This window comes from Carassius gibelio, chromosome A6 (assembly GCF_023724105.1).
Source record: "Carassius gibelio isolate Cgi1373 ecotype wild population from Czech Republic chromosome A6, carGib1.2-hapl.c, whole genome shotgun sequence".
Taxonomy (NCBI): domain Eukaryota; kingdom Metazoa; phylum Chordata; class Actinopteri; order Cypriniformes; family Cyprinidae; genus Carassius; species Carassius gibelio.
In genome coordinates, this window is record NC_068376.1 from 15,138,900 (window position 1) to 15,427,257 (window position 288,358).

General features: G+C 37.9%; 6 protein-coding genes, 1 long non-coding RNA gene and 2 pseudogenes across 9 annotated transcripts; 6 read left to right on the forward strand and 3 right to left on the reverse strand.

The window, feature by feature from the left end:
• The window catches only part of LOC128015105 (cilia- and flagella-associated protein 52-like), a 4,724-nt pseudogene extending 2,718 nt beyond the window's left edge, over positions 1-2,006 (reverse strand).
• A 2,549-nt stretch (positions 2,007-4,555) lies between these two features.
• On the reverse strand, positions 4,556-7,571 carry LOC128015143 (TBC1 domain family member 24-like). Its single transcript, XM_052598824.1, has 6 exons — positions 6,559-7,571; positions 6,267-6,419; positions 5,660-5,723; positions 5,458-5,553; positions 5,135-5,327; positions 4,556-4,867 (listed from the first exon to the last, which is right to left on the reverse strand). Exons 1-6 carry the CDS (start codon positions 7,554-7,556, stop codon positions 4,695-4,697), a joined length of 1,677 nt encoding a protein of 558 aa, XP_052454784.1. The 5' UTR covers positions 7,557-7,571; the 3' UTR covers positions 4,556-4,694.
• Positions 7,572-13,629: 6,058 nt separating this feature from the next.
• Positions 13,630-112,480, forward strand: LOC128015511 (syntaxin-8). The gene is made up of 8 exons (XM_052599390.1): positions 13,630-13,778; positions 14,144-14,243; positions 14,333-14,427; positions 15,185-15,295; positions 55,448-55,575; positions 56,175-56,267; positions 104,365-104,466; positions 111,835-112,480. The coding sequence occupies exons 1-8, from the start codon at positions 13,762-13,764 to the stop codon at positions 111,897-111,899; spliced, it is 711 nt and encodes a 236-aa protein (XP_052455350.1). The 5' UTR covers positions 13,630-13,761; the 3' UTR covers positions 111,900-112,480.
• On the forward strand, positions 30,510-43,584 carry LOC128015513 (uncharacterized). Its single transcript, XR_008183936.1, has 3 exons — positions 30,510-30,587; positions 36,296-36,816; positions 43,491-43,584. It is a non-coding gene; the product is annotated as an uncharacterized LOC128015513 (long non-coding RNA).
• Positions 112,346-167,362, reverse strand: LOC128015508 (netrin-1-like). Its single transcript, XM_052599384.1, has 6 exons — positions 165,908-167,362; positions 136,885-137,073; positions 128,723-128,872; positions 126,897-126,950; positions 120,587-120,661; positions 112,346-115,377 (listed from the first exon to the last, which is right to left on the reverse strand). The coding sequence occupies exons 1-6, from the start codon at positions 166,920-166,922 to the stop codon at positions 115,049-115,051; spliced, it is 1,812 nt and encodes a 603-aa protein (XP_052455344.1). The 5' UTR covers positions 166,923-167,362; the 3' UTR covers positions 112,346-115,048.
• A 5,644-nt stretch (positions 167,363-173,006) lies between these two features.
• LOC128015506 (phosphoinositide 3-kinase regulatory subunit 5) lies at positions 173,007-194,752 on the forward strand. Of its 3 annotated transcripts, none has more exons than XM_052599380.1 (18): positions 173,007-173,238; positions 181,833-181,943; positions 183,113-183,213; positions 183,492-183,560; positions 184,234-184,372; positions 184,720-184,789; positions 185,549-185,723; positions 186,167-186,335; positions 187,221-187,289; positions 187,507-188,366; positions 188,776-188,901; positions 189,195-189,326; positions 189,720-189,813; positions 190,765-190,841; positions 190,936-191,029; positions 191,345-191,427; positions 191,989-192,104; positions 193,127-194,752. In XM_052599380.1, the coding sequence occupies exons 2-18, from the start codon at positions 181,844-181,846 to the stop codon at positions 193,272-193,274; spliced, it is 2,622 nt and encodes an 873-aa protein (XP_052455340.1). In that variant the 5' UTR covers positions 173,007-173,238; positions 181,833-181,843; the 3' UTR covers positions 193,275-194,752. The 3 variants fall into 3 exon arrangements, with proteins under 3 accessions (XP_052455340.1, XP_052455339.1, XP_052455341.1); XM_052599379.1 differs by lacking the exon at positions 173,007-173,238 and adding an exon at positions 180,137-180,302; XM_052599381.1 differs by lacking the exon at positions 173,007-173,238 and adding an exon at positions 181,180-181,627.
• A 9,708-nt stretch (positions 194,753-204,460) lies between these two features.
• LOC128015507 (phosphoinositide 3-kinase regulatory subunit 6) lies at positions 204,461-217,867 on the forward strand. The gene is made up of 21 exons (XM_052599383.1): positions 204,461-204,616; positions 205,311-205,403; positions 205,548-205,649; positions 205,860-205,949; positions 206,291-206,382; positions 206,753-206,821; positions 207,270-207,402; positions 207,552-207,621; positions 208,431-208,614; positions 209,648-209,792; positions 210,016-210,102; positions 211,486-211,945; positions 212,600-212,699; positions 212,829-212,951; positions 214,865-214,972; positions 215,165-215,267; positions 215,369-215,436; positions 215,666-215,756; positions 215,874-215,926; positions 216,148-216,254; positions 216,742-217,867. Exons 3-21 carry the CDS (start codon positions 205,604-205,606, stop codon positions 216,896-216,898), a joined length of 2,286 nt encoding a protein of 761 aa, XP_052455343.1. The 5' UTR covers positions 204,461-204,616; positions 205,311-205,403; positions 205,548-205,603; the 3' UTR covers positions 216,899-217,867.
• Positions 217,868-218,089: 222 nt separating this feature from the next.
• Positions 218,090-235,846, forward strand: LOC128015512 (bMERB domain-containing protein 1-like; annotated as a pseudogene).
• A 17,000-nt stretch (positions 235,847-252,846) lies between these two features.
• On the forward strand, positions 252,847-255,250 carry LOC128015510 (glutamine synthetase-like). The gene is made up of 6 exons (XM_052599388.1): positions 252,847-253,012; positions 253,121-253,282; positions 253,394-253,540; positions 253,618-253,745; positions 253,893-254,092; positions 254,179-255,250. Exons 1-6 carry the CDS (start codon positions 252,847-252,849, stop codon positions 254,492-254,494), a joined length of 1,119 nt encoding a protein of 372 aa, XP_052455348.1. The 3' UTR covers positions 254,495-255,250.
• Positions 255,251-288,358: the final 33,108 nt, after the last annotated feature.

Consider the following 288,358-nt stretch of genomic DNA (forward strand, 5'->3'; position numbering starts at 1 on the left):
ATTTAATATTAAGTATAAAGTTATATACAGTATATATATATATATAAATATATATTTAGGATTCAGCATGCCACACTCATATATCATACTGTTAACAGGTGGCAAAGAGCTCTTATATTACTGTGTAGGAGTAAATAAGAGATGAAGGGAGAGGATTTGCACAAATAGATGAAGGGTTTTACTAAGGACTCCAATATAAAGCTTATGTCTCCCTCAAGTGGCAGAAGGAAGGTGCTCACAAAGCACTGAAGTTGTACCACTCACAAAGGGAAGACCACATCCTTTGCAACACTGGTATGGTCACTGATGTCACCCCACCCTCCAACTGAACACTCCTATTACAAATGACTTGTTAACCATTATTAGTCACTGAATGAGAGGAAGGAAGAGAGAAAGAATAAACAACAAAGGAGGAAAACAAAGAGCAAAAGATTAAAAAAAAATAGAAGAAGAGGAAATAAGGGTTGATTCACACTAAATGATTTTGAAATTCCCTCTGGAATTTTAAAAGCCGGATCTTTCTGATGGGCAAATCAAGCTCCCACACACGCAAAGTTCCACTTGAAAAAACACCATGAAAATGTACTGAATTAACATTTGCAGAAAGTGAAAAGCACTTTATTTCAAACACACTACATATATTTGTCGTATATATTTATCTACTTATTTCTGATTGCAAAATACAGTACATGTATTATTTTATATAAATATTTAATAGATTTCACTATTGTGCAAAAGGCATGTTCGATTCTTCACCGAAAATATAAGACAGGTATTTACAGGGCATTATTTGTGTGGAAAATATCAGATTTTCAAACATTGATTCTGCCATTAATTGTTATAATCAAGGGAGAGTTTTGTATGCACAAAAAGGCCTCCAACCGCTTTTCGCAGCTTTTATTGTATTTACTGTATTGTAATGCAAACTTGAGCATATAAGAGACTTCGTATTTATTATTGTGAGATTAAGTGTGAATCATTATACTATGAAACTTTGAGATCAAAAATGAAATGTTTCTTGCATAAGATATTACCATAAAATTGGACTTATTTCCCAGCAGAGACAAAGTTTTCATCATTCAGGTTGGTGTATTTGATGGCGAGGCAGTGGCAAGCACTCTGTTCTGAAGCAGGACTGCCACATATAGCTTCCTCACTCTCAGTGTTCACACTACGGTACTAAAACCACAAAGCGAACATATAGGTAAATAATTTATATTGAAGAGTTTGATTTAAAAATAAAATATAAATATAAAAATATATTATATAAATATAGATATTGTTAAATATAGTCATTGTTTAGACTAGAGGTAAGTCATATCACAATATGGGAAATATCGGAAATGTCATCTCAGTATCACAGCAGTAGAACTTTACCTGACATCAATCCTGTCCATTCAAAAATACCAGATACTTATCATTTGGGGAGAAGCTGAGATTTTCAACCCAAGTTTTATGTAGCACAAAATGTTCATAAATCTCCTTCTTCTTAGTCCCAGATAATAACATCAGCCTGTAGTGAGAAATGGTTGTCTCATAAGGGAGCACTGTATTCCAGTAATAATAAAGCACGTGGTGATATTAATCTATGAGTCAGTAGCGTTGTTTACTTTATTGCACCAGCTCACCTTGAATGTGACCTCTCCTGATGCAATATTGCCCACTTTTGGACACAGAAATGCCAGAGACATTGTTTGTGGGGCCATAGAGGAAAGTTTGTTTCCCACTTCTCACATTCTTGATAATAACAGTGCACCCAAGAGGATAAATCTGATTTTTCTTTTTTGTCTGGGTGCACTTTGAGTCCAGAAAACATTGTATAAACAATGTAACGTCATATGCTGTGGTACTATTGAATTACATCCATATTAGCAAATACCATGAGTACCGTATTGATTTTATAGAGCAAACAAACAAATTCGGTGAGGTTCACAGTTTACCTTACTATTAAAACCAATTAAAGCCTCTTATGCGAGTTGAGGGACTTCTTGTGGGTCTTCTGCCATTTTTTATACCACTTTCTACTCAGAGTTAAAATGAGAAGAAAAGGCTTGTGGCTTCTGGAGCCAAACACACTTTTTCAAGCAACAGAAGCTGTGTTTTTGGATTTGTTTCTTAGTAGCGTAGGAGAGTTCATTTCACTGAATCGATTCATTTGAACGGTTTAGCGATTTGGTCCTGTCCGATCTGATGAGTTGTTTAAATAAACTGTTATAAAAAGTCTTCCCAGGATATTTTTGTTGTGATACAGGCTAAAGCAATTCTTATCTAGTGCACTGTTTTTGAAGGCACTGCCTATTTTTACTCTGAAGTAAATGTACTTTTCAAGTATCTGTAGTTTTTCTTTAAAAAACTATAATTGCCAACATTCAAAAGCAGAGTATACTTTTTACGGCACTACGCTTAATATTAAATACAATTTAATACTTAATTACATTAGAAATCTCATACTTTTTTACTTTTACTCAAGTAAAAGTAATAAAAAAATGTGCTTGAGTACAAGAAAGGAGCCTACTACATTTTTAATGCTCTTAAAAAGATAGTTCACCCAAAAATCTAAATTATGTCATTAACTCACCCTCATGTCATTCCAAACCAGTTTATCTTCAGAACACAGTTTAAGATATTTTAGATTTATTCCAAGAGCTCTCAGTCCCTCCATTGAAAGTGTGTGCACGGTATACTGTCCATGTCCAGAAAGGTAAGAAAAACATAATCAAAGCTAGTAGTCCATGTGACATCAGAGGGTCAGTTAGAATTTTGGTCCAAAAATAGCAAAAACTACGACTTTATTCAGCATTGTCTTCTCTTCCGTGTATGTTTTGAGAGAAAGTTCAAAACAAAGCAGTTTGTGAAATCTTAATGACTTCATGAGTCAAGAACTGGTTGCATCGGTGTTCGGATCACCAGTAGTTCTTTCGGACAGTTCGATTCAATAAACCGGTTGAAGAAAAGTTCAGTCAGTGTACTGTTTGAGTAAATTAATTACTCCAGGATAATGGTTTGTTTGAACTCAGAGGGAGTGTCAGCCACATTAAAAAAGTTAACAGCTTAAGTCATTTGTGGATTAATTCGTATTGGAGACGCGAACCGTTTAAAACAATTCAGAACATCGAATGATTCGTTCATGAACCAGATATCACAAACAGCTTTGTTTTGAACTCTCTCTCACAACAGACACAGAAAAGAAGACAATGCTGAATAAAGTCGTAGTTTTTTGCTATTTTTGGACCAAAATGTATTTTCGATGCTTCAAAAAATTCTAACTGAGCCTCTGATGTCACATGGACTACTTTGATGATGTTTTTCTCACCTTTCTGGACATGGACAGTATAGACGGTAGAAATAGTGATATAAAAACAACCGTGCCTCGTTTTGATATTTAAACATATAAATATAAGGAATTATTGTTAGTAGTAGTAAACGTGCATGACTTAATGTTACTCATGTTTATTGAGCGAAGCCTTCTTGAAAAACGATCAGTTTTAAAATTAGGGCGAGTCTTCACAAATAAATAAATGTATGGGAAACACATCCCACAGTGCAACCACCTGAGCCCAACTTCAGTCTACTCATCACCTTAACTTTAAATGCATTTGTAGATGCACCAAGACCAATATGCACAACAATCTAGCTACAATTCCTTGCGCTCAAAGTTTGGCGTATCTTGCCTGGAACGCTACAAAGTCATTAGTTGAGGTATGAAATAGTGATTACGAGCTCAAAAACCAGCCTGGAACGCAGCATCAGAACTATGGCGACTGACTGGGATGAGGAAGAGGTGGCAAGAGCCAACATGTATGATGGCCCACAGCCATGTAATTTCAAACATGCCAGACGTGAGAGGGCAAATGAGGAATTGCCAAGAACTGATGTCCGCCCAAGCTAATTAAATGCATGGTCCGAGGAGAATGAGTGGAGAGTTGGTGAAGTGTCCTGGTGAGATGCTATCATTTAGCATCGCAGCAATGAGCACTGGAGCTAGTCTAAGAGCAGAAGTGCACAATAACGACACATATATTTTTTACTGTCTGTAATAGCACCATTTTCTTTATATCTAATGGCAGAGATCATGACGTTAGTTCAGATAAGTACCGGTAACCTTTGTCATAGTGTCGTAGAACTGGTAAACTTTGTCTTTGTCATCTAGAAATAGAAGGCATCATGCTATACAGTATATGAGCGTTTTGAGCGTTTATCTCTTCCTCTGGTGAAAAATGTTGTTGCAAACGTAGCCGTGTGTCTGTCTCTGTGTTTGGCAGGTGCTTTGTGTGGGTGCTGTCCCATGGAAACTGCGTTGAAATATTTACACATTGCTTTAGATGTACACTTAATTTACCACCGCCCTGATTTAATTTCTCCCGCATTTCTCTGGTGTAAAAGTTCTCTATTTTCATGTTGTTTAATAATATTCAATAAACTGCTGTTTGAATACTTCCTTTACAATCTTTATTTATTCCAGAAATACAGTCAACAATAGGAGTACAAACATTAAAATAATCTAATCACATAAGTCTACAGCTACACTAAATCTACAGGTTTTTCTTCTGTTCATAATGCAGTAGCACAACAATGTAGTCCTACAGCAGTCAAAAAACTGCTTTAATGTCCTTAGCTTTGGCTCGATGCTTAATGATATTTGGCAGTGTGACCCTCGATATATGTGGACAGTGAACACATTTCCTCCACAGTCTTCACTGTGAAAGAAGCGATGGAACAGATAAAGAGTGCTGGATTCCCCACACCTCTAGAGACTGGATCTTGAAGCATCCCCTGCAGAGAGGTGGACTCTCAAACGTATCACAGTGTTCAGAACAGCCAGCTGACAGGTCAGCCTGCAGATGCAGAGCGTGCCCACCATCACCACCTGCAGGACAGAGACCCCAAATGAAGAGCCGTAAGTAAAGGAGTGTAGCCTGTACACAACATTTAGTCTAAATTAAGGAAGAGGCTGTTTTTCCAAGTAATGTTGATACATACTGTAGGCAGCGTTCCAGCACATTTGCAGGTGAAATGTGTGTTCAGGGCATGCAAATATTAGCCTGAGAGGCAGCCATGTTGTTTATAATAACAATAGGGGATAACTGAGCCCTGAATTACATGCTGATTTTTTTCTAAATTAAATACGGCTCACCAATAAAAAGTGTCTCATCATCTCCTGCCATGAATTTGATGTTTGGATCTGTGCAGAATGATGCAAACTTGCACCTTTGATTCTGAGAGACTCCAGTGGGTCTGTCCACATGAGTGCTCATCAGAGAACATTTGTCAGACATCCCAGAGATCTGCAGCACTGTACGCTGATACCGTTCCACTCCTGGTCGAAGCTGAAAATTAGATTCGATTAAATTATTTGTATATTTGTTATGTACCTCAAATAATTTATCGTACAGTATAGCATGCAATTTAAAGCTCAACAAATCAATTGAATCATATGGGAAATGTAGACTTACTCACAGTGAAAACAAAACACTCTCCTGTGCCAAAGAACTTAAATCCCTTTTCATCACAATTCTTCTGAGCCCAGTCAGAGGACAAGAAAGCCCCACAAATCTGTGTTGCCATGAGGCCAAGCATAAGCAAATCAAAATGTAACAAAATCCTGCAATTTCAGTATATTCTGTAAGATTTTGTATAAAAATAATGCACGCATACATACCTCCTCATCTGCAGTTTTCAACAGTAAAACAGTTGGATCTTGCCCCTCAACTCTGGAATAAAACCTAGGAGGGATAAAAAAAGATACTACAGTATACAATTTATATAATACGTATACTTTTATTCACTTTTGATATTTCTGAATAGGAAGCACAATATTTTAAACATGTACACTGCTCAAACGTTTGGGGCAAATACTTTAAAAAAAAAATATACTTTTACTCAGCAAGGGTGACAGTAAAGACATTTCCATTGTTACAAAAATCTATTTCTAATAAATGTTGTCATTTTTATCAAAGAATTCTGAAAAAAGCGTATCATAGTTTACACAAAAATATTAACAGCACATCTGTTTTCAACTGTGATGATAATCAGAACTGTTTCTTGAGCCACAAATCAGCATATTAGAATGATTTCTGAAGGATTTTGTGACACTGAAGACTGGAGTAATGATGCTGAAAATTGTTTATAAGTATAATTGCTATTATCTATATGTATGTTTAACCAAAACAACAATTTTAGCTAATTAACTCATATTTTAAATGACGAGGTTACTGTATATTAGTATTATTCATGTAATTGTGCCTCTGTAGAATTATATAACTTACGAGGAGAGACTTCTGCCATGAACATTTGTAGCGAATAGCTGCACAGGACTGAATAAAGCAAATCGCTCTGGAATCCAGGCCCAGACCACCCTCATCTCTGTTTCAGTCACTACAGAGGAGCTGAAGGCCCGGAAACCCATATCTTGGAATGAGCTTAGGGGGACAAAAAGGATATTTGTTGCAGATTTGTCGATATCAAAAATACAGTTATAACAGGAATTCAGAACATTTTTGTAAAGAACTAATTATTTATTACAGTGAGCACAAAAAAATGACTTCACAAAACCTTCACCTCTTATTGTGGATGTCCTTATGAATTAGTGCGTCCTTGTTGGCATTGAAGAGATAAGTCAGCTCTTTGCGTGTGGGCAACTGTATACTAAAAGCCCTCTGAAATAGAGAGTCAATAGTACTGTGCCGTCCCACATTCTGCACAAAATTCTTCATGTCCTGTCTGAAGTCATCGACATGGGGAACTCGTGAAGACATGGAGACCTTGTAAAGACTGAGTAGAGCAAGAGCTACACGGTATAAAACTTTGTAGCCCTCCATTAGATAGACATCCAGCACTCTGATGGCGTATGCGAAAGGTAGATCTGCGAAGATCCACATGATCCAGTCAGAGTAGAACTCAAATAGGTTCTGGTGAGAGCTGGCTATTAGCTTCCAGATTCCCCTGCAGTATTTATTGGCAAGGTCGCCAAAGATCATGCATGAGGCATGTGAAGTGAGGAAAGTCCGGTCAATATAATGCTTTAAAGGGTCTGTGTAGGACAGCAGGGAACTAATACTGTGGAAACACTGTGCTTCATCCTCACTGAAGTGTAAGAGTAGCGACACCAGAGCGGACAGAATGGGACAGAAGCTGACATCAGGAAAATGGTGGTTTATACAAATGAGAATTCTTTTAACTGCATTCAGACCTGCTTTATTAAGGCAGTATCTGGGAATTTCCCCATTCTCCATAAACTTTGGGAAAGGGTGCGTGCTTGTTTGAAATTCCCCAAAAATCTTCCCAACTAAGCCATGGTAGGTGTCCACATCAGCGGAGGTGGATGTGCTCTCGATGCTGTGGATGATGTGCTGGTAAGCCTTGGATCTGAGAGTATGAGGCATGGACCAGAATCCTGTACGGCCCATTGCTTTGAGTTCATAATGATCACTTGAGAGGATCTTCCTATAACAGATGGCCGCTTCTGGGTCGATCTTTTCCCAGTCTACATACTGACTGTATTTCATCCCAGAAGAAGAGCTTATCTCCCAGTTGTCCACCTTAGAAATGGTCATCATAGATACACCCTTTAAACTTTCTTTATTTCCTGTAAATGTGGAAAACAATTAATAAAAATAATGACTGAAGCATGACTTGAATGAAAATAATGATATATAACTTATGTTCCAAACCATAGAGGATGTTAAACCCTGTATTATAAATACATTTGTCACTCTTACACTCTTAAAAGATAAAGGTTCTTTATTGGCATCTGTGGTTCCATGAAGAAACTTTCCTTTGCACTAAAGGTTCTTTATGGTGGAAAAAAGTTATTAAGATTATTAAAATTTTCTTCACACAAAGAAAAAAATATCATCTTTGTGGAATCAGCTTATCAACTCATATTAGAGATTTTGTTGGCCTGTATCAGCTGATATTGGATATTTCAATGTACATTTCTACTAATTCATGCTATTTTTATATTAAACTAAATACAACTTCTACAAGTAATAATAAAAGTGAAGTGAAGTGACGTGTGGCCAAGTGTGGGGACCCATACTCGTAATTTGTGCTCTGTATTTAACCCTTCCAAGTGCACACACACAGTAGAGAACACACACACCGTGAACACACACGCAGAGCAGCCTTTTTTTGCTGCGGTGCCTGTGGAGTAGTTGGGGGTTCAGTGCCTTGTTTAAGGGTCTCACCTCAGTCATGGTATTAAGGGTGGAAGAGAGCACTGGTCATTCACAACCTCCACCAATAATTCCTGCCAGAACTGTGACTAGAACCCACAACTTCTGCATTACTGTATATTACCTATATTACCAATAATAATGATAATACTTGAACTGTAAAGGCCTTTTAACAGTAAAAAAAAAATCATATATTAGGTAATTAAACCATATTTTCAAATGACGAAGTTATATGTAATTGAGGTGATAACACCTGTGTAGAAATTACATATAAGGATAGACTTCTGTCATGAATGTACAGAATCGCTTCACAGGATGGAAGAGAGCAAATCGCTCTGGAATATAGGTTACTCAACATAAATTTAAAAGATAGAAAGAAAGAAAGATAATTATAATAATACACTAATAATTTACTAACACTGTTGTAACGTGATCCTGTACACAGTAGTAGTACGTTTTGATGACTATATTCACTTTAAGTTTATACAAATACAAGTTTTATAAGATTAGTTTAATTGGTGGTTTGTCTGTTTAATTATTATTCACATATCCATTTAAAATGTGTGTACAACGATTTACAGTAAATGCAGTTAAATTTATCATTATAATTATCTTTCCTTTTAAAAGTCATTTTACAAGGTATGAGCTTATCATTTTCAGCCAGAAAATTATATGCATTAGAGTGCATTTTAAGATTAGGTTAATTAATTGCTGATTATTAAAATCACTATTATTAATTTTAATATTATGAATTATTAATTGTAGCTAAAATTGAGCCCTCAGAAGTGTTGTACAAGCATTTGTGTATTTTTATGATTTTACCAATGCTGTCCAAGTACCTTAAAGGTGACATTTTTAAAAGGTGAAAAGATCTCACTCACGCACCTGGAAGTTCCTCTCTGGCCCATTTGCTTGATTTGCCTTTAGGACTTTTGATCAGAAGCTTTCCAGTGACTTTAGTGTTTCTTTTCCCATCGTCGGCCGTTCCTGCATCATCAGTGTCACAAACATAGAATGATCTTGAACGTGGTCTGATGTGACTTCTGTCCTTGTCAGTGTTTCCTGTCGAGTATTTTGTCTCCTCAGAGCTGTAAAGAGATCGGGAACGGGTTCTGCCACAGTTTGCCTGATCTGCATACTGTGAATTATCGCCATCCTCCACGTTCCGGACATTCACATTAGCAGAGCCAAAATGGGCACATGCAATATTTGGAGTAACCTGGAGCATGGCCCCAACTGCTCATTTCAAAGAGACTTACAAAGTTAAGTTCACAGTAGGTTTGTTGTTCTCTTTGTGATGCCCTGAGACAGCTGGGTTTTGTTCAGATGATGTAACTGTCAGGTGCCCTGCCCAGGTAGATGTAGTGCAAGTATACACAGTAGGACATTTCAGACGCCCTCTGTTATTTTTTTGCAATCACCTGAGAATATAAGCACTTGAACACTTGTAATAAAAACCAATGATATAACAGGACAACAATTCTATTCAACATCAAACAGCAAATAAAGATATTGTAGTTTTTCTGTGCCATTTATTAAAATGTAAGAAGTTATTGGACAATGCTTAACTATGTAAAAATGTTTAAGGATATATAACTCACTTGCACACACACACACACACACACACACACACACACACATATATTTATATATGTTATAAAAGCATTCAACTTCATTTTTTTGTGTTACGTTTATTCTTATTATGGAGCCAAAAGCATAACATCGTCACAAGATCAAATGTATGACTAAATATGACTAAAGTATATGGTAATAAAAGCATTAGAAATTCTTTGTCAATCAAGAATCAAAGAGTTCTCAAAACTGTTATAACACCTCTTAATGAAATTCATTTAACATAAACCCCTCTGTGGTTAGAAACCGAGAAAATCTGTCTTCTTGAAGTGCCACAGAATGTTTATACCAGACACTTTTTAATGCCTGTTTTTCCAGGAAATTCTAAAAGTCAGTTCTGTTTTCAACACACTGTTATTTATTCAGACACATATATGTTTGGATGTGAAACAAAATGGTTAAATGAGGTGCTAAACCTGCTCGTTTTGTTAGAATGTTACATGTCAACACACTGGTTAAGGTTTATCTTATAAACATTGTGCTGCTTTATTTTAGGTGTGACTGCACAGTTAGCTAACTCCACAATAATCAAATGAAGGAAAAAAAAAAAAGATGTCAAGACAGTATGCCTGTCAATATGTTGTCTCCTAGTGGGGTCCTGGCAGGCACAGATTCATTCAGATTTATTTTTTGGGGGGACCCAGCAGGAATGGGTGCTGGCTCATTTGACCTGGCACGACCAATCATTATAAAGCGCACCTTCAATGAATGGCCTATTTTATAAACTGTTTTCGTTTGTTGAGAAAATTAAAGGCTTTTAAGTCCGCCTTATACTGCAAAAAATACGGTATTTTTTGTGTTACTCAGCTCCTAGGTCAAATGTAAAATCCCAATGTTTGGGTAGTTTTTTTTATTACTTAGATTCTACCCAGCGGTTGAGTTTCGCGTAGATTTACTTCTCTTAGAGCAGTTCTAAGCGCCATCGAATTGATGCATTCGTCGGTAAAATACAAGTTTGTATACATATTATATTACCTATAAAATCGTTATCGTGCTGTGTATCGTTCAATTTTATGCAGAGCAACATGGTGCGAGGTATCAATCAATTTTAGCGAGTGTCGCAGTCTTTTCGCCTGATGGAAAAGTCTGATGCTTTTGCATAAAATAAACTATTTTATTCATAAAGATACAGAATAGAAATTCTTTGGATGTTAAAATATTTCCTCAGAACTGTTGGCAGATGCAGTATATTTTGTCTTTGAGTGAAACGCAGTGGGGCGGTCCCAGCCGTGAGCCGTTCCCCGTCGCGGCCGAACACGACTCCAGCTCGGGCACGAAAACCAATCCATCATAAATTAAATCAACCCATTATGCTGGGTTAAATAGACAACCCGATTTGCAGGATAAAATTAACCTAAGATGGGCTCTTTCCTATATTTTACCCAGCCCTTGGGTTAATAACAACCGCATTGGGGCCCCTCAGGACAGGCTTATATGGGACAGTAGGCCTCCAGAGCAGTACCCGTTCCGGGACCCATGGCAGATCAGGCAGTTCAGGGCGCCATGGTGGAACAGGCATACTAGGAAGCACTGGCAGAAATGGCAGTTCAGGGGGGCATGATAGAGTAGGGAACTCCGGGGGCAATGGCGGAGCAGAAAGTTCAGAAGGCCATGGAGGAGCAGGCAGCAGTGGGGCATGGTGGAGTAGGGAACTAAGGGAGCCATAGCAGAACAGGCAACTCAGGGAGCCATGCCTGGAGACAGTTCAGGGGTCCAGGCCTCGCCACTCATCCCAACCTCTATGGACGGATCCATATAACCTTGGACTGGAGCTGGAGCCGACACTAGAGCAGACTCGCGGGCTGGAGCCCACCCTGAAGTGGACTCCGGAGCTGGAGTGGACTCAGGGGCTGGAGCCCTTTATTAAATCAAAATAAAGACACACATGGATTGGGCAGAAACAAACATTGGGGTTAGACGTATAATATCGGACATAGGAGATAGGAAAACACAGGGCTAGTATACTCTGAACTAAATGGGGAACACCTGGAATCCATGAACATAGGAGAAACTAGGTAATGGATGGCACATCGGGGAAGAAAATACAAGACATGGATCACAGGACTGACAGTTGCTTGGTGGGTTCATTCTGACAGAGTTTAATGTTAAAAACATAATTAATGCTTTAATAATAAAATGCAGCAATTCCAAAATTATAATTAAAATCTTTTGTCAATATTTTTTAATGTAGACAATGTAAAGACAACACACATTATCATTCATATTCTCATATAGGCATTCAGAAGACCATCCTTTAAACTAACGTCAACTAAGACCAATTTTACAGAGAGGTGTGGGAAAAGTTTGTCTGCATTGAGCTTTGTGAAACCTTCAGCACTGGTCTAACTATTAAGAGTGAACAAGTGAATTGGTATGCAGTCTTTAGACTGTATTTCCCAGTGTTTATTTTTGTAGAATTAGATTTTCATGCAGTAAACTTTGTAATATTCTTAATAATTTATGTACCTTGAAATTCTCTTGCTAACTTATAAACATTTTTATAATTAAATATTTTATGATTTTTGGGAAATGCCTCACCTCTTCACCAATTAATTTTATTTTTTTCAAATTAAAGAGGATAATCTTTACAAAAGTTATCAATTATTATTAATATAAATCGTTTGAAATGATTAGAAGTCTAACATAATCACTAGCCTTTTGGATAAATAAATCTTAAAGGAATTGGCACCTTTTAATAGCCTGTCTCATGAAAATAAAATTATCATTAAAAATTATCTAAGAATCATCCAACTACTGATCTACTGAATCAACAACTCTCTCTATAGGTTTCATTGTTAGATGGTGGCAAGGGACCATCTTTATGAATGAAATATTTCAGTCTCTCAGCCAAACTGATTTATATAGGAATGAACCTCAAACCCCAAACAAACTAAAAGTGACTGTATGTATGAAAGAGCGATTAGTTTTTTTTGTTAAGAATGGATTAATTTAGGAATAAAACACCAGTGTTTTTTGGTGCAGTTTTGTTTTGTTTGGAACTAGTGCCATTAATGCAGCCAAAATAAACAGTTCAGTGAACGTTAACAGTTCAGTAAAGTTGGCGACAACATATATTCACAGAATTTAATTTCCTGGATCAATAATTCATGAGCTAAATGTTACTACGCAAACAATACCTCTTTTTAACTGTAATGTAATGAGCTACAATTTATTACACTGAAATTATTGAATATTTTTCCTATATGCTACTGAATAGAATTATTTTCATTATTGAACACTGCATAAAAGTTAAGTTATTGTACCCCCCCCCCCAACAATTTTTCATAATAAAAAAAATTAAATGAAAAATCATACAAATTATACAATAAAATTTTTCCAAGTGTTGTAGTAGCCCATAGCCATCAGGAGAGCAGTGATGTGGGAACTGAATTTGGTGACTGTGCAGTGAAGTTATTAAATATTTTAAATAAAAATCATAAACATTATGCAAAAAGACAATTTAAAAGTGAAGTTACTGACTATTTTTTTTCTAACAACAAAGTAATTGAATATTCCAGTGTCCAGTGCAAGGCTTGTTTGAAAGAAAATAAGGTTGTAGCTCGTTTTCTACCTTACTATAATTAATAGATGATATCTGTGTAATAATAAACGTTTAGCTCACGAGTTATTGATCAGGTAAATTCGGGTAAAATTAATGAATGATTTCAGGAGGGTTTCGTCAGGTTGCCTACGAATTCAGGTTTTCTGACTATATTGTCTTTTTCTTCTAATAGAATAACAAAATTCAACTCAAACCGAACGTTTACGTCTGCTTATTAATTTATTTGAGAGGCAGCCTAGTCCTGAGTAATTTGTCCCTCAGTATGTCTATTCGAGGCCACCGTCTGACGTCACTACCAAACAGGAACTAGCACTGTCCCGTTTATGTTGCTGTTGATTTTTTTCCGAGTTTCTCCTGAAACGCTATTTAAAATCGAAACGAAAGTTCCGCAATATGTCTCAGGATTTGTGGTATGCATTTTAAATTGTCTATAGATATGTGATGTTTACTGTTCTGTGTTGCTGAGTTCAGCAAACCTTATTTGTTGTTTAGTTTAATGGATTTGTATTCAGCCAGATAAGTTCAGACTGAATTGATCGCTGTATTAATTTTCTTTTATTTGCTCGTCACACCCTATACTTAAGTACATGGTTTTGTGTACATATATGTTTTTAACTCGCTGAACAGCTGGTATAAATGTTGTCAGGCCGGTTTGCTGAGATCTGTCACATGATTTTTTTGATGACATCTTGTGATTTAAATCACTGGAAAACTGTTGGTATTATTAAAACCGCTTTACCAAACTTAAATTTTTATTTTGTTTTATATTATTTAGGTTACAAAATTATGATGCCACTTGTCGGCTGGCTCAAGAAATTGCAGAAAACATCCATGAAAGAAACAGACAGCAGAGGACTGGAGGAAATACAGCCAAGGTAAAGACAGGGTTTAATATGTTGTACAGTAAAGTTAAGCCATCTGTGTCAGTGATCATTATTCTCTTGTTGTTTGTCTGTGCTTGTAGCTCAACATGACCCTGAGAGCATCATTACAGAAGCTCAAACAGAATATAGCACAGCTCAGGGAGACACTGATTCGAGCTTCTACTCAACGGCATATGTATCCTTTCCAGAAAGAACAAAAAAACGCTTAATACTTATTTCATGGTTCACAAAAAAAAGAGTAGACTCCAAATATTTGCGGAGGTAAGCAAAAAAAAAAAAAAAAAAAAAAAATCAGCATTATTGTCACATTTTGTGTTTCATATTTTACATTAAATTAATGTCTTACATTTTTGCAGCAGTCCTGAGGCTAAAAATTCTCTAAATTATTAAAGACCCACATGCTGTTAGTTTCTTTGTGGAACACAGCATTTCAAACTTTTTTAACAGTTCAAAGCACGTTTCAACCTCTAGAAGAGACAAAAAAAAGTATTTCATTCTATTCGTATGATGAGGAACAGACCAAACTGAATTTCAGGAATCACATTGGTTTTTAAGTTAAACTTGACTAGCAGAAAATCTGCCGATTTTTTCCTTTCATATTCCACAATATAACTATAAGCATACAGGTTTAAATGACATTAAGGTGGTTAAACAAAATAATAATCTTAATTTTAGGGTGAACTTCCCTTAATAAAGAGAAAAAAAGGTGTGGCATCTAACGAGCACCTGTAGGGGGCAGTGTTTACAAACCAATAACCATATGGTCTGAAGTAGTGTGTTTGGTGTTGAATGTGGAAGTAATTGCCTTGCAACTGCAATACATAAAAATTAACATGAATGTTGGAATGGATGTTTATGATGATTCAGCATCTTGTTCTGTGATGTAATTATGTAGTCATAAATGTGTCATTTTAAAGCCTTAATAATGTTAGAATGCAAGCTGAAGCGGACAGAAGACAGAACCTTGTTGATGATCTCGCTACCAGAGAAACCAGACTGAACGCCTCTTTCAACAGAGACATCTCAGAAGCTGAGCCAGCAAGGTAAATCCAGTCTGTGACCAATGAACATTCTGACAGCTGAAGTTTAATGGATAAAAATAAGTCATAGACAGATATACTACAGGGTTCGTTAAAAAAAAAAAAAAAAAGTGAAGTGACATTCAGCCAAGTATGGTGACCCATACTCAGAATTTGTGCTCTGCATTTAACCCATCCGAAATGCACACACACAGAGCAGTGAACACACACACACACACTGTGAGCACACACCCGGAGCAGTGGGCAGCCATTTATGCTGCGGCGCCCGGGGAGCAGTTGGGGGTTCAGTGCCTTGCTCAAGGGCACCTAAGTCATGGTATTGAAGGTGGAGAGAGAACTGTACATGCTTATATATTATATTATATATATTATAACTGTACATGTTATATATTATATTTGCAACATTTATTTATTAAAATGCAACACAGAAATTGAGTACATATTGTATGAGTTTCTAATTAAATTTTTAGCAGCTTTGTTTAATATAACGTTATTAGCATCAACCTTTTGAAAATATAACTCATTTTTTAGAAGTGGAAAAATTTTTATTTTCAGTGATTTTAAAGGAATCACATTTTGTTGCTTTGCAGCCTGAAATGAAAACAGACAGTTTTTGTTTTGAGCTGAATTTACTAATGACATCCAAGTGAAAGATATAACAGCAACATGTAAAACAACAACAAAAAAACAGATTTAAATCTGGGCTATGACTGCAATTCAAGTTGCTGTAGGCCTCTTGGTCACCTCTCTGACCAGTTTACTTCTGACTTTTTCATGATGTTTGGTGCAACGTCCCGATCCAGGGAGGGTCTGTGTTGTACCAAATATCTTCCGCTTCTTAATAATAGACTTCACGGTGCTTCTAGGCATTCATAAAGCATTTGAAAAAAAAAAAATGTTTTGTATCCATCTCCTGGCTTGTGCCCTTCCACAACTTTATCCCAAAAATCTGTTGACAGAGCCTCACCACCCATAGTTTATTGTTTGCTTCAGTTGCACTACCAAGGACTGAAAAGCTCCAGGAAAGCTCTTGTCATGCTGAGCTTATCAAAATGAGCACAGCTGATCACAGTTGAAAGTCAATTATTAGGAGTGGGGTGATCCTTTTTCCAACTCAGTAATTCTGTATTTTATTTTATTTTTCTGACATATTGTTGTTCTTTCTCTAGGATTGTAAGTTGCACTGAGTAAATACAGGTGGATAAAACAAAACTGTCCATTTTCATTTCAGGCTGCAAAGCAACAAAATCTGATTATTTTAAAGGGGGTGATTCTTTTCTATACCCACTGTATTTATTTGTTTGAGGCTAGTGAGTGGCGGTTTCTAAATTACTATTTAAAATTTTAGGGTTGATATGATTTTTATTGTTGTTGTTTTTGAAAGTCCCTTTTAAAAGCACTCACCGTGGTTGTATTGATTAGATAAAAGTACAGCAAAAACATAATTATTGCAGTTTTGTTTTGTTTTAATACATTTTAATTATTCCCCTGGCAAAGATTAATTTCCGCCAGCCATTATTCAAGTCTCCAAAGTTCCATGATCCTTCAGAATGCATTCTAATTATTATCAATGTTGAAAACAGTACTGTAACTTTACTCTCACTTTTGAACAACTTAATGCAGCCTTGCTGAATAAAAGGTTTAATTTCTTACAATAATAATATTTTGGTGACAAATCAGCAGGATTTGCAACAACAGTGTAGAATGCATCTCTGAAACCCAAATGTTTATGATTGCAAGGCATAGTGGATGTACAAGATCAATTCATTTTCAGTGTCAACACAGCAGTTGTTTGAAAGAGGAAGTGACTGTTCCAAGTGACTGAGTCAACTGGCTCCAGTCCATCAGGCCATCCTTATTATTAAGGCCTGCATAGTTTGACATTCAATTTAATTTGACGTTTATGCAGAACAACAGTACAGAAACCTTGAACTCTGTGCCTAGTTAGTCTACCAGACCAGAGAGGCCCTTGCTTGCCATGTTTCCTTCTTTGCCCTGCAGTAATGTCCCAGTGTTGAGAAATGGCCAGAAATGGTGCGACCTGTGCTAAAACGGAAGTCTGTGCACACTCTCTGAGGGCTCCGGTTCAGCTTTACTGCTCTGCTGATCAGAGCTGAGTGTTGAACTTCCACCATCCAGACTGTTTACACTTCCCTACTCTCCACTGCGCTCACATCCTCTCTCCAAAATACACCAATCAGAGACTTCATGTGTCACCGCCAATCTTCTGTGTGCTTATGACTCTTAATCGAAACGACAGTTTAGGAGCCGAACTTCCTTCGAGAAATGAGATGGTCATTATTCTGAGTTGACCTTCATGATCAAGGTTATAGGATAGGAAGGCAAAACAACCTGCTAATATAAAAATCTTTATTTATTTATATTTTTGTCTGGATTACACTTCATTTCTCATCACTCAGTTTAATACAGGCCAATTTTGTTGTAAACATCAACTAAAACCTGTAAAATTTTGGATGAACTATGTCTTTAAAATAATTTGTTTTTATAAAACTGTAAATCTCAAAACGTATTCATGATTTTTATTCCTTGTTATTTAAAATATTAATTAATACTGTCATTTTTTATAAATAAATACTAAAAACAACACTGATACAGGCTAATACAGAGGCTTGTTTTACAGCATAGTTACATCGATAGATTGGGCCTTTATGATTCAGTAGCTGTTAAAGGTTTAGAATAATTATTTAGTTGCTATGTTTAATTGATAAAATTAGGAGACTTTGAGAAATCATTTATTTGCTTGATCCCTTCTTTTTCTATCCATCTTTGTGGGCTTAATCTTTTAATTCCTAGACATGGGAGGGCTGAACGTTTATCTTTATTGTCCCCGTTCACATCACACTGTCATGCTGTGGACACATTTAGCTAAAGAGCGCTAATAAATTAGTCATTTGATCGAGTTTTTTAAATACTAAAGAACTTTTTATGAGGGTGTTAGCCTGGCAGGATTTTTAGGGCCTGGATTCATCTCACTGTGTGGTCTTTGTCTGCCAGTGGGGTGTTAGCTTTGCTTCAATAAGCTGAAATAGCTTTTCACTTTTTTTTTCCCCCATAGGGATAAGACCAGGCTTATGGCATTCGTGAAACAATACCTTTGTGGAAGATTAACCTTTAATCATGCACAAAATGACATGCCGCTCATGTGAAGATTCAGAGTTCCCGACCTGTTGCCCTTACCCTCCTCCCCCAGTTTCCTCTCTTTTATATTTGATCGTAATGCTCAAAGTTGTAATTAGTTAAATAGGGCCTCTAAGAGACTATGTCTGTCTCCAGGTCTTGCTCCAGTGTGATTCCTCTTCTGATTAAGGCTGCAGGCTCTGCGGGAGGTTAATTGGATAAGTGTTAATCCTCACGCCGCTGAGATGGAGTGGAGGAAGTGGAGAGGGGCTGGAGCAAGCTACGAGTTGCCAAACATGTCAGAAAGATTAGGATCCGCCACTGACCACTTGTCTCATTTGCCAGAGGATTAATATCAGCTTGGATTTGGATAAAGACAACGCTTCAAAGGGACTTTGTGACTGCCTTAGTAGTTTTGCAGTTTAGTTAGATGGGTGAATGGAGAGATTGAGAAGAAAGCGGTCTAGCTCACCAAGCATGTGAGAAGTAAACTTCCTCGGTGTGAGGAAGGATAAGAATGAGAGGAACAGATTCAGCTGAAGGCTCTTCAGAGGTTAGCGACCTCTCTGAACCCAAGTGAAGCTCCGCTGATGCTGAACTAACTGGAAGAGAAGAGCCATTGTCAAAAACTAGCGCTTAAAGTGAGAGGAAGTCATTTGAGTTTGACTCAAATACCTTTTTTTTTTTAAATGCATGCATTTCATCTTAACCTGCATGAACAACTGCATATTCCTGAAAGCAAACATTCTCAGTATAAAAAGTGGTCATAAATCCTTGATATACTGTAGGTGACTATATGACCAATGACATTGACATGACCAATGACATATCTGAGTGCCCACTCATAAAACAAAAATCTCTTTAAAAATATAGTTTAATGCACATGTGTATTCTTTGTATAAATGTTGGACATATGGCATTTTAAGCAAAAGTTTCAATTTAATTACTCTAAAATTTAGGTTTACACATCTTCATCAGTCATTATTTGCTGTAAAGTGTTATGAGCTTTTAAATATATATATATATATATATATATATATATATATATATATATATATATATATATATATATATATTTATATATATATATATATATATATATATATATATATATATATATATATATATATATATATATAATATGTTTTATAGAATTATTAGTAGTTATTAATAAATATCTTTGTTGCATCATATGACAATTTATAGCCTTAACTAACCTTGAGTTATTAAAAAATATCAAATTATTTAAAAATTAGCAGTCCTTATATATATATGTATATATTAGGGGTGTAACGGTATGCAAAAATCACGGTTCTGTACGTACCTCGGTTTTAAAGTCACAGTTCGGTTTATTTTCGGTATAGTAAGGGAAAGAAATGCAAACATTAAACTGCAGGTTGTTTATTACTATAAACTTTTTTAAACAATTTGTTTAAACAAACTTTTTTTTTAATACTTTTTATAAAATATATATAAAATAAAAAAAGAATAGGAAATAAAATACTGCTGCAATGTTCTCCACTAAATAAAATACTATGTCTCAAACCAATATCATATAATAAAATATAATGAAAAATTTAAATAAGTAACTATGATTACAGTGCAGCATTACCAATCCCAGCTTGTAGGCCTGCTCATATATATACAAATATATATATAACTTTTCCAAAGTGTAAAGTGCAGCATCAACAGTTTCAGTTTTTAGACCTGTTCAGATTTCGTTATTGTGTTGGCCCGATCAGAATTAAGAGCGAAGGTCTGTTTAAATGCCAACGGGAACTGCATTTGGATTACAATCGGTTTTTTTTCGTAGTTGTAGTGATGTTCACACTCGCGTGATGCCTTTTGAAAACCTTAGGCCGGTGACACACTGTCATATTGCACCTGTCAAACAGTCTATTTTGCCGTCAATACTGTTGACTGTGTCCCCTATCAGTAGGCTTTATATTTATGCTCAACATGAAGTATAGATATTGTTGTAGTGAAGACAAGATCCTGGTCTGTCGGCGGCCTCCCTCTTTGTCACCTACAGTAGCAGCAGCGCGCCAGCGCCGCTTCAGGCACGGTTCTGGTGTGTAAAGACACAGAAAATGCGAAGCAGGTGTCACGCAACTGACACGCAGCAGAAACGCCACGCTCACGCCACGCAGCCAGTGTGTCGCCGCTCTTAGAATCAGCTGCTGGGCGGGATTTGCGCTGAACGCTGAGACTTCCGCCACTTAATATGTTCGTTTGGAAACAAGAAAATGTATATGTTCCGCAAACAATATTGCATTCGGTACACACGTGCACCGTACCGACAGCCCTGTACCGATACGGTCCGGTACGAATACATGTACCGTTACACCCCTATATATATATATATATATGTATATTTAATAATATTATTATTATTATTATTATTATTATTATTATTATTATTATGTTGGTCGCAATCACATGACTTGGAGTTTGATAATTGTAGTTTTTTCCTAATATTAATTAAGCAGTGAAGTGTCTTTTAAATGCTGAAATATTGTTCCAAACTAGTTAATATGTTTTTAGAATTTAATTCTTGTAATTAAGCTTTTGTCTTCATTATGATATCAGGACAGTTGTTCCATCCAGACGTGAAAGTGAATAAGATCATATGATTTGTAATCAGAGCCATGGTTGTATTTGTGATGGACATTCTCAGCTTTAGTTATTCATACTACTTGATACTACTTTCGATATAGGCTCTGAACCTACAGGAAGCAGGACACCCGTGCGAGCAAGTGACCGGCTCATAACTCTCTGCGCAATGCTGAGCACTGATAGCTTTTCCAGAGAGTCTTTAAACTTCACTTCTCTCTGCGCGCTGTCCAGGAGCCTCAGGGGGACCAGGTTTCATACATTAATCAAAGTAAAGTGCAAAAGCACAATGCAGTGTCTCCACTGGATAACAGGCCACTTTTCAGTTTGGCATGCCACTTTGAATGCTTGTATAAAAGCCAGAGGCGGTTCATATGCTTTGTGTCCTCGTAACGTAGGGCTTGAAAACTCACTCTCACTCAAGTGGAACCCATATGAACAAATAAACAGAGGTTTTCTGATCTTACAAGGGCCAACGTAGGGGATGTTGTTTGCTATTTTAGAAGTAAAAAATAGAAAAGTTATTTATTCTGAAGGCACATGAGCGCTACAGATGTGAGTTTGGTAGAGAGAGTCTGTGACTCTTGAACAACTCACGGACATGTTTCGAAGTTTATTTACGTTTGTAAAGTAGATGATGTGTGTCCATCTGATGTGTGCATGTAGCTGTTGATTGACAGTGCATATGGAATAACTATAATATTACACTGTGCATGTAATCTTGTTACTGTGTGTGTATGTAATGAGAAAGTTGACTTTGTGTATTACAGTGATGACTACTGAATGCATAAACGCATGTGCATATGTTTTTGAGTTGTATTAAAACAATAAGCTAAAAGAGGTCATGAGTTACAGTAATTTTACTACTTCAGCAAAATAAGTGCACTCGGTTTCCTTTGGTTTCTGTCATCTCTTTTATTTCCATAAAAAAAAAAAAAAAAAAACTTGAATAAATCTTTCAAAATAGACCTGCCATGAGCTCCAAGGTTATTAATCTGTAGTCTATGCTTCTTTTGAAGCCCTCAGACATAAGCATAATTTAATTTAGAGTAAAAAAATAAATGAAATTAAAGCTGCAAGCAGCGATGAACGGGCCCTCGCACCCGGGCTCACCGGCAGCGAGTGGCTTTAGTTAATAGGTGAACGGTGAGAAATATGCGTTTAAACTCATAAATATAAGTAGAATATATGAATGTTTATTCCATATATGTGCCAATCTTCCTGTTGCCAGCAGGTGGCGCTATCATTGTAATGGAATATTGGCCTTCAGATGTGTTCAGGGCAGGACTTTTATCGAACATGTGAGGTTTGGGGAGGATTGGACATTTTATGCCTGAGTTACAACAACTTCTCTTGCTGTGGCGAGACATCAAAATTTGTCATGGCTCCATGTACACGCCCTTTAACAAAAACTCAAGATCTCCACAAGTTAACATTGCACAGGCCTTTAGATTAGACTGAATAAAAAAAATACTTTAATCTCAAAAAAATTCTAGGAGTAGTTTGCTGCAGCGTAAAACATGTCACTTCCTGTTGCCAGCAGGTGGCGCTATGACTATAACTGAAAATGGGCATGTAGATCTGTTAAGGGAAGAAGTCTTATCTAACATGTGAAGTTTGGGGCAGATTGGACATTGTATGTCTGAGTTACAGCAACGTCCTTTTTCATGGCGAAACATCGAAATTTGGCAGGCCGCCATGGACACGCCCTTTAACGAAACCTCAAGATCTTCGCAATTTAACATCACAAAGGCCTTTAGATTACATTGAAGAAGTTTGGTGTTGATCTGAATAAATCTCTAGGAGGAGTTCGTTAAAGTACAACTCCTGAAAATGGCAAAAACAACACCAATTTTGAAGGGAAAATTCTAAATAACCGACTTCCTGTTGGGATCCGGATTTCGTACCAAGAGACTTTTTTGTAGGTATTGGAGTGTTACATGTGTGTACCAATTTTTGTACATGTACGTGAAACATAGCTCGAGGCGCACTCCGTTTAAAGTGTATAGGTGGCGCTATCGAGCCATTCTGCCACACCCAGTGGAATATTGGCCTGCAGATCTGTTCAGGCCAGGACTCTTATCACACATGTGAAGTTTGGGGAAGATCGGACATTTTATGCCTGAGTTATAACATCTTTTATTCCCATGGCGAGACATCGAACTTCGTTGCGGCGCCATGAACAAGCCTTTTAACGAAAATTCAAGATCTTCACAACTGAACATGGCACAGGCCTTTAGATTAGACTGACCACAAAAAAGACATTGATGTCATAAAATTTGTAGGAGTAGTTCGTCGCAGCGTAAAATATGTCACTTCCTGTTGCCAATAGGTGGCGCTATGACTATAACTGAATATGGGCATGTCAATCTGTTCAGGTTCGGAGTCTCATCAAACATGTGATGTTTGGGGCAGATTGGACATTGTATGTGTGAGTTATAGCAACTTCATTTTTCATGGCGAATCATCGAAATTCGCCAGGCCGCCACGGACACGCCCTTCAACGAAAACTCAAGATCTTCGCAATTTAACATCGCTAAGGCCTTTAGATTAGGCATACCAAATTTGGTGTTGATTTGAAGAAATCTCTAGGAGGAGTTCGTTAAAATACAACACATGGAAATGACCAAAATTACACAAAAAATGCTCATAATATTAAAAATAACCGACTTCCTGTTGGGTTTAGAATTTCGCTCCAAGAGTCTTTTTTGTAGGTATTGGTGTGTTACATATGTGTGCCAATTTTCGTGCATGTACGTGAAACATAGCTTGAAGGCTGTTGATTTTCTTGGTATAGGTGGCGCTGTCGAGCCATTTTGCCACACCCTCTTCTGAATCCTATATCACACGAAAATTTTCACCAGGTTTGACGCGTGTGCAAAGTTTCATGACTTTTTGAGCATGTTAAAGCCCTCAAAAATGCGATTCATTCGGGAGAAGAAGAAGAAGAAGAAGAATAAATATAGCTGCAAGCAGCGATGTCGGGCTCAAGCCATCAGTGCAACGCCACCCCGGTGGCATCGGGAAAACTGTGCCCAGCGGGCATAAGCATTTACAATAACCCCACTATCAAGTTTTAAGGAATGCGGCAGTTAAAGGGTTAATCCGACCAATCTAGACTTTGAAGTCACATACACAGAACAATTTATATAACTTTAGTAACACATTATTTTTATATTTAAAAAAAATGTATAAGGTGTGCATTATAGCTGACACCTATATGAACACATTACAATTGTTTTGTGACTGCAAGTCTTTCTTCTCAAATGCTATTGAGCTTCAAATTTGCATTTGAGCCCATGTGAAAAAGTAGCAAATTTACATATGACTTACAGTTTGTTGTAATAAATATCAAACATTCAAATTAATTGTGCATTATAGCTGTCACCTAGATGAACAATTACAGTTGTTTTTGTAAGTAATTCTCTTCAAATGCTACTGACGTTAGAAAAGTGTATAACAATATCACATGTAACTTTAGAGACCGTCCCTAAATTTGAGACTCTTGAATGTCCACTGTCAAGACAGCTTTATGCCTTTTTTTTTTATTTTTTTTTTAGTTTTCTTTTCTCTGTGTCGGATTGCTGATGTCCTATACCCAGGCATAGATGTCCATCCATCAATTACGAACATTCAGCTGCAAACATGAGGTGTGAGCGGTCGCGAGCGCGGATGGGAGAATGGCGCATGTTTTTTTTTTTTTTTTTTTTTTTTTAAAGCAACTGGGATGGTGCCCCCATCTGTGAGCTGAACAGTTTTACTGTTACATCCTTGAGATTATGTAAATTCAAATAAATGTCATGTCACAGGGTGTCAGAGGTCAGTATCAAATGAGTTTGAAATTATTATTTGCAGCACAAATAAGGTTTTTTAGGATTTTTTTTAATCCCTGAAACTGTCAGAAAAGGATAAGGCCTAAGATATTTCTTAAGCTGGTTTTTTTTTCTGGTGATTAAAGAGATGTTTAAGTCTCTCTCTCTCTCTCTCTCTCTCTCTCTCTCTCTGTCTGTCTGCCACTCAGCTCACACCCCTCCCCCACTCACACTCACACACACACACAGTCAGCACTCATACATTCCTCAAACAGAGTGACAGAGTGAGATCAGATGTCTGACAGTTTTTTAATTTTCTTTTAATCATACAGCGCTGTAAAGTCATGAAACTATGCATATTTCCTCAGAATCACTGGTTTTCTAAATGAAAAATGTTTTTTAAAGGTTTGGAAGCTGCAATTTAAAAATAGAAGACGATTAATGTTTCACTTTTTACTGTCATTTCAAAAAATCACCACGACAAAACCGTTCAAGCTAACCAAAATCTGTTCGCAATTTAAGTTCCTCGATGTTTTTTCTTCATGTAGACAAAGTTTTGTGTGTATAGTGTACTTCCCCTGTGAGGAGTATTCAATAATTTTACAACTGTTAAATCCCCAAAATTCACATTCAAATCAAAATAGCCGATTTCCTGTTGATCGTAGCTTATGACTGTGAATTAGAAAGTTGTCCGTCTTGATAAGAACAATTTATGTACCAAGTTTGGTGTCTGTAGCTAAAACTAACCCCCCCACTTTTGACAAAAGGTGGCGCTATAGAGTGCCTCTTCCACGCCCTTTTCAAAGCTTTTGCCATGGTTTAGCTATCTTTAATACTGATATCTGTTTCGAGTTTCATGTAAATCTGAGCTTGTTGTCTGCCTAAAAATCATCAGAACAGAACATTCAAGTTTGACACGTTGCCATGGCAACACTATATTAGATATCAATATCCCCACAACAGATTTTCTTCGGCCGTGTTTTGTCATTATTCTGATGAAGTTTGAAGCAAATCGAGTAAAAATAAGATGCTGAATTCAAAGAGTTTTGAAAATGATTCACTTCCTGCTGCCAGTTGGTGGCGCTATAACTTTGACTCCTAATAGTCACATATATACGATCGGTATCATACAACGAACAAACAAATTAAGTTTGATCAAATTCAGGAAATGTATGTGGATGTTATTAGACATTTCCTGTTTCTCATTTCTCGCCATAATTTCAACGCCTCGCCACGGGCAAACCGTTCGAGATATCAAAAATCTCTTCGCAATTTAGCATCCCCAATGTCTTGAGATCGTGTTCACCGAGTTTTGTGGTGAACGGGTGGAGTTCCTCAGAGGAGTATATCAAATTCCAGAGCATGTGTTTTTCATAAAACCCTAAATAGCCAACTTCCTGTTGGGCGGAGCTTATGACATGCAGTGTGAAAGTTGTTTGGTTTGATGAGTTATATATATGTACCAAGTTTCATATGTATACGTGCAAGTATGCATGATATATGGCCCTCGGTACTACAGGGGGCGCTGTAGAGCCCCTGTGCCACGCCCGTGTATCAGACTCTGCCCGGCCCTAATGGCCGCAGGTTCCAAGGTGTGTGCCAATTTTCAAGAGTTTTTGAGTATGTTAAGGACCCCAAAAGCCCCCGAAACCTTGGAAAAAAATTAGAAGAATAAAGAAAAAAAAAAAAATAAATAATCCTAAGGAAAACAATAGGGCTCTCGCCCTCCAGGCTTGAGCCCTAATAATAATAATAATAATAATAATAATAATAATTAAAGCTGCAAGCAGCGATGAACGGGCCCTCGCACCCGGGCTCACCGGCAGTGAGTGGCTTTAGTTAATAGGTGAACGGTGAGAAATATGCGTTTAAACTCATAAATATAAGTAGAATATATTAATGTTTATTCCATATATGTGCCAATCTTCCTGTTGCCAGCAGGTGGCGCTATCATTGTAATGGAATATTGGCCTTCAGATGTGTTCAGGGCAGGACTTTTATCGAACATGTGAGGTTTGGGGAGGATTGGACATTTTATGCCTGAGTTACAACAACTTCTCTTGCTGTGGCGAGACATCAAAATTTGTCATGGCTCCATGTACACGCCCTTTAACAAAAACTCAAGATCTCCACAAGTTAACATTGCACAGGCCTTTAGATTAGACTGAATAAAAAAAATACTTTAATCTCAAAAAAATTCTAGGAGTAGTTTGTTGCAGCGTAAAACATGTCACTTCCTGTTGCCAGCAGGTGGCGCTATGACTATAACTGAAAATGGGCATGTAGATCTGTTAAGGGCAGAAGTCTTATCTAACATGTGAAGTTTGGGGCAGATTGGACATTGTATGTCTGAGTTACAGCAACGTCCTTTTTCATGGCGAAACATCGAAATTTGGCAGGCCGCCATGGACACGCCCTTTAACGAAACCTCAAGATCTTCGCAATTTAACATCACAAAGGCCTTTAGATTACATTGAAGAAGTTTGGTGTTGATCTGAATAAATCTCTAGGAGGAGTTCGTTAAAGTACAACCCCTGAAAATGGCAAAAACAACACCAATTTTGAAGGGAAAATTCAAAATAACCGACTTCCTGTTGGGATCCGGATTTCGTACCAAGAGACTTTTTTGTAGGTATTGGAGTGTTACATGTGTGTACCAATTTTTGTACATGTATGTGAAACATAGCTCGAGGCGCACTCCGTTTAAAGTGTATAGGTGGCGCTATCGAGCCATTCTGCCACACCCAGTGGAATATTGGCCTGCAGATCTGTTCAGGCCAGGACTCTTATCACACATGTGAAGTTTGGGGAAGATCGGACATTTTATGCCTGAGTTATAACATCTTTTATTCCCATGGCGAGACATCGAACTTCGTTGCGGCGCCATGAACAAGCCTTTTAACGAAAATTCAAGATCTTCACAACTGAACATGGCACAGGCCTTTAGATTAGACTGACCACAAAAAAGACATTGATGTCATAAAATTTGTAGGAGTAGTTCGTCGCAGCGTAAAATATGTCACTTCCTGTTGCCAATAGGTGGCGCTATGACTATAACTGAATATGGGCATGTCAATCTGTTCAGGTTCGGAGTCTCATCAAACATGTGATGTTTGGGGCAGATTGGACATTGTATGTGTGAGTTATAGCAACTTCATTTTTCATGGCGAATCATCGAAATTCGCCAGGCCGCCACGGACACGCCCTTCAACGAAAACTCAAGATCTTCGCAATTTAACATCGCTAAGGCCTTTAGATTAGGCATACCAAATTTGGTGTTGATTTGAAGAAATCTCTAGGAGGAGTTCGTTAAAATACAACACATGGAAATGACCAAAATTACACAAAAAATGCTCATAATATTAAAAATAACCGACTTCCTGTTGGGTTTAGAATTTCGCTCCAAGAGTCTTTTTTGTAGGTATTGGTGTGTTACATATGTGTGCCAATTTTAGTGCATGTACGTGAAACATAGCTTGAAGGCTGTTGATTTTCTTGGTATAGGTGGCGCTGTCGAGCCATTTTGCCACACCCTCTTCTGAATCCTATATCACACGAAAATTTTCACCAGGTTTGACGCGTGTGCAAAGTTTCATGACTTTTTGAGCATGTTAAAGCCCTCAAAAATGCGATTCATTCGGGAGAAGAAGAAGAAGAAGAATAATAATAATAAATATAGCTGCAAGCAGCGATGGCGGGCTCAAGCCACCAATGCCATCGCCACCCCGGTGGCATCAGGTAAACTGTGCCCAGCGGGCACATGCATTCACAATATCCCTCTGGCAGTGAGGTTTTAAAGGAAATGGCGGTTAAAGGGTTAATCCGAATCATCTAGACTTTAAAGTCGCATTCACAGAACAATATATATATATATATATATATATATATATATATATATATATATATATATATATATATATATATATATATATATATATAGTAACACTTTACAATAAGATTTCATTTATAAACATTATGTTAACATGAACAATATTTATATAGCATTCATTCATGTCAGTTAATATTCCAAACTTAAACATTAAAACATTGTTTTATTGTGATTTTTTCCCAAGCACATTTTACCAATTCCAAACCATATCAATCTTAATAACTACCATTATTTTTTATTTAATCATTTATGAGTGCTATACAATAGTCCAGGAAAGCTGGAAGAGAAAAACTCCTTATATTCATGTGCAGAATTATTAGGCATGTTTTCTTTTACAGATGAAATGCGCTAAAAAAGAGTTTTAACTCAAACTGTTTTAACTCAAAGTCGAAAATTATGAAATACCCATGAGAAATATCAAACACAAATGCAATACAGAAATGGATAAGTTAAGACTTGACCATTGTACAAAAATGCTGACTGGGTCATGAGGTCAGAAAAGAAGAAGAAAAAAAAACAGGTCAAGAAGAACTGACAAAAATAATTGCAAAATAATTAGGAATTAATGTGAAGATTAATTTTAAGTAAATTCTGCAAGACAAACTTTCAGGAAAGGAGGTGGAATAAAAATGAGCTCCTAAATCTTAATCCCGGATTCTGGAAGATATATTCCTCAAACCATCGGACAAGAGTAGGTGGTGCTGGTCCTTCACGAGTCACTCTAATCTGTTCATAAAGCCTATATATAAAGTCTTAATATATAGTATTTCACAATACTTCATGGTATTCTAATTAAATCATTTTTTGGAATCTTAGATCTCTCAGAACCTGACACATTGTAATTCTGAGACTCCAGGAAAGTGGCAGTTCTGTAAAATGTTGGCGCTGGAGACTAAATGCTCACTGATAGTTTCACACCTAATTCACTTAACACACACACACACACACACATACACACACACACACACACACACACACACACACACACACACACACACACACACACACATTACCCACAGTGACAGAGGGACAGAGTGACATCAGATGTATGATAGTTTTTTAATTTTCTATCATCCATAAAGTGTTGTATAGTCATGAAACTATGCATATTTCCTCAGAATGACTTGTCTTCTATGTGTACATTTTTTTGAAGTGTTTAGAAGCTGCACTTAAAAAAATAAAAGACATTTACAGGTTACTTTTTTACTGTTATTTCAAAAAATCACCATGACAAAACCATTCAAGCCATTCAAAATTCATCCGCACCTGTACTGTAAGATACATTCTTTAAACAGTGGTAAAAGAGGATGTGGGGTTGAACCTTCAAGAGTCACTCAAAACGTATCTGTCCATAAAGCCTATAAAGAATTATTCTTAATATACAGTTCACAATACTTCAGCTTGTTATTCTAATAAAGTGAGGGTCATTTTATCAGTAAAATACATAAAATTCATATTATTTTTCTTTGAAAGATTTCTATAAATGATTTAAATCATACTTGTTTCTACAATAATTATTTAAAAGTGATCCTATAGCTCCATCTGGTGGCCATTATTGGTACTAAGAATTGCAAGCTTGATTTATATGTTATGATAGTTTTAATTTTATGCTGGCTCTTGAAAATGATAAAGCTATGAAACTTACTGTGCTTCCTTCAAATGATGACTTCTACGTATATAAAAAAATTATGAAGAGTTGGAATTAAAATTTTTAAAGATATAGTAAAATAACTATTGTATTTTTTTTATGTTACTTGAATAAATCTCTATGGCCACACCATTTAAGGTATCCTAAACCCATTCGCAATTTAACATCTTCAGTATATGGCTTCATGTTAAAAAAGTTTGGTGTGAACTACTTGTGTCTTCTTGGAGGAGAATGAATTCATTTACAGGCTGAGTTTATCATAAATCCACAATAACATTTCTGAGTTCTGTATCAATCTGTGTTGTTGTTTGTTTATTTTTATTTTTTTTTATTTTTCTTAGGAAGATAACTGACCCTTTACTCTCCTTTTTAATAAATTACCTATTTATAGCTGTATTTATAAACTGCTTACTACTGACTATTAATATTGGGACAAGGCTTTATGAAGCATGAACTGACTATTTACTAATGAGTGCAGTTATTATAAAGTGTTTTCAATGCATTTGCTAATGTTAACAAATTAGACATTATTTTACAGTGTTATCAAATCCCTTAAATGATTTGTAAGTGTTTTGTAATGATTTTATTGACCTAAAAGCATTTGTGAAAGTTCTGCTTGCATTAGAGCTTAGTCTTGATCTGTGAGCTGAACAGATTTACTGTTACATCCATGAGATTATGTAAATTCAAATAAATATCATGTCACAGGATGTCAGAGGTCAGTATCAAATTAGTTTGAAATTATTATTTGCAGCACAAATAAGGTTTTTTAGGATTTTTAAAAATCCCTAAAACTGTCAGAAAAGGATAAGGCCTAAGATTTCTATGTGAGTGGCTAAATTTGTTTGTTTTTATAACTATAATGCATAAACTATGAAACTATACAAAATGTATAAAAAAGTACAAGTTATTCTTTTCCAATGTTTTTTATTTATTTAAATTTAAAAAATTAGCCTACGGCGATCTTTCTAAACATTTTGAATAAAACCTGTCAATATTTATTATAGACCACTATAACTGTGTATAATCTAACAAACGAGTTTATTATGAAAATAAAAGCGTGTACACCAGATAAATTGGACGATAAAGAAATTGCTAACAATAGTATAATAGAGCATGTTTTAGGTTTTTAGGCGTTTAGATGCAGAAATGGACAAATCAAATGTAAAATCAAATGTAATTGATTTAATTAAATATAGATTAAGTCTTGTTAGAGCAAAATAATAAATAAATACGTACACACATTAAAAAAGCAGCCAAGATGAATGAGTTTAATTTTTTATATAGATTAAAATTGAAGACAGAAGCAGCTGGTATATGCGGTCACTTAATATTAAAATCCAGTAGATCCACTTCAGATTTATTTCTCAACATTTTATGTTCACGTGGCTGTTTTCGTTTATGTTAGCCAAGCTATTATGTATTTTGAAATAATCTTGTCCGTGATGTGTTCGTTCTTACGACGAAAGGCAGAATCCTGCAGCTCGAGAGAGAAATGTTATTCTGCCAGTCGCGCTTTCAAATAGTCTTGCACACTTAAACGGGTCACAAACACCTGCATTTAGCTCGTGTAGTGTTATAATGGATGTATTGTGTGCATTTATGGCAATAATTTATTTTGAAAAGCTCTTAAACAAGAATAAATTCGTTTGTTTTGAACTTGTGACACTGTGCGCGCTGATCGGAGGCAGTGATTTCATATAGGCAGCCGCGAATATTTCATTTTCACACAAACAGTTCAAAAACATCTTAATTTAGCTCTTGGTGTGCTCTAATTGGTGAATTGTGTGATATCGCTGCAATACTTTATTTTTAATAGCTATAAAACAAGAATAAACTCGTTTTTTTCTGAGCTCATCATTCCACACGCTCCTGCTCAGAGCGGTGATTCATCTCTCGTGTTTCTCACGTATCACTGACCACACATCAATTATTAATGAGCCCTGACCTTATAATAATCATATATGTTGGTTTAGCTTGTCAGTGTGAATTAAATCCAAGTATTTATTTGTATTTTAACCGATTTAAAATCGAAACCAAAAGACAGTCTCCTCCCTTTTTTATTCCGGTAACTACACCTGTAGGGGCGCTATTTCTCTCAGACAATGGAAGTCTAAGCACACACACTCAAACAGAGGGACAGAGTGCTATGAGATGTCTGACAGTTTTTTAATTTTCTGTTATCCATACAGTGTTGTAAAGTCATGAAACTATGCATATTTACTCAGAATAACTTTTTTTCTTTATGAAAAAAGGTTTTGAAGTGTTTGGAATTTAAAAATGCAGGAAAATTAATAATTCCATCTTTATTGTCATTTTAAAAAATCCCCACGACAAAACCATCCAAGCTATCCAAAACCCATTCACAATTTAAGTTCCTCAATGTTTTTTCAACATGTAGACCAAGTTTGGTGTGTATAGTGTTACTCTCCTCTGAGCAGTATGCATTAATTCACAGCTAAATGTAAAAAACAATCCACATTCAAATCAAAATAGCCGACTTCCTGTTGGTTGTAGCTGATGACTGTGAATTAGAAAGTTGTCCGTCTTGATAAGAACAATTTTTGTACTGAGTTTGGTGTCTGTAGCTAAAACTAACCCCCTCACTTTTGACAAAAGGTGGCGCTATAGAGTGCCTCTTCCACGCCCTCGTATGAACTTTTGCCAGTGTCTAGCTGTCACTAATACTGATATGTGTTCTGAGTTTGATGAAATTCTAAGCATGTTATATGCCTCAAAATCACCTGAGAAGTATTCCAGTTTGACATGTTGCCACGGCAACAATATTTTTAGATATCAATATCCCCCCAGCAGATTTATATCGGCTGTGTTTTAACATTATTCTGATGAAGTTTGAAGCAAATCGAGTAAAAATAAGATGCTGAATTCAAAGCATTTTGAAAATGACACACTTCCTGCTGCCAGTTGGTGGCGCTATAACTTTGACTCCTAATAGTCACATATATGCGATCGACATCATACAATGAATAATCTGATGAAGTTTGATTAAAATTAGGAAATGTATGTGGATGGTATTAGACACTTCCTGTTTCTCAATTCTCGCCATAAATTAAACGCCTCGCTACGAGCAAACCGTTCGAGATATCAAAAATCCCCTGGCAATTTTTCATCCCCAATGTCTTGAGATCATGTTGACCGAGTTTGGTGGCAATCGAGTAAAAAACCTATGACAAGTATATCAAATTCCAGAGCATGCGATTTTTACATAACTCTAAATAGCTGACTTCCTGTTGGGCGGAGCCTATGACATGCAATACGCAAGTTGTTCGGCACGATGAGATCTATATGTGTACTGAGTTTCATATTAATAAGTGTAAGTATGTGTGAGCTATACATCAATATTAATGACTGTGTTCCAGGGGGCGCCGTAGAGCCCCTGTGCCACGCCCGGGTCCCAACCTCTGCAGGCTCCTAAAGGCCACAGATCCAAAGGTGTGTGCAAATTTTCAAGAGTTTTTGAGTATGTTAAGGACTCCAAAAGCCCCCACAACTTTGACGACAAATATGAATAATAAACCCTAAATAGCCAACTTCCTGTTGGGCGGAGCCTATGATATGCAATACGAAAGTTGTTTGTATTGATGAGTTCTATATGTGTACCGAGTTTCGCGCGTCTACGTGCAAGTATGTATGATATATGGCCCTCCATATTCCAGGGGGCGCTGTAGAGCCTCTGTGCCACGCCCGTGTATCAGTCTCTGCCCAGCCCTAATGGCCGCAGGTTCCAATGTGTGTGCCAATTTTCAAGACTTTTTAAGCATGTTAAGGGCCCCAAAAGCCCCCGAAACCTTGAAGAAAAATAATAATAATAAATAATAAATATAGCTGCAAGCAGCGATGGCGGGCTCAAGCCACCAATGCCATCGCCACCCCGGTGGCATCAGGTAAACTGTGCCCAGCGGGCACATGCATTCACAATATCCCTCTGGCAGTGAGGTTTTAAAGGATACGGCAGTTAAAGGGTTAATCCGAATCATCTAGACTTTAAAATCACATTCACAGAACAATATATATATATATATATATATATATATATATATATATATATATATATATATATATATATATATATATATATATATAACTTTAGTAACACTTTACAATAAGATTTCATTTCTAAACATTATGTTAACATGAACAATATTTATATAGCATTCATTCATGTCAGTTAATATTCCAAACTTAAACATTAAAACATTGTTTTATTGTGATTTTTTTCCAAGCACATTTTACCAATTCCAAACCATATCAATCTTAATAACTACCATTATTTTTTATTTAATCATTTATGAGTGCTATACAATAGTCCAGGAAAGCTGGAAGAGAAAAACTCCTTATATTCATGTGTGCAGAATTATTGGGCATGTTTTCTTTTACAGATGAAATGTGCTAAAAAAGAGTTTTAACTCAAACTGTAAAGCCCATGAGAAATATCAAACACAAATGCAATACAGAAATGGATAAGTTAAGACAACTGTAAAGTCGAAAATTATGAAATACCCATGATAAATATCAAACACACATGCAATACAGAAATGGATAAGTTAAGACTTGACCATTGTACAAAAAATGCTGACTGGGTCATGAGGTCAGAAAAGAAGAAGAAAAAAACAGGTCAAGAAGAACTGACAAAAAGAATTGCAAAATAATTAGGAATTAATGTGAAGATTATTTTTTAGTCAATTCTGCAAGACAGACTTTCAGGAAAGGAGGTGGAATAAAAATGAGCTCATAAATCTTAATCCCGGATTCTGGAAGATATATTCCTCAAACCATCAGACAAGAGGAGGTGGTGCTGGTCCTTCACGAGTCACTCGAATCTGTTCATAAAGCCTATATATAAAGTCTTAATATATAGTATTTCACAAAACTTCATGGTATTCTAATTCAATCATTTTTTGGAATCTTAGATCTCTCAGAACCTGACACATTGTAATTCTGAGACTCCAAGAAAGTGTCAGTTCTGTAAAATGTTGGCGCTGGAGACTAAATGCTCCCTGATAGTTTCACACCTAATTCATTTAACACACACACACACACACACACATTACCCACAGTGACAGAGGGACAGATTGACATCAGATGTATGATAGTTTTTTAATTTTCTATCATCCATATAGTGTTGTATAGTCTTGAAACTATGCATATTTCCTCAGAATGACGTCTTCTATGTGTACATTTTTTTGAAGTGTTTATAAGCTGCGCTTTAAAAAAAATAAAATACATTTACTGGTTACTTTTTTACTGTTATTTAAAAAAACAATCACCACGACAAAACCATTCAAGCTATCCAAAATTCATCCGCACCTCTTCTGTAAGATAAATTCTTTAAACAGTGGTAAAAGAGGATGTGGTGCTGATCCTTCAAGAGTCTCTGAAAACGTATCTGTCCATAAAGCCTATAAAGAATTATTCTTAATATACGGTTCACAATACTTCAGCTTGTTTTTCTAATTAAGTGAGGGTCATTTTATCAGTAAAATACATAAAATTCATATTATTTTTCTTTGAAAGATTTCTATAAATGATTTAAATCATACTTGTTTCTACAATAATTATTTAAAAGTAATCCTATAGCTCCATCTGGTGGCCATTATTGGTACTAAGAATTGCCAGCTTGATTTATAAGTTATGATAGTTTTAATTTTATGCTGGCTCTTGAAAATGATAAAGCTATGAAACTTACTGTGCTTCCTTCAAATGATGACTTCTACGTATATAAAAAATTATGAATAGTTGGAATTAAACATTTTAAAGATATAGTAAAATAACTATTGTATTTTTTTATGTTACTTTAATAAATCGCTATGGCCACACCATTTAAGGTATCCTAAACCCATTCGCAATTTAACATCTTCAGTATATGGCTTCATGTTAAAAAGGTTTGGTGTGAACTACTTGTGTCTTCTTGGAGGAGAATGAATTCATTTACAGGCTGAGTTTATCATAAATCCACAATAACATTTCTGAGTTCTGTATTAATCTGTGTTGTTGTTTGTTTATTTTTATTTTTTTATTTTTCATAGGAAGATAACTGACCCTTTACTCTCCTTTTTAATAAATGAGCTATTTATAGCTGTATTTATAAACTGCCTACTACTGACTATTAATATTGGGACAAGGCTTTATGAAGCATGAACTGACTATTTACTAATGAGTGCAGTTATTATAAAGTGTTATCAATGTATTTGCTAATGTTAACAAATTAGACATTATTTTACAGTGTTATCAAATCCCTTAAATGATTTGTAAGTGTTTTGTAATGATTTTATTGACCTACAAGCATTTGTGAAAGTTCTGCTTGCATTAGAGCTTAGTCTTGATCTGTGAGCTGAACAGATTTACTGTTACATCCATGAGATTATGTAAATTCAAATAAATATCATGTCACAGGATGTCAGAGGTCAGTATCAAATTAATTTGAAATTATTATTTGCAGCACAAATAAGGTTTTTTAGGATTTTTTAAAATCCCTAAAACTGTCAAAAAAGGATAAGGCCTAAGATTTCTATGTGAGTGGCTAAATTTATTTGTTTTTATAACTATAATGCATAAACTATAAAATTATACAAAATCTATAAAAAAGTACAACAGTTATTCTTTTCCAATGTTTTTTATTTATTTAAACTTTTTTTTTTTTTTTTTGGATTTAAATTTAAAACAATTAGCCTACTGCATTCATTCTAAACAGCTTGAATAAAACCTGTTAATATTTATTATAGACCACTGTAACTGTGTATAATCTAACAAACAAGTTTATTATGAAAATAAAAGTGTACACCAGATAAATTGGACGATAAAGAAATTGCTAACAATAGTATAATAGATCATGTTTTAGGTCTTTAGGCGTTTAGATGCAGAAATGGACAAATCAAATGTAAAATAAAATGTAATTGATTTAATTAAATATAGATTAAGTCTTGTTAGAGCAAAATAATAAATAAATACGTACACATATTAAAAAAGCAGCCAAGATGAATGAGTTTAATTTTTTATATAGATTAAAATTGAAGACAGAAGCAGCTGGTATATGCGGTCACTTAATATTAAAATCCAGTAGATCCACTTCAGATTTATTTCTTAACAGTTTATGTTCACGTGGCTGTTTTCGTTTATATTCGCCAAGCTATTATGTATTTTGAAATAATCTTGTCCTTGATGTGTTCGTTCGTACGACGAAAGGCAGAATCCTGCAGCTCAAGAGATATGTTATTCTGCCAGTCCCGTTTTCAAGTAGTCTTGCACTCTTAAACGGGTCACAAACACCTGCATTGAGCTCTTGTGTTATAATGGGTGTATTGTGTGCATTTATGGCAATATTTTATTTGAAAAAGCTCTTAAACAAGAATAAATTCGTTTGTTTTGAACTTGTGACACTGTGCGCGCTGATCGGAGGCGTTGATTTCAGATAGGCAGCCGCGAATATTTCATTTTCACACAAACAGTTCAAAAACATCTGAATTTAGCTCTTGGTGTGTTCTAATTGGTGAATTGTGTGATATCGCTGCAATATTTTATTTGTTAAAGCTATAAAACAAAAATAAACTCGTTTTTCTGAGCTCGTCATTCCACACGCTCCTGCTCAGAGCGGTGATTCATCTCTCGTGTTTCTCACGTATCACTGACCACACATCAATTATTAATGAGCCCTGACCTGATAATAATCATATATGTTGGTTTAGCTTGTCAGTGTGAATTAAATCCAAGTATTATTTTGTATTTTAACCGATTTAAAAATGAAACTAAAAGAGAGTCTCCTCCCTTTCAGTCGAATTTCCCTTTAAGGAATTGAACCTGTAGGGGCGCATTTTCTCTCAGACAATGTAAGTCTCAGCACATAATACTCAAACAGAGGGACAGAGTGAGATGAGATGTCTGACAGTTTTTTTAATTTTCTGTTATCCATACAGTGTTGTAAAGTCGTGAAACTATCCATATTTACTCAGAATGACTTTTTTTTTTTTGTATGAAAAAAGGTTTTGAAGTGTTTGGAATTTAAAAATGCAGGACAATTAATAATTCCATTTTTACTGTCATTTAAAAAAATCACCACGACAAAACCGTTCAAGCTATCCAAAATCCTTTGGCAATTTAAGTTGTTTAAAATGTTTTGGCATCATGTAGACAAAGTTTGGTGTGTATAGTGTTACTCACCTCTGAGCAGTATGCATTAATTCACAGCTAAATGTAAAATAAAATCCACATTCAAATCAAAATAGCTGACTTCCTGTTGATCGTAGCTGATGACTGTGAATTAGAAAGTTGTCCGTCTTGATAAGAACAATTTTTGTACCGAGTTTGGTGTCTGTAGCTAAAACTAACCCCCCCACTTTTGACAAAAGGTGGCGCTATAGAGTGCCTCTTCCACGCCCTCTTATGTACTTTTGCCAGTGTCTAGTTATCATAAATACTGATATGTGTTCTGAATTTCATGAAATTCTAAGTATGTTATATGCCTTAAAATCACCTGAGAAGTATTCAAGTTTGACATGTTGCCACGGCAACAATATTTTTAGATATCAATATCCCCCTAGCAGATTAATATAGGCTGTGTTTTAACATTATTCTGATGAAGTTTGAAGCAAATCGAGTAAAAATAAGATGCTGAATACAAAGCATTTTGAAAATGACACACTTCCTTCTGCCAGTTGGTGGCGCTATAACTTTGACTCCTAATAGTCACATATATGTGATCGACATCATACAATGAATAATCTGATGAAGTTTGATTGAAATCAGGAAATGTATGTGGATGGTATTAGACACTTCCTGTTTCTCAATTCTCGCCATAATTTCAACGCCTCGCCACGAGCAAACCGTTCGAGATATCAAAAATCCCCTGGCAATTTTTCATCCCCAATGTCTTGAGATCATGTTGACCGAGTTTGGCGGCAATCGAGAAAAAAACCTATGACAAGTATATCAAATTCCAGAGCATGCGCTTTTTACATAACTCTAAATAGCTGACTTCCTGTTGGGCGGAGCCCAATGACATGCAATACGAAAATTGTTTGGCACAATGAGATCTATATGTGTACTGAGTTTCATATGAATATGTGCAAGTATGTGTGAGCTATACATCAACATTTATGACTGTGTTCCAGGGGGCGCCGTAGAGCCCCTGTGCCACGCCCGGGTCCCAGCCTCTGCAGGCTCCTAAAGGGCACAGATTCCAAAGTGTGTGCAAATTTTCAAGAGTTTTTGAGTATGTTAGGGACCCCAAAAGCCCCCACAACTTTGACCAAAAATATGAATAATAAACCCTAAATAGCCAACTTCCTGTTGGGCGGAGCCTATGACATGCAGTACGAAAGTTGTTTGGTTTAATGAGATCTACATGTGTACCGAGTTTCATGTGTCTACGTGCAAGTATGTGTGATATATGGCCCTCAGTATTCCAGGGGGCGCTGTAGAGCCCCTGTGCCACGCCCGTGTATCAGTCTCTGCCCGACCCTAATGGCCGCAGGTTCCAATCTGTGTGCCAATTTTCAAGAGTTTTCGAGCACGTTAAGGACCCCAAAAGCCCCCGTAACGTTAGAAAAAAAAAATAATAATAATAATAATAAAAAATAATCCTAAGGAAAACAATAGGGCTCTCGCCCTCCAGGCTTGAGCCCTAAATATAGCTGCAAGCAGCGATGGCGGGCTCAAGCCACCAATGCCATCGCCACCCCGGTGGCATCAGGTAAACGGTGCCCAGCGGGCACATGCATTCACAATATCCCTCTGGCAGTGAGGTTTTAAAGGATATGGCGGTTAAAGGGTTAAACCGAATCATCTAGACTTTAAAATCACATTCACAGAACAATATATATATATATATATATATATATATATATATATATATATATATATATATATATATATATATATATATATATATATATATATATATATATATATATTAGGGCCGGGACTTTAACGCGTTAATTGAGATTAATTAATTACACAAAAAATAACGCGTTAACTAAGATTAATTAATTACAGAAAAATAAATTCCCGCATTTTTAACAACTTGTTTTTGCACCGCAGAATGTTTCTCACTGGATTTGTTTCGGCGGACCGATTATACTGAAGCACCAACTGGCGTTCGCTTCGCATATCACTACTGTCTATGATATCACTGCAGCACATCGAGCCTCAAGTATAACCTCAACGCAAAACATATAGCAGCTAGCGTGGACTTTACACTTTATGTTGAACTATATATTATTTTGTTGGTGCAACAGTTTATGTTGAACTCGTTATTGTTTTGGCCAAGGTTATTGAGAGTTGGACTTAGTATGTTATGGCCTCTGAAGCAACAGAGAGATGTTTTCTAATAGTCAGTGTTTCCAATGTTCTGAATGTAATTGACAGTATTGTGTTTCACTTAAAAAACTCTTTACAGAAGGTTCCAGCACCTATAAGCTTCCTGAATTTCTGAAATGTACTATTTCGAAATTGTTTCTAAATATGCTATTGCTACACTTCATGGCAAAAATTGCTCTGGTCTGCTACACTTGGTTGAACAAAAATAAACAATATTTTGTTGCTTAAGCTTATGTATTCAGTCATTATTCAATGGTATATTATAAATCCATGTGAAAAATAATTACTTCTCACTGTTCTCAGGTCAAATATTTATATGCGATTAAAATGCGATTAATTTCAATTAATTAATTACAAAGCCTCTAATTAATTAGATTAATTTTTTTAATCGAGTCCCGGCCCTAACATATAAATATATATATATATATATATATATATATATATATATATATATATATATATATATATATATATATATATATATATATAGTAACACTTTACAATAAGATTTCATTTATAAACATTATGTTAACATGAACAATATTTATATAGCATTCATTCATGTCAGTTAATATTCCAAACTTAAACATTAAAACATTGTTTTATTGTGATTTTTTTCCAAGCACATTTTACCAATTCCAAACCATATCAATCTTAATAACTACCATTATTTTTTATTTAATCATTTATGAGTGCTATACAATAGTCCAGGAAAGCTGTAAGAGAAAAACTCCTTATATTCATGTGCAGAATTATTAGGCATGTTTTCTTTTACAGATGAAATGCGCTAAAAAAGAGTTTTAACTCAAACTGTTTTAACTCAAAGTCGAAAATTATGAAATACCCATGAGAAATATCAAACACAAATGCAATACAGAAATGGATAAGTTAAGACTTGACCATTGTACAAAAATGCTGACTGGGTCATGAGGTCAGAAAAGAAGAAGAAAAAAAAAAACAGGTCAAGAAGAACTGACAAAAATAATTGCAAAATAATTAGGAATTAATGTGAAGATTAATTTTTAGTCAATTCTGCAAGACAGACTTTCAGGAAAGGAGGTGGAATAAAAATGAGCTCCTAAATCTTAATCCCGGATTCTGGAAGATATATTCCTCAAACCATCGGACAAGAGGAGGTGGTGCTGGTCCTTCACGAGTCACTCTAATCTGTTCATAAAGCCTATATATAAAGTCTTAATATATAGTATTTCACAATACTTCATGGTATTCTAATTAAATAATTTTTTGGAATCTTAGATCTCTCAGAACCTGACACATTGTAATTCTGAGACTCCAGGAAAGTGGCAGTTCTGTAAAATGTTGGCGCTGGAGACTAAATGCTCCCTGATAGTTTCACACCTAATTCACTTAACACACACACACACACACACACATACACACACACACACACATTACCCACAGTGACAGAGGGACAGAGTGACATCAGATGTATGATAGTTTTTTAATTTTCTATCATCCATATAGTGTTGTATAGTCATGAAACTATGCATATTTCCTCAGAATGACTTGTCTTCTATGTGTACATTTTTTTGAAGTGTTTAGAAGCTGCACTTAAAAAAATAAAAGACATTTACTGGTTACTTTTTTACTGTTATTTCAAAAAATCACCACGACAAAACCATTCAAGCTATTCAAAATTCATCCGCACCTGTACTGTAAGATACATTCTTTAAACAGTGGTAAAAGAGGATGTGGTGCTGAACCTTCAAGAGTCACTCAAAACTTATCTGTCCATAAAGCCTATAAAGAATTATTCTTAATATACAGTTCACAATACTTCAGCATGTTGTTCTAATTAAGTGAGGGTCATTTTATCAGTAAAATACATAAAATTCATATTATTTTTCTTTGAAAGATTTCTATAAATTATTTAAATCATACTTGTTTCTACAATAATTATTTAAAAGTGATCCTATAGCTCCATCTGGTGGCCATTATTGGTACTAAGAATTGCCAGCTTGATTTATATGTTATGATAGTTTTAATTTTATGCTGGCTCTTGAAAATGATAAAGCTATGAAACTTACTGTGCTTCCTTCAAATGATGACTTCTAGGTATATAAAAAATTATGAAGAGTTGGAATTAAAAATTTTAAAGATATAGTAAAATAACTATGGTATTTTTTTATGTTACTTTAATAAATCTCTATGGCCACACCATTTAAGGTATCCTAAACCCATTCGCAATTTAACATCTTCAGTATATGGCTTCATGTTAAAAAAGTTTGGTGTGAACTACTTGTGTCTTCTTGGAGGAGAATTAATTCATTTACAGGCTGAGTTTATCATAAATCCACAATAACATTTCTGAGTTCTGTATCAATCTGTGTTGTTGTTTGTTTATTTTTATTTTATTTATTTTTCATAGGAAGATAACTGACCCTTTACTCTCCTTTTTAATAAATGAGCTATTTATAGCTGTATTTATAAACTGCTTACTACTGACTATTAATATTGGGACAAGGCTTTATGAAGCATGAACTGACTATTTACTAATGAGTGCAGTTATTATAAAGTGTTATCAATGCATTTGCTAATGTTAACAAATTAGACATTATTTTACAGTGTTATCAAATCCCTTAAATGATTTGTAAGTGTTTTGTAATGATTTTATTGACCTAAAAGCATTTGTGAAAGTTCTGCTTGCATTAGAGCTTAGTCTTGATCTGTGAGCTGAACAGATTTACTGTTACATCCATGAGATTATGTAAATTCAAATAAATATCATGTCACAGGATGTCAGAGGTCAGTATCAAATTAGTTTGAAATTATTATTTGCAGCACAAATAAGGTTTTTTAGGATTTTTAAAAATCCCTAAAACTGTCAGAAAAGGATAAGGCCTAAGATTTCTATGTGAGTGGCTAAATTTGTTTGTTTTTATAACTATAATGCATAAACTATGAAACTATACAAAATGTATAAAAAAGTACAAGTTATTCTTTTCCAATGTTTTTTATTTATTTACATTTTTTTTTTTTTTTGGGGGGATTTACATTTTTAAAAATTAGCCTATGGCAATCATTCTAAACAGCTTGAATAAAACCTGTCAATATTTATTATAGACCACTGTAACTGTGTATAATCTAACAAACGAGTTTATTATGAAAATAAAGTGTGTACACCAGATAAATTGGACGATAAAGAAATAGCTAACAATAGTATAATAGAGCATGTTTTAGGTTTTTAGGCGTTTAGATGCAGAAATGGACAAATCAAATGTAAAATCAAATGTAATTGATTTAATTAAATATAGATTAAGTCTTGTTAGAGCAAAATAATAAATAAATACGTACACACATTAAAGAAGCAGCCAAGATGAATGAGTTTAATTTTTTATATAGATTAAAATTGAAGACAGAAGCAGCTGGTATATGCGGTCACTTAATATTAAAATCCAGTAGATCCACTTCAGATTTATTTCTCAACAGTTTATGTTCACGTGGCTGTTTTCGTTTATATTAGCCAAGCTATTATGTATTTTGAAATAATCTTGTCCGTGATGTGTTCGTTCTTACGAAGAAAGGCAGAATCCTGCAGCTCGAGAGAGAAATGTTATTCTGCCAGTCGCGCTTTCAAATAGTCTTGCACACTTAAACGGGTCACAAACACCTGCATTTAGCTCGTGTAGTGTTATAATGGATGTATTGTGTGCATTTATGGCAATAATTTATTTTGAAAAGCTCTTAAACAAGAATAAATTCGTTTGTTTTGAACTTGTGACACTGTGTGCGCTGATCGGAGGCAGTGATTTCAGATAGGCAGCTGCAAATATTTCATTTTCACACAAACAGTTCAAAAACATCTTAATTTAGCTCTTGGTGTGCTCTAATTGGTGAATTGTGTGATATCGCTGCAATACTTTATTTTTAATAGCTATAAAACAAGAATAAACTCGTTTTTTTCTGAGCTCATCATTCCACAGGCTCCTGCTCAGAGCGGTGATTCATCTCTCGTGTTTCTCACGTATCACTGACCACACATCAATTATTAATGAGCCCTGACCTTATAATAATCATATATGTTGGTTTAGCTTGTCAGTGTGAATTAAATCCAAGTATTTATTTGTATTTTAACCGATTTAAAATCGAAACCAAAAGACAGTCTCCTCCCTTTTTTATTCCGGTAACTGCACCTGTAGGGGCGCTATTTCTCTCAGACAATGGAAGTCTAAGCACACACACTCAAACAGAGGGACAGAGTGAGATGAGATGTCTGACAGTTTTTTAATTTTCTGTTATCCATACAGTGTTGTAAAGTCATGAAACTATGCATATTTACTCAGAATAACTTTTTTTCTGTATGAAAAAAGGTTTTGAAGTGTTTGGAATTTAAAAATGCAGGAAAATTAATAATTCCATCTTTATTGTCATTTTAAAAAATCCCCACGACAAAACCATCCAAGCTATCCAAAACCCATTCACAATTTAAGTTCCTCAATGTTTTTTCAACATGTACACCAAGTTTGGTGTGTATAGTGTTACTCTCCTCTGAGCAGTATGCATTAATTCACAGCTAAATGTAAAAAACAATCCACATTCAAATCAAAATAGCCGACTTCCTGTTGGTCGTAGCTGATGACTGTGAATTAGAAAGTTGTCCGTCTTGATAAGAACAATTTTTGTACTGAGTTTGGTGTCTGTAGCTAAAACTAACCCCCCCACTTTTGACAAAAGGTGGCGCTATAGAGTGCCTCTTCCACGCCCTCTTATGAAATTTTGCCAGTGTCTAGCTGTCACTAATACTGATATGTGTTCTGAGTTTGATGAAATTCTAAGCATGTTATATGCCTCAAAATCACCTGAGAAGTATTCCAGTTTGACATGTTGCCACGGCAACAATATTTTTAGATATCAATATCCCCCCAGCAGATTTATATCGGCTGTGTTTTAACATTATTCTGATGAAGTTTGAAGCAAATCGAGTAAAAATAAGATGCTGAATTCAAAGCATTTTGAAAATGACACACTTCCTGCTGCCACTTGGTGGCGCTATAACTTTGACTCCTAATAGTCACATATATGCGATCGACATCATACAATGAATAATCTGATGAAGTTTGATTAAAATTAGGAAATGTATGTGGATGGTATTAGACACTTCCTGTTTCTCATTTCTCACCATAATTTCAAAGCCTCGCCACGAGCAAACCGTTTGAGATATCAAAAATCCCCTGGCAATTTTTCATCCCCAATGTCTTGAGATCATGTTGACCGAGTTTGGCGGCAATCGAGTAAAAAACCTATGACAAGTATTTCAAATTCCAGAGCATGCGCTTTTTACATAACTCTAAATAGCTGACTTCCTGTTGGGCGGAGCCTATGATATGCAATACGAAAGTTGTTCGGCACGATGAGATCTATATGTGTACTGAGTTTCATATTAATACGTGCAAGTATGTGTGAGCTATACATCAACATTTATAACTGTGATCCAGGGGGCGCCGTAGAGCCCCTGTGCCACGCCCAGGTCTCAGCCTCTGCAGGCTCCTTCAGGCCACAGATTCCAAAGTGTGCGCAAATTTTCAAGAGTTTTTGAGTATGTTAAGGACCCCAAAAGCCCCCACAACTTTGACGACAAATATGAATAATAAACCCCAAATAGCCAACTTCCTGTTGGGCGGAGCCTATGATATGCAATACGAAAGTTGTTTGTATTGATGAGTTCTATATGTGTACCGAGTTTCGTATGTCTATGTGCAAGTATGTATGATATATGGCCCTCCATATTCCAGGGGGCGCTGTAGAGCCCCTGTGCCACGCCCGTGTATCAGTCTCTGCCCGGCCCTAATGGCCGCAGGTTCCAATGTGTGTGCCAATTTTCAAGACTTTTTAAGCATGTTAAGGGCCCCAAAAACCCCCGAAACCTTGAAGAAAAATAATAATAATAAATAATAATAATAATAATAATAATAAATATAGCTGCAAGCAGCGATGGCGGGCTCAAGCCACCAATGCCATCGCCACCCCCGGTGGCATCAGGTAAACTGTGCCCAGCGGGCACATGCATTCACAATATCCCTCTGGCAGTGAGGTTTTAAATGATATGGCAGTTAAAGGGTTAATCCGAATCATCTAGACTTTAAAATCACATTCACAGAACAATATATATATATATATATATATATAACTTTAGTAACACTTTACAATAAGATTTCATTTATAAACATTATGTTAACATGAACAATATTTATATAGCATTCATTCATGTCAGTTAATATTCCAAATTAAACATTAAAACATTGTTTTATTGTGATTTTTTTCCAAGCACATTTTACCAATTCCAAACCATATCAATCTTAATAACTACCATTATTTTTTATTTAATCATTTATGAGTGCTATACAATAGTCCAGGAAAGCTGGAAGAGAAAAACAGGTCAAGAAGAACTGACAAAAAGAATTGCAAAATAATTAGGAATTAATGTGAAGATTACTTTTTAGTCAATTCTGCAAGACAGACTTTCAGGAAAGGAGGTGGAATAAAAATGAGCTCCTAAATCTTAATCCCGGATTCTGGAAGATATATTCCTCAAACCATCGGACAAGAGGAGGTGGTGCTGGTCCTTCACGAGTCACTCTAATCTGTTAATTAAGCCTATATATAAAGTCTTAATATATAGTATTTCACAATACTTCATAGTATTCTAATTAAATAATTTTTTGGAATCTTAGATCTCTCAGAACCTGGCACATTGTAATTCTGAGACTCCAGGAAAGTGGCAGTTCTGTAAAATGTTGGCGCTGGAGACTAAATGCTCCCTGATAGTTTCACACCTAATTCACTTAACACACACACACACACACACACACACATTAACCACAGTGACAGAGGGACAGAGTGACATCAGATGTATGATAGTGTTTTAATTTTCTATCATCCATATAATGTTGTATAGTCATGGAACTATGCATATTTCCTCAGAATGACTTGTCTGCTATGTGTACATTTTTTTGAAGTGTTTAGAAGCTGCACTTTAAAAAAATAAAAGACATTTACTGGTTACTTTTTTACTGTTATTTCAAAAAATCACCACGCAAAATCATTCAAGCTATCCAAAATTCATTCACACCTGTTCTGTAAGATAAATTCTTTAAACAGTGGTAAAAGAGGATGTGGTGCTGAACCTTCAAGAGTCACTCAAAACGTATCTGTCCATAAAGCTTATAAAGAATTATTCTTAATATACAGTTCACAATACTTCAGCTTGTTATTCTAATTAAGTGAGGGTCATTTTATCAGTAAAATACATAAAATACATATTATTTTTCTTTGAAAGATTTCTATAAATGATTTAAATCATACTTGTTTTACAATAATTATTTAAAAGTAATCCTATAGCTCCATCTGGTGGTCATTATTGGAACTAAGAATTGCAAGCTTGATTTATAAGTTATGATAGTTTTAATTTTATGCTGGCTCTTGAAAATGATAAAGCTATGAAACTTACTGTGCTTCCTTCAAATGATGACTTCTACGTATATAAAAAATTATGAAGAGTTGGAATGAAAAATTTTAAAGATATAGTAAAATAACGATTGTATTTTTTTATGTTACTTTAATAAATCGCTATGGCCACACCATTTAAGCTATCCTAAACCCATTCGCAATTTAACATCTTCAGTATATTAGCTTCATGTTAAAAAAGTTTGCTGTGAACTTGTGTCTTCTTGGAGGAGTATGAATTCATTTACAGGCTGATTTTATCATAAATCCACAATAAAATTTCTGAGTTCTGTATCAATCTGTGTTGTTGTTTGTTTTTTTTTATTTTTTTATTTTTCATAGGAAGATAACTGACCCTTTACTCTCCTTTTTAATAAATGTGCTTATAACCCAAGAACAAGCTTTTTATAGCTGTATTTATAAACTGCTTACTACTGACTATTAATATTGGGACAAGGCTTTATAAAGCATGAACTGAATATTTACTGTTTGAGTTTGAAATTATTATTTGCAGCACAAATAAGGTTTTTTAGGATTTTTAAAAATCCCTAAAACTGTCAGAAAAGGATAAGGCCTATAAGATTTTATGTGAGTGGCTAAATTTATTTGTTTTTATAACTATAATGCATAAACTATGAAATTATACAAAATGTATAAAAATGTACAACAGTTATTCTTTTCCAATGTTTTTTATTTATTTATTTAATTTTTTTTTATTTTATTTACATTTCAAAACATTTGCCTACTGCAATCATTCTAAACAGCTTGAATAAAACCTGTTAATATTTATTATAGACCACTGTAACTGTGTATAATCTAACAAACAAGTTTATTATGAAAATAAAAGTGTACACCAGATAAATTGGACGATAAAGAAATTGCTAACAATAGTATAATAGAGCATGTTTTAGGTTTTTAGGCGTTTAGATGCAGAAATGGACAAATCAAATGTAAAATAAAATGTAATTGATTTAATTAAATATAGATTAATTCTTGTTAGAGCAAAATAATAAATAAATAAATAAATAAATAAATAAATAAATAAATAAATAAATAAATACGTACACACATTAAAAAAAGCAGCCAAGATGAATGAGTTTCATTTTTTATATGGATCAAAATTGAAGACAGAAGCAGCTGGTATATGCGGTCACTTAATATTAAAATCCAGTAGATCCATTTCAGATTTATTTCTCAACAGTTTATGTTCACGTGGCTGTTTTCGTTTATAGTCGCCAAGCTATTATGTATTTTGAAATAATCTTGTCCGTGATGTGTTCGTTCGTACGACGAAAGGCAGAATCCTGCAGCTCGAGAGATATATGTTATTCTGCCAGTCGCGCTTTCAAATAGTCTTGCACACTTAAACGGGTCACAAACACCTGCATTTAGCTCTTGTAGTGTTACAATGGGTTTATTGTGTGCATTTGTGGTAATATTTTATTTAAAAAAGCTCTTAAACAAGAATAAATTCGTTTGTTTTGAGCTCCACACTGTACGCGCTGATCGGAGGCGGTGGTTTCAGATAGGCAGCCGCAAATAATTCATTTTCACACAAACAGTTCAAAAACATCTGAATTTAGCTCTTGGTGTGTTCTAATTGGTTGATTGTGTGATATCGCTGTAATAATTTATTTTTAAAAGCTTTAAAACAGGAATAAATTCGTTTTTTCTGAGCTCTTTACTCCAGACGCTCGTGATCACAGTGGTGATTCATCTCTCCTATTTCTCACGTATCTCTGGCCAGAAATAATTTATCCATGAGCCCTGAACCGGTAATAATCAGATATGTTGGTTTAGCTTGTCAGTGTGAATTAAATCTAAGTATTTATTTGTATTTTTAACCGATTTAAAAGTGAAAGTAAAAGTCCGGGAATTGAACCTGTAGGGGCGCTATTTCTCTCAGACAATGGAAGTCTGAAGCACATATACTCAAACAGAGGGACAGAGTGAGATGAGATGTCTGACAGTTTTTTAATTTTCTGTTATCCATACAGTGTTGTAAAGTCGTGAAACTATCCATATTTACTCAGAATGACTTTTTTTCTGTACGAAAAAAGGTTTTGAAGTGTTTGGAATTTAAAAATGCAGGAAAATTAATAATTCCATTTTTACTGTCATTTAAAAAAATCACCACGACAAAACCGTTTAAGCTATCCAAAATCCATTGGCAATTTAAGTTGTTTAAAATGTTTTGGCATCATGTAGACAAAGTTTGGTGTGTATAGTGTTACTCTCCTCTGAGCAGTATGCATTAATTCGCAGCTAAATGTAAAAAAAAATCCACATTCAAATCAAAATAGCTGACTTCCTGTTGATCGTAGCTGATGACTGTGAATTAGAAAGTTGTCCGTCTTGATAAGAAAAATTTTTGTACCGAGTTTGGTGTCTGTAGCTAAAACTAACCCCGCCACTTTTGACAAAAGGTGGCGCTATAGAGTGCCTCTTCCACGCCCTCTTATGAACTTTTGCCAGTGTCTAGTTATCATAAATACTGATATGTGTTCTGAGTTTGATGAAATTCTAAGCATGTTATATGCCTCAAAATCACCTGAGAAGTATTCCAGTTTAACATGTTGCCACGGCAACAATATTTTTAGATATCAATATCCCCCCAGCAGATTTATATCGGCTGTGTTTTAACATTATTCTGATGAAGTTTGAAGCAAATTGAGTAAAAATAAGATGCTGAATTCAAATCATTTTGAAAATGACACACTTCCTGCTGCCAGTTGGTGGCGCTATAACTTTGACTCCTAATAGTCACATATATGCGATCGACATCATACAACGAATAATCTGATGCAGTTTGATTAAAATCAGGAAATGTATGTGGATGGTATTAGACACTTCCTGTTTCTCATTTCTCGCCATAATTTCAACACCTCGCCACGAGCAAACCGTTCGAGATATCAAAAATCCCCTGGCAATTTTTCATCCCCAATGTCTTGAGATCATGTTGACCGAATTTGGTGGCAATCGGCAAAAAAACCTATGACAAGTATTTCAAATTCCAGAGCATGCGCTTTTTACATAACTCTAAATAGCTGACTTCCTGTTGGGCGGAGCCGAATGACATGCAGTACGAAAGTTGTTCAGCACGATGAGATCTATATGTGTACTGAGTTTCATATTAATACGAGCAAGTATGTGTGAGCTATACATCAACATTTATGACTGTGTTCCAGGGGGCGCCATAGAGCCCCTGTGCCACGCCCGGGTCCCAGCCTCTGCAGGCTCCTAAAGGCCACAGATTCCAAAGTGTGCGCAAATTTTCAAGAGTTTTTGAGTATGTTAAGGACCCCAAAAGCCCCCACAACTTTGACGAAAAATATGAATACTAAACCCTAAATATCCAACTTCCTGTTGGGCGGAGCCTATGACATGCAGTACAAAAGTTGTTTGGTTTGATGAGATCTACATGTGTACCGAGTTTTGTGTGTCTACGTGCAAGTATGTATGATATATGGCCCTCAGTATTCCAGGGGGCGCTGTAGAGCCCCTGTGCCACGCCCGTGTATCAGTCTCTGCCCGGCCCTAATGGCCGCAGGTTCCAATGTGTGTGCCAATTTTCAAGACTTTTTAAGCATGTTAAGGGCCCCAAAAGCCCCCGAAACCTTGAAGAAAAATAATAATAATAACAAATAATCCTAAGGAAAACAATAGGGCTCTCGCCCTCCAGGCTTGAGCCCTAATAATAATAACAAATAATCCTAAGGAAAACAATAGGGCTCTCGCCCTCCAGGCTTGAGCCCTAATTAAAGCTGCAAGCAGCGATGAACGGGCCCTCGCACCCGGGCTCACCGGCAGCGAGTGGCTTTAGTTAATAGGTGAACGGTGAGAAATATGCGCTTAAACTCATAAATATAAGTAGAATATGTCAGTGTTTATTCCATATATGTGCCAATCTTCCTGTTGCCAGCAGGTGGCGCTATCATTATAATGGAATATTGGCCTTCAGATGTGTTCAGGGCAGGACTTTTATCGAACATGTGAGGTTTGGGGAGGATTGGACATTTTATGCCTGAGTTACAACAACATCCTATTTCATGGCGAAACAATGAAATTTGTCAGGCCGCCATGTACACGCCGTTTAACGAAACCTCAAGATCTTCGCAATTTAAGATCGCAAAAGGCTTTAGATTACACTGACCAAGTTTGGTGTTGATCTGAATAAATATCTAGGAGAAGTTCTTTAAAGTACAACCCCTGAAAATGGCCAAAACAACACTAATTTTGCAGAGAAAATTCGAAATAACTGACTTCCTGTTGGGATTCGGACTTCGTACCAAGAGACTTTTTCGTAGATATCGGTGTGTTACATGTGTGTACCGATTTTTGTACATGTACGTGAAACATAGCTCAAGGCGCACTCCGTTTAAAGTGTATACGCACTCCGTTGAAAAGGGAATAGGTGGCGCTATTGAGCCATTTTGCCACACTCAATGGAATATTGGCCTTCAGATCTGTTCAGGCCAGGACCCTTATCACACAAGTGAAGTTTGGGCAAGATCGGACATTTTATGCCTGAGTTATAACATCTTTTATTCCCATGGCGAGACATCGAACTTCATCACGGCGCCATGGACACACCTTTGAACAAAAGCTCAAGATCTTCACAACTAAACATCACACAGGTCTTTAGATTAGACTGACCACAAAAAAGACATTGATGTCATAAAATTTCTAGGAGTAGTTTGTCGCAGTGTAAAATATGTAACTTCCTGTTGCCAATAGGTGGCGCTATGACTATAACTGAATATTGGCATGTAGATCTGTTCAGGTCAAGAGTCTTATCCAACATGTAAAGTTTGGGGCAGATTGGACATTGTATGTCTGAGTTACAGCAACTTCCTTTTTCATGGCGAAACATCGAAATTTGTCAGGCCGCCATGGACCCGCCCTTTAACGAAACATCAAGTCCTTCGCAATTCATTATCGCAAAGGGCTTTAGATTACACTGACCAAGTTTGGTGTTGATCTGAATAAATCTCTAGGAGGAGTTCGTTAAAGTACAACCCCTGAAAATGGCAAAAACAACAGCAATTTTGAAGGGAAAATTCAAAATAACCGACTTCCTGTTGGGATCCGGATTTCGTACCAACAGACTTTTTTGTAGGTATTGGAGTGTTACATGTGTGTACCAATTTTTGTACATGTATATGACATGTAGCTCGAGGCGCACTCCATTGAAAATGTATAGGTGGCGCTATCGAGCCATTTTGCCACACCCAATGGAATATTGGCCTCCAGATGTGTTCAGGTCAGTACTCTTATCAAACATTTGAAGTTTGGGCAAGATCTGATATTTTATGACTGAGTTACAACAACAACTACTCCCATGGCGAGACATCGAACTTTGACATGGCGCCATGGACACGCCCTTTAACGAAAACTCAAGATCTTCTCAATTTAACATCGTACAGGCCTTTAGATTAGACTGACGACAAAAAACACATTGATGTCAAAAATTTCTAGGAGTAGTTTGTCGCAGCGTAAAATATGTCACTTCCTGTTGCCAATAGGTGGCGCTATGACTATAACTGAATTTGGTCATGTCAATCTGTTCAGGACAGGAGACTCAGCAAACATGTGAAGTTTGGGGCAGATTGGTCATTGTATGTCTGAGTTATAGCAACTTCCTGTTTCATGGCGAATCATCGAAATTCGCCAGGCCGCCACACACAGGCCCTTCAACGAAAACTCAAAAGCTTCGCAATTTAACATCGCAATGGCCTTTAGATTAGGCATACCAAATTTGGTGTTGATCTGAATTAATCTCTAGGAGGAGTTCGTTAAAATACAGCGCATGGAAATGACAAAAATGACACAAAATTTGCTCATAATATTAGAAATAACCGACTTCCTGTTGGGTTTCGGATTTTGCTCCAAGAGACTTTTTTGTAGGTATTGGAGAGTTACATGTGTATACCGATTTTCATACATGTACATGAAACGTAGCTCGAGGCGCACACCGTTGAACGTGTATAGGTGGCGCTGTTGAGCAATTTTGCCACACCCACTTCTGAAACCCATATCAGACGTAAATTTTCGCCAGTTCTGAGGTGTGTGCAAAGTTTCATGACTTTTCGAGCATGTTTAGGCCCTCAAAAATGCGATTCATCTTAGAGAAGAAGAATAATAATAATAATAATAATAATAATAATAAACGGAGCAATTCCAAGAGGGTCCTCACACCATCGGTGCTCGGGCCCTAATAATAATAATAATAATAATAATAAACAAAGCAGATACAAGAGGGTCCTCACACCATCGGTGCTCGGGCCCTAATAAACAAAGCAGATACAAGAGGGTCCTCACACCATCGGTGCTCGGGCCCTAATTATTAGGCCAATTCCAGGTAAAAACGATTTAAGACAAGCAAGTAAAAATACAGAGTTATACACTGGTATAAAAGAGTTCAGACAAATGCTGCTCTTTTGGAATTTCTGATTCATCAAAAAATCCAGAAAAAAATATCAAAGTTTCCTCAAAAAAATTGGAAAGTTTGATAATATTTGTCCTGCTTACTAAGAAATGAAACACTTTAGTATAGGGGCAATTCTTATTATTAACTAGTTGCTTATCCGCATGCATATTACAAGCATATTGGCTGTTTATTAATACTTATAAAGCACATATTCTACATGACCATATTATACATCCTTAACTCTACCCAATACCTAAACTTAACAACTACCTTACTGACTATAAATAAGAAGTAATTAGGAGTTTATTGAGGCAAAAGTCGTAGCTAAGTGTTAGTTAATAAAAAGTTAGTTAATAGTGAGAACTGGACCTTGATCAATGTTTCTTATGCAAATCCGCATATTAAAATGATTTCTGAAGGATCATGTAATACTAAAGCCTAAAGTAATGGCTGCTGAGTGCTCCGCTTTGCCCTTACACGAATAAATTACGTTTTATATATTAAATATATTAAAATAGAAAACAATTATTTTTTAATTGTAATACAATTTAATAAAGTTGCTGTTTTAACTGTATTTTGGATTGAATAAAGTGTATATTTAACACTTAATTTTTATACTTCTAACCAAAGGCTATTAGTCAATAGTTTTATATTATACATTTATTTTCCGTAACAACCTTTGTTAGTGAATCGTGGAAATGCAGCGCATTATCTCATAAAAGTTATTAAGTGCACAATATGATACATTTTTAGGTACATTTATTTAATTTATCTGTGTAATAAATTGGCATGATACAATGTGCATTTTTGTGCCAATCCTCATCTCCAGGTCAAGTCTGATGACAAGTGGACATGGGTCGGGGCCTGCCGTGAACCCATGGCTGGTAAATGAGTCTGAGGAAACCAGAGGACTAGGCTTTGGAGAAATCAAACAACAACAGCAGCAGATTATCGAAGGTATATTGCATATGAGATTATTTTGCAATGCTTTCTGTTTTATAACTAATGTGACACTTGATTTGTTGCTAACTGGCCACCCCTTTCTGCTGTCAAGATGATCATTTAGCTCCTGATGGGGTGTGAGACATTTCTAGAAGCCCTTTTTTTAATGTAACCCCTATTATCTCCTCCTCATTTGAGAATAGTGCCTGGTAGGAGTTTTGGGAAAAAGCAGGAGCCGTTTTGTCTACCCTAGTTATACTTTTAGCTTCAAGGCTACAGCCAAAGTACCTTGTGGCTCACTGTGGCAGCTGCCTCTGTCAAATGTGACATCAGATCACACTATATGTCATTTAAATGTCACAGATGCCAACACCCTGCTGCCAATGGTTTTCTTTGTCTATGAGGCTCATTTAGATGGAATTTATGTACTTTTCTATAGTTTTTCTGACCCACATGAGGTGAGCACTTAGTTTGTCCTTCAAAGCCTCATGATTTGCAAGATCTAAACCACAGGAACATCAAATATGAGCATGTTAAACCATAATTTTTTGATAATTTTCTTTTGTACAGTTCTGTTTAAATATGTCTCTATTCTCATGCGTCTTTCTCTTTAGCTCAGGATGCTGGCCTGGATGCTCTGGCTGCAGTTATAAGTAGACAAAAACAGATGGGTCAGGAGATCGGCAATGAGCTAGATGAACATAACGGTAAGAAAAAAGCACAGTAGCCTGTATGTGACAGCTCTGGCTGAACATTCAGATGTTTTTCTGTGAATAACATTTAATTTGCGGTCAGCTTGGTTTTACTTTGTCACACTGCTCTCTCGCTACACTACATATGATGTCATTGGCTCTAAAATGAGCTGGGGTTAAAGTGGAAAATTTGGAACAGGCTGCTTGAAAACCCATTGTCACCTGGTCTTGTTTTTAACTCCTTCCTGCTGCAATTTGTCAGATAGATATGTTCTAAACATGAGACCTTTGTCCTTTGCACAAAGATATCAGTTGGAATGTGAGAACATGGAGGAGTTACATAGCGCATGTAGTCAAAGTCACATGGAGGAGACTGAGTCCAGATCAGTAGACTTTGACCTCATCTGAAGGCTGCAGCTGCTTTTGAATTTTCCCAAACTGTTCTTCAATCTGTCTAGCCAAGCTGGTAAAGTGAGACATGCTAGAGTGGGGAAACAGATAGAGGTTACAGCAAATTATAGAACCAGATAAACCTGAGCGGCAATTATTTTTTCTTACTGCATTCACTTATGTAGTGTTAATTGACTCTTCACAAAGACCCTCCCCCTTTCTTAGTATTGCTACATCAACAAGACATGGCACTGTCACACCACACATCATGTTCTCATGCAATGAAAAATATTTTTTTTCTCTGCGATACAAAGAGGAAACTTACTTTTGGCATAGAACAAAAAATTAAACTCAGCTTTTAAATTTTGTCTTTAAAAAAATAAAAATCAAACTATAAAGGCCGTTTTGGGGATGCAAAGATGTCAATACACACCATTTTTCAAGTTATAGTCCACCGACTTTAATCTACTCTCCTGTCTGGTTTGTTGTCAGGCAAAATGGCAGAATTTCTGTTATGATTGGTCAGATCACCCCGTCAGTTAAACTCCGGCAAAGGGTCAGCCATTTCCTCTCTGTCAAATAATAGTCATTCTGCAATTTGTGATGTTTAAAATATGTTAAAACATTATTTTGTGATCCTGAAAGCTGACAAATAGAGATAAAAGTTTAATTAATTGAAAAGATTTTAGAAAATGCTTTTGTTCACCCAGGCTGTATTTCTTTGATCAAAATGTAATAGAATTTTACTTAGTAACTTCCCCTGCTTTGGGGAAAACTCCTTTTTCTCCAAATACTGGAGCCTTTTTCAATCACGTTGTGTAACTGCACGGCCATTGGTTCGTGCAGTGTATTAAAGACGAACCAATGGCTTTGACAGCAAAGCTGCCTATCGTTACTTCAGCTGTACTGCGTCTGCTTAAGATGCTTTGGGGAACCAGTACAATCCCGCCATGCTATGCAAGAGGAACGACTTAAGGTCAAACTTGCCTTGAGCACCAGGGCCCAGAGGGACCATGTAATTGCAGGAAGGTCGGCCCGGCACTAAGTAATCATTCCAAGAAAAGATCATACAGCCTCGGAACCCACTGGGGGCCAAGAGTGTACAGAGAGGTAAACACCTGATTTAGTACTGGTTTTGCCTAAATAAATACATTTAAGCAGAAAGGACGTGAGCTTGTAAGGCTGGGACATCCAGGTTATAAAAATTGGTAAGTGTGGACTGCGAGGCCCATCCGCCTGCTGCACAAATTTCTGCAATGGAAACTCCACTAGACCAAGCCCAGGAAGGGGCAGTGCCTCTTGTTGAGTGGGCTCTTACTCCCAGGGGACTCTGAAATCCCAAAGAAGAGCATGCTTGCTTGTTGGCATTAATTATCCATTTTGAAAGTCTCTGCTCTGAGCATGAAAGGGAAACAACCCTTGTCTAGCAGCTCCTGCAGGAAGGACAATATCAGAGATATATCGCAAGAATTTGGATCTGAACCCCGGGCCATACAACAGGTGAAGAATAATGTGTTTAGCACGCTCTCATGGAGGTCCTCAGGCTCCCAACGAGAGGCCAGAGGTACAGAGCTCACAGCTCTTGCTGGGGGTGTCATATCGTTCTGTTTGCCTGAGAGTGGTCTCAGGGGAATGGGTCATGGGACTGCTAGTAGCAGCTGAGACCGCTCTACGAACCAGTGTTGGGTCCTCAAGAGCTGGACCACCAACAGAACCTTGTGTTTCTGCTCCTTGATTCGCCTGATTATCTGTTGGGTCGGGGCAATCGGGGGAAAAGCATAAAGGAGGAGGTTGGCCCAGTTGTGGGCCAATGCATCCTTGTCCTTTGAAAAGTACATTGGGCAGTGAGAGTTGCCTTCTGAGACGAAGAGGTCAACCTCTGCCTTGCTGAAGATCTCCCAGTTTTTCTCTGAACTGCATGTGGGTAGAGCATCCACTCCTCTGAGGGAACATTGCTCCAGGATAGCAAGTTGGTTCAACTTGTCCGGAACATGCCAGGTCACCATACAGTGACCACTTGGGAAATTGCTAGCTTCTAGTTAAGTGGGAGCAATGCCTGGGCTCAGGCTTAGAGTGCAGCTAATGAGGCGGGCTTTGTGGGCTGCAAAGTTGGTGCCGTTTTGGGGCAACTGGCTGCAGTCGCAGAGGTGGAGCATTTTGGCAAGAAGTGTTGCATTGCCTGGGATGACTTCTGTGCAGCAGTGAAGCATTCTGTAAACTTTTAAACCGCAGGTCAAATAAGGCCAGAGGGGGAGGCCGGAGAGTCGAGGAAAGAGACATTATCTGCATCCTTGATTTCTGTGAGGGTCAACCAAAGGTGGCATTCCAGCACCACAAGGCTGTCCATTGATCTACCGATCGCCTTAGCCATCATCTTAGAGGCACGTAAAGCCAGGTCGGTCACGTTGTGTAGCTCTTTGAAAGTCATTGGGTCCAGTCCAGACTCTGGAGAAGTTTAGTCTGGAGGACCTGGAGGACCGCCATAGAGTGAAGCACTGAGTCCGCTTGTCCAGCAGACAAGTAGGACCTTCCAGCGAGCACTGATCCTGCATGGACGGGTAAGCGGCCTTTGCCTTCCAGCCGAAGGCCGTGATCGGGCAGAGGTTCGTGGCCACTGACCCATCCAGGGGAGGCAGTTTATCATACTCATACATATCATACATATATCATACATATATATATTTTTTTCTCCAGTGCCGTCAACTGTAGTGAGGGCAGATGAAGAAGAGGCATGCAGGCTGGCCGAGTAGGGGGCACGCCATGATCTGAAGTTATTTTCATGCACTTCAGGGAATAATGGAGAGGCTTGTTGTCGAGGGGCTTGATGGCACCCCAGCAAGAAGCATTCATCCATGTGCCTGCAGGTGGGCTCTTCCGGCGGAGACCAATCCAAACCCAGTTCTTGGACAGCCTTAGACAGGACGCAGAAAAGTTTGGCGTTAATGTCTGCGACGGCAGCAATGGGCTCTGCAGACAGCAGGTGGGTGGGGATCAAAAGCTCCTCCATCTGAGGCAGTCAGAGACATATTCTCATCCATGGTGTCACACTCGCTCCCACTGAATGAAACCAGATCGCTCGCAGCCACAAAGGGATGCTGGGCAGAGTGAGAGAAGAGGATGGGCAAACCTCCATATGTGGAGAGAATGGGATCAGTCGTTACTGGGAGTTGAGAAGTTTTGCCCCGCTTCTTTCCCTAACATGCTCCAGGGAGGTGGAAAGTTGGAGCGCACAAGGGGCGGAGTCGCTTTTTGAAAAGAAAGCCATCCATAAGTGCAGAGAGGAGAGACTCATATCGTCACAATAAGGACATTCCATCTCTCTCAATGAATCTTCAGCGTGGGCAGTGCCCAAGCTTGAAACGCACTCACTGTGATGATCAGCGGTGAACAGGGGATCCCTGCATGAGGAACAGTAGCGGCTGTACAGTAGAAACTGTGATGTGTGTTAAAAAAAATGTTTTATTGATTAATTGATGAACAGAAATTACAAAAGAACACCTACTTTGAATTAGTCAATCTTATCATTTACATCAACTTAATGAACAAACATCTCAGTCGAAGTAAATGTTATGTCCATGTAACTTGTGTCTAAAAAGAAATCCTGATGCAAGATCACCTCCTCCCTGTTGCTTTTGTTGGCATAGAGAAGGTTACCCGCAATACTTTTTCAGGGGGCTGTGTAATTACTATGGACCACTTCCAGTGTTACTACCCTTTCTTTTCTGCTTGAGCAACTGAAAAAAAAAACACTCAAAGGGTTGTTTGATTCCAAATGTTTCAAAGGTCACATTTTGCACTTTTATTAAATAGAGATGATCAATTAATTTGACATGGAAAAAAAGGAAATATTTTGTATGTGCGTCCAGAGATTAGATATATACAGTTTTACATAGCCTAAACAAATCTCAGTTTCATCATCATGGTGACCTTCTGGTGGAGACTAATGCTGGGAATTGCAGGCATTTGGCTGCTTTTCCGTCTCTGCCCCGTCTCAGTCTATTCAGGGCTCAGTGTGATTGATTTAGTCTGCTTCTTGCTTACCCCAACTAAACATAGGAGTGAGAACAAATTATTTGAATGGAACCTATTTTCTTTCCTCTTCTAAAGAGTGCAGCAGCATCAGTAGTTTCTAGAACAGGAGTTTTGAGAGCAGTAATTGATATTGGGTAGTCTCTGTTTCGTAGGCTCACTTTTAAGAGCTGATAGTTATGGTTTTGTTTTGCTCTACAGTCCAACAAACCTTCCCTGGATTTAATCTGCAAGAGTATTTTACTTGCAGATAAAAAATCTCCCACATGTCCATTCAAATCCTGCTTTCTTTTAGAAAAAAGCCTAATGAAGACCTGTCACAGAAGGTCTTGAGTATAGAGTCTTCTGTCTCAAGGCACAAAGAGTGACTCAGCAAAAGGAGTTCCTTTCAAAGTGCTGTAACTTTGTGCTCCTGATGCACTTTAAATAGTTTATAAAGCACCTTAATGTCGTTACTTCTCCAAATTATTAATTCATATTCATAATATTCAAATATTTTTTCTGATTAAAGGCTGGAATATACTACATGAATTTTGACATTTTATAAGTATTGACATTAGTGATATTGTACTTCATTAAAAGATGCAATTTAAAGGGATACTCCACCACTTATTATTATTATTTTTTTTTTTGTCATTAATAACTTACCCCCATGTCGTTTGTAACCCATAAAAGCTTTGTTCATCTTCACATACAAAAATTATTCTCATCGCTTCATAACATTTTTGACCCGTCACGGAAACCAGTGACACAAGTCGGCAGCACAACTTTCGAGCAAAATGAGAAAGAAGCGGTTTTTTTTCAAAATTGGTGATTTTTGTTTTTTTGCAGAATCTGTTAGTTGATATCACAAAGAAGCCTCTCCGTGTTTGAGATAGCAGTATTGGTATATTTAAAAGCGTACATTTTGAGGGTGATGTCGGAGATTCTAGCACGCAGTAGGGCGTTTCATTGTATGTCTGTATTTCCATACTGGATAAGGTGGCTTGTATTTCTTTTGTTATTGCCCCCCGCCCTCCGAGGGAAGCGTGGCTACTTTGTATGCAGCGCTTTGGCCGGCTGTAGCTGATATCAAAATTCAGTGAAGATGTACGCCGCAAAGATGAACGCAGACGAACTGTGGCCGTTTACACCGAAAATGCTTTGAAGTACTTTTTCGACAAGCCGGATGCTTATAAACAAGCGCTCACTGATTCTGAAGACGATCTGAGCGATGATGAAAGCGCCTAAAAAAGTCCTAATGGTACACAATGAAATCAATTCACCAAGTTTTATGTAGAAAACCAGCAAATAACAAATAAAATTAGCATCAATATGTACTTTTTGTTTACATAAACAATCAAATAATAACATTAAAAATGATGTCCACATTTTAAAGATTAAAGATTTTTTATAAAAAGATAAAACTCAAATATTTCAGCCTCTAAATAATTTTTATAAAAGTCAAAAAAGATAAATTACTGACATTTACAATGCACATTCTCCTTTATTATTAATAGTATGTGGTCCGATTTTTCCCGTTGTGTCTGTCGTTGTTATGCAGGGGGTATGGCTTATCTAAATGAGATGTAAATGAGCCCCATTGTCACTCGCAGCAGTGAGAACTGCACAATCTTTAAAGGCTATTCTCTGCTTTTTGAGGTTTTTTGAGTGCCTACCTTCAAATGGCCACAACTTCTCCAAATATTATCAGATTGCCATGTGTTACACATCGTTGGAAAGCTTGGAGACTACACTTTCAGAATCTGTGAATAACTCAAAATGCCCCAGAACCGACTTGTGTCCCTACTTTCCGTGATTGGTCACATTTAATGTTGAACCACTGACAGCTGATGGACTATTCTGACGATGTCTCTCATACTTTTCTGGACCTTGACAGTGTAATTTAGTTGGCAGTCAATGGGACAGTTACAAGCCTCCTTGTTTTCATTCAAAATCACTTAAATTGTGTTCTGAAGACAAATTAAACTTTTACGGGTTTGGAACGACATGGGGGTAAGTGATTTAATGATAAAATTTTCATTTTAGGGTGGAGTAACCCTTTAAACAAATATTTCAATATTTATACATTTAAAATATACTTCTTTATGTTCAATGGTGTACTCACACTAGGCACGGTTGCCATGAACCGGGCCCGAGTACGATTGTCACCCCGCCCCACTCCCCCTCTGGCCTGCACTCACATATAGGGTTTCAGCATTCATGCCGGAGCACGCTTACGTCATTATGGTGCGACGGTTTCGGGATAAACAGGAAGAGCGGCGCTCTCTGAACACAATGGAGTCCATCGCTCTGTTTTCTTTATGGATAATTTTGTGTCGTTTGGTCCACAGTCCTCTCACAGCCTGTTGTTAAACAGATGTGACGCCTTAGTGGCGTGAAAATTTTCACATAATCGTGCTGCTCGTATGAGGATGTTTGCAAGGTACCTGCTGAAGTGCAGCAAGGATTTTGCAGTTTTTTTACTTTTTATGCCTTTTGCACCTCTGCCGTAGACCAAAGCGACCCTTTCCCTGCCATGTTGGTTTTGGAGCGTCACAAAACCGTGACGCAGCGCGTCCTTTTCCGTGCTCCGGCATGGTTAGCGCTCACACTGCATGCGAACCGCGCCCGAGTCCAACTGAACCGCGTCCGAGTCCAACTGAACTGAACTAATCGAGCCGCGCCCGGGCACGGTTCGGAGCACTCACACTAGTCAAACGAACCGCGCTTTGGTGGTCAAACGCACTCGGGCACAGTTCAAACTGGCTAGTGTGAGTACACCCCTAATCTACAGTTAGGTTTACATTTATTTTAAGTAGTTCAGTTTTAGAATTCACCGCTCTAGTGAAATGTTTCAGGGCTCCAAACAAAATAAATCGCGTAAGGAACCATTGGCTCCTATAAGAAATAAGAGGCGCCAAATGATTTGTTTAGGTGCCACAGAATAAATGTTTTATTTTATTATTATTTTATTTATTTATTTTACTTTATTTACATTTTAACATTTAAATCATACTGTCATGTGTTTATGTTTCATCTTTTCTTGACTTCGTCAGCATTTTAAACCATCTTGTAGATGACCTGGTTCACTTTAAGTGGAAACTATATGTATTTTCCAACTTGAAATATACAGTCACGCATTGTTTATTACACAGAATCCTTCATAACTCCAAAAAGTCTTTAGTTTTATTATATTCATAAGAGAAAGATAGTCTGTACCGATTCTTCCCGGAAAAACACGAGCGCCTGGAGGCATGACGTGTGGGCGGAGCTAAAGAAACACGAGCGCCAGTAGGCTTTTGCGTTGAGAGCGTTTAGAAGCTGTGACATTACCGTGAGGAAAAACACATCCGAAACAAACCATGGCTAACAGTCAGATTCAGCCGTATATTTATGATCCAGAATCAGATCCAGAGGCTGAAATTTAACAAGAGCAGCATCAGCAACGACGTTTCTATGTGGTATGTACTGAAACTGTATATATTTGCTTAGCGGTTTTGGAAAATGACTAAGTTACACTTTAAGTCGTCTTTTTTTTTTTAAAGGTGTACATGTGGAAAGTGCAGTTTGATGACAACATCGCATGTTGTTTACTTGATGTGCTTACGCGTCGATAGCTAAGTTAACAACACAGAGATATTTGAAGCAGTTTTACTCACCGCATGCGCTTCCAACACACGATCGTGACCCTTTTCCGTTGGGACTGCATTATCCTTAAGAAATAAACGATGTGCAAATCCGGCGTCAAACTGGGCCTTGTTTGTAAAACAAGCATCTTCGAAATGCAGGGAACAAACAAAAACACTTGCACAACTCCGTTGATGCTCTGTAAAAATAAACTCCATCCACTGGTCCCTTAATGCTGTTTTTTTTTTTTTTTTGGTAATCTGTGCAGGGTTGTCTTGCACTGGCAACCAAAAACACACTTCTTTTGTGACAATTCGGTCTCTCGCTCTGATCAGTGAATGTCTGTGCCCTGCTCTACGGGAGTGCGCGCTCTTCCGGCAGAAGTGCCCTTAGGACCCATATAAGGAAATTCCGCTCCATCTAACGTCACACAGAGCCATACTCGAAAAAAAAACTTTCCGAAACTTGTGACAAACCAAAAAGTATTTTTGGAACAGAAATACTCCTTCAAACGTACAACTTAATTTTAGAATTCAACTCTTTAACAGTGTAAAAAACTCAGTATGCATGAAATAGCATTTCACGCCCCCCCCCCCCCCCCCCCCCCTTTAAGAATGTGTGTCTTTCACTCTCTGTTTGATTATTAATTTTCTTAATTAGTAATGCAATTTTATAGGCGTTGAATAATGTAGACTAGGGGTGCACAGATATATATCGACCGATGGTTAACGCGTATCTAGACAGTAAAACCGGTTATCTAATTAGCGGTAGGGAAAAAATGACATTGCGATTATTTTATTTTTCTGTGATTATATATTGCGATATGAAATCTAATCAATTTTTTTCTTACAAAAATGGGGTGAGCACACTTACATTCTCATTATAAATGATTTAAACATCGAAATCAGTGTCAATTGATTAATATGCGCGAGGGAGAGAAATAAGACATCGCTCGTGTTGTTTGAAGGTGGTGAGCGTGCACCCGGGGCTTGATCGCGCTCTCTCTCCCTCTCTCCCTCTGTCTCTCTCCCTCTCTCCCTCTGTCTCTCTCCCTCTGTCTCTCTCTCTCTCGCGATCTCTCTCTCTCTCTCGCGCGATCTCTCTCTCTCTCTCTCGCGCGCTCTCTCTCTCTCTCGCGCACTCTCTCTCTCTGTGTGTGTGTGTTCACTGCTCTGTGTGTGTGCATTTCGGATGGGTTAAATGCAGAGCACAAATTCTGAGTATGGGTCACCATACTTGGCTGAATGTCACTTCACTTAAGTAAAAATGTTATTTTTACTTTTTTAAGTTATTTTTCTAGCTGACTGATTGATAACAAATTGTTATTGAAGTGAATGAATAATACGTTGCAATGTTTATAAGCTTTACACTCTCTTATAAAATAGCCCACCTTTTGATTTTTATTTATGTCATTATGTAAATTCGATCTGGTAGATGGCCTTATCTTAATATTGTTTGGATTCTGCCATGCATTTTCCATTTGGTCATATAATAGGTTCATGTGCTGCTTGAACTGAGGCACTGTCTCGCAATCGTGCCTGCCACATTAAAGAACACCAAAACTGATTTTTTTTTGTTTGACTTTAGTTATGAATTTGGAATAATTTTAAAGCTGATACTTTGTTAATTATAAAGTCACAAAGCTTTTTGTGATTTCTGGATGACAAGTGCACTTCAGATAATGAAGGCCATGCATTAAGATCTTGTTAAGAAGAAGCCATATTATTATTGGTTACGAATGAGAATGCTGTTCTTCTGCACTTTCTTTTCAAGCCTTCATCATTTCTCTCTCTCTTGTGATGCTTAACTGAGCTGCGTTTAGCAGGTGTTTGTCAGCGCTGCATGTCAGAGATGAGGACGGTTTGAAACTTTTTTCCACTAAATTTTTATAACAAATAATGTGATCGCAAAACAATCAGAAAAAAGGCATTACGTGCAATTTTTTAAGTGATAACATGTAAATACATTGCTATTTAATATTCATGGTCGCAAATTTGACCAATTTAGTCACAGTTTGGAGCTCTGGTTTAAAGTTTGTGCTTTTATTTAGTCTTGGGCACTTCATGGTTGTTCTATATTAAACAACAAACTAAGTTTCAGTAATTCTATAAGCTTTAAGTATTCAAATTTTTAACTCAATTTGCACAATATATTTTCCTGATTATTTTAGTTTGGTTTGAAGTCTGGGCTGCTCTTTTTGGTTTGAAGTCTGCAGAACTGCTATTTCTTATTTCCAAGCCATCCCTTTATAGTTTAGCTGTGTGCGCTTGATTATTGTTGCACTGGACAGTTAATCTTTACTCTAAATGCAGATCTCTGTCTGACTCAAACAGCTTTTCTCCAAGCATTTACCTGTACTTGGCTTTATCCATGTGGGTCTTGCGGCTAACAAGGTTTCCAGTTGCTCCTGCTGAAAAGCAACCCCAGACAGTGCCTCAGTTCAGAGCATGATGCTGCCATTACCATACTTGATGGAAGAGATGGTGATGCCTTGGTCTTGGGCCATATTTGGTTTGTGCCAAACAGTCTCCTTTGCTGTAGGTGAATCGACTCGACCATGGACTAATTAAACCACAACATTTTTCCAGAAGGTTTGGAGTGGCATAAAAGTTTCATCACATGGCTTTTAGCAAACTTTAGCTATGATGTAATGTCGGCATTTTTCAAAATTGGCATTCTTGTTGCCATTCTCATGAAGAGAGGCAGAAAAAGTGAAGTGTTGAAAGAATTGTTGATATCTACATAGTTTCCCCCGTTTCATCCAAAGAAATAAGTTCTGTCAGCATTGTAGCAGGCCTCTGATCATTTCTTTGGCAATTGACCTTCTGGCCTGAATTAGTCGATCTGGTAGATGGCCTTATCTTAATAATGTTTGGATTCTGCCATGCATTTTCCATTTGGTCACAATAGACATCACAGTGTTCCTTGGCAAAAATGTGACTCTTCTAGTATTTTTATATTCTTCTGTAGGACGTTTGTTCCTCAAGACAATTTCATTCAGCAGGTGGTTCTATGGTCTTCATAAAAACACAGGACTGATCGGTTTAAATTGTGAGATTTCAAAATAGAACTAACTCAATATAACTTAGGGGTCATACAAAGTTTTTTTTTTTTTTTTGACTACTTTTAAACTTGATAGAGTGCGTAACCAAAGTGCTCATGGTATGAAATGCAAAAAACATCTGTCAGACGCATTTGTATGTTGACAAGCAATTAAAAATTAGAACAGCTGGAACATTATCTGAACGCTGTGTGAAGTCTGACAGATTGACAAGCATAATTGAAAAAATGAATCATAAAATTATCCCAATTAAATTTGTTGTAATTTGACTCTGTAACAGAACAAAATGTGGGATTTTGAGTTCTAGATTTGAATCTGAGATGAGAGGTTTTCAAACTGGGATCTTGGGGACTCCCTAACCTAACTAAAAAAAAAAAAAAAAAAATTGCAAGATCTATATTTAAGCTCTGTCAAACCTACCAGGTTACATAAGGTTTTAATTATTTCAGCCTGATCTCACAGCAATTCATACTTATTTTACGAGGTGGCTAATTCATACAAATTCGTACCATTTATTCTAAATCTTATGTATTTTACGAGTTCCTCAATTTGTAAAAATTTGTACGAATTACCTACAACTAACCCCGCCCCTAAACCTACCCGTCACTGGGGTCTAGACAGATGGTACAACATCGTACGAGTGAGGTCATACAAATACATACAAATTAGCCTTCTTGTAAAATATGTACGAATTGGTCATAAGTTAACGTTGATTATTAACACTGATGGGCCATTATGTTATGACCACCCCTAGCCTAGAGTAAGAGAATGCCTGGCAACTGAATAGTTATTGCTCACAGCGACTGTAGGGCAACAATGTGACAAATCGCCAGCAGCTACAACAGTAGTGACCAGGGTAGTGTCACCGGACACTTTTCATCTCAGCTTTCTGAATATGTGCCTGCGTACATCAGTGTCCAAGATCATCAAGATTGGACCTTGGATAATTGGAAGATTGAAGTGGTCAGGTCTGACAAATCAAGATTCCTAGTGCGTCAGGGGTTAGGGCAACTGAATGCACATAGGCCAGTTATGCTATGATGTTTTCTTGGGACACTTAAGCCCATTTATACCAATAGCACAATCCCTGACAGCTGTCAGATATCTGAACTTCATTGCGAATGGTTAGAGAGTTGAACTTGTAACCTGAAGGGTTCAAATCTCAAGTCAGACAGGAATTGTTGGGTGAGTGGTGTGAATAACCAGTGCTCTTTTCCACGCTGAAAACCACGACTGAAGTGAGACCCTTAAGCAAGACACAGAACCCCCAACTGCTCCCCCGGCACCGCAGCAATATAGCTGCCCACTGCCAGCCTGTAAAATTCGCAATTTTTTTTTTAAATGCATTATTTGTATGAAAGCAGAGATAATCTTATAAATCATCAGATATAGTGAATAAATTTACCATATTAGCCATGTTATTGATATTTTAATAATAATACTGAGTTATTGACTGCTAGTATTACGACAAGTGACTCTTTATGCCTCTTCTTTTGTTCCTTTCCTTATAATACATATGCTACTGAGGACATGTTTTGGCTCTTACTGTCTCTCTCTCACACACACACTTAAATTGGAGTCAATTCCTCAGATACCGCAGTAAGGAATTCAGAAGGTCGGCTGATTATTAATGGTGCTGTCTAGCTGTAGAGGAACAACCCTAGGTCTTCATCGGAGAATTGAATTGCATTGGGTAGATTTGTGCTTACAGCTCAAGCTTCCTCTGATCTGGACTTGTGAAATGTATTCACTGTTTCTCTTTTAACTACATGAGGTAGCGCCTATAAAAATCCACAGCTCTGTTTTCTATAGAAAGATGATAGTTTTTTTTGGTGTGCATTATTTGAGAGTGATCATCTGAAAATGACTAAATATCCAGAATAAGGCATCACTGTTCCAACTGCATGTTTTAGCTGCTCCATTACAGTCTTGTATTATATGACATAATCGACAATGTAAAAAGTAATAAGATAGTTTAATGCCCTAAAAAGAGACAGCAGAAAATGGATCGCTTTTACAAAAAAGCACAAGAAAAAAAGCTTCTTCCTGTTGCCGTATAACCTTATTGTCCTCTTGCATGTTCTTTTTTCTTTGAATAAATGTTTTCCCTCCAAAAAACACTAGTTCTGTAACAGTGTTTTACTGTAAATAGATTAAACATTTGATGTAGGAAGTGAGAGGAAGCGCTGATCTCCTTTTACGGCCAGGGCTGTGAAAGGTGGTCAGTAGTTAACATGACTCTGAAGCTTCCTGCTGACTCTTGAGTACTGTCAACATACTGGCAAAACTGGCCTGCTTAAGACATCCTGATATATGGTGCTGAACATTTAACCAGAGCCGGAAAGTCAAAAGGGAGTTTACGTTCCCTGTTCATTTGACCGGTACTGAGCTATTTTATGGACAAAATTTATGTATTTAAAAGATAGTTATTGAATTTAAATGGTTAATTTATCTAAATATTCAGACAATTCTGTTATTATTTACTCATGATCATTTAATTCCAAGCAAATCAGACTTTTTTTCATCTTCTTATTTGCAGATTAGCCAATCACCCCTTACATTCACATAAAAAATGCTTTATGGAATGAACTCTATACATGTTTAACACTATACTGTCTAACTGCAACCCCCCCCCCCCCCCCCCCAAAAAAAAACCGGACTGAATTTAGCTTCCAAGTACAACCTGGCAGCAATTATTCCTGTGTGTTTTACAAAAAAAGTCCTATATCAACAAAGTGTAACTTTTTTGAGTTGAAAGTCAACATCGTTTGAGTTTATTGGTGTGGATGTTTCTCAGCTATTTGGCCTGGAACTATGACATCAGCGCGTGTCATCGCCGGGTGAATTAGTGCGGTTATTTGTGATGACTGTGCACTGCAAAAGAGCCTTTTTTCTTAGAGGGCAAATGAAGTTAAAGTTTGCTGGGTCAGTACAACGTGCCTCATGTTACTGGCAATACAAGGGTCATGATGGCATGCCAAAAGTTTCTGTTATTTGCTGTTTAAACATTCATTGGTCTTCGGGTGAGTATATTTACGCATTTTGCTCTCCCTTTTTTCTTAGGGTGGTCAACCTGGGCAGTGAAACAGCCAAGTTAATTTACATGATTAATTTTAAGAATCTAAGAATCTGAACTCTGTTACAATGACAATAAAGTAAAGAGGAATAAAGTATGTATAGTAATGTTCAGTTAATATTAAGTATATATGGAGATTCCATCTTTATAAGGATCTCTGTGTGTCCTTCTGTAAGGTCTAATTACTGCTGCTCGGTTTGTTACCCACCTTAACCTCTCCTTTTATTTTATAAATAAACCCATCTGAAGAAAATGCAGTCATGTGCTAAATATTTCTCTTATGGTCTTCACACTCACTGGCTTTTTCTAATTTAGCAAATAACCCCCATCTCAGTTTAACATCTGAACGGACTCTATTTTGCCAGTATTTTTACTAAAGTGAGTTGTATAGGAAAGAAACAGCCCTTCTGTGGAGTTGGGAAACTCAAAAACCATCAGGTTGTGGTGATCGACTGCAAAGACTTTTGATGAGTCCTTTAGGGTGGAACTATTATGAATCTTGTTTGTGGAGGAGCTGAATGCAGTGTGATTCATAAGCTGAGGCTATGAGGGCTTTTCCTGTGTATTTCACATATAACGACCAGTCTTTGCACTAATAGATATGTCATTTATACTCTAGAGCAAATAGTCTCTGTCTGTGGTGAGGTCGATAGAGGAAGCAGACGGGCTCTGTGCAGGGCAGATCTACTGCGGATAGAGCAGATCTAATGCCAGAAGTCATAAAACAGTCATACAGAGAAAAACTGAACTGGAGGTCCAAGATCAGAGTGAATTATTCTAGAGCATCCCATTGATTTGTTTAATATGTCATTGTTGTATACAGTACAGCACAAATACTATCAGTAGTTTTTAAAAGACTGTATTGTAAATATAAATCCAGGGTGCAGTAACTAACCTGTCCTTTGTAACTTTGTAACCGAAACAAAACAGACAGGAACTGCAGCTGTATTTTATTGGTTTCAGGCTTTTGAGTACTTGGTTTTCTATATTTAAGGGCTTCATATCATCTCCATGTTTTTTCCTTCTTTTTTTTTTTCTAACATTCCTATTAAAGTCATATTACTTTTTCCAGCTCTGACAGATCTGACATGTGCACAAAGGGCAGCGTATCAGACTGTGAGTTCCAAAGCTAAAGAACTGTAAGAAGTCGAAGGATGTTGTCGTTGCTGGCTCCTGTTGCCATTCTGACTTGATGGAGTGATAAAGAAACAGAGGCGAGATAGTGGGAAGGTTTCTCCATCTGCATCTCTGGGGCAAGCCTCTATCCGTCATGTCTCATCTCATTCTCTCTTCATCCTTACTTTCTCACTCCTCTGCTTGGCCACAGTGTCAGCCTGTACAGAGTGACTTACAATAAGATTAGGGGGCCCGAACCAGGCCTCCGAGCAGAGACCCATGAATAGAGCATGTTTGGGACGTCTGACGACTTGAGTAAAGGTAGCATCATCAATCACAGCTCTCTTTATTCTCCATGGTTTGATTCATTCACTAAGATCTTTTTCTATGGCTATCCCACATGAAACAATACAGCAAAGAAGTTTTTGTCGAAGAAGGGAAATTATGATCACACACAGTTATATTGAATTTGAGTTTGTCATTTTGTCATCCTGACAGAGATATGAGAAAGACTGACTAAGATAACGATGACAGTCATCTTGGAAACACAAACCGGCCACAACTTGAATTCACATGAAATGGAGCTCTGGATTTATTATAATAATGAGTGATAATTTGTTACATTTATATAGCACTTTTCTGAGTACTCAAAGCGCTTTACATGAAAGGGGGGAATCTCCTTAACCAAATTATGATCGTCAATGCTGATTATGCAAGTGTCTGAAAATGTTCGTCATTGTTATCTCTCTCAACACACAAGACATTTAGTTTCATGAGATGCTGAGGGTCAGGACTCACAGTTGCTGCCAGTTTTGGTTATATGGTAAAGCTGTACATTGAAATGACTGCTTAAGTGTTTCCTCCTGCAGATGAACCTAATGTAGTCTGTTCCAAAACCTAGTGAGCTTCTCCCTTAGGCATTGCTGTTCCAAATGATTCCAACTTAATTTTTAGTTCCAACTTGGGGGGTTAAAAAATGGTAATGTGAAAGCTGTCACGCAGACCCGGACCTGAGACTACCTAAAAAAAGGTGGTCCAAGTTCAGTTGGAATGGAACTGTGGCACCATTTGCATGAATGTGAAAGCAACTCAGACTGTGGTGCGCACATAATCAGGAATGAAAGTAACAGGTGTATGTGTTTTGGCTGATGACGATGTTATTAGTTCAACAAAACACGTGTATGGGATGTCAGTAGTGATGATTTACCTTGCATACGAGCAATAGTCAACATGTTGTATATTCGCATATAAAGCGTGTAGTCAGACCAGCAAATGAGTGGCTCACAATCAGCTGACTCCTCAAAACAGTCTGTATTGTTCATGCACTGCACAAACAGTAAACACAAGTGTCGTTCACTTTGCTGCGCATAACACCAAATTAATATTAATAATAATAATAAAAAACACAATATATTCACCCGTATTCTGTTTCTCTATCATGCACTTTGCATGTTTGTGATGACATATTGTAAATGAACAAAAAGGCACAGGGGTTCAAAAGAATCAAGTGAGTGTGATACCAGACCAACACTGTGGGGAACAACCTAATTCAGGATCTTGGATCGCAGGAAATGTGCCCAGTGTGAAAGTCCACTTAATTGTACTACCTCCCTTAGGCCAAGGTGTAAGCTAGCACTCATCCTTCATAGTGCTATTTCATAACTATTTGTGAATAATTAACCCAATATGGCAACTATAATTAATAAAATGTATTAAAAATATATTTTAAATATATTGTAAATAAGTAATAGTTAAAAAGCAATTACTTTATTACAAATTAGTCTATTTGTATTTATCCATATTACATTTTCCTTCTGTTTATATGTATTGTGCACTTTGCCTTTGTCTAGTGCACTGATTTCCTTGTATTGATTCCAAATGATATGGGTGTTCAAACTGGGGTCTGAAAACCCCCAGTTGGTCATAAGAGGGATCTAGGAAAGGGAAAAATATGTGTATTTTTTTTATTGCTGTCAAAGTTAGTGCCCTGGATTAATATTTATTGTTAAAGCTTTATGCAAAAAAAAAAAAAAAAAGAAGAAAATAAAAGTTTTTATACAGGTTTATAGTGGTCAGGTTTAGACAAACCTAATATAGACACCCAAATAACACACTTAAATTATAAAGTCAGCATTATTTATTATTTTTTTTTTTTGATTTACTACTGTAACAATTTCTTTCACACGCAGTGTAAAATGTTGGTTAATACATAAAAATACATTTTTCAAATTAGGGTTTCTTGTATGGAGATCATAAAATATTAGGGGCTCTTAAAAAAAAAAAAAAAAAAAAAAAAAAAAAAAATTAAAAACCCTTACTTATTTCAAGTGGGATACTGGTGGAGAAGAAGGGAAACTGCATAGCCAAGTCAGTCAGCGAAGTGAATCTTTCCCTTGCACAACTTTACAAATTCTTTGTTCCTTAACACTCAACACATTATACATGTGTTCCTCCATTGTAAAACCTTTCACAGGGACAGCATGCAGAGAGCTGATCTCACATTCATGGACCAAGCATAGCAAATATTTTCTTTAGAGTAGAGGAACCCTCACAGTTACCTTCAAAATTGAAGCCACAAGATCGTAGTGGAAGCTAAAAGACCTTTTTAAGAGGCTGAGAGTGCCGATTTCAGATTTCATTCTTTTGTTTTTTTTTATAGACGCCATAAAGCATCTAATCTGTATTTCCATCGCCCGGGACTCAGTATTGCTTAGTGGATCTTGGCTTTGATATGGCGCGATACATCTGGCATGAATGTGTGCTTGTGACAGTCGTTAGCTGCGTGGCCCCACATTAAACATCGGTGGCAGGAATTTCCAGACGACAGGAAGAAGTGATCTAGAGCTCTGCAAATTCTGTGACCAAGATGAGCGCTGAAGGTTTTACACCTCTCACAGCATTCTAGGTACTTTTGGCATGTCAAGACACAAGACAGATTTGTTTTGGGAAAAATATGCTTTGGGTCTGAACAAATGTCTTTGCTTTGAAAAGGAAGGAAGTTGCATTTACAGACGTGAATTGATGTCCGTGCGCTCATGTGTTATGAATGATGGCGAGACGCAGAACTCGATAATTTCCTACAGTGTATTGGAGGAGACGACAGATTGAGCACATGTTGTTTTCACAACACAGAGGAATTTAGCGTATTAAAATTGAGATACCGTGTAATGACACTTTAATGGTAGTCCAGAGCATTCTTAAAGCACATTATTAGTAAGGTCTCATTAACTTGAAAAGACTGTACACTCATCATACAAGAGAAGCTGTAATTGAGTTGTTTAGCAGTTTTTTAAAGATTTTTAGAGTTCATACTTTCTTGTGTTCTTTGTCCTTGTTTCATTTCAGCCAGTGTATATAGATCTTTCTGTATAAGTTTGATTAACACCACAGCCTGTCTTAATCCAGGATCAGATTGCTACCTCATGTATCTCTGTCAGTTGATTTTGTGACACTGACATGAGAGACAATGGTAATATGCACTAGTAAAACTCTACTACTAAGTAGAGTAGAATATGAATGGGACATGTTTGTTGACCACAAATGCTTACACGTCCTTAACCCTGGGTCATCATCTTTTTGTAACCCATTTTTACCTCTATATTTTGTAACTTTAAAATTGGGTTACCAACACTTTTAACCCATGGTTATGAACCTGGTAGCAATCCTAACACTAAAATACAGTGTAAGGAGAATGTTACAGCACATTGTTTAGCAGCTGACTAATTATCATAACTAACTAATCATAAAATAAACAATTATTGTCTCAGTAAATATTCATGTACTTTGTACAATCACAGAAACTTTCACATGAAATGTTTAGTTTTAACATTAGTGGTGAAATAAAAAATGTCAAGCAAATAAATAAGTGCAAACTTGAATAAAGAAGAGACTTGTTATCTTTTTATAGGGCTGCTTGATTATAATCATTATTAAACATGATTTAACATGATTATGAGGGGGCCATATGACCAAAACTATGTAATACATATCAATTATGTATTTCCTGTAAATAATGTTGGTATGAGATCTACATTGTAGACACCAGCGGAATTGAAAATCATTAAACTGTCAGTTATTAAAAAAGGAAAGAACAAATACAATAGAATAAAAAGATGCAAATGAAACAAACTGTGCTTTTTTATTTTTGTTTGTATGATTATTTAATTTATTCACTATACTATTTATTATTAATGTCTCATTTTAGTTTTAGTTTGGCTATAGTTTTGTATTTATTGCAGTTCATATAAAAAGGTTCATGTAGCGTGATACAGCCAATTACAGAATTTTATAATCAAATGTAAAATAAAACCTAGCCCGCTGTCACTTTAAGAGCCGCACAGATCCAAATTACTGTTAAACACGTATTTTCATTCTCAACTTTTTACAACCATTTATTAAATGACCGACGAAGGTATACATGAATATTCACCAAGTGCAGCACTTCGACACATTTTTGCTTGTAATTGACCATTTATGTGCGCACCTTGAGCTAAAAGATGACTTTATATATCCACGTTCTGTTCCGTCTCTGAGCACAAATCTCTTCCTGAAAAGCAGTGCAAGTTCTCTTTCATGCTTTTAAAAACATGAATAAATATACTTCGATAAATTAAACGCATCCCATTTTGCAAATGTCATGTTACACGATTTTACTGATTTGCACAGGAAATTGGGCTTTTATGGAGGATCGAAAGCGCAGCACTGCAAAAGGGTGCACAATAATCACTGTATCTCGATTATTGGATTTTAATAATCGTTGGAGGACAAAATTGAAATCGAAATGTTTTTTTCGATTTATTACACAACTCTAATTTGTTTTTGTTTTTTTGCTTGTATGTCGACATTTTCACAGATGGACAAGCTGTTATTGAAATGAATTGCGTGCATGTTGCGATCTGGATTCGTCCAATCACAAATGCTCACATCTTTAATACGCAAACAAGAAAATAAGAAGTGCAAGTGACTTTATGAACTATGCTTCATATATCGCTACAATATTAACAATGGAGAGTGGAACCTTTTTGGCCACAGAATTTCACTGAAGTAAACACAACTTATTCCTTGATAATGAATGAACATTATAGAACGAGCCAACCCAGGGTGGGAATGAAATTAAAGAAATGTAATCTTCTGCCTTGCTGCCTTACCGCCTTACCTTTCCTGTGGATTAGATGCTATCAGGTTATGGGAGTCCCCCCCTTGTAACTTCAGATCGTATCCAGATGTCCACAATGATTTCATTCTGATGGAAAGTCTATGCTCAAACAATGACATCCAGATTGTCTGGCATTGCCAGGTTTTGTTGCTTACACTCATTTATAGATTTGGCAAGGGCAAAATGCAAACTAATGAGATATTTCAGTAAAAAATAATAAAATATGTAAGATGAAAGAAATAGAAGATCCAAGGAGTCATCTACTTTCTTTTTTTTTTTCTTTTTCTTTCTTTTTTTTTTGTTATATTAGTGTACGAAACAAATCAAACTGAATGGAACGTGCAGATGTGGACCACTGTATGAGTATCATGCTTATCCATGAAACTGTGGAATGATTAAACTCCTTGCAGTCAATGGGGTCTATGGAGATATATGGGATATAATTTAGATTTTAACCATTTAGGTGATTTACTTAATGGTGGAGCTAACTCTTACTTGCAAGAGATGTGTTGAGCCACCTGCCATGTTTTTGTGACTTGGTAGATCTCTTAAAAGGGTAAAAATATCACTTCTTCACACACACACACACACGTTCTCAACTCTTCAGTATTACTTTTAAAGCGGTGTTGCCTAAGCCTGCAGGAATGTGAATGGTCTGCCTGTAAACTTCTCTTAACGTCTTCATGCAGGCAGTAATATTTCCCTATTTCCCTGGAGCTCTCTCCACATGAGTGAGGAAAGTGAGTTTGCCATGTGATGGGGAGGCTGCAGTTTCAGCTGGCAGTTCTCTTTGCAAACCCCCCTCCATACCAGACCTTTTAAGGGTGAAAGGATTCCCTCGTATCATATTTAATCTGTTCACGCACCATTCTGCCATGACTGTCATTGTGCGTGACAGCAAGCGCAAATCGGAGCTCTGTTAACCACATGGGTTTGGAGTATGTATCTGTGATGGTGGTCAAAGGGGAAAGAAGGTTAACTTATGCCACAGGGCAGTCCTTAGAGTGAGAAGGTAACAACTGTACGGTGCAGCAACATGTGGTTCCCATTCAGAGCTAGATGTAGCTTGAAGGTTTAGAAGATCCTTAGTCCATCCACACTTTAAACACACTCTGATTTCAAGCACTTGTTATGGTAGTTACAGCTACACTTAGCCTGTTTTATGAGATGTTGCACCTCAGGATAAAGCACAAAAGGGATTTCCTTCCATTCTTGTTTAAATGTATGTACTCTGGGGTCTGTATTTTGGGTCAGATAGCTTTTGCCATGTAATGATCAATATGGAGTGGAAATAGTATTACAGTAATACAAGAATTAACTTTTTTCTTTTTCTTTTTCTTTTTTTTAAGTAGCTTAAAATGCCATGTTCTAACACATGCAATATTTGAATTTGTATTGTTAATATGGTCTTGAAAAACTTTTAAACTGATTTCAACAAAAGGGGGACCTATTTTCTCACACATACACACACAAAAAAAAAATCAAAATTAGTTTTAATTTAGAAATTAAAAGCAACAAATATATTTTTTTATAATTTCAAACATGTTTATTTTCCCCTGAAATGCACTATTAAAATATAGCTGCAATTAGCGATGATGGGCCCAAGCCATCAGTGCAACCGCTACCCCAGTGGCATTAGGAAAACTGTGCATAGTGGGCACATGCATTTACAGTAACCCTATGACAGGGCTACGGCAATGAAATGGCTACATTATAACATCAAGAAAATCTAAACAGAAGTAGATTTACAATAAGTTTTAATATGTTAACATTAACTGTATTAGTTAACAGGAACAATAATAGCATTTATTAATGTTAAGTTAATATTAAGTTCAAAACTTACTAATACATTTTTTAAATGTAAAGTTATATCTGTTGACATTAGTTAATGTACTGTGAATTAACATGAACATGAGGGAGGTAGTACAATTAAAGGGACAATTAAGTTAGGTAGTACAATTAAGGGGACTTTCACACTGGGCACATTTGCTGTGATCCAAGCCTGCATTAGATTGTTCCCCACATTGTTGGTCTGGTATTACACTCAGTTGATACTTTTGAACCCCTGTGCGTTTTTGTTCATTTACAGTACAGTATGTCATCACAAACATGCGAACATTAACTTTTATTTTATTAACTAACATTAAAAAAGATTAAGAAATGCTATAGAATATATTGTTCATTGTTAGTTCATGTCGCTTAATGCGTGAACTAATGTTAACAAATGAGACCTTGTGATTGAGATTGTGATGTGTTACTAAAACTTTTTATGTATAAGGATTAATCTATAAGGATTTTAGCCTGGATTTTAGTGTTATATAAGCATTTGTGAAATAGTTATATAAAACTATAATACCTGTATGGTATAGTATGTTTTATGCATTTGCTCGTCATTTTAACTAATTGAACTGAGCAGGAAAGGATCAAGCTTAAGATTTATTATCCTCTGACTCCATTTGGTGACTGAAATGTCTTATAGTTTAGTTTTTGGCACCTCAGCATTATAAAACTATTTATGAAAGCAAGCATGTTTCCTAGGAATGACTTATTCTCCATGTATAAAAAGTTTTGAAGAGTCACCATGGCAACACTGTTCATGATATCCAAATTCTCTATGCAATTTAGCACCTTCAATATATTAGCATCGTGTTGAAAAAAAGATTGGTGTGAGTTGCATGATTATCCTAAGAGAAGTATGCATTAATTCACAGCTTGATTTTTCAAAAAATCCACATTCAAATCAAAATAGCCAACTTCCTGTTGGTAATAGCTAATGATTGTCGAATAGAAAGTAGTCCGGCTTTATGAGAACGATATATGTACAGAGTTTGGTGTCTTTACCTAAAATGAACCTCTCCACTTTTGACAAAATATGGTGCTATAGAGTCCTCCTCAACGCTCAATTATGATTTTTTGCTAGTGTCTAACTGTCAATAATGCTGATGTTTGTCGAATTTCATGAAATTCTTAGCATGTTAAGTACCTTAAAAACACCAGAAATATTTTTTAAGGTTTGACATGCCATGGCGACAGTATTTAGAGGGGTCGTATGATGCAATTTCAAGTTTTACTTTCTATTTGTAGTGTTAAAAGCTTTTTGTGCGTAGATAAGATCTCTAAAGTAGCAAAGACAAAAGTCTCAAACCCAAAAAGATATTCTTTATAAATTCCTCATTTAAACATGCCCTCACACTGTGGGAACACTGCCCAAATGTTCATGGAAAAAAAAGAAGGTGTTACTTTTATTCTAGCTGTAGTATTGCTGCTGCCACCGCCATGTCATGGAGATGCTGTGTTTTGTTGTGAAAGTGAAACTACTTTGTTTTGTCTACCAAAAGAGGACACAAATGAAATCAATGGTTAAGTTGTATTTACAACACTATTCCAGAAAAGTTAATCTCAAATATTCAGATTGTTTCCTCAACATGAGTGAGTAGCCTACAATGTCAGCTGTTCTGACTCGCAGCCTGTAAGTACGTTTTCATATTTAAAGAATTTGATGATTGAAACATGAGTTTTTAGCAGTGTAGAGTAGAGCTTTTTGTTTGTCATTTCTCTGATCACAAATGCAGACATAGTTTTATGTTTACATGGCACGATACACAACGTAACGCATAAAAATACAGTACAAGTTATTATAATGAGTAATTATGACCCCTCTGGATGCAACAAATGCCTCGTTTGTATTGTTTTTTTTGTTTTTTTTTTTGTTTTTTGGCACACTGGGACACGGAATTACAGTATGGTTAGGGGTGTAACATTTCCGTCACACGCTTCAGGTATTCAGCCAATCACAATGCTCTGGATAGCAAGCGAACACCTTGCTTTTCTTGCTTACTTGCTTACTCCTGAAGTGGCACACACTCCAACGCAGGTCAACTTTCGACTAGAGATGTTCCGATACCCTTTTTCTCTTCCCGATACCGATTCCGATACCTGGGCTCAGGGTATCGGCCGATACCGAGTACTGATCCGATACCTGGGTGTATATCTGTATATACAGCTGTATATACTACTAGCCCTGTGTAAATTGCTAGAATTTTTTTATGGTGTGCTTCAGACAGATCCCTCAATAAAACATGAACAAATACATGGTGAACTACTGTATTTATTACAGTATTTTTATTATCTAACATGAATTTGACAGTATTATTTATTTTCTTATGCAAAAAAGAACTTCAAATGCAGCCAAAAATCTAACACCGCAAACTAAAAAAGGTATTTAAGTTTTACAATATAACTGTATAAAAAAACTGCAACAAATAAGTCTAGGAATATAAAAAAAGATCTATTAATCAGATAATCTCTAACAAGTAAAAAACAAGTAAAAAACAAGCAACCATCTAGGCATAATTATTATTATTATAGAGATGTATTATTATTACTGTAGGCTACAAAAGTAGCTTTATATATTGTCAATTTACTCATGTAAACCAAACATTTATTTTAATGGGCTGCCATGAAGATCTTTGAGTGTCTGTGTTTATGATATGACAGTATTCTCAAATGAAACGGTAAATTCTCATGAAGTGACGGTTTATGCGTTCGTGTCCTCATGACACACAGCAGAGACTACAAAACAGCGAGCTCTCGCGCATCTGTGCCAGTCACCCACAGAGATGTAGATTTTGCGGGAGTAATATTTAAATAGTATTTTGCAGTTTAATATTCACAGACACTAGTATATATTCGGCTACTGTCTGGAACCCTGCGTTTTGACTTACACGGAAGCGACTGAACGCAGCTGCCGGTACTGAATATACTCGAGAGTCTGTAACTACCGGTACTACAGAGACATACTGCTAACCACTGATCTATAATATAGTAGCGGCTTCACTGTCTTTTGGCAGTTTAGAATGTGATGAGTGATCCAGTCATATATAGATAAGGGCTGCTAACGCGTTTTCATTTCTTCTTCGCTGCTCTAAACAGGGGTTGCTTGTGGCAACACAGCACAACTTCCTGTGTTTTCAATGCATTTTGAGCAGCGAAGAAGAACCGTGCAGCGGTTAGGCAAAGCTTGCGGTCATAACTAGGTCTTTTTTAAGAAAATGGTATCGGATCGGTATATGGGTTCATGTACTCGCCGATGCCGATGCCAGAATTTGTTGTGGTATCGGAGATATTTCCGATACTAGTATCGGAATCGGAACAACTCTACTTTCGACGGAACCTACGCTCACTCTCCCCATCTCGCCTATCCTCTGTGGTTTTATCCTCACTTCCTTCGCTCTCTCAGTTTTCAGCTCTGGACATGAACAGTGCTACTGACACTCTTTGCTCCACTCTTACCTCTTGCTTGGGCAACTTCTGCTCACTGTCTGCTCTCTGGCTGTCCAATGTTCTCCGTGAACATTGCTCTAAACTCAGGGCTGCAGAGAGAAAATGGCATAAATCAAGAAACTCTACCAACCTCAGTGTGTATCAGTCTTTCCTCTCTTCTTTCTCTGCAAATGTCCAAATGTCTTCACTGCTTAAATATCATACCACCACAACAAAATTAACAACTGTTGTGACGCTCGGACACTCTTCAAAACTTTCTCTTCTCTTTTTAATCCACCTCCACCTCCTCCTCCATCAAATCTTACAGCTGACGACTTTGCCGTTTTCTTCACAAATAAGACAAGAACCATCAGTGACCAATTATCTACACCGCAAACTGAGGATAACTTCAATGACCAATGCACACCCTCTCTCCTCCTCCTCTCCACTCTCAGAGACGGATGTTCCAAACTTATCCTGTCCAATCATCCTACTACTTGTCCACTTGATCTAATCCCCACTCACCTCCTTCAAGCGATTTCTTCTTCAGTCATACCTTCACTTACTCACATTATCAACTCCTCTCTTCACTCTGGAACATTTCCCTCACTATTTAAGCAGGCTCGGGTAAGCCCAATTGCTGAAGAAACCATCTCTAAATCCAGGACTTTCTAGAAAATTACAGACCGATGTTCCTTCTTCCATTCATTGCAAAGACACTTGGGCGAGCTGTGTTCAACCAGCTCTCTATGTTGCTTGTACAGAACAACCTCCTGGACAGCAAACAATCTGGCTTCAAAAGCGGCCACTCAACTGAAACTGCACTGTTCTCGGTTACTGAAGCCCTGCGACTGGCAAGAGCAGCTTCCCAGTCCTCAGTACATTTCTGATAGATCCTTCAGGGTGTCTTGGAGGGGTGAAGTTTCTAAGTCACAACAACTTGCTACTGGGATTCCTCAAGGCATGTCATTAGGATCTGTCATTCAGAAGCATGGCTTTTCTTATCACTGCTATGCTGATGACACTCAACTCTACTTCTCATTCCAACCAGATGACCTGACGGTTGTTGGTCGCATTTCAGCCTGTCTGAGTGACATTTCTAGCTGGATGAATGACCATCGCCTTCAGCTCAACCTTACGAAGACAGAACTGCTGGTGGTTCCAGCTATCGTTTATCACAACTTCTTTATACAGCTGGGTTCGTCAACCATAACTCCTTCCAGAACAGCCAGAAACCTAGGAGATGTGATGGATCATCAATTAGGCTTCACAGACCATATTGCTACCGATCCTGCAGATTTGCCTTGTACAACATTAGGAAGATTAGACCCTTCTTGTCAGAGCAAGCCACCCAACTTCTTGTCCAAGCTCTTGTTCTCTCAAGACTGGACTATTGTAATGCTCTCCTGGCAGGCCTTCCTATCAAGCCTCTGCAACTGAACCAGAATGCAGTAGCGAGGGTTGTCTTCAATGAGCCAAAAACAACTCACGTTACTCCTCTCCTCATCAGGTTAGGCTCGCATCAAATTCAAGGTACTGATGCTTGCCTACAAGACGACTACTTGCATGGCACCAACAAACCTAAACTCACTAGTTCAATCTTATGTCCCAAAGAGGTTCAAAATCACTCTCACTGAACTTTTCCTGGACTGTGCCCAGCTGGTGGAATGACCTCCCGATCTCAATTCGAACAGCTGAGTCTTTACTCATTTTCAGAAAACATCTGAAGACTCGTCTTTTTCACCGGCACTTAACCAACTAATATTAGCACTTACCTTTTCTTTTCTTGTCTGTCATATTCTTAAAAAACCCTATAAGCACTCCCCTCTTCCCATTAAGCTCACATCATATTTTATTTTAAAAAAATCTTGTTTATTTTAGACAACCTTTTTAAAGAATAATTGATAAACATTTTTTAATGTACAAACAGTAAATCACATAAAAACAGAACACAATAATCAAGCAGCAAGGCATTTGATTTGATCAGTTATACATTCAAAGTGAAGTGTCATTTAAGTGTATTGCAACATCTAGACTAGTCCACGTCCAGCTAAGTAACATAAGTTCAAAAATTAAATTAATGGGGAGGAACACAGAAACTAATATCATTATGAAGCCTCTTATGAAATGGATGTCAGCTTGTCTATCGTCTCTTAAGGCTGGAATACACTACACAATAAATATGCCCCGATTTTCCACCGAATTACAGTCTGGAGAAGTGCACAGTAGTTGCCAAAGGTCAGATTCAGTCTGTAGATTTGAGTTGACAGAATCCATAGAAAATCAATTAACTTAACTTAAAGTGACAACCATCAGTTAATATTTAAAGTCTGTTTATGAAGTATTTACATTGACGTTCAATGTGGAAGGGTTTAAAAAGAACACAATGAGCTAATGGGATCAGAAACAATTTCCAATAAATTTCATGTAATACTGTATGTATTAAAATGACAAGATTTTGCTAAATAAATCTAGGTCATGTATTAAGTTCATACATATTTTATTATGAACAACTGCTATTAACAATATGCATGAAATTGTACTTTCTTATTAATGAAACACTGAAGCTGTGTGATTTTCATAGTAGTGCACCATTTAAGCTCACCTTAAAATAATATGAAATCTTTAAAAAATACAAAATGAAACCACAGACCGGCAATAAAATGTCAATTTATAATATTATGGATTTAAAAATACAAGCCAGTATTGACTGTGAAGAAATATATTAGCGTAGGACACAATCTTATACAGCTATTGAGCTAACTGTGTTCTGTAGCATGGAGCGCTCACACTAGTCAAGTGAACCGCGCTTTGGGGGTCTAACACGCTTGGGCACGGATCACAACACCTAGTGTAAGTATTACTTTAGCAATGTTACGTGGTATGAAGTCGATCAGTCTGTGGCACTGCTCAGGTGTTTTGAGAGCCCAGGTTGATAGTGGATAGAAGATAGTCTTCAGCTCTTCTGCATTGTTGGGTCTGGCATATTGCATCTTGCTCTTCACAGTAGCCCATAGATTTTCTATGAGGTTAAAGTCAGGCAAGTTTGCTGGCCAATAAAAGAACAGAGATACCATGGTCCTTAAACCAGGTACTGTCTTTTGCACTGTGTGCAGGTGTCAGGTCCTGTTGGAAAATTAAATCTATATCTGACTGTTGTTCAAGAGTGGCTTGACACAAGGAATGCGACAGCTGAAACCCATGTCTTGCATACGTCTGTGCATAGTGGTTATTGAAGCACTGACTCCTGCTGTAGTCCACTCTCCCCCACATTTTTGAATGGTTTTTGTTTCACAATCCTCTTCAGGGTGTGGTTATCCCTATTGTTTGTACACTTTTTTTCTACCACATCTTTTCCTTCCCTTCGCCTCTCTATTAATGTGCTTGGACACAGAGCTCTGTGAACAGCCAGCCTCTTTTGCAATGACCTTTGTGTCTTGCACTCCTTGTGAAAGGTGTCAGTGGTCGTCTTTTGGACAACTGGCAAGTCAGCAGCCTTCCCCATGATTGTGTAGCCTGCAGAACTAGACTGAGAGACCATTTAAAGGCCTTTGCAGGTGTTTTGAGTTAATTAGCTGATTAGAGTGTAGCACCAGGTGTCTTCGATATTGAACCTTTTCACAATATTCAAATTTTCTGATACTGAATTTGGGATTTTCCTTAGTTGTCATTTATAATCATCAAAATTAAAAGAAATATACATTTTAAATATATCAGTCTGTCTGTAATGAAAGAATATAATTACAAGTTTCACTTTTTGAATGGAATTAGTGAAATACATTTTTTGATGATATTCTAATTATATGACCAGCACCTGTATGTATAATTCTGTATGTGTGTATCTGTGAGTGTGTGTCAGTAAGTGTGTGTGAATGGACGTATCCATTTTACACTCTTGATGTTTTAGAATGTATCCCCTTTTTAGAATGTAACTTTTTTACTGCATTGAAGTCTAATTATTGATTTTATTTTACATGGTTACAGTGTTACAGTCACACCAGTTCATGTGTGTATGTGTACAGGTGTGTATGTGTGTCCACGCATGTGTGAGTTGGTGTATTGATTTTGCACTCTAGAGTTTCCCCCCTTCATTGCTGTGCAATTTGATTCTGCACTGTGGGGGATTTGTAGATTGTACACACAAAAAATATCTTTTTTTTTTTCCTATGGTCAGTCATTTTTGACCAAAGACCATGAGTGTAAATATTGTTTTATGACCACTTTTTTGAATCATGCCCTCAATTTATTTTTATTTTTTTTGTTCACATACCAAGTGCCATAAAAGTCATCAAGTTCCATACCATTCTGGTTTAGCTACAATTAAAACAATATTTATAAATGTAAAATTCCCCAGTTAGAGATGACTGAAGACATTTCAGGTTTAAACGTGTTCAGTACAGGACTACTATCAAACATGTGAATTTTGGGGCAGATTGGACATTGTTTTCCTGAGTCACATCAACTTCCTGTTCCATTGCAAAACAACTTTGCCAGGCTGCCAGGGACTCACCCACTCACCAAATTTGAAGATGATCCAATTAAAACTGTAGCAGGAGTTTGTTTAATAACAAGGCTTGAAAATGGCAAAAACTGCACAAATCGAAGAGCAAATTCAAAATGGCTGACTTTCTGTTGCTTTAACCCTCTGGGGACGGATTGGGCGGTACCGCCCAAAATGGCATACTTTTACAAATGTGTAGTTACCTCAAAAACTATTAATGCTAGAGAGATGCGGGGTTTTTTTTGCCGTCTTCCTCAGATTCCGCTGAAAACAGCGGTGTTCAGTTTGTATATTAAACACTTCCCTTATTGCGCAATACCACTGCGTAAACAGGCCTATGAAAACGATTGTGTTAGGCAGATTCAACACGCAACAGCCAATGGAAAAATTGCCGCTGGGAGGAGTCTTTTTCTAACCCAATCAGAGGAAGGTTATGTCTTCTAGCCTTTCAGAGGACTGTGTAGCTCTGCTGTGGCCTTGTAAAAGCTGGCTGGACTATAGTAAAAGACATGTAATCAATAAGCGTTCGGAGAATCAGCATCAGGGTGGAGAAAGCAGAAAGCGATCGGAGTGTTACAGAGAGCGATCGGAGTATTAGCGAGCACAAAGAGCTAAATTCGAGCGATCGGAGAATCCGCATCACGTGGAGAAAGCAGAAAGCGATCGGAGTGTTAGCGAGCACAAAGAGATAAATTCGAGAGAGATACAGCATTATTACAGAATTGTTTTATCAAAATGGCAAGCAGTAAAAGATTTACGGCAGAACAAGCTCTGGAACAATTACTGGAAAGGCCTGGAGAGGCCTTTCTTTGCTCACTGGCATGCCTAGGACTGTTTATTAAAAAAGTTAATTATTTAATTGTTCTTTACACATTTGATTAAACAATAACACATTTCTGTCAAGCAAAGAGTTTGAAAAAATATATTTTCTTTGTTCAATAACTGGTCTATATTGTGTGTTTTTCAGTAATAAATGACAAAAATCTAATTTTCGTTTTTTGAAATTCTCTAGTTTATTGTAAGATTTTTCACTCATACTTCCTTTATATAAACATATTGCATGCATGCTTATGGTAGCTTAGGGTCTTCTGAATCCATAGATACCAAACACAGGGTGTTCCATCTCCTTTACATATGATTTATAAGCCGAAATGTAAAAATAGAGAAAACAGATCAAAAAGGGCTTAGTTCCAAAAATAAAAAAACACCTAGGACTGTTTGTAAATAAAGTTAATTATTTAATTGTTCTTTACACATTTGATTGAACATTAACCCATTGCTGTCAAGCAAAGAGTTTGAAAAATATATTTTTGGGTCAAAAACTTTTAACTATTGTTGTGTGAGGTAGGATTTTCAGTAATAAATGACAAAAATCTAATTTTCGTCTTTGAAATTCTCTAGTTTATTGTACAATTATTCACTCATACTTCCTTTATAGACATATTGCAAGCATGCTTATGGTAGCTTAGGGTCTTCTGAATCCATTGATACCAAATACATGGTGGTCCATCCTCATTACATATGGTTTATAAGCCGAAATGTAAAAATAGAGAAAATGGACCAAAAAGGGCTTAGTCCCCTAAGGGTTAAGGACTTTGTTCCACTAGAACCTTTTTTGTAGGTATTAGGACGTTACATGCATGTCCCAAATTTTTTACACAAACATGAAATGTAGCAGGTTAAATTTCATAGGTGGCTCTATCAAACCATTTTGCCACACCTAATTCTGAAACCCATTTCAGATGTAAACTTTCTCCAATTCTGACACGTGTGAAAATTTTGTGAGTTTTGGAACTTGTTTAGGCCCTCAAAAATGTGTTTGGAGTAGAAGAATACACAGAGCAATTCCAAGAGGGTCCTTGCACCTCTGGTGCCCCTAGTGGCTTTGGACCTAATAATATTTTTGTATACATCCAGAAAACAGAATTACGTTAAAGCAGCACTATGTAACTTCCGGCGCTCTAGCGGTTCATAAACAGAACAGCACGCATCTTGCTGAAGAACATTCTAACCGTAGCTACTTCTCTAAGATTATATATATGGCGATTCAGCCAGGTACGGTATGTGTTTTTTTCCGCAGCGGTGACAACCAAAGCAGGCTACAATAGTCCAAATATAAGCACTTATGATAAGTGTACCATAGTGATTTGTGATAAGACAAAACACAGTTTGGAAGATGAATTCATGATGTACTCGCTCATTATTAACATTTAGCATATTTTGAACACTGAACAAGTTACATAGTGCTGCTTTAAAGCAAAGACTATTTTCTCATTGCCTGCAATCTAACGTTTTCTTAAACAAAAATTGCTTTACTGGTAAATGATTAAGTAGGGGACTTGCTGGCAAATTGTTAGACACTGTCTGTGTGAGGTGTTGGTGGTCTAGGAGTTGGTCTAAAGATGATCTTTTTCTGCTGTTCCAAACAAACATTCCTAGAGCTCAAGGATTCTATCACATGATGGCGTATGCATTGTAGAAAAAGCATGCGTGAACTTACGCCATTGTTGTTTACAACAGAGGAAAGGACTTGTGTGCAAAAATTGGTATCATTGCATTGTAATGTCAAGTTATTTTAAACAGCATTTCTTGCTGGTGTCAACCTGCTGGTGATGGCATTTGGTTTGCACACACATCTTACAGAAGTCTTACAGTTTTGAGTGAGTACATATGAATGAATTTCAGTTCTGTTGTCTTTGACTCAGTTACTGCTACAGTGCAACTGGTGAGTGGTGTACAACCAGTGTGCTTATACCACAAATGTTTTTATATTGCATTGTTTATTCTCTTGACAAACATCAGACATTTGTCAACAGCCTTACTGTAGTGCCAAGGTGGAGATTGGAGAATATTGAAATATGGGTATTCTGATCTGTGCTGAAGGCCCGCGAGCGGTATAATTAACGACTCACTAGCTCGCTCTTGTGGATTTTAATTGAGGTTATACTAGAAATGAACTAATAGCTTTGAAGTGCGCAATCAATCCTGACCGAATGCCTAGCTCGTACTTTTTTTCCAAAACCAACCACAGTTTATAATCACTCTATTATGTGTCCACCATATTAAACGTAAGCTTCATGCCACATATTCATATTAAGCATAATTCATGCCACAGTTCTTCTAGCTTGTGGACAGTTTGCAACATATGCTACATTGGCTCTTTGTGGAACAGTCCCACCTCACTGATTATACAGGTGGAAGAACTGATTTTACATTTTATAATGTCAAAATAGCACAAAGGAGCCGATGTTGTCTTTCATCCTCCTTTTATAGTACCTCCATCTTTGGCTGACATTACGTTCTATTAGCACAGCTGTTCAAACTGGTCTCACTTGCCAACGGCAACACCGTAACCCACCTGACACTGTCTACACTGAGGGCAGCTGTAGAGGGCCCTCATAACCACAGCCATCGTTTGAGAGAGCGTGGTTTGCTCGCGATCATATCTTGTGTGGTTTCCACAGGACAGCTTTTGAAGTGATTCAAAAAGGAGAGCTTTTGTCTGCCAGAGCTGTTTGATGTTTTATCTATCGACCCATAGTTTCTGAAATCAGCAAGGTAAACAGATCAGGCAGATGAGATTCAATGGCACAGATAACAGGAGTAAGAGATTCATGTTTTACCATCGCAAATGAACCTCTGCATTATTAGTATGTGAATCACAGGAAAGCTGAGTCAGGAAGAGGTGCCTCGGATTTAAAAGCTCCACCTTTGATCAGCGTCCTAAACCACACCAAGGCTTACCATTATTGCTTTTGAACCTTGCATTGTGATTCTTTCCCTGTAAGCTTTTTGTGCCATATTGTTATCTTAAACTTTTTAAATCTCTTATAACACACTGATGTATTTTTTAACATGTAGACTGCTTTTTTGGACATACAGACAGAATCAAAGTTTATCTTTCAATTAATTAAATTCTTATTATTCATTCATTTGGGCTATTAATATTTGTTGAAAGTAAGACTCTCAATTGATAAAAAAAAAATACATGGAATTTAAATGTCATTATTCACAGATGATTATATATATGCTGAGAAATTTCAAAGCCCAAATTTAAAGCTCTCTGAATTTAAAGACATTATATAATTGAAGTAAATTAGTCAATCATTGAATAGACCTATCAGAAAGGGGCTCTTGAAGTCAGTGAATTGTTGTTTTTTCTTCCTTATTACTGAATATATAGCACTATAGCATACAGTCCAATCCATTTTTTTCAATAAAATATACATTTCGCAGACTCTCATCGTATCTAATGAAAAAAAACAACTGAAGAAACTCTTGGCTCGGATTCATCTGCTTTTTTGCATGCCTCACTGCATTTGGAAAACCTGGACATTAGTGACCCCATAGGTTCTCTGTAAACTTCACAGACAGTTGAACAGCTGGGTCTACATAAAGCAAGTGTGAAGAAGACCACAACCACCAGTGGGCAGTAGAGTAGACCACTAACGTAGTACCTCAGATGTTGGTGCTTGTGAGTGAAGCTGCTTTGATTTGTCAGTGTTGCTCAAGTGTCTAAAATGTCAATTGATAATCGTACAGCTTGTACCTCGGAAGATGTCGTTGTGGCAAATCGTGACCAATTCCTTGATTCTATTATACTGCAGATATTGATTACAGTCATAAAAGCACATATATGCTTGTATTTCTTTGGTCAAGAGTGCTGCAGCTGCAAAAAATGGATGTGCACCTGCAAAAGCAAAAAGGAAAGACGGATTTTTTTACAGATCTAAACGGTGCTTGCCTTATAGGAGCAGCACATAAACTAACTCTTCAATTTAGCTAGTCGTAAAGTCAGCGTTTCTGTTGGCGAGCCAGCCCTCAACTGTGGCTCACCTGGTCTCACAATCACGCTAATTAATATCCTGTGGTCATCTTTATAAATCGTTTCATTTAGAATGCAGGTGTGGGGGAAGCATTAAATAACATTGAGGTTCGCCGAGGTGTCAGTCATTTACCCTTCAAATTCCTAAAGTTGTCATGAAAATGTGTTAAAATATAAGATCCCTGTTTCGCATTAAGCCCGTGTGGATGTCATCACTCACCACTGGTTGCCAATTCCCGTCATGATGTGCTTATATTCATCCACGTTCTTGTTTTGTACAGCTGTTACTCTCATTATAATTATGCTCACATTGTTCGGTGGTACCTGCCATTGAGGCTTTGAGTTGAACCTGGCAACCACAACATCATGCTGTGGTACAAACGAGGGCAGCTTTGTATTATATGCGTGTCTTTATGTGTGTAGATGAAACTCTGGATTCTTCAGCCTTGGTACTGTACCTCGAGCTTTGGGTTCAGCAATCCCGCTCTAATTTTCCGGGAAACATTTTGAAGAGATATTTGAAAGAGAGATTGTTTTCTTCATATGTTTTATGAGTTTGTGAGTCATAGGTTTATTAGATCACAAAATACTGATCATGTCCAACTGCATTGCCAGTACTGTACCTCCCTTCACTTGGGTTGAGCAAAAATCTGGAACACATGCTTTTGAAGTCCAAACATCAAACTTCAGCACGTTTGAGGAATGCCTTTGTGCATTTTACAGCATTTTGCCCAGCTTCAATTAGCAGCAACAATCATAACGCACCAATATTTCTTTGTCTGACCACTGATTGGTTGCTCAAACCTGACTAGTGGAATTGTTTCCTAGACTTCTGACCTTTGTTTCAGTAAATCTACATGAACCTATTCAGTTTTCTCTTAATTTGACAGCTAAAATTCCCTGTGTTCACACGACAACACGCTTTTCAGTTGCGATCTGACTTTGAAGTCCCACCTTTAAAAGAGAGCTCTTCCTTTGATAATCACTAAATCACCCACCCACCGTCCACTTTTGTGCCCATGTAACAATGAATCATTAGGTGGAATGGTGAAGAGCACAAACTCTTCTGATTTAGAGGGCTCAAGTGAACCCCAGCCAGTGGCGAGACTAATTTGTACAATGTGTCTGTCTCAATCTTTCTTTTTCTTTTCTCCTTTTCACAACTTGGATTGTGTCAGTATACAGATGTATTCATGAACACACAGAAAGAACTGTCAAAGACCACTACCTCTTTGTCAAGCTCATTGACTAAAGGCTCTATCAATCTCCAAACAGTGCTTTGACCAGCTTTAAGGATGTTTATTCCACATATATTTTCCACACAGACATTTTTTTTCCCTCTGACAGAAAACCTACAACAATTCTCTTCAAACAGACCTCAGCAGGTTGATCCAGATGCAGTAGTGAAAGGCGGACACCTCCCAGGCTGCTTATCCAGCTCTGGACTCTTGGACTCTTCCTTTAAAACCTTCATTTCAGTTTTAATGTAAATGCTTCATTGTTTTCAGTTACTGGTCTCAAGGTAGCATTTCCCACACTCATCTCCTCTGAACAGAATTCTGGATTCATGAGTAGAGTTTTTGTTGTGATTCACACACACAACACACGTCCCTCTCACAATATATTGCTTTACACATCAATCACTTTTGCCACTCAGAAATATTCATGCAGTCATGCAGCATGTATCAGAGGATCTGCACAATGGCGCAGTTAGTGCTCACACTGACTGATCTAATATATAACTGAAAAGCGCTCTTGCCCACCTCTTCCAACCGAGCCAGGGACTGCTAAACGGAGCGATCAGACTAGTGAAATGAACCAGGCTTCAGGGTTTAAGATTGCCTAGTGTGAGCACTCCCTAATTATTCTCCCGCACACATGAGTCTCTACCCACCCATCAAGTGTTATCCCGCGCTGCACTGTGCTGCGTTGGGTCCCGCGATCATACAGGTCCCTAATAGAAAGGTGCCTGTTATAATGTTATGATCAAGGCTCTGGACTCCGAGTATTTTTTTTTCTATAACAAACTATAAAATATTTTCTATAAAAATGTCAATGTCCTGGCAGTGACAAATACCTTGTTTTGTATTTAATTTAATTACATTAATGCTAAGTTAAGATTTACAATAAATATTTTAACTGCTACTATGTAAAAGGAATACTCCTGAAAAAAGGAACCTTATTTGATTACAGCGTTTGCCATCCATATGTTATTACACTTTTGTTCATATAGCAGTACTTTTAAATGAAAAATGTGCACAATACACTACTTTTGAATGCATAATAAGTTTTATGCATAACAATGCGATTAATCGCAGACAATCATGTAATTACTCAAGATTAAAAATTTTAAGGTAAAAATATTATTTCCTGAATAATAATAAGGACGGGAAAGCATAATTACAAAGAAAATAAAACCATACTAAGTTTGGTATAATATATATATATATATAATATTATTATTATTATTATTATATATATATATATATATATATATATATATATATATATATATATATATATATATATATATATATATATATATTATTATTATTATTATTATTATTATTATTATTATTTTTTTTTTTTTTTTTGAAAACTAAATTGTACATTTAAAAAAAAAAAAACTTATTTTAACACACAGGGGAAAAAGTTGCATTGTAAAGAGGACCTCTTAAGGCCATCACAACTGTGTCAAGGTCAATAAGTTTCCTAAAATTTTAAAAAAAATGTTAACTTGTCAACTTGAAATATTGAGTTCAAGTTATAAAATATCTTGTGATGTGATTTCCAAAAACGTAATGCTATTTCTGAATTATTGATTCATGATATTGGTGAAGAATATCATCAATATAATGTTTTGAAAATAGTGATTAAGATATGTACACTCTTAATTTATGTATTGAAGGTACAAATACAATGTTTTTACCTTTAATTTCTTGTTTAGAACAAATGGCATTTTAACATTGCTGGAATTTAGGAATAAGGAATTTAACATTTTGTTAAAAACTTACATTTTCAATACAAGTCATATTAAACCGATACTGAATACAAGTGGAATTTGGCACATGCATTTTAAAGTAGATAAAAAAAAACTTTCATTATTTTGGAAACTATTATTTGTTACTTATCCACATACAAAGAGGTTAGATGATGATGTTTTGGATTATGGTTATAAATGATCATTTAGATTGTACATACATAGACATAAAGCTTATTTTGTTGTTTTATGACCCTTCGGAGGAGATCTAAATCTGTTTGTTATCATTTCATTGCATGTGTCAAAAGGACACAAACATCTTTTCGTAGTTCCTTCTAGCTAAACCCAAGTGTGTATTTTCTTACTGGCCGAAACTCAGCAAGCCTTTTTCGGCTTAGGATCCGTTTATAAACTCGTAAACTCTCAACGTGAAGTACAGTCCAACTAATCCTAACTCTGAGAGAGTGTTTATATCAAGGATAAAACAATGAGGAAACGGGATGTGATTGCCTGCATTATATTATCAAAGGAGAGTGTGGTCCATGTGGGAAGAGTGAGATGCCATTATTGTATGTTGTTGTTGGCTGAGACGGGCCCCTAAACTCTGTTCTGCTTTAGGGCCAAATGGTAACAGTTGTGAGGAATTGTGGTGGCAGCGAACACTCATTGTCGCACCCCAGGAGGAGAAATTAGCCCAGTTAGTTGCAGAGAATTAACACGCTGCCCCAGTAGTGACTGAACCAGCAAGGAAAAACAAGCAGAACTTTAAACAGAGCAGTGGGAAGCATTCCTTCACTAACACACTCATGCAGGAATACACATCCATGCAAGCATACATCCATCACACTACAGCCCCCTTGTATTTATAGTCCCCTTTCACAACTCATTCCTTAGAGAAAATGTGCCTATTCTACAACAATTCCTCTCATCACAGTGGTTGACACAGGTTACTCACCTTTTTAGTGGATGTCAGTGGTAGAAAAAAAACGCAGTGCTCCCGTCTGTATTACCTCTTAAGCTTTCTTTACATCACTTAGCACAAATTCATATTATTATATCAAAGCAGCACACATATTAACAAAATACAGTAGTCACAGTGTCAGCCTAAGCAGTGCTTTGTATTTTGGTGTTAAGGCTGTTTTTGGCAGATAGAGTGTGTTCAACTCTACGTTGGTTCAAACCTAAAAGACTTTTGTTAGTCTTTGAAACACACAAAAATATATATATATATATATATGTAACGATATGAACTTCCTAATCATCCGGAAGAAGGAGGCGGGAACCAGCGCACAATCAAATCATAATTTTAATATTCAAAATAAATACAAAACGGCGCACCAGCCCCTCACGGACGACTGGTGCGCATAAATAAAAACCAAAACATAAACTAATGTCCCAGGCGCAGGTGTAGCTCATCTCTAATCACTACACCTGGCCTCACTCCTCGTTCCCACGCCTCTCGGCCCCGCCCCACTCGCCACAATATATTTTAATGAAAATATATTTCTGAGAGAGTCTATTGCACCAAAACGTCTTTTCAACTTATGAAAGTGAACCAAAAGTTAATGAAGACGTCTAAAACTAATCCATATCAGTTGAGCAGTTTAATAAAAGTCTTTAATCTGATAGCAACAAATAAATAGAGCACATAAAAATGGTCAAGAGCAACTCGACTGCTCTTGTTTGATGGGCAAGAACAAACCTCATTAGTTCTTTCAGAATCCCCAACGTTCTTACGTGACACAAGAAGAAATCTAAGAGAATTTATCAGTGATTATTTGTGAATGAAAGAATAAATGAAATCTTTTATCAAAAAAGGTAATTGTGTTAAGGTTTAGAAGACTTGGATTAAACCGCTGGATCCAAATAGCTTACTTTTATGGTCTTCTTATTAACTTTTTGGAGGTTTTCAAAGATGATCAAAAGTCCTATTTGTCCCTTAACATTTGGATGGAAATATGGTCCATGTTTTCATGTAAATTCAATTTTATGAAAAGAAAAATAATTTCCAATTGTCAGTTCCTGATAATCATTTTACAATTTATGGCTGTTTTTCAAGGAAATACTCAGTGTTGTAAAGAAGTCACTTTATGGTTTTTACACAGCCACAGGTATGTTACTCAGCAGATACAATGTCAGTTTGAAAGCACAATGCCAGTCTGCTGTGCAATTATGCTCTGTTTACGAGAGATAAATCAATGCTTTTAGTTCCATTAATTTGTGTCTTCATTCAGTAGCTATGTTGGAGGTGTTCAGTGACTATTGGGATGAATAACTGAATGTTTTGCACTGTCATCCACATTGGTGTGGACAGCATGGCTGTCTGGATCTCTTTACTGCAGACAGGCATGTGCCATGCAGCCCAGCAGGCTCTTCTGCGGCAGCGACGGCTTTGCAGGAAAAGGGGGGTACGAATTTCTCAGGGTGACATATTTTTCATGACAGGCTCCCGGGTAGAGTCAGACTTCCTGTGGGGTATGCCGTGTGAGAGGGGCACATTTCTCCCATAGAGCTGTGATAGATCCCAGCCCCATAGAAATGTTTTCCTGTGACCCAGACACGTGAGCAGACAGATCTTGTACTGTGCACAGCAGTAGAGGGGATTCCTTTAAGTGATGTGATTCTTTTGAATCTGCTCACAAAAAGTATTGAAGTATTCATTCAATGGATGTTTCTGCAGGTTGCTTTAAGTCAGCAGGTGGCACCAAGAAATTGTTCCAACAGTTGATAAAGACTTCAATTGATGTGACTCCAGTCTGTCAATTGACATCTTGTAAAGCAAATATTATGGATAGGGAACTCGTATTTTAGCCAGAAGCAATGATTTAAAGTTAAAAACACCTTGATGGATTGGCCAGTGGCCTAGGTTGTTCCCTTTTGCCTAAATGTAAAGATCCATAATATACTTTTAATTTGGCACCAGGCCTCTGTTGATCCAACTATATGTGGGCGGGAATTAAAGAATATTGAAGTAGATTTAACAATAGCCCTGGAGCTGTCAAACGTCCACTGGATGATGCAAATGTCATGTAACACGGAAAAAGAATACACATTCTCCCTTTGCATATTCTTCCAACACTGTAAAAATCTTATTGACATTCTGCAAACTTCAAAAATTCTTCAGGTGCATATTAGTATTTTTATTTATTTATTTTTTTTTTACCAAAATTAAACTGTGTTGCGAAACCAGTCATAGTAAAGTTCTTTGACGACAAGCCAGCTCTCTAAATGTCCTTATTGACAAAATAAACACAGAAATAGTCCAAATGTGTTATGTGGGAAGCGATAATTACATCATTTTACCCCTTCCAAACAATTTAGGCTAAAACCGAAAATGTAGTTTTGAAACGGACTGCATTTGTGTATACTGATGTATATTGATTTTGAAGTAAGTAATAGTTGTATATTGTGTAATTATCCAATGGCACAATACATTTCACCTTCCTGTGATGTTTAAACGTCACCTGTAAGATGAGAGCAGCCACAATTCAGTATTTATTGTAGGAACCTCTTAACAGTAGGGAACAGCTCAAATACTTTCTGCTTGTACTGTGTAAGTGAGGCACGAGATCAGCCCATAGGGTGAGACATGTTCTGATAACAGAGACACATTTATAGAAAACAGATTTTAATGCAGAGGATTCTCTCCAGTGAGTCACTGCTGGAAGATTCTGGTTTGGGAATTGAGCAGGAACGCTGGAATTGTTTGCTGTAAGCTGAGAGAGACAGACAGAGTGGGAGAGAGCTGGCAGAGAGGACAGGACACGGATTGTCAACATCCACCCTTCCTTTGCAGACCGCCTCTCAGAAGGATTTGCAGTGACTTTTTCAAGCGATTGGCAGTTAGCGCCTGGAAAGGCGGCTCAGGTCCAAAAGCAAATCACTCCTCTCTATTATTCCCAGAATCGGAAGTGTCCCATTCCACATTACAAGCAGGTACGGAAATGGACCTGTTAACTGCTTTGGTTCGTCCTCGTGTAAAGCATCTGGCAGCAAATGAAAGCTAATCATGACCGGTTGTTTAGAGAAAGACGCTTGCTCTAATGGGTCTGGAGGTGGGGCGGCCAGAAGTGTTTGAGATGATGGCGGGATGGTGAGAAAGAAAAAGCATACATGAGGTCATATGCAAGAACATCTGTGTATGATTGGTGTCTCTCTCTGAGGGCTCACGTTTTTACAGCATCACGTGTAGTGTGGACATTAGGATATCCTCAAAAATTTGGTGGTGTTTGTGGGCCAAATTTTACACTTCTGTCCCTCATGAATGCATCCAACAGTCATGAACGAACATCTTCTAGTAAGTATTGTTTTAGGTCTAGCATAGAACGTAGTCACATCTTGATATGAGACAAGTGCAGTTTAAGTCAAGTCATGATGGGAGCTTTATCTAAATGTATATTTCTTATAAAGCCTTCTCTATTGCTTTGTGTTTTGTACTGGATGAGACAAAATATTGCTTTACCAGGAAGCCAAAATAAAGTTTTGTTATGAACATTGGATTCACAATTTTCTGTAAAGCTGCTTTGAAACAATGTGTATTGTGAATATATTTATATATATACTAAATATATTTGACTTAAAAAATGAGAATTAATTAATGGGTCAATGACATGACAATCTTTTTTCTTTTTTCTTTTTTTTTTAACAGATCTATTAATTTGTACAAAAGTACATGAAAAAAAATGCAGTTCATTCACAGATAAGTCATGTGGTATGGATCCCCAAAAATATCAGGAAATTCGACCTTTTTTGACAAATATTATTTGGATTTTATATTTCATTATAAAACATTTTTGTAAATGATTCAGATGTATATACGGGCATGTATTTACTGCATAAAAAAAAAAAAACGTTTTTCTTGAAAATAGTGCAGTATAAAAAAGTTTTCTTTGAAACTAACAAGCAAAGTACATTTCTAAGAACTATTTTAAACTAGATTTTTAAAATAGGGTTTCCTTTTTCTTTAATGCAAACACCTTTATTTGTCATTGACCCACACACATTGTCATTTCTTGCACACTCTGAGTTTGTGTGTGTGTGAATACACATTGTCCGTGCTCAATAATGTGGGTTTAGAGGTTTATTCAGTATAATAGCACTTTAAATAAACAGCCCTTGCTTGGAACAGACTCCGCTTTATTATATGGCTGATAGTTGCAGCCTTAGCCAGAAAAGGCAGCTGTCATATATCTGCACAAACACCGAGTTCGGAAATGGAGAATTATGTCACTGGAATGACAGGCTTGTGTGAGGGGAACCGGCAGGCCTGTTGTCCCATGAGTCCACTGCTGCCAGTAAAGAGTTACCGAACTGTTATGAGACTGAAGCTAACTCTTACCTTATGTTTGGGGCATTTGCTTCTGTTTTTCTTTGACACTCTTAAATACTTTGTCTGTCATTATGTGTCTCTTCTCCTGCATTAATCTGCTTTATGCCTCCTCCAGTTGATGCTTTTCATTATCTACATGATTTTCGTGGCTTTGTCCGCAGTTGTGGTCTCTGGACCCCCTGGTGGACATGCTAATTCTCTCTTACCACACGCATGGCTTCAAGTTAAGCCATATGTGACACAGTTCTTTACTTCTGAGGTCTTATGCTTGAATCAACATGGGTGTGCAGCTTTGACGGTCTGGGCTCAAGTAAATAGTGTCCTTTGAGGAATGTTATGGGTTCAATCCCAAAAAAAAAAAAATGTTTTACCATCACATTGTTCTAAACTGATTTATTTATTTGTTTATTTTTTGCGTGTGAAACAAAAAGTATTACAAACGTGGTAGTGCAGCCAGAGAAACATACTAAATCAATGTCAGTATTGACTGAAAATCTTGACATCCACTAAACAGCTCTCCTTTGGGTTTATTAGGGGTGCTCCGATCACAATCAGCCGATCGTTAATGCGCATCTCGTCAGTAAAGCCGTTTCTCTAATCAGCCGTTAATTCCATCAGGTGCGTGATTTCACATAGAGCAGCTGTTACTACACAGAGCCGTTGTTAACTGAGAAGATGCGCCAAAAAACGCTGAAAATGAAGTGGATTTGCGCATCTTCTCTATTAACAACAGCTCTGTGTAGTAACAGCTGCTCTATTTGAAATGATGCGCATGACGATCGGCCGATCGTGATCGGAGCAACCCTAGTGTTTATGAGAGTAGAACCTTCTCATTAGAGTAGAAGTAGAGATGTCCAGTTGTGTAGTTATAGAGGATGGCATTAGCAACAGCAATGGTCAAGGGTTCGGTCATGAGCTAATAAAATGATATACTACTGTTGTATAATAGACTAGTATTTGTATGTACTAGTAGCTATACAGCTGTTAACAGAGCTTAACATGCATTGAACTTGGAACATTCTTTTAATAAATTATTCTGAAAAAAGAAAAGTGAAAAACGTTCACTTTTTGACCTCCGACTGCATCTGTCATTTTTGACCGTGATCAAAGCTCCGCTGCCAAACTGCATTTCATCCTTCAGAAATGTGTTCAGATCTCTTTCTAGAGCTGCCAGATTAATAATCATGAACCTGTTCCTGGTCTGTAGCATAGCCAGGAAACCTGCGCCTCCATCCAACCACGGCTCTGGCCAGACCACTGCGCTCATCAGTGTGCGCTCCCCCATCCTTGTGGAAATGCTTCCAATCTAGGTATAATTAACTTTATATATATATATATATATATATATATATATATATATATATATATATATATATATATATATATAAAGGTATAATTAAGAAATATAATAAATGTAATGTAAAATAAATTTTAAATGAAATGATATAACTTTCACTTATTCTTTGCTTGGAGCCAATCTGTGCGACTGTCTGTTGGTCGAACATCTGTTCACTATACAATTGTACAGGTCAGAGTAAACAATCTTAAAAATTGTTACATTGTGAAGGATGTAACTTCTACACGTATGCTAGTGTTTCCGTCCTCCTTATTCACACTTGTTTAGATTAATGGAAATGAATGGAACACCAAAGTCTGCTTTGACCGCACATTCACCCATGTTAAAATGCATTTCCAAATACGCGTTGATCTGCGGGTCTTAATAGTATTTTGTTTCCGTTGGTGTTTTAAGTTCTTGATTTTTATCTTTTTGTATCTATCAGCTGACATGACACATTATATATAACCTTTGGTCTTTCCGTTCTTTCCACCAATAACAGTAATGCTGTGAGTGACGGCTGTTTTGGCTTCTGTATCAGAGTCTGAAATGTGTTGGGGATTCTTCTTCATCAGGCTTCATCAAAACAGCTTGTTGCACAGTGGAGCAAGGCTTATTTGAGTTGGCAGGCTGATGGCAGCAAGCAGAAGCAAAAACGAACAACTTCCCGTTTCTACTGAATTACATCCAGCTCACTGCTGCTAGGTATTGAAAATCTGTCAGTAAGCTCCTCGTTTTCACAGTCGTGGTTTCTGTTCAAGTGTGGGTTCTGCTCTACCTCAAAGTCCACATACAGGTCAACCTGTTCACTCTCTCTCCTTTTTATCTTTAACCATTTTCTCATTAATCTCTTTTTCATTCCGGTTCATTCTTTCCTTTTATTTCTCGCTGTCTGCTTTATTTCTTTCACTCATTCTCTCCACTCTGGAAAGAGCCTTTCAGCAAGGTTAGTGTTTTTAGAGGAGAGCGGAGGGAAGCCACACAGCTAGATATGCACCAAAGCCAAACGGGCAATTAACTTCCTATTAAATCATATCGTATTGGACGTATTCTGTAATGATCCATGGTATTTTGTGCTTAAGTTAACTTTTTTTCTTTTCATTTTGTCACATGCTGCATTTTTTCCCTTTGCAGTTTATGGTCTGCTCATTTCAGCTTCTGAAAGAAAATGAGAAGATTCCGTTCAGATGGTAGTCTTCTCAAGTGTGTGATACAAAGTTAATGTACCAATGCGCATAATAGATTGAGACTTAAAAATGGCTTTGGAAAGTCTCAAAGGATTCTCAGCAAACTCAGTCAAAGCTCTGAACTCAGCACACTGCATCATGAACACTAGAGGCAAAGTGGAACATACAAGTTGGTATCCCATGTTGCATGTAGGTGATAGATATTAAAACTAAACAATATTAAGGCGATTTTTATCCATAAAATGTTCTGTTTCTCAATAAAATAGTCTAAGCACATAGATTCAGAGGTAAGCTAATTTTTAGATTAAAAAAAAAGATTAACTATGCAAATGATGATTCAGATGGTTAGTTAGTCTAATACAGTAGCACAGGTCTAGTGATGTAATATAACAGTATAATGCTAACTTTGAGACCCACTTTATATTAAGTGGCCTTAACTACTATGTACTTACATTTTAATTAATAATTTAGTACAATGTACTTATTGTGTACATGTTTTTACATTGTACTTTATTTTTTTAAAAAATACATGTAATTACATCTGTATTCAATTTCTGTAATTACATTTATAATTACACTGTTGACCCATACTTTACACCTTAACCCACCCTTAAACTTACCCATACCTCCAACCCTCTCCCTAACCTTACCCCTATCCCACCTCAATAGCAGCAAAAGTGTTTTACAATACAATATGAACACAATAAGTGCATTGTACTTACTTTTTTATGTACGTACATAGTAGTTAAAGCCACCTAATATAAAGTGGGACCAAACTTTGAATTGTAGAATTTTTCTATACTTTTTTTTTACTGGTTGATTACAGGTATTCTTAATTGAATGTCCAGTTTTAGTTTCAGTAAAATCTAGTTTGTTAAATGTCATATTTGTGACATATTGTGACATATTGTGTACTCTCCTGTCTCTTTCTACTTTCACATGAATAGAATTCTTAATAGCACAGTGAGTGTGGAAGTGTAGCATTCATCAGAAAGAGTGACACTGTGTCTATATTTCTCCAGATTTGTTACATTTTCTCCCAGGTAGAAGAAGTGGGTTCTAAACTTCCCTACCTCACCCTACTACTTCCAGGAAATCTGAAACAGTTTTTGTTTGATTGCTTTAGTAGTTTAATTTAAGTACTAATTGGAGGTCCAAGCAACAAAGCTGTTGGAATCAGTTGTGTTTGTACTGATTTTCTTCTTTCTCTGTGTTTATTTCTATTTTATTTCTGCTGTAAAACAGTTTGTCAGAGACCATAAATCGCAGAGACCCCAAAATCAGTAGTACAGTGTATACTGTGTGCATATATATACTATGGACACTATAATAAGCAAATGTACACTTTTGCAATAACTCTAATACCACTTGGACTCAAATAAAAATATATTTATTTCCTCCGAACCCTTGCTTTGAATTAAATGGTTATATGGAACCTAATATCTTATATACATTTTAAAAGTATTTACCTAGAAAAGTTTTTTTTTTTTTTTTTTTCTTCAAACTCAGCCCTGATTTCTAAGACATTTCATATGTATTGTCTAGAGATGGTAAATGTTAACAGATTTATCAAATAATTTCACAAAAACAAGTCTTTATTTAAGTTTGTTTTGATGAGACTGCTAATGACTGAATAAGATCTTCGCAAAGTAAACATTTGTTAGACATAGTCAAAGGATGCAAGCGTTTGATCAAGAAAGTAAAAATTGTGGTTCATATTTTTCTTGGTTTAATGCCATGTTGAACTTTACAGCATTCTAAAGATGCCAAATTTCACCAATTTTTATGGAACTAGGGGGCGCTATAACTTAAGAAAAACCTCAGAACTGTGCAACTGTGATCAGAGGTCTTGATCCACAACAGTTGTATCCACACGGTCTGTTCTTTCAAATTTTCCAATTGTGGTCCAATCTGCTTGGACACAAGTTATTGCCACTTGTGGCTTTATTGTAGCAGTAGTTCCACAGATGTCAGCAAACATAGACATACTAATACAGTCAGGAAGGCCTCAGATGGTGTGCGGTTTAGCCACAGCTACTAGCTGACACCAACCACACATTTCTGGCCACTATAAATCGCCCCCACACACCACAAAATGATGGCAGGAGAATACTTTCACATGGCGCGTGCTGCACTCTTTCTCTCTCTAGGATCATGTACTAAACCATTTTTGATGTTTTATATTGCATTTGCAAGTCTTGGAAGTAATTACGAATGATGAGCTTGTGTACTGACTTGGTTTGTTGTGTGTTTCAGAGATCATTGATGACCTTGCTCAGCTTGTGGACAAGACGGACAGTCGCATCAAAAACGAGACGCACAGAGTCAAGCTGTTGGACACAAAGTCTGCTTCCTGTGGTGAGTGTTCTGCCTCAGTACAGTAACTGTAGCCCTGGGTTTATGTACTCCGCTTCAAGAGCTCGGCAACAATAAGCCTGTCCATCATTCAGATTTATGGCTATCTCTCTCTCTCTATCTCTCTCTCTCTCTGTCCCTTCTCTCCTCCCTATTGCTTCTAGTGCGATCTGCAGAACTGAAAGGATTTAAGCCTACTGCATGTATATGGCAAATTCAGATCTTCATCTTATGGTCTGTGTCAGATCTGTGTGTTTGTTATTGGAGTGGCAGTAAAGGTGGGATCAGGCTAGACATTTCGAAAGGTCATTTAAACATATTTCTGGAAAGTTCTGCAAGATATTACAGTATTTAACATCTCTATATGTCAGAGTACTTTCTTCTGTGGTGTCAATTTGTCAGTCTGTTGTTAAAGGGATAAACCACCCAAAAAAGTTTTTTTTTTTTTTTTTAAGGACATCATGAGTGCTCTTTTTAAGATAATGAAAGGGGACTGAGGCTGTCATGCTCCAAAATGAAAAAAAAAAAAAAAAAAAAAAACCATGATGAAAATGGTCGATTCAGCTTAAATACTATATGTTAACTTTTTTTTTTTTATCTGTTTCAGTCGGATGTATTTCACAGTACAGAAGAAAATATCTGTTGCCTCTTCCATTACATTGTGACTTTAAGGAGCTTTATTCACAATTTTGACATCCTTGACATTTTGACACCCTAGTTGTCCTTGGTGGATGACTCATGAGAGAAATCTTAATTTGAGATTGGAGACTTTCCCATGAATCTCATGAACTCAGAAGGGGGCTGGGCAATATGAACAACAACAACACAAAAAAATTAATGAACATGTAAGGATATGAACATATATGAACACGAGATTTTTAATGCTGAATGGCGAAATACAATATACATAAATAGGTTTTTTTAATTATGTTCTCTTTGCAAGAAAAAAAAAGTAAAGAGTAAAAAGTAACACCCTACCAGTCCTACAAACAATGTGCATATTGAAGTCTGTGTAAAGAAATATAGTGGCTGTAACCACATTGTCTCTGCTGTATAGTATTTGCAAAAAAAAGCAGGTTCAAATCACTTTACATTCTGTTATAACTTTAAGCATTAAAATATATAAATAGAAAATGAAAATAAATGACAAAAAAGAACAGACTAAATGTTACCGGTAAGAAGAAGAGACATTCAGTTATGTGAGAACAACTCTCCTACATTTGATTTATGTAATCCCCTTTACAGTTACAGTTATTATAAAAAAAACACTTGCAGGTTTAAAATTTTAAATATGGTACATTTATTATATAAATATTTTCTCCTATTCTGGTTCAGTTCAATTTGCAAAGTAAATCGTAACATTAAACTCTGTATCGATATAAGCTGTATTGCTTCATTTCTATATTGTTCATAAAAATATTGAAACTTGATATACCACCAAGCCCTACTCCGAAGGGCTTTTCACACTGCACTTAACCCTGGGTTATCATCATTCTAAACCCTGCTTTTAACCCCAGGTAAAGGTGTGTTTCACACTTTAGAATTTAGAAGCAGTGTTAGAATGTTATGGCTAGGTGCTTGGCAACAGACACCCAACCACGTACCTCACAGTCAGAGAAACACTGTGCTTTCTACACAGTCCGTGTTTGTGGGGAAAAATGCCAAAAGGTGACAGAACATGTGTCATTCTTCTATTTATAGGCAGAAAAATCCATTCAGGAAAAACTTGACTGTACAGTCAGCTGTATATGATAAGAGGATGTGCAATGCAATGCTAGAGCCTTTATGTGAGCAAGATGTGTGCAGCATTTGTCTCGAATATGCAAATAAGAACGTCAAGCCAGGGTTTATGAACATTCAGGATTATTTGTTAACTCCAGGTAAATGATATGCATTGTGAAACTTGAAGCAAGATAACCCAGGATTCTGTTTAATCCTGGGTTTAAAATGACCCGCTACTGACTAGTTCAAGTGTAAAAAAGCCCTTTTATAACTCTGATCTCAAGACTTCAGAAGACATATAAACATAATATAGTCTTCCACAGAGGAGGAGTTATTATATATCATAGCTCCAGTCTGCATTTATTGTAAATGGAGGAAAAAGAACGAACAGCACAGTATTTAGCTTGCCTTGTATATGTGTTTGGAACAACAATGAAATGATGACAGAAATTTCATTCATGGGTGAACGGTTCCTTTAATTGTGTTTTCTGTGATGAAATCAATGACTGCAGCCGCTCAGATTTCTCAAGTTTTGTGCACGCCAACCATGCCAGGAACGCTTAAACAATTTCACATGTGGTAAATGTTGAAGCGTGTCCGCATACTCGAGCAGCAGACACAAAATATCGGTCTTCATTAAGCCCTTCATTAAAGGAACACTCCCCCCAAAAATCCTTGGATTATTTACTCACCTTCATGTTAGTATTTCCGCAGAATGTCTTAAGTTGCTCTCTTCTTTCCTGCGAAAGCGAACAGTGATCAGGGGTTGTCAAACCTGATGCATCTGGACTGTATCACATAGGATTTTAGTTATAAAATATTTTTTGAATAACTTAAATTTTACACACACAGCTATCATATGGCTTCCAAGCCTTACTGTACATACTGTAGCTGTTTGCGTTTCCTTTTTTTCCTGGATCTTGACAGCTCCTGTTCACAGTATTCTATATATATTGTATAGTATTCAAAGAGCAGCTTAAACATTCTGCTAAAGATCTCAATTTTCCGCAGAAGTAATCAAGTCATGATTCATCTCCTGTTTTGTTCCATGGAGGAGAGTATGTCATAATTATTTGAAGCAACATGATGGTGAGTAAATGTTGGCATATGCTCAATTTTGGGTGAGCGAACCCTGTAATGCTGGTGTCTTTGGGGGACGCAAGATGTTCCACAAATCTCCTCTCTCTACAAACCTTTTTGGTGTCACGGTTTATACTCCTGAACATGGCATCATTTCATTTTGTCATTACAGTTGACAGTAGAACTTTGATTTACAGGAATTTTCTGTAGCACAGATTTTTAAGGCGTTATTTATTAAATTAGCTCTTTATAGAAGATGTGGAATTGATCATGAATTATTTTTTATTATGTTCATTTGCATGTGAAGGATGTGAATAATAAAACCATTAACTTCTCTACAGTGGGAGCAAGTTTGACTACATCACTCCTAATTGTCCTTTAAAGATCCATCTTGACTTTTTCTCTGAAATAAATGCATTGCTGCGATCGGTCCTGCTTCTCTAATGTCACACATAATTCCATTTGTTTGTCCAGAGGACTTTGTTTGCAGATCCCAGAGCTGGAGTTTTGCATTGCTTCACTTTCTCGCTCCTTTATTTCTCTACCCCTCTTCTTCTCGTCCCGCGTCTGCTTTTAACACTTAACCATATTCATGTATTCTGTGAGGGGGGTGAAGGAGGGGTTGATGAATGGAAAAATTCCTCACTGCCTTGTCGTCCGTACCCCACTTTTTTTTTCTTTTTCTTTTTCTTTTTGTCTTTCAGCTTTCGTTCCCTGACTCACTTCACTCCTCACGTTTCCCAACTTTGTTTGACACTTTTCTTTGTCTTGTGGAAAGAAAATGTTGAAAAAATAACATGCCACAACATTTTTTTTTAAATCTCTCCAGCCGTCTGATCATTGTCTCCTGTGGCCACACAAGGTTTATACAGTATGTCTCTGCTGTATTTGTCTTATTTTCGGACTGTATGGTTTGCTTTATGCTGTATGTTCTAGAAGAGGATATTTTACCTATAACATCAGTTGTTCTGTTGTATCTGTAAGTGTCTACTCATTTTCTTTCTATTGTCTATTTGAGATGAGTTTATTCCTGTTTATTCCAAGGTTTTGGTGTGTTATATCTGTACCCTAAACATTTGAATGTTAGTGTATAGATATAGACCATATGGCTTCCGCTTAGAATACACCCAAAACATTTTTACATCAGAAATGTTGACTTGGTACTGCAGTCAAATGCAAAAAAAAAATAGAAATTAAAAATAGTCCGAACGAGTCATCATATTGTAATGTATGAAGTCTGATGTTATTTCATTCGTGTAATTAGTTTTTAATTTGTTTATATTCCACAGCCAAATACTTTACAACCATCCTCTTTGGAAAGACGAAAAAGGAAAAAAGGGCTATTAGGAACAGCATTGACAGGCAGATGAAAATGATCTGTTCAGAGAATTATTGAGTAAAATAAAGTTCAGGAAAAACTTGTTTTGTTCAGTGTTTAGGCCCCTGGATCTGACAAGCTGAAGTTTGGGGGCTGTTTACACAACGTTTTCAGGCAAAACTGGGAATATTGTATGTGTTTTGCCTGTTCATTTACTCGACAACAGCGTTTTGGGGACTGAAAACTTTTATATTTATTGAAATTGGTTTCAAAGTGCAAGTTTTTGAAAATACCAACCGTTATCGTTTCCATGTAAACACCCAAAACGGTAATCTTTAAAAATGGTGACGTCATGCGAGAGCATATGTAGACGTGTGCAGTACGTGTCGATTTTAAAGGCAAGCGCGAACAAACATAAACAACAGTAGCAGAGTACATGGTACTGCTGTTGCTGGTCAATGGTTTAGCATAGTGTGGATTTACTTCACCAATATAACAATATCCTCACCTCCCAACTACAGGCCTGGCATAGGTAATGCAGCGTTTTTGGCCGTTTTCACAGATATTTGAAAACGCAAATCATTTTGAAAACATTGTGTATAAGTGAAACTTAAAAAAAAAAAATGCAAGGGAAATACTTTTCTGTTTTTGACTGCATCATCGTCGTGTAAATGTAGCCTTAGATCCTCACAGGTCTCTCTTCTTCCCTCGGCTTTGATTTTAAATAAATAAAGGACACTTGGGAAGAATGTGTGTCCTTTGTTCTGCTCCCTGGGTGGCCACACAGGTCTTCTGCCCTCTGTGCACAGTAAGCTATTTGTCTAGCAAATATTATTGTTGTCACTGGGGCAGCGTGATTGGGTTACAGAGCTTATTCGATTACTTATAGGACTTTGGCAGTTTTGCAGAGGTGAAAAAGAGGAGCAAACAGACAAGCCTGGGTGTGAAGCTCACTTTAAAGCACAGAAGTCTTGACAGTGAGAATGTTGGTTTAGGCTGCTTTAAATCTGGACGAGATTTCTCCATTTTACATTTTATACAGAAAATATCATGTTCACTTAGAGAGTAAAACTTTTTCCCCTATGTTATAAAATATCTTTCTATGGGTTTACCAGCCCAATGGAAATTAAAGGACCTTTTCTTTTTTTTCTTTTTTTTTTTTGATGTTTGATATTTCACTTCTCTTGCCAGTTTTCTGTTAAATAAATGTGGGATATGGGTCTGTTCACTGAAAATCTGACATTGTTCCTAGTCACAGTCAAAATGATTTTCTAACTCGCACTATACCCGCAGCAGGCTCTGGTAGGTTGCGGTTTCATAACACCAGTGTAAGGTAGTTCAGCACAGCTTCCTTTTGCCCTGTGCCTGAGTGCAGGCCAGCTGGCGCTCGGATCTCCAGTGGGAACACACATCCACTGAGCCAAACTATGAGAGAAATGTAAACTAAAGATCTGAATCCGGCTGCAAATACAGTACAAGCCAGTGTCCATGACGAACAGCGCAAAAATCCTTCCTGATTAGCCGAGATAAGCATGTTTTGAAATGACGTGACAGATGATGGCGCGTCTGCTGTAAGAGAGCTTGCATATACAGAATGAGCACTGAAGTTATACACTTGAGACAAGCATAGTAAAAAAAAAAGAAAAAAATACTGTTTATTGAAAAAATGTATATGGGTGATCTGAAAATAGAGGAACTGATTTTAAAGGTTATATATATATATATATATATATATATATATATATATATATATATATATATATATATATATATATATATATATATATATATATATATATATATATATATATAGTGTTCTAGTTTTAAAGGATACATTTTAATACATTACCTGTAAATGAATTAAGAATAAGAAAGGTATAATTTCCCCAAATTGATCATTTTATTAAATGTGTTATAACAAGTTTTAAGTTCATCAGTTATTATAAAATGTTACGTTAAATTCATAATTTTAAAAGCTTTTTTCACATCAGCATTTAATATTTTCAGTTCATTTGTTATTTTTATTTACAGTGTTTTGTTTTTGATTAATAACACAGTTGCTATTTCTAAAAGCTATTTTAGAAAAAGTAAAAAAAACAGAAATGTAATTTTAAGATTTTTACATCATAATCTGGGGTACAGATACTATGTAAGAAGTCATTCGCAAACCAGTCATTATTTGTACATTTTAATTTATAATAATAATAATAATAATAATTTTTACTGTTTAAACTGATAGGCCTACTTCATTTGTGTTATCCAATAGGCTTGGTTGAGGATTTGAAGTCAAGACGGGATAAATATTTTCATATTGATTTGAAAAATTGTTTTAACAATTTCAAAATATCAGATTATATTAAAGAATCACCCTTCCATAAAGTATAATGACAGTTAAAATGAAAGTCCTAACCAGTGTTGATACCTCCCAGGGAATGAAAGGCAGTTGACAGCACCCAAACAGAGTATAATTTTTTTAAAGAGCTAATAAAACATGCCCATATATTCAATAATTATAAAAGGCTTTTGTTAGAAGCCTAACTATATAACTGTATGCATGGCTTATAAATGGCATCAATGTAAAATGTTCAGTCACGGTTCATAGTTGTGGTTTTATTGGCATTTCACAACTTCAGACACGTCTCATTTTAGAGTCAGAACTATCAGCTTTGTAGAAGCCGATCTGTAACACATGTAAGAATGTTCTGGCTGATGTCAGTGAATCACAGGAGATGAGACATCCTCTCCGACACCTTCATGGAATTCCTCTAGTGACACGGAGTATATGAGAAATCAGACTATCGGAAGGATTAATGAAAGGCAGATGCATCGCTGAAAGTTTCACCACATTTCCTCTGTCATCCTCACCATCGGTTAGTGTTGATCTTGAGTTTGAATCAAACACCATCTCCGTCTAGGAGTCATTACTGTGTTTATTGTAATGAGTGATCATTGAAAAATGCAAATACTGAATGGGATCAAATGAGTAAACCATTTCAATTATAGCTAGGCATTTCTGAAACAAGACAAAAATTTAGATTACATTGTTTCTCTGAAAAACAGATTGTAGTCGCAGAGGATAAACAACAGATTTTGAAAAAGTTTTTGGGTTGCAGCTGGTAAGGGATGCACATGTGTTTCTGCAATGCAGATGATGAATTTAAATGTGCACACACACACAACTATTGGCATCTTCTAGTCACAGAGCGTGTAGTTGTTTGTTCATTCAAAAGTTTTGTGTGTTTTTGAATCAGGAATGCTGGTGGTGATTGTTCTTCTCCTCATCGCCATCGTCGTCGTGGCTTCTTGGCAGACTTGATGAGGAGGATGTTTCTGAAGAGAAGACGGCACATACAGAACACGGAGCGCTGAGACTGTTAGAAAAGCCGTCTGAGGTGAACGAGAGATACTCTGCTTTCAAGCAGGCTGTACATATGAAAACCCCTCTTCTGTCCTCTTTTACATTTATGAAAATAATGACTGGGTTACAGCCAAGAAATTGACCACTATGAAGAACTGAAATGTTTTGCTCCTCAGATAATGATCAAAGTAGGATTCAGAATAGAAAGAAAAATAGAAAAGTGCTTTGAGAATTTTGGAATACTATGAATATAACCATGAGCTCGAGATGCTCCAAGGAGGGAAAACCTATTTAAATTCTTTATTTGGCAGTGAAGAAAATGATCCATATCCATCTTGTAAACAAGGCCTGTGATTCACAAAGCAATACAAAATGATATGTACATACAGTATACTTCAAATGAATTTTCTTCTTTTTCATTTCCAATTTTTTGTTGTATTTTTTTTTTTTTTTTTTTTGGTTCATTAACACTTTTCTGTAAATGGTTTTAAGCCTGGAAATGTGACGGTTAGAAATTCTAATAAATGCAGTTAACACAGCATGGCTCGGCTGTTCTTTTTTTTATTTTTTATTTGGTGGTGGCGTTAAAATCTTGTAAAATCTTATATTTGTTGTCAAAAACGTTAGTGCTGATGAGACTTTATTAAATCTACAATTATATGCATGGGCAAAAATGAAAAGGCACACTGATAATGTTTTGAGATTTTATTCCAAATGAATGCTGAATGTAGTTCTACCAGGATGGTGTTCAGTAGTTATTTTCCCCTTTGGATTTTAATCTCAACCATCTAAACAACCACAAACTGTATAAAAACAAAGCAAAAAAAATTATAAAGACATAAAAAAAAAAAATCACAATTTGTCATTAAATATTTTCTTATAATAACCATAATATATTAGTATGCATTGTAAAACAATATTGCAGACGTCTTGTATTTGCCATAGCTAAATTTACAATTCATAATATGAACAAGAAGCAATGTATGTAAGGTCTGCTGCTAATGTCAAATACAGGAGCCATCTTTCCACTGCTCCGAAAAGTCAAAACTGAACATAAATTTACATCATTGGAATACCTTGAAATAAAAATGAGTGCGCACTAAGATACTGAGTGCCAAACAAAATACATTTACATGTGGTATTACGAATATTACCGGTAAATACAGCATATGTATAAATATCTGTTTGTCAAACATTGTGTACATTTACAAGAAGTAATCATTGAGTAAAGATGATAAGTACTGCACACGTAAACTGTTCATCAAATCGGTTTCTCTCTCTCTTTTTTATTAGATGCTGAAACAGTCAGTTTGCAGTTTATTTTTTGACTGATCTGTGAAGTACTGACCACACAAGAAAACGTCAAGTGACGCTCGAAGATCAGTGCAAAAGCTGAACTTTACAGAACGTCCAGCTCAATATTAGACTCATTATTAACAAGAAGTGTGTGTGTGTGTGTGTGTATGAGCAGCGTTTCTCACAGTGAAGAGAATTTTCTGTTGTAGTGAAACATTACTGTACATGCATTCCTACATTCACGGACCCTAATGGACATGGACATTTTAAAGAAGAGGTGCTGTTGCTTTACAAAACCAAATGCTAGTTCATGAATACTAGTTAAAGGTAATTTGTACACTTCTAAATACCGTTTACACACAAGGAAAAATATGAACTGTACACACCATTCTACCAACACTTTCAGGACTTACGGAAAGGCCTGTTTATACAGTGGACTCGTTTTAACAAAAGGATGCCATCATTATGTCTGGACCATAGACAATTGAATCAGAGCATCATATGGACCAAGAAATGATGATCTGGCTCGGTCATCATGTCTTATACAAAAATATACATGGTGGTTTTATTCCAAGTTCAAAAATAATTGTAAATGCGTGCTAATAATTTTAGGAATTATGCAAGCATGCTATTACTTATTTTATCGATAAGTTTTCAACATTTATGGGTGCAGATTTGTGTGAGGAAATGTGGCACGACTCCCGACTTAAACAGAAAATAATAATATACAATAATAATAATAATTCTACCAAATATTCGTCTTTGTTGAAGAGAATGGGCACTAAGCTTCTTTTTCAGCTATTGTTAGATGGTTCTTTAAGCTTTGAATTAGCGAACTTTGGGCCACCACCAACAAAAAGGCAGTCAGGAACATGTACATTGAACAGAAACCTTGATTTGCTCTTGTTGTACATTTGCTGGGACGGTTTCAGCGTCTGTCATGATCTGGCTGAAACCCAGCAGCACCAGTCTTCAAAGATTAGTAGTGTTATTCGGAATATACGTGTTACACTGTACAAGAGCTTTTCTATGTTGTCCTTTTCGTTCGCTCATCGAGAATTGCAACAATAGTTGAATGATTAATTAGAATAACAATATGCACAAATGTATGCATAAAATTGTGTTTTTTAATGGAGGATGTTACAAAGTGATACTTTTCAGACCTTGAAAAAAAATACGATTTTTAATTGGCTTAAGAAAAGCAAATTTGTTTTGATATCCGTCATATGAAAAATTCCTGAAATTCCGTTGAAATTTCTGAAATGTTGCATTATGCATTATGCATAAGTTAGAGCAGATACATTTTTAAACGCTAAAGCTCATTAAAAAAAAAGGTTTTATTTTTGTAATGAAGAGGCATGCTTAAGAACTATTACTTTTTATTTATTTTGCACTAAAAATGTTTTTTTAGATTTCTGATGTATCGATCCTCAATCCCCAGGTTGTTTTTAGAAATATTAAATATGGCTTAATCTGATGCTCAACCAGACTGAAACGGTCCAAAATTTATCCGAAAGCCATTTAACATAAAATACCTTTCTTTATGCTGGACGCAGGTGCAAAATTGGCAAACAGCAAACAAATGTTGAAGGAAACAAAGAAGAATTGAAAACTGCATCGTGAACTCCTTCACACGTTCCTATTTAAACAAAAAAAAAAAGTTCAAATTCTCTTCATGCCTTTATTCAAAGCAGCGATGTTCAGTCCCTCTTGTTTCTTCTCTTCCTTTCCCTTGTCATCTTTTCATCCGCCACTCGTCTGTTGTTTCTTTGTCCAGCTCTTGATGGCAACCTCTTTCCTTTCCCCCCTCACTATGCTTTCTTGCATTTGCCTTTCTTCTCCCGCTGCTGGAACTTCCGTAGTCTTCGAGCCCAAGTGTCCCTCCACTGAATGACCAGACTACCCTTGTCTGCCACCACACCGCTTTGTCCAGGGGAATCCTCATCGTTGCCCAGCAGCAGGTACTTTTTTCCAGGCTTGATCTTCGGGCACTTGCAGGCTACATCCTTTGCTCTGACCCACAAAAACTGATCTCCTCTGCGGATTCGGCTTTCACCCTGTTTGTAGACAGAGATGATGTTGACGGTGAACTTCCACCAGTCGCCCGCTTTTTCTGCCTTTAGGATGTGGACCTGAACAGCTGGTAGGATAACAGAAAATGCAAAACAGAATTAGCTACTTTTCCTGTATTAATACAATTGGGCGACATTTGTGTCCCGTGGTGTTTAAAATTACTTAATTTAATTCAAATTAAAATATTCCAAATTTTACAAACTTGATCTACTTTAGACAATATGAATTGAGAAAATACATGGAATTATTTTTGTGCTTTTTAAAACTCACTTGTAATATAGCAGGAACCCTGAAATAATTTCTGCGAATTGACCCCAAAAATAAATAATAATAATTAAATTAAATTTGCCACTTTGCACAACATATATAAATGTACATGTACTTTAATATACATAATAAGGCCTTAGACAAATAGTGTTTCTCTTTTCTTTTTTATGTTTATAATTTAATACAAATAATTATATTACAAATTATATTATCAGCAACTGAATAATGACAATTAATTTCAGAATTCTTTAGTATTTGGTATTAATTAGTGACCTCGATATATAAGTCCAAACTATTTCCTCTTTTTCCCTTTTAATCACTTTTTTGTTACTGCCTTTGTTTTAACATTTTAAAATACCTAACTTACATTTTACATTTCTGTTTTTCTTAGACTTTGGTCTCCACTGCATACTGTATGTACATTTTATCCTGAAATATTTACTGCAAAAATACACTGTGTCATAAAATGTGCCTTGTGCCTAAACGAGCAGCCAGGACTGAAATGATAGTTCTCCTGCCTGTTCAGAGTCTGGCTCTGATTCGTGAAGTCGTGTGTATCATCTCAGTTGCCTCAGCAATGCAGGTCAACCTTCAGTTTAAAGTGCTTTCAAATAAATCATGTAACTCAAACCTCGCCACAGTTTGAGATTCCTCGCAAGTGTGAATCCTTAAAATCTGCTTAAGCTGGCTGTAGACTCATGCTGTTCCCCTTTCATTATTAATAGCCTTCGAGGTACTTTGTAAGGAGACTATGACAAAAAAACAAACAAAAAAAAAACAGCAAAACAGGCAGATTTCATTTAGTCTGCGTAATTCTTTGAGCTAGACTAAGGCTGAGGCTGTATCATGCAAGTTAATTGCATGTGATGTATTTATCTATTTATCTGTCTCTGCACATACTTTCCTCAGTATTTTAAGGTTAGAATTAACGTTTTTCACAAGTTTCCTTCATTACCATTGCAGGGATCCCTTTTCACATTTACAGGAATCAGTTTAGAACTTGCCCCACACAGCTTCCCACTAGACTAAGTTTCAACTTCTCATTTGCATCAGGTGCCAGGATATCCAAAAAAAAAAAAGAGATGAGAACAAACTAAATGCTTCTGTAACTGTATGACTTTGTTTCTACTGTGGAACACAGATTTTTGAAGAATATTCTTGCAGTTCTCTTCCATATAATGAAAGTAAATGAGTTATTTAAAGTGGTTCATCTGAATTGTTAATAATATTCCAAATGGTCTTATGCCAAACAATAGCTTTGTGGAAGTAAATGAAATTTAAATAGTTCACAAAAAATTTTGATATCCAGTCTAGCTCTCCTTAGCTTGTTCCTAAAAGACACGGCAATGTGCAACTCAAGAGCTGCTCATTCTTTTGGCTCTGATCTTTTCAACAAAATGCTTAATGCAGTTCACGCGACCGCTCTGAATGAATTGTTCTAGAAAAGCACCTTCTGTCTCTCAAACTCACTTCCTCAGTGATTCACAGCAGTTCACACAGGGGCTGAACGATTATGAGAAAAATTGTTGATTATTCCCTTGAAATTGTAATTGCGATTATAAATTACGATTTACAATTAATTACAATTTACAATGAATGATGTTTATACCATTGATTGAACTGCATGCTGTATTTTTATATGAAAATAAACAAGCTGAAAACACTCTAACTGAAAAAAAAACTTTTGTGCTTTTCTACAGCATTAAGCCTCGGATTGGATTGGTTTCTTTTTTATAATTTAAAGCTGCGGTAGGGAACTTTTGACGCTCTAGCGGTTAATAAACAGAACTGCTTGCGTCTTGCTGAAGAACATTGTAGCCAGAGCTACTTCTCTCTGTTTATGTCTATAAAGAATCACAAAGGTGATTCAGGACAAGCCAAAAACACGGTTTGGAAAATGGATTCATGGTGTACTCGCTTATTATATACATTTTTCTAGATTTTGAACACAAACAAAGTTACGGACCGCAGCTCTGATTGGTTATTTTTTACCGGGAGCGATGGAGTTTCTGCAAATGGCAATAGGACCACTGGGAGGAGCCAGAGGAGCTTGATTTTTTTTTTTCACAGATTATCTGTCTCATATTCTACTGACAGGACATAATGACAGGTTTAATAAATATGTAAAAAATATTTTTTTACAAAAGTTCCCTACAGCACCTTTAAAGTTAAAATATGAATGGTATTATAATGTTATACTAAAACTAAAACAATGGAAAAACCCTTAAGATAACGTAGAAAGAAAAACATATCTTAAGCGTGCAAAATTACAAGTGGACTTTGAATGATTAATTGCTGCTTTGACCGATTACGTAATTGTGGCATCCATAATTGTAATTGCGATAAAAAATTTGATTAATTGTGGAACCCTAGTTCACAGCTTACTGGAGAGGAAGGTTACCAGGAAAGACCAAATGTTTATCAGTTTCCCACTCTAAATTGTTATGACTTCAGAAAGCTTAAAATATAGAACAGAGAAACACTTTGATAGATTTTTGTGTTTAAAGCCCCGTTCACACCAAGAACGATAACTATAAATATAACTATGAAGATAACGTTATTAGCGTCCAAACCAGCGAACGATATCGTCTGTTTATTCTGAGCACACCTGCATCTCCCGCTTTAAATCGTCGAGCTCGTTATAGCAGGATGGATTCTGATTGGATGTCAATGTTTGTATCGTTCATCAGCTGGAAAAAAATCGTTCTGAAAATGATTCCAACGATACCGTTTCTCTATGCCTTTATCGTTATAGTTGTAGTGTGGACTCTGCTATTCTTTAATATTGAGAACGATTTTTAGAACTATATCTTTATAGTTATCTTGCTTGGTGTGAACGGACCTTAAGTCTTATTAACTTGGTTTTCATCACAAATTCACCTTTTGTGTTCTACAAAAATTCATTGAAGGGTGAGTATTGAAAATGATGACAGATTTTCTTTTTTTTCTTTTAATTCCTTTACTTACACCAAAAAATCATCACAAATTAAATTGAATGCATAAACCTTTATGTCACTGTCACTATTTGGATAGGTGGAAGTCATTCCAGTGACTAGTACATGTCACAGCCTGTGGAGGCCAAGCTGTACTCAGGATTCCTGTGGTGTTTTATGGGTAATGTGCCAGTGAGGCACAAGGCTGTAAATATCATGCCACGAAGGGCCCGATTCACTATAAGTCTGTTAAATGACTCCCATCTTCAAGTTCAATACCATTTACAGCCATTTCCCCCCATGCTGCTGTAGCATAAAGCCCCCCTGATGCTCGAGTAGGCAGAAGGAAAGTGGATTAGGTTTAATGCTCAGAATGTGGGAGTTTATCCTAGGTTGTTCACTTTTGTGTAAAGACAGAGCCGGCCAGCTCTCCATAACTGAGGACAACTGTAAATTGAAGTCAGCAGGGGACCATATTATCTGGATAAATTCTTAAATGAGTCTTAAATGAGTAATGGCGGTGTAGAAAGGAGAACATTTAAAGCCGGTCTGCAGGAGGTGATGGCATTGAGTATTCATCACGTAAGATACGGCTTCCAATGTGTGCCAGACCTCTTCTCTACACTGTGGGGATCCCCTGTGTTTTTACCTCCAGTGTTACTGATTTTTTTGAGAGGTCTGTTTGAGCATAAAGCACACTATATAATATTTTTTATATATAAAAGTGTTGTTTAAGGCTACAGTTCCTTTTATGTATCAAATCACGTCTTTAGGTGAAATGCAGTTTTCAATTATTGTTGCATTTATCACGTCGCATTTTTACAAGTACACAGCCTGTCAGTGAAGCCTCTTCTATGATTTTTTTTTTTTTTTTTTTTTTTAATTGTAAATTAAAATAATTTAGATGTTTTGGAGAGCATAAAGTAAAAAAGCATCAGGGTGATACAACTTTCCTGATATCATAATGAATTTCTGTTATAAACATACTGTAACAGAATGTAACAGAACAAAGGTCTTATCAAAATGCATTTTCTTTTTTTCTTTCTTTCTTTTTTCTTTTTTTTTTTTGTTTGTTTTATTTTATTTTATTTATTTATTTATTTATTTTTTGGGGGGGGGGGGGGGGGGCTACAATCCTTAGTAATGCTTGAAAAACAAAATAATGTTGAACAAAATTATATTAAGTCTCTAAGAATATCAGATTTCTTTATTATTATTATTATTATTATTATTATTATTATTATTATTATTATTAGTTTAGTTCAGTTTGTAAAGTGTCATATGCTAACATTTCGCCAAAACATGATATTTATAAATTCATAAAATACAATATCTGCAAAAACTTCTCATATTGAAGATATATTTACGATTAATATGTGTACCCTCGGATCTATTCAGTGTGTGAGTAAAGTATTACTTATTTAATTTAAGTAATTAACATTAAAACTTTTCTTGAAAAAAAAAAAAAATGTAAACCTTGGGGAAAAACATTAATACAAAGATAACATAAATATTACAATTATACCTATGCTCATATCATCTATATCGTGTTTTATTCCCCATCAATAAATGACCTATGCTGCCTGAAATGAATCAAAAGAGCTGTTGAAATGCTCTGGCTGTCATTAAATCTGCTAAGCTCTTTAAGTTGCACAGGGTCTCGCTTGACTGATGAAACGGCCCACCTCTGTAGGAGAGGGGCTGCACATCTGCTCCTTTTCATGGACAAGAGAGGGCCTGCTGCCCCGAGGAATGCAGGACAGGGACATGCGCTTCCCTTAATGAGGATATCTGTGAGCACTCCAGTCCCTTCTGCCCGTCACACTGCCATAGCTTGATCCGCTTTGGGCTCAAATACCTGCTGGGCTGTCCGTCAACGCAGCCTCCACTAAACCCCTCACTGATAGCCTTTCCTCCTGTTTGATCCTTTGACTTTCTTCTTGAAAGCCCTAAGTAAGCCATCACTACAATATACCAACACTGAAGGGGCTCAAGGGAATTAAAGAATAAAAATCTTTCCGAGGGCAAGGATTTGAGCCACCTGCATAAATGTGGGAGCGCGCTTCTCTCACTCACCGTAATCTTTCTTGCAGTACTTCTTCATATTGATCTTCAGCTTGCCTTTGGAAGCCTTGCAGTAGGATTCACAGTCTGAAATTGAAAGTTGAAAGAAGAAAGGAAGGGCAAAACAGCACAATTAAAGAATGTAAAAGAGAGAACATTGTCAAACTACTTCTGCAAACTACACATCTATCCTAACGCCCCGGCCTGTTGTGACACCCATCTGCCCAGTTGCATTGTGAGGCTGTAATAGTGCTTGTGAGGCATTCAGCAAAGTGTCTTTTGCTCCTTAGAAAAGCAGGAGACAAAAGGTCCCTCTCGTTCTGCTCTCTGGATGTCTGGACCCTCCCCTGCTCTGATGGGAGCCTTCTGAGGCCAAGCGTATTGTGCCACCCAGCGAATTTTTTTTTTTTTTTCTTTTTCAGCTCCATGCTAATTTCTCACCCTTGTCTCCACTGTCAGTGCCATGATGGGCCTGATTAGGGCTTTTTGAATCACGACTCTTCCCTCCCGGTCCTGTCAACTCACCCCGTACGTCTGCCCTAATGCCGCCCTCCCCCACGCAACCCCTAAAGACCATTTCAACCTTTGGCATTTATTGGTTCGGCACTCAGGGAGGTGGTAGTGAAGGGGGAGCAAGGGTTGTCCGAGGACAAAGGGAGGTCAGGGGGGAAATTAGCAGCGCATAAAGCATTTAAAAAACTTGTTGTGTTTAAAAATAAAGAAGAAATGTAGCGTTTCGGTCAAGAAGCGCAAGAGATTTGGTTCAGATTGCAGGACTTTTTGGCAAAACTAGATAAAGAATTCAACTGTACACGGACATGATTAATTAAAAAACAAAACTCTTTCCAGCATGCAGATGTTTAAATAGAGAAGATTTCTCTTGCCGTTCCCCTTACGCCCCACACACTGTCATGGCCTTCTTTAGTGGATGGATGGAATGAGAAGACAGAGGAGGGGGAGGAAAAAAAAAACCTTTCAGCTCGCCTGCATATGAACAAACTTCATTGTTTCGGCCGACCCTCGCTCCATGCCTGCCTTTTACTTTCTTTTGGACTCGCTATTCTCTCCGTGTGAATGAGGTTGCCCGGGCAACGAAGGAATCAGCAAAGAATGCCCGTGAAAGTAGTCGCACCGAAGTGGTTGCACGAGGGACTCCGAGGTGGGGTTGGGGCGAGTCAAAGCGCGCACACTGTAGATTGGAAATGGCAGAGAAACTGTAACCGAAATGAAATTGAGAGTCCATAGTGTGGCAGCCTCATTTGCATTTAAATGAAGACTATAGAGCAACTGCTTTGTTTTCCTATAACCCCGTTTAATGCCATCACGATACTTCCCTTTGAAAGCCATCGTTTCTCATTAGCTCTCCTTTAAGGAGGTGATGAGCACCCTGAGATTCCTATTTAAACATCTCGTCCCCTGCAGCAAGGACAAATGTTCTCATTGTGCCCCCTCTTGAGTTAGGGGAAGTAGGGTTAGCTTGCCGTCCCGTCATGATGCTCCCACAGAGACCAGTGTCACCTTAATGGATGTTTTTCCTGCCGTCTTTTCAAGCGAAAGCGGTGTACGAGAGATTTTTGGCACCAGGTCCAGTGGCGCTCTTGGCGGTGCCAGTGACTAAAAGAAAGCTGCGTGTAAGTTTGAATGTGAGGCTTGTTTGACACTGAAGAATGAGTGGAGGGCACCGGTTACACGCTGACTGTGGGGACCCCTGTGGGGAAACATTTGGGGACGAATTCTCTCCGTCGCTAGATGTCGAGGGAAGTTGTCGGTCTGGAGATTCGGCGGAGAACAACTTTTCGCCTAATGAGTCTGTGCTATTCAGCGTCACTCAGCACTTCTGAAAAGCCTTGACATCTAACACTGACAATCTAACCTGCTGGGTCTTTTGGCGCTTGAGGACGGCCAGACACTGTACTCTGTTGTTAGCAAAAAGAGCCTAAAGCTGACCTGAGGTCTGTTTCCAGTCGGACCTATGATGGGATGGACAATGCTAATGGGCACATCTCAGGTCTGGGAACTGTAAAAATGTGGTGTGAATGAGCGCACAGGGGGAAGGCTTTCTCTGTGCGAATGAGACTGATTGAGAAACAAATTGCTGCAAATAAAGCATGTAATTAGATTATAGCCAGAGCCCCAAGCTCCCACTGGGGCAGGGACTCTATGGGCAAGCTGGGTCTGTTCCAAAGGGAACTGCTTTTTTTTCTCTCCTTCCCTCTCAACCTCTCAAAATATCCTTCTCGTTCTTTAAGTTCTATTCAGGACTTTGAGAGAAAAATAGCTGTCTTCGAACTCTGGCAATGGTTTAAAGAAACCGACCAGACAGTGCGTGCAGTTTTAAAGCAGGGTTTGTTTTGGTCACGGTAGCATCGCTTTGATAGGGAGAGACTGAGTGGAAATCAACTTCATTACTGTAAATGAAGCCCCAGCGACAACACTCGAAATCTGACAATGCGAAATCGGAGAGAGGAGAGGCCAGCTTGAAATTAGACGAGAGCTTTGCATTCCTGATGAGACACTGGTTCAACGCTATTCACTCTCTTTCTGTCTCTCTCCAATTCCAATCTTTCACTCCCCTTTTTTGTTCATTCCTTTCATGATCACTAGGAGCCTCGTTAAATTCTATGGAGACCATTCGGTCTTAAAAGGGTGACATTTTTAAAGGGATAGTTCACCTAAAAATGAAAATTCTGTCATTATTTACTCATCCCTGTGTCACTGTACGACTATCTTTCTTTCCTGTCAGAAAAAAAGCATGGTATCGGGTAAAACTACCGTCTCATAGTTAAGGTACGAATATACCATTCAGGGATATAAAGGCCAGTTTTCAGTGAATGCAGTTTGATTTCAGTGATAAATTTCTGTTTTGTTTTTCCATGCAAAACTAGTTACAAACAAATGTATTATAATGCACATACAGTAGTCATAATGCTTTTTTGCCATTTTTGGAGTTTGACGGTTCCAGTTCCTAATCACTTTCATTTTTATTATTCAAACTGTTTTTTAATACGATTATATGCATTTGAAACAACATGAGGGTGAGTAAATACAGACTTATCATTTTAACTGGTTATGTGATATATATATATATTTTTGAGCAGTCCCCACGGTAAAACATCTGAACATCTACACATCCATTCAAATAATGACTGTAAAAACAACACGCGCTGATCTCCTAATGCAGGTTTGTAGAGGCATCAGTCAGTCGTAGATGAGTGTGTGTCTGAGGGATTATGCAGGGGTCTTGGGAGTGGTGTCTCACACCATGCATGACCTTGCCACACAATATGTGTTTTGTCTGAGCCGAGCAATCGGAGGTATTCGCAATGCATTCCTCCCCTCCATGTGGCAGTGTTGAAGACATATTAATATCCTTCTTCTCCCTTGACTTTTCTTCTGTAGTCTTGCCATTCCCCTGTTTCATTCTCATAGACACCTGCTACACAGCTGCCTGGCCCACCCTTCTGTACAAGAACGTACAGGTTCTCTCTCTCATTCGCAGTCTTTCTCCGTCTGAGTGGGCAACTGCTAAAGAGAAGGGTGGAGGTGCCCTGATCTGTTTGCAATCATCTATTGGATGAGGTCATATTTTTCTGCTGTATTGCACTTTCCCGAGGTGTGCTTTGGGCCTGGAGTGGAGGTATAATATATGCGGTCCCATAGAAAGATGTGTGGGTGGTCTGCAGCATCCATTTTGATGGGGGCACTCAAATATGTCTGTCCTGTGCTCCACCTCTCCATCAGCTTGATTTGGAATGCTGCTTTTTTCATGGAAGGTTGCTCTGAAAACCAGATGGGTCGAGCGTTTAAGGGGTCAAAATCAGCAGCGCCCCCGCTGACTGAATTAAAGGTCATGCCATCTTTGCAAATAAATTACTTTTTTTTTTTTTTAATATGTTGATTTTGAAATATAACTTGCCAAACATATCCCATTAAGTGATTAGAAATGGTGTATTTTATAAATTGTCTGACAATATAATTAATTTCACCTTAATTGTTTGAACTAAACTTCAGAAATTATTTCTATCATTTCTATTTCTATCATGGATCAGACATCCATTTGCATCATATTAGTATTTCCATTAAAAAAATATAAAAAACAGCTAAAATGTGACAACTGGTGGTGATATGTTAATATTACATATAAAAAAAATATATAGTATATTGTTTTTTTAAGGGGTCATATGATGCAATTTCAAGTCTTTCTTTCTCTTTGGGTGTTACAAGCTGTTTGTGAACAGATAAGATCTCTAAAGTTGCAAAGACTAAACTCTCAAACCCAAAGAGATATTCTTTATAAAAGTTAAAAAACGCCTAAAACGCCTCTTTTAAATACGCCCCCACATGTCTACATCACTGTGTGAGAAGATTTACATAACACCACCCAAATGTTCATGCAAAGAAAGAAAGCGTAACTTTTATTCTCGCTGTAGTATTATTGCCATCGCCGCCATGTCGTGGAGACACTGTGTTTCGTTGTGAAAGCAAAAATACTTTGTTTGGTCTTCCAAAAGAGGACACAACTAGAAATCAGTGGTTACGTTGTATTTACAACACTGTTCGAGAACAGTTCAACCCAAATATTCAGATGTATGCAATGCATTTTAGAGCAGCCCACAATGCCAGTGTTCTGACAAATAATGCTGACTCGCAGCCTGTAAGTACGTTTTCATATTTTTAAAATATAGATATGATCATATACATTTGCTACTGATGATTCAAATGCGGGTTTTATTGGTTTTGTCTCATCGCACCGGGACAAGACATCACAGTATGGTAAGGGGCGTGGCATTTCCTTCACACACTTGAGGTATTCATCCAATCACAACGCACTGGATAACTGGCCAATCAGAGCACATTGTGCTTTTCAGAACGATGAGTTTTGTAAAAAAAACGATGCCTTTCAGAAAGACAACTTTCAGAGAAACAATAATGTGCAGTATATGTAAAATAATGTTTGTTTGTTTATTACAGCAAATACACTTGAACAAGCTAATCAAGAATTACAGGGGCTACAGGCAGGTGAGGCTTTTTTTAGGGTTGGAACTAAACTTTGCAGGACATCGGCACTGCAGGACCGACATTGTCTACCCCTGAGATGAAGAATGGTGAAAAAAAACCTACAAAATTAATGAAATACTAAATAATATTTGATACATAATAATTTTCATAATAATATAAAATCTAAAGAATAAATAGATTTTTATATTTATTTTTCAGCACTGCCTTAGCTATTTCTTTTTTTAGAAAGATACTAAGTCACGCATAATGAAAGTTTAGTTTTACACGTGCTGCCATATGCTTTAGGGTCAGGCCATGGCAAATGGAAACACATTGTGGTGAATGGGTTAAACTTTTCCCTCCACTTTGCCTATTTGTTTATTTTGCATGGGTCATAACACCCTCTATCTCAAATCATTGATAGTCCGTTAAAGAAAGTCCATTTTCACAGAGCAGTTCTGACATTTGGCAAGAGCCAAACTACCATGAAACACAGAATTGGTTTCAGATGGGCTAGTGAGAGTGAGTACTGTTGGTATTTTAGGACAAAGGAGGAAGAAATGTAGAGAGAATAAAAAGACGGTAGAAGAAAAATGTGGGGGTAGAGAAAATATCTCAGAGAAGAATTAAATGAGGTCTACGACAGAGAGAATACCAGCAGCTCTGCTGTCAATCTTATCTGTCAGTAAAGCATTAGAGGTCTACGGCGATCAACCAACAGCTGCAAAGATTTCTAGCACGCCAGAATTCCTGTCTGTGAGAATGACAAAATCAACAAAATCTTGTCCATACGGGCAAACTAAAGCATGTTCACTCTCGATGTAAAAAAAAAAAAAAAAAAAGGAAACTGATGTCTCAGGGAAGACAACGTAGGAAATTAAACATCTGTTTAGGAGACACTTAGTTCGTAATTGCAAGAAATTTTAGGAGAGCATTTGTATATTTGCAGACAGTGTTTTACTGTCTGATGCTAAGTTTGGCAGGCATGGAAGTTAAGTCTGACATTCTGTTTACTTTTAGACATTTATAAAACATCTGCGGCAAGAACGAACACGTCTAGGGATGTACTGTAACTGTAAAAATAGATGCCCCTAAAAAGATTTTCTGCAGTCCCTCTTCCATAATGAGTTCTCAGTCATCACTATAAGACACATAAAAGTGGCCTATCTAAACATGATTCAAAAGGAACCTTTATAAACCGCTAGCATTTTTTTTTTTTAATAGTGAGCAATTCGGTCTAAGATCTCCTGTAGTTTCTGACATCAGATATATTCTTGATTAAACAATATTTTTTTTTATATGAGACTAAGATCAGTTAACTAACCTGAAGGTCCCTCTGTGCTGCTTGCAGTGGTAGTTGGTGGAGCAATAGGAATTTCTGTAAAAAAAAAAAAAAAAGAGAGCACGGTTAACAAAATAAATAAATACATAAACATAAGTTAAATTAAAATTAAACAATACATACAATCTAGGATCAATATAAAAATAAATATTAGATTATTCAGACAATTTATTGCTACTAATTTGAATCATTTAAACTCTGAAGATACTGGTTTAACATTAGAAATCCATTTGTATCTCTCTTTTGCCATTATGAAATACAGTGAGATACAGTACATGTCCAAGACTTGATTCTTTCATTCTTCCTTCCATGATCTTTTCATGAATGGAGGGAAGTTTACACTCAGTAAAACCATGTGTAATGAAAGACCTTTTGAACAAAGTGATTGCATTCATAAAAGTGGTAAAAACAAATAAAATAAATAATAAGAAGAATGGTCCTTTGCTATATTGGAACATAAATATTCAGGAAGAAAAGGCAGTTAATGCCATGAGGACAGAACAAAAAGAGGACTGAAACAGCTTGAGCGTACTAAGAGAAATATGAAGAAGGTGATAAGAGTGCTCATGTGCCCTGTGAGCTGGTGGACGAGTATAGAAAAAATAAATAAAAGAGCCATTTGAAGGAAGAAAGAATCAAGTCTTCTGATTTAAAAAATAATTTAAAAATAAATTAATACAATAAATCATGAATGATCTTCATCGTGTGGTGGGGTTAAAAAATGTTTGTTTGCTCTTGTTGAACTGTGACCCTAAGAAATTGCACGGAGCCAAAACATGTTTTTTTGTTGTTGTTACTTTTATGGTGTTTCGGCCAGTAAACAAGGCTTAAATAATGATATCGCTCTTTAATGTTACTCATTTTGGATGACTTATCAAATCTTAAAACAATTCAAAACACAGCATTTAATCTTTTAGGCTTTGGACAAAAGCGCACGCACCATATCAAGTGCTTTAATGTAGAGTTCAATAAAGAATTACCATTAGATTAGACATGGGAACGAGTTATGAATATTTTCATCCTATTGATTTATGGTCTTCAGAATAAGATGACATAATAGTAGGCTATGTGTAGCCAAGACTTCCTCATGTTAAACTGAGCTTGGCATGGATTCAGATACTGATTAAATGATATGGGCTATTGAAAATGTTTTATTGCAATTATGAGAGAAACTAAATATTTTCAGTTTAATTACCACAGTGTCCACCTTTTCCAGTTTCACACATCAGTTCTTGTGACTTTCGCAGGAAAATCAAAGATATGGCCTATGACTCCAAAAAGTTATAGATTGAATTTACTCTGCTAAACTTCTTCAGCGCTATTTCTTTTCTTCCAAATGTTTTGATATCCAAGTGTTGCTTCGTCGATAAAAGCACCAATTAAACAGTTTGACTCCAAATCCAAATTATATGCTTGCTTCATTCATGACCATGCAGTGAATATACTTTTAAACTTTTGCAATCTTTAAAAGCAATCTTAAAGCAACACTATTTAACTTTTTCTGTTTTCAAAATGGATGCATGCAGTTCTGTTTATTAATCGCTAGAGCGCCAAAGTTGACTTAGTGTTGCTTTAAGACTCTTTAAAGAATGGCAGGTGAGAATGCAGAAGTCATTCCATTGTGACTTCATTGCAGATGTTCATGTTTGACCATAAAAACAATAAAAAATAGATCCTACAGTCCTTCAAAAGAGTTTCAGCTCAGTATTTCAAGCATTCCATGGACAGAAACCTTTGTAAGTGCATTATGGCTCATTGGGGATTGAAGTGGAAAAAATAGAGATCTTGACATTGAGTGATCCACATACTTATGCAGGGGGCAATGGGCGATCGGCTCTGCTGGTAGCCTTTAGCACAACGGTTGCATGTGATACCCGTCACACCGTCTTTACAGGGGCATTGGCCTGTGGTTTGGTTACAGGTTTTGCCCGCGGCCCCCACAGGATGGCAATCACAGGCTGTGAGGAACAGAAGAAAAGAGATAAAAGAAAAGCACATACAAACGGTACATACATACAAAGCACAGATAAACTATAAAAGTAGCTTTAAGTGCCTAAGTCTGGGGAAATAAGAGGGGGAAGATTGGTGAAGCAGTTGACATTGTGTGTTTTGTGAAAGTGGTGACCAGTCTCGTGACAAGAGCATGCACATACACATACAAATTCAAAACACAAAACCTTGGTATGATGGTCAGTGATTTTACACTGAATGGCTTGAGAATCTTTTCCTTGTTATGCATTTATCTCCGATCATAAGCACATAAAGACCGGGCGCATCAAGATAAAGTCTCTCTGAACAGCACCTAAATGTATCTGGACAGTTTTGGACACTGAAGTCTACCTTAAAAATGTCAGCATACTGGCTAAAAATATCAACCTGAAAAAAATATCAAACCTTTTTTCAGAATTGACTGCACATTTAAGTTTTTTTTATCTGTGATTTTTCTAGAGTTCACACAGGTGTCCCATCACCTAGTAATTTTTTTTTTTTTTTTTTTTTTTCCTATTATTTTCTAAGCAAAAACTTATTTTTTTCGTCTTTTATCAACACAATATATATTATTTCTCTTGTGAATTATGTTGAAAGAAATTATTCCTTTTACAATTCCTTTGGAACCACTGTATTATGATAAATATTCAAATTGGCAAAAATATCTAAATATCTATAATATCAAAATAAATATCTGTAAAAAAAAAAAAACACATTTCCTTAAAATATGTTTCCATCACATGTGCTTTCATCAGAATATTGTGCTTGTGCCAATAATGTCTGTCACATTTCCTTCCTCTTGGGAGGTCTTTCTCTGACATATGGCTCAGCGTCTCTCTCTGCTTCTTAAAGCTTGTGAACTGATTGTATTGCCTTTTTGTCAAAACTCCTTTCAAGTACGTTTTCTTAAATACCCACCATGGGTGGTTACATTAAAGCTACATTTGCAAAGAGTCCATTGCTACTTATTTACATTTCCCCCAACCAGCACTGTAGAAGTGATACACTGTCAAATGTTTAACACATTAAATGAGTAAATTGGCTCATATATATGTATGAGTAATGAAGCACAGAGTTGTGCTTAAACTTTATTTCTTTCAAGCCTGTGCTGAGAGCAGTGAAGTGAGGTTCCAGTCCCACGGTTGGAACGCTGCAGAGAGACATCCACTCCCTACATGTCTGTCTCGTGTCACTCTCTTGTCATTAAAGCCAAGTTTATGTCTTGTCTTTGGAGATGCCATTATGTAGAAAATTGCCACATTTTTTTCCTCATTATAAATGTGCATTAAAACGCCCTAAAGATTCAATAAACAGCTCAGCTGACTAATTCTTAATAAATGAAACAGCTTCACACCCTTAAATGTGGCGCAGGTCATTTCCAGAACTTCTTTATGGAAATGGATGATCAAGAGTCTTAAAAAGAACTAAATACTGAGGTTTCGGCTGCAATATATATATATATATATATATATATATATATATATATATATATATATATATATATATATATATATATATATATATATAAGACTTTATAACCGGATCATAAATTGAGGGTACTCATGACTCATTGATCTCGTTGCAGTGGTTGCCTGCTCGAGCAATTATCGAGGTTCAGTAAAAGTTAGGTTTAATGAACAGCATATCTGTCATAATATTGATTACCTTAAAACTTTATTGCAACTTAAGCCTTAAAAAAATTGTTACAGTACAATGGTACTTTACAGGAAATGCTGTTTCTTGGAGAGAATGGCATCCTACCAACAACTGCCCAAATCAGATAGACTGGGCCAACGAGTAAATAACGTAAAACACATGGAGCGCAGGTGTATGTCTCTCAAATGTTTGAGCTTCTGCTGTCTGATAAGAGCCTGTCTGGAGAGTGTTTAAGTGCTTGTCCACTTAGCAGTCAAGTGGTGGCACTACACCAGATTCCTGGAGTAGATATGGATCTACTGTTTCCTATCCTCCTCATCCACTACCTCTCAACACTGCCATGTCCCTGGTAAAAGAAGTACCAAGCTAAGAGTTTATTAATATACAAACCAGAAGATTTTTTGTTGTTGTTGTTGTTGTTGTTCTGATTTCATAGAAAACTTAAAAAGTACTGAATAGATTCCATTTCTTCTGTTATTTACTCACTCTAATGTCATTTCAAATCTGTATGACCTTCTTTTTTTTCCTGTGGAATTCAAAAGTTGACTTTTTAAAGTATATCCTGGTCACTCCACTTTTCGAAACAAAGTGAAAGTGACATTCAGCCAAGTATGGTGACCCATACTCAGAATTTGTGCTCTGCATTTAACCCATCCGAAATGCACACACACAGAGCAGTGAACACACACACACACCCGGAGCAGTGGGCAGCCATTTATGCTGCGGCGCCCGGGGAGCAGTTGGGGGTTCGATGCCTTGCTCAAGGGCACCTAAGTCGTGGTATTGAAGGTGGAGAGAGAGCTGTTCATGCACTCCCCCCACCCACAATTCCGTCCAGCCCGAGACTAGAACTCACAACCCTTCGATTGGGAGTCCGACACTCTAACCATTAGGCCACGACTTTTATACGACAATTATACAAGAATGGACTTTCATGATGTTTTTTTGTCATTTTTAGAGCATTATTGGGACATTATGTATATTTACAGTATATAATATATACCTGTATGTACATTTATCGAAAAATAGAAAGGAGTAAAGGCCAAAAATGAAGTGCTTGGTGAGAGCATGTATTCCATTTTGAAAGAGATCTGCACACGGCAGCTTTAATAGAGGAGCAGATGTGAGAAGTTTAGATCCCTGCCAATAGTTTACCATAAAGCTGCTGTCTGAAGTCTGAGCTCCTCTCCTCCATTAAAAACATCATGTTGAGAGTCGGTGGGGTAATTTGTGTGTTGTTGGAGGATGGCCAGCTCAGCCCAGGCTCAGTTTTCTAATGCTTAGTTTCTGCTCTGAAGCTAATAAAGGGAAGAGAAAATGAGAGCAACTTTACTATAAACACCACTGAGTGTTTTTCTGATATCTTTTGAGTGTCTGTTTTTGCTTAAATTCACGTTAGGGAGTTTTGAGACAAATATTCTTCTTCTTCTTCTTTCGCAATAGCAAGCATTAGCATTATCATTTGATGAAATTATGAATCTCACTCCAAGCAACATGTCGTCTTGTCAACAAACGTTTTGCCAATTTATCCTTTTTATGCACTACATTCTCTTCTAATTGAAGCCAGCCGCAAAAGTAGTAGTTTTTTTGGAAATTTAATGAGAAAAGTGAGGTAATGTAAAACAATATTTTCAAATCCCCAAAAGAAGAGGTTATTTGTGGTTAATAATAGTACAGTTTTGTGACAATGCAAGACACATGTTCAAGTGGAAGGCTTAATAGTGTGACCAGAGACACTACACAGCTCTCACTGCAAGCATAATCTCTACTAGCATACTCAGTAATAACTTTCTTAGCTTTTGACAGAACCCTAATGAGGATGGGGATAAAATTAGCCCTTTATTTTGTCTATTTGTATATAAACCCATGGCAACCACACATTGAAGGCATAATTAGATTGACTGGCTAAAGTTTTGCTGCCTGGGATCCCATCAGAGACTGATGTCATTCTCTTTCGCTTGCTAGTTCGTAGCAATCCATATAAACAGAAACATTCATATAATACTGAACCAAGATTCCAAGCTAACCAAAAATGTCTGATCTATTAACAGCCCACCCAATGGGGTGACGAGGGTCTGGTGTGGCTGACAGTTTGCAGAGCGCCACACACTTGCATGATCTAAGTGCGGTTTACTGTATTAAAACGAAATGGCTCATTTAACAAATCAAATCTTCAAAGGAGTCGCTCACTCCAGTGGGCAGGAGAAATGATGAAGCACATGTTTCCTAAAAATAAATGAATCTTATGGAGCAAACAACTCAAAGAGTAAAACAAGATGCACCTTGCAAAGCAAAGCTGCCTTCACTTTGTGTGTTTACAGTGTGGTTTATGAAGGGTGAAGCCACAAATCAGACGGCTGTGGTTTCATCAGAAGCAGAGTGCGGCAGACTCTTCACATCATTCTTTATGAATTTAAAAGGAAAATGTTCCAGTTGTCCAATTGAGCAAGTGTTTATATATATATATATATATATATATATATATATATATATATATATATATATATGACTTTACAGTAAATAAAAAATAAGTAGCATTTTAGTACAGGGATCAAAACTCACTATTGACTAGTTGCTTATTAACAAAATGGATGTTTATTAGTACTTATAAAGCACATATTCTGCATGACCATTTTCTACATCTCTAATCCTACCCAATACATAAAATTAACAACTATCTCACTAACTATTAAAAAGCAGAAAACTAGGAATTTATTAAGGCAAAATTTTTAGTTACTGGTTTGGTAATAGCGAGAATTGGACCTTAATATAAAGAGAGACCCAAATAAATGAGATGTTTGACATTTTTATTTAGTTTAGTTCACATTGGGTGGTTCCACCAGTCATTTGTGGGTATAAAACATATGGTTTGGTTAACGACATACTTAAAAAATATCTTCTTTTGTGTTCCACATCAGAAATAAAGTCATATAGACATGAGGGTGAGTAAATGTTAAGAACAAGTTTGGGTGAACATTGCCTTCTAGAAGACTCATATTATGTTGAACATGAAACAGGGAGCCTCTGATGTGAAGCTTTGTACAAGAGCAGAACAGTGTAATTGTTTCTCCTGAAGTAAATTGTTATAGTTATAGTTGCCACTATTTCATTGCTCTGATTAAGAGTGCGAGGACTTGTCAAAAAGGAAAAGAGAAAGCATGCGGTGAACACATCAAATTAATGAGCATGAGAGGAGTTGGCTGCTTTCTATTACAACATACTCGCACCTATTTCCATTAACTTGCGATACTTCGCATATTTAGCTTGCGAAAATGTTTTCTTTGGCGGGAATTAAATATCATGCTTCATATCATTTGTCACCTTTCTATAATTACCACACATCCTTGTTTGTACATCTGTTTTGATGTAACCTAATACAGCTGTGTAACTTGGACAGTGTCTGATTGTAATTACATTAGGGGCTCTAACTGTGTTTTCAGAACAATTTCAAATGAAGCAACTTTTGATTTGATGTAGTCAGCTGAGATTAACGCGAGGTCTCTCTCTCTCTCTCATTTGAAAAGTGCCAGTGTTTTTCTGTGTTTAAACATCAAGAGTAGGAGACCCAGAGTGAACCGACATAAATATCCAAGTAAAATATTAGAATTCTCAAATATATAGCCTATATATAAACACTAATACTGAGCTTGTGCCTATTGTGATGATGCTAGCAGTGCTGATAAATGTTCCTGGCATAAACTAACACCAAAGCCTGATTAGGCAGTTGAACCTGAAGATAAATGACTTGATCAAAAACAGAAGAAATATGGATGACTGTTGCGAAAGAATGAAGGCATTGAGAAATGTACAGAGACTGTTAAAAGCATGCGAACAGATGAAAGCAACAGCAAGCATTCAGCACTGGGAATTTTCAGTTTAATCAAAAAGTTTGGAAGAATTGCTGTAAATCTCCTTTACAATGAAGTATATGCATTCAAAAAAGTTCTCAAAGGTTGTGGGTCACAATGATGCATTTTAATCCAGAATTGATTTGTCCCCAATATTTCATCCATTCATAGTAGTACATGAATATTTTGAAAGGTTTATTACTAATTCTTTAACAATCTAAAGGGTATTATGGCTATTTTTAGTCTGTTATTCTTTTCAAAGTTTTCCTTGAACCATTAGTGAATTCCATTTGGTTTGTTGACCGTAATTCCAAGTGTCTGGGAAATCCTCCATGGCCTCTGTCTCAAATCTCAGGGAAACAGAAGAGTTCATTAGCTTTCCAAGCAAAGCAGATCATTTTAATAAAACTTTGGAAAAGAGGCCCAGGGTCATCAGAGACCTGCAGGATTATTCACCCTTGATTTTAACCACAGAAGCCTTTCGAAAGCAGAGAAAAATGAAACAGAAGAGAGATCTAATGCCAGCTGGACTGTCACATCCTGTGATTCTGATAAGAGTTTCTATCTCGAAATATTTCACTTTAAAACAACATATTCAAGCTCACAGCTGACCTTTGGCATTTTCAGACTTTTCCTTTTGCACACTGCATTATGAAAGTGTGTACAAAATTCTCAAATGCATCATTGGACCAGCCAACATATCCCAACAGAGCAAACCTCACCGTGGAGAGTAATGGGATGCTGAAAGAATCGAGTCTTGTCCACAGGAGAAAGGAAATGAAAACAAAAAGAAGTTCTCTTCCCTCACTAAGACACATAGCATGGGGGTTAGTGGAACACACAGTCGGATGATGAATGTCTGTTTGCATTCCACGTCGACAGGAGAATCAGACGAGAGCCCAGAGAGGGGTAAATGTCAGTTTGGAGTATGGTAAAATGCATATGTTGGTTAGGTTATGCATTCTTGTAATGCCTTTCCATGCAGAGAATATTATTATATACACATTAATCTTTTTCATATTCATCAGGTGGAATGTGAACAAAAAAAAACAACAACAACAAAAAAAACACATTTTTACATTAATTAAATATGTTTGATTTTGCAAATTGTGTGTCTAAATCAGTTGTAAACTGTATGTCTAAATCAACCAGGTAAGGTGTTATTTTATTAAACAATCTGCTGTTTATACTATAGCTTATACTGATATATAAAATACACCACAAAACAATTAAATTGGTTAACTTTACAAACGTTAAAACTAAATTTATATAAAATTTTATAAATATATTAAAAATATTTAAAAACTACGAAATATTCCACAAATATGGTTATATTCCATGTCTAAGAATTCAATAAAAAAGTGTAAATTCAAAACAAAGTATGCCACAAAATCAACTGTGTTAAATGTCATATCTAAAATTCACATTCAAATATTTAGCTGTTTTTCTAGTTTAGTCTAAAACTATATATACAGTAAATCATAATCTTTACAACCTGAACTGCTTCTATATAACAGCGGGAATAGGGTCAATTGCTTTGTAGTGTGGATGTTGTAAGTGAGAACGCATGCATGCCTTGAAGTGTAACATTCTCACATGATGCAAAAATATTCCCCGCCGTTTTCTTTGTCAGTTTGATGGATGCTTTTATTTATTTACCTATTTATCTGTTTGGGAAAACAGATCCTTTAACTTTTAAGCACAGACCTAATATTTTACCCAGAGCTAAAGCTGGAAGTAAATGATCCTAAGCCGTCACGGACAGCAGCAGAATGGACTTTGTTATGAGGATATGCTAAGGTGTGACAGGGGGCTTGTTTGCACAAAGCTTTTGCTCCTGTCCTCTTGCCCTGCAGCAAAGTTAGGTGAGAATAGCCTGTCCCTTTTCTCTCTTTTCTTCTGGACAGCTCCAGGTAAGTGTGCTGTCGCCAGCCAGTTGCACACCTGTGGAAAGCTGCTCGCTTATTCCTTCCTGCGTATCTTCTCTTCCTGTCCGTCCTCCCCCTAACCTCAATTCCTCTCACTCATCTGACCTGTAACAAGGATCAGTTCACACCTCAGCTCTGTTTGTTTGACTTCTATTGTCAAACCATCCCCCAAATGAATCCCAATAACTCAGAAAGATGTAACCTTCCTCCTCCACCCCTCCCCTACCCACATCCCTGTCCTTGGGCTGCATGCTGACAGAGACTCATGGGGTTGGAGGAGCACAGGAATGTGAGAATTCTTTCTTCGGACCTGCTGACTCCTTCATTTGAGGGGTAACGTATTAAGAATAGTCACCGGCTCATCTAATTGGTTCCTTTGTGCTACTATGTGAATTTCTTTGTGTAGAAAACAGCCGGCTAATCACTTAGCCTTAATGTTTTCTGCTTTACTAAGGATGCGTCAAGTGATAAGTTGCAGACTTTGGGCCCTTAAGACCAAACCCATCCACCCGTTTTGCCCATGGTGTTTAGATTCAGTACCCTTCATACCTTTGCAGGCTTTCCTGTGAGAGATGGGCTTAGACATGTCTCTGTAGTAGCCCTCCTTGCAGTAGTGGCAGTGGCGACCTGCCGTATTGTGGCGGCAGTTCAGACAGACTCCTCCGCTTTTCCTCCCGGAGAGTTTGTAAAGCTCCATGTTGAAACGACAGCGCCTCGCATGGAGGTTACAGTTGCAGGCTGCGGAAAAGAAGAAAAAAAAAACAGAAGATGCATTTTCTTTTTAAAACAGCACATCCTTTGTCAGAGCGTTTCTCAAACATTTCAAGCCAAGTACATAAGAACCAAGAAATTGCATGTCCTAGTTGGGCCTTTTTCCCTTTTTTCCATTTGGTTTGAGCTACTCAGGCATAATTCTACATGAATTAAAAAATATATTTTTTATTAATAACATATAATTAATATACTAATTAATGTCCATTTGTGATGGCAAAGCTGAATTTTCAGCAGCCATTACTCAAGTCTTCAAAGTCACATGATCCCTTAGAAATCATTCTAAGATGCTGATTTTTGTTAAGGAACATTTTGCATAATTTCAGTGTTCAGATATGTGTGTTGCTTTTGATTGTTTGAGAAAGTTAAAAAGAACAGCATTTATTTGAAATGTTAATCTTTTGTAACATTGAAAATGTCTTTATTGTAACTTTGGACCAATTTAATGCATCCTTGCTGAATAAAAGTATTAATTTCTTAAAAATAAATAAATAATAATAATAATAATCATTCAATCATTCTGGCCCCAACTTTTGAGTGGTAGTGTATATCCGATATCCAAACACATAACAATTATTTTAAAATTTAGATGAAATAATTTTATCAAACCACATGCACATTTTCAGAAACATTATTTTCTGGGTAAGCTATTATGATTTAGACACACAGAGCTCTAATAAACATAAAAAAGTAAATTATACAAATGTTTCTGTACTATTTATGTGTCATGAGACCATCTAAATCAAGAATTAAGAGAATTTCCTTAATCATTATGCAGTAGAGGTCCAGGCGTCAGTTTGACAGTTATGTCTTTACCAACTGCAGCAAATGAAGTGCCAGGAAATTAACTTCTGATAATGAGGTCAGCTTCTGAGCTTTGTCTCTGACCAGGCCTGCTCTTTCCCAGTGATGCCAAACAATATCAGACAAGGCCTCCAATTACCATTCCATTCCCATTCCCCACCATGCACAGGAAGCTCTGCTCCTGCTTGTTTACTAATGAACAAAGTTTCTGCCACCAAGTTTAATTACTGTCTGATGTTTATTCATGACTGATTTGTGTGCAGAAATGTTCTCTTTCATTAAGTCTGGGTGAGACATTGGTGTGGCTCCTCCTTATGTATTATTCAGCGATAAATCCCAACCCTCCTACCAAAATGCTTTGGGCTTTTCAAGTGCAGACAACTGTTGGCAAGACATAGCTGATGCACATTCTCTGAGCAACTTCAGCGGAGTGTTTATTTGGTCTTATGCTAGGAAACGTCATGAAAAAACAAGCATTTTGATGAGAGGGCATAACAACTAACAAAAGCAATTGCAGTCACTATAGCAAGACTAAAACTACAACAATGGCTTTCAAGGTTTTTATTTATTTAGTCCATCATTTTTTTTTACACTTTGTTTAATTAAAATATTCACATTTAGTATCACCCTAAATGCTCTTGGCTCATCTCCACAGATTTTCCACTTGCTGCCCGAAAAGGGCAAAATAAAAATAAAAATTCAACTTGGAATAGGTCTTTTGAGATGCCTGCAGGACATAAAGAATGATAATTTGGCCTGTCCTAGAAGTGTCTCCTCTTCAAACTTACTCCATGCACGGCTAGTTTGCTCTCAAACAGGCATACTGTTGGTATTAATTCTGCCTGCTTGTTTGAATCCCAGTGGAAACTGATCCTTCCTACCCTCTAGGTATGGATTATTCACTTTTGCTAATAAGGCAAGTGCAATCCAGTATTCAGCTCCCAGCTTCTTTAAATTTCAACAGACTTCCTGAACTTATTGATAAACAGAAAATCCAACTTGTTTTCTCTGAAAATTAAAAAATGTATAAATATTGTACCACATTTGAACATTTTATTACTTTTCAAGGCACAACAATTCCTTAAATTGCAATTGGACGGACATAAAACTGAGTAAACTAATCACAACAGTATGTTTTAGCGAAGTAATGAGAAAAATCTGTTACTACAATGACATCACCCGAAAACCTTTCAGCTGTATTCGTTCTTCCTTTATTTAAAACAATCTGTTCTAAAAGAAGTTATGTTTTATATGGATTGGGCAGCAGCAGTCTTAGACTGTAATTTGCTATCAAGAATCAATGCATCTTGTTAAAAGGTTAAGTTAACCAATATGTGGTTTCATTTATCATTTACTGGTTTTAGTTTTAGACTATCAATTTAATTTGATTATATATATATATATATATATATATATATATATATATATATATATATATATATATATATATATATATATATATATATATATATATATATATATATATATATATATATGCATTTCATGAGCATAACTGCTGGAGAACACTGTTGTAGAATCACTATAGTATGCACCTATAAAAGAACTCCACTAAAAGGAAATTGCGCTGTCAACATGGGAGTCTATTCGTAGTATTTGGCTCAGACTGCTTCCTCGACACACATAGGGCAGCTGGGAAAAGCTGTTTCAGTACCTCATCTGGTTTCCTCATGATAGAGATTGTGATTGTTGTGACACACAAACACACACACACAGCATACAGTGTCCTCACACCTGCTCTTTTACAGTCAAGCAGGATTCAGGGTGTTTGCGTCTCAATGGGAGCAAACACAAAGCGGCTGTACATTATGCCGCCCCCCACAATCAACTCACTGTTAAACACATTTTGTTTCACTTCTACAGCTTGAGATCTGCTCATTTTGACCTTTGACACCCACTCTCACACCTTGTTCGGCCTGCATGCTTCCCCGTATCTTTGAAGTGCTTTCAGACTCATTAATCTTTACATTTAATCTGCCTTAAAAGCATGATCATAATTTAAATGTTGCCTTATGTGACGGAACAAGATTACGGCAGCTTTTGGAGATGGGAGGAAAAGCTCATCCCTCTGGTGGGACTTCCTAACCACAGAATAGAACAGCATCAGTCTTAACAGAATGAAAGATTACCTAGATGTCCTACAAGGCTGGTGGATGCAGAATACTTGCAGAGGATGAAAACCCTCATCAGTGAAGCCAACAAACCAAGATACTCACACTTGCAGGTACACATTTACCTAGCCGATAAACCCCGGGCAGAGATAAGGAGGGTAGATGACTCTTCTGATTGGCTGGTTTGAGGAGAAAGCCAAACCAGATGCGTTTTGTCTCTGTTCCCTCTTTAGTTTGGCTCTGCTCACTGAGAGGTTGATAAACACATTCAGCCGTGAGGAAAGAGTGTAAAGTGATAGCTTTTGAGTGCAGCTAATTGGTTTTTTACTGACTTAAGAATTTTCTTAAAAGACGGTATTAGAATCTTGATTTTGTTGTGCTTGTTTTTTTGTTAGCACTTTTTCCCCCACTTTTTATTTGTGACCATGGAAATTTTGCTAACAAATATCAAGTTAGTTATATTATAGTTATATTAAATATCAAAATAAGAAAACACACACAAACTACAGTTCAAAGGTTTTAGATGAGTAAGATTTTTTAAATGTTTTTAAAAGAAGTCTCTTCTGCTAATCAAGGCTGCATTCATTTGATCCAAAATACAGCAAAAACTGTAATATTGTGAAATATTTTTAGAACAACTTTTTTTTTCTATCAGAATATATTTTAAAAAGAAAAGGCTATTAATCCTGTGTTGGCAGAGCTGAATTTTCAGCATCATTACTCCAGTCACATGATCCTTCAGAAATCACTCTAATATGCAGATTTGCTGGCGATGGAACATTTATTATTATTATTATTATTAGTGTTGAAATCTGTTGTGTACAATTCTGATGACCACTCATTTCCTTCCTCTGCAAATATGAGAATTTCCTCAAACACTCACTTAGTGCTTGATTATTTGGCATAGGTGTGAATAACTTAATTTATTAGGTGTGAGTGTATTTAGGATTATATTTTTGTTAACCTGACCTTATTTCAACAAACGTTAGTGAAGTCACAAATTATCCAGAGTTGTTTAGGCTATTTTAGGCCCCAATACATCACTGTGTACCCCAGGGCTCCATCCTGGGCCCTCTTTTGTTTGCATTATATGCTTCCACTTGGTCATAATATACGCAGACACAATATATCTTACCATTTTTATGCCGATGAGATTCAGCTCTACTTTCCTATTAAAAATAATAATGGTTCTTTGTATGGCCTGTTTGACTGCCTGTGTGACATACAATGTTGGATGGACATTAACTTCCTACAGTTAAATCATAGTATTTACATCATAGTTAATCATTTTGGGTCTTTATCCTCAAATCTTCATGACTGTGTCAAAAATCTTGGTGTCATTTTTTATTCTAATTTGAGTTTCGATAAGCAGATTAGTGCTATTGTCAAAAGCAGTTTCTTTCAGCTAAGATCTATTGCCAAAATCGAGATGATGCTATCTACGAAAGATCTTGAAACTGTTATTCATGCTTTTATTTCCTCAAAGTCGGATTATTGCAACTCTTTATACCTTGGTTTGCCTAATTCAACTGTAAATCAACTGCAGATGGTTCAAAACGCAGCAGCCAGGTTTTTGATTTGCACTAAAAGTGTCAGCACATAACTCCTGTGCTTGCCTCTCTCCACTGGTTAGGTCCCAGATTGATTTGAAAACGTATTTGTTTGTAAAGCTTTACATGGTCTTGCCCCTGAGTATATTAGTGATCTTCTTGTCCCGTACAATGCTTAAAGATCCTTATGTTCTTCCAATTAACTTCTTATCTCTGTTCCTCGCTCACGTTACAAAACTAAAGGTGACCGGGTCTTCTCAGTGGCTGCTCCCAGACTGTGGAACAGTCTCCTTCTCTATATTAGACCCTCCCCTTCTGTTTCTACTTTTAAATCTTCATTAAAAACGTATCTGTATTCTTGATGTTTTGAATGATGGTGTATAAATTCTTACATGTTTTCAAGGTTTTGATCCTGTGTGTTAATTCTGTTTTAGTATTGTTTTAATTTTTGTTTTACCTCCGTACTGCACTTTGTTTGCAGCTTCTGTTGTTTTGAAATGTGCTCTATAAATTAATAAACTTGACTAAACTAAACTATTTATTCTTCTTTTCCTGCACTGTCTGAACATTCCAATAAGTGAGGAAATTAATGCAAACTCTTACACTCTTTGTAAAAGCTTGCTGTATAAACAGTGTCAGACTAGAGGCCATTGGTAATTCTCCTCAGTTATCAGGGATATCAGTCCAGCACTCAACACTATTGGCCTTTTTTCACTGAACCTGTCAGACAGAGCGAAGATAAAAAGATGTCACCCCTTAATTCAGAGATTACAGCTGTTGTTTAACAATTTGAGTAAAGGGTGAAAAGAGAGTAGAACGTATCAGGCTTCGATGATTTTCAGCGTACTGTAATACATTTGATGTAAAAACTGATCCAAGCACAGACTTGAAAAAAGACAAAATAAAAAGTTTGAACCAAGCAGAATAAGGGGGTGATTACACTATTGTACACTTTTTCTTTTCAATTTTTATGAATGAAACAACATACTTGGTGAAGCATTACCAAAATAGTGGTGCACTAAATCAAATGGGGCTAAAAACAAACCCACATTCCGTGACTTAAGAGTTAAGGAATCCACCCACAGCTCATAAATTCTTCAGGTAAGAAACTTGATGGCTGTCAGCTCCGACACCATCTCAGGTGTGAGTCCTGACCTTCAGTGTCAAAAATCACCCGTCATATGTCATGAACCCCAGGGCGTGAGATCTTTCATTTAACGGGGGACGATGCCACCAGACTCAATACCAACACCTAACACCGGCCAATCAAAGAAGAAGCTATGCGGAGGGTTGCTATTCTTACTGGGCTTTTAAATAAACATGGAAAAGGACCCATCAATGTCTAGTTTAGTTTTAATCTTTGTGTGCAATGCAATTAGCCCCCCAAGCCCCGTAAGACTTAATGATAAAATGTTAGATATTACCACATCAGCCATGTTGTGGTTTGGTGGCCTTTGAGCAAAGTTAAGTGTAGGGAGTGTGCTTGGGTGGTTGTATGACATGAAGTGTGTGTGTGTGTGTATAAGTGGAATGTAAGAGTGCCTGTGTGTGCCTGCACATGCGTTTTTTGGATGTTGCATCAGTTCAAGTCTTTTGCACTGGGGCCTTAAATCAACACTGGTAAAACAGTTTCCCTAAGGAACTTAATCGCTGAGACAATGATGAACGTTTGCATTGTGGTTCTGTGGTCAGCCAAAGATATTCAGTGGTTTGAACTGAGAGAAATTAATAAATTGATGGCATATGGAATAATTTTTTCTTGACATCATCTGTCAAATAATAAAAAAAGAATTGATTAATTAAAATCAGTTTCTGAAAGTGAAACTAAAAAAGTAGAAATTTTGAAGATTTTTTTTTATAAAATTTGTCCATTCAAATATTATATATTATAATGTAATAATTATAATAGTTTGGCGGGAGAAACAGGCTAAAATGTAAATCATTCTTCACTGAAATCTTAGTATCAGTCCTGTTGTTTATAGTTTCTCACCTTAAATTATATGTTAATTTAAATTATATGTTAATTTAAATTATATTAAATTATATTATTTTAATATAAATTATATTATATGATTTTAAAGGATTTGGAATATAGTTGTTATACAACTTCTATCAAAGACTTTTATGATTCCTTTATGATGCTTTTGTGTCCTTTTTGAAGCTTAAAGCTCCAAATCCCATTTGTAGTAATAGCAATTTTCTCCTTTTGTGTTTCATGAAATATAGAAAGTCATATGGATTTGGAACAACATGAGGGTGAGTAAATGATGACAGAATTTTCATTTTGGGGTGATTTATTCTTTGAAGTGTACCTGTAACTTGCAATCACTTATCCATATTTGCACAGATAAAAATAAATAAATAAATAATGCCTCATTGATTGATATCTAATTGTATTTCTAAACTGAACAGACTATTGCTATTGACATTACTATAAACGTATACTATAAAAGACAGCACGTGGATCATTAAAGTTGCATAATTATAATAAGATTTATCTCCACCTCTTTTTATGTCCACTGTATTTGTAGTTCTGACTTTTGGGGCTCTCTAGCTGCTGCATTGTTGATATATTGCTTGGTGATGGTTAAATGTTTGTTTGTGTCAGTTTCATTTGCTGCTCTCATATTAAAAAATGAAAAGACCACACTGGAACATATTATCTGATTCACACTCTAGGGTTAGGGTTGTTGAAAACTCTTTTATAGGGAAATAATCAATTCATTAGGGTTAGGGTTAGGGTTAGGGTTATGACAGCAGCCAAATCACTTCATTCATATTGCTTTTTTTTTTTTTTTCATATTTAAATTCTAATAATAACAGAATGGAATTGAACACTTACTACCATTATTATTAAAGATCACAATATGTTGTTGATGCAGACCATGTCTTCATATAACTGCTGTAGGAAACTTACAGTAGAACAATGTATGAAGAAAATCTCACTCATGAAACTCTACTCTAATGTGCTTCAAATATATACCCAGAAAATTAAATTATGTAAGTAGAAATATTGAGTCCTAAAATATAATGTAAAACTTTAAAATCTTATTGCACAATAGTTCACAATATATACAAATATATCAAGGTGAATTAAAAGCAATACTGGATTTTTCCCAAGCCCTTGACATTTTGTCAGTCACACTGTCATTTTGTCGACAAGAAACATACCTGTCTGAGATTATTTATTCTTTATGTAGACAGCTGTCTGCACCTTTGTGAAGCAAAATGTAAACATTAAAAATACCTCTTAAAAATATAAACAGCTATTAGCCGACTCAAGACTCAAATCTGGAATGCTTTTAATGAGTCTTGAAAAAAATGAAAACCTTTACAAATCACGTTTAGAGAGTGAGGTACCACCTCTCCTCTCCTCCAATTCCGGAGTGAACGAGTATTAGATTTCCAAACTATCACCTTGGCATGAAATTAACAAATAAAATGTTAGAGCAGCTGAGGCAGACAGGAAAAGAGCATATTAGCAGCTGAGTCTTAGATCAGATGAACTGGTGTGGACACACTGGAGAATAACAGCGGAGGGGGGGATCACGTCCCGTATGTCAACAGCATACTTTTAACAGGACGCACATTTCAGGCAGTGCATCTCTTCTCCACCCAGCATGCTGAGAGAGCTGAAGAGCGCTGAAGCTTTTGTTTCCACCTGTATGTGAACCCCAGAGTCAAACAGATCTGACTCAAGTCCTTTGAGTCCTAATTCAAGACAAATGCCAGTGCTGTCAAACAGAGAATCACTCAACACGAACAAAACTCGCATATGCCCACGCACCCAAACACACGGCAACCTGTCTTTTTCCCCACTCTTTCTTTCTGTGTAAAAAACAGACACAGCAAAAATAGGTGGTCATAATGTTATGATTAATTTTGATCTGTTTGCTCTTGTTTGAACTACAAACAAAAATTAAGAAGAAGAAGAGAAAGAATGTGTGGTGTTACAGTAAATGAACAGATTGTAAGGAATTTCAGGAAGCAAATGTACCCTGTTTATTAAGAAACAAACAAAACTAAATATAGGCAATAAAAAAACATTTATCTGTATGCTGCTTGTTAAATTATGGCATGAACTTTACACATAGCTCTAATTGGGTTTGACCTATATGTTCATCAACATCAACTCCCAGATCAGTAGCATACTGACCTTTAAAAAAATAAGCTGTAAATGTGAACATTTTTATTGACAACCACACCACATAACCTTTAATTCCAGGCCAACTCCTGGGACGATATCTGCTGCATTATTCATCACTGGCTGAAGAACGCTTGGATTATGACTTGTGTGTATCTCCGGTTCTTCCTAATTATATATGCATCCACACGGGAGCCCAAGAGCACTGCTGTGCATGACTGCTGTTGGTTAGTAATAAAACATGATCGGTTTTGGCAGTGAATTTAAGAATATGTGGATTTGGGAAGTTTTGGAGTGGCTCCCTCTTCGAAACCCCAGTGCATACAAAAACATATGCTTTAATACACTTCCAGCCGCTGGCTTAACATATCATATCAAAATCATGCAACCGCCAAAAAGATGAGGTGAGTGAAAATAAAGAGGAAAGTTCTCCTCTCTAATTCTAAGTCTTAAAGTCTCTAATCCCTTATCAGCAATAAATCAATTATACTGTATTATTCAGATTAAACTATATAGCTTTCTTAAGATCAAGTCACATAATTTCAAAGCATGTCATGTGAAACACCTACACAACACAAATTCAGCTCAATTCAAGTTAACTTCAAGCTCATTTTATACATCGACAAAAGTGGTTATGTCTGAGTGGGTGAGTTTTTTACTTTGTAATTAGTCTTTCCATTTCCAGCAGTGACTGGAAACAGCTGTGAATATGATAGGCAGGCGTATTAATAAGAAAATCATCACAGTAATACAGAGACACCTTTTTTTCCTGTATTTTGTTGCTGTTTTAGAGCTTTGTCTTCAATAAGAATGCCAAGGGTGGCAATAGAAACATGACTTCTTTTTAAAATTAGTATTTTTCATCCACTTTAAAATGCATCTTATGGTCATGTTGGCAATGCTTCGTTTACTTGATTATTTTCAGCTGATCCAGTATGTGCAGTACAGAACCTTTCTTTCTGTTGCTGATATAATGTAAGTGTCAGAGGCTCTTTATTCATTCTGTATAATGTTCCCTCTATCCTTATCTCACTCTTTCTCTTTCTTTCCGTCTATCCTTTTGTTATGAAGATCTTAATTAGATGACTCTGAAAACTTTGAAACTAAAAAGGGTTTCAGGTCTAGAGGCTCCTAAGGGTTTTACAACCACAACAAAGACCTCCACTTTCCATTATAAGCACCCATTTAATGACCGGCTTGCCCCCTCGTTAGGGGTGATCAGCTGTTCCAAAGCGTGCACCATCACTTGCATCAGAAGAGATACGCCAACGACCCACTGTGATGCAGGAATAAATAGTGTGTTAAAAAGAAGAGTGCATCTATTTCCTTGCTAACGAAGACCTTTTGTATGAGTGTGTGTGTTTGTGTGTGTGGACAAAGAGAAAGAAAGCCGACAATAACAGAGAGAGATAAAGATTCTGCGAGGACGGAAAAGGGGAAAAGAGAGAGAACGGCAAGACATAAACAAAAGAGATAAACACGAGAGAATATTCCGGTTCGTTTCTTTGCCTTGAATGAACTTTCGAGGATGTCTGTTTTGTGTGATTCGCGTTGTAAGAATTATACAGAAGCAGACTGAAGCGGCCACCTCTATTCATCCCAGGTTGGCGAAAGCCTCCTGGGATTTATGTAGATTCCCCAGACTGCGCAAAGCCAGACACACAAAGATGAGAAAAGATCCAGCTTTCGGGCTACGACAGCACACAACGCAGCGTTTATAAACCCTAATGCTGCCATTCCTCTGCACACGTGCCCCACATCTGGCAAACAAGCGTTCTCCTCTAAAGATCTATTCAGTATCTGAACCATTTTTTGCCACAGAAGCAGGTTACAAATGATGAAAAAAATTGCTATATAATCAATTAGATAGTTGCTAATAGATGAAGCGTGACGCTGAACATGATTCCATTGTTCAAGGTAAATGTTAAAAGGAAATGTACTTGATTACCTGTCTTGGACCAATGCTTTAAACATTGTAAAAATCGTCTTGAGCTACGATCACGAGCAGCAAGACTTAAGGCCAGTCACTGCAATCTGAGGCATTAAATAAAATCAACTTAGCAGCAGTCCTGTTATATTGCCAACAACAATAATATATTCATCCTCCTCTCTGAAAAGGTTATTGTGTAACTGTAATGGTATCGTAGACCATTGAGTAAAATCAGCCAACGGAGAACTTGCTAAAACCTCCAGCCAAAATAGAATGATGTCAAAAGGCACCCAGCGTTAAAACCCTAAAGTGTCTTTTTGGGCTTAGTTCTGTGATTGCTCAATTCCTTGACACAGCTATCACATTCATTTGGAATGTTGGAAATCTGAGCCGCCGCATTAAACATACACAGCTCTATTGGCACTCAGAGAATGAGGAAAGGGGATCTCTTTATGAAGACATTATCTTGTCAAATTAGCCACCGAAGTCATCGATAATGTTGCAGAGCTGTTGGTGTGGCAGTTTTATGAGAAAATAACCATGTTTGAAAATTACAGTGTTAATTCTTCCCCTCAGGCCAAGGAAAGCCCTCCTGAGTCATATTATATTGCTGTCACTGTTCCTTAATTGATACTTTATGTCAAATCACAGGCTTAAATGTGTTTCCATCCATTTTATGAAGGTTTTGGGAAGTTGGATAAAAAAATCAAGCGTTTTGTCCTTGCACTCTAAACCTTAATTTAATGCATTACATTAGATAAAAATTGCTTTCCCAGTGCATACAATTTCCATTCTCTTGGACATGGAATAGGAGGGATGCTTAATACACAAATATATTTTCAGAATTTTTTTTTTTTTTTTTTTTTTTTAAATGAACTAAATTCACATCTTTGGCGGAAACAGAGCTGCTGCACATAATGTAAGCTTTCTCCACACATGAAACAACTTTTTTCCAAAATGTTTTGCCATAGAAGTACTTTGAGACAAAGCCTTTTACTCTAAAGAAAGGAAAATCCATCCCTTCAAACAGTGGTGACTCAACCCAAATGGAGGAGGAATCGGATCGGTTATGTTTCCACACCCTCCGGATTTAAGGATGATTCGCAAAGTTTGTAACACAGATGACGCCCAAGGAATGAAAGCCTATCTATGAGAAGTCGACTGTTGTCTTGGGCAGCAACTCTGCTCTAGAGTCTACATCCAGTTTACCACCCGCTGTCGAATCTCCATAGCTGCGCAAGTTCCCTATAACTCAAACATCTCTGGCATTTTCTGGAAATAGCTTCTGGGATACCACATTTGGAATTGACACTTTTTAGAATCATTAAGCCCACGAAATCACATATTAACAAGTTTAGAGCTAAATGTGATATTTTCCACTGATTATTCCCAGTCTACGAGCACAGATAGGATGGGAATATTGCTTTTTTTCTCTATTCTATGCGATTTACTAACTGACCTTTTCTCCCTCTATTAGCCTCGTTAGTAATTACATTGTGGCTGTCACATCAGGACTTTAAGCCTCTCTTTTTCATTTACGCCCCCACACACATACCTTCTCCGAGTTCATTCACACCAATATGGTGGGAAGGTCTCAGGGAGGTCAAATCCTGTGGAGCAGATGTCATTAGCGCGTGTCACCTCTCCGATTTACCGTCCTCGCTCGAAGTTAACAAGCATTCACGCTGTTTTATTGGAATACAACTCCACTGCAGCAGATTTTTCAATAAAATTTATAGAGCATGAAAATGACTTCAGTTGGGCAAGCAGGGACTGCAGTGGAACAGGGGAGAGCAAGGGTTGGAGATGCTGGGAAGACCATGGGAAATCTGTTGGCCGATCAGGACAGATTGCCTGGAAATGACCCCAGTGTCCATCAGCCAGTGAGAGGGGGAGCACTTCAAACATTTTTCAAGGATCAGCTCTCTCGGTGCATTGACCTGTGTGAGTGTTTTAACAGGCCGTTAATTAGTGGAAGGATTCTCATGGGAAATATTACCCCAAACCAAGTGTTCATTGGGAAATATTTGATTTGATTGGTCTCCACCTCCATTTGATTTCTGAAAATGAAGGTAAAATTTCCATCTAAAGATGATAAATGAACACATAGACCACGTATACACCCACCCGCCAAGGTCTCGGTGCATTGCCCAGGACGGTAGAAACACATCACAGCCAGAATACAAATATAACGAGGCTAACTTGTCTTCCATCCATTTCCATTGTTCTCAGACGTGCTACTAAATCCTCAAACGGGCAGTTGTCCAAACCTTCATCAACAGCAGGCTGTGTTTTTTCTCCTCCCCGCCACATGTTCCGCACACCGTCTCTCCCAGTGTGAGCGGGAAGCAGACAGGAAGTCCCTAAAACTGTAAATCTAAAGCCCAGGTTGCCGATTCATCCTGCTATGACATGTTTATTGTTCTTTTTCTAACCGTTGTCCTCACTCCTCCGCCATTTTTTGGGATGACGCTATTCTCTCTGTACGACTCCAGAATCACTTAGCGGCTTTCTTGAAAAGCTCGTTGTGGTGTAACCAGCATTTTTCAGCATGTTAAAGTCATCAGACACTCAGCATGAGCTTTCAGAGTGGCTAATTGCGTGTGAAGAAAGCACCTCAGTGGCCACCGGCCACGCTTTCCCTCAAGAGATCTCCCACAAGACAGATGGTCAAACCAAATCACAAAGCTGTTAAATCATTTTTATAACATATTTTCTAAGTCTAACAAGGTCATTTTCTATGTTAAATTTCAGTAAACGATAAACAATGTGCACCATAACCTGCTTTAACCCTTATTAGTGCTGCCACACAATGATAACCACAATTAAACATCATTATCTAAAGTTTCCAAGTGTATTTAACTCTGGGTAAAAAGAGAAAATTTGGGATCCTGGCAAATGCCACGGTGATTGTAATTGCTTTCTTTTGGGGAAATTAGTTTATCCAACAATAACTATCGCCCAAGTCAGAAATTTAAACATATTTCATCAGCTGGTTTGTTCCACTTAAATGACTTCAGACAATGATTGAGTTTAGTTATTGTTACTGTACAGGTTCCATAACCATAATTACCACAAAAACAAAAATGCCCATTATACTGTCCCAGTTCCAACTGGCTTTCCAGTATATACTGCATGGAGGAAAACCACTTGGTCTGTTACCTTGAAACACTTATAATAACTCAAAAAGAGCAGAGAGGGGAAAAAACTTTCCACCTGTTGTCAAAGACAGAAACACAAGACACATTCTGTCCAGATATCCACCTGCTGAGAGCCATTAGCAAAACCAAACTGTGAGCTGCAGAGGCAGGTGCAGGGTTTATTATCTGGCAAAGGATTGGATAAAACAGGGGCCTCTCGCTGATAACGGCAGAAGGTGCAGGCGGTGCCACTGTAACTGTCATTAAATGATAATTACTGCACCACAAGGCTTAATGAGATTTTAATGTCTCTTGAGCAGATACCACTGGGAAAAAAGGTAGCCTTAAGCAACGGGAGCTACCTAAAATAAAAGCCACAGTGATAGTGTGTTCAGGAACACAGAATTTGTTGACTTGCTTCATACAAAAAGTTGCACAAAAATGTAAACGATTTCAGTTGTTTCTTGATTCCATTTCCTATTACTTCATTAAAGCCCAGACACAAGTGAGGTCAAAGGTAAGCTCTGCTATCTCTATAGGTAAGCTCTGTTAGTCCTCTGAGCTGTAGATAAGCAAGAGAGAGATGAGATAACGTCACTTTAAATATGTTTTAAGGAAAATCTTATTCTATAGTGGTTGAATTGTCTCAGAGCTATTGCCTGTGTTTTGCTTCAGTGTAGTACATCAGGTAAAAATCATGTAATCGACATTAACACACAAGATTTTAATGAATTTACACTTACTAAATTTTCACCATGTTCTTGTGCATTATAACTTGGGCAGTGAAAGAGTGCTTAATATTATCAAATGTGCATTTGTAGCATACTTTAAATCTCTTTAAAAATTAACTTGCAGATAATATAATAAAATAAAAATCCATATACAGTAAGTACTTAATGAGAGTGCACTTTCATGACTATACACACACTTAAGCACAAGTGTACTTTATAATAATGTTAAATTCAAAGTTTTACTGTAGTAAAAATAACAAATCATTGTGTTTTAATAATCGTTTGTCATGTTTTAAATCAGTTCAGTTATTTTCATGTGTTGAATAACGTAAAGCACAGGGGGAAAACAAAACAAAAAATAGTGTAATGTGTTATTATATTAAAAGTGAATATATTTTAAATGCATTAAATTGCGCCTTCATCTTTACAAACACGTCATTATAAATATATTTAAATGCATGAAGTTAAAGTTTATATAGAAATAAAATTAAGGTATTATTTAGTTTACCATAAATCTCAATGCATGCAGCAGTGCAGTTTAACCACATTTAAAAATAAACTGAAATACTGAGTAAAGGTCTACTTAAGTCTAACTAGATGAAAATTACTCCAGTCCAATGGACAGAACAGACTTAAGAATATTACTAAGAACAAAACAAATCTCTGTAGACGTAATAAAAGTTCATAAGCGTGACATATCTATATGTGTGTCCAGTTAGAGTAACCAAGAAAAACAAAGCCGAGGTGCAATTTCTGACCAACCGTCTACACTAGGCCCATAAAAAAACTGCAAACACGGCTGCTGTTACCGTTCTCCTTCATCTAACTCCGCTCTTCTTTTTTTGCCCTCGCTCTGTTTGTTTTCGAGACTCTGCAATCTCTCCATTTCCCACCCATTACTATGGAAACCAGATACTGTATCTCAGCCAGGGCTATCCTGTGGAAACAGCTCACTCTCTCAACCGATAAATAAACGGTTACCGTGAGGCCGCGGGAGGAGTGCGGGCAGAGGGAGATCAGGGAGGAAGTAGCGTGACAGGGCCAGGGAGCTGTGAAAAGCATCAGGCGTTGTGATCCTTATCACACTCTCAAAATGCAGCTGTGCCCCGGGCAGTAAACATCTCTACTGATCTTGACCACGAGGAAAAGAGATCAACTGGAACCACCAGCCACTTTAGGGGTCATTTCCTAAAGAGTTGCTTTTTATTTTTTTTATTATGTTCATTAATTCAATTCAACGTACAGTACAGTAGCACATTTGCATTATGAACATGGTACATTTGTATGATTACCACGACTAATATGTCTTTTATTCTCTTTAAAGAGAAAAAAATACAGTTACAGTGTAACAATGGCACTAGAAAGTCTTATTTCAGTCTTAATCATTAAGTGTCTCACTTTAAACCAGTTTTTTACTTTCTTTAAAAACAAATCAGCGTTTTGGTATCGAGCCTGAAGAACTCCTTCATGTATTGGTCTCGCCTTGGATTCACCACTGCTATTTGCTTGCTAAACAAACTAACCGAATTCTGAAATGAAACAGTCTCAAGTCTGCACCTTAGATGTCCACATCCCATCGAAATAGTTTAAAAATAACGTTCCATGTTGGAATGTTGTCACATTACCGTTGCACTTATCAAACTAGCTTAGAAAAATGCGGAGGAACGTTTGGAGCAGAGCTTACGGTTATACTGCTGGACTCCCTCCAGCCCTAACACACAGGAGGAAATAAATAAAGAGGGCTATCGGACTGATCATCCAAAACATGTCTTTTATCCAAAGCCAGAGCCTGTCCACTGAACAGTATAACATATGGAGCTTCAGTGAAAAGATCTGGAAAAGAAGCACCAACACATCTGAGATGAGCTGAACTGACTGCGCAGTGATATCTGCTGTGATTGGAATAACTGTCTATTGAGGCCAGAAAAGGAGCCCCAAAGTCTGGTTGAAAAAACATAACTGCTCTGGCCTTGTCTAACCACTATCCTATGTTTTACCACACACAGTACGTGGTGGGCTTTAAAAAATTTATTTGATTTTCCACATTTTAATGAAGAACAAAAATATACCTAAGTAGTGACGCTTGAGCAAAAATGAGTTTATCCCCCCACGTCAGAATCTTTCTCACATTTCTTAATTTCATCAAATATTATGCTGTATATTTAGAATTGTTTTATTGAAGTAACTTTGAACTTTAGCTTAAATTATAAGGTAAATATCAAATAACATAATATTCTGTAAAAAAAAGAAAATAATAATAAAAACAAAAAAAGACCAATACAAATATTGAAACTGATTTTAAATAAAGAAATATGAAAAATATCAAAAAATAAAGTCATATTTGCAATATAGACAGCTTATCGTTTATTTGAACTGTAACAGGAGATGTAATTTCAACCGTGCATGCCCATAAGAAAGTAATTTTGAGTCGTATGAGATAACAGCCAGTTGCAATTTGTCAAGCAGACATAAATCAATAAACAGATGGCAACAATAACAGTACACAAGAGCCTCAAAAAAAAGTGAATAACTAAATTACTAAAATATAGAAAAATATGCAGAGCAACCAGAACAGAATAGCTGAATGAATGTTTTAGTTATTCAGAATATAATTTGGAAATATTTCACTAAATCCAATTACAATAATACCCTCTATAGGGCATGAAATGCTTTTTCTGTAATTAAAGTTGAATGAGAATAGAACTTGATCAATGAATGCATTTAGGTAAATGTGCTCAACAAAATGAATCGATTACTGATTATAAAAATGAATCTCTAAAGAGGAAGAAAACAGTAAGATGATCATATCTGCATATTAGTGAGGACATTTTTTATAATATAAGGTAACCTTTAATTCTATTCTGTCTCACCTTTTAATGCTATTTTTGCAAGATTTTGCACATTATTTCGAGTAGGTCCAGATTCATATCCACAACAGCAACACCATGTATTGTACATTACAAACTCATTACCACATCCCTGGATTTCCCCATTACTTTCTGACAGCCTGGTGCTTCAAGGAGGTCAGGGAGCAGATGCACTTTCTGACCACAGCATGGCCTTTTTCACAGACTTTGGGAATCCTGGATTAAAGTGGGATCAAGTCTGGTTAATTCAGATGACCTGGCAAACCCTATCTCACAAAAAAAGTCTTTAACTTGTGCTCATTAACAATAAATTGCGCTCATTAACATTCCCAAAAATCATTGGCATGGTCACAAATTCAACTTATTGAATTCCTAAATACCTGATTGCTTTGTGTATTATATATTTTATAGTATATTTAACAGTTTTCAGCTCAAATTACTAGTGTTAGTGAACAAATTATGATTACAGATGCAGAGTATTGATTAATAAATAATTGTTACAATTATATAATACTATGTTAAGATAGTATCACAATGCTTTTACCATAGATCATGATGTAAACAAATACATTTTGACATCTGCATTACATAACCATGATGTAGTTAACTTGCTCAGTAACCCACTTGATACAACACTTGTATTGCAAAAGTCCAGCGAAACAAAAGTCAATTTAAAGGGGCTTAAAAGACTCGCAGAAACAAGATAATGTCCCATGGTTCCTTCAGAAAATGCATTTGTGTCTCACATTTGCTTTTAGTAAAACAATTGATCCGGTTTATGGTAGGGTTTAGTGTATGCTGTACGTTATTTTCAACAAGACTACAGACATTTCAATTCTGATCCATACCACGAAACAACAAGATCCACATCCATCTGTTTCTGATACAACTGAACATGCTTTTAGTGCCACTCACTGGACATTTCACTTTGCATATCAAAACATGCAAAAAGCTATGTAATAATATCATAATTTTGCAGAACCGCGGCCTCAGGCATGTTTTTTCAATGAACCTGAATTGGTATTTTGTGTAGTATTGGACTGAATACTCTATAAAGCTTGGTCCAAAGCACCAGATTCTTTCTGCTTGCTAGGTTTTTCTTAAATCTTATCTAAACTAACCTATCAGCCTTGTTTAAGCCCTTAAGCAATGGCTCTGTGTACAGTTGGATCTTGAACAAGCCTCTGCAGTTCCAAACCACAAACAGTTACAAATCAAAACATGGTCATGTTCGAGTACCACAGATTGGGTAAATAAAGACAAATTTGCTTCAAATGAGGCGAGAAGAGCTCGGTTTACCTCAGACCGAGGCTCACCATCTCGCAAAAGAGGGTCCACAGGATTTTGGCTCCTTCCTTGTATATAAATGCAAATAGAGGTATCTCATTTATCAAACTTGCATAGGCACAACATCTTCTAGTCTCTACTGCGCTATCTCAATATTTGCCACCGCACCTATAAAACCTGTCATTAGTTAGTGTTCACCTTACATATACCTTAGTATATTTACACTACTACATACTTCATAACTTTCCTCTGAGATAGGGCAGAAGCTCTGCTGGGGTGTGTGTGGGGGTCTGGCCAGGAGGTCTGGGACAAAGTGTATGGCTAAAAACACGTCATTTCATACAGCCATTAATCACAGAGAGCCAGTTGCTGTGGGAACTGTTGCCTCGGGGACGATGCGCTCATGCTCACCGCTGGTGGTCCTGTCGACAGACCTACTGAACCCATCAAGCCTGAAGTGCCAAGGGTTGCTCCTCAGGTGGTAAAATAGAAACAAGGAGCGAGAGACATGCAGATCTGTGGGTACTGCCAGCTCTGTATTGCTCCTTTATTAAGTGCTACCAGACATTAATAGTTAGCATGCAGGACAATCTCTATCTTTCTCTGCTCATTTCCTTTTTGTCTTCACTGCATGTTTGGCTTGGCTGAGAATCCAGTCCAAACACTTGCCCTTCACTCAGAAACCACCCTAAGCTGAGGTCATCAATTCTGAACCTAGACCCGGGCAACGGTGTTTAACTCATCGAGGAGAACCGACGGCGAGAGGAACGGCTGAGCAGTGCACATGGAATGTGTCAGTGTTTCTGCACTGTTTACAGCTCTGTTTATGATCTGTGTTAACAGTGTACTGACACTTTAACTGGCTTCAAAACAGCCGCCAACACGAGGGCCATGAATCTAGGGCGGCAGAAGACCTGCGTTTCACCTCATAAGGAAAGAGCAAGGAATACCTCCTTCCAGACGCTGTCATTGATGCAACTGCTTGTGTTTAAGAGAAATGGACAGTAAGAACTATAAAAGACAAAAATATACTTGTAGATACCAAATCTTATTGTTTCATCAAATTCTTATTCTTATGTTCATCTGATGTAATCAAAACCTAGTAGACTGGTATTTTTCCTTCCTTTTTGGCACAATGAAAGCATTGACTTTTACGAAGTTTGACAATTTTAATAATGTCCATTGGTCAATATGACCTCCACAGGAACAGATTACAGGAAAAAAAAAAACATTTTCTTTTCTTTTTTTCTATTTTGTAAGAAATTCATATTTTTATTCAGCAAAAACGCATACATTTATCTGTCATGACAGTAAAGACAATCATGTTTTCCACAAAAACTATGCAGTACAACTGTTTGTATGTTTTTTGTTGTTCTTCTTCTTCTTCTTCTTACTTACTAAATAAATAAATACATATATTCATATATGCATACACACATACATAAATGTTACCAAATCCTTTAAGAAGGATCGTGTGACAGGACTGGGATGCTGGCTGCTGAAAATTCCACTATGCCATCACAGGAATAAATGATTTTTAATAGAAAACAGTCATTTTAAACTGTAATAATATCTCACAGTGTACTTTAACACTTTACTGTGTTTTTGGTCAAATAATAGACCGATTTCAAAAGCAAAAACATAAAAGAAAATAAATAATATATCTTATAGAGCCCAAAATTGATGCGTGTATATTTTCAGTCTATTAAAAAGTAATTTATGTTTTCCCGGACCTCAAACAGAGCACGAGATAATGCATCTTCAGTAAAGGACATTCTCTTTTTAGGATCACAAGAATTTGGTTTTAGAGAGATACAGATGTTTGTCAAGAGCTCTTCACTCTTACTCTATTCAGCTGTCTCATCCCTGACTGTAACATTCTCCTGGCAGACTAAATGGAAAATATCCGGCTGATGTTTCTTCTGGCAGACTGTGGTGATAGAGCTAAGTAACTTTCTTTCTTGTGAGTACACGTTACCTGTTAGAAACTGTCACTGATTTCATTCTTCAGTGTCACTATGACAGGTCTATAGTGACAGAGTGTGAAGTAAATACATTTTAATTTGCTGTAAAAGGTAAAACTTAACTGTTACTTCGTGCAGAAAAGATAAATTGCTCAATTGCTCACAATCATCTTCATAACATCCCTCATTTATTCCTGTGTTTTGCCAAACCACAGCTGAGAGAGGCTGACACAAGCTTTCACTATGGAATAAAAGACTCAATTAATTCATTTCGCCGTTTCTTCGCCTCGAGGGTTAGACATCAATCGGCAAGCAGACAATCCTCTTCTGTGCCGTACTATAAACAACGGCGTCTGGCGCTGACTGAGGAAACAGGTATCAACAAGGGTGAGTCTGAACAGCACTGCAGCGCTGTGATTTAAGAGAGGTGTTAATGCCATCAAGAGTGAAGTCATCTGTGTCTTCCCCTCAAGGCTCATGCAGAAACAGCCAATAAATTACACAATTGCATGATATATGAGAAAGCTATCCTTATAGTACTAAAATTCACAGCCAAGAACCAGCTAGAAAGGAATAAGACACACAAAAACATGCAATGGTTGCAATTACGTTATTGATTGAATAGTGTAAAAAGTGGTTATGTTGGGGCGTGACCCGGTGGTTAGCACCATATTTGATGCTCATGTGGGCACCACAAGGTATATTCTCTGTCCCATTCCTCCTCTTTTTATCGTATTCCTTTTAGTAAACCAATCTCAAATCTGAGTTACTGTCTTTGAATGCTATCAGACTTCTAGGCAGGAGATACAAAGTTTGTGTTGTTAAAGTCAGCCAATTTATCCTTAGCTGGTTCCCGTCAGTGATGGGGAGACTGCTTTATTTCTGTATCACACTAACAATGAGGAGAATAAGGGATGACATTCCCCATGTCCCTAAGAAACCACTTTGAATCTGCGAAGAGATAACATGAACCTGCCTGAAATTTTAAAACGTAGGCATAATAAGTTATGGGAAGCCGTAGAGTGTGTAGGAGAAGGAGAGCGGGAGCAGAAGCAACCCAGCTTCCACCAAAACACTCAAAAGAACATATCTCCATCTATGAAACTTTTAAAGTCTCCTTTCAGAAACGAGCTCAAGGTTTTCTTTTCTTGGGTTTGTAAAAGGAATCTATGTTCCATTATGTATCAGACGAGTAATATCATCCAAAAGCCTCAAAAATGAATGTTTTACCTGAGGGAAGCTGAGAAAGTCCACTGAGATTGCCAATATAAAGTCTTAACCATGCCATTTTTTGCCTAGAATATAAGAGAGTCCTGTGCAGTGTATTTTTACTATGCATTTTTTTTTTTAAGATCCCTTTTCATTCTCTTTTCAGTCCCCTGTGGGAATAAGCAGTGCAGATATTGTTCCACATCCAACACACAAAATAAAAAAAAAAATGCAGTTGTTCGGTACATTTGCATGACTCTGAATCTCTGAATGACATTGATTTTAGTTACTCGAGAAATTTCACAATCTTTGTGAGTCAGAAATACAAACCAAAAGTCCCTTCTTCAGTGTGTCATTTCACTGCTCTTAAGATGATTTTATCTTCAATCTGTGAGTATTCTCAGGTGTCATATTTGAACAAACAATCAACCAAGTCCAACTCAGCTGGTTGATAAAATAGCAACAATAGGAACATAAAATATAAAGCTTGTTGCACTTCAGAGTTGGAACTGAGTCATGAAAAAATGCCTTAAATGCCAGTCCCAGCAGGCTTTAGCTCTTGAAATGAGCATGGCTTGCTATTCTCTGTTCATGTGCCATCATTCTGCCTGAAATATTTCGATCCTGTCAATATACACTTTTCATACATTCGCCTGAATCTGTCAATGTGTCCTTGCATAACAAGCACATCATTGTATTTCAAAACAATGCTCAGGCGCTCTGACCACATGTGGTAAGATGGGAAGACAGAACTTTGGACGTTGTTAAACATCGTCAGACTGATGAATACATTGTTTTGACTCCCATTTAAAATCAGCATTGGTGTCCAGTTCTTTTTTTTTTTTTTTACTTGACATTCTAGCATTCTAAAATTAAATGATAAAAAAAAAAATGACGTCAGACACTTTAATAGGATTCTCTCACAAACTGGGCACAGTACTGCTCCATCAATTCTGAGCATCCCAATGGAGAGGCATACTGAACATATCCACTCCTTTGAATTCAAAGCAGCATTATCATACTCTTGCACATACTGTACCATCCCACGTGAGCGTGATATGTGTCCTAATGCTCATGTTTCCAATCCCGGGTGTGTGTGTGGTGGCGTCTAGTTAAACGAGATGCAGATGGCTGGTTTGGGCCCAGCGCGCTGGAACCTGGCAGGCATCAGGTTGAGTTTGCTGCAGAGATTTCGGCTCTAGAGCCAGGCTGTCCTCTGGAAATATACTCACCCCCCTGCAGCAGAGCCCCAAACGTGGGCTTTCCGCCAGCACTGATCTCGCCAGGAGGTCTGGGCCTTCTCAAAAACACACAGCCTGCCCAACAGGTTTACAACAGCCAGCAAATGTACACTTATATCTCTGGTTCTCCTGAAGAGGCTGTGAGTCCAAATTCTCAGAAACATTGTTTTTGATCAGCCTTCCTGTCAGAAAAAGTCTCAAAAAGGCTGCCAGCCGGTATGGAGTAACATGAAAGAGCTAATGAACTTGCTCACTTTCTAGTGGAAAACATTCATGTTGTACAATCACAAACAGGTGGTTCAGAACTTCTAGGTGTTTTCTGTATTTGTTCGATGCATCTGCAGATGATGACGATTATTTTCAAAATTCCTCCACAAGAATCGCATGCGTATGAGAAGGTCTTGTTTGCCTGTGGTTTGCAGAACAAGAACGCACACCAGTAAACACTGATAAGCGTTCTGGGAAATGCAGTCACTGGATTAGAGAAATTAACCGCTGGAAGCCTACGATGGCAATTCTTTGCCTTTGAACAGTAGTGAGGTAGAATAGTGAGGTAGCAGAGCAAAGTGCAAAAGCTCAGTCAGGTTTTCACATCTCACATCTCACCCTCTTTCGCTTGATAGGTGGGACTATTTGATCCATCGGCAGCTTTGAAGATTAGCGACGCTGATTTAATAAAAGCCACGTGGCAGCTAAAACATTAACTAGCGCCTTTTACTGTTTCTGGCATAGACAAACACACAAACACTAAGATTACTGATGGCTGACAGTCGAAGATATTTGAGAAACAAATTCATCACCCTTCTGTAGGCCTACTACTGAACTAAAGGATTTATATGTTAAAATCACTTTTTAATATTAAATATAGTTCACCCAAAAATATTTATTTTGTTTTACAGCATGTAACTAGTATGATTTTCTCTGCTGAACACAAACATGGAAGAAGCTGTTTTTATCCATACAATGAAATTCAATGGGGTGCACAACTGTCAGGCTCCAGTGTTTTAATGCATGTCTGAGTCCAAATCAAATGGCGATGCGTCAGTAACATTCAGCCTCATTGGTTCCTCTGTGTCACCTGACTTAACGTCATGACACAAGTACCAATGAGGTTTGATGTAACTGACGTGTTGCCACATTTGATTTGGGCACGACTAAAATGAGTTGATTAATGATTTGATTTGATTTAAGAGTGGATCTCTATCCAAAAATTAAGATTCCTGTCATTTACGCTCCTTCACGTTCAAGACTTTTGTTCATTTTCAAAACACAAGCTTATGTTTCCATTAACCATACATTTTTCTATGTATACCGTAGGTGTTGATCAGTATTTGAATAAAAGTTCAGTTCATCATATAAAGCAATCATGTCTCTTTACAAGACTTTGATTAAACCACTCAATAGCCTACATATGGATATGTTTACAGTCTCTTTATGAACTTTTTGAAGTGTCAAAATTGTCAGAATGTTCACTTTTGGGTCAACTAACCCTTTAAGTTTCAGTCATGTTCAGCAAGTGATTGTATTAAACCACTGGAGCATGGGTTACACTAGTTGTGGAACTTGAAACTCCAGTCACTTTTATTATATGGGCAAAAACAAGTAAAACTTTCTTAAAATTTAGTTTTTTGTCCTGCAGAAAAAAAAGACAGTCATATTTAAAAACAATACGAAGGAGAGTAAATGATGGCAGAATTACAGTTTTTGAGTGAACTATTAATTTAAGAACATACATTTAAGAAGAGCAAACAAACAGTACTTCATTTTTTTCTAAATCGTGAATAAAATGTCCTGGGAGATTAGCCCGATGGGGTCCACCAATTCATGAGTTCAGCATACTGACCTGCACTGCCATTCAAGAATTTCAGATTCAGGCCCAAGAGAGCTCTAAAACACTTTCAAGTCCACATTTAATGTACTGTACAAGGCGATCATGCAGTAACTATGTGAGACAATATGTTCAAAATGACAGAATCATGTTGTGGTTTGGCATGTGATAGGGATGCTAGGGAGCTTAGCTTTGTGACAGAGAAACAAGCACATGCGGGAAATAAAAGAGACGTAATTTGCTTTACTTGTGACAATAAAGGACAGGGAAACATCTCTATACATATAAAACCACAGTCTGAGATTCAACACATCCTTCTGTCATCAAGATTACATTCCTCTTTAACATCTCCTTCTCTTTACTAAACCGTTCCCTTTTTGCTGCCTCATCTATCATGCTCCAGCAAAACTTGTAAGAAATCCTCGTCTATAAGTATGTTTACATACTCAGTTATAATTTAACACAATGCAAAATTGAATCTGTTTTTCACCCTGGGTGTACACTTGCAAGGCAAACTGTAACCCATATACTGGACGAAGCCAAGCTACAGCTGCTTTATTCAGCTCTGTTAATATGAGCTTGCACAAAACACACTGGTATGATTCCAGGACTATTGACATTTTACAATGGCAAACTATTGTTTCAGTTCAGTGGAAATTACATTTTTAAAGTGCATGTTAACCATGTGCACTTCATGACAAGAATGCAGTAGAAAATAAAAATGCAAAATATGTAGCTAAAAAAAAAAATATTGCAACCTAAATACTTGCTGAACTGAATCAGAAAAAAGGACGAACTGACTTGAACTGGATAAATACACTATTGCCTTTTGTAGAGCTGCTGTATAGCCAAATCAACACCATCAAAACTGAACTAAACTGATCTGAATAATTGTGTTATTGTCTTTCATAGACATGCTTAACAGCTGAAATTGAAGTTGTTTCATAGCTGATGAACTTCACATTTACATTACCACTGTTCCTTTCCTGTTTATTGCTTGCTGTGAAGTTGCTTTAAAACGATCTTGTATTGCTATAAAGTGATACAAACAACTGTGCCTCGACTTGAAAAGGATTTTTATGTAATGTAATGATTTCCATGATTCTTTTTCTCCCCAAGTATGGAGTGACATTCCACATTTCATTGGGTGGCCTTCCTCTCATCAATTTGTATTTTTGACAGGCTTCAGACTGTGGCTCAATGCATTAAAGAATTATGCCTCTCAATGGCGTAAGCTGATCAATATCATAAGGCCACATTAACAGGGCACTCAGGGCTTTATAGGGGTCCTTTTCCACTCAAAGATCCAATCAGTTAAGTGCAGTTCAAGTGATACCTAGGTCTCTTTGCAGTCCCGGTTATTGATCGCTATCTATTAAACACTCTCTCTCAACACTATTTCTTATCCTATGTTTCACTCACTTTAAAACCTCCCTTATTATCTCAGTTTCAAATCCATCTATACTATATTTATTCTTATCATATTTAGTAAGTGAAATTCATAGCACGGCATCACAGCTCAACTCAAGCTCCTTGGTGAAATTTCCTTTCAGCAAGAGTTTGGTCTAGTAAATGAACACATATTAGGACCAACAAAGACAGATATATGGAAATATGCATGCTGGCATGTTTCTCCTACATACAGTAGTGCTGAAAGAAGACCAAGCCCTCAGTCAGATCATTTACAACATACATTTTCCTATTTCAGTTTTGGTTATGAATGAGAGGCTTCCATAGTGTTTCTATAGGAGTTTGATTGCATTTCGGCCTCTCTCTCTCTCACACACACACACACACAAAGATTTTCCCTTGGGTTCTGCCCTTGCTCAGAGGTGTCACACGGCTCTTTCTTCTCCTGTTTAAGCTCTGTTTGCTTTGACGTTGCCCACCCCTTCACTCCTCTCTTTTCATTTCTTCACTTCTTTTCATTCTCTCACTCTTTCTTTTTATTTCAGCACTAGATATGATGGCACTGCGCTCAGGAAAAACACAGCCGAGGAATGTTCGGCAAACGCGTCGGCTTGCTGACAGCAAGATGGATGCTGCGAGTGAGGATCTTTTGTGCCCCGTGCAAGACTCACACATGCAGGCCCGGTAAAAATAAAGTGTCAAGGATACAGGGGAGCGATTCATTTCTCCTGTGCCACAGTGGCATTTAAACTGGTTTATTTACATTTACAGTGAACAGACAGAAGAGAAAAAGAACAAGCTCTTTTTTTTTCTAAGATGGGTCAAAAGAGTCATTAAAAAAAACTAGCTGGGCAGGTTCAAAATTAGCTACAAAATGTGTGATTAATGACAGATGATGATTATCAGGTTCTTTTTATTTATAGTTATGATTCAGAGCCAGACATTATTTGAATGTATAAATGACAGTGCACGCTTAGACTCCTGAAGTCATTCTGCTATTAATATTGATATTAATTCTTTATCATGTTTTAAGATGCAGACAGTTTCACCAACAGAGGTGCATGCTTTTTTTCTTTCATATATTCAATTTAATACAGTGTAAGTGAAATCACAGAAATACACAAAGGACATTGTCAGTGTTAATGCCATTTTATTTGAAGGAATCTACAGGAATTATATGCATCAGCTGCACCCATTAGCACTTTTAATAACCCAGAGAGTTCTATTATCTATCCAACCGCTGATAAACAGTGTGCTTTAGAGTGATTCAGCTAGGTTTAGGCCGTCTTAAGAGTGGCCAGACAATTCAGTGCAAATTATGGCAGTTCATTTCGTTTATGAATGAGGTTCCTAGTCCATTAAATTAAGCGCCATGGGTTTTATTTCTGTACCTCTGGCGTAAGCAATAGGCTTAATATCCATGTTCCCCCAGCTAGGTTTTTCGTGTAGTGATATTGTGTATTTCACATATATGTGTATGACAATTCTTTATGAATATTATTATTTTTTACAAATCGGCAATAAAATAAATTATAATAACAACAATAATGATATGTAAATAAATATTTGTCAGTCATACCAGCTCTGTTTGATATAACTTCATTTGATAATTTGAAGTATTTTATTTGTATTTTGTTTGGAATATCACGCGAATAAAGAGAGAAAGTAATAATAATAATAATCATCATCATCATCATAATAAAGTAATATTACTTAGGCCTACTGAAAGTCTGAAAATTTTAATTTTAATGACATAGATTAAAGTGAGTGCACGGGCCAAAACCGGAGGCGACAATATATATGCTTTTTATCTTTCTCGGTTCAGACACCTGTTCACTTTTTTCCGAATTTATTTGATATTTATTTTTTTCATTATGATGCCGAATATAGACTAATGTAATAATAATAATCATTATACATTAACATACATTAACATTAACACGCATCTTAACCAGCTGTGTTGGACAAACGATTACACTATTTTGTTCAATTATTATTATTAATACTATTTTTGATAAAATGCAACGTACATGAAACATGTGAGCCGAAACTAAGTTTCTAAACTCTCATATAAAATTTTTTCCGTAAACTTTTATTTAATAGGCTAATGCATAAAATCGTTTAGAGAATAGACAGTCAAGTGAAGCTATAGATTCATTAAATATGTCCCTGAGACATTTGTTCCAACTTTAAGCTCCTCGATAAAAGCTGATTTGTAAAAAAAAAAATCTGATTGATGCTTACCTCTTGAACCATTATTTCAAGTTTTAAAAAATAGAAACGAATTTTTGCTTTGTTTAATTTTCCAAATCAATGCTTGCATTTCCCATACTTATATCGTTATAGCCTACTGTATTGGTCCTTAAAGTTCCCTTCGCTAGATTCGAAACGCTTGCATTTATAAAGAAAACACCCGCACTCTTCACTTGGCAGTCATGGCTGGTTTCGAACTCATCTCAAACAAATTGTATGTGCGACGAAAGATCAACGATGTGCCTTTGGTGATATGTAGTCGCCTTAGGATACGCGCTTTCCAAAAATGATAAAGAAAAAAAAGATGGACCTACCGACACACTCGTTGGCTTCTCTGGCGGTTGCGCGCTGCCAGGGTCGGTCATAGTGAAAAGGTTTGCATCTGTCACACTCTGGTCCGGCTGTATTGTGCTTGCACTCGCACACTAGGTTTTCATCCCGGTCTTTGACGCACCGTGACGCGTGGCCATTACACTTACATCTGCCTCCGACCTGCAGGTCTGACACGGCGTAAAAATAAGAATCTCTGGCCAGCTCCGAGTCATCCTCATTTTCGTCTCCGAAAGTGTGCAGTCGGCTGAAAGTCACCTTAATGTCAGTGGCAGTCACCCAGTCCTGAAGTACGGGTGAATTGTCAAAGTCGTGCGCAGAGGGTCGCCCGTCCAGGGTGCTGAACGCGATCAACCCGCCGGAGAGAGGGTGCATGTCGGTGTGTGAATCTGTGCAGATGGCCTCCTGCTCGTTTTGCTTAGTGATCGAGGCTTTGCTGGGCTTGTTGAACATCTTTCTACACTGGGTCGAGTAGTACTGGAAAGGCACCCAAGACTTTCCATAGTCCATTGATTTAAATATAGCCATAGACTCTGGTCTCGGTGAGCAGAACTGCAGACTCACGTAGGTAACCTCGAATTTCTTGTCCAGGGATAATGTTAAAGTGACGTTTTGAGGGTACTGGATGTAATTGTCCGACTGCCAGCAGGTGAGATTATGAGGATTGTTCAGGTCGGTCAGGTAAGCAGGTGGGTGATATTTCTTTGGGTCCGACGCGTCGCACGTGTGGCAGTTTCTGTGCCTTTCATCCCCTTTCTCAGTCACCACACAGTACCGACTCGGTGCTTTCCCGCAGGTGCTGGACGCGCGCACTTCCTTCCCGAACGCCGCGTTCACGAAATCGGGGATGCATCTTCTGGGGAGACCGTTCTCTTCGTAACACGGATCCGGTGGAGAAGTCTGAGCGGCGAACATGCTCATGCCGTATCCCCCGACAGTCCCTTTGAATACACAGCAGAGAGTCACCAAAGTGACCAAAGCATCCGAGACCCTCAGCATCGTCACGCGCCTTCCTCGGTCTCTCCCGTGCTGAAACACAGCCGTGTCCTTATGAGAGAAGATGCTTTCACTCTTTGCAAATTATAAATCAGCTGACAGTCTGATCGTGATCAATCCACAAGCCGGTATGACACCGCGGTCAAACCGGTGCCAAAGAAGAAACTAATGCGAATCTAAATCTGACTCCAGTAGCCTATATGGACAAACTCCTGGATGTAAACCATCACGGAAGGACCAACAATAATTATGATTTCGCAAATAAAAAAAAAATCGCAATTGAAGAAATCTCCACACAGGTCACTCAACCTCCATCAAACAGTTAAAGAAAAGCAGAAAAGTCACAAAACAATCTCAGTTCGTGCTGGCTCTCTTTTTCCGTGAGTATTGGACACGCGCTTTCACTTGTCTGGTTCTTCAGTCTCTGCGCGTGTAGAGGATATAAGTAGATCCCGTTAGTTTGAGCTCTAGTGAGATAGGAGGCACACACACACTCTCTCTCTCTCTCTCTCTCTCTCTCGCTGCTCTATGGAGAAAGAGCCGACGTCTTTTTACTCGAGGTTTGAGCTCATTCATCTCCAGCAGTGACACTCGAGAGAACAACGACATCCACTGGTAGATTATCAATAAAACCATGATTGAACAGAATACAACAGAAGTGTAATTTATCATTTAGTTAGGCTACTTAAACACATTCCGTGTCTTGCGCTAAAATGGTCTCATATTTCATTTATAAAATAAACGTTTAGAAAAAATATATAAAAAATAATGCTATTTTTTTATAGCAGCAATATATTCAGTAAGTCGAGTTCAACAATATTAATGCTTATTTCAGCAAGAAATAAGCATAACATATGGATTTATTATTATTATTTGGTCATTGTGTGAAAATGTATTTAGTCTTTAATGAGTTTATTTTTGTGATAAAGGTTCTCGGTTAGTGCCTCTTAATTTTTAAAAAGCATCCAAAGTAAACGACATCCTTAATTGATGTACGTGTTTGATTAATAGAAATGGTTAGCAACCAATTCATTAGTAACCAATTTAATCAGCTTCCTATTATTAAAGGCAGACCTCGACAACAAACCACATATCTTTTGGTTAAAGCCATAACAGCTTATTTTCTGTATATCATATATCGGTATAACGTTGCTTAGTAACCTAAAAAGAAGAACGATACTTTTGGCGCCGGAAAATTCCATGCTCTGAAAAAATCATCGGCATGGTTATTTTGTTATTAATACTATGCCTACTCTACTACGTTTTTAGAGATAGAGAGGAGGATGGGGGGCGTTGAGGATTAAAGAATTTGGAGTGAGGATTCGTCATATTAAACAGAGTTGTTGTAACGTACCTTTGAAATCGAACTGTAAGCAAACAGAAGATGCAGTTAACTCTTTTCATATGACGGGTTAGACTCCTCCGAGCCACTTCCGGTTATTCTCACCCTGAGTGTGGATAAAGAGTGTTCATTTATTTATTTAAATACAAAGTTTTCTCACATAGGCCTATAACAAAGGACATTCAATTCTCCAACTACGCCTAAACATTTCAGGAATAACGTCAGCTTTAGGCCAACCATCTGATAAATTAATTAATCAAACAAACGGACATTCAAATTCACTGGTTATCTATATTAGAGACTTTCGTACGGCACCCTCTGAATGGCTGATTCGAGCGAGACGCAGACTGAACAGGGTGATGAAAGAAGCATAGCATGGGTGTCAGAATGCGTTTTAGCTGAAGTCTGAAAATTAGATTATCTGTGTGATGGTAAATTAGACCAAGGTTTTATTTTAAAAGAGATCAAAGAGACCCGTCCCAAAGCCCCCCACAACCAGTTTATTCTTTTTCTTTTTTTTTTTTTTTTTACAATTAGCCTACTGTTGAATAAATTTGAACACAATTAGAGAACTATTAATAACATATCAAATAATGAAAATAAATAAAATGTGTTTTTGCATAAGTCTTAATGAGTTTGGCTGACAGCAGTGTTTGCCCATGGGTTGGCCCATTCGGCTGTTTCGGGCATGTTGCGCATGAATTCGTGCGTTCACCAACGTTGGGCTGTAATTTGCAACTGTGGGTTAGAACATTTTAGGAAAACAGCAGCAATCATAATTCTGTAAAAAATACTTATAAAAAAACTTTCACTGAAGAGAGAGAAAGCCCGTCCATCAGTCCGTAAGTAACGGTAAGACTTTCAGTTCCACGCGCGCACCGGTTCACCATTCATTCTGTGAACCCGGGAAACACTACTGTCAGGCCGATTATGATTGTAATTTGAGCTCAGTCAGTGTTTTCAGTCATGTTCAAAGTCGATTAACTGCACCTGTTTCCTGTTAATTTAAATAATTAACAGATAATAATAGCTAATAAAAATAGCTAACGTCATTTTTGAACAAAACAATTTTATACAATTTAGTTAGGCTCCATCTAATTTGCCATTTTAAATGAATGCAGGCTTGTTACATTCTTATGATTATTAGGCCTATTAATATTATAAAGTTGCTTTTATTATTAAATTAATATTACAATTTGCTTCTCCCCCACCCTCCAGACTTGAGCCAATAATGACTTTGTCTGAGCTACAAATAAAATAAAATAATTCATATTTTCTCATTTTATTTGTACTATCTTATTTTAGGGGATTGAATAAGTATAGGCTAATTTTGGGATAAATTAATTTCTATGACACTGAAGCACAATCATGCTAGCCCCGACCCATGATTCTTAAAGAGATACTCCACCCCAAAATGAAAATTTTGTCATTAATCACTTACCCCCATGTGGTTCCAAACCCATAAAAACTTCATCTTCTGAACACAATTTAAGATATTTTGGATGAAAACCGGGAGGCATACAGTATGACTGTCCCATAGACTATACAGTCTGTTACACATCATCAGAATAGTCCATCTGCCAACAGTGGTTCAACTGTAACATTATGAAGCAATGAGAATACTGTTTGTAAGCGAAGAAAACAAACAACTTTATTCAACAATTCCTTTGTCAACAGTCTCCTTTGTCTCCCCACATCACTCAAACTTACTATTCTCTTCTGTGTCAGCCACACCACACAGATGCGCTGTTTTCTTTCAAATCAAAGTATAAATAAACATAGAAACTTTGATTTGAAAGAAAACAGCCCATCCTTGTGGCGCGGCTGACACAGAAGAGCATAGACAGTTTGAGTGATGTGGGGAGACACAGAGGAGACTGTTGTCAAAAGAACTGTTGAATAGTCTTACTTGCTTTTAGATGGTTTTAGATGTAAAAGCTGCCCGACCCTCAAGCCTGCCCTGCCGGCCCCTCTTGATTGAGGCCTGATTTTAACGCAGAATTGTACAGCTCAAATCTGTGTGTGTGCTGCTCTCTGGAGTGGAGACCACAGTTCCCACTGCATTTAACAGGTAGATACTAGTCAGTGGATGATTCGCTGAATTAGTAATTTGGTAGTTTTTTGTATTTCTGGCATTAATTATTTGCTCTCTGTATTTGAAAAGTGATTACAAAATATCCATGGTCTTAGAATTAGAATGACTAATCAAATTAGTGTACCCGATCAGATCTAATATAAATAACAAAAAAATCCACTCTTGATTGCACACTTTATATATATATAAAAAAAAAGCCTACGCAAAAAAGAAGACAGACAGAGAGAAGGAGCAAAGGGAGGCTGCTTAAGGCAGTTCACCCTGGCAGACATGACTACAAAGCTCCAGCAAGACACCAGGTAAAACATCATATAGAATATTTAGCTGTTTGTCACACTTTAATTATTGTATTTACTGTAAGTATGTTTCCCATTATAACCACTTGTCTTATAGAAATCTAAAACACATTTTATTAAAACCATATTAATAGTAATAGTAATCAATAGTAGGCCTATAAATAGAAAAAAAAAATATATAAATGTTCTAAATTAGTTGTTTATTAGTATATAATATAGATTTGTGCTGTAGAATATTAAATTAAATGTCTTATAGGGGAGAATGGGGTAAGATTAGCCAGTTAAAATGATGCAGAAGTATAATGAAAGTATCTATCCTAATGAAAGTATTCCTATCATTTTAAATGTTCAGAATGTATCTATGACAAAGGGTTCTAAAAATATGGTTTCTTATAGACAAAAGTGTTCCCACTCAGTTTGCTTTTAGTTTGGGGTAAGTTGACCCGAGTCGAGTCAGTGGGTAAGATGCACCATCTGGGTGTAAAATGACCATCTGACCAAATCTGATTCAAACCAATGTGAAATAAATAATAATTAAAAAACGAATTTAATAATTTCCTTTTTCAAACAGCCATATTTCTTTTCATGAAGTTAACTTTAACAACATAAAACCAACCAATTTAAGTTTAAATTTCAATATTTAATTGATGCATTTCTGCAACAATATGTTGGACACTAAAGTTGTAGCTTCCTAAAAATAGACTAAACAAGAGAGTTTGTTGGCCCTTAGTTACTACAGGTGGAAAGATATATCTGTTTATAATGTGATGAAAAACATTCTGTGGTTCTTATCAGAGAAAGATTTGTGCACATGTATACCGTCCCTATCAAATAAACTACAAAATATGCATATATGATAAACTAAACCAGTAATATCACATTAAAATACCAGTTTATCCTAGAGATTTATAAGAGATTTAACTTAACTACAGTGTCTTATGCTGGGGTAAGTTAAAATGCTGACTCAATTTACCCCACAGCATTTGGCTCACTTTGCCCTATAGGCCATTTTTGAAAAACAAAATAGCTACTGTTGCTAACTAGTTCAAGCTAATATTAATATAAATGATTTGCATGGTTTTATATGTTGCTAAATAAATATTTTTAGACCTGGATACATTTTCTTTGATGTAACAACCATTGCATCTGTTATAACTTTGAGAACCCAAAAACAGTTTTTAAAGTAAATGGGTGCCTTCCATTCCCGTCTGTTTCTCCATTTCACAGTCTGGCAGAAATTATGGGTGCTTCTAAAATACATTGTCACCCTAACAATAAAAGTATATAGCTGCCAAGAAACAAGGGGTGGCTCAACTTACCCCACTCTCCCCTACTTCTATTGAAGTTGAGGCAGTAGCAGGATCAGAGAGTGAGGGAGAATCCATTCTTATCAAAACATCTACAATGAAGTCTGAAATTATTACACAGTGTGCTGTCTTCTCTTAATTTGTATATTTATAATTTGCTCCTGGCTCGCCTGCCAGTGGGTGCTCAACACATTGTTTAATAGGTTATCATTCATACAACACTAATCCACTGCAACCTAACGGAGTTTGACCACTAGATGGCAGTATTTAATTTCCACTAAACCAAGCTCATCCAAACCGTGTCGACTATAAACTAAGCAACCCCGTCACATATTTTGCTATTGTGGATTTACCCTTACATATATATAGCCTATTCAAATCTTCCTGTCCTGCGCTGACCTGATTCCTCTTGATTGGAAGCACACATAAGTTCCTTCTTTAGAATTACTCACAAACCATTCAATGAGTTCCACTCATCATGAAGGCTATTTAACAGATAAGCCGACTAATATGTTTGAGTTTTGAGAAAGGAAGAGACAGAGGGTGACACAGACAGAAAGACACTCTTTCGTACAAAATGCAAATTTTGACCTCTGGGGAAGCTAAGGGTTGATCTTATGCTGAGTCTAAAGGCTGAGTCTGCAGTTAAACTAGAGATAAGTCTCAAAGAAAAAAAAACAAACGTCATTTTATTATTTGATTGGCTTAAGAACAATATCAACCATTCAAACAACACAATAAATGGTGTGTACTTAACAAAGACCTTAGTTAACTTTTGAAAATAAAACTAAAAAGAAATTAAAAAAACCTTAAATTGTTCTGATTTTGATAATGGAATGTGGGTACTCTTGTGAATATATCTACATGTTCAGTCATTTTAAAAAAAAGCATAATTTCTAAGACCAACTAAGGCCATTCATGTCAGCTTTAGTTGTCAAGACGTCTGTCAAAGAACAAAGCCTGCGTGTTTAAGTTAAACCTCCTCCCACTCATGAACACATGTAGCTCATGCCTTCCTCTTTGAGTTCTTCTGCACCTTCTCTCTCTGAGTTCCTGTTTAGTCACAGCAAAGCACGGCAGGCGTGCTGAAGACTACTCCTGTTGTTACCGCCGTTGTTCAGTCTATGTAGGCTGATAGAACTTGATGCTGAAGGATGTGGTTACATTTCCACCTCTATTCATCTTAAGTGCAGGATTACACTGCAAGGACATCGGTTCCATCTCAGCCCACACATTGATAAGAGGCAAAGAAATCATGGGAAGAGGATAAGAACTCCAGGTAAGTGTTGCCTGTGGTGTATTCCTGTATCGTGTTCATTTCAATCTGAGCTCATCTAGCCTAGGTAAAGAATTAAACGCAGAATGACAAGGCCAAGTCTGTGGACATGATGTGCAGGTGGATCTCATGATTTGCTTAAGCTAGAATCAGAAAAGTTTTGCTTCCTCACATGTTCACACGTGAAGACTCCCAATGCTCCATAAAATCCAGTTTTAAGACAGATGATGTTCATAGCTGAGGATGTCGGGTGGAGACTTTTACTATTAACAGATTTTGAGCAGTGAGGCATGCACGATATAGTCATTCTGAATCTGTCATTTGTTGAATGATATTAATCTTTGAAATACACACAGTCATTTGTCAGCATTGGCGTTCTGTTATTTTACATGGTTCTATTACTTAAACGATTTAGAGTTTTATACAGTACTGTACACATAAACTTTGTAACAGACGACTGCAAGACATTCACATGGGCTTCCTCTGTGGTGAACGGTCACATGTAAAAACAGTGGCTAAGTCAGAGATCTTATCACATTCAAGCAGCAGACTTATAGCAGCCGCTCTAGTTCTCACAGAAAGCCCCTAAAATAATGTGGACTTAACATGATAGAAAATATTTTTCTTCATACATGCACATATAAACATGAGGTCTGCAGATTGCAATCTGGTTGCAAAATACAGTCGATCCCACAAATACAGTTCCATCTGTGCAGAGTCATATAGTTTGGATTCAGTCAAAGACCTGTTTACTGTCATATATTCATAATATTCGATGCATTGGACACATATTTCCAAATAAAGATGGAGTATAAGCTTCTATGTGCAAATATCTTATACGGCCAGATGAATTTTACTTGCAAATTAGTTTTCTTTTTAATACTGTCTATAATATTCAAATGATATATTTGGTTTCATTTCCACCATAACATAGTGCATTGTTCAAGTTCATAGTCACTCTGCAAGAAGTGGCCTTCAGTGCATAGTTGACAGGAGCAAGTGTTATAGAACAGCTCTTAAGTAGAGAGATACTGCACTTCTCCTTTTCATGTTAAAAACAACATCCGACAGAAACTCTAATAATACGTACATAAGGAAGTTCATGTTTTTAGGCATTCTTGTGTTTGTAGCAACTTAAGGGAGATGGATAATTATGTTTTTGCTTAGTTAAAACCAAGAGATGGTAGGATTGGTTCATTTTGGCAGAAAGATTAAATAGATTTTACATACTTGTGAATATCTCGGCACAATACAGTACAATCAGTCAAACCGTCAGTCAGTCAGTCTATAAATAAATAAACAAGCAAGCAACATCACACAGTTGATGCAACTGTAAGTTGTAACTCCTTGTCACAAACCTTCAGCTGAGTCAAATTATAGGTTCCTCTCTTTTTGAATTCCAGTTGATCTAAAATCTGCTGGAAGATTGTGCAACTAGAGACTGGAAATGAAACTGGATCAAAGTTTCAGTGGTGATGTTCATCAGTGTGTTTATCTTTGCTTTTGAACACTGTGGTCAGCCCATAAAATGTCACCAGACAAAGCATATTTGTGTTTAAACTGTAGGAAAGTTATAATAATGTATTTCAGTGCACTTCCTAAGTAGCGCTAATGTCGATTCCCAATAGTCATTTTCAGGCACAGTGATTTTCAGTTTTGGGGGTAATGCATTAAAGTAATGCAAGTTATGTAATCAGATTACTTTTTTTCAAGTAACTAGTAAAGTAATGCATTTTTAATTCACAAGAAAATATCTGAGTTACCTTTTTCCCATTTATTGACTGACAAGTCTCCTGTCCCCAGGAGAAATCGGAAGTACAAAGGTGTTGTGTGTACTGTGTGAACATGAAAAAACAGATTTAGTATTCATCAAAATGAATTAAAAGGGGGAAATGCAAACTCAGAATATGACACAAACCTGTAATAATTAAATATGTTAACGCAAATGTATCTACAGTAATCCCATTTTTTTTACCAGTGTCTTTGCTGCTGACCTTTGATGATTAAGTTCAATCATACTAATAAGCAAAAATGACTTTAGATAAACTAACAATTGTGCTTCGTTGTTTTTTTTTTGTTTTTTTTTTGTTGCTGAGGAGTGTTGAACCTTCTTCTCCTGTGTTCTACTGTACAGACGTGAATTTACTTTTCCTTCAGCCTGAGGTTTATTAATTACACTTTTTGGTGAAAAGGGCTTTTACATTTGCTATAAATAGAACCACTACTAAAAACAATCAAGCCCTGCTCATATTTAAAAAGTAACACGAAAGTAATGCAAAAGTAACATAATGCATTTCTTCACATAAAAAGTACTTACAGTAAGTACCGTAATTGGATACTTTTTTGGGGGTTAACACAATACTGTAATGCATTACTTTTAAAAGTGCCCTTTTACACTTACTGTACATACAACTCTTCGATGACACTGGTGTTAGAGGCTGTTATAACACATGTTTTTGTCAGCCAACTTATCTTTGTTCAGAAATCGTTAGGTTTGAGTCATAATTTGAAGTGAAAGTGGCTCCTTTGTAATCAGAGCGTTGGCTGTGACTGACATGGAAGGCACACTGTAGCTGTTAAACCTCTTCCTGTTTGTATGACAGCAGGGTTCATATCTTTTCTATGAAAATTAATATTCCTCACTGTTTTTACCTGTGAGCTCATCACACCTGCATGTCCACCTCTCCAAATATAGAATGTGCTTTATTTATTCTACATATTTATATTCCAATGACACACTCATTTATATGCTAAATACAGCATATAATCAAATACTTGACATGCCTTTGGCAGCATCATATCAGATATTGATGATGAAATGAAATCAGAAAACAAAAATTCAGTTTTAAACACAATGGTTTCAGAACAGCAACATTCGGATATTCAAAATATTTACAGCATTACATCGTTACACGGGCACTTGTAAATTTCACAATATGGGGATATCCACACTTTCACTTGATAAATAGAACGTTCATTGGAATAAAAGGATGTTCAGACTGAAACTTTTCTGATACCTTTCTAAAGCTGTTTTTCCACCATCTTTCTGTACAAACAAAAATTGTTGTATTAGTATATATATATATATATATATATATATATATATATATATATATATATATATATATATATATATATATATATACACACACATACATACATACATACATACAGTACAGACCAAAAGCTTGGACACACCTTCTCATTCAAAGAGTTTTCTTTATTTTCATGACTATGAAAATTGTAGATTCACACTGAAGGCATCAAAACTATGAATTAACACATGTGGATTATGTATGGAATTATATACATTAAAAAAAAGTGTGAAACAACTGAAAATATGTCATATTGTAGGTTCTTCAAAGTAGCCACCTTTTGCTTTGATAACTGCTTTGCACACTCTTGGCATTCTCTTGATGAGCTTCAAGAGGTAGTCACCTGAAATGGTCTTCCAACAGTCTTGAAGGAGTTCCCCAAAAGATGCACTTGTTGGCCCTTTTGCCTTCAGTCTTCAGTCCAGCTCACCCCTAAACCATCTGGATTGGGTTCAGGTCCGGTGACTGTGGAGGCCAGGTCATCTGACGCAGCACCCCATCACTCTCCTTCTTGGTCAAATAGCCCTTGATGCCTTCAGTGTGACTCTACAATTTTCATAGTCATGAAAATAAAGAAAACTCTTTGAATGAGAAGGTGTGTCCAAACTTTTGGTCTGTACTGTATATATATTTAAGGGGTTAAATAATGTGAAGCAGCAAAAACTAAACAATGTAGAAACATTTTTATAAAAAAAAAAAAAAAAAAATGTTTTCATTTACAAATGTAGACCACTAATTAACCAATAATTAAAAGTCCTTAATTGCTGTTCATGCATGATTTTTTTTGTTTGTTTTATGCATGCAAGCTTATCAGGGTTGCTTGTTTCCTTGGTTTATAGAACACATTTAACCTTTAGTTTGTTTTACACAAAATACGCTGAAATTGAGGTGAGTGTGAAGTTCCCACAGGTACTGCACCATTGGAGGCTAAAAGGAAAGAATAGAGTTCCTCATTTCCGCCTAGACAGGAGAAAATCAGCATCCTGGTTCTGGTAAATATTGCTCTGTGATAGATCCCCTGCATCCTAGTGTATCTGTTTAACTGGGCCACTGTGTCAGCGGCAATATATAAAAAGGAAGCACTTACCATTGAATGTTGTCACCATTGTTCGCCTGCTGTTATTTCCTAAAATGATCACGACGGGGGGGGTTGGCCTTATTGTTATGGGAGGGAGGGATGTGGATGAGAAGACTCTGGGCTCAGAGGAGAAGGCGCATGGGGGATATCGGTCCCCATCAATCAGAGTCTCCACACAATGAGCTTCGACCCCCTCGCGGTGTGGGAGTCCATCATAGCGGCCGATCGCACCACAACAATGGAGTAACACCTGTTTCCTCGGCAAGGCTCGGGAGCAACCTTCCTGTACAGGGCTGTTGGAAATATGTTCAGGAGAAGGAGCTGAGATGAAACTTCATGCCGGGTTGCAGTGTGAACTAGAATCAGCTGAGATGAAGGGAGCATCTCATCAGGGATTGTTTTATAGGTCTGGTCTTAGATGTGGAATTTAGTGTCCAATGTTGGAAGTCTGAGGTTTTATACTGTGTGTGGCATTGTGATAAAGTAATGCTATTTTTTCTTTTAGAATAAAAATAGTGGGATCCAAATTTTGAATGCAGCATTGCTGACTCAGGATAATGTACTGTAAAGGCCAAGGTTGCATTTCACTGATTTTGTTCGTAGTCTGTGCACCTCAAATGCGTCTTTGCTTCACATAGGAAGTTTGCTGGGATTGTGTTTGTGTTGCCCAGATGAAATCATCCTCTCACATAAGAGGATGTGAACACATCCTTTTACGTGTCAACAAGGTCACTTCCACATTTTCAGAGGTTGCAAAATGAACAAAAGTCTACAGGCGTCTGACTGACTGACAGCTGCTGGTCACTTTGTTTGCGCCAGTTTATTCCTATATTTTGCCACTCAGACCATTGATGCAGAACTGATGTAGAACAGTGGCTTTAAACCAAGGGCCTAATCTAATTTTCACAGGGGCCGCAGGATGACTAAAATATTTTCATTAATGAACTATTATTAATATAATAAACATTATAAATGTTGAAAACAGATCAATTCAATGGAAATCATATTTTACCCCACTGCATTTAAATTGATCTTTTTTTTTTTTTTTGTGGAATATTTAATATCAATGCTCCCAGTTTCTGTTATTAAAAAGTTTGAAAATAAGCAACTTCGTCATAATCACAGCATAAATAATTATATCATAGTCTATATAGTTAAGAATATTGTGAAAATGGGGGCTTTCAGTCAAAATAATAATAATAAGAAGAAGAAAATATGTTGATGTCATGTTTTTAAATAAGAGCCTTAATAAAAAGTAAAAAATGCAAACCCACCTTCTCAATCCATATTCAAGTTTTGTGTTGAGACTATTTTAGTGGAGACTAAGTCAATTCATACAAAGGTATATTTTTTCTCTTTTTTTTTTTTTTAACCAGAACTGAATTTCAGTGGATTAGACTGAGGATGGTTTCATGTGGAGTTGTTACGCAGTAAGTTTAACTTAGAAATTAGATAGAGGAATTAACTACCACTGTCTCTGTGTACAAATACATTCCCCGTGGTTATGCCAAGTTAGACATGTTCCTGGATCAATATCTATTGATGATTCTGGATCAACATTATTGTCCAAAAATATAGACCCAATCCCTACCCCGAAACCTAACCCTACCCATAATTTATTCCTAAAATCAGAGGGAAATGCTAGCTGATTGACAAGGGTGTAGAAGCACCCCTGATTGTGAGCCTAAAACATATATTTCCTGGAAATTTATATCTCTATTCTGATTGGTTGATTGGGATATTGATCCAGGAATATGTTGTACTTGGTGAAATCACGCTCGCTGTACAAATTTAAAGGATTTAAAGCAAAGTTAAGATACAAATAAAGAGTCAACATTTCACTTCTGGGTTGTAATTTAATTTGCACCTGAAACCTGTTGCCACCTGGTGCCACTTTCTATTAAATTAGTTTTGTCAATATAATATCAACTAAGTTTTCAACAGTTTTGCAACACTGATTGTTCGCCTTTATAATGGAAACAACAGTCATAAGATCAGTGATGAATTAGTTCCTTCCAGGCAACCTGGCAAGGCCACAATAGAGCTCCATAAAGTCATTAAGGCTAATATCAGGCTGTTCCCACTACTTTGCTTGCAGGCCTATTGTTGTGCTTAAAACAAGTGACCAGCATAACACTTTAAGGATAACCTTAGAGTAAATCAGAGTGAGGCCATTGTTATTACTGCTTTAGGTTTCATTTTTGGCAACTTGCTGTATTTGGTCTGAGTTTTCCTTTGAGTTTTTAACTTGCTCAATGACTGACAGACCAATGTGGGTTTTGTAGGCTTTATAGTTAAAGTCAGAAAATCCCCCTTAGTGACCACAGTGAAATATATAAAAATAAAATAAAGAAGAAGAAGAAAAATCTTGTGGTGGATAATGATTGGATTAGGAGTTACATTGACAAACCTAGCATGAATATTCTCTATGTTTTATTAGATCAGAAAAAGCTCCTGATATCAGATAAGCAATCAGCTTAATATTTTCAACACTGTTCAGCTTTTTATAAATTGAAGAATTGAAAGATATGCCAAATAATAATCTGACCATAAGCATATGGAGTTATCAAACCTTAAATTGAAATGTTATTATTATTAATATTAACATGTATTTATTTATTTATTTTCAGAAAAGCTTTCAATCAAATCATTAACTCACAAAACACATTTTAAATCACAAACAAATAATCAAACACGTTGAATTGAGATGGTATATCTTGGCGTTGCTTGTTTCATGATGAAATGTACGTGGACCTATTGATTCCCCATTACAATAGTTTGTACAAGCAACAGATCGTATGTGTGCTGTGCGCTTCTCAGTTTATGCAAATTCGCTTGATGACGCATGACGCTCAATGGGCCGCGCTCGGCGTGTTAATGCAACGTGATGTTTGGTGAGTGATGAGTCTTGTATATTTAAGTTGTTTACAAGAAGCTCTGTCAAGCAAAAATCTTAATTTTAGTGTATAATCTATACTACTGGTCGCTTGAGTTTTGGGTTTAATGACTCAGACTTAATATCTCTCTTTGTGTTTGTTTCATGGTTTGGGGGATTTTTTTTTGATATTGGGGAAGTTTTGAGAGAGACACTAACAACATAATACAACGTCTAATATGAGCCACACTACATTACATTCAGCTTGATTTACTGATATAATGACCTAAAGACCTTAATTTAAAGGGGGGAATTTTTTATAATTTATTATATATTTATTTTTTCATTAAAACTGGGGAGACAAGTGGAATGACCAAAAACGACGCTTTAAAGTTGTTTGCACAGAAAAACAATGCAAAAGCAGCGCAATGCAAAAATGTGTTTTAAAAGTGTCTTAATATTTTTAATGATTCTATCTATATCTCTTTCACAGCTGCACTTTTTATAAACTGCTAATATCAGCCAAACTTTTAGCAGAACTAGTCAAGTTGCTCATTTAAAACTTAGTTACTTTGGTCAGTTAACGTCCTTTTATTATATATATATATATATATATATATATATATATATATATATATATATATATATATATATATATATATATATATATATATATATATATATATTTGCTGTTTGGAATTACAACTTATATAATGTATGCACATCTTTATTATTGCTATTTAGATTTACAACTTATAATGTATGCGCATTTATGCATTTAGAATTCTATGAGGTTTGTTCCATTATCCTTGATCTCAGCGTTGCATATTACTCTATGTCTGTTCTGTTTTTGTTAAATGTGAGGCAAAATCATCACAATTAAAAGAACCAAAGACTTAAACTACCTTCAGTCTGTGTGCATTGAATTTATTTAATAGACAAGTTTCACAATTTGAGTTGAATTACTGAAATGAACAATCCTAATTGATTGAGATGCACCTGTATGTGGTGGTGTTTGTTGCTAGGTGGCAGGTGCCATACAGTCCATCTAGCAGTAAAGGTCAGGAACTTGAAATGTTATCAGGAAGAAAAACAAACAGTTAGCAGCTGTGGCATCCCCTTAATAATCCCTAAACCACATAGTTCTCTTGAAATTCTCGGACACCAGGCAGAACATTTTCCTAAACCTCAATATCATTTACAGACATGCAAAGGATGCTGTGTGTTTACTTCCCTGAAGAGAGACGAGCATTTGTTTGTCTGTGTAGATAACATTACCTGGAATTTTATTGACACAGGATGGTACTTCATTCAGGTTACACCAACTGTGTTATTAGATAGAGGGTGAGTGACACCATGCAACATTTTTCTTGACTGATTGGATTTTAAATATGAACAAGCAGTTCCGTCATCTTATGTAATAGTTTTTTAGTGTCATATTTACAGATCATATGAAGGAAGGCATTGTGTATATTTTTTCCCCACTGTTTCAGTAACATGTAGAATTTTACAGCTTCCTTTATATGAATTTAGTTGTTTTGTTTCACAGTTACAATCAAGATGCAGCACACCTCGTGCACAGAGGACCGGATCCAGCACGCTCTGGAGAGATGCCTGGATGGACTCCGGCCGTCAGAAATCCTGTCACAATCCTGGAACGGTAAGGCCCCCCACTGACCCTCTACTTTTGTTTGCCATTGCTGGTTTTCGTTTCAATTTTCTACTTCTGTTTTGTACAATTTGTATGTGTGTGTTTTTCCTTTCTCATTCTTCTCATTGGTTTTCAATTGACTTAATGCTGCAGACAGGGAGATTTGCCTCTGAAATGGGCTTCTCAGTGTTAATTCACACAAATAATTATATACTGTATGCGTGATAAACTTATAGGTCAGTGATGCAACACACTTTTTTTTTTGTATGCATCTATTAATTTATTCATGCTCAGTCATAGCAATATGCAGAAATAACACAGCACAGGAAATAATATTAAAGAGAGGATTCCTGCAGACCCTCGTGACTGTTGCAAAGTCAGAATCTCGTAAAACAACAATACAAACAGTACATATGCACAAATTCAGGTTTTAAACAAAAAACGGAAAGGTCATATATAGAATCTTTATCACTGTAGTTGTGTATTTGCTTTAGTTATTTTATGAATCGGGGCACTGACAAACAAAAGATCACACTGTGATGAGCATTAGAATGTTGTTTCTGGACCGAGTGTGACACTGTTGATAGATGCAGAGAGAAGGTGTTATTTTCAAAGAGTGTTTGAAAGGAAATGTATTGTTTGACACCTTCAATTAGGCAGGAAGTTAAGATGTCCTTCGAGTAAAGCAGTTGTTATCGACCACTGCTTATCTTTTTAGTAGTAAAGCTGCAGTTTGCCTTAAATATCCAGTTCAGCGTCATTCTACATTTGTGTAGTTTTGAGGTTGCACACAGTTCTGTCACCTAACCAGTGTGATCTGCTTTTAAATTATACGCTTCAGTATGTTCTTTCTCACAATTCTGACCAGATCTGCACATCGCGGTTTAAAGCAGGGAACCCTTTGACATCTCCGCATCAGGGATTTCAGGGGAATACTCAAGCTATCGTGTATTTAAGCAGCCCTTTCATGTCTGATGTGTGTGTTCAGATTAATTCCCGCCATCAATGTCTGTTTGACTCATTTGGTGTTATTGGGGTTGTGCAGTGGTTATATGCATATCATAGGCCGGGGATTTGTTTACTAGATATCATGTTTATTTGAGGTATAAGGCATGCACATTTGTCCCAGTTTCGCAATTAGGGTTCTAATCCTGGTATGTTTCTGCATGTTCGTGCAGCTGGCTGGTGTATGAACCGCTGGAGTCTAGAAGAGCTGGTTAAGAGGGACCCGGAAAATTTTCTAATTCTGCTTCAGCAAATTCTCAGAAAAGCCAGAGAGGTGAGTACACATATAGACATACCGCTAACTAAACATAATGCTAAACCCACAGCTTAGAAGTGATACTTTGGTGATCAATGCCCTCTGGGTTGAGCTCATTCTGCCCCCTTGTGGGCTTTGCAGGCTATGACAGATTAGATTGCATCTGTTCTATGCTGAGATATTGGTTTTGTACATAATTAAATTAAGTTCAGCAAAAACGTATTTTAGGGTTTATCTTATATTATGAATTTTAAGTTTGTCTGGTAATGCTGTATATCTTTCTCTGCTTGTTAAAGGTTCAGCAGGAGTGTCGGTATGAGCTTGTGGCCCCCTTGGCTCTCATGTTTGAGTCCACACTTCTGCAGGTACATTTTCATGGACACTGGGTTGATTAATTTTACCAAAGCTTTGATAATCAGAAACTAATAATCATGCATCTAATTTTACTGATCTAATATTGAGGACAGTGAAACTGTATTTAATATTTGTGTGCACCTATTAGCAAATATTGAATGCTTTTCAGTGTTAATTCTCACAAATAATTATTCGTATTGCAATAATTTTGATCAAATTGTGTGAAATTTTAATCTTCATTTTTGTCATTAAAATAGGGAAATAAAGTGGTAGGGTTTTGAAAAACGTAAAACATTAAAACTTACATAAGATGAAGAAGAAATATATACAAACATATACAGTGTATATATATATATATATATATATATATATATATATATATATATATATATATATATATATATATATATATACAAACATATATAATATGTTTATACATTTATGTAAATACGAAAATTTTATATATATTATGTATTTACAATATTTCTAATCTACAGCTTTATTTTGTAGCACATTACAGAAATTCATGCACATTTTCAGATTTTAATTTAATTTGAAAAGCATCATTCAGTGGACTTTTAAACCCCACAAAAATAGCTTTAAGCCTCTCAGTTTGAGACTTATCTCGTTCACCCAGAAGCTAATGTTCATGAAATCACAAATGTGTCCGTTTTCTCTTTGCAGATGCCTCTTTGTCCATCTGAAGGAGAGATTCTGACAGAAGCCTGTGAAGTGTTTCATGACTTTCTGGCATGGCCTGAACCCTACTGTAGTGTGTGTCGGAACCTGCTCTCTACTTTACACCAAGAGCTTAGAGCTCCAGGTACAGTAGCACATCCACATCAACAAACACAAGCTAACCTTTCATCAGTCACCATCATGCAGCTTAGACCCTTAATAATGAGCAGCTTTTTAACCTGAGCCCCAATCTACATATTCATAGCATTAAACAGAAAAGTACTGTACTTCTTCTCAGTGGTTTCAAGAAGCATTGCAGCTGTTTTTCAAAATAAGTGCTGCTCTTTGTTTATCAGTTTTAAGAGCACGCGTAGTCCCTTAAGGATTACTTAACTTCCCCTCTAACTTCAGTGCTTTCACTAAGATTTTGTTTTGTTACATAATGTTGCAATCTGATGAAATAATGTCCTCGTGTGCATTTGCTTGTGTCAGGTATTTCGTACCACAGGTTGGTAAGAGAGGAACAAGGCCTTGCCACCTCCAGTCAGCGTTCTAAGATCATGTGAGTGTGTTTCCAAAGAAGCAGGAGGAAATCCTGTTGTGTCAGTTATTGCTCAGCCCTTTGTGATGGCAGTTTTCACCTCTCGCTTCCTTTGTCAGTTCTTGGATATTCAGAATTTTATCTTATGAGATTACTTAGCATCATAGGTTGGGTCCAGTCAAATTTATTGCAAATAAAATTGTTTGTTTGTAATTTATTTGTCGTATGAACACAATCTTTAGCCTAGTGTTTAATTAACCGATTCGTGTTTAATTATAAGGAATTGTTTAGACAATATTTCAAAATAAATTCCTATTAATAATAGGTGTAAATAAGCAATAATAATAACAAATGTTTCTTGAGCACCAAATCAGCATAATATTATGATTTCTGAAGGATCATGTAACACTGAGTAACTCAAAATGCAGTTTTGCCATCACAGGAATAAATGACATTTTATGATATGAAACGGTTATTTCAAATTTTTAATAATAGGGTCTTACAATATCTTACAGTATTGCCATTTTGCTGTCTTTTTGCATTGGTGAGCATTCTTTCAAAAACATTTGAATCTCATTGACCCCAAACTATTAAAATGATAATGTAAAGCAGGGATCTTCAGCTCCAGTCCTGGACGTCCTGTCTCAGCCAAGTTTAGCTTTAACCCTAACCAAAGACATTCATAACAAATGTAAACTTCTTCTGTGGACACAAGCAATGTGTTTTATCTGTGTTGCTGCTACACTACAGTGATGTTGTCTGTTGTTTTCTCTTTTGCAGTACGGTGTTGTTGATGAACCCGGCCGAGGTGCCTGCTGAGTTCCTGTCTGTGGCGGAGCAGCTCAGTGGAGCAGAGGTCTCACAGAGAGAGAGTAGCATTACACTCATTAAACACAGCTACCAGGCAGTGCTCGGAACTAAATACCCACTACAGACCATCAGCAGCGCTCTACAGGTACACCACACTGTTCCACGACGCCTGAGATGATGTTTCCTGCTTCAGTGTGCTCCAAAAAACTTGCCTTGATACAGAGCATTTGTGCGTCATACTGAGTTTGTGTGGATGTGTTTGTATCACCTTGTGGGTGTCAGGAAGTGTGTGATCTGATTGGTGGGAGTGGGGTGATAACGGGATGTGAGACCAAAATGACTCCTATGTGGGTTGATGGGTGGCTAATGGGGAAGAAATAGATTAATTTGAGTGGGAGTAATGAAGAGGGGTTGAGGTTGTTATATTAGTTTTGCTCGCAAATGGTGAAATCTGTTGTAATTATGTGAGATTACTTGGAATCAGGGGTAGCTTCATTTGAAACACTGATAAACATTGAATTCTGACTCTGAATGACTTGCAAAAACTTAAGAGGTTACAATACGTGACTAAGTTGGTTCCTTTTCTAGTGCCTTAGTGATGATGAGTTGGCACAGATCCTGTCCACAGTGAGTGATCTTCTAGAGTCTGCAGCAGTCATGACGGATATAGCTAAAGCTCAAGAACAAGTCAAGGGCGGTCTGGAGGCGCTGCGAGAAAAACTGGGCATACCAGCCTCCAACGGCAAGACTTCAGATGGTACAATCTCACTTCCTACTTATAGCCCACCTCACATTCATATTTTTTAAAATTCCATTTCACTTTCTAAATCAGTGGTTCTCAACCAAGGGACAGGACCCTCAAAGGGGTATTAGCAAACTTCCAGGTGGCTCAAATTAGAATAATCATGATGGAAATGCTTAAAAAATGGTTGAATATTTTTGATTTTTATTACAACAGGAGTACCAGAGGTACATATCAGATTAGATAGGGCCATCAAATTTTGTCTTGGACAAACGGTGCTTCATGGAGACAAAGATGACCATCAGTGTCATTCTTATAGTAAAATGAACAATTACTACATTATACCATCAATTACTGTTGTAGAATAGGGCATGTTCACAAATCAAGGTCTATATTGAAACAATTTACAGATTCTGATGGGGAAGACTTTGACTGGCCTGCACGATGCTCCAGTTCATTGACCACCTGACCAATTAATTTGAAACCTCCGGTATAAACCAGGCTCCATCACTAATCACCAGACCTCACTTATATTCTGTTGACTAAAAGCGATCAAATCCCTGTAGCCGTGTTTCCCAGAAGAATGAAAGCTGTTATAAACCGATTAAAGCCAATGGCTTTGAAATATTTAGTTGTCAACAACCTTTTGGCCATGTGAATTGGTGGTCTGTGTCTTATAGAGTTTCATGGTTGTAGCTTGGTGACATACTACACTGTTTGTGTGGGCAGCAGTAGTACATATTACCTGGCACCAAGTCCTAGAAACTTAACCGAGATGGATGGCCGACATGAAGCAATAAAGCTAAAGGCATGATTTTTCCTCTTGGGAAACAGTGGTGTGTTGGGTTTGGAGTAAGCTAGTGATTAATGACAAAGACTTTGTTGTGTTTGTGCCGTTAGGGGTTCTTCAGATGCTCGGCCTCCCAGCAGCCAAGTGCTACACCTTCCATTGGGACAAGGATAATTTTGGTAAGACTCTGATACCAAGCCAGTCCGATTTCTTTTCTGCCCTGGGCTTATTGAAACATTTGTTTGGCTATTTTGGAATTCTTAAACATTCGAAGATTGCTTTCCAGTCACTTCGATTTCATTGAAAATGTCATGAGGGGGTTTCATGAGTTGGAAGTTAAACCTCCAGCTAACAGTAACACTCTGAGTCACGATTTCCATCTTGTTTTTTTGCTAGATGTTCTAAACGACCTTCTAGAAATGGAGTCTGAATTGACCTTATCTCAAACATCTGAGGGTATGGAGGAGGATGATGTTGACAACGTTGATGTGGAAGATGATGAATATGATGACATGGAGGAAGGGTTTGTATTAAACGGTTGCACTGACTATCGGGCCTCGACCTTTTCCACGGTCTCCTCGCTTTCCACGGCCTCCAAAGACTCCATGTTCTCCACTCTCTCGGTCGCTTCCTCCGAATACTCTCCCCTCTCCACACTCTCCTCCTCCTCTCAAGCTTCAGGCACTGACAGTGACTTCTGCGAGGACGCAGAGGAGGACAGTCTGAGCACAGCGTCCGTGCCCAAGTCCAAAACAAGTGCACGGTTTTCCAAGCGCCTCTCGCGACTCTTCAAACCTCGCGGCAACTCTCTATGTCGAGCTAAAAGCCTGGGCAGCCCTGAGGCTAAAGAATTAGTTATAGCTGTCCGCTCTAAGAGATCCAATTCTCTGCCACAGCAAGTGCGACTGCGGAGCTCTGAGATAGGGTTCCCAGTGCCCCCCCTGTCACAGCTGCAGTATGTTTGCTATAGAAGAAGACCCATTCTGAGTACTGATGATGTGGAAGGGCCTCCAGGGGCCACGATTCTCCGAGTGGTGGTGTTCGGTGCAGATCATGTGGCAGGAAGAGTTGCCCGTGCCTATGGCAACCTAAGAAAAAGAGAAGGAGACTGTCCACACCTGACCAAGGCTTTCAGGATGAAGTTTTTCTTTGTGCCTGTAAGAAGGGATTCAACTCCAGCCAGTTTCTCCACAAGGAACTCTGGTTCTTCTCTGCAGTTGTCAGTGAGTCCAGTGAAGTCAGCCGTCTCTAACACTGTGAGTGAGATCACAACACTTGAACCTAAAGTATACTTTTTGCTGGTATTCTCTAGTGCCTGTGACATAAATGTCGTCACCCAGCACTGTACATGCACAGCTCAGTTTGGCTGCATTGTTTAATTGAATTTCAAACCAGTTAAATCAAATCTATGTATCCCAGCCTGGCAAAACTGGTGGTTTTAGTGCGGTTTTGAGCAAAACGTTTAAATTAAGACAACCTAATGGATATGAATTCTTGCTGCTGGTCTGAGCTAACTTTAGATCTCTGATACAGACCTACATTACTTACACACACTTTGAAGTCAGAACAAAGATGATTTTGTTCTCATTGATTGTTATTGCAGACGTTCTTGAAATACTCATGTAATATTTTGATGCAGAAACATTGGTATTCATTTGTCAACAGGATCTCAGTGTGAATGGGACGGAGGACAGCACTAATGATATAGCCAATCTCCTGGGAATGCTGGATCCCTGGTATGAGCGGAACACTCTGAGCCTGCTGGAGCTTCCGGTTAATGTGGTGTGCCAGGTGATTCTTTCATATCCACACACAGACTCATTCACATGAACAGAGCGTGCATACAAACAGTATCTAAACAAACAGTATCTAAACAATCAGTACGAAGAACAGTAAATCTTTTGTTATATGCAAGCTTTTGACACGGCATTCATGCACACACTAAAAAACACAATCCATAAAATCACTCGTTTTAGGAACTTGTGTGTGTGAAAGTGTTTTTCACACCATGGCCCAAAAAAAAAATGTCCTTATCAAATTACATATGAAAAATACATTAATGTCAAATGTTCTGTCCATAACAGCAAACATCAAGGATTGAGTCGGACTTGTCTGAAGGTGCTGGTGAGGGGCGTTTACCGATATTTGCGGACCTGGTGCTCTATTACTGTCGTCATGCCGCCCGCCCTGCACTCATTCAGCTCTATCAAGCAGAGGTGAATCTAAAATAAAACATGCCATTTCCTCGATCTGTGGCAGTTTCAGTCATCGACTTGAAAACTGTAGCAGAAAAGTTACATAGACTTTTGAGTTATAAATGTATTCTTTCTTATAGCGTGTCAGGCAATATGTGGGGCTCCTTTCTCCAATGTGATGTGGATTCTGTTTAAAAAAAAAGTGTACTTTCAATCAGATTTGTTAGTTTCCCTGCAAAAAAAAAAAAAAAAGTTTTTGTAGACAAATTTGTAGATGTTGCTTGGTGTTAACTAATGATTCCACAGTGTTTCATTCATCTTTTTTGCACTGTTTTGTAACTTGTCTTGCATCTTATACTGCCATGATGCAATCCAGTGGTTTCATGAAAGTTTAAATCTCACTCTTGGCTGTAGTTGACACTGGCTGGAGGGGAGAGACGGACTGAAGTGTTTATTCACTCTCTGGAGCTCGGACACACAGCTGGTACAAGAGCCATCAAGGCCATGGGTGAGTACAGACACACACCAGCTTATCAAAACAAATTAGTTTTGTCTTTGAATGGTCTTTTCACGTCATCTCATGTTTGCTTAGAATGCCTTCCTGTCAACAGTTTTTTTTAGTTTAGTATATTGAAGCAATCACAAGTATCATTTTCCTTTCTTGTGTATGTGTGCGTGTGTGTGTGTGTGTGTGTGTGTGTGTGTATATATATATATATATATATATATATATATATATATATATATATATATATATATACACATGCATTCATATATATATATATATATATATATATATATATATATATATATATATATATATATATATATATATATATACACACATACAAACATACACACACACACACACACACACACATATATATATAAAGCACTCCACAGCGCTAAAACCAGCAGTGCATGTACTTCCAAGTAACCCACCAGAATAAAAGCTTGCTGTTTTTAGGTTTGAAAATGTTAAAAAGGAATATATGAAAAAGGAAATATTAGCATTTTATTTTTAAGTCCTCTGTTGTATTTTCCAGGTGTACTATAAAATTATTGTATTTTTATTTAATACTCATTTTTTAGATAGTTATATTTAATGAGTCACGCTATGTGCAGTGAGCACCAAACTGAGTCTCCAGGTGCTTTCATGAGAACCAGACAAAAAAACTTATGCTCACCCCTGTGTGTGTGTGGTGTGTGAGTGTGTGTGTGAGTGTGAAAGTATATATATATATATATATATATATATATATATATATAAGCAGATTTTCACTTCTCAGAAGTTAGACAGAAGCAGCTTAAAATTCAGACTAATCAAACATTTTATTTTTTTATTTTTTTTTAGGAATAAGGAACATTTCAGATCCTGTTCTGTATTGTGTTGTATTGTTATGGTGACTCGCTTGTTTTCTGAAAAAAAAAAAAAATCAAATCTGTTCTTATTTTTCAGGTGCTGCAAGTAAGCGTTTTGGCATTGATGGAGACCGTGAAGCTGTTCCTTTATCACTTGAAGTTACTTACAACCAAGTAAGATGAAGCATTCCAGTGTATTGATGAATCATTGATTTCACAAGCATGCGTTTCTCATTCATCCCCTCTCTTTTTTTGAATTGACCTGAAGATACGCATCAGTGGCAGAAGTCAGAAGACGAGGACCGAGAAGTCCTGCACTTCTATAAACCTGCTAAAGGCCTGCAGGAATCTTGAGGAACTAGGTAGAAAAGAACTTTGATCCTATTATAGACAGAACTCCTTTAGATTAGGGCTGTCAACGGTTTAAATTTAAATGTAATAAATTGCATGTTTTTTTTAAATAACAAAACAAGAAGATGGCATTAAAATTTCAATCAACTTATTCAACATTGGCTTTTTTTAACGGGGACTGAACACCATAAACATATTTGCACATGCTCAAAAGAATAAATATAGAACCTTCTCAACTAAAAAGAACCTTATCAATGTTTATGCCTATAAAAATAATCGCAGGGGTATTAACAAAACATTATAATCAATCTTTTCTTGTTGTTTAGATTCTAAAATGGAGTGCCTTCATTTGACAATGACAGAAGTGCTGAAGAGACAAAACTCTAAATCAAAGAAAGGCTACAATCAGGTGAGCAGGAAGGAAGTATGGGAGTAAACTGAGATGCGGTTTAAAGAGCCCGACACAAACTTAGCGCAAACACCTACAGTTACTCTCATGTGGTTTCTGCAGCAATGTGTAGCAGTCGACAAACAACAATTTTTTTTTTTACCAAGAGCAAACATTTTGGTTTTATTTACCTGTTTCTGTACCAGTTTACTTGATACGGCTCATGTTTTTACACTTTGGTGTCAGTCGTACTTTCATTTTTACAGTGTCCGTGGTTGCTCTTCGGTTCAGTTACACCACACCCTGACTGTACTTCATCTTGTTTTGTATTGTTTGAAAAGGAAAAATACTGTCGGTTACAAATTTGTTAAACCGATGTTTGAAATAAATGGAGAATAGAGAAAGTCCTGAATTTCATATGGAAATATGCATATGCCCTGTGGCATGAACAGTTTCAAAGATGATAACGTTGTTAATATAATTGCATGGATTAGGCTCAAATGTTTCTGAATATGGAAGTCATTTGGGTGATTCGAGTTGCAGTATTTTTCAGAAACTATAAAACTGTTGTTTGTATTCCAGCAACTGACCACCACACAGGTAAAGGTGGATAAGGTTCAGGTTAGTGGAACTTCCAGCACCACCTTCGCAGTTTGTCTGGACCAAGATGAGAAGAAAATTTTACAGAGTGTGACCAGGTATGGGTTTTTCATTTTTATTTAATATAATTTTTTTTGGCTTTTTTATGTTTATATTTGGCAAAAAAGGAAATCAGACCTGTTCTGTGTCAGTTGAACCCATGAGCTTGGCACTGGTAGCACCGTGCTCTACCAAATGAGTGACAAGAACATATAAAATCACATTCACTTTTACTGGAGTAATACATCAATACGTTTGTGTGCTTTGTTTACCCCTGCTGTCCAGTGTAAATTCATTATTTTTCATTTATAGGAGGATTCGTTATTTTATATATATAACATTTATTCAGCAAGGATACATAAATTGATCAAAAGTGACCGTACATTTAAAAAATAACACATTGTAATAATTATTTCAAATAAATGGTGTTTCTTTTGAACTTTCTATTCAAATTTATTGAAAAAGGTTAAATCCCTATTTCCACAAAAATATTAAGCAATATTAAACTGTTTTCAACTTTGATCAGAAACATTCCTTGTGCACCAAATGAGCGAAGGATTTGTGAAGGATCACGTGACACTGAAGGCTGTTGAAAATCCAGCTTCGCCATTTTAATTGACATTTAAAAAATCCATTAAAATAGTAAACCATTATTTTATATTTTAATATTTCACATTGTTGCTGTTTTTAAAATGAAATAAATACAGCCTTTTTGAAAACAATATTTATTTAAAGTACTTTTTAGTTTTGTGTTTTAACGTCGAATATTCCTTGCATTAAGCCAGCAAAAAAAAAAAAAGAGGAACAAAATCATGAAATGTCGTCACCATGCTTTCCTGTGAGATGTAAATGAGACTGAAAGTTACTCAGTGACCACTGCTGTTTGTTACAAAGAAAAAAAGGGTCAATTCTGTCATAGAGTTGTCCAAGAGACAATGCAAATATTTGTTCTAAAAGTACAGTTGTGTAGCCAACAACTGGTCATTTGTTTTCAATGCATCTGCCATTGGCAGTTACTATTAGGATGTAAACTCCACTGAATACACTGGCTTGAACAACCCAAAACCTTTTCTCTTTGCAGGTGTGAGGTATCAGTTTGCTATAAACCGGATAGTTTGACTGACTGGACGAAAGGAAGGGCGTTCTCCTCTCAGACTCAGCCTCTGCAGTCAACCTTCTGCTCTCTGCTTTGTCTCCCCGTTGCCACTTTCAGTGGACCTCAGCCCTGAACCCAGAGACTATGCTTGACCCTAGGAGTCCAGCCTAATAGACGTTCATCTACATAGTTTACCACTTCCTCTTGTAAACTACAACTCTGCATATCGACTCGCAAAAAAAAAAAAAAAGCTAAGATACACTTTTGGGTTGAAGTGCTCTTTTATTATGCTTGTGAGCATCATGTGTATGTACAGTGGGTGTTGTTTGCTTCAAATTTCTGAGATGAGGATAACTGGCTGTTTAGCCTGAGGTACATCCTGCTGAATATAATTCACTGGACAAGCTGAGACAATCCTTGTGGACTTATGACCAACACCTAAATCAGGTTATGAATCAAAACCTGAGTCATCCATAATTAAAGGTTTGGTACTTTGAGAGGGATGTTATTACTGGATTGATCTGGAACTGGGCTTGTCCTGGCTTTTATACAACCAGCAAAATACTCTTGTTAATGAACATATTAACCACCATTTAAATAAGCACTGTGGACGATGTAAAAATATGTTTGTATGTATGACAGAATTATTTTATGTAGCTATAATCGAAATTCTCAGGATATATATATATGTCACACACACACACATTCCTTTACAAAGTGGTGCCTCAGATTTTAGTCCTTAAAAATCTAATGTATTCTGTGATTATTTTTTGTAAATATTTGTATATCAGATTAGTATATTAGATTTTTGCTGTATTGTGACTTTTTAAAACAGTCTGAAACCTGTCTGCTTTTAATACCTCTTATTGTAGTTTGGTCTGTTTGCCAGCAGAGGTCCTTATAAACTAGTTCTTGAGTTTTATCTTGTGGCTGCTGGAGGCTGAACAGTGGTGAATCAAATAAACACCTCCATCACTGGCAGAGCAAAACCCAAACAGTTCAGAAAATGTGCCATGATACTGGCACTGTTTGCACGTGCAACAAACTGAATCTTTTCATTTCTTTCTTTCTTTCTTTCTAACATGTTTATATCTGTCCTCTATAGAATGATCTGAGTTACTGTCGAAACAATCGTTTTCTCCTCTGGTTGCGTTTGAAACACTTTAACGTTGTATATATTTTAACAAGATAAGGAAACAGAGGAGTACAATGTACATATTTATGTGTTTTTATTAAAAAAATCTATTTTGAGCGAGTTGAGGGATTTTACTCTTTCTCAGGGGCAGATTGTTTTTAAATAATGTTTGTTGGACTTTGTAAATACATTCTATTTGTGATAATACTACATTTTGTTTTGTGACAACTTGATGGAGGGAATGTTGTGGGTACAGACTAATGACCAGTGCTACTGAAATGTACTGTACACTGTTATGCAAAATGTCTTTTTTTAACATTTCTGTCATCCTGGCATCCCAGAGAACTAAAGCGGTACTTTCCATCTGGCTTGTATTAATAAAGTGCATTCAGTGGCTTTATGTTTGTACATTGTAACTTGTCAAATTAAAATATATATTAAATAAAAACACTTTCAAATTAAATTACTACTTACAAGCCAGTGTGTTAATGGTTACTTATTGGCTAACAATAATATTTTTGGCAAGTTTCAACAGTATGCCAACTTATTTTAACACATTTCATGGAGGTTATTTTTTAACGAGACAATCATTGCTTTTAGCATAAACTTTAAATGCTTACTTTTGGTTTTTCCACTACAGTGGAAACTAGTTCTGCAGTTTGTAGAGGCATTCTCATGATCAGATGTCAGGCTAATCGCTAAACAATGGCACCTCTGTATGATAAAACAATCTTCCTTGAGGAGGGCAGTTTCACTCGGTATTCATGAAATATTAGCCTGTTCGAGATGTTATCAAATAGTGTTAAAAAATGTCACAAGATGACTGTGCCTATTAAAAACAACCATTGAGGAAAAGCTTGAAATGTGTTAGGAGCATATAACATTGGATTATGTCAGTTATGTTCAAGTTCTTCTTGAATAAATAGTTTCTTTGTCAATAAGAAATATTAATAGAATGATTCTAAAGTGATTTTTGATAGTTGGCTCTGGATGCCTGTCTTCCCCCTAACCCTCATGGACTCATCAGCATGTCTATTCTTATTAAAAGTAATAATACTACTAAACTAGTACATCACAAAAGCTGTCAAGAACATGTCTGAAACCAAAATACAGTAAAAAAAATAAAAATAAAAATTGCTTAAAGATATTGAAGCTCTTTTTAGGATAAATTAGATTTTGTTGCATTATGATATTATTTTCCTAACAATTTAATGCATCGCCCCAGTTCTTAAATTATACCTTAAAACAGCAATACTCATTGGATGTAAAATAATGATCTAGACAGACTCTCAGCCCATACTTTAGTGACTAATTCTGTAAGTTACATTGTTATCCCAATAGGTGGCAGCAAGTGATTGGATTTATGAATCATGAGTCACTGAATAATTAATTCAACCCTTTCTTTCAAAATGCTGGATCAGAGCCAAGAAATGGTTAATTGGAAAAATTAAAGCGTTTTCTTGACAGTGATTCTTTAATTTCTACCATTGCCACTCATGTGCAGCATTCTTTCGTTCATTTGTCATGTGAAAACTCTTTACAGGAAAACATAAGCTGAACTTTGACCGTATCGATCGATGTCTCTTGCTGCCATCCTCCATACAGGAAAGCTCAGAGGGCAAGTTCACTTGTGCACCTGCAATCATACTTATTCACATGTATTAATATCTATATCTGCAATAGCAGATGATTTTTACAGGATTTAGATTATTATTATATCCTGTTAGATAATTATGTATATGGTAAATAAAAGAAGAATATTATTTAAAGAACTTATAAATTATTGATTAGAGAACCCAATACATTAATTGCGTGTTAGATTATGTGAAAAAAACAGCTTCTGATATGTTGTTTGGAACATTCAGATGTGTTATCTACATATAGATATCTGTGGCTTATGTTCTGTACAAGAATGCAGACATGAATAGTTTGCCTTTCAAGCCGTTGTGTCAGTGTCATAGGCTGCATACAAGAAACAGAACTGATCTGATAAGAGCTCCTTAAAAACAAGCTTATTTTATTTGTATCCTTCATCTTTATATGTAAAAATTATCAGTGAAAAATTATATGTTATGGAATAACCAGATACTACCTATACATGCAAGAACCATTTTTTTTTTCTTTACGTGAATACGACTTCAGAGCTTCAGTCATTTCATAGCAAAAAAAAAAAAAAAAAAAATATATATATATAGATATATAGATATATAGATATATATAGATATATAAATTATACATATTGTAAAGGTACCACCTTAAAATGTACCATAAAACAAGTCTCAGTGTTTCAGTTCATTTAATTCTGTTTGTTAAAAAAGTGTGGTTAATGGTTTAGTGTTAATGGTACTCTTTTCGAATGGACTCTAAATGGAATGGGGAACCTCATTTTTTGCGGGAAGTTACTCAGTGTTCTAATTCCTGCTGCTCTAACACACACCCGTTCTCAGGAAGAAACAATATCTCGTTTGATTTTTTTTCTCTGTGTGGTCAAATAATTACAATAACACTGATGCTAAAAAAAGACTGAGTTAATAGTCTCCTGCCATGTTTTGAGCCAATGTTTCCGGGTTTGTATTACTTGTGTGGAAGACACTAGTGAACGATTTGGTACTTGTGCCGCCTGCGAAAGCAGGATGTAAGGAAGATATCATATACATAATGTTATATAACTTAACAAAACACCTGAATTATTAAAAAAAAAAAAAAATCTTTTAGTGACATTTTTTTTTTTTTTTGCCATGGTTTATTTCTGACCTGGATGTGAAATAGTTGTGATAATCTTGATATATCAGATAAAATCATGTGCTATTGTTAATGCTCATACAGTTTCAGATACATGTAGAAGTGAATTAGGGAGGAAGACTGAAACCAGCAGAGTTGTTTTTGTGAGTGGATTTATAGGCCTGCATCATGCTTCATGCCTCAGATGCCTGTGGTTTGTTTCCTATTCAGGTCAGGAATGTCTGTGCTAAAGTTGTGACGTTTCAGTCTGTCCAAAGGCATATTTTTGCTATTGAGAGGCCAACTTCATTGTGTATAAAAATAGAGTTTATTACGTCACAGAGTCTTTGACACATCATGAAATATCTCAGTATATAAATCAATAACTCTTTTGTATAAGTCAAGCGACTGTGATTCATACATGTTTTCTGGTACAATTCATCTGGAGTGATTTATTTTACCAGTATTCTCCAAAATATCTCAGAAAAAATAAGCTCATACAGGTTTTCAAACAACACGGGGGTGAGTAAATGTTTCGAATTTCCAATATATTTTTCATATTCTCTTGGAAAGTCTACACAACCAAATATATAAAAATTGGTTTTGTTGGTCAAGGTCATTGCATAACAGCAACTATCATGTAACGGTGTACTCTAAATGATCTGAGACAATAGATGACTTTAATATTGAGCGACTGACCCACTTCACACTTCTTTCTGCAGACTTGCCTTGTCTTCTGGCAGGTTTACTAAATATTCCTGTGAGTGCATAAATCTGCCTTTGGCTCGATTGCATTTGGCCAGGATCATTTAAGGCAGACCTCCGTCCCCTTACACAAACACATTTCCCAAGGCCAGAGACGTAGACCGCTTCCTTATATTGTCTAGCAGTGAATGCAGGATATCTGACCAATTAATACTTCATAACTGTAAAACAACTTTCCGGGGCCTAGTGTTTATTTCAATATAATAATATATAACTTTTTTATTCGCCTTGTTTAGGTTTACACTTAAAGGTACAGTTCACCCCAAAAATGGAAAACACATTTAACATAGATAACTGCATTTGTTAGCATGAACAATGAAAATACTTCTAAAGCATGTATTAGTCTTATTAAATGTAAATTTCTAAATTACTTATGCATAATTAAAACCGAACGTAGTATCTGATTATATTATTTAATAAACCTAAACTACCAATTAAATTTTGTTTTAATTGACTAATGTTAACAAAGAATTATAATTACTGCAACAAATGTATTGCGAATTGTTAGTTTATATTAATTAACACTAATATTATGTGTCAAATAATGGGACCTTATCATAAAACTTTGGCCTTTTTTTCTATAATAAATAGTCAAAAAAAGTATAAGACAACACCATGACTACCACTGCATGAGCAAAAAAAGAAAAAAAAGGAGTAAAAGTCATGCAGGTTTGCAATGATGTTTGCAATGATGGCAGAATTTTTTATTTTGTTTGGACGTTTTGGTATTTATAGTCTATTATACATATGCAAGGAGCTGCAAAAGGTTTTCCTCATTTCTGTTTGTCTGTTATCTGTTCCAAATATCTTGCTAGCAGCCAATGCCCAGTTCTTACTGCCTGGTCTCATTGTTAATACATAGTTATTAATAGGGGTGCTCCGATCACGATCGGCCGATCGTTATGCGCATCTCGTCAGTAAAGCCGGTTCTCTAATCAGCGGTTAATTCCATCAGGTGCATGATTTCACATAGAGCAGCTGTTACTACACAGAGCCATTGTTAACTGAGAAGATGCGCAAATCCACTTTATTTTCAGCGTTTTTTGGCGCATCTTCTCAGTTAACAATGGCTCTGTGTAGTAACAGCTGCTCTATGTGAAATCATGCACCTGATGGAATTAACCGCTGATTAGAAAACCGGCTTTACTGACGAGATGCGCATTAACGATCGGCCGATCGTGATTGGAGCACCTCTAGTTATTAAAAACGTAACTTTAAAAAACACAAAACGTACATTTTTGTACGTTTTGAAAAAGGTACTAATTCGTACAATACTTACATAATTATGGCACCAAAACATAAAAATACTTAAATTTTTACAGCAAATAAAACGTAAAATATTTACGATTCGTAAATTTTATGTCATAAAAATATATGTATATTTTCCCTTTTTATCATTTTTTAGATAAACATAAGATCCCTAAACCTAAACCTACCCATTTTATACAGAATGTTAAAAGATTAAAACATAATAGACAGAAATGTGTAGGAAAATGACAATTTTAGTAAAAATATAACATTAAAATTTGATTTTGAGCCACTAATCCTACACTTACCCCTAAACCTACCCATAACCATTTCTTTAAACTACATCCTGTTATAAATAAATGAATTACAGACAAACAAGCGTAACGTTAATCACAATCATTTATTTTTTGCGAAAATGTCAAAAGTGGTGAAAAGAGTTCAAATGATGATGAGTTCCAGTCGCAGTTCTCTCCGTGTTGCTAATAGTTTTATAGTGTAAGTAACAGAGCAGAATTTAATTTATTAATCTGTGAAATTATGAATCTATCTTCTCTCCGTGTTGCTGAGAATGAAGATGAAGATCGATTGATAGAGGGCTGATTTTGGATCTGTTCCTTGCAAACATATGGATTCTAAAGATATGGAGAACAGCAAACAAATAAAATGGATATGATTTGTAATTTGATGTTGTGCTTTGGTGTACCTTATAGTTGTATTGTCAGTCACTTTTGCAAAATATTACAAAAGAATTAAACAATTACAGAAATTGTACCACTTTATTTTACAGTCCTGTTCCCCATGTACATACTATGTACTTATTATAGTAATTACAATAACTATGTAATAACTAGGTACTAACCCTGAACCTACCCCTAAACCTAACCCTACCCCATGAAGTTACCTTGTGTTACCAGAACTTTCTTAGATAAATACACTGTAAGTACACTATAAGTACATGTTAGTACACGTACTGTAAAATAAAGTGAAACCACAGAAATTGTATTCATTTGAAGGTTTCAAAGTGTAGTCTTATTTAACATTATGTAATCCCCCGAAATGGGTTTGCAACACAAACAGAAATGTAATTTACTATTAGATGAGTAGATGAGTAAGTTAAACTGCTTTCAATAAATTCTAAAAACATGTATTGAATTGATATGACAATTGATTAAAACAGATTTAAATCATTAAGGCTCCGATTTTAATATTAAAGGGGGGGGGGGGGTGAAATGCTCGTTTTCACTCAATATCCTGTTAATCTTGAGTACCTATAGAGTAGTACTGCATCCTTCATAACTCCAAAAAGTCTTTAGTTTTATTATATTCATAAGAGAAAGATAGTCTGTACTGATTTTTCCCGGAAAAACACGACCGACTGGAGGCGTGACGTGTGGGCGGAGCTAAAGAATCACGAGCGCGAGTAAGCTTTTGCGTTTGGAAGCTGTGACATTACCGTGAGGAAAAAAACACCCAAAACAAACCATGGCTAACAGTCAGATTCAGCGTATATTTATGATCCAGAATCAGATCCCGAGGCTGAAACTGAACGAGAGCAGCAGCAGCAACGACTCGCTCCGAGCGGGGCTCGAACCCGGGTCTCGGCATGGGAGGCGGACGCACTAACAAGAAGGCAGAGATATTTGAAGCAGTTTTACTCACCGCCTGTGGTTCCAACACACGATCGTGGCCCTTTTTCGTTGGGATTGCATCATCCTTAAGAAATAAACGATGTGCAAATCCGTCGTCAAACTGGGCCTTGTTTGTAAAACAAGCATCTTCGAAATGCAGGGAACAAACACAAACACTTGCACAACTCCGTTGATGCTCTGTAAAAATAAACTCCATCCACTGGTCCCTTAATGCTGTTTTTTTTTTTTGGTAATCTGTGCAGGGTTGTCTTGCCCTGGCAACCAAAAACACACTCCTTTTGTGACATTTCGCGACGCTCTCGCTCTGATCACTGAATGCCTCTGCTCTCAGTGCTGTGCTATACGGGAGCGCGCGCTCTTCCGGCAGACGTGTCCTAGGACCCATATAAGGAAATTCCACTCCATCTAACGTCACACAGAGCCATACTCGAAAAAAACTTTCCGAAACTTGTGACAAACCGGAAGGAGTATTTTTAGAACAGAAATACTCCTTCAAATGTACAACTTAATTTTTGAAACTTTGTCCATGTTTAGCATGGGAATCCAACTCTTTAACAGTGTAAAAAACTCAGTATGCATGAAATAGCATTTCACCCCCCACCCCCCCCCCCCCTTTAATACATGGTAATTCATAAACATTCACACTTTACGTTAGATGATTTACGTTTTTTAGCTGCATAAAACATAAGTATTTGTATGTTTTAGTGCTATAAATACGTCAATGTACGTTTTTGTGTGTATGAAAACTTAAGGAAATGTATCTGTGGTAGAACCACACTTAACGTAAAAATACACACATATTCTCATGAGATCACGTTGGATCTTTGTCCAACGTGGCGCGTGCAGACTGGAAGACTTCTTCCTTTGGTGAGAGTGAAGTGTGTAATGCGGAGGTGCTGCCACTGTCCTAATGTGGGGATTTCCACAGCTCTTCCCATCTGAAGGTGTGTTTCAGAAAGATATCCTGTTTTGTGAGAAGTTTGTAGTGGAGACACACAATCGGAAGTCTCTGTTTTCTTTCCCACTGTTTATTTATATTTATAGAAATAAATGTAGAAAATGAATATCATATTTCCTCGTTGGATAACATCATCATCAGGTTTTGTACAAAAGTGCAAATTTCATGCCAGCTCATGTGCTACTGTCATTAAAGAGGGACAGATACTACAACATTTTGATATTTGTGGAACATTTTTTAATTCAGCTTTTCAGGCAAATTGACTTGCTGACAGTATAAAGCCACAGTATTAAATTAGAAGCTGCTAAATAATAGCATTTCACTAGTGGTCTCAGACTTAGACTTCACTAGCCGCATCGGTTACCAGAGGCAGTACAACTAGTTAAAATATGTCTTGGAGGAAGTGCATACTCACCACAAGTTCATCTGTTAGTGTTCAAGTTCATCACAAGTTCTAGCTGTACACCTGCCACTTACAAAATGAATAACATTTGATTATTTAGCTAAATAACAGGCCTGTCACAAAAATACGTCTTCAAAAATAATAAATGCTATATCAAAACACAACAAATGGCAAACTTATATTTCACTTCAACATGCACAGCTTGCACAGCTTAATCCATTGGACTTACATAGCAGGGTACAGCAACTAAAAATAGCATGCAGAGGAAGTGGTTGTTGTTCCTGTTACAGTACTTAGAACTCAGTGTCTCTAGTCCAGAAGAACCCACTCTTTCAAAAGAACTGTCTGCATACGTCAGCTTTTAAAGTTTAGTACTATAGGCAATGCAGGACTGGTCTTATTATGAGTTCTGTGAATTTGTATTTCTTGAGATGCTGAAAAGTCCCCAGCACTTAAGCTTGACTGTGTATGCAATAATCATAGACAGGTACTGCACACACACACACACACAAACAGTTGCAAAGAAAGACAGTGACCTTGAATAAGCCTGCCATCCATTGTCCCACATCTCATAGCATACACGCACACTAAGCTGCTATTTCTTCCCACATTTCCAGTTTATCTTAATTTTGTCTTGTACCAGGCATTAGTTAACTTTTGTGCAGTTAGCTACTACACAGAGGATTTTGTTTAGTTGTAAACAAAGTCACTGGTCTGTTGCGGGACATCAAAATAAAGTGTAAGCTTTAGTCAATCAGGAGGTCACGACAGTTTATCAGTAGAAAAAAAATAATATATGTAGAAATATAGATGTGTGTATCTGTAGAACAAATAAAATGAAAATACATGCCTTTACGATTTTGTGTTGATCCATTAAATGAATACATGGCAACCTAAGGACTGCTGAACGAGCATATGGAGGTGAGATAGTATGAGGGGAACATTTGTTGTCACTTTCCAAATCCAGACGTTATGTGATTTTGGCAGTAATTTAAGTTAATTGAGATTGGCATCATAGATTAATCATAGAGAAAACAATAGTAAAAGGCATAAAGGTAGGCCATATATTATGATTTAACATGATTACGGGGACCAGCAACTGTTTTGTACATGTATTGTTCAAAATATCTTCAGAAGAAGAAAGAAAGAAACTCAATCAGGTTTAGAATAGCATAAGATTTTTTTTTTTTTTTTTTTTTGTGAGCAATTGTTTTTATTAAGCAGAAGAATAGCATAAGATTGAGTAAATGATGACAGATTTTTTATTTTAATTTATGCGCTCTACATGTGCCTACATCTAAATAAGATTTGAAACAAAATAAGCAAAATTTTAATAAAGGTTTTAGGGCGCTTTATAGGTATTTGTCAGCTGTGATTAGATGTAGGAAAATTAGGCTAGTTTTCATTGCTTTTGGGGGGGTTTGAGTCTGCTTTGAGTTGGACATTTTACAGGGACCTGGCAACATCGCGTGCCTATCCATCAACCACAAGAGCGACACTGCTGTTAGATAAAGATGTCAAGACCATCAGACTTAGAAGCTGTGCTGATCAAAGTGCAAAAATGTAGCATACTTCACGAACTTGATACAAAAGACCAAAAAAGATTAGTTCAGCTTGCAATATTTCAAGTGGTGGCATATTACAAACAATATTATATAGTAAGTTTGAAAAAAATATATTGATTAGAAAACTATTAAAATATGTACACATACACTGAGTGAGAAAATACAATTTAAAATTAAGTTTACTTGATGTTACACCACATGACATTTTTAGTCATTACATGTAAACTTGATTTGGAAGTTTTTCCAAAGCCATATGAAGCAACATTATTACAGAATATGTATGTTTTTACCCACCCCCAGTAAAGACTGAACCTAAAGTGAGAACGTAAAAGTTACTTAGCATAATGTTTTCTCTCGTGACTGGTACTAAATATATCTCAGTTGTGTGTGTGGTCCACCCCCACATTTATTGGGACAGGATATGTGTCGGGGCCTGTCATACTGTCTCTCTGAAAGTGAGGGCCAAGTGAGCGACAGGAAGCCTGTGGTTCAGCGAGCTGCTTTTGGTGCTGATACAGCGCTCTTGACCCTGTTTCTTTTCACTTGTTGAATGCCTTTTTGTGCAGGATTAGGGGCTTAATCTTTGCATGCTAGTTCTGCCGTTCTGCGACACTAGGCTTATGCAGACCACACATCCGTGTGAGTCACGTTGTTTGGCTAGATAAAAAGGCTCATGCTGAACTCGTTCAAAATCTGGATCAGGGTTTTGTTTAGAATTAGAAAGATATGTTAAAGAAACATATTCACACTTCAGTGTGTCCACTCTGCACACTTCTTTCACACATTCAGTGTCTCTTTCTCGCCAATCCTCCTGCTAAACTTCACTCTGCCATGCCTCTGTCAAACTCTCTCTCTCTCTTCCTTGTCCCTCCCTCACATTCACTCAGCTTTGAGTCAGAGTTGCAGTTGTCCTCAGCAGTTAGAGGAAGTGTAACACAGTGTGCCGCTCTCACTCTGACTGTTTGGCCAGCACAAGGTTTTCTACATGTGCCATATGATGTAGTCCATTGATGGTCTCCCAAGGACGAAAGGTAAGACAGTAGACTTCTTTTTCTTAGACTTCAGCATTTTATTCAGACAGTTGCAGCTGGCTGGAGGTATCCTGTGAAATGTGATTCTGAGTTCAGCACTGAGAAACCAAGCTATCGGAGAGTTGTATAATTACGAGCTATGTCGGTCACTGAAAAGGTTTCTTTTGTTTCACTTCTTTGGTTTGCAGTTTTTCGCACTCGTTCTGGATTTTTGTGGTATTGTTTTTTGCTCTCCTTTTCTCCTTCCTCTCTTTAGTTTCTTGAAAGTACTATGTAACTGTATTTAAAAGTAGATTCTGTTACTAAGATTCTGTGACTTAGAAGTGTCTTAGCACAGAGTAGTTAGTTGCATTGTGTCGCTGGTCAGTTATAAACCAGATCGGTTTTCTTGTGAAATCAGTAGTGGGTAAAAGTGTCATGAGTGCATATAACCATGCCCCAAATAACTTGATATCATGTTCTGTGTTTTCTAAGCTCAACATACTGTATGCAATTTAAGTGAGATTAAGTTTCAGCATCATGAAGAAAGACAATAGAAGAGCGAGTCAGATTAATGTGACCAGCAGATTAAAGGGATATTTCAGCAAAACGTTTAAATGTCTTTCCCAACCCATTTGAATTTCTTTCTTCTGTGGAAAACAAAATAATTTATTTTGAAATAATGCTTCTGTGCATTTTTTTTTTTTTCCTTCAGTGAAATTTTATTACCAATGTTGTTTGGACCCGAATGCTCCACACGTTATTTTATATGGTATTCTGTGAGATAAAGAAATGGAACAGCATGAGAGTAAGTAAATGATCACAGAATTAATTGTTTCTGAATGTTCTCTAGTAAATTGTAAATGCAAAGTCATGTCTTTTTATTTTCTCTTGATTTTTATGTAACAATGTCCTGTATCTTCCTCTCTTTTTTTTTCCTTCTTTGTGTCAGAGGTCACATTGATGATTATTTCCGCTAAACTCATTATGTAAGGACCAAGCCACAGTATGGCATCCTGGATCAATTCTAGCAGTATTAATGTTATGGACTCAGGTGAGAGTTACACCTTTTGGAGAAACTTCTGGTAAATTATAAAAAAAAAACAAATCACTATTTTAACATTTGATTTCCCATTTGATACTTTTAAAAATTACAGTGCCAATAATTTTTTTTTTTAACTTTTGAATGATAGAGTATCTCACACATACGAATTGATTTATAGCTGCATTCAAACGCTATGTTGTTGGCTTCTCTCTTAAAAAGCTGAATATGCTGCCGTTGAATCTGAAATCTACCGTTGTCTGCTAACCATTATAAGAGAAGTGGACACTGAGCAACCAGTTGTCAACAAAGGTATGTCTCACACCTACAGATTACACACAACAAAAGAACACACATACTGTACACCTGAAGGCCAAACCCAGATACAGTCGATCTCCTTGCATGCTATGTGAAGAAAAAGGCGGGCTATAAAAGACATGGTTTCTTTAAGAACCACAATCTGCAATATAATCCTCATGTCATCTGTTGATCTTACATATAAAGGCCATGTAAACAAGTTGCACTAATCCGTAAGCATCAGTATCATGGAACAACTGAGACGTCAATTTCAAGTAGCTGTATCAATGCACAAAATTGCCTACATAGTCTAGTTTGGTGGATATAAAAGCTGTTCATTTCTGTTCATTCTGCAGGGATGCTGAGATGGACGCTACATAAGAAAGTGCAGGGCAATTCTCTCAAGAGTCTCGCTTTGGTGAGGGTGGCCATCAAGGAACTAGAAAGAGTGAGTCACTAGTTTCTGTGGCATAATGCTAGTAGAAATAAAGCATTACTCATTTCGGGGATTGATTACTGTTTTAAAAGCCTATTATTTATTATGACAACGTTACTTAAAGGTACTCGCCTGGAAAACTGCAGATGATTATCTGTCGCTACTGTCAATATAAAAAGAGTTAATTTATTACAGTTAAAATAGTTAATTATAATGGAATATTTAATAACAGTTAATTAACTCATAATTAATGATGATTAACATCATTTCAATACGAAAAAGACAAAGATAGGCTATTAGGTTTTATAGAAAAATTGATATGAATTAGCGAATGATTGGATGGAAAGATAATAAACATGATTTTCCTCCTTTTCATACACAGGCCGAAAGAACTGACTGCAAGAAACATCTCATTCCTCTGCTAAATACACTCATATACGCTGTCATGCAGGTAAGAGAAAGGATGGCTGCTCTTACGCTTTTGAACTTTCCTTAATTCTACTTTTAGACTAGTGATGAGACTCAGGATCCAGACATTTCATCGGGTGGTGATGTATTTAGCAAACATATCAGAGCACAGCAACCAGTTGAAAAGCAGTGTTTTAGACATTGCCACATTCGCTTGGTTAACATATCTTGGAGAGGAGGAGGAGTCTGGTGGTTTGTTCACTTGTATACACAGAGAAGTATCATTTCCAGAAAAATGTTGGTCAGCTCAATCAGTCTGCATATTCTGCAACATTTGTTTTAAAATGAAAATGTTGTCATCTTCTAAGCTGCTCTTTGCCATACAACCCAATTTTTAGAAATGTAAATCTGAACCCAGGACCCTTTGTATGCTAAACGAAAACAGTAGAAGCCACTAACATCCTGCATGACATCCTTGTGTTTCTTTGCAGACTGTATACATACCCGATGACCTCTATAAAAGAGTTTATGACTTCTGCAAGAGGTTGCTGACTCTGCCTCAGCCGTACTGCACCGTGGGTCTTAGTTACGCTGGCCAAATAAAAGCAGAACGATTTGCTCCAGGTTTGATTCCTTGTTACTTTCCTCAAACAAAATATGACAAGCATCTCTCCTGATCTTAGATTTCTACTGGCTTGAAGCCCAAGAAAACATGATAGCCGTGAGTCTGCTTTGAATCTGCATTGTTTTTGTTTTTTTGTTTTTCCTCATAGGCCTTTTGTATCAGAAAAGGATAATTGCAGAACAAAATCTGAAAAATGAACACTACCCTCAGCAGGAGAGGTGAGGCAGTGTGTCACTGTGATCTCAGAAAGTTTTGTACAATTAAGTCATATTTAAAAATGTAAAAAAAATATTTGTATCTTTTACCCAAACACTGTTTAGCCACTTTCTGGTTGTCAAAAATTAGTGGAGCATGTCTGTATAAATAAATATGCACTACACACCTGTGATTTCTCTAGGACACCTATTGTATGTGAAGGTGATTATTTATACAAAAGGACTAGTGCCATTTGTGCTTTTGGAGCAAGCAGGACCCTAATGTTTCTTTTTAAAGTGGTGTTTATATTACTGGAGCATTTGCTTAGTAATTGCTGAACCTGTACTACCAGATTTTTCAGTTTTGGAATACTTTACAATGGGGATTTTCTATTCATCTAAAGCTATAATTATAGAAGGGAACCAGGAAGACATTGTTGACAGGGTTATTTACGAAAAAAAAAAAAAACTAATTTGTTTAGTTAGTCTAGGTGTGCCCTTTTCTACTGCAGCACAACATAAAATAGGAGTAGATGAGGAAAACCAAAGTAATTATCTCTGAAATCAACCTTTTTAATATGTTGTGCGTCCAAATAAAGAAGCCCGTAATCAATATGTACTGATTGTTTTGAACTGGTAATGAATTGCTTCCAGTCTACATTTTAAGGTAGATATGGTTACTAAAGTCAGCAGGAAGCTTTATCAAAGAAGCTTCATGTCAGCCCTGTTAAAAGTGAATCAGATCAGTGTTTTCTCTCTCTCTCTTTCTCTCTCTCTGTGAATAATAGTGAGTTTTTGATGGCTGTGTGATGTTCTGTGTGTGCTGTATTCAGGGTGTTTGTGTTTGCGGATCCTGCAGTATTTCCAGAGTCTCTCAGCACTGTTCTGAAGGCTGACATCGAAGCTCAAGGAATGTTCCGGAACCCGTTGAGCATGATGCGCTGTTTAGTGCAGCACAGTGTTCAGGCGGTATTGGGAGAGGATTGTGACGGGCCCTCTCTCAGTAATGCATTGCAGGTGAGTAATGTTATCTAGAAAAGCTAGTTCTGGACTAGCATAAACCAATGTTCACTAGAAAATCCTGAAACTGACCGTTATCTCCTTTTGTGTTCAACAGAAGTAAATAATACATACAGAGTTTAAACTTTATGATGCACCTTTTTTTCATAGTGTTTTGAGCAAAGCTGGTAAAACAAAATAATATAATTTAGGTGCAACTGAAGAAGTTTGGGATCAAAAAAAAAAAAGAAGAATACATACATTACATACATACATTAGAAGAATGCAATGATGCACTATTTTTTTTCAGCTGTTACCATCACAGGAATAAATTATAGTTTAAAATATATTAAATTATGAAACAGCTTTTTTAAAACTGTAATAAAAAATTCCTAACATTGGTGTTTTTACTATTATTCATCCAAATGCATGCTTTGGTGGGCATAAGAGACAATAGAACAATAAAATACATATCGGCCCCAAATTTTTGAATGGTAGTTTAGGTCCTATTATGTTTGTATTATGTCTCAGAATTGATGTTTCTAGGCAGCATCATTTATCACAGGTTTCTATAAGTATGGGGCAAGAGTGAAATATTCAGAAATGAGCCCTGGGAAATAGTGCAACATGCCAATTTGCTCTTACTTAGTAAAACTGTCCCTCTGCTGAAAAGTTCATGCAAGAGAAAAGGATTAATTATTTTAAATGAATGAGAAATTACCTGTACTTATTTTTATATTTAACCCGTGTATAACTGTCTAAGTAGACTATTCAATAATTTTAGTTTTGAGACTAAATGATGGAGACAAAGGGCGAGTATTTATTGCAGGTCAGCATCTCTCTGTCTCTGTCCACACGTCAACTGTCTGCAGTTTATTTTCAGAAAACTCAAAGCAACAGGACAGGGACAGGACATCCACAGGACATCCCATATGTGTCTGCCTGAATTAGGGCTGTATGTTTGTGTGTGCATCTGCATGTGTGATTTCATGCTATGGGGCTTTCTGTGTAGGTGTTTGTGTGTCTGATTATTTGTCTGTGCATACGTCAGGACTCGGACCAGGAAGTGGAGTCGTACTTTAATGAAGTGCTTGCAACAGTGGAGCAGAGCACAGACGTCAACAGAGGTGATCGGGGGCAGATCAGACAGAAACTACAAGAGTTATACTTACAGATCCTCCGTGACGCCAAGAAAGGTATACACTACAAAACTATTCTATTCTATTCTATTCTGCATGGTTTCTATATTCTTATCTATGCTCTGTCATAAACAATCAGTCTTGAGCAAATCCATCTAACTTCATTTTTTTAATAAAAGACCTAGATTTTTTTTCCCTCCACTTTTGATATTCAACTTTTGTAGCCGGATCAGGCAGCAGGATTTGTTTGTGGTGTCATTGTGACAGTTTTGGGTTTCAGGTCTATTGTCCAGCGGCTCCCTGTGCGATGTTCCGCTTCCCAATCCGGAGATGAGTTTCCATCTGTGGTGGGAGGAGGAGGAGCTCTGTAAGTGGGATTCATTTGCTAAAATATTTTGGCAGGGGCTACTTGTAATAATAGCGTTGCAAGATAACAGTGTTAATTAGATGCTATTTACGTTTAATGCAAGTGTCATAAATGATTTGCACGTCATTGTATTGTAGTACATCATAAAACAGTATTCAGTAATATCATCCTACTTAGTGTTTATTTATTCAAATAATAAATTAATATTTCTTTATAGGGACACTTCTTGTCCCTATTCCTAAAAGCCCACCCTATACCTGCCTAGGTGTCTTCAAAGGTCCTGGAAGGACTTATAGGCCTATTAAACGCCTGTTAAGAACTTTATTCTCATTATTAAATACCTGGTAGTGCTTCTTTTAGCACTTTTTGAATATGTTCTTCTCTTTAAATTAATATAAACAAGCTGATATGAGATGGGAAAAAGGATAAGTTTGATACTGGAAAAAGGTAGATTCGTACTTGAGTCACTGCGCCATCAGTGAAATCGAGTGTCCTTAACTCTCAATGCTTTTGTCCCAGCTACTGATTTGCTTTATTTGTTAGTGTGCATATAAACTAGTTATAAAGCCTTTGACAATGATTTACTGATTGCACTGAATGCACTGATTGAATGATTGAAGACTATAGTATCTGGTGAATCTGAGCATAACTTATGACATTATTGAGATCCATTCTAATATACTAAAGAAGATACCAGTAAAATGACTACACAGTAAAAAAAAAAATTAAAAAATATATATAAATATATACACAGGTCCTTCTCAAAAAATTAGCATATTGTGATAAAGTTCATTATTTTCCATAATGTAATGATAACAATTAAACTTTCATATATTTTAGATTCATTGCACGCCAACTGAAATATTTCAGGTCTTTTATTGTTTTAAAACTGATGATTTTGGCATACAGCTCATGAAAACCCAAAATTCATATCTCAAAAAATTTGCATATTACATCCGACCAATAAAAGAAAAGTGTTTTTAATACAAAAAAAGTCATGAGCTGTATGACAAAATCATCAGTATTAAAACAATAAAAGACCTGAAATATTTCAGTTGGTGTGCAATGAATCTAAAATATATGAAAGTTGAATTTTTATCATTACATTATGGAAAATAATGAACTTTATCACAATATGCTAATTTTTTGAGAAGGACCTGTATATTCTTCTTTCAGGAAACATAAAAAGTGCTTATTATAGTAATTTCTACATTTACATAGTGTCTTTTATTCAAATCAAAAGTGAGACATTAGACTACAGCATTTAATGGATTTTTCAGTGTTAGATCACATAGAAATAGATCTTACATGAGTTCATCTAAAATCAAGAGAGTTACTAGAGTTACTGAAATACAACATATCTTTTCATCCTCTCTGACACAGGGAGAGAACTGGCCAAATTCATCCGTTCCGGATCATTTAGTGAAAGCCTCTTGAGTTCGGAGGAGTTCTGTATGTCTGACCTCCCCACAGACCTCAACTCAGACATGCCACGGCACTCTGTCATATCGACTGACAGTGGTATAGAGCGTGACATTCAGGGAACTGAGGCTTGTGACGTGGAATTTACTGCAGGAAGAACCTTAAAGCCTGAAATTACCAGTGGGCGGCTCTCACGGCGTGGAGGAATCAAGGTGAAGCCATCGGTCACAGACAGCATGGCTCTGATGCAAGATGTTCTGGAGGAGTCGGGCACAGCTGGGAGCAGTGGCACACTGCAGAGGAAAGCAGGAAATAGTAGTAACAGCTTGCCCAGGGAAGAACGGGACTACACTGCTAAAATAGTGGTGATGGGAGATGACCGGGCAGTGGGGAGGCTAGCCAGGGCATGCTACTGGTTAAGGTACTGTATGAGACATTATGTCATCTGTGATATTTCTTATTAACTGACTCAAAGACAAATGAGAGTGTCTATGATCTGGTGTAACCATCAAGTAAAAAGTAATAACATAACATTTATTACTGAAAGATTCAATACATTAAAATAAGTATTTTACCAATATTCTTAATTATTAATTCAGAAAGGTCATTACATTTTAGGAAGTTGCATCTCATGACATTTTATAACCTTAACATATCACATTAACATCAAATTGTCTGATATTTTAATATAATTATTGATTATGACACATAGTCATTAGGGTTCTTTTTTTATATTGTTTTTTTGTTTATACTTTTTTGCATGCTTTCTGCACCACATGATTTTATTGGCTATACCAAATGACTTTTTTTATTTTAATAAGAGTAATGTAGGCTTTTCTCTTCTAATAAATTATAATAAAAGATTTAGTCCACTTAATAAGGATTCTCTTTTCAGTCATTTCAGTTCATGTATGTCTGTAGAAGAATACTCTTAATTCTCTGTAATAAGCAAGTTTTTTGTATGTTTCCTTATTCTAAGAAAAGCAGATCAATAAATGCTTTCAGATCACTGTGCTTAAGGTTATGTTCTGATTGAATGAAGTTTCGATTGCAACATTTTGGCCTTGCTTTACAGGAAACGAGAAGCCAGAAGACGGTTTCTTACAATGAAAGTCAACCTGCAGATGTATTACATTCCTGTTGCTCGCCAGCCATCTACAGCCTCTCCCGTAAAGGTAAAAAGAGTAGACCCTTTCCTTCCCTTTATATGGTAACTTCAGCAAGTGTACTGTTGTAAATACTTATGCGTTGTGTTCATTTAAAAAAGAAAATGCATCATCTTACACAATATCTATCTGTTTTAGGAGAATGTGCCCTCTACAAGCAGTAACACCTGTTCTCTGGGCTCTTATCTTGGAATGGTGGATCCATGGTACGGATGCAATGTCTGTAGTCTTGGCCAGATGATTCCTGATCTTGCAAGAACGGTATGTCAAAAGATATATATCTTATTAGCCATACTTGGGGAAGTAGTGTGGGCATGCGTTCTTAGCAGATTATGTCAGTCAGTATGGAATGAGGAAGTTTGAAGGTTTCTCTTTCAGGTTTCTTTTTTCTCTCTCTCTCTCTCAATAATTTCCTTGTGGATATGCAAAGTTAGCAACTGTTCATTGTGAAAAACATGTTCCTCTTGCCATTTTGGCTTACACATTCATTTTTTTTTCACCAAATTTCTTATCCTGTTTATTGCTTTATATATTAAGATGTTTGTGCATAAATGTTTTAACCATATGCTCATGGCATATACAGTATACAGATATCCCCTTGTGAAAAACAAGTATGCTTTAACATACTTTTAAAATACTTAGAGTACACATTACAGAAATATTATATTTCAAAAGAATAAAAGAAGTGCAAACTTAATGTAATATTTTCAATTACTTAATTGCATCTTAATTGCAGTTAAATGAAAATGTTTCATAATTTAAATGTATAATAACTCCTGAACTTTAGCATGCTTTTTGACCCAATTAAGTAGTATTTAGTACAATTTATTTTTTTAAATGTAATTTCATAATTACTTCTATTGTCCTGGAAATATGGCTAAAGTGTACTGCTTAACATGCTGACAAGCATTTATGGTAAACTAAAACAGATTTTTATTGAAACTTTTTTATTGCTGTTTACAACCCCAATTCCAAAAAAAGTTGGGGCGTTTTGTAAAGTGGGATAAAATCAAGAATCTGTGATTAGTTAATTCACTTTAACTTTTATTTTATCACTGACCAACTTTTAAATTTTTATTTTGCAAATAAAATTCTTTTTTATATATATTTTGATGGCTGCAACACACTCCCAAAAAGGTGGGACAGATAATAAAATCTGAATAAAAGTGAAAAGGTTATAGATGATTCTAATTAAACAGTTTTTAACTATTCACAGTTAGCAGGTTAACTGATCATAGGTGAAGGTATCATGTTTGGTATAAAAGGAGCAAATCAGCAAAGCTGGATCACGGCTCATCGATTTTCTTGCCAAATTTCATGAGAGAACGGTGTCAAACTAATCAAAAATCAATCAGGAAATCTCAGTTGAATGTTAAATACAGCCACATGGCTCAGGAGCACTGAAAAACTGCTGTCACTTAACAGTATGCAGCTGCATCAATAAATGCTACTTGAATCTCTTTTACTCTGTGTTCAGATGAGTCCACATTTCAACTTGTTTCTGGAAAAAAATGGACATTTATTTTTTCAGTCTTATTTCTCAGTCCTATTTCTCAGTCCCGATTTCTAAGGACCATCCAGATTTTCATCAGCGATAGATATAAAAGCACATCTGGTATATGGGTGCAGCAGAGTAAACGACATGGTTGCTGGTGTATGTGTGAAGGTATCATTGACATGGATGCATATATTGGAATTGTACAGAGACATGCTGCCATCAAGGTGATGTCTTTCATGAGAAGTCCATGGTTATTAGATCAAGACATTGCCAGATCTCATTCTACATGTGCTACACAGAGTTAATGTGAATTGCCTGCCTGCAGATCAGTTCTGTCTCAGATGGAAAATGTCTGACCAATCATGAAAAGGAGAATCAGACAATGACAACCATGGACTGCTGAGCTTCTGATGTCTAGTATCAAATGAGATTAGTCAAAAATTTTGCTCGCAGAACTTTAATAACTGGAACAAAATCAAGCGTAGCGTTCTGGCAGGTCACGTTAGTCAAGCTCACATCAGCTGACTTTCAGCTGATCTACGTCTACCAATAGGGATATGACATCTATATTAATGATATCTGCATAACATTTATTTATCATTCCCAATGAATGATGTCAGTAGGACTTATAATTAACATAAAATTGTTCTGCTTTGTCTTATTTTTAATCTTCCAGTCCAGTGCTGGCAAACCACAAGAATCTGACCTTTTCATAGCTGACATCATTTCGTACTATGTGCGCATGGGACAGCAGCCGGTGTACTTCAACATTTACTATGTTAAGGTGAGAATGAATGACACTTTGTAATATTGTAATATATATATATATATAAACTCTGTTCCATATTGAGCTACAGGTCAAGCTAATAAGGTTAAGTTATTTAGGTGCTTATTAAGCTGTTAAAAGATCTACAAAACACCTTTCTGAAATTAAAACATACCGCTCTTGTTTTTATGCTCTGTTCTATTTTTCCAGATTTACTTTTCTGACAAGTCCAAAGAAGCCGTGGAAGAAGTTTTTGTCACAGACCTGGAAGTGGATTTTCCAGAATACAGAATAGCCCAAGCTACACACAAAGGTATTCATTATCAAAATTCAGGATAAGTACAGTCAATGGCACATCTTATTTAGGTCAGCAGTTAATTCAGCCAATGTTTACAGCCCAAATTCTTCCCTTAGACACTTTTAAACAGAGGAAGATGCCTGCCGAGCTGTGTGGGGCACTGATCTCGTTTAGCTACTTAAAAGTGAGTATCACTTCTGCTGTCTTTTGTTATTAGAGTATTTATACAGTACTCTTATGTATAATAGTCACATAGAAAATGACTGGTGTTGCTGATTGGTCGGTTTTTCCGGTCAGTGACATTCTTTAGTCACAAAGAAACATTCTGTGTTTTTTTTTTTTTTTTTGGAATTAAAAATTTGGTGACCAGAAAATCATGGTTGACCTCTTATGGCCCTTCTCATTCCTTTTAGGTGTCGCTAAGCAACAGGGAGTTTGAGAGTGGGTTCTCACTCAGAACCACAGGGGCTCAGATTTCAGCAATACCACAAAACAAAACTGAAGGTAAAGTTAAATCATGTGAATAAAAATGTATTTCTATTCATTAAATTAATTAAGATGAAAATTACCTTAAACCTGAACAATTTTAAATAAATTAGTCTTTTACTTCCCACTTTGTAGATCTCAACTGTCTCATGGTCACTTTCAGTGACATTAAGGCAAAGAGTTCCATGGTAGGTCTGACTAGGCCAAACTGAGAAAACAACATACCTTTCTTTTCTTTCTTGCATCCTTTTAGATAAATAATGTATGTATGATTTTTTAACTTTCTGGTTTAGTGTTGTTTATGATCAACTGTAAAGTATTTTGAGCTTGCTTGTCATGAGAAGTAAATACAACTTATATCTGATTAAGTTAAGATATTTATGCTGTTTATTTTTTATTTTTTCTTTAGGAGACAAAGATCAGAACATGCAATTTTAAATTGAAGACACCAGACAGAACACCTTTCACAGTGCGTTTGGACAAAGACTTTCGGAGAACATTTATGAATGTTGAGAGGTGAGAAATCAAGGCGTTTGTTTCTCTCATGTTAACTGCAGCCTTGGTGAGCATATGAGACCTCATTCAAAAATACTAAACAATCTTACCGAGCCCACACTTTTGAATGGTATGAAGTGTGATCCTACAGAAATCGTTACAATATATTTGGTGCTCAATTAACATTTCTTATTATTGTCACAGATGAAAAGAACAGCATTGATTTATATATATATATATATATATATATATATATATATATATATATATATATATATATATATATATATATATATATATATATATATACAAGAAAAAAACTCTACCTGAACAGTTGTGCATTCTTAAACAATTTGAAGCCAATATTTACTTGATTTAAAGAATAATTTAGATATAGAATATGAAGAAAGAATAAATAATACCTTTTTCTAAGAGTGATACTGATTAGAAATAATACTGGTTTAAAAAAAAATAATCTCTTTGCATTGTATTATATTTTCTAACACAGCATTGAGGTTGCTCCATGTCGAGACCCTGGATATTATGTTCAAAAATCCTTAAAGTCAAAGTCCATGGCAGGAGGTGACAGTGATGCTGGACTGAGTAAATACATGAGCACAGGACTGACTCTGGCCATTAACACTTTTGCTGGAATAATCGACTAAACCAACAAGGATCTGGATGGATGATGCTTGCTGTCAATATAAAGGCCAGTTCTGGACTCTTGGTTTTTTTAAACAATGCACTATGCAGTAGTGTCACCGTGTGATCAATTGAGATCAGCAAAGACACCTCACAAGCATGTTTTACTGCAATAAATTCATTTATCTGTGAATCACAAGATGATCGTCCAGGAAGAAATGTAATGTTAAGACAGCTAACTTACTAACACTAATACAGTTATGGTATTGAGTTTCTCAAAGACTTAGAATTTACTTGAACTTGTTTTCTGCTTTAACAATCAACCTGTTCTTTAATATGTACACTTTACGTGCATGTGAAGGACAGAATTCTCCACACACTGCCAACAGATTTTGCCAACACAGTACTTCATCTGGATTTTCCACCAGAAAAACTGAGTAGCTGTTTATTACAGTATAATGCAGGAATAATGTACATTGATTAGTATGTCTGTATGACATAAAATAAATGCTATATGACCAAGTGTTTCAGAAAAACTGACATTACCTTAATGATTTGCACTTCTTTGATACATTATTTGTTTTATGCTTTTATTATTATCCCATTATAAATGTTTACATTTGGGACCTTCCATAATAAGTTTTCATAGCATCAAAAAAACAAACTATATATATAATAATAATAATAATAATTAGTTAATTAAAAAGCATAAAGGATTTAAATTTTTATTACTGTCTATGTGATTTACATGTGTACAACAACAGCACTATTTTTACACAAATTATTCAAGCTTTGGTTTTGTAAATATTGTGATTTGATTTTGTAAATAATTGTGTTAAATAAATGCACTTTCAAACTGAAAACAAAATAAATAAATAACTTGGGCCCAGATTTATTCACACAACTGCAAATTTGTATTTATTTTTATTTTTATTTTGATGATGATGGTTATAATGGTGATGAAGCATAAAATAAACTTGAAGGTACCTAAACTGCACAAAAAAATGTTGTTGTCGTTGTTGTTGTTGATGATGACCACAAGATGTCGTCAAGGAGTCAGGAACATTAATGCAACTGCTGAGTCTATTTAACCACAGCCGTCACTATTTTCCTCAGCAACGAGAACCGCTGGATCCGCTGCATTATTATAGTGAGCTCTCTTAACTAAGTTAAGGTATTCGTTTTCGTATTTGATTTAGCTCCAGTGTAGTGTGATGGATGAAAAGCGCAGATCATCCTGTCAGCATGGATCCCTGGAATGCACGAAATGGAAAACAGATGTGGACCAAACAAGTATCCCTACACCTGTCTCTGTATCAAAACCTGTCCAAACGTTTTGGTGAAAGGTATAGTAGAGTATCACACACTTGTATTTTCTTCTCCACTGGGGTTTGTGCAGATTATATGCAACGGGGGAACTTATGCTAATTAAAAAAATGAGTGCAAGTTGGAAAGTGTTTAGTGTTATAGTTTAGCCATTAATAACCTAAATGCTTTACACGGAGATATATTTTGTGTAGACTGCTTGCTATGTGGTTTTATTTTAATGAGGATATTTTGCAATCAGTCAAGAGAGAGATGAAAAAACATGCTCTTGTTGAGTTTACAGTGATATACTGGGCTCACTGCTTTTGCTAAAATGTGTGCATCTGTCTGCCCTCCCAACAAATGGCAGTTAACCTGTTGCTTTCAGCTCAGCTACTGAACCTTACTAACAAAAAATAAACTTATGGAGATCATCAGAGTAAAGCATGTACAAATAGGTCCATTCAAATAAGATCTATTAAGTCCCTTTGACTGGGGACCACTCCTAGAAGAAGTTTGAGACTGGAAGTCCTGAGGCAGATCAGAGCGCCCAGATGGAGCTGACTGAGGGTGAGCTGAGGGACTGAAAGACACCAGCAGAGATATGGCTGAGAGGAGAGGAGGTGGGAGAGTAAGGCTGGGAGGGAACACAGGAGAACAGGAACTGGGTAGAACCAGCAGAGGCACAGGTAGGGTGACCACCCGTTCGTGTACCGCGTGCGCGCACAGCATTTGAAGCCCAATTCATGCGTCCCACAAATTGACACTGTGTCACACATAATCAATGCTTACTCAAAAAAAGTTGGTCGCTCTAAATCCTCGAGCCCCAGGCAGCCAAACGAACATTACTTGACAGTTCAGCACGTTACTGTTGCCACACCCACCCCTCAGTTGAACTGCTGACTACAATGTTGTCAACGTTTTCGTTGTTGTCATGACAGCGCACGCACGTGCATACCAGACACACTGGGAAGGAACTTTTAGATATATGCTTTCCAACTCGAAAAATGGAGAAAGTGAGGCACCGCCATCATCAATTAAAAAAGAGAAGGTGTGTCCTGTTTCAAACTGTTTTTTTTTTTCATGCGCCTGCCTTTACTAACATGCAAGTTCACCATCCTTTCTCCCCCTTCTCGTTCCGTGAACCTCTGGAGTTGTGATTTTAGACTTTTTAACTGTTCCTGTGGTGTTGAGCAACTACAATTCATTTTAATCCTATAATTTTAGATTATAATTTATATATAGTGAATAAATTGTAATGAAACATAAATAAAATAGCTAAAGTAAATTGTAAGTGGAAGTTCATCTGTCAATTCTATCATGAGCATACATTAGCAATTACACATGTTTAGGGGAATAGGGCATTATTAATATACCATGTAAGGTGGTATGTGCTAGAAATGGGTAAACCACTATCAGTGAGTCTGCCCATGGGGTGGGGGCACCGCCGCGCAAGGCAGTGTCCAACAATATCCCTCAGAAACATACCCCTTGTCCCCCCTTGGGCTTATTAGCAGGTGGTCATCCTAGGCACAGGAGATTCAGAGCTGGGCAGAACCAGCAGAGACACAGGAGATTCAGAGCTGGTAATAACCAGTGGAGACACAGGAGATTCACAGCTGGATAGAACCAGCAGAGACACAGGAGATTCAGAGCTGGTTATAACCAGTGCAGACAGAGGAGATTCACAGCTGGACAGAACCAGCAGAGGCACAGGAGATTCAGAGCTGGTAATAACCAGTGGAGACACAGGAGATTCACAGCTGGATAGAACCAGCAGAGACACAGGAGATTCAGAGCTGGTTATAACCAGTGCAGACAGAGGAGATTCACAGCTGGACAGAACCAGCAGAGGCACAGGAGATTCAGAGCTGGTAAGAACCTGTGGAGACACAGGAGATTCACAGCTGGACAGAACCAGCAGAGACACAGGAGATTCAGAGCTGGTTATAACCAGTGCAGACAGAGGAGATTCACAGCTGGACAGAACCAGCAGAGGCACAGGAGATTCAGAGCTGGTAAGAACCAGTGGAGACACAGGAGATTCACAGCTGGACAGAACCAGCAGAGACACAGGAGATTCAGAGCTGGTAATAACCAGTGGAGACACAGGAGATTCACAGCTGGATAGAACCAGCAGAGACACAGGAGATTCAGAGCTGGTTATAACCAGTGCAGACAGAGGAGATTCACAGCTGGACAGAACCAGCAGGGGCACAGGAGATTCAGAGCTGGTAAGAACCAGTGGAGACACAGGAGATTCACAGCTGGACAGAACCAGCAGAGACACAGGAGATTCAGAGCTGGTTATAACCAGCGCAGACACAGGAGATTCACAGCTGGACAGAACCAGCAGAGACACAGGAGATTCAGAGCTGGTAAGAACCAGTGGAGACACAGGAGATTCACAGCTGGACAGAACCAGCAGAGACACAGGAGATTCAGAGCTGGTAAGAACCAGCGGAGACACAGGAGATTCACAGCTGGACAGAACCAGCAGAGACACAGGAGATTCAGAGCTGGACAGAACCAGCAGAGACACAGGAGATTCAGAGCTGGTAAGAACCAGTGGAGACACAAGAGATTCAAAGCTGGACAGACATAGGAGACTCAAGAGCACTGTGTATTACCTCCCCAATCCAGTCTATTAAGTCCTCTTGAAAAACATCCATTAGTTCCTCAATATAATGTCCAGTGACCAGTAGCAGCTCACCCTCAGCTCCCTCCAAGCCCTCGATCTCTTCGAACACTCCCTCAGGCTGTGTTGCCGGCTCATGCACGTGGTCAGATAACTCTCGAGACTCAGGCTTCAGGGCGAAGAGCTGCTCAGTCGCAGGTTTCTGTGCTGGCTCACGTGTCGTGGCAGGCTTAGGCTCTCAGTCTGTGGTGGGGTTAGGCGATACCGTTGGGGCTGGAGATGTCCTCATCGGCATGTCAAATGGAGAAAAACTGTCCAAAAAAACAAACTGCTCCACAAAAGCAGCGACGTGACCCTGGGAATGTCCGCTGGAACGCATGCCTTCAACCTTTCGCTCAGACTGGCATAGTAAAAAACACAGAGCGAGCGATCAGGGTAATGAGTCAGGTACACGAGATGTAAAAAGTCCCGTATGTGGTCTTCCAGCGGACACTCACCCTGTTCCAGGCATAGCAGGGCCAGAGCAGGAATGTCCATGGTGACAGAGGAGTGGGAAAAAAAGGGAACAAAACTTTAGTTAGTCCATCTGTCTTGTTTGGTTCGATTGAATCGAACTAGTGCTGCAACAATGCGTCGACGTCATCGATTACGTCGACTACAAAAATATGCCGACGTGCGTGAAATGCGTCGACGCGTCACACTGTTTGTTTACATATTGGGAATGGAGAAAGTTGCATTCTATCACAAAAACAGAGAATACTGAATATTATGGGAATACTTTAAACAGAGGACAAATAAAATGGCCCTTTGTTCCCTTTGCAAAACCGACATGGTGTTTCACGGCAGCCCAACTGCGATGCGAAAGCACCTCAGAGGAAAACATCTTGGCGCTCTCCGGTGTTACGGTTTAACTGGTTACCGTGTGATCTGGTGACCAACTTCCTGGTTCAGGTCTGATATTCTTGCGCTTGCAGCATTCTGAAAAGTTGAGATGTTTTTAACTCGATGCGGTGCAGACTGAAATAAACGAGCGAGTCGCACCGCTTATCGCGCACCTACATTGGAAATAACGAACTTGAGCGCGCAGAAGACTTGATTTGTGAACGGCCCCTTAAAAGACAGCACGCCGCGAGACAACAGTCACAAACCACCGAGCTACCCCGAATCAGCTCCAGATCTCTGGAAACCATGCTAAACCATAGCAGAACCATGACTACATTTTATGGTTTGTGATGCTAAAGAACATTTCATGACGTCTCAGACTACTGTAAAATTATGGCTACTGTGGTTTAATTATAAACGCTATCATAAACTCATATTTACCATAGTAAAATAATTTTCTTTGCCTCTTTATTATTTTATACTGTAAAAACTTCAACCACATTGGTTGAAATATTATATTAGAAGTTGTACTTATATTTGTTTTGTATTTGTTTTATGCGTCCACAAATTGAAAACGCAATTGCATATACAATTTGCAATTCCTTTTGAATAAAGTCCGGAATATCATTCCATATTTAAACTTGCAACAGGGTGTAATGATGGTGAATTGATTTAAACAGATTGATGACTCTTAAAATGTACCTAATGTTTTGGAAAGTCTTCACAAGCATTGCTAATTTTGAGAGAGAAGACGTTTCATTAAATTTGATATTTTCTATAGAGCACAATCTGAGCTGTATTCAGCTCTTTTTGGTTGTGATCAGTGTGGCTTCAGTCCAGATCTTCTTGTTTTCTGTGTTTTCAGAGGCAGATGTGGTCTCAATGGCGGAGTCTATTATAAAAGTTGGGGACATAGAGGGAGAACTCTGTAAAATTGAACGGATCAGAGACATTTTGATCAGGAGGGAATCTGAGCTCAGATACATGTGAGCAAACTCATTTTTTCATGTAAATATTTAATATTATACAGTTATATATTTAATGATATACAGTTGCAATCAAAATTATGTAGCCCCTTTGATCTGCAAGACATTTTGTTGCGGGAGAACAAAATTTTATGACAATTCAACTAAGGCATCATTGAACTGTTAAAGAAAGTTTCCCTTTCAGGGAACTAATTGGGATCTCACTTTAGAGAGACCAATTTACTTGTGTAAATTAAATGAGTGTAAACTAAATGAGCCATTGCATATTGGTATGCAGTGATTGCATCTAACTGCCACTGATCGCAGCGTGAGTATGATTAAGCAGCAGATTGCAACGCATATTCAGCTTTTCGCTTTGGAGACGAGTGGTTATACTTTTCTGCTCCTGACTTTCTGATGACTTTCCTGACTTTTTTGAGAAAGAGACTGAAAGAGTTCAGCATGCTCTTTGGATCTCGAGTGTTGGCAGTACGACGCTTCAGCCCAACATGTTCGCTCGGTTCTATAGCCTTCGTGTTGAACCCGTATCCTCCTGTGTTCTCACCTTAAATAGTTAGAAGCACCGATAAGCCTTGGTTTAGTGTTGGCTTGCTAAAACCGGATTGGCTTGCTAAAAAAACAAAACAAGGCTGTATTTTTTCTAGTTTTTTATTTTTATAATAATGTAATAGGTGGGTCCTGATCACCTTTCAGGTGTGTTTTTTTTTTTTTCTTTTTTTTTTTTTTTTCAGTAATAACTTGCTGACAGTAAATAATCCCTTACATATTAATATTTATGTTGTGGAATGAGGAGGCGCAGTGGGATGCTTCCGGTAAGACTGAGATGGGCCACCAACGACGTCACCTGCAGTGCACTTCTGGATTCCGGGGCCGAGGGCAATTTCATGGATTACAACTTCACTCAGCAACATGGCATCTCCACTTCCTCCCTTGAGCACCCCATCTCCGTCAGCGCACTCAATGGACAGTCACTACCTACTCTCTCACACATCACGGATTTCATCACACTCATCACCTCTGGTAACCACTCCGAAGAGACTCAGTTCCTTCTCATGGACTCACCTCATGCTCCCATCGTCCTTGGCCATCCCTGGCTCAGGAAGCACAATCCCCGCATTAACTGGATTCTGGGTACTGTCACGGAGTGGAGCACCAGTTTTCATAAGTCTTGTCTTTTGTCTGCTTGTTCCACAGTGTCTGTTTCTGTTTTGCAGGATGAGACTGTGGATCTGTCTAACGTGCCCAAGGAGTACCTCGAACTGAAGGAGGTGTTCAGTAAGTCCCGGGCTGCTTCTCTCCCTCCACATCGTCCCTACGATTGTGCTATAGACCTAGTGCCGGGTAAGTCTCCCCCTAAGGGCAAATTATACTCTTTGTCTGTTCCCGAGAGGGAGGCCATGGAGAAATACATTTCTGATTCTCTGGCAGCCAAGATCATTCGCCCTTCCTCTTCTCCAGCGGGGGCGGGGTTCTTTTTTGTGGGGAAGAAGGATGGTTCCTTGCGACCTTGTATTGATTACCGGGGGCTGAACAACATCATGGTTAAGAATACTTATCCTTTGCCGTTGATGTCTTTGGCCTTCGAGAGATTGCAAGGAGCATCCATCTTCACTAAATTGGACTTGCGTAATGCTTATCATTTGGTCCGCATCAGGGAGGGAGATGAGTGGAAGACCGCTTTTAACACCCCCAGAGGGCACTTGAATACTTGGTTATGCCCTTCGGGCTATCCAACTCGCCTGCGGTCTTCCAGGCACTCGTTAATGATGTGTTGAGAGCAGTGTTGGGTGTTACTTTGTAACGCGTTACTGTAATAATATTACTTTTTTCAGTAACTAGTAGTGTAAGGCATTACTCGTCTGAAAATGGTAATATTATTACAGTTTTCCCAAGCTAGTTACTTGCGTTACATTTGCCAGTAGCACCTTCATCACACACAAGGCACACAACACAGAGAACAGAAGGGAAGGGAAGGAGGGCGTGAATGGAACAGTGATTGGTCTGGGTTTGGCACGAGGTATCATTTACCATCACTGATTGGTCGACAGCCGGCAGCAGAGCGGCACGCTCAGACAGATGGGGAAAAATGGAAGCGTCAACAACGGCAAGCTCTTTTTCAGAGGAAGGTTCCCAGCAACAGAAAGCTAGTTTCGACGGGTGGAGATTCAGTAATTATTTTGTAGGAGTGCTCCGATCACGATCACGCATTAATATGCGCATCTCAGTAAAGCCGGTTCTCTAAAGCGGTTTATTCCATCAGGTGCGTGAACCATATGTTCATACAACCGTGCCAATAAACGCTGAAAATGAACGTGGATTTGCGCATCTTCTCAGTTAATAACGGCTCTGTGTAGTAACAGCTGCTCTATGTGAAATCACGCACCTGATGGAATTAACCGCTGATTAGAGAACAGGTGTACTGACGAGCAGTAATATAAGTGAGTTGTGTAAACAGTGATTTATGTGACTTCAATTATTTCTTATTAAACTGAAATCGAAAAGTAAAAAGTATTTTTGGAAAAACCACATCCTGGTGTTAGTCTTCATATGCTGCTGAATAGTGTTAACACGGATATAGAAAAATAAGGAGTGCAAGAGATTGATTCCTAATGTCAGTTTATTTTTAATTAATACTACAGTAGTTCGGTTCCCTTTACATCTTTAACTACCCGTTAATTTATCAATTGAATGGGTGACCTATCCTCATTAATAGAGCAAACATTTGCCCCCCTGAGAGAATTGGCAGGAGCCGCCACTGATAAAGACCCTAAAGAACACTCCTCCTTTGTATGTTCTCCCTCCATCTGATGCATCTCAGGCAATCATAGAGTAATTAAGAAAAAAAGATGTAACTAGTAATATAACTAGTAATATAACTAGTTACTTTCTCCAGGGAGTAATAAAGTAAAGTAAGGCATTACTATTTTTGAGAGTAATATGTAATATGTAATATATTACTTTTTTGAGTAACTAGCCCCAACACTGGTTGAGAGACATGGTTGATCAGTTCATATATGTCTACCTGGATGACATATTGATATTTTCTTTGTCTCTCCAGGAACATGTTCAACACGTCAGACGAGTGCTTCAGCGCCTGTTAGAGAATGGTCTTTTTGTCAAGGTGGAGAAATGCGAATTTCATGCACAATCTGTTTCCTTCCTAGGGTACATTGTCTCGTCTGAGGGAATTCGCATGGATCCTGACAAGGTTAAGGCTGTGGTGGATTGGCCAAATCCAGATTCCCGTAAGGCCCTACAGCAGTTTCTGGGGTTCGCCAATTTCTACCGGCGTTTTATTCGCAACTTCAGCCAACTAGCCGCACCTCTGACTGCCTTGACCTCCCCCAGAACGGCCTTCAGGTGGTCAGATGCAGCCGAAGCTGCATTTGCTAAACTGAAGAGTCACTTCGTTTCGGCTCCCATTCTGATTGCCCCTGATTCCTCACGTCAGTTCGTGGTGGAGGTCAATGCGTCAGAGGTGGGGGTAGGAGCAGTTCTTTCCCAGCAGTCCCCCTCAGATAACAAGATGCACCCTTGCGCGTTTTACTCTCAACATTTATCTCCCGCGTAAAGTAATTATGATATTGGTCACAGAGAGTTGTTGGTGGTCAAATTAGCGTTAGAGGAGTGGCGTCACTGGTTAGAGGTTTCGGGGGTGCCCTTTATCATTTGGACTGATCACAAGAACTTAGAGTATATACGATCAGCTAAAAGGCTCAATTCCAGGCAGGCTCGGTGGGCACTTTTTTGTCGATCATTTTGATTTTACTCTATCGTACCGCCCAGGCTCCAAAAACATCAAGCCCGATGCTCTTTCTCGTATTTTTGGTCCATCCAAACGCCGTCCACTCCCGAGTGTATTTTTCCTGAGACATTAGTGGTCTCCACTCTGACATGGGAGGTCGAATCGAAGGTCCTGGCGGCCTTAGAAGGGGTAAGGCCTCCGCCCGCATGTTTGTGCCGGATGAGTTAAGGTCCTGCGTCATTAAGTGGGGTCATTGCTCTAACATAGCTTGCCATTCAGGGGTTAATCGAACCAGATGTTTGGTCAAGCAACGTTTCTGGTGGCCAGGTATGGCTCGCGACATCCGCGATTTTGTTTTGGCTTGCTCGGTTTGCGCCGCTGGTAAGACTTCCAACCGTCCTCCAGATGGGTTACTCCAACCGCTGTCTGTCCCTTCAAGACCCTGGTCCCACATCACGCTAGATTTTGTCACCGCCCTCCCAAGGGTATACGGTTTTTTTGACCATTGTGGACCGGTTCTCGAAGGCAACCCAGTGACAGCGGTCACTGTCATTGACAGTGTTGTGCAAGTTAATTCCAAATTGTAATACATTATATATTACTTGTTACTGTCATTTAAAAGTAATTCCCTGCATTACAATATTACTGTCTCAGAATTGTAATGCGTTACATTACCCTGTATTACTTTTGAGTTACTTTCAGCAGAACCAACCTTGTAAAGTTTATTTGAGTACCATCAGCGTGGCGGGAGGAGTCTTGGGGGGGGGGGGGGGTTGCAGTTTACCATACCTGTTTATTTATCTAATTATTTATTTATTTTTGCTATTTATTTGTTTTTATGCTATTTAAAAAAAGGGAAAAATGATACTCGAAATGAAACTCCACACTTCTGTATAGGGCTGGGCGATCTGAGGAAAAATGTATATCTCTCTATTTTTTGTCTGATTTGCGGTATAAGGTAGTCTATATCTTGGTATTTTGGATTTGGATTAAACAAAGTGAATGTAAGCATACAGGCATATATTAGGGTTAAAATCTCATTACATTCTAACATAACATTGCAATCTAATGTATATATATATATATATATATATATATATATATATATATATATATATATATATATATATATATTAAAGCAGAAGTTAAAGTTAAAAATCACAGATTGAGTAAAAAGGCTATTTTGATTACCCCATTACACTTTACAGTTAGTGCTATCATACAAATACACTTACTTATAGGTTTAAAATTCTACATGTCACATTTAATGTCCAACTATAAATATTTCAGCAAAATGTATACATTAGAATTATTGCTCTCCTCTTTTATTGAGCTCACCTGTTTGGCGCGCATACACGCCGCGGCTGCACTCGACTAGCGGATAATCGCTGAAGCAAAAGCTCGTGCACTTCTGACAGCAAAATGGAAATATTTCCATTGTTATTTTTTATAATTTACAGATGGAGTACATACCTGTGCAATGTAAGTTATGCATTAAGGAAAACGGCACATCTCAAACACGTCTCTCTGTCAGCCTCACATGCAGCCTTTCTGTCAGAGCTTCTAACGGGGCGAGCGCGAGCCGCTTTGAACTGGCTACTAGGAAAGAAATAAAACGCATAAATTATTTAAATGAAAAACAAACACCACAAGCAGCTATTGACTGACCACGAACAGGAAATATGACTTATTTGCTTCATATTTCGATTCGTTAATGTCTTGCGGTCTTTAGTTTTTTTTTTTGTTTTTTTTTTTTGAAAAATTACATTTTGGGCTAAAAGTGCATTGTAACGCAAACATTACTGAACATGTACAGAGTAAAATATTACTGAAAATTGATTAGTAATGCCTTACACTACTGCGTTACAGCAAAAAGTAATATGTTACTGTAATGCATTACTTTTGTAATGCGTTACTCCCAACACTGGTCATTGACCACATCTTCCGGATACATGGCCTCCCGGTGGATGTGGTTTCTGACAGGGGGCCCCAGTTTGTGTCCAAATTCTGGCAGGAGTTTTGTAAATTGCTGGGGGCAACGGTTAGTTAGTCCATCCCCAGACCAATGGTCAGACCGAGAGAGCCAACCAGGATTTAGAGCGTATGTTGCGATGTTTGGCGTCCAAGAATCCTTCCTCCTGGAGTCAACAACTCTCTATTATTGAGTACGCACATAACTCGTTACCAGTGTCTTCTATGGGCCTCTCCCCGTTTGAATCTAGCTTAGGTTACCAGCCACCTGTTTTTCCCAGTCTGGAATCCGAAGTTGCAGTCCCCTCTGCCCACGCCTTTGTCCAGAGGTGCCGCCGCACCTGGAACAGAGCCCGTGAGACTCTCTTGCAGGTGAGGGCGCGCACCAAGGCTAAGACCGATCGCCACCGGTCAAAGCCACCCGTATACGTCGTTGGTCAAAAAGTGTGGCTTTCTACTAATAATATTTCGCTCCACTCCGTTGCTAATAAACTTATTCCCAAATTCATTGGCCCGTTTACTGTCACCAAAATCATTAGTCCGGTGGCAGTCCGGTGGCAGTCCGCCTCAAATTGCCTCCCGTGTACAGGAGGATTCATCCCGCCTTTCATGTTTCCAAAATTAAACCAGTTTTTCAATCGACAGGTAAGGGGTGGTGGGAACGCCGAGAGGAGGGGTACTGTCACGGTTCATAGATACATGGTGTCATCTTGTTGTCTGTGTGTAGGTTGCAGGGTGTATCACCTGATTGTTCTGTGTGGGCGTCGCCGCTGATTACTGATCAGCGGCAGCTGCAGCTTATTATATCTTGCCTATATTAACGCCTTGTCTTTCGTCTCATGTTTGTCAGATCGTTTGTTTGGAGTCCTGGTGTTGTTCGTGTCTCTCGTGTAGTTGTTCCTGCTCTGGATTTCTCGTCGCTGTTTCCTGTTGCCTGTCAGTTCCTGTGGACACTCGTTCTGGATTACCTCGTTCATCACTTCAGCCACGTTTACTTCACGGACTCCCCTCACCACGAACACCATCGCCCATCAAGGTCCCTGTGTTGCCATCTCTCCTGCTGCTTGTTTGTCTTGTCAATTCCTGAACATCTGACTCTATCTGTGGAAAGCTCATATTAAAGAGACATTAACTTGCATTTGCATCCAGTCTTCTTTGCCGTGACAATTAGGGGAAGAGTTTTGCCTATCACAAAAACAGTGGGGAATTTCTTCCCAAGTGCTTGATTGGTTCTCATCCCCCACAGTCTGTCTCAACTGAACTGGAGAGAAACAGAAAGAAATCCAATGGTACAGCTTCATCATTAGACTGCATATTTTCTTAATTCAGAGACTGAATGCACTCTCTCTGACTCAATTAGCCTGCAAAAAATGGTAACATCTTAATGAACTGGGTTTATTAAAGTCAAAAATATTGTTTTAGATCACAAAAAAAATGTTCAGTTATACCACTAACATTTCTTTTTAGGGTAACATTTGCAGGTTATTGCTTTTTACAGTTTGTTAAAAACACGTGTTATTTGAATATCAGCTGTGATTTAAGTGGTTCAAATAATTTAATCTAATAACCAATGATATCATAGAATATTTTATACATGAGTACATTAGCACAGTATTGACAGCATCTTTGTTCGGTTTTAGACAGATTCTAAAAGCATTTTATGTATGAACAACTTTGGAAATGTATAAAAATGTTTATGAATTATTTTAGATGATCAGATCTTTAATCCATGAAATAATGCTGTGATTTTATTGTGCTTAAAGAAGGTGTTTAGATCAATTAATAAATATACTCAAAGACATCACAAATATTTGACACATTCTCCTCATTTGACCTTATAATGGTTTATTTTTGTTCAGTGTGATTTATGGTGCAGTATTTGACTCATTTTGAAGGATTCCATCAGATTATATATATATATATATATTCATCATAATTGAATCATTGTATTTTTAACATTTTGATTTACATAAAAATTAATTGCCGTATAAAAATATATATAGTACTATATTAAAACAACAACAAAAATACATTTGTCTGCCTTGTTTAGCTCTAATGCTTTTGTATTGATAAGAAAAGGTTAAATTTATAGTGGAGCTTGGACATGTATATTTAGAATATAATGTTTTTTAGACTATATTGTTCTTTTATGTTTTTAAAGCTGTGCACTAAATACTTTATAAATTTTATTTTCAAGGTCATGAGACAACAGTGTAAAAAACAACTGTCCTACCATGCTTATGGTAGGATAATGCTTCCTGTTTTAATTACTGTTTAATAAAGCAGACAGTATACAGTGTTCAGTGTGCCGTATTCAGCAAGTTTGAACTGAAATTCCTTTTTACCTGCTTAACACTGTAAAACATTTGACTCTGTAATTTTTATTTTAAAAAGCTATTTTTATCTGATCATACACTTAGCTTTAGTTTTGTTGGTGAAACATTTTTTTTTATTCAAATTACCATAAAACTAAATAAATTACATTTGAATAATAATAATAATAATATAATTAACTAATTGTATTTGTTACCACATGAATCACATTGCTTTGTTTTTATTTTTTTATTTTTTTTATTTCTTTAAACTTTTTCTTTTAAGTCTTTAAATGCTTCTCATGCTTTCGAACAGTTTTATAACAAAATATTTGCCCTTCCTTTTGTTCTGAAGGCTGGATGATATCCAGTTATGTAAAGAAATTACAAGACTGAAGAAAGAGCTTCAAAAGCTTTTGTCTGTTCCAGGTGAGATCTGGGAAAGCCCCTTAAATATATTGCAGTAAAAATTCAAGAGCTACTGTTCTGAAGTTACCTATAGAAATGAGATCTCTCTCTTTATTCAGCTGCTTTTACAATTTTCTAAAACTAGCACAATATGCACTACAAATTAAGCCACTAAATGGTCCAAACTTGCTTTTGTTTTTCTGTCAGGGCGAAACGTGGCCTGGCCTTATAAGCAAGACGATAAAAGTTGTTGCTTGGTAAAATAAATATAATAATAATAAAAATTACTATAAAAATCCATTTTCAGATAATGACAAGTCTAATGAAGACAAACAGAAGGAGGAAAAGCTTCTGAAACTGATTCATAAATTAGTGGAGGCCAGAGACTTCCTGGTAGATGACGTCTAGTTTGAGCGTCTCTGGTAAGCCGATTTCAGCATGCTGGAAAATTAAGGAGACTAACACACTTTTCATTTGCACTCTTTATTAAATCTCTGACTGAGCTCAATTCTGGGGCAGACGGGAGGGCCTGAGGGGAAAAAAATCATTACTCACACTCTAGTCTGTTCAGTGCTTGTGGCGTCGGCACAATTTTAAGATTGAATCTAGACTTTGAATCCAGTGTTTATCTGTTTATCTGTTTATGTGTTTAGCTGGCAGCCTCATCACCCTGGAGCCCAAGACTGGTTTCCCACTGAAGCTAAGCAGGGCTAAGCCTGGTCAGTACCTGGATGGGAGACCTCCTGAGAAAAAATAGGTTGCTGCTGGAAGAGGTGCTAGTGAGGCCAGCAGGGAGTGCTCACCCTGTGGTATGTGTGGGTCCTAGCGCCCCAGTGTAGTGATGGGGACACTATACTGTCAACGACCGTCCTTTGGATGAGACTTTAAACTGAGGTCCTGACTCTCTGTGGTCATTAAAAATCCCAGGATGTATTTCGAAAAGAGTAGAGGTGTGACCTTGGCATCCTGGCTAAATGCGCCCAATATGGCTGCCGTCGCCATATAAATGTAATGAATTCTTCTTCTTCTTATGTTTATTATTATGTTTTGCCTTTTGTATAATAATGGTAGTATATTAACATAATATAAAAGCATTTGACCCCAAAAAAGCTTCGAATATTTTATGTATTAGTTTCATCTATTGTTTCAGTTTTAGTAAATTTATATAATCAGTTCTAAGAAATAATAACTATATTGCAGCTCCATATTAACAACTATCAGCAAATCATTCACTTCTGCTGAGCAGAAGTCTTTTTTAAATCCAGGAGAATACCATGAACATATAAAGAGATAATGATACATGAACTCATATGATATTTTTAGATTTCATTTCCCAGCAATAATATGAAAACCTTGTGTTAACTGAAGGACGTGAAGACCAAGCATAAAAAGCAAATGATAAGTGATGTGACATTCAGCCAAGTATGGTGACCCATACTCTGAATTCGTGCTCTGCATTTAACCCATCTAAAGTGCACACACACAGAGCAGTGAACACACACCCGGAGTAGTGGGCAGCCATTTATGCTGTGGCACAAGGGGAGCAATTGGGGGTTCGATGCTTTGCTCAAGGGCACCTAAGTCGTGTTATTGCCAGCCCGGGATTCGAATCCATAACCCTAGGGTTAGGAGTCAAACTCTCTAACCACTAAGCCACGACTTCCCATAATGCATTGCCTCATATTCACCATGATTACCTTTGCTATACAGGGAACAGGAGGAGGACAAAGATATGGTTGAATTTCTTAAGTCCAAACTACCAAAAATCTCTCAAACCAAGAGAAAGTCATTCTTTTACAGCTGGAAGAAAAAAAGTAATGTTTATGATTTTAATGTTCACTTTGGTTAACCCCGATCTCAAGAGATGCACTAGCGACAGACACTAGTGGCTCTAGCCATTTTGCTTCCTTGTTAGTGCATTCGCCTCCCATGCCGTAGATCCGGCTTCGAGGCTGGCTCGGAGTGAGTGCGAGGTGCGGCAGCGAGGAACCACCGAGAGAGGGGTTACATTGGTGCCGTGACCCGGATGGGAGTGAGGCTTGGGGGGTGAGTGTAACGGAGGCCAGTGAGTAGTGCTGTGCAGGAAAACCTCACTCCCCGATCTCAAGAAATGCACTAGTGACATATATATACTTATTCAAACACACATAGATCGCAATTTTGCAGTCCTTACTGGCAACTCTATTGCCAAACTTTAATGTCAACACCTAGTACAACATTAACTTGTTAATGTAATAAAATACATAATAACAATAACACAATAATAAAACACTATATTTACAGCCTAATTAACAACTTTTTTGGCTGCTGGCCCTGGCCTGTCCTACCTTTACTATATTTTGTGGATTCTGAAATATTTGGTTATTTTTTTTTAATAGGTCAGCATTCAAATAGATCTGGCTGATAAATTGGTAAAAGCACATATTCAATTATATTATATTAACATAACATAAGCTTTACCTTCTGGACTGAATTATATGGTTAAGAAGTGAACTCTTTTGACAGTCAAGTACAGATTCATTCCATGATTTCATTCTTATGAAGTTTCTCTTTGGAGTGTTGCACACTTTTAGTGCATAAAGAAGTTCTGTAAAGTTGTAAAGACTAAAGTCTCAAACCCAAAGAGATATTCTTTATAAAAGTTAAGAGTCAACCACACCCCCAAAACGGCTCGTTGTTACATATCCCCACATGTCTACATCACGATGTGGGAAGATTTACATAACGCCGCCCAAATCTTCATGCAAAGAAGGAAGTAACTTTGATTCTTGCTGTTGCTGCCGGCACCATGTTTGTTTCATTGTGAAAGTGAAAATTATTTGTTTGGCCTTCCAAAAGAGGACACAACTAGAAATCAGTGGTTAAGTTTTATTTAAAACACTGTTCCAGAACAGTTCAACCCAAATATTTAGTGTGCAGCACATTTTATGGAGGAGAAGACTGGGAGAGAAGACTACATTATGTACATACATATGTAAAGGATTTGCCACTGATGATTCCGCTCCAATCAAGTTGATGCAGCACAAATTTCTGAGAGTGACACTCCCTTGAATACTGCCCAAGATGTTGCCAAATCAGAAGTAGAGCAGAGTGCCAGTTAACAGATGAAGGTACAGACAGCCTCACAGACTCATACACATGAGAAATTACCTGTGTACCCCAGTGTATTTAGAAAGTGCAGCACCTCTGCGCACATCGCTAAAACAAACAAACAATTGGTCTGCTGTCTTATCAATGTAAGCCCTCAAAGATTTAACTGGACATAAATCCACTCATATTTCAGTTTGATCTGCTGGCAGTGGAGCCAACACAACAGGCTGGTTCATAAAATGCAAGGACAAAACCTTGGGTAGAAATGCTGGATTGGGCCACAATGAGACACTACTGAATCCATTACTTCAGCACAGATAGGGAGACTCACATCACATGGAGGACACAAATGATTAGCTCCTTTCAGGAAGGTATAACTCATCAGACCCAAGTAAAGAATTACTAAACTCAGATCGATGAGCCACTAATGCTGCCAAATACACCTTTAATGTGAAAGTTGGATGGCCAATTTCCAAAAGACAGTGTGGCTAGAACGCCAGTCACAAAACACTTTCCACTAACAAGTGTACAACTTTCGTGTGCATACACTTGAGGATGTGTGAAACCATGACCTTGTAGGCCAGTGTGGAGCCACTAACACATTTGGAGTAGATGGAGGGAGGTGCCAGGGAGGAGCCCGGAGCAGGAGGAGCCAGGAAGGGATCCAGAGGAAAGCCAGGATAGCGGCCAATGGTGGAGTCAACAGTGGGAGTAGCCATGTAGGATATGGGGCCAACATCACCTAGGGGCTGACCGATGGAGACAGAGCTGGTGGAAGAGGAGCCCAGAATGGAGACGCCATGGAGCCAGGATGAAACCGAGGATCCGGAGGGCCAAGGCGGAGTTGGTGACTCAGGCAACCGAGCCAGAGGTGGGGTTCGGAAGCCAGTGGTGGAGCCAGAGCGACAGAGAATCAAAGTGGAGCTGGAGGGAAGAAGGAGCCAGAGGGATGGAGGGACAAGGTGAAGCTGGAGAAGTTGAATCCCAAGGTGAATGATGGTTGACAACTGACTCAAGTCCTCCCATGTTGATACACGGTGTTGCCAGCTCACACTCCTGGTCATTTGCATTCTCACACTCGGGTCCCGGGGAAATGTTAAGCTCTGTCAATCTTTTCAGTGCTGGTTCTTTTATCACGGCGGGTTTCAGCTCTGCAGCTGCAACAATGTTTGGGGTTTCCCACTAGTGCTTTCAGCACTGCTTCTGTTATTTTAATAATAATTGTAATAATTTTCACAAATTTATAGAGTTTTACTGTATTTTGATCAAATAAACACAGAATTGGTGAGAATAAATGACTTTATAACAAAGACTTAAGAAATTGCATTTATGTGTGTATGTAAAAAAACATAACTGATTATAAACTCCTTAATAAACTAACAAATAATGTATTAGCCAGATCTGTGCTGGGAAAATATCCTTGTTACCTTGTTACTCAGTTAAAATGGTTCACTGCAAGTCATTGCATCTTTTTGTATGAAAAAATCTCTTTGTCTATGAAACTCTTTTATGTAGATGTTGCTTGCAGTGGAAGGAGGCCGCCCAGAGCCCAGCAGAACTCTACTCCCTTTGTAACCAAGACAGGTCTCACTTTGCTGAAAGAGTGCTGTGGATTCACCTGTTCTATAATGTAAAAGGCACACTTTCGGAAGTGGCAACAGGATGTCACGCTGTCTAGTTTCTGTTTCCCTGGGTGTCCACTAGTGGGCTCACTTCCCCTTAGGCACTTCACCATAGGCACTAGAATTCCTCTAGTCTTGTCATGTCATCACAGTAATTGCACTCCTGTTAATTGCACCAGGTACAGTAACTTTATTGTCATTAGCCTCCCTTTCAATTCCAGTCTTTTCCTGTTGTTTGTATGGAGTCCTTACCGTTCGTATGTCCAGCCTTCTCGTCTTCCGAAATTCTTCCTCCTTGTCTTCTCGCCCTCCGAGTTGCTGTTCCTTTTCCTTTCCTGTTCCCTCTTTTGTTTATTTGTTTTTGGACTGATTTTTGGTTTTGACCTTGGACTGTTGTTTGACCATGATTTGGATTACCCTGTACAATAAAATACCTGCAATTGGATCACTCGCTCTCCCTGTGTCTCTCTGGGCAACGATCGTCACAGAAGGACTCCATCCCTTGAGATCCAGCAGTATGTTTTTTGATACTTCCTCCCCAGCCACTGAGTCAGGGTTAGTCACCGTTGACCTTCCAGAGTCAGGGCTAGTTCCTGTTGACCTTCCAAAGTCGAGTCAGGTGCTCGTGGACCCTCCAGAGTCAGGGCTAGTCACCGTTGACCTTCCAGAGTCAGGGTTAGTCACCTTTGACCTTCCAGAATCAGGGCTAGTCACTGTTGACCTTCCAGAGTGTGGACTAGTTCTAGAGTCTAGACTTCTAGAGTCAGGACTAGTTACTATGGACTTTCCAGAGTCAAGGCTAGTCACTGTTGACCTTTCAGAGTCAAGTCAAGTCACTGGTGATCTTCAAGGACAGAGTCAAGTCACCGGTGATCTTCAAGGACAGAGTCAAGTCACAGGTGATTTTCAAGGACCGAGTCAAGTCACCGGGGTTCTTCATGGGAGAATTCAAGTCACCAGTGATCTTCATGAACAAAGGCAAGTCACCATTGATCTTCATGAACAAAGGCAAGTCACCATTGATCTTCATGAACAAATACAAGTCACCAATGATTTTCATGAACAAATGCAAGTCAGCAATAATCTTCATGAGCAGAGTCAAGTCAGCATTGATCTTCAGGAACTCAGTAGAAACACCATGGGAGTACAAGAGTCTCGTAATTTCTCTGTTGAACTATCGGAGCCTCTCCACATCTCTGCTGAACTACCGGAGCCGTTCCACATCTCTGCTGAACTACTAGAGTCTCCCCTCAGCTCGGCTGATCTACCAGAGTCTCTCCTCGCCTCTGCGGAACTTCCAGAATCTCGTTACGTCTCAGTCGAACTCTCTGAGCACCCGACTGATCCTGTTGTGGCCATGGAGGCTACTCGTAACTTGTTCATGTTCTTTGTTTCAGACTTGCCCAACCAGACTTGTCCTCCTGTCCATTTGACCACACAGATGTGGTGGTCTTTTGCTCTGCCCTGGGGGGCGTCTGTTTCGGCCGCACGGATGTGGTGGTCTTCTGCTCCGCCCTGGGGGGCGTCTTTTCTGACTGCATGGATGTGGTGGTTTTCTGCTCCGCCCTGGGGAGCGTTTGGTTCGGGTACACGGATGTGGTGGTCTTCTGCTCCACCCTGGGAGACGTCTGCTTTGACTGCACAGATGTGGTGGTTTTCTGCTCTGCCCTGGGGGGTGTCTGGTTCGACATCACGGATTTGGTGGTCTTCTGCCCCGACCTGGGGGGCATCTGGTTCGGCCGCACGGATGTGGTGGTCTTCTGCTTCGCCCTGGGGCGGCGTCTGCTTCGGCCGCACGGATGTGGTGGTCTTCTGCTCCGCCCTGGTGGGCGTCACGTGATGTCCGTCCCTCCCCTGATCCTCCGCCGGTCCACCACCCTCCTAGACTCCTTGTTGTGTGTTGCACTTCTCTTGTCTCTGTTTCCCCCGTTTTACCTGGTCGTCTTGTCTCTGTTTCCCCATTCTACCTGGTCGTCTTATCTCTGTTTCCCCATTCTACCTGGTCCTCTTGTCTCTGTTTTACCATTTAATCTGGCCCTCCGTCCCTCCCCCTGGTCCTCCGCCGCTCCACCTCCCTCCTGTGTCTTTGGGTTTCCCTTGGGTTCGGGTGGAGCATCTGGCAGCTGCTCCGTTTAGGAGGGGGTAATGTCATGCTGTCTAGTCTCTGTTTCCCTGGGTGTCCACTAGTGGGCTCACTTCCCCTTAAGCACTTCACCGTAGGCACTAGAATTGCTCTAGTCTTGTCATGTCATCACAGTAATTGCACTCCTATTAATTGCACCAGGTGCAGTCACTTTATTGTTATTAGCCTCCCTTTAAATTCCAGTCTTTTCCTGTTGTTTGTATGGAGTCCTTACCGTTCGTATGTCCAGCCTTCTCGTCTTCCGAGATTCCTCCTTGTCTTCTCACCCTCCGAGTTGCCGTTCCTTTTCCTTTCTCTTTTCCAGTTTCCGTCCTCCTTGATTCTGGGTCAGCCGTCAACTTCATCTCCGGCGCCCTCTGCCGTCAACTCAAACTCGCTACCTTGTTGAGTAGAAGATCTGTACGTTATAGTGTGGGTCCCATTTCCCTCCAAACCGGACTACTCCATGAGAAAATCCATCTGCTGGTTCTGGAGGAATCGACCGCTGACGTCATTCTAGGGCACCCGTGGTTGGAGCAGCACAATCCTGTCATCTCCTGGAAAACGGCCGAAGTCCTGAAGTGGGGCGACGCCTGTTTCAAGAGCTGAATCTCAGGTTGTCCAGTCCCAGCCAAGCCTTCCCCTGAACCTCTTCCAGGTTATTCTACCTCAATAGAGAGCCCAGTGGAAAACCAATCCATTTCCATCCCTACCTGCTACTCCCCCTTCAGTGACGTTCTGCCCCAAACGGGCTTCCAAGCTGCCTCCACACTGGCCGTGGGACTGTGCCATCGATCTGCTGCTGGGTGAACCAGTGCCTAAAGGAAGGATCTACCCCCTATCCATTCCAGAGGAGAAGGCCATTGAGGAATACATCAAGGAGGCGCTGGCCCAGGGTTACATTCATCCATCTACCTCCCCTGCTGCTTCAAGCTTCTTAGGCCTTGAGGTAGAGCTGAAAGGCCTTCAGGCATTGCAGGACCTCCATAATTTGGCGTCGATGTTCTGCCAGGCTCCGGGAGTATATGAGGATATTATCTATGTAGACGAGGACGAACTCATGGAGGAACTCCCGGAGCACCTCATGAATAAAGTCCTGGAAGACGGAGGGGGCGTTAACAAGTCCATACGGCATCACGCAATATTCATAGTGGCCAGTAGGGGTTATGAACGCAGTTTTCCACTCGTCCCCCTCTCATATCCGGATGAGGTTATAGGCGCTGTGGAGGTCCTGCAACGCCTGAAGGCCTTTCAGCTCTACCTCAAGGCCGAGAAGTGCTCTTTCCATCAGCCCTCAGTGCAGTTCCTTGGGACATCAGTATATTCCCAGGACATGGCACACTCCACTCATTCACTCCGCTTACACATCACTTGGCACTGCTCACCTGGAGGTCAATGAAACCCTCTCGTTGCTTAAAGAATGCTTCTGGTGGCCCAACATGGCCTCGGATGTCAGGAGGTACGTGAACAGATGTACAAACTGCGCCATATCCAAGAGCCCTCGCCATCTTCCATCAGGCAAGCTCCATCCTCTGGCAGTTCCCAATCGCCCGTGGTCACACCTAGGGGTGGATTTCATTACCGATCTTCCTCCTTCAGATAATAATACCTGCATTCTTGAAAAAAGTGGATAGATTTTCTAAATCATGTCGTCTTCTCCCCCTGAAAGGTCTGCCCACGGCCATGGAAATGGCCGAGTTATTATTTAACCATATCTTCAGGTACTTCGGCATCCCAGAGGATATCGTCTCGGACTGAGGCCCTCAGTTCATCTCCCAGGTATGGAAGGCTTTCCACTCACTCCTAAGGTGTGGCCATCAGCCTGTCCTCCGGATACCATCCCCAGTCGAACGGAAGAGAAAGGTCCAGGAGATTGGACGCTTCCTCCATACCTTCTGTCACGGGCCACCAGAACTCCTGGAACCAGTTCCTTGGGTGGGCCGAGTACGCACAGAACACCCTTCGACAACCTACCACCGGACTCACTCCATTCCAGTGCGTACTCTGCTACCAACCTCCTCTATTCCCCTGGTCAGGTGAACTCTCAGATGTCCCCGCCATCGACTACTGGTTCCGGGAGAGCGAGGGTCTGGGACGCGGCACACCACCAACTCCAGCGGGCCTTATGCAGACACAGAACGACAGCCGACCTTCGCCGATCTGAGGCCCCAACTTACCTACCCAGTCAGAAGGTCTGGCTGTCCACCCGGGACATCTGCCTGCACCTGCCCTGCCGCAAGCTAAGTCCCAGATTCATTGGCCAATTCACCATCCTTCAGCAGATCAATCCGCTCACGTATAAACTCCAATTACCCCCTGAGTACCGGATTGACCCAACTTTCCATGTGTCTCTCCTAAAACCTCACCATCCCTCTGTCTCTCCTTCCACAGAACCTGGCAAAACCGAAACCCCCCCTCCACTCCTCCTAGAAGACGGCGCGGCCGATGAAGTTAGAGACATCCTGGACTCCCGGCGGCATGGTGGCCAACTTGAATCAGAATCAGAATCAGAATGAGCTTTATTGCCAGAACAAAAAATACAATGAGGAATAAAAAATAAAAAAACAATACAAATAGGTGCGTAAGGAATGACAATATACAAATTGACAATGTATGACAGGTATATTACAATAAGCATTTATGTGTGTACACGTATATTATGTGCAAAAAAAAAAATAAGTGTACGCCAAGTATGTGTGTTAGATAAATAAGTGTATGTGTGTGTGTATATATATATATATAAATATATATATATATATATATATGTATATATATATATATATATATATATATATATATATATATATATATATAAATAGTGTAGTGTGTTCCATAGTTTTTATCAATTGTTCATTAGATGGATTGCCTGAGGGAAGAAACTGTACCTGTGTCTGGTCGTTCTGGTGTTCAGAGCTCTGTAGCGTCGACCAGATGGCAACAGTTCAAAGAGGGAGTGTGCTGGATGTGAGGGGTCCAGAGTGATTTTGCCAGCCCTTTTGCTCACTCTGGATAAGTACAGTTCTTGAATAGAAGGGAGGGTTGTACCGATGATTCGCTCAACAGTCCGGACTACCCTCTGTAGCCTTCTGAGGTCCAATTTAGAAGCTGAGCTGAACCAGACAGTTACTGAAGTGCAGAGGGTGGATTCAATGATGGTGGAGTAGAACTGTTTCAGCAAATCCTGTGGCAAGTTAATATCTAGTGGACTGGGAAGGATATGGTCCAGAGGAACGTTCATGGGTCCCACGCAACGACATCCTGGATCCTAACCTACTTAACACCTTCTACTCCAATCATCCTGACCGACCAGCTCCCAGGGGAAGAGGACGTCCACCATGTCGTTGGCATCCTCGGCCCTCAGGAGCGGGCCGTGGGGAGGGCAGTACTGTTACAAACACACCAGGTTCCACCTCCACTCATTCACAACGCACGCCCTCACCTGAGTACTGAGCCCTTCCACCTGACCCTTTTCATCACCCAATCACATCTGCACCATAAATACCACACACACGCACTCAGTCAGCATCTGGTCTCGTTCGCGACAAGGCCTTACCTGTATGCTAACTCTAAGGACTAACTCTTCCTCTGCTTACCTCTCCAATGATCCTCCGAAGATCAAGGTCTCCATTATGCGTGTGTGTGGTTCACCTCCCTCCTCTGACGTCTTCACCGAGCTATCACGGATCCATTCATCACTCTACCCAACACTACCCGCTGCTCTGCTTGTGTCTGAAATAAAGCAATCTTTCCGTTACTCCTCAGCATCCCAGGTATTCTGTAACATCACTTGTAAAAAAAACACAGTATTTTTCACACAATTCACCTATCTGAATACCGCTGTTTTCACTGTCATAAAAACGGGCTGATGTCTTCCTTGTTCTATGAAGTCCCTCCTTCAGAAATACGTAACGAGTTCTGATTGTGCCAGCGGTTCCTGTGTTGTGATTCGACACCAGCTTAGCGCATGTCGCCCTCCTTTTTTTTTTTCTTTTTTTTTTTTACAAACATTAATGTAGAAACAACTTGGCCAAATCAATACATCTACACATTACAATGTACAGAATAGAATAGGTGCATCTACATACAGCAGAAAGAGAGAGAACAAAAGGATAGAGGGGGAAAAAATAATTATCAAGGAGCGGGGCTAGGGTTTTTCTTGTAAATCATACTCCATTTTTCTTTTTCATCATTTTAAGGGCTTTTGAATACAAAATAAACTCATTATGAAATGCATAAAAGGCTGGTTTAACTTTCAAGAATCTAGATTTATGAATATAACATTTTCCCAGCATAAAGATGCTATTGACCAAAAAATCATCTTTGTTATTATTCATTACAACTCCATAGACAATGTCTTTTAGGGTGAAGTTGACCAGGTAACGTATCTTTGGGTAAAGCCAGTTATAAATATCAGACCATAAAGCATCCACATACTTGCAGTGAAATAACAGGTGATCTGTAGTTTCGATGTCATCACAAAATATACATTTATTAGAATCAAATCCAAATCTAAGTCTTAAGGAATCACTGGATGGATATATCCCATTTAAAACTTTAAAATGAATTTCTTTAATCTTGGGAGATAAAGGAAATTTTATGTATTAAGTTCTAAGAATATGAATGAAATCTTTTTGGAAATTATACGAAATTGAATTTCTGTAGACAGTGATAGGATAAGAAATGTTATTAAACATATTTCTAATAATTTTGTTTTTAAAGTTTACCTCCTTTAAATTCACAGCCTTTAATTAACAGTGGAGGTAAACACAGGGTCATAGGGTTCGAATAAAGAAGAGTTTCTTTGATCAAACAAATTAGGAGTTAGGAGTTAGGAATAGCTTTAACAATAGATTCAAATTTAGCTCGACTGCAATTTAAATATTTAAAACAGAAATTCTCATATGATATAATAGCACTATTCTCAATTAAATGGGACACTGACCAAATTCCTTTTTACATCCAATCTTTGTCATACAATGGTTTGTTTCTAACTGTAATGTATCTGTTATTCCATAATGGTGTATTGTGTTGTGTGAAATTATGGTTATATATAAAATCTTCCAATATAACAAGACCTGTTGGTGAAACTGGGATAATTTAACTGGGAGACGTTGAGCAGTGAAGTCACATTTTAAAAGAAACTCTATTCCTCCTAATTTCTTAAATAACTCTCTGAGAATATGAAACCAACCTCCTGGCAAGGAAACAGAACTATTAGAATTTTCATACAAAGATTTTATAATGTTTCAAAATTTATCTCCAAAACCAAATAATATTAAACAATCAAAAATAAAAGGATGTTCGATTGAGTCAAATTCCTTATAAAAGTCAATGAAGAGAATAAAACCATCGTCTTCTATTAGATGTCTATAATCTAGAATATCAAACACTAATCGAATATTATTATGTATAGATCTTCCCTTCATAAAGCCAGATTGAGATTCGCTTATACTTTTGTGTAAAAAAAAAAAAAGTTTAATCTATTAGCATATATAAGGGTTAAAATTTTATAATCTGTGTTTAATAATGTAATTGGTCTAAAGTTATCTAAAATTTTAGGGTCTTTCTCAAGCTTGGGGATTATAAAGTTATTATACCTTGTTTCATGGTGGATGGAAATGTCATATTTTCTATTGCTTCTTTTAACATAAGCATAAAAGGTTCTTTAAGTATCCAAAAAATACTTATAAGCTCCAAAAGTGCTTAGAAAAGTTTGCAGTGAGGCCGTCACACCCTGGAGATTTGTCTAGAGATAAACTACCTACTGCTTCAGATGTAATATCTGCATCACACAGTGCTACACAATCAACATCTATATGGGGAATAAAGTCTTTAACAAGGTCAAAAAAGGATGTTGTATCATCCAGAGAAAAGGTTGAGGAATATAGGTTACTGTAAAAAGAAAGCCCTCCTGGAAACGCCATTGGGCTAGATTTGAGAAGCAAGTGGGAAGGAGCATGTGCGGGAGATATACTTATAATCACAGGAGCGTTTTTACTGAGGAGATGCGCAGGAAAATCACATTCGATTTTTTTGCACAGCCCTACCATCTAGTTAACAAAGCCAAACAGCTTTGCCCTTTGTGTAATAAGTTACAGAAACTGTTAAACGCACCAACTTAAATAATAAAATACACTTACCAATTGTGGTCCATAAACAACGCCTTCTCCAGACAAAGAGGGAACTGCTCCATCTTTCAAGAATAATCTTTGTGCGAATCCGGCATTAAACGGATTGAGATTGAGTAATCTGTCCTCAGCAAAATGTGCTGCGCATAGTTTTACATGTGGATCATAATTTTCGGGAACCGAGTTAAACATAAATTGTAACCATTGATCTATAAGTACAGCGTCCCTGGGAAGGCCAAACAAAGATGATTGGACTCAGAGATGAAAATAACAGCGTTTCGACGACATGGCTACAAACACAAACGCAACTCTTCCTCTTCTCCGTTGGAGCGCAACAAGACCGCGCCCCCTTTTTTGTGTATTCCTGTGGGCGGAGGTTAGTCAAAAAACTGTTTTAGTGATGTCATTACTGCAGGAACTAGAGGGATGTAGTCCAAATGGGTTGTTTTTTGTAGGCGAATTCTGTTAAATAAACTATCTCGCTTGGCATTGAACTTTGAGCTTTAGAATTCTACAGATATTATTTATACTCTAACAACAACATTGTACACTAACTAAAGTTTAAAACATGGGATCACGAAGAATGGGACCTTTAAAAGTGTTTTGAGGCCATAACATAGTATTGTTCATGAAACCGTGCACAAATAAGTATATTACAGTTTTTCTCTATTACTTAAACACATTTTTTCGAAACTATGCCTCATATTCTCAAAACAGTAAACACAAATCCATAACTTCTCACCCAATTCCCCAAACAACCTATTTTCAGGTCAAAATGAAGCTCTACACTCAAAACCATTCACTCTTGCTGAAAAACCAAACTTTGCCCTCAGACATCACACACAAGCCCTCAAAAACACACACACACTACAGCAGTCTTACACACTGGTGAGATAAATTCAAAACAGTACTACAAAAAAACAGTAATAAGTTGTGTTCCTTGTCAAGTCACCTTTATTTATATAGCGCTTTAAACAAAATACTGAACAACATTCATTAGGAAAACAGTGTGTAAATAATGCAAAAAACAGTGTCATCTCTTTTCAGCTTAAATAGTGTCTGTGCATTTATTTGCTATCAAGTCAACGATATCGCTATAGATGAAGTGACCCCAACTAAGCAAGCCAGAGGCGACAGCGGCAAGGTACCGAAACTCCATCGGTGACAGAATGGAGAAAAAAACCTTGGGAGAAACCAGGCTCAGTTGGAGGGCCCGTTCTCCTCTGACCAGACGAAACCAGCAGTTCAATTCCAGGCTGCAGCAAAGTCAGATTGTGCAGAAGAATCATCTGTTTCCTGTGGTCTTGTCCCGGTGGTTGTCTGAGACAAGGTCTTTACAGGGGATCTGTATCTGGGGCTCTAGTTGTCCTGGTCTCCGCTGTCTTTCAGGGATGTAGAGGTCCTTTCTAGGTGCTGATCTACCATCTGGTCTGGATACATACTGGATCCGGGTGACTGTGGTGACCATCTGATCTGGATACAGACTGGATCTGGTGGCTACGGTGACCTCGGAACAAGAGAGAAACAGACTAATATTAGCGTAGATGCCATTGGTGCCATGGTGGTATGGTATGGTAAGTGTTCCCTGTTCCGGTTTAACTAATTAATGCAGCCTAAAAATCCTTTAACAGATTTGGATATTAAAAGCATATTAGTATGTTTTCAAATGTACAATTTAATTATGAAAGGAGGACAACATGTTGATGAAGAATTATGCTTCGCACACTGAAAATGATGTGCATATTTCCCAGATGGTTCCATCTCTTGTTTTAGAATGGCACTTATTATCTATAGTCTTTGCACAGGACAGGCTACACTCTGATAAATCCAGTCTCTCTACCATGAAATATTCATGCTAATAACCCAAGGGTGTCTGTCTCCTTAATTAATGGCACCAGCACGTCCGTCAATCTTATTCACTTATGCTGTTTGTGAAATCTCTTCATACTCTAGTCACAGATCTATTCAAACCCACCTGGACCAGTCAGCTGTACCCACCACATGTCCCTTTATGAAGCAGTACTGTTGTTAATCTGTAAAATATCTATGAATATGTTTAAATAAAAGAGTTTCTATTCAACTTCAGCTGTTTAGAGATTTGTTCTGAACATTTCACCAAAGAACCATGTCTCAGGCTCCTGTACTTAGGGCTAAAATAAACCTTAGATTCACAATGATAAAGGTCTTTTATAGTTCAAATAAATTGATCCTTCAAAGGTTTTATTTATGAATAGTGTGATAATCTATTCATTTAGATTCAGGGTGATGTCAGGCACTCCACGTTTCTCACATTTTGGAGTGTTTTTTCCTTGCCACAAGAATCTGGTCATCCAGTGTGTATTGTGTACAGCAAAAAAAACCACAAAAAAAAACCAACAACAACACAAACACACCAGAAATGCCCATACTATTCAGTCAACACCATCTGAGTCTATGTCTGATGTAAGTTTGTGTCTGTGTTTGAAGCAAAGCTCTCAAGAGCTTCTGTCAGTCTCCACCCGTCCTCAGTATAGGTTATTGTGGTGCACTTCAGAGTCTGATGATGACTCACTCACAGGTTTCACTGATCACAGGAAATTGAAGGGTGTGAGAACATTACTTATTAACATTAGCATTTAAAACTAGTTCAGGAAATTGATTTTACAAGTCATGCAGGACTGTGAGCATATTCAAAAGCTTCCAAATACTTCATAGCTACACAGTTATGAAACAAGAAAAGTGTTCAACCGAAGATCCAAAACAACAGGACTGCCAACAGAACAGCCATCCTGGCCTTGAAGTTTGAACGTCAGACTACAACAACTCCTTCCCCTTGCATCATGTCTAACACCTCTAATTTTTTTAGACTGTTACCATGAAATTGAGACAGTGGTTAACTGTACTTGAATGCTTCGGTTAGTTTACAGTAAGTGCGACCACACTGCACTGACAGTTCTGTGGAACCACAGCAATATTCATAATCAAGCCCAACTGAGTAATTTCCCTACAGAGGATAAAATAAACTGGCCTGTCTGCCTAGCTCTAACCTCCTGGCTCATTAGTCTCTGTGCATTAATTAATGAAACATATTCCTCAAACTTCTGCCTGGGTGACAGGGCAATGCCATTGTGTGATTAACTCCCTGCTGTATTCCACATTATGGCTCTTTCAACATTTTTGGAAGGTTATTAAATAAATAATAAAAAAAGTTATCTTAGAGAGCAAAAGTTAAAGCTTATTAGATTTTGAAACAATAGTTAGTCTTTGTGACTAAAAAGTAGATAGGCCTATTAAAATTCACTTTCTACTTGTTTCGGTATTTACACAACAGTCCTGTCATATAGATGCTTAAGTTGAGGTTTGAGGATCAGGTCAGAGGAGGCGATGTCTCTCTCCCTCTCTCTCTTTTTTTTTTTTTTTTTTTGATGGGCAATGAGTCATCCAGCTCTATGTCACTGGACAGGGGCTTACATTCTACATGCTTGTGAATGAGAGATTGAAAAGGAGAGAAAGGGTAAATGTGTTTGTATTATTGTATAATAGCATTATGTACCTTCTGAATTCGATAAGACACTCAAATGCAATGCTTTAAGTTGGTCAAACTCTTTAGTTTAATAAAAGCAGACGTTCTCTGTAGCCGTTTGATCAATGACAATGTAAATATTTCTAAGACAAATATTTCAGATATATTTCACTGTGTGTGTGTGTGTGTGTGTGTGTGTGTGTGTGTGTGTGTGTGTGTGTGCAGACTTCACCGTTACTGCTGAAACTCAGGTGTTGCTTTAGTCTCGACAGCACGAAATAAATTAAGCGTAGAGCGACACCTTGTGGACATACCTCATTTGTTTGAGTTTTCGTTCATGTACAGTCATGTACAGTCATGTACAGTCAAAAGTTTTGGCAGTGACATAAATTTTGTTTTAAAGTTTGCTGCTTAATCTGTGTTGGTGTTCATTCACATTGTTTCTAGATTTTTGTGTAGAGTGTATCCGATGCATTTAAAATAATTGCTAAAAGCTTCATTGGCCAAAAAATTAACTCTTCACAAAAAAAAAAAAAAAAAAAAAAAAAACATTGTTTTTTTTATCCTGACACAAAATGTCAGTTAACATTAATTGACTAATCACATCAGAAGCACACGTGAAAGTGTGATTGAGTACTAGTCAAGTAAAATCACTATCATACTAATTAGATTTTAAGAGCATACTGGTTGCTATAAAAAGAGGGAAGAAGCGTATCCAATCCTTGTGTTCTTGTTAGCAATAGTTACCTCAAAAGAAGCCCTAACCTTTGGATCAAAATGGCCTCACATGCAAGGAAATTGCTACAAAGAATGACGGATTGGCAATCGGGAATACCGGGAACAATCCCGAACGGCCGGTCCATTTAAGGCCGAATCGGCCGGTGGTCAAATTTTTTATTATTATTTTTTATTATTATTATTTATTTTATATGATACGCTACCGTACCGGCCTGTGGCCGGCCGCTCAGCTGCAGCGGAACGCAGCTGTGTGTCTGTCTGTGTGTGTGTGTGTGTGTGTGTGTGTGTGTGTGTGTGTGTGTGTGTGTGTGTGTGTGTGTGTGTGTGTGTGTTTCAAACTGGGCCAAACCAATACTTCCAATCTTAAGGGGGGATACGAGCGGCCCCTCCCAACTTGGACTGATCCTCGTATTTCCTGACATCCGATTGGCTCAAAAGAGCCGATCAAAGGAGTTTACTTGGTTAGGTTTGAGTTTGTGTGAATGCAACAGAGACAGAAGGTAAAAATGGTGAAACGAAGGAAAGAAGAGAAAGAAATGGGTGGGGCCGAAAAAATAAGAATGAAAAAGAAAAAAATTTTGGCACAAGAGGCAGCTAAATGTGCCAAATTAATGGACCTTTTCCGCACTGAAAAGGGTGCTGTGGCAGGAGGTGCAGATGAGGAAGGACCCAGTAGCATGGATAGGACAGGTGCACGATTAAGCCGGCGAGCGGCGGCGACACGCTGGCTGGCTGACTGTGCGTGAGCGTGGCGTTTCTGTTGAGTGTAAGCTGCGTGGTGTTTGCGTAGCGTTTTCCGTGTCTTTGCCTGGTCTTTGCACACCAGAAACGTGTCTGACGCAGCGCTGCTGCTAGGTGACATAATATGATAAGACTCTGGTAAAAAAAATAAAATAAAAATAAGCCTCTGGTGATACATTTGTTTAAATTACATTTATATCTTAATTTATGTCAAAACCTAGAGACTCTTAAATATCAAAATGTAATTTATTAATATTTATTCGTGTCAAAATGACATAAACATCTTTTCCTATTCTATTTTGGCTGGAAACGCTTCCAACACGCTTGTCATACATTAAAAATACATAAATAGTCAGGGATGCATGACACAATAAAGCCCCAGACTTAAATAAAGCCCAAAGACTTATACCCCGAGGAGGAGCAGCAGCAGCAGGAAGAGAGAGGAGGAGGAGAAGAGAGGAATAGGAGCAGGAGAGAGGAGGAGAAGGAGCAGCAGGAGGAGAAGAGCAGGAAACAGACAGGTAGAGGGGCAGTGTGCAGGGCTGGGTAGGCAATCATATTAGGCATATCAATCAATCAATCAAAGCTTTATTAAGAACACGCACACAAAAATAGAAAAATACAGCACAATGTTACATATTTACATAAAGGATAAAATGCCAATAGTTCCACATACTAGATAATAACCTGACTGAAGCACAGATTGAATTAGAAAATGTATTATTCTTTGTCATATTTATTACTCATGTTCTTCTCATGCATATGTTATGTAGCTGTACAATCAGTAAGCAGAGACAGGGTCCAGCACAGGGGAAGCTGAGGCAGGGAGAGTTGAAAGTGAGTACACACACACACACACACACACACACACAATCTCTATTGTATGGGACTGCATTGTAGTTTTTGGGTATGAGTGGGTGTGAGTATTTGTAACTATTTTATCACTCCGACTGACTGTACACATGACATGCTGGTAGTTCGCAGTATACTGTGTGACTTATGTGTCTGAGATTAGGTTTTGCTGACCTGGTTGTGTTCAGTGCAGTGGACTTGCTTATACAACCGGAGGAGGCAGGTGTTATCCTAAAGTTTCTTGAAGGTCTTCAGCGTAATCTGATTGTCTTTATACCATAAAAACACTATTAGAATGAAAATAACTGCAAAAAATCCTGCTCGTGCACCAAGGGCAATCGCGTAAAAGGCCTCTCCGTCTTAAAGTCCCGGGCTGAATTTCAGTCCCAGTACGTCCCTGCCTGAAAGAATCATTTACCAGATCACCAAGAACTTCAAGGAGAGAGGTTCCACTGCAGTGAAGAAGTCTTTAGGACGTCCCAGAGTGTCTACCAAGCACCAGGACTGTCTCCTCCCGAGGAGTCAGCTATTTAATCATGTCTCCAGCCAAGCTACCTAATAATATACAATACAGATTCTTTCAAAACAGCTTCAAAGGAAAGAAAACAGATTCAACTATGCAAACTTCATCAATGAGACAAATCTAAAGCATCATCTTCATCAATGAGACAAATCTCTGCTTTAAGCAGCACTACAAAGACTATATTGTCATTATTCAACTGAAGTCAGTTCATTGTTCGGTTCAAATTATTTCAGTTTAGTTTTAATGTGTATAGTTTTTTACAGTAATCATGAAATGAGTTCAGTTTATATAAGCAATTCTGTAGTAGACAATAGAGTCATTATTCAGCCTGAATCAATTTAATGTAGACTCAGTTCAAAATATAATATATATATTATATAAAATATAGCATAAATATATAATATAAATATATAAATAAAGCATTAAAACCATTGAAAGCTCAGGTATCCTAAGTAGGCAACAGTTAATTAAAACTTTTTGGTCAGTATATCAGTAACCAATAATTATTTCAATCCTCAAGAAAGAAAGAAAAAAAAACATTTTTATACCACGTCTTCATTTTACACATTTTTAGGAGTCATGACATTTAGAATACAGGTTCAAAATATTTACACTATTATATAAATATGTGATAATGATTCTCTTTTTCCAGTTGCATCCAGATTACATAATCACATAACATACATACATAACCACTACATAATTTTCACACAAGACTCTGCTGGGCCAGTATTATTTACAGTTATTTAAAAAATATGAATCTATAGCTCCATTTCTCAAAACTCTTCACACAAAACACACACAAACATGCAAAACGTCACACATATCTTGCAAAAGCATACACAGTTTTAATTCAAAAATATTTGAGCTCTTCTAAAAAATATATTTTTGCATAGTAACTGCAAAATTACACACAGATGTTAAAACATTACTCGTGTCTTTTGCTTGTTCAGAGTGCAGTGGAGAGTTTGTCACAGCATGCACACATATATACACATATACACTGTGTTTACACGCACGCATATACAGATGTATGTTCAACGGATTGATTTTAGAGTTATGCAACTGAACTGAATCAATACTGAACTGATTTAAAGCTGTGAAGTATGGTGACTCTAGCTTGATTATGAGTTGATTATGTTGATCACGTCATTGTGTGTTTTTAGGGTTACACCCCCATATGAACATTAAAACAACAACAACAAATGAAAAAAAGGAGAAACATCAATGAGCTCTATCTGACTCAGATAGAGGTACAAACTGTCAGTTCACTCAAACCAGAAAAGAGTTATTTCATTCATTCATAAAGATGTCGATCTTTGTGTTTTACACAATTAATTGTGGATTTTCTGGATGTTGTACACATCGCGCTGTTTCAACAAACACCACTAGAGGCGTGATCAATGGTTGTTTTTCCTAGTTTTCTTGAACTTGAACAGTCGTTTTGTTGGCACCAGCTATAAGAAAAAAAAATCTCTCTTGGTCAGTACACGGACTTTTATGTTTAAATCATTATTAAAAGATGGTGTAAAATTACTTACTCTAACATACCATTTGACGTTCTTTGTCTAACAAAGACTCATCCTGAAATGCGTGCGGATGAACAGCATGTTTTCAATGGTGTCCAATGAAACGCTACTTCGTAATGACGTCACCTAGCCATGCTCAAATCAAGTTTTACTGGGTTTTACTTCATCCAATCAGGAGAGGAGGTATCTGCACCCCGCTTTAAAAGTTCGCCAAAAGCAAAAGCTGTTTGTTAGGAGGATGAAAGACGAACACTCAGGATTCTTTTCTAAAACCCTCTGGAAACACTGGCATTCGTATAGTGACATTTTATTTTCGTTTATAGGTATGTATCTTAATTATTCTGAGCAAAAAAACAAAAACATATTTGTAGTGGCAGCAGTGCATGTTATGATCAAACGAGGTTTACATTTTTGTTTTAATCTGAAGGGTTTTAAATGAGTGAATTCATGTTGAAGTTAAAGTCGAAGACTGTTGTGTATTTCCCAATTTGATGTCATCACAGCAATATGTTGCATCAGTATGTTGCATTATGCCTAGCATTTAAATGGCCTACTTGAAAAGTGTTTACACTACGGTTTTCTGAGCTCCCTCTGAACGTTATGTTGTGTGGTCGGTGTTAATGACGTTTATTTCGTTAAATTCGTACACGGTGACCATATTAACTTCAATTGATAGTGAGACGCTCGCTCTTGGTACAATGGTAACTCCCATTGTTTGAGTTATTGCGTAATGGACTTGAGCGGCTCCGGCCACGTTTCTTGATAATAGTGGTTTCCTTGAGCTCTGTCAGCTTGAGTTTTTCTTTTCTTTTCTTTTCTAAACCGTTTGTAATGTATTTACAACGATTTCTTCTGATAGGTTTGATATAGCATCATCATGGCAACTTCAACCAGTTCTAAACTGAGCAAAGCTGTGAAACAGCAGTATATGGACCTCCCTCAGGGAGACAAGGTTCAGGCTATGTACATCTGGATCGATGGCACTGGAGAGGGATTGAGATGCAAGACCAGGACTCTAGATTCAGAACCTAAGACCATTGAAGGTATTTATTAGGCTGAATGTATCATTTGTCTTTCACTTTAAATCACACAAAGCTGTTAACCAAACCACCATCACTGTTGCACTTTTCTTTTTCTTTTTTTCTCTTTAGATCTTCCTGAATGGAACTTTGATGGCTCCAGCACATATCAGTCTGAGGGGTCCAACAGTGATATGTACTTGATCCCACAAGCCATGTTCAGAGACCCTTTCAGGAAAGACCCCAACAAACTGGTTCTGTGTGAAGTCCTCAAATACAACCACAGACCTGCAGGTGAGTAAATGTGAAATGCGACAATCTGTATCATATGACTATTATCCAGGTGATATCACATAAGTTGCATTTTATTTATGATTATAATTAATTGTGTGTGTGTTTCTTAAGAAACCAACCTTCGCCAGATGTGTAAAAAGATCATGGATATGGTGCTAAACCAGCATCCTTGGTTTGGAATGGAACAAGAATACACTGTCCTCGGCACAGATGGTCATCCATTTGGTTGGCCCTCCAATGGATTCCCCGGACCTCAAGGTAGATGTCACCCATGTATACAAGGTTTAAGTGGCTGGAAAACTTGGAAAAAATGAAATGGGATTTGTTTGATTTAGGGCCATACTATTGTGGTGTGGGAGCTGATAAGGCCTATGGACGAGATGTTGTAGAAGCCCATTATAAAGCCTGTCTGTATGCTGGAGTAAAAATCTGTGGCACCAATGCTGAAGTCATGCCTGCACAGGTAAATGTTTCTAAAGTCTTACTACTGGGGTAATGAATAATAAGCAGCACCTTTAATGCTTCTAGGGAATCATTTTAATTTCAGTTGTGTGTGTGTGTGTATATATATATATATATAATTTTTAGCTGAAATTGTGTTGTTCTACAGTGGGAATTCCAAATTGGTCCTTGTGAGGGCATTGAGATGGGAGACCATTTGTGGATGGCCCGCTTTCTCCTGCACCGGGTTTGTGAGGACTTTGGTGTTGTGGCCTCTTTCGACCCCAAGCCCATTACAGGGAACTGGAATGGAGCTGGCTGCCACACCAACTTCAGCACGAAGGAGATGCGAGAGGATGGGGGTTTGAAGTACGTGTAAAAGAGGGCCTAGAATCTTCCACACTGTAGACATAAAATGGTCATTAGTTATGCTAATCAGTTTATTTTTATTTTAGATACATTGAGGAGTCAATTGAGAGGCTGGCCAAGAGACACCAGTACCATATTCGTGCCTATGATCCTAAAGGTGGGCTGGACAATGCCAGACGACTGACCGGCCATCATGAGACCTCCAACATCAATGAGTTCTCTGCTGGAGTGGCTAACCGTGGTGCTAGCATCCGAATCCCACGATCTGTGGGCCAGGAAATGAAAGGCTACTTTGAAGACCGTCGTCCCTCAGCCAACTGCGATCCGTACGCAGTCACTGAAGCTCTTGTACGCACTTGTCTGCTCAACGAAGAGGGTGAAGAGCCTGTGAAATACAAGTGAAATACTGGACTGAAGCATCAATTCTTTTTTTTTTCTTTTTATGAATTTTATATAATTCATTAGTCCGTCTGAAATGAGGGGATGACACTAGTCTAGTAGGGGTGTCAAACTCAGTTCTTGGAGGGCCGGAGCCTTGCAGAGTTTTGTTCCAACCCTGCTCCAACTCGCATGTAGTTTTCAAATAAGCCTGAAGTACTTGATTAGTTGGATCAGATGTGTTTTAATTAGGGTTGAATCTAAACTCTACAGGGCTTTGGCCCTCCAGCAATTGTGTTTGACACCCCCTGCACTAGATCACTTCCCTGGTTGTTGGCTGTAGAAACACTCATTGGGTACGTTTATGCCACAGTTTTTAGATTTCTAACTGCCAGTATCTTTTTATAACCGATTTGTGGATGTAATGATACCGGCAGAGATGCTGGTTTTATAGAGACTAGAGTTTGCACCAGAAATTACTACTACTACATTGCCTTTATAACTAAAGCTTTTCTTGTGTTTTGAGCTGTTTTCAGAATGTTATCAAATTTAAAGTGTAACTAACTGTAGATATTTTAATGCTTATTGTAGTCTGTTTTAGAGCTTTATTTACCAGGTTATAAGTTATGGTTCGGTTTCTCACAGGGACCAAAAGGCATTATACTAATGTGGCTCTCACTTTTCACAGGATTGTGCATTTTATTTTGGCTGGACCACGGTTGGGCAAAAAAAAAAAAACACTTGTCTCTTTACATTAAAACGCTAAGTATTTTTACTAAAGTTATTTTCTCTGACATTTTCTCTTGAAGTTTTTTAGAACTTTTTGCACCCTCACACTTCTAAACACAATGAGGCTGTAAAAGAAGACTAATATGCTAAAATACTACAGGTTATATTAGTGCAAGAGTGCAAGGGGAAGAAAAAAAAAGCTGTGTTCTTGTGCATGTATTGTGGATCTAGTGGAAAGACCACTGCTATTTTTGAAAATTGATGCGAGTGGGTTTGAAGTGGAATGTACATTCCATTTGCCTTTCTGTAAACTATTTGTGCTTTTGATAATGGGGAACCCTATAATCTGGTTGTTTCTGGAGTCTTAATGCAAGAAAGGTCAGTTTTAGGAGGTTTAAATAGAGGGCTAAATGGAGCTAAGATATTAAAAAAAAAAAAACAAAAAAAAACAACAAACAAAAAAAGGGCCTACTTTTAATTGTGTACACTGACAATAACAACAAAACATTGTGCTATGTTACATAACATGTTATATAAACCTGTACAGATTTTGCTAGTTGGGCTTTTCCTAAACAACTTGCCAAACTGAAATTTATAGTTTAACTTTTCTTAAGCTTTTTTGTTATTCCTATATGTTGTTATTTATATTATTTCTATATGTTAACCAAAGGTGGTTACTCATATACAGTACAGACCAAAAGTTTGGACACACCTTCTCATTCAAAGAGTCATGAAAATAGTCATAGTCATGAAAATAAAGAAAACTTTGAATGAGAAGGTGTGTCCAAACTTTTGGTCTACTGTATAAATGTTTAAGTAATACAGTTGTTACTGTTGTTTTAAAGCTAAAAGGCTAAACTATTCTATGTTTGACTCAAATTGAAAGAATAATTAGTAAAATTTCTATTAAGGTTTATAGGGATTTTAAGATGTAGCCTAATTCACGATTTGAATAATTAAGTTACTTATGGAGTAACTAAGTTACTTTTCAGACGGAGTAATTATTAAAGTAATTTAAATAAAATATTGATGATGTAATAGTACTTAATTACTTTTTGAAAGTAACTTACCCCACACTGGTGAGGACATGTTGTAACAATACTGCAATGACTGTGATTTGGCAGATAGTGAAAGAAGAAATACCCTGGCTCTAGACAAAGAGTGTTGAATTACCACTCTGCAGTCCTAAACACGTGGGCCTGTTTTACATTCCGTATCATGTTACTTTTATGCTAGGTCACATTTGATAAACTGGCCATATAACCCTTTCACCCAAATTCACTGGAACTGTACAACTTATCAGGAAAACTGTAATACTGTTTTGTCATTAAACAAACAAAATGGAAGAAGGTGACTAATGACCCAAACCAAGAGTTCCAATGAAAAGGGCCATGTTTGTGTATGCACACAGCTGCTCAGCTCTCAAATTCTAACCAAATAAAGATATTTTACACAAACATGGCAACATTCTGGGAAGAATTCAAGGAGTAAACCAAATAGAATTACTACATCAACATTAAAAATGTATTTATTTCTGAACTTTTCCAAAACATGGAATATGATGATACACATTATTAATATATGAGTTTCTTTTGCTTTGAATTACTTGCAAAACATTAATGGTACAATTTTATTTTCACAGATGCCACAGACAGCTCAAAATCCATTTACTGACCATCAGATGCATAGTTCACACAAAACTGGAAAGCAGTTGCAATCATAAAGTTCCTATAAGATTGTCTGATAGCAGTACAGCAGGGGTAGAGGTTGCTGGGTAAGTTTTTTTTGTTTTGTTTATATATATATATATATATATATATATATATATATATATATATATATATATATATATATATATATATAGGGTTTATATTACACGTGTATTGAGAGAAAGAAATCACTGGCCAGAGTGCCAGGTCAAAATCTTCAACACTTTTCATATTTATTACATTTTAATTAGGCCCGGGACTCGATAAAAAAATTAATCTAATTAATTAGAGGCTTTGTAATTAATTAATCGAAATTAATCGCATTTTAATCGCATAGAAATATTTGACCTGAGAACAGTGAGAAGTAATTTTTTTTCACATGGATTTATAGTATACCATTGAATAATGACTGAATACATAAGCTTAAGCAACAAAATATTGTTTATTTTTGTTCAACCAAGTCTAGCAGACCAGTGCAATTTTTGCCATGAAGTGTAGCAATAGCATATTTAGAAACAATTTAGAAATAGTACATTTCAGAAATTCAGGAAGCTTATAGGTGCTGGAACCTTCTGTAAAGAGTTCTTTAAGTAAAACACAATACTGTCAATTACATTCAGAACATTGGAAACACTGACTATTAGAAAACATCTCTCTGTTGCTTCAGAGGCCATAACATACTAAGTCCAACTCTCAATAACCTTGGCCAAAACAATAAAGAGTTTAACATAAACTGTTGCACCAACAAAATAATACATAGTTAAACATAAAGTGTAAAGTCCACGCTAGCTGCTATATGTTTTGCGTTGAGGTGATACTTGAGGCTCGATGTGCTGCAGTGATATGCGAAGCGAACGCTAGTTGGTGCTTCAGTATAATCGGTCCGCCGAAACAAATCCAGTGAGAACCGTTCTGCGGTGCAAAAATAAGTTATTAAAAATGCGGGAATTTTTTTCTTTCTGTAATTAATTAATCTAAGTTAACGCGTTATTTTTTGTGTAATTAATTAATCTCAATTAACGCGTTGAAGTCCCTGCCCTAATTTTAATTAATTACAGCAGTCAGAATATGTATATAAACAACAAGCCGATGAGGCTAGAAACCATGGAGTTGGACTTGCCATCAAAAACCAGCTTGTCAACCACCTCTCCGAACTTCCTGTGGGGATCAGCGAGTGCCTCATGACAATCCGTCTGATGTTGGCCAACAACCAGACTTTGACAGTAGTGAGCGCCTATGACCCTACCCTAGACTCCGACATGGAAGAAAAAGAAGCCTTCTAGTCCTGCCTGGAAGAAACCCTGTCCATCCTCCTTGGAGACTTCAATGCTAGGGTAGGCCGGGACCAACATCTCTGGAAGGGCACTACTGGCAAGGAGGGAATATCAACTCCAACGGAGTGCTGCTACTGAGTAAGTTCGCTCAGCACAACCTCGTCATCACCAACACTCTCTGTCAACAGAAAAACTAATTCAAGGTATCTTGGAGACACCCTCGCTCCAAGCAATAGCACCTCATTGATTATGTCATTGTAAGGGCCAGGGACCGCTGTGATGTGAACATCACAAGGGCCATTGTAGACTCTGACAACTGCTGGACAGACCACTGCCTTATTTGATCCACAATGTCTATCAAACTTTAAAAAAGGAGGAGGATTCAGAAGAAGCAGACACGGCGAAGACTGAACCTTGACAGCCTGAATGAAACTGCCATCCAGCAGCTACTTCAGGATTCTCTTGAGAAAAGTCTTCAGCAAGAATATCCTGATAACATTGAAGAGCACCGGGGCCTTCTAAAATCCGCCATCCATCCATCCAAATCCACCCTTGGGTATCAGTCCAGAAAACATCAGGACTGGTTTGATGAAAATGACACAGAGATACGAAAAGCCTTCCGAGAGTGGCAAAATGACATAACATGTGAGGCCAAAAGGGCAGCACACTCCAGAGCCAAGTCTGATGTTCAGAGATTGACGAGGGAGCTCAAGAACAAATGGTGGACAGAAAAGTCTCTAGAACTCCAGAGACTGGCAGATTCAGGTAACACCAGAGCCTTTTTTAGTGCCACTAAGGCTGTCTATGGCCCTAGACACCGCGGCTTAAATCCCCTGCGCCCAAAAGATGGACAGACTCTTTTAAAAGACAATGACTCCGTCAACGCATGTTGGAAGGAGCACTTTCAAGAACTTCTGAACCGTGACAGCTCAGCCAAACCAGACTTTGCCGACCATATCCCACAGAGTCCCATCAGAGAAGACATGGGGGAACCTCCTACCCTAACTGAGGTTCACAATGCCATCAGGAATCTCAGGAACAACAAGGCCACCGGTCCTGATGGGATCCCCGCGGAGATCTTAAAGGAAGGAGGCCCAAGGCTCTGGCACCACATCCACCATCTACTCATCAAGGTCTGGGAAAGGGAAGAGCTCCCCTCAGAGCTCCGGGATGCCCAAATTGTTACCATATTCAAGAAAGGGGATAGGGCTGAATGTGGAAACTACAGGGGCACCTCGCTCTTATCAACAACAGGCAAAGTCCTTGCTCGTGTCCTCGCCAACCGCCTTCTACTACTATCTGAGGAGATACTCCCTGAATCACAGTGCGGTTTCCGTCCATCTACGTGAACAACTGACATGATCTTTTCTGTTCGCCAACTACAAGAAAAGTGTCGGGAACAGGGACTGCCTCTGTATATGGCCTTTATAGACTTGACAAAGGCCTTTGATTCCGTGGATAGGCAGACACTGTGGAGCATACTATCAAAGTATGGATGTCATGCTAAATACATCCGTGTACTGAAGCTACTGCACGACAGCATGTCAGCCACAGTGCTCAATAGTGGCTCCGAATCTGAGCCATTTACCGTAGAAACTGGGGTCAAACAGGAATGTATCATTGCACCTACTCTATTTGCCATCTTCATTGCAGCCATACTCCACCTTACTGGCCAAGAGTTGCCACAGGGGATCCCAATCCTTTATAGGACTGACTGCAGGCTATTCAACCTTAACAGGTTCAAAGCCAAGAGCAAAGTCAGAAATGCCACCATCATAGAGCTGCAATACACAGATGATAACGCTATTGCAGCACACTCTCCTGAAGACCTCCAGGACATCCTACAGTAAATGCCTTTGCCAAGGCATACAGAGCCCTGGGTTTGGTCTTGAACATCAAGAAAACTCAGGTTCTGCATCAACCACCACCCAACCAGCCATCAGTCCAGCCTATCATCAAAGTGGATTACACCACTCTGGAAAGCGTGGACCACTTCCCCTACCTTGGCAGCATTCTCTCTTCCAAAGCTGATATAGACTGTGAAGTTAACCATCGCCTAAGCTGTGCCAACGGAGCCTATGCCAAACTCAGGACTAGAGTTTTTGATGACCGAGACCTGAGGGCTCAAACCAAGGTCCTGGTTTACAGAGCTGCGATTCTCCCAACTTTGCTGTACGGAGCGGAATCTTGGACCACCTACAGCAGACACCTGAGAGCACTGGAATGATTCCATCAAAGAGCCTTAAGAAAAATCCTGAGGATCAACTGGGAAGACAGACGTACAAACTCCAGTATTCTGGAGGAAACTAATATGCCCAGCATCACTACCACCATAATGCAGCACCAACTCTGATGGACAGGACATGTCATCCACATGCCCAACAACTGTCTCCCTAAGCAGATCCTATACTCCCAGCTAAAAAAGGACAGCGAACCCCTGGTGGGCCAAATAAATGCTTTAAGGACAATATCAAGACCAGCCTGAATAAGTTTAACATCACATCCGGCGACTGGGAGAATCTCGCGTTAAACAGGGACTACTGGAGAAAAGCAGTGCAGGAAAGTGCAGCACACCACGAAACAGAACTCCGCCGTGCCACAGATGCAAAGCGGCAACACCGCAAGGACAAACAGAGAAAGGCTCCACCACCACACATCACCTCAACCTTCCAATGCCCACATTGGACCAGAATCTGTGGATCACAGATCGGCCTCTACAGCCACCTGAGGATCCACAAATAAGGCGACCCGACGGAGAGGACAGTCCTACTCGTTTCGAGTGACCGCCGAAGAAGATAAACTTTTTTTTTTTCCAGAAGCTTTGTATGGTTTGTCTGTGTTTCAAACACCAAATTTACATGGAATTATACAAAATCATTATTCCAAACATATAGAATCACTGGCCCTCTTTTTACTTCAGAACTGCCTTAATTATTTGTGGCAAACAGTCATGGCCAAAATTTTTGGCAGTGACATAAACGTTGTGTTTCGCCAAGTTTGCTGCTTAAAGGGGTCATATGATGTGATATCTATTTTTTCTTTTCTTTAGTGTGTTATGTAGCTATTTGTGAATGTATAAGATTTGCAGAGTTACAAAGCTCAAAGTCTCCCACAAAAGGATTTATTCTATCTAAAAGAAAAGGTTGATCCAGACCAGGCTAAAACACCTCATTCAAACACGGCCCTACATCTCTACATCATGACGTGAAAAAATTAGATAAATGCCACCCACATGTTCATGCAAAGAAAGAAGGCAAGGTTTCAGGAACCATAGTAGTGTTGATGCAGCCATGTCAGGGAGAAGCTGTGTGTTTCTGTGCGAAAGCAAAACCAATTTATTTGGCCTACTGGAAGTAGATGCAATGAGGAATCATTGGTTAAGATTTCATTGGTTAACAGAACAACACAACCTGGATGTTTGAATTTGTTCAAATAATTTTATGGATGACAGTTTTGTGAACCTAGTAGAGTAGCTTACAAGGCTGGCTGTGCAAAGGATATTTTCATAATATATTTTTGGATAATTCCAACTTTGCTATGGCAATCTGGTGCTTATTCTGAATCAGCTACTGTAAGTATGTTTCCTTAACAGTTTAAGTATTAGCTATTGACTGTTCAAATGCGGAGTTTTGCACCATATAGAGTATTGTGTTGTGTGTGTGAGAGAGAGAAAGAGCAAGAGAGAGAGAGATACAGGGTCACATCAGAGCGGAGTCAGCTTTCTTAATCGTGGCTTGTGTACTGCAAATATATACGAGCATAATCACAGTCACACGACAGAAACAGCTGCTTGTCCTCAGTAACTTCCTTAGCATTCAACAGAAGAAAGAATTTATAACATGTTTGAAACAACTTGTTGTAGTGTAAACTAGAGGTCTTCACGGGTCCAAAAATTCGTGCCCGAACCCGACAGAGACCCGTAATGTACTACACCGAACCGACCCGGACCCGTCTAATATTTCAAAAGCTGGACCCGGACCCGTGTAGATCCGAGAAATGTGGTGTTCGGCCAATCACAATGCATTGGGTCAGCTAACCAATCAGAGCAGACTGTGCTTGTCAGAAGTAGGGGCTTTGTAGAAATCCATGCGTTTGAGAGATGCGGGGCATAGAGGAAATACAATAATGTACAGTATTTGAAAAATAATGTTTTTTGAATATTAAAACGTCAACATATTCTGTTACATCAAATACACAAAATAATGTCCTTTAAAATAGCATCATATGACCCCTTTAAGAAGTTGTGGTGTTCATTAAAATTTTTTCTAGATAATTGTGTAGAATGATCAGATCATTTTAAACAATTGCTAAAAGCTTCATTGGCCAAAAAATAAATAAATAAATATATATATATATATATATATATATATATATATATATATATATATATATATTTTTTTTTTTTTAATCCGGACACAAAATGACCAGCTAACATTAACTGTCTAATATCAGCGGAACATGTGAATGTGAATGAGTACTAGTCAGGTGAAATCACTACCATAAAATTCATTGCTTCCAACACTTCCAATCCTTGTGTTGTTGTTAGCAATGGCTACTTGGCTAAGAATGGCTAAGAAACATGAGCAGCCATCACTGTTTGCATCAAAATTGCCTGATATACAAGGAAATTGCTACAAAGAATATTGCAACTGAAAGAAAAATTCACCGGATCATCAAGAACTTCAAGGAGGGAGGTCTTCAGGACGTCCTTAGAGTGTCCAGCAAGCACCAGGAATGTCTCCTCCTGAGAAGGCAGCTATGGAATCATGTCACCAGCAGTGCAGAGCTTGCCAAGGAATGGCGGCAGGGAGGCCTAAACTTTTGGACAATTGCCTGGTTTCAAGAAGGGCATTAAAGAAGAAACTTTCGGAAAAAAAAAAAAATGCCAAGAACAGAATGAAATTCTGCAGAGCGTACAAGGATTGGACAACAGAAAACTAGTTCAAAGTTATTTTCTCTGATGAAGCTCCCTTCCGACTGTTTGGAAGATCTGGAACACCGATTGTCCAGAAAAGAAATGGCAAATGCTACCAGGAGTCCTGTGTTGTGCAGTGAAGCATCCTTTTTCCACTATGATGGAGCACCATGTCACAAAGCAAGAGTGATAAAGAAATGGCTCGAAGACTACTAGATTGAAATTTTGGATCCGTGGCCATGCAACTTCCCGGATCTCAATCCCATAGAGAACCTGTGGTCAATCCTCAAAAAACGAGTAGACAAGCAGATGGCAATAAAAATTGTGATCAACTCCAAGAACTAATAAGGTAAGAATGGATCGTCATCAGTCAGGATCTGGCCCTGAAGCTGATAATCAACATGCCAGAGCGAAGAGGTCAAGAGGCATTTATTTGTCATTTGCATAGTTAACACTGAGGAAAACTGGGCATTGAAATGCTTGTGACAATACTCAGATATACAGTGACAATAACAAGACATAAGACATAGACGTACATGGAGAGCACTCAGGTTCTTGAGTGACTACAGTGCCCATAGACAGAAAGACATGAACAGAGCATTATATGCCAATAAGTGGAAGTAACAGGTACAATAAAGGTAATCAGTGTTTAGAGTTAAAGTGTACATAAGAAGTCCTGAGGTAATATTATGATTACTGGGGTAGAACGGTGTCTAAAATGTCATTGTAGAGTGACGTAGAGCTACATCGAGGAAAATTAAAGTGGCAGTGCAGATTCAATAAATAAACTTAAGAGTAGCACACATTAAGATGTATTCCTGAGTAGAGCAATGTCCAAAAGTCATTATAGAGTGTCACAGAGTAACATGAAGGAATATAAAAAAAAGTGCCAGTGCAAGTACAATGAAATTAAACATAGGAGCAGCATGTATTCCGGTGTTTTTTTTTTTTTTTTTTTTTTTTAGATGGAGGACAGCTGATTGTTAAGTAGTCTGATGGCTTGAAAATAGAAGCTGTTCTTCAGTCTGGTTGTCCGTGATCGGATGGATCGGAAACGTCTGCCAGATGGCAGTGTGGCAAACAGGTGATGAGCAGGATGAGTGCAGTCCTTGATGATACTGCAAGCCTTTCTCAAGCAGCGAGTCTGATAGATGTCCTGTAAAGCTGGGAGTTTATGGCCAATGATGAGCTCTGCTGTTCTCACCACTCGTTAAAGAGCTTTGCGGTCCAAAGAACAGCAGTTGCCGTACCATACAGTGATGCAGCTGGTCAGAATGCTCTCAATATTGCAGCGGTAGAAGTTTGACATGATGTTAGAGGAGATGCCAAACCTCTTCAGTCTCCGCAGGAAGTAGAGATGCTGATGGGCTGTTCTCACTATGGTCTCTGAGTGAAGTCTCCAGGAAAGAGCCTCAGAGATGTGAATGCCAAGGAACTTGTAGCTCTAAACCATCTCTACTATCTCTCTGTTGATGTGAATGGGAACGTGACCCTCTCTCTGTGACTTCCTGTAGTCCACAATCATCTCCTTGGGCTGACGTTTAGAGAGAGATTGTTATCAGCACACCATGCTGTGAGTGCATTAACCTTATCTCTGTAGGATGTCTCATGGCCATTAGTGATGAGTCCTAGGATAGTAGTATTGTCAGCAAATTTGATGATGATGTTGGATCTATGCTTAGCAGAGCATTCATAAGTGAACAGGGAGTACAAGAGAGGACTGAGTACACATCCCTGTGGGGCACGAGTGCTGAGTGTAAGTGAGGAGGATGTGTGATTGCCAATTCTGACCACCTGGGGTCTTCCAGTCAGGAAGTCCAGGACCAAGTTAAATACGTGACTGTTAAGACCCAGATTTTTTTCAGTTTGGCTATAAGTTTGGTAGGGATGATGGTGTTAAATGCAGAGCTGTAATCAACAAACAGCATCCGCACATAGGTGTCTCTTCCCTCCAAGTGTTCTAGTGCAGAGTGTATGGCTATTGCAATGGCGTCATCAGTGGATCTGTTAGAACGGTAAGCAAATTGTAATGGGTCCAAGGTGTCAGGCAGAGAGGAGCAGATGTGGGATTTGACTAGCCGTTCAAAGCACTTCATGATGACTGATGTCAGTGCTACAGGGCGGTAGTCGTTCAGGCAGGAGACAGTTGTTTTTTTGGGAACAGGGATGATGGTGGCTTGCTTGAAGCATGTGGGGATCACTGTAAGACTCAAGGAGAGGTTGAAGATGTTGGTGGAGACATCTGCTAACTGGACAGCACAGGCCCTCACGACACGTCCGTATATGCCATCTAGACCTGGAGCTTTGCGGCCGTTGACTCTCTTGAAGACCTTACTCACTTCGTGTGTGGTTAGAAACAAGGGGCAGGTGTCAGTGTCAGTAGAGCCCCTTTCACACTGCCATTCAGGCAAATACAGGGGTAAAGTGTTCCTGCAATTGGTCCCTGGTCGCTAGATTTGGCACTTTCACACTGCCAGTGATGACCCGGTATATGTGCGTGCTTTCACACACAACCCTTGAAGATCCCGTAACGACACGTGACATCAGCGCGTGACGTGTAATGTACGAGTCGACAACGCTAGGCACGTTATACTTTCACTGAAGCGAGCAAACGGTCTCGGCGTCAGCGCGGAAAGTGAGTAACTAACTGATCTCTGCTTCATTACAGTTTGCACATATGTTTTCGTCGCGAATGTTGATCTTCCTTCAAAACAGCTGGTAAAAGAGTCGAGCGATAACGCACGTCATCACTTCGACATGGAATTAGATCTGGCTTTTGTTCACACAGCACTCGTCCCGGGTCGAACCCCCCAATGTTACTAGGTCCCCGACCCGGGTTCAATTCGGTAATCAATTCCGGGACGTGGTTGCTTTCACACAGAAGGCGACCCGGCAATGTTCCGGAAATATTGCGGGTCCGACGTGCAGTGTGAAAGGGGCTTAGGTATTTTCACAGCAGGAAATGTCACACCACTGCTTTTCCTTCCTTTGTAGTTTGTGATGTAGCGTAGACTGCTCCACATGCGTTGAGGGTCAGAGCCTTGATATTCTGACTCCACTCTGTCCCTAAAGTCTCTTTTGGCTGATTTGATTGATCTTTGAAGGTCATACCTGGACTTCTTATAAGCAGTTAAATCACCAGGGTTGAAGGCAGCAGTCCGTGCTCTTAATTTGGCCCGCACCTCACCATTGACTCATGGTTTCTGGTTTGGAAATGATTTAACGTTAATGGATGGAACAACATTCTCTGTGCATTTGTTAATGTAGCCTATCACAGAGTCTGTGTATTCCTGTATGTTGTCTCCTGCTGCATCTTGAAACATCTGCCAGTCTATTGATTCAAAGCATTCCTCCAGTGTGGAGATGGCCTCTTCACTCCATTTGTAGACTATTTTAGTAACCGTTTTTTCCTGTTTGAGGCATTGTTTGTAGGCTGGTAACAGCAGTATGCTAATGTGGTCACCTTTGCCAAATGCTGGTCGTAGGAGGGGTTTGTAACTGTCCTTTAGTGTAGAATAGCAGTGATCTAATGTCTGATCACCTCATGTGGGGAAATTTATGTGCTGGTAGAATTTGGGAAGAACTTTCCTCATATTTACCCTGTTAAAATCCCCAACAACGATAAAAGCAGAGTCAGGATGAGCAATTTCTAATCCGTTTATGGTGCTGTACAGTTCGTCCAATGCTTTAGTTTTGTCTACGTGAGGCGGGATGTAGACCACCGTAAGAATGATTGAATTAAACTCCCGCGGGAGGTAGAAGGGGTGCACTTTAACGGAGAGCAGTTCAATCTCAGGGGAGCAGTGTGTAGATAAAACTGTAACATCAGTGCCCCAGCGAGGGTTAATCATAAAGCACACGGAGTTTAGCAATCTGTCATGATGAAAAACAGAGAATCCAGGCGGTGTAGTGGCCATATCGGGTACTTCTGAGTGTAACCACGTCTCACAGAAAGCCAGAATGCAGCAGTTAAGAATGTCCTGTTGGTATGTGATTCTCGCATTAAGTTGATCAAGTTAGTTATCCAGAGACTGTATGTTGGCTAACAAGATGGTAGGGAGAGGAGGATTACAACTTATTTTCCGTGATATGCATAGAATTCCAGCACGCATGCGTTTCCTCCTTTTCCGACGGTGTCTTAAGACGCAAGCCGGCAACAGAGGGCGCGTAGACCCTGAAGCTGGAGTTCCAAGGCGGCGTTGTTTCCGAGCCGAAGTTTAAATTTGATCGGATGTCCAGTAGTGTTTGTCGATCATACTGTATTAGAGTCTGTACTGTCTGAGCAAAAGTAAGTATACTTACAAGTAACACAAATAACACAAAAAACACGAAAAAAACAGCAAAGTTTACACAGAGCGCTCGTCAGCGACGCCATCGTTGCGGCACGCCGGAAGTAGGAAGTGCAAAGGTTATGAAGAGTAAGGGTCAACACTGTAAATATTGACTCATTATATTATTATTATTATTATATTTTATTTTTGCCAATAAAAGCCTTTAAAACGTATGATATGCTTATCATTGTTTTTCAGTATACCATAGAAACATGGAAAACTAACCTGCAAATACCAAAGCAGCGAAAAACTCACTGCCAAAACTTTTGGCTATGACTGTAGATTCAACAATGTGCTGGTAACATGGTTCTGAGATTTTGGTCCAGATTGACATCATAGTATCACACAGTTGCTGCAGATTTTTGGGTTGGACCCCCCTTTGCCTCCAGAACTTTTTTAATTCTTCGTGACATAGATTCAACAAAGTGTTGGAAACATTACTCAGAGATTGTTGTATTATATCATATTGATATGATAGCATCACGCAGTTGCTGTAGATTTGTCGGCTGCTCATGATGCAAATCTCCCATTCCACCACATCCCAAAGCTGCTCTATTGGATTGAGATCTGGTGACTGTGGAGGCCATTTGAGTAAAGTGAACTCATTGTCATGTTCAAGAAACCAGTGTGAGATTATTTGAGCTTTGTAACATGGTGCATTATCCTGCTTGGAAGTAGTCATCAGAAGATGGGTACACTGTAGTCATAAAGGGATGAACATGGTCAGCAACAATACTCAGGAGTGTGCCAAAGAAATATCCATCACACCATTAGATCACCACCACCAGCCTGAACCATTGAGACAATACAGGATGGATCCATGCTTTCATGTTTTTTACGTCAAATTCTGACCCTACCATCTGAATGTTGCAGCAAAAATAGAGACTCATCAGGAAACATTTTTTCATTCTTCTATTGTCCAATTTTGATGAGCCTGTGCAACCTGTAGCCTCCGTTTCCTGTTCTGTCTTCTTGACAGGAGTGGCACCCATTGTGTTCTTCTGCTACCGTAGCCCATCTGCTTCAGGGTACAACGTGTTGTGCATTCAGAGATGGTATTCTGCACACCTTGGTTGTAACGAATGGTTATTTCAGTTACTGTTGCATTTCTATAATCTAACCAGTCTGCCCATTCTCTTACATCAACATCAACTCTGACCTCTGACATCAACAAGGCATTTTCGTCCACACTGACGCTCACTGGATATTTTCTCTTTTTCGGACCATTCTCTGTAAACCCTAGAGATGGCTGTGTGTGAAAATCCCAGTGGATCAGCAGTTTTTGAAATACTCAGTCCAGCCAGTCTGGCACCAACAACCATTCCACGTTCAAAGTCACTTAATCCCTTTTCTTCCCCATTCTGATGTTTGTTTTGCATTTTAGCAGATCGTCTTGACCGTGTCTACATGCCTAAATGCATTGAGTTGTGATATTTGTGTTAAATAACAAAATAACATAAAAAAGTGGCGGGTGAGAGTATTTATATATATATATATATATATATATATATATATATATATATATATATATATATATATATATATATATATATATATATATATATATATTTATATATGGGGATAAAGTGGGATGGTACAGTGGGAGTAAAATGGGAGACACATGATGGCACCAGTCCAAGGAAGTCCAGCCTTCCCAATAAAAGCTTTAATTGACATTCAGCAAGTCAACACTTGTAATCAACCATTAAGTCATCAACCAGTTATTGCTGTTGGCAAGCAGTTTTGAAATGTCAGTATTTCTCTATTCAATTAAGTAGGAAGCTGTACTTGCATTACTGAAAACAGCTGAAAATAATGAAAGGATATTGCCAAGATGGCTACGTTGTGTTTTCAGGACAAAAGTATCAGGTCACTGCAAATTGTGACATTTTAGCTTGGGCAAGTTGTGATTTTTTTTTAAGAAAAAATTTTATACAGTTTATTAATAATATTTGTTGATCAAAATGATTTGATGTTTTTGTACTGTACTCTTTACTTGTCATATATAATTTTACACTATAATTAAATTACTGTTTAAGTTTTGATGTAGAGCTTATAATTCATTGTTTAATGTTGGGTTCCATTGTGACAACTTACCTTCTCAGTAGTTTCTGAAGCCAAGACTTTAAGGTTGTATACAGAAATGAACCTTTAAAAAAAAACGGGAAATGAGGAATAATTCTATGAGACAAACAAGACACTGCGTCCTCTATGGGGGCGCTATGGGAAACACCTCATCGTGGCCCATGTCTGAAGCATACAGCACATTGAGAAAACACCAACAAGTTGGCCGGCAACAGCCTCTGACGTCACTACCAGTGCAACCATAAATAAGCACAGGGAGAAAACGTCACCCACTTCTTCATCTGAAGATTGCGTCCAAAGCATGGCAGGAATCTAGAAGATGCAATGTCTCGTTCCCTACTCAGGGAACCATGGTTCCATTCGTAACTTGAGATCCTCCATTTCAAGAGAACTTTGAACTGCGTCCTATGGGGCTATGGGGAACAGTATACCCACGCCGCCATGCTGAGGGGAGAGCAGGCCAGAATCATGGCGAGCACTAAGCACCAACTCTACCATTTCCATGGGAGTTGCCCCTGGGACGTTAGATGGCTGTTCGTGTCATCATCCCTTATGGCCAAAGGGGCTACCGCTTGCTTTTGCATAAGCAGATCTCAACAGATCCTAGTGGCAACACCCTGTTTAGATAGGTATCCAAGGATAAATAGGTGGAGCGGTGCCCAAGATGAACGGGGCTTTTACAGACTCAAGAAAGGGCATGAAGCAACCATGTGAAGACCCCACCACATAGGATTTTTAGAAAGAACGCAGAGTACTAGCGTGCAAACTTACCACAGTGTGGATTTCAGAAAGTGTGCAAAGACTTCACGTGCACACTTACCATAACATGGATTTGAAATACTGTTCTAAAGGGGGGGCCCTCCTGGCAATTTGATAAAGCAGCTCATAGATGGAATGGTGCATCCCAAAACAATGTTTGAGAGTCATCAACTCGATCTATGGTAATAATGCTGGAGTGGCTATAAGTTAATATCTAGCTGAGGGGAGGGACAAACACCCAGCTCTCAAACGAAGGGGAGTTCGACCTACTGCATGTTCCAAGCTGGAACAGCTAGAAATAAATTTACTTAGCTGAGGGAGCACAACCCAACTCTCTCGTGAGAGGGGGGCTCAACCTGCAGCATATTCCATGCCGGAACAGACCAAGATGGTTTGGCTGCAGACTTTTTATTTTGTTCTATTTATTGATAACTGTTTGTTTGAATCTTGAACCAGTAGCCAGGTGGTGAAGACAAGAAAAAGAAAATTACAATGTCACTTGCAATCGCTACTTGCACTCTCCGCTACCTGTGACGTCACTTGCAATCAACACAAATTGTGCGTGTTGCCAATGGAGACAAGACGCTGTGGTGGTAATTAAATGGTTAAAACTAAATTAGTAGGCCTACTACTATAACGTTCAGGGTCCTGCAAGAAAAAGACAAGACCGGCAAATTCGTGGCCACAGAACAGCAAAATATGAACGCATTGCACAAAGTCTTTCGTTAAGCGTTTTCCTCCCGTAGATTCCTCAAGTAGCGATTGCAAGTGACATTGTAATTAAAAATATTTTTCTTGTCTTCACCACCTGGCTAATGTTGTAAAATGTTGAGAGATTCAAACAAACAGTTATCAATAAATAGAACAAAATAAAAAAATAAAGACTGCAAGTGATGTCACTAGTGGAAGTGCAAGTGTCTGAGAGTGCAGGTCTGAGAGTGCAAGTGCAAGTCTGCAGCCAGACCCTTCTCGAATGGACAGCAGTAGGCTACCTAGCTGAGGGAGCACAACCCCAACTCTCAACTAGAGAGGGGGCTCGACCTACAGCCTGATCATGAGAATCAGAAGGGTATGAGGTAAGAGAGGCTGCTGGACACCAGGTGCTCTGTGAAAAACAGAGAACTCAACTCTTATGTTAGAGGAGAACTCTGAATTCAGAGAGTAGTGCCATCATAGGAAACCCTTTTTGGTAAAGGGGAGCGCTGCTAAAATACCAGGAGAACAGCCTGTGGAGCGAGGAATTCAACTCCTCACAAGGGGAGAGAACTCAGGCGCTTAAAGGGGGTGCCAGGCTCACAATAGCCCTTCATGTTAAGAGAAGCGATGCTTGAAGTGTATTAATAAAAACACACTGGTTGAGTGGAGCCCAATGAAACAAGGTCTACCCATCTCGAAGAAATGGAACGAAGCTGAGCGCGTAACCCTTACCGTACTGGATTTCAGAGATTGTGCTGAGTCCTGCATACACACTTACCACTTATGTGGATTTTACAAAGTGTGCAGAGTGTTCAATGCACACACTCACCACCATATGGTTTTCCGAAAGTACAAAGAGCTTAGCGTGTGTATTTAACCTTCTGGAGTCGATTAACCTGTATAGACGTTATGAGGCATTTTCTCCTGATAACCCCGAAAAGAATTTAAATTACACTTTCAGTTTTGATCGTACAGATAGGAGCAATGCATCAATCGAATCTGTAAAGGGTCTACTTTTTTGTATACAGAAATAATAATAACAAAACTTTGTGCATTTATAAAATAAAGATAACAAACAAGGTGTGCTGTCTGCAGCCTTTGTCTGCGCTGATCTTCATTTTCAAACACGTCATTAAAATGAACTGTAACTCAGTGAATACTCAACGAAGAGACATGAGACATATATCTATAGAAAGCTTGACGTCTAATTTAAACCAAACAAGTGCTGCCGAAAACACATATTCTTTGATAAAGTAATCAAAATGGAAACATCGCGATGTCCGTTACATACACCCCCTCCCGTTCACTCAGATCCTCCGACCAAAACCTTCTTGTTATTCCCCACACTAGACTTTCCACCGTGGGTGGTAGGTCTTTCAGTGCCCTGGCCCCAAAACTCTGGAATTCCCTCCCACAACCTCTTCGTGACTGTTCATCTCTTCCTTTCTTCAAAATGCATCTCAAGACATTTCTGTTTAATGATCACTTCTCCTCATACAATTCATAATCCATCTACTGTATGTTTTGCTGTGTTACTGTTTGTATCACTAATTCTTATGTTTCCTATGTAATGTTAATCTGTTTATTCTGTTATTATGTCTGTTATTCTATTACTATGTAAAGCGACCTTGGGTCTGAGAAAGGCGCTATATAAAATAAACTTATTATTATTATTATTATTACATCATTCATCCCAAAAAGATGTGATGTGGATTACCTCAGGATTTGAGATTTGGATTTCCTTAGAAAATAGAAAATTCACCATTTAATTATCAATCTTCCCCAGCACTATAAAAGCACACACCTCGGATCCTCAGATGTCCGATCTCATGACTACACTACGAAACATTCCCCAACTAGTTACTTGCATTGACTCCTACTGATACTAACCATTTGTGTTTACCTTCTCTCTCAGCAATCTACCTTCTCCATCCCTTAGTCCCAGTTACTCTCCAGCGTGAAATCCATCTGTATCCCCTCTACTCACCATGGCCGAAGTGTGTGCTCACCATCCTCCAGTCTGCTCACCACCCTCCATCAATCTGGTCACCCCATCCAGCAAGTTGATACCCGTTGTCAAGGATCCCCCTTCAATCTCCATTACCCTTATATGTAATATTCTGCTACCTTCAATAAATACCAGTTTCCACTTATCCTCTGTGCCAGTCCATTTCGTTACAGAAGATCGGACCGGAAAAGCTGAGTGTAACAACTAAAACTCCATAATTATGGGAAGAAGGAAGCGGGAACTGGCGGACAATCAAACAATACTTTAATAATCAAAATAAACACAAAACAGTGCGGCAGCCCCTCACGGAAGACTGCCGCACACAAACAAAATCAAGACCTAAAATAAATCCAGACCTGGTCCTCTCTCATCCTTCACTGTTGTCGCTCCTGTTTTATATCCTTCCATCTCCTCCATGGGACTTGAGACCGGTGGGTCGTGCAGGTGTTGCTAATTTTTCAATCACTCCACCGGCCTCGCACCGTCCCCACGGCTCTCGGCCCCGCCCCACTCGTCACAATGAGCAAAGCCGATCCATTTCAAGAACTGGTGGATTCGTTGCGGCAGTTATTAACACCTCACGCCGCAACCCCAACTTCTCTGGCAAGCACTCATCCACTACAACATCCTGCATCTTATTTGTCGACAAACATCATCTATTCTAGTCTGGTAATCCGACCAACACGATACTCTGGATCGGCGGAGGACTGCAACGGGTTTCTTCTCCAGTTTTCACTCGCTATTGAGACTCAACCACAATTATATCCCAACGAAAAATCTGAAATTGACTATATCATCTCGTCACTCACAGGTCCCACTCTACGATGGGCAGAGACCAACCACAGGTCTTACACCGTTGGGGGAAGTCGTGGCCTAATGGTTAGAGGGTTGGACTCCCAATCGAAGGGTTGTGAGTTCTAGTCTCGGGCCGGACGGAATTGTGGGTGGTGGGAGTGCATGTACAGTTCTCTCTCCACCTTCAATACCACGACTTAGGTGCCCTTGAGCAAGGCATCGAACCCCAACTGCTCTCCGGGCGCCGCAGCATAAATGGCTGCCCACTGCTCCGGGTGTGTGCTCACAGTGTGTGTGTGTGTTCACTGCTCTGTGTGTGTGCATTTCGGATGGGTTAAATGCAGAGCACAAATTCTGAGTATGGGTCACCATACTTGGCTGAATGTCACTTCACTTCACTTTCACTTTCAATGCGTACTCGGTTACCAGCCCCCGCTCTTCCCTTGGTCTCGAGACCCCTCCGACATTCCTGGCGTTGACTATTGGTTCCGGGAGAGTGAGAGAGTCTGGGATGAGGCACACCATCACCTCCAGCGGGCAGTGCACAGGCAGAAGACGGCAGCCAATCTGTGTCGCGCATCTGCTCCCACCTACCAACCAGGACAGAAGGTCTGGCTGTCCACTTGCGACATCCGACTGCACCTGCCCCGCAAGAATCTGAGTCCCAGATTTGTCGGCCCCTTCAATTCCATGCCTCACACCCAGATCACCCTGCTCCCAGAGGCAGAGGAAGACCACCACATAGTCGGGGTCGTCGGCCCTCAGGAGCGGGCCCTGGAGGAGGGGGTACTGTCACAAGTTTAATCATCGGCACCTGTTCACCATTTAATTATCAATCTTCCCCAGCACTATAAAAGCACACACCTCGGATCCTCAGTTGTCCAATCTCGTGACTACCCTGCGGAATATTCCCCCCCTAGTTGAGTAATGATGAAAAAAATTCAGCTTTGAAAGTCAGCTTTGATTGTTTCCTAATAAACTGTTTATCTGCACTCGCAAGTGAATATTAAATTGTGTTGTGGGATAATTAAATATATTCTAAATAAATTACAAAAATAAAATTATATACATTTATTTTGTCCTCACATTCTTTCTTGTAACTCTTCCCTCTCAGTCACACAGCTGACTGAAAGGCTCATTATGCAGCTCATTGTGCAGGCCTTTGTCTTCTCAGGTGTAAATCCCAATGATATTCATGATAGTTGACGCCTACTTGCATATGACTTTTACAAACAAAAAGTGTCTTAGAAAATATAAATCAATATATTGTTTTCTGTGAGTGAGTAAACAAGATGATTTTCACATCATTTAGAAAGAAAGATTCCAGCTACAAGCTCTAGTTCTCAAAAGTCCCGGGAACCAGTGTTCTTTATGTGTTTTATAGCCTTATTCAAGTGATTTATTATTTTTATTTTTTCACTAATCATGCATAACATTTTTTTCTCACAAAAACACAATCATGTACATACATGCTGCTCAAATTATTATAGCCCAGGTTTGTGCTGATTACAGTAATATTAGACTTTAGCCATTTAGATGTGTATAAGCAACTGAAAAAAACACAAATGTCAGGGAATGACAAAACTTCTCCAGGCCCCAAAAATACCCTTAGACTTCAGAGGGGTTAATGCCTCCTAAGCATCGCAGAGGTGCCGAACTACACGGGAGAGGCAAGCTCAAATTTACAAACCTCTGGCGAGGGGAGCATCACCTGAGACAGCATATACAAGAAAACTTCCGTAACTGCCACCTCCACTTCCTGTTTGATGATATATATATATATATATATATATATATATATATATATATATATATATATATATATATATATATATAGTCATTACAATGAAACAAAATATTATATCAATTTGCCTTTTTTATTTTAATTTTAACATATAAATAAATTGAATACAGCCCAAAGATTAACTGTTAGAATTACCCAAAACGAATTATATTTAATGTTTAACCACTAAAGAGACATCAGAGCCAGCTGCACAAATCAGAAGGTCTAGCTGAAGCGAGGCTGCTCTCGGCGTATTCATGATTACTGAGCTCCCACTGATCGCATGGAGCTCACGTCTCTGAAATCGACTAAACACATTTTTAAATAGGTGCCGTCTTTATGAATAAACCACAGATTTGAGTTTTAAACAAATACATTCTCGCCTGAAATTACATTTCATGACATAAAAACAGTAATATTTTGAAAATGATTAGAATAAATGGTGGTTGAAATCTCAATGCTGCAGGAACTCAACCAATCAGCATGTTTAGCACCCAAGTCACACCCCCGAAAGTTCTGGAACTTTGAAAAAGTACTACCTCGCCATCAGGGACTTTCTAATGGGCATTATTTTTAACCCAGAACTTTGGCCCGCAACTTCTCCACATCCACCTTGTGCTTTTGTTTCTGGCTCTGAGCCACTGACTGCATCTGACACAAGAAAAAGAGGGGGTGGAGTGGAGCCTGTTTAAAGATGATTGGGCCAGCCCAGTGACAGTATGGAAAATGAACCAATGGGCCACTGCCCCTGCTTTGTAGACCGGTCATTGGCCAATAATAATAAAAAAATATATATATTTTATCGACCGGCCCCTAAGTGCGTCGGCCCACCGGCATTTGCCCGGTATACCAGATTACCAGTCCTGCCCTGCTATCCAGCCGAAGAGTAGGAGCGTCCAGCAAGCGATGAAGTGGTCCTACACAGCATGGACAGGTTGGCCGCCTTTTGACGGCTGCCAAAGGGCCCCTCTAATGGAGACCTCTCTAATCCCAGCTCTTCCTCCACTTTTGAAAGGATATGGAAAAGTTCGGCATCCATCCCAACTTTGGCTGTGCTTGACGCGGATGACATGCTTTCATTGGACATCTCATCGTCACTCTCCCCAAACGAGACCATATCGATTGCCCTGGCAGAGGAAAGCTGGTCAGGCTAGGTCAAGAGGATGGGGAAACCTCTCTGTGTGGCGAGGACGAGGCACGCAGGATCTGCAGGAGAAAAAAAAAGCTTTTTTCCATAGCAACTTTTCAGCAAGATGCTTAACAGATGAAGAATCATCAGGGAACATTATATGTTTAACTGCAGAACAGATTACAATCTGCAGTGTGTAAAAGCTGCTGGTCTAGAGGTTGTAAACACCGGGGGTGGGGAGTTTCACCTGTTTTCCCTCACCCACCATACTTGCTTTCAGTATTTAAAATCTTCTCCATGTCGGTGTCAAATAGCATAAACTCTGAACAAAATGTTCTTCACAAACACCACCCTTGCACACTTAGCTCAAAGGGGAAAATCTTGGCTGCACTTTTGTAACCCTAGGACACAGCATTGGCTTGGCACATTTTAATTGGCAAGAGCTCAGATTAGAGTGATTCTGTATGATATGAATATGATATGAATGATATGAATCATATGATGAATGATATGTCTCTTAGCAGACATATTTAAGTTTAATAGGTCTGGTGTGCAGAGCTGAGTGTCTGCTGCCATCTTCTGCCTTTGCACAAATGTGTAAAGATGCTGAAACAAAAGCATAAAGCAATTTATTGAAGGGGTCATATGATGTTGCTAAAAAGAGCATTATTTTGTGTATTTGGCGTAATGAAATGTGTTTACTTGGTAAAAAAGAAAAGAAAAAAAAAAAGTATTTTCCACATAGTGTACATTATTGTTTCTTCTTTATGCCCCGCCTTTCTGAAACGCGTCGTTTTTTAACAAAGATCATCAGTCTGAAAAGCGACGTGTGCACTCCTATCCACGTCATCAAGCCAGCAGCTGTTTACCCCATTGCTTTATAACGACGGCGCATAAGAAGGTGAAAAATGCATCAGATTGCCCTTTGCATTTTTATATATTTACGTTTTTGAATTGTTCGGCTTTGTTTACAAGGCCTCAGTACATACAGGCACTTAAGTCTGTCTTATGAACATACTGCAACTGCTCTAAAGAATGCTGAAAGGCGAACAGTAATTATATATACAGCTATCTTCTTGCAGCCGTGTCAGTCACGCTCATCTGGAAAGTGAGTGAAACACATACAAAAACACATTTTTATCAAATATTACATCATTTATATAGCGGTTCACTTCTGCTATTTGGTACGATTGCGTTCACATCAGCAGCGAACCGTACCCCAGACCACCCTTTTTGGGTGCTTTCACATCTGTAGTTCGGTTCATTTGGTCCGAGCCAAGGGCAAACAATTATACATTGTAGCATTTTTCAGCTTTTTTGGTTCCTTTTCACACCACACTTATTGCTTTGGTCCGAACCAGTTGAAATGAACCAAAATGCAGTCACATGACCACATTCACATCACTCATTGGCCATGACGTATTTCCGAAACAGCTTTTCGATTGGTCAGAATTTACATGTGGGAATATTCCAACATAAGAGGGAAAGCCAGCAAACAACACGAAGACAACACGACTATGGAGAGATGACTGGGCGGGCTGGTTTTGTCCCTGGCCATAATCTAGTACATTGTATGTATACACCACAATATGCAAACAATACATTTCTATAATGAAGCGCGGATGCGGCTTGAAAACAACGTTCTAATGCACTGCAAACGGCGAGCAGGCATCAGTCGTAACTTCAAGCAGAGTTGGCATTAATTCTTCTTAACTCTGACATGCTCATGGTCATCTGACCAAATTTCTATGAGGCTCCGCACCTCCTCACTACTCCAAGTTTGTCCACGAGCTGCCATGCTAAAGTGCAAACTGTCAACAAACACTTCCTCATCCCATAATGCACAGCGCAGCTAACTACGGCAGCTGGTTTAGTCCAAAAATGATCAGTACTTTTTGCAGTTGGGTCTGTTTGAGCTCCAGTCACGTTCTCACCACAAACAAACCGCTCCAGAGTTCGTTTGAAAGTGTACCAAGACCACCTCTTCAAGCAGGTCTCGTTACGCTTGTTTGGTCCGCCTTTGGTGCGCGCCCGAGTTTAATTGCTGCTTTTACACCTGCCCCAAACGAACCGCACCAAAGGGGGAAACAAACTCTGGTACAATTCAACTGAACTTAATGAGGCAGGTGTGAAAGCACCCTTATATTATCTGTCATAAGTCTTGTCTCTAGAGTTTAGCTCCACGTTGCCTATCATAAAAATTTTATAATGTTTTTGTTCGAGAGCTTTTATAAAAATAGAGATATTATCATTCATTCTAAATGTGATGTATATAGGCTACTGTGGCTACAAATAAACAGAAACAGACTCGACTGAATGTGCAGGTTATTTTCATAAGCGTTAAAAATGAATAAATAAAATAGAAATAAGTGTATTTCTGTGTGATTAATTTTGAGTCTTGATAAATTAATTCATTATGATCAATGTATCACTAATTCTATAGTAAAACATCGATGCTTTTGAATTTTAATATTTAACAAAGCATGCAAACAAACGGCCGCTTTTATCATGTTCGCGTGTGATTGCGCATGTTCCAGTGATTTATTTCTTATTAGTTTTCTGATAACTTCTCTTTGTTGGTGAAATGATGGGGTTGCATGACGTTGTTCATGAGAGACGTGTAAAGGTGGTGTTTAAGTGACGCGCAGTGGAGCTTCAGGCTCGACTGTGGAAACCATGCACTATTCTGGCCTCAGTGCTATTGTCCCGAGGCTATTAGCCCCACCCGGCCCATTTTAAGCCCTGACTCGCACTGGCCCGACAGTGGAAATGCGGCTATTGGCACTGAATCTAGCCAAAGAGCTATCCAAGAGACAAATGTATCTTTGTGCTCACTCATATCCACTGTTTGTTAATGAAAGACATTGGGAAGACTATCATTACCTTCATCCAAGTTCTCCAGTACCAAAATCTTAAGAAATTGCTCAGGATAAGTTTGACATGTTTGCTTAAGCCCAACTGCAGAACATAATCACAATAAACTAGCCTTTTACCGTTCCATTCTCAGTGAAACAATCTCTCCTATCGTTTAGCAATTGGACCAGATAGAGTCTAAAAATAAAGCTGCTTAGTTTCATTATAGTCTGGTTTGCATAGGGACAAGAGGTCACTGCTGTATTCCTGATATAGTAATGTCAGGGTTATCCATTGCTTGGCTCAAAGCACAATTTCCAGTCTTGTGTATGCCTTGGATAGGGCCTTCATTTTTCACACCTCTTTAATTTCAACTGTTCATAAACAATTGACCTCCAGTATGACGTAAAAGCAGTTTGTCTGTTACAAACTGACTGGAGGAACCTAATGCTCCAAGAGTACTAAAGGACAAACAGAACTAAGCACTCAAACATATGTTAAACAGGTCACACCATGACTTTCATGATGTTATGTGGAACCCTGTGCTAAAAGTAATTACACAGTAGTACACAGCTCAGATAAAATATGGTGCTCCTGTGGCTCAGTGGTAGAGCATTGCATTAGCAGTGAAAAAGGTCACGGGTTCAATTCCCAGAAAACACGCATAGTGGCTAAAAAATTTTATAAAAAATGTATAGCATGAATGCACTGTAAGTTATGTCTGCTAAATGCATAAAAATTTAAGTATCTTAAACACCATTTATATTGAGTTTGACTCAAATAAACATATATTAACATATATAGTTCAGATGCAAAAGCATCTAAATGCCATCTGAAAATTTTCATCTAAAATTAGGATTTTTATCAAGCTCCTAGGTTGAGTCATTTTACTTTAATGGCAATGTGCAGGTCCTCTTCCAGGCTATTAAAGTGAAATAACTGAACATAAATATAGGACCCTGATAAAAATCCTAATTTTAGATGAACATTTCATATATACAGTGTATATATATATATATATATATATATATATATATATATATATATATATATATATATATATATATATATATATATATATATATATATATATAAGAACATATGCCGTATATTTAGAGAATAACAAAGTTTGTGGCAGATATCAGAGCCACCATAATACATACACTACTGTTTTGAAAGAAGTCTTTTATGCTCACCAAGGCTGACCTTATTTTATCAAAAATACAGGAAAGCAGTTATATTGTGATTTATTATTACAACTTAAATACATATTTAATTCATTTGAAAATGTTTACATAAAATGTATTCCTGTGATGGCAAAGCCAAATCTTTTATCGGATATTTCTCCATTCTCCAGTGTCGTGATCTTACAGAAATTATTCTAATGTAGAATAATTAGAATTTTGTGAAAAAAAAAAAAAAAATATATATATATATATATATATATATATATATATATATATATATATATATATATATATATATTAGGATATGCTTTGATTAATAGAAAGTTCAAAATAACATAATTTATTTAAAATAAAAATATGTAACAATGTGAACTCTTAACTGTCACTATGAACTTAAGATGTTTTGCTTACTCTCTCTCTCTCTTCAGATAACAAGATAATGTGACACCTCAAATAGACTTAAGCTGCGTAACATGTGTGCCGGTATATCCAAGTAGAGAAACCAGTCTGTCTGACATGGGCAGGCTAATGTCACACAAACAAACAGCTGAGCTGTGAATGTCAAACATGGACCAAATGTTACCCTTGAAAGGAATAAATACTCAATGAGAAACATTTCGGACAAAGATGATATTTAAATGACATATAACTGAGATCTCCATTGAGTCTTTTGAGCTCTATAGCAACCCTCAAGCAATAAAAGTTTCCTCTGGACACTATTTCCATGGTGAAAGCAAACATGTATTTCATACCGCATGCCAATCTTGCATCATAAAAGCATATATCCTAATGTTTAAAGAAGAGTTTGATAATCACCATGACTGATAATACAGTTTACTGGACACAGCAAACAAAAATGAGGTGATTACTAAAGCTCCTGAAAAAAAAAAAAAAACACCTTTGTCATACCTTAAATTCTCTTTGATATGATTAAGAAATCATATTATACAAAATAATGTACGGTCAGATAGTCTACCTTAGCAAGCAAAACAAAATCTCTATATAGAACTACAATAAATCTTCAAAGGGTTTTGTGATTATATGTTTAATAAAAAATATAAAAATGATAAAGCGTACGGAAATATGAAACAGGAACACTGAATTATGATGTGTAATGGCACTTTCAAATATTTGCACATGACAGGTTTTCCTTTTTGTTTACTCAAAGGTATGTCAATGAAATTCTCTGCTAGAGCCAAAGATCATTTATACAAATGCCACCTTACAAGTGATTCTGCACACTGCCTTTGCTCAAAAGCCAGTCTTTGTGTGTGAAAAGAAGAAATATTTGACAGTTTTAACCTCATAGCTTCACGGCACACTCACGCCTGTGATGTCATTTCATGTATGCTTGGATTATCTATTTAGCGTATATCATAAAACATATTTCTGCAAATCTTATTATATATTCTGATCCCGGTTATGTAAAGATTCTTCACACCCATTTATTCAAACAAACAATTAAAAAAAATCCACTCAAGCAGGTTTTAACCCAACAGAAGTTCATTAAAAACAAAATGGATATCTAACACTACATCCAACCCTGCCGAAAAAAATTAAGTCTGTGTAATTGAGTTGAATGTGCACTAGCAGTACCAGTACCCTTTCAGATGTGACACAAATAATGTACTGAAATAAATGCCCATTTATTAAGTAGATTATATAAAGCATATTCATTTTCTTATAAATACTCCACTTTTGGTAATACTTTAGTATAGGGACCAGCTTTCAGTAATAACTATTGTTTATTAGCATGACTATTATTAACATGTTGGCTTTTATTAGTACTTATAATCCTAATCCTACCCAATGCCTAAAAGGAAAAACTGCCTAACTATTAATAAGCAGCAGATTAGGAGTTTATTGAGATCACAGTGAATGGTTTATCAACAGCGAGATATGGACCTTAAAATAAAGTGTGACCTAAGACAGTGAGGTAAAATTACTGATTTCAAGTTTATTATTAAAATGTTTACTCATCAGATGTTCCTGTTGAGTCCACCAAGCAAAAAAAAAAAAAAAAAAAATCTAAGAATTATATATATAGAGAGAGAGAGAGAATAGAGTAGAAATTATGAGAATAAAGTCGAAATATTACAAGAATAAATTTAAAATATTTCGAGAATGAAGTCAAAATACTTTGAGAATAAAGTCAAAATACTTTAAGAATAAAGTCATAATATTACCAGAATAAAGTTGAAATGTTTTGAGAATTTAAATAGTAGAAGTTAAAGTTAGTCTATATTATTTTGAGAGTTGGCCTTTATTGCGCATGCAAATGTCCTGGATTGAAAGCTGGATTTGATTTGAATATTGTTGTGTCCGAGCGGTCACATCATCTTAATGGAATGAGGAAGAGTCAATTTTAAGGACACTAAGAAACTGCTTAATATCAAGAATATGATATTTATTAACAGACTGAACAGGAACAACTTTTTATCTGAACATCAGCTCACACACCCAATCAACATTCCTTTGGGGGCACTGTAAGCTCTCTTATTTGATGCTTTTTTTTTTTAATACACTACAGTTTATGTGGGATTATTAGCAGTTTGCATGGAAAAAATATTTAATATCTTCCATTGCATTCGTTATTTGTAGTGCACCAACCACCCAATAGCAATAAGATTCATGCTTTTGATAGACCTACTTTTAATTTAAGTCTCAGCTTTCAAAATCAGTTCTCTTCGAGGAGGGAGCCTTCGCCAGCGTTCCTCGCGATACCGGTCCCGCTTTCGCAGAGGCGGAACGGCACCGGCATTCGTTGGGTTCGCAGATCGATCTGTTGGAGGGAATGGAGACGGGCACTTCCTTATCACCTACCTTACCCATCAGATCTGCCCGATTCCTGGGTTCGGAAGCTCGAGCTTTGGTTCTTCCCCCCCGAGCATCGGGCTTGACGCTCCGCCTTTCTTTCTCCAAGGAGATTGACACGGAGGGCGTCAGCAAGCTTTTAGTTGCACAAACATAAAGTTGCATAAGCATATACAATAAACAGTGTTATGCCTAACATTATACAAGCAGCTGTTTAATCTCCAAGGGGTTTAATATTGTTTGTATGACTGAGCTATTCGCGCGCTGTCGAGGCAACGTGTGTATTACATAATTTTCAGTTTTGATGTAAATTTTTCAATGTGTATTGTATCACAATCCAGACCATGTTTACTTGTCTGATTGTTTGATTGCTTTAAATTCTGAGGAATATAATGACTTTGAGAAGTCAGTATATCACTTCAATTTGTACTTTATCTCAATCTAGACCGTGTTTACTTGTCTGATTGTTTGATTGCATTAAATTCTGAGGAATATAATGACAGTTATTGAACATGTGAAGTTAGATGTACTGGAGGGACTGCTGGGCGGGAGCAGCCCCCTCCGCGTACAAACAGAGCTCTGGGCCAGCGACTTCTCAGCCTAATCCGAATCAGATAGTCAGGCTGGGAGGTCCACGGCCAAGAAGTCATGACGCATTTCAGTCACGTCTACAGAGGGCGGCCCCTACTGGGGTAGAGCGGTGTCCACCTCATTATACGGTGCCCGTCTCACCTCAGTGCCCTCGGGAGGTGGGTCTGCCAACCCTGCCAGAGTTTCAGGGCGCAGCTGCTTCCAGCGAGCACTGCTCTCAGTTATTTCCGCCCGTGAGCGTAGCGGAGCTGAGACGCTCGCCGCCCCTTCGGGGGCCTCTTACACCAGAGGTCAGTCTCGAGAGACTGATTCCCTTAGTACATCAGTTAGCAGCGTGGAAACTACTGCCAAATGTATCTCAATGGGTCCTGCACACGGTAGAAAGAGGCTATCACATTCAGTTCGGCCATCCACCGCCGACATTCAATGGGGTTACACCGACAGTAGTCGTCCCCCAGCAGGCTCTGGTGATGGAACAAGATGTGAATACCCTATTAAGGAAGGCGGCCATCGAGGTGGTCCCTCCTCTAGACAGGGAGTCCGTGTTTTACAGCCAGTATTTCATAGTTCCAAAGAAGGATGGGGGGTTGCGACCGATCTTAGACTTACATGACGTAAGTCTAAGATCGGTCGCAACCCCCCATCAGTTACATTTTCAGTTACATTACCCCTAAACCTCTAAGTAATGTAACTGAAGTTCAAAATGCTCACTGTCAAACAGGTTGTAGCTCAAATCAGATCCGAGGACTGGTTTGTCACAATAGATCTCAAAGACGCATACTTCCATATATCCATCCTTTCACAACACAGGAAGTCTCTGAGGTTCGCTTTCGGGGGCAAAGCCCACCAATATCGAGCACTTCCCTTCGGCCTTGCACTCTCACCCCGCACGTTCACGAAATGTGTAAATGCGGCTCTGGTATCCCTCTGTATGCAGTATGCAGTGCATCCGCATTCTGAAATATATTGACAATTTAAGCTCAATCAGAGCAAATGGTGGTTTGACATCGAGATGTCGTTCTCGCACATATGGGGGAGCCGGGTCTGAGACTTAACGCCCAGAAGAGTGTACTTTCTCCAGTTCAGAGAACCACCTATCTAGGGGTAGTGTGGGATTCGACCACGATACAGGCACATTTGTCTCCTGCTCGGATCGAGTCAATCCTTACCTCAGTCAAGAGAGTCAGAGAAGGCCAGTCACTCACTGTCAAGCAGTTTCAGAGACTGTTAGGGCTTATGGCAGCTGCATCCAACGGCATACCTTTTGGCCTCCTGCACATAAGACCCCTACAGTGGTGGCTCAAGACCAAGGGATTTTCCCTGAGGGGGAATCCATAACGAGCTATCAAGGTCACGTGGCGATGCCTTCGTGCCTTAGACATGTGAAAGAAACCTTGATTGTTGAATCAGGGCCCGGTGCTGGGAGCTCTTGGTCGCCGTGTAACGCTAGCGACAGACGCATCCCTCACCGGTTGGGGTGCAGTCATGAGTGGCCACCCTGCCTGCAGTCTGTGGAGCGGTCGCCATCTGACATGGCATACCAGTTGTCTAGAGATGCTAGCTGTGCATCAAGCATTGAAATATTTCCTCCCAGACCTGAGAGGTCACCATGTGTTGGTGCGCACCGACAACACATTGGCGATCTCTTATATCCGTGACCAGAGAGAACCGCATTCATGCCCCTTGTACAAGCTGCCACACCAGATCCTTCTGTGGTCCCAGGACAAACTTCTCTCGTTCTGAGCAGTGTATATTCCTGGGAGATTGACTGTGGGAGCAGACATACTGTCTGCTGAGACAGGGGGGCTTCACCCCAAGGTGTTGAAGTAGATATGGAGAGTTTTTGGACCTCTTTGTGACTCAAGAGATATTACAATGTCCCCTCTGTTTATCTCTAGTTCATCCAGGTCCTCTGGGACTGGACGCTATGGTACAGACCTGCCCGAGGCTTCGTCTGTACGCTTTTCCCCCTATCGCTCTGCTCCCAGGAGCTCTGGCGAGAGTACACCGGGACGGGGTCCGTCTTCTATTAGTAGCCCCGTTCTGGCCAGGCCCAGTATGGCTCGCAGATCTGATCTCTCTCCTCGACGTCTCTCCATAGAATATTCCAATCAGGATAGATCTACTCTCTCAGGTGCAGGGCAAAATAATTCACCCTCGGCCGGAGTTGTGGAAGTTGTCTGTGTGGCCCCTGAGGGGGCACAGCTCATAGCTTCCGGTCTCCCAACCGAGGTTGATGAGACCCCAACCCCCCCCACCACTCCAATCCAGAGCTCCCTCTACCGAGGAAACTGTACGCCCTGAGGTTGAAACCCTTCTCCTCATGGTGCAGAGACCGCCAGCTTGACCCTGTTAACTGCCCAGTTGGTACAGTTCTGGAGTTTCTCCAAGCTAGGTTCTCTCCGGGGTTAACTCACTCCACCTTAAAGGTGTACGTGGCGGCAATAGCTGCTTACCACGTCTCTTTCAACGGTCAGTCAGTGGGTAGACACGCCCTAGTTACACGTTTCCTCCACGGTGCGCTGAGGCTGAGACCTCCAGTACGGTCTCGTCTTCCCCCCTGGGACTTGGTTGTGGTGTTAGAGGCTCTTTTTTTATAAAGCTCTATTTGAGCCGATTCATGAATATTACTGGCTATTACTTCTCTAAAGAGATTTGGAGACCTTCAGGCCCCCTTGGTGGCCCCTACCTACTTGGACTTTGCCCCTGGTATGGCCAAAGCATTTTTATACCCTCGAGCGGGTTATGTTCCTAAAGTTCCCTCTGTTACGCTACAACCCTGTAGTACTGCAGGCCTTCTGCCCTCCTCCCTTTCGGGAGCCAGACCAGGAGAAGCTAAATTGTATGTGTCCAGTTCAAGGACTGGACGCATACGTCCACAGAGCTATTCATGAGGGTACTAAATTTAAATAGCATACATTATGATCCCTCTCATTTTGTTAAAATGATTGTATATTCTGCTAGGGCACAGAGGGGCAAACTCAGTCCTGGAGGGCTACTGTCCTGCAGAGTTTCACTCCAACCCTAATTAAACAGACCTGCAGCTAATCGAGGTTTTCAGGATTACTAGAATCTACAGGTGAGTTTGCTGGACAGCGGCCCTCCAGGACTGAGTTTGCTCATCTCTTTGATAGGGGTATGTAAACTTATGACCATAACAGTATCTTCTCTAGCTTCTGAAAGGCAGAATTAAAAAAAAGAAAAAGAAAAAAAAAACATGGCATGGCATGGTCCTGATGTGCCATTAGAGTTGTAGAATAAGTGTGTGTGTCACTGTCCTGACTTTGCAGTGTTCATTGCCAGGTAATTCATTATTGTGTTTATCTTTTGGTTAGTAAACATTTCCGTCCATGTCTGGTAGTTTATTGCGTTAGTGAGCGGACTGGAAAACTGCCGCAAACACAAAAGTCCATTTCCGACAGTATTCAGAAATCAGAAGCGCCGGAGCACATAGACGGAAACTGACAGACATTTACGAGTTTATACGCTGATGTGAACAGTCCGGAAATTTACATTTTCATGCAGTGAAATTAATGAGTGTCAGGAACAAGTTTTATTTTCTTTCTTCCCGGAAGTGCATGGGGAGGTAACAAAGTTGTGAAAGGCACCTTTTAACTGCCAAGAGCTGCTTCCTAACCTCCTTTATCCTCTCTACTCTGGATGGTGGGGCCACCTGGAAGTGTGCAGAGATTCCCTGGCAGAGAGTCTAATTGCAGTGCTGCAAAATGCTACCACCTGGGGGAATCATGCATGCCTCCTGTCCTGGGCCAGTGAGTTGATGTCAGCTTTAGCTGCTTAGATTTACTTGTTATTTGACACACCACCTCCAACCTTATTGCGATGGCAATTCTGTGAAAAATATCAAGCCAAATTACTGTATTGCAGTGGGGGTAGTTCTAAGCTGGTGAGTTGATGCAGGAAACGTGCATGGTGACCGACTTTACCTGTGAGTGAATAAGGTCACAGCATGGGCCCTCAGCCAGGCGATGTCCACATTGGGGATCTAGGAGCACCATCTCTGGCTGAACCTTGTGGAGATGTGTGATGGCAAAAAAGTGCACTTTCCCAATGCACCCATCTCTCAAGTCTGCCTTTTGGCGACACTGTCATATCTTTCAGACACGCAGAAAATAGATGGAAGCCATCAAACACATCATGCCTGCTGGGTTACCACCATCACCAGGCCCCAATGGCTGTTTGTCACCCCCCCCCCCCCCCCCCCCCCCCCCT

Coding starts and splice junctions, on each gene's coding strand:
- LOC128015510 (XM_052599388.1), top strand. CDS start 252,847: ATGGCAACTTCAACCAGTTCTAAACTGAGCAAAGCTGTGAAACAGCAG. Junction 253,013..253,120: donor AGAACCTAAGACCATTGAAG/GTATTTATTAGG, acceptor TTTTCTCTTTAG/ATCTTCCTGAATGGAACTTT. Junction 253,541..253,617: donor TGGATTCCCCGGACCTCAAG/GTAGATGTCACC, acceptor TGTTTGATTTAG/GGCCATACTATTGTGGTGTG.
- LOC128015511 (XM_052599390.1), top strand. Junction 14,244..14,332: donor CTGGAGGAAATACAGCCAAG/GTAAAGACAGGG, acceptor CTGTGCTTGTAG/CTCAACATGACCCTGAGAGC. Junction 15,296..55,447: donor TCAGAAGCTGAGCCAGCAAG/GTAAATCCAGTC, acceptor CCTCATCTCCAG/GTCAAGTCTGATGACAAGTG.
- LOC128015508 (XM_052599384.1), bottom strand. CDS start 166,922: ATGCTGAGGGTCTCGGATGCTTTGGTCACTTTGGTGACTCTCTGCTGT. Junction 128,873..136,884: donor TCACAGGAAAGCCTGCAAAG/GTATGAAGGGTA, acceptor TGTTCCTCACAG/CCTGTGATTGCCATCCTGTG. Junction 120,662..126,896: donor CAGCACAGAGGGACCTTCAG/GTTAGTTAACTG, acceptor TTTCAATTTCAG/ACTGTGAATCCTACTGCAAG.
- LOC128015507 (XM_052599383.1), top strand. CDS start 205,604: ATGGCATCCTGGATCAATTCTAGCAGTATTAATGTTATGGACTCAG. Junction 205,650..205,859: donor TATTAATGTTATGGACTCAG/GTGAGAGTTACA, acceptor TCTCTTAAAAAG/CTGAATATGCTGCCGTTGAA. Junction 207,622..208,430: donor CACTACCCTCAGCAGGAGAG/GTGAGGCAGTGT, acceptor TGCTGTATTCAG/GGTGTTTGTGTTTGCGGATC.
- LOC128015143 (XM_052598824.1), bottom strand. CDS start 7,556: ATGATGACCATTTCTAAGGTGGACAACTGGGAGATAAGCTCTTCTTCT. Junction 6,420..6,558: donor AAGGACATCCACAATAAGAG/GTGAAGGTTTTG, acceptor TGTCCCCCTAAG/CTCATTCCAAGATATGGGTT. Junction 5,724..6,266: donor CATGGCAGAAGTCTCTCCTC/GTAAGTTATATA, acceptor TATCCCTCCTAG/GTTTTATTCCAGAGTTGAGG.
- LOC128015506 (XM_052599379.1), top strand. Junction 186,336..187,220: donor CAACGGCAAGACTTCAGATG/GTACAATCTCAC, acceptor TTGTGCCGTTAG/GGGTTCTTCAGATGCTCGGC. Junction 191,428..191,988: donor CAAAGAAAGGCTACAATCAG/GTGAGCAGGAAG, acceptor TTTGTATTCCAG/CAACTGACCACCACACAGGT.